This window comes from Coloeus monedula (assembly GCF_965178545.1).
Source record: "Coloeus monedula genome assembly, chromosome: Z".
NCBI lineage: Eukaryota > Metazoa > Chordata > Aves > Passeriformes > Corvidae > Coloeus > Coloeus monedula.
This window is the reverse complement of record NC_138822.1, coordinates 34,155,009-34,422,324: the sequence shown is the minus strand read 5'-3', so window position 1 is coordinate 34,422,324 and position 267,316 is coordinate 34,155,009. Positions and strand designations below refer to the sequence as shown.

The 267,316-nt window shown below is 39.7% G+C and overlaps 5 protein-coding genes across 6 annotated transcripts; 3 read left to right on the top strand and 2 right to left on the bottom strand.

The window, feature by feature from the left end:
- The first annotated feature begins 40,567 nt into the window (after positions 1-40,567).
- Positions 40,568-148,753, top strand: RFX3 (regulatory factor X3). The gene is made up of 17 exons (XM_082301530.1): positions 40,568-40,592; positions 97,000-97,124; positions 105,221-105,318; positions 114,481-114,739; positions 126,123-126,197; positions 130,220-130,401; positions 130,966-131,085; positions 134,228-134,349; positions 135,456-135,568; positions 136,353-136,468; positions 137,064-137,218; positions 141,623-141,720; positions 141,994-142,143; positions 144,101-144,309; positions 145,298-145,451; positions 147,553-147,595; positions 148,497-148,753. Exons 2-17 carry the CDS (start codon positions 97,008-97,010, stop codon positions 148,733-148,735), a joined length of 2,250 nt encoding a protein of 749 aa, XP_082157656.1. The 5' UTR covers positions 40,568-40,592; positions 97,000-97,007; the 3' UTR covers positions 148,736-148,753.
- A 26,024-nt stretch (positions 148,754-174,777) lies between these two features.
- LOC309585133 (heat shock factor protein 5-like) lies at positions 174,778-175,362 on the top strand (the record flags this gene model as incomplete). The annotated part of the gene is made up of 1 exon (XM_082301664.1): positions 174,778-175,362. One exon carries the CDS (start codon positions 174,778-174,780, stop codon positions 175,360-175,362), a length of 585 nt encoding a protein of 194 aa, XP_082157790.1.
- An 11,236-nt stretch (positions 175,363-186,598) lies between these two features.
- On the bottom strand, positions 186,599-188,685 carry LOC309584945 (acrosin-like; the record flags this gene model as incomplete). The annotated part of the gene is made up of 4 exons (XM_082301306.1): positions 186,599-186,952; positions 187,433-187,578; positions 187,867-188,132; positions 188,465-188,685. 4 exons carry the CDS (start codon positions 188,683-188,685, stop codon positions 186,599-186,601), a joined length of 987 nt encoding a protein of 328 aa, XP_082157432.1.
- Positions 188,686-207,271: 18,586 nt separating this feature from the next.
- Positions 207,272-231,831, top strand: PUM3 (pumilio RNA binding family member 3). Of its 2 annotated transcripts, none has more exons than XM_082300943.1 (18): positions 207,272-207,298; positions 207,531-207,637; positions 209,478-209,660; positions 211,356-211,485; positions 212,212-212,287; positions 212,992-213,085; positions 213,282-213,348; positions 213,891-214,065; positions 215,684-215,787; positions 216,314-216,392; positions 218,032-218,130; positions 219,138-219,191; positions 220,763-220,843; positions 222,758-222,900; positions 223,672-223,894; positions 224,939-225,026; positions 226,899-226,989; positions 231,579-231,831. In XM_082300943.1, exons 2-18 carry the CDS (start codon positions 207,541-207,543, stop codon positions 231,706-231,708), a joined length of 1,914 nt encoding a protein of 637 aa, XP_082157069.1. In that variant the 5' UTR covers positions 207,272-207,298; positions 207,531-207,540; the 3' UTR covers positions 231,709-231,831. The 2 variants fall into 2 exon arrangements, with proteins under 2 accessions (XP_082157069.1, XP_082157068.1); XM_082300942.1 differs by having other exon boundaries at positions 211,350-211,485.
- A 12,237-nt stretch (positions 231,832-244,068) lies between these two features.
- KCNV2 (potassium voltage-gated channel modifier subfamily V member 2) lies at positions 244,069-248,729 on the bottom strand (the record flags this gene model as incomplete). The annotated part of the gene is made up of 2 exons (XM_082301663.1): positions 244,069-244,347; positions 247,311-248,729. The coding sequence occupies 2 exons, from the start codon at positions 248,727-248,729 to the stop codon at positions 244,069-244,071; spliced, it is 1,698 nt and encodes a 565-aa protein (XP_082157789.1).
- Positions 248,730-267,316: the final 18,587 nt, after the last annotated feature.

The following is a 267,316-nucleotide window of genomic DNA, read 5'->3' as shown; positions in this document are numbered from 1 at the left end:
TTTATAGTGTGCTCTTCTTAAGAAAAGTAGAATGTAGTATTTCAATCATACAGACGATTGCTTTCTCTGAAACTTCTGGAGAATCAAAAGTGGGAAAAACATTATTTTTGCAAATGGAGATCTACCTATCTTACCAATTGCCAGCCTTCAGGGCAGTGTGAAGGATGAGTAGGTGTAAGAAGTTTTTTTGCCTGATCTCACAAACTGAAAGGGACACTGTCAGACTAAAACCTGTCTTTTAAAAAATCTTTTGTAAAAAACTTCCATGAAAAAAAATCCCTTTTATTGGAACCATTTTTATGGCTCTTTTTATTTTTTTTTTCAATTAGAACAATAAAAGCAGACCATACAGACTCATTTTTTGAGTGTATGCATTTTAACATGCTGTCTCATGTGGTAATACGATATTGTGGCATTGAGTTGAAATCCCCTGCAGGAATATGCTTACTTTCAATGCACTCTACTGTAAAAAATGTTTACAAACATTTTAAAATATTAAATACAACTTATAATTAATCCCCACTTGTGCTACAAGTGTCATTGATTATCCTTTAAACTAACAAAGAAAGATTCCTCGTCACTATTGTGATATATTTCATCCTCATTTATTACCCTAATGCCCCTTATTATTGATATCAGTTTCCCCTATTGACTGTATAAAACCTGTACAGAGTACTTAAAAAGGATAAGAAAATGTTATTGAAAAAATAATTAGCAGTGTGCTTCAGTAGCTGCTTTTAGTACCCAAAATTACTTCATGAGTTTTCCCATCTTCTCCTTCTTTTTAAAGATTGCTCCCTCTCATATTTTTCTTAAAGTATCTGGAATTTTTTTACATACTACCTAAATGACAGCAAGGTTCTGACAAGACAGACAAGCAATGCAAATAAATGAATTTTGAGATACCATGATAAGATGATGATGATTTTTTTTTTCCTTATTGTCAGCTGCAACATTCTACTTGCAGCTCCAGGACAAAATCAAAAGTCAGTCGCAAGTCATTCCAAAAAGATACAGTAAATCTGCATATGCCAAGTGATACAGTTTCCTATGATGAGCTTACTGCTCATGCAGAAGGCACCTTAATACCCACATGCAACGTTCTTGGAATACAGGTAATAAATGGTCTTGTAGCTCTCTAGGACATCGTTATTATAGCCACCACTGAGAGATCATCGAGCATGTGTTTTCATGTGATGCATGGCAAATTTTAAGTCAGTGACGTCTATACATTATCTAAACGCTTTTCAGAAATCAACTTTGAAATTTGGTACTTTTTTCTGAAGAAAAACTATTCCAGAGATGCAGAGCAATATTCCAGGTAGATGTTTATTTTTTAGGTTGGATAAGGCCTTGAGCAACCTGGTCTAACAGAAGGAGCCCCTGCCCATGGCAGTGATGTTGGACCAGAGGGTCTTTAAGGTCCCTTCCAACCCTTAACATTCTATGATTCTGTGATTTAGAAAAAGATCTGGATTCAACTTTAGGCCTGCATAAATCATTCAGTACATATAATAATGCTTTTAAATGTCAGTTGCTATCATTCAGGTTTGTTTTCATGAAGTTTAAACCTACAAACATATGGGAGACTGTAAGCCTAGTTTGAGAATTCACTACAGGCTATAGACTACAGAAGACTCAGATGCTATAGCATCACTGATGTACATTGCATTTATCAGTATTAATTTGTATAAATTGGACCTGCAAAAGGATAAAAGAGGATATGAAGACTGAAGGTACATCTCATGGGTGGGGCTCAATCTCTTGTTTGAACCTCACTTTAAAAATTTTTATCAATGAAAAAGTAATGTCCTAGATTTTAGGAAAAAAAGCAGAGCAAACCAAGACAACAAATTTAGAGATATCTGTGTCTTCTGAAGGCCAAAGGTGAGGTGGAGAAAGCCTCTCAGAGTCAGGAGCAATGACATACTAGTACAATTGCTTCATTTCACCTTGCAGAGAATACAACTGGATCCCAAACCCCTTCACTATTTTTTCTTCGAGAAGAGTGAAAATTCAATTCTTCATTCTTGTTCCTCTTTCCTCTGGTCTCCCTGTAGGAAGAGATTGTACCTTTTAACCTAGACATTCTTACTGTTGCCTTATCACTTGTGTTTTTCAAAACTCAATTTTCAAAACTAATTTTAACAATTTTATTTAAATGGCTGGAGAAAGGTGCCAACAGGAACCTCATGCAGTAACAAAGGAGACTCCAAACACTGCGCCTGGGGAGGAATAACCCCATGAACCAACACTGGCTTGGCCAGAAAGGCCCAGGAAGAAAACAGGCCAGCAGTGACTGCCCCAGTGCCCTGCCAGGGTCACTGGAAGTGCTGCCAGGCAGACAGGGAGGGATCCCACCCTCTACCCTGCCTGGTGAGGCCACACCTGGAGTGCTGTGCCCAGCTCTGGGCTCTCCAGCCCAGGAGACATGAGGAGCTACTGGAGAGAGCCCAGGGAGGGGCCACAAACACGGTGAAGGAACTGGAGTGTCTCTCCTATGAGGGAAAGCTGAGAGAGCTCGGACAGTTCTCCCTGGAGAAGGCACAGCAGCACCAGACACACCACAGGACAAACTGGGGGGTTTAAGGCCACCAAAAGACGTCTGACAGCTGTGGAGCAGGGGCTTTCCCCCTCTGGGATGTTTGTCGCGCTCACCAGGCCGGGTGCCAGAGGCTCCTGAACCTGCACACTTGGCCCAGTGAGAGGGCTTCAGCAGGACCCTGGCCCTGCACTGGCAGTGCCCCACGGCACCACTGAGGGCTCCCAGCCACTTCCTCCTTCCCTGACCGCCTCCTGCAGGTACCCTGTGCCAGCTGAGTCCCACTGGCCGGGCGGGAGCAGTGTGGAAGGGGGGTTTCTCCTGGAATGGGGGGCAGCGTGCCCGGGGGAAGCGGAGGGGGGGGGAGGCACCTGTTGGAGGCACCTGAGGGGCCGGTCGGCCACTTTCCAGTCACCTGCAAGGAGACCTTCGGGAGGCCCCTGTCTCCTCTCCCCTCTCTGCCCTGCATTGAGACCCTTCGGGAGGCCCCTGTCTCCCCTCCCTGCCCCACAAGGAGACCTTCGGGAGGCCCCTGTCTCCCCTCCGTGCTCCACAGGGAGATCTTCGGGAGGCCCCTGTCTCCTCTCCCCTCTCTGCCCTGCAAGGAGACCTTCGGGAGGCCCCTGTCTCCACTCCCTGCCCCACAAGGAGACCTTCGGGAGGCCCCTGTCTCCCCTCCCTGCCCCACAGGGAGATCTTCGGGAGGCCCCTGTCTCCTCTCCCCTCTCTGCCCTGCATTGAGACCCTTCGGGAGGCCCCTGTCTCCCCTCCGTGCCCTGGGGCCCCCTCTGCTGCCCGGTTCCTGGCGCCAGAGAAGCTCCGGCACTCCGCCCGTCTCTCGGCAGCACATGGCGCCCGGTGCCGAGGAGGCTCTGCAGGACAGCGGCTCCGCCACGGCGGCCGGGCTGTGCCCCATCTGCCTGGACGACGTGGACGACGCGGCCCACGTGGACACCTGCCTGCACACCTTCTGCTTCGGCTGCATCCGGCAGTGGGCTGCCGTGCGCGCCGCCTGCCCGCTCTGCCGCCAGCGCTTCGGCCGCATCCTGCACGCCGTCCGGGCGGACGACGACTACCAGGAGTACGTGCTCGGCCCGGCCGGCTGCCGGCAGAGCGCCGCGGCCGCGCCCAGGCTGCGCGGCACATCCCCGCACTGGCGCTACCAGCTGCGCCCCCGGCCCCGCAGCGATCCCGCTGCCGGGAGAAGGGGGCCGCCGGCGGAGGGCCGAGGCAGAGATCCGAGGACCTCTGACACCTCTGCCTGATAGGCTGCGCTCGACCGGCCCTGCCGGGGGACCTGCCATCCTCTGGGAGCGCGGCCTGCGGCCTTCATGCACTTGGAATGAATATCCAGCAGCTTTCCAGAGTGCGCGTCTCTCAAAATCACTTGGTATATTGCATGTGACCACACTAATTAGGGGGAGGTGTTACTTTATCTCTGCCTCTCTTTTTCAATACTATTATTATTAGTCATAATAGTATTGTTATTTTTTTAATTATTAAAGTGTTCTTAACCCACAAGGTTTAATCTTGTCTTTCCAATTTTCCTCCCCACTGGGGAGGGGGTGGCAAGTGGCTGCACGGAACTTAGTTGCTGGCTGGGGTTCTGCACTTCGTTGTGCTGGTGCTGGAAAATCATTGGCTTTGTGGACACTGAACAAAGATCCAGAAGCTTTTCAGAGCATGATTATCTCAAAATCAAAGAAAGCCACTGCAGGCAATGCTTTCCAGCAGTGTCTCATCAATGTAGGAAAACAAAAGGGCAGAATGTCTGGAATGTGCTGTGAACTTTAAATGCTGCGACAGAGCCCCCTTAGCTCTTACTCCCCAAGCCTTCCCTCTGCAAGCACCAGAGCATGGCTGTCCAAGCCCTGTGGCCATCAGCCAGGATGCCTGACCTGAAGCAAAGCCAGGTCCACAGATACAGGCCATGCTGACAACCCTCTCCCTCCTGGTGCCTCCACACCCAAATGAATTCGGTCATCCCCCTGTCAGAGCCCTCTGAGCCTTCCCCTGACACATCTGTACAGCAGCAGCCCAACTCCTCCAGCCCCAAACCCCACGGCCATGGCTGGAAGGCAGGAGAGGGCTGGATTCAGGCTTCACAAAAGGTACTGCTGGGGACCATCTGCTGACCTGCACACCTCAGCCTGGCGTTTTTTGGAGAGCAAAGCTCTAAACTCCAAGCATCCCGGGGCTTCAGGAGCCACCCAGGAAGCAAACTGCCATGCAAGCCAAGCATATCTCTGCCGTGGGCCAAAACATGGGCTTCTCACCCCTCTCCACCTCCCAGTCTTACAGGGCCCATCCCAGTCCCCCACTTTGAATCCTTTCCCCAGATACACCAGCACCAGGCTTGAACATTTCCACAAGCTCTGCAACAGTCCCCTCTTGCAGTGTTGGGGCAGCCCCACAGACTCTTGTCCCACGTCCCACATGGGTCCCCAGCCCTGCTGGCAGAGAGTCCCCACAGCCAGTGAGGCCCTGGTGCTGCATTCCTGTGGGAGCCATCTCAGCTTGGCAGGGAAGGGCCTGGGGACATCAACCTGCGAATGGCACTGGTGGTGTGTCCTGCGGCCAAAAGGCCAAGAGCCTCCTGGGGGGCACTGGGTGTGCTGCCAGCTGGACAGGGAGAGATCCCACCCTCTCCTCTGCCTGAAGAGATGCATAAATTCCAGGCAAACAAGAGATGAAACTTTTTACTGTGGTGCTGGTCATAGACTGTGATATTGTTGAATAAGTTGTTTATACATTTAATCACTATCTCTGGCCATCAGTACCCTGGAACTAGAAGGTAATCTTCTTCCCTCTACCATCTCCCTAGGTACTCTGTTCTGCAAAATTAACCTGTCAAAATAAGGCAGGAACCAATTACTGGGTCTCTTACACTCCTAACAACAGCTGCAATGAAGTTATCACTGATTACAGATTACCTTTTATAAAATATGGATGAAAAATGCATTAAAACATAGCATGAAGCCAAGTTACATTTCTTGGATGGTGTGTTGGCTCAAGTCAATGTTGTTGAGCCTATGTATCTAATCCTGTGTGGGACTCAGCACAAGTTCTTTACTTCACAGAAAAATCTAGAAATTGGCCCCCACAGATCTGCCTTCCAAAGTCACCTTAATGCTACTATGTCTGGGCAGAAAAACTTTGTATACAACTTAACACAGGAAAGAAAAAGAATTACCATTTTGTGCTTTAGGCAAGTAAAAAAATATTTTTGCTTTAAATTCAGCAACTCTTATGCAATCACATAATTAGATACTATTTTTAAGTTTAAAAAGCCAGTGATCTCTGTATGAGGACCCAAAACTAATTTTCTTCAAGTGAATTTTATGGAGCTTCGGAAGAGAAAAAAAAAATCAAAAATGCCCAGAATTTGAAGAGATATGTTTTGTTTTGTTTTTTTTAATGGCAACCCCTCCATGTAGTTAAAGGATCAGGAGAAAGCATGAAAGATTAAGTGGCAGATGAGATAATAGACAAGATAATTACAGAGCATTAAAGACTCAAATTTATTTTTAAGACATTGAAGCTCTATTTAGAAAAGCCCTTTGTTAACTTTTGTGAATCTAAAAAGAATTATCCTAACATGTTGAACAATAATGGGACTAATGGTGTTAAAGCTTCATCATTTCCTATTCCAAAGCAGCCCATATAGTAACTGGCCATGGAGTGTTTCCACAGCGCAAATAGAAGATAACAAGATCAGAGGAGTCATAGTGCAGCAAAACCTCAATATGCCACAAAAAGAGATTTGTTGTGCTCTGTGCTCTCAGAGTGGGAAGTGACGAGTCCTGAATTTTCTTGCTGAGCTACCACGCACTGGGAAGTTGAGCACACTTCCCCTCACAGGCTGCTCTCAAGCACCATTTTGCTTCTGTGGCACCACAGAGGTAATGCTAATTCAGGGTGAGAGCTGAGGCTGTGAAAGCCAAGTAGACAGTTCCCTGAAATGGAGCTGCACTAGTCTGATAGGGATAAGAAGAAGAGCAAACATAAATCTGTGCTCATAGGTTTGCAGGCAAGCAAATGTGTAGCTTCGCAAAGAAACAGAGAACTGGTTTCTGTATTGTTTTGGTCTTGAGCCTGTGGAGCTGTCTTGAGACTCCCCTGGTTTTGTTCCACCTTTCTGAGACAATGAATAAAGGAAAAAATGTTGCGTATTGTCAAAGCCATCTGAATGCCTTCTGGTGCTATTACACTTCTGCAATTATCACATCCTTTCAAGAAATTTCTAGACTCTTCTGTTTAGGAATCCTGCTCTGTTCTCTGTATTTCTACAGAAAAGTTTAAGAAAGTGATCACTTTCCTCCCATATTTTTCATCTCCTCAGGTTAAAAAAAAAAAAAATTATACTTAAATTATAGCTTTAAAAAAAATATGTGGAGAGGTACATGTATTTTAGATACATACTCATATATACAGTTATTTGTAGATATAATTACATATATGTGTATGTTTATTACTCAAAACTATAATACTTGTGCTTGACTAAGTACTATAGATTGCAAAATGTGGACACCATCACAACACATTAGATGTTCTGTTTCCCTTCTGTTACTAGATGCCTGAAATGACACCAAAATATAAATAAACACATTTAATTGCATTTTTAAAGCTATGATTGACAAAGAACAATTCTACAGAGGTTTTTGAGGATGTTCTTGGCTTTATCATTACACTTGCAAAAGAGATTATTTAGCCTTAGATAGTGAAAGTTATTTCTGATCATGAGGAAGTATGTGAAAATGTTTATTTGTGTGTATAAATAACAGGCAACAAAGACTACTAATACTCTGGACAGATTAGAGGAAGGAGGTGAATTCGTGAGGGTGAGGAAGTAAAACATGGGAGGTAAGACTAAAAGGAGACATAAAAATGAAAATCAATATTTTATGGTTGGTGAAAGAGAGAAATTTCCAGAGTGTGGCAGGGCCCAGGTAGGTAATGAAAATCACAGTTTAGTGAAAATATGTTTGTATTAGCATGCTAAAGAGCTGCAAATGAAAACATTTTGCTTTGCTCAGAGATAAAAGAGAGTTGACATAATTACAGTTGAAAATTAGGGTGGCAGCTGAGACCTGAAAAAAATTTCTTATTTGTGTGGATAGATTAGAAAGGCCATACCTCAGATTTCATTCAGGAAGTGTATACAAGAGATCGTTATGGTAAGAATTTGGGCATCTAGGCCTAACACTCTGTTGAAGATGATGCTGCGTTATACACTTGAATAGCAGTCAGTGTGATCATTTGTTCTACAGGAAATAAAATGTGCATAAAGAAGGGCTTCTCTTCTGAAAAGCTTCAATAACAGTAAAAAAAAAATTAGAATTACCATGGCAACAACCAACAATCTTACATGCCAAAATGGGAAAATAAAACAGGGAAACAAAACAGAAAATCAATTAAGAATTTAAGCAAGGATAAGTTACACACTTGAGAGTGTGATTTTTTATAATATATTTCAAATATTATTTCAGATTGAACAAATTATTTTCATGCTGTTGGTAAAGATCCTCAAGAAACTGAGGCCTGGAAAAGTAGATATAAACAATAAAACCATAAAATCTTACATCTTTTATGGGGGGGAGAGGGGAGGAGAAAACAGAAGAAAATGGATTTTTATAAAACTATGCAGAAATAGTTTTTATACTCTCGCTTTCTTGACATGCCATAAAATAGCTCACAGAAGGTAAACTTAAGAGTCTTGTAGTCTCCATTCTTTCCCCATCCTAAATTTCCACCAGTTTAAGGAATTTCTCAGCAGTATATGATGTGATGAGGTACTACCCTGAGCCTTTTTGAAGTTGTTAAATCAAACTGCTGTGGACAATAGACTACTGTCCTCATTTTCATTACAGTCCCTAGCAAGGGGTCTGCATTATCTACTGGAGCAGAATCTTCTGGGGCTCAGTGGACCTACAGTAACTTATCTCATACTGTGATTTCATAATAACAGAACATAAGCCAACAGCAAAATTCAAGTTCTCAAAACAGAAGAGGAAATAGAACAATAGGATTGCACAAGAGAGGATAGGGATAAAGAACTGGAAGAGATATGAGGCAGAAACCAAATGAGAAAGAAATACGAGGGTATTCATTTTTCACAAATTAGTGTGTCTTGGAAAATGTGCTAATATCCATATCCTTTATTCACATAAAAGGGGATTTTTAGAGATCTGCAGAAGGCTTTTCTATGTTGATCAAAAACTAGTGACACAATTTGGTAAGCCTTGGTGAAAAATATTAATAAAACATACAAAACCCCTATATTGTTGAGCAGTAGTGTTAGCAGACTCTACATAGACAACTTCTCTGGGAAGGAGTAAAATTTTTTTATTTTATGTCTAGCTCTGTGGTTTTTACATCATTTTGGTAATCTGCCTGTCTGTCATCAGTCTTCCTTTCTAGCACCCTCATTTATTCCCTTGTTTCTTGACTTGGATCCTTTCTGAAATTATTCTGAATATCAGCTTTGCACCTGTGAAACTGCTTTAAAAAGTTGAAAAAAGCCAATGCTGTCTTACTCCTCTGAAAATGAAGACCTTAACTCAGTTAATTGAATGTATTTATTGCAAAGTGGCACAACTTCATTACAGAGGAGTTTCAACATGCTTGTGTTTAATCACCTGACAAACAATGGAACAAATTGTTTTGCCTCTGAGAGCTGTCATATATAGCTCCCTAAGCTTTACATTTACAACATGTGTGTCTTTGAAAAGAGATGGAACCACATCTGCAGTGGTAACAAAGAAATTTTAAGGGTTAATTTTATATTGTTGAAATACTTCTGACCTTGGGCCATAATGATTTCCTCTTCTGCTGAGCACTTAGTAAGTTGTATTCCAGCATAATAATGAAATAATGCACATGAAGTTACTCAGCCAAGAAATATCAGACATGATAAATTTGAGTCCTGTGTTAAAGAATAGTTAGGACTCTAGGTTTTGAGGCAGAATTGGTTTATTTCAGCTTGAGCTGTGTGCCTCTGGAGAGGCAACAACTTATGTCTCTGAGGCTCAGAAACAGTTCTCTTCAAAACTCTGTTTTCAACAGCAGCCTAGGTGAACCATTTGCATGCTAACCTGACAATGGTTGTGATTACCTCTCTGGTAGAAGTGCTGGCACATTTACCTCTTCACTGTTAAAATTAGCGCTCCTTAACTGCCAGTGAAACACTAAATGCAGGCAAAGTAGCTTTTTGTCATAGCTAAGAAATGTCAGTTTCTGTGTCATAACGCCATCATTTCTCAGGTATTGGCTGAAGTTGATCACTCAGTAATATCTTCTGCTGCTAGTGAAGCTCTCAGGCACCTGTTCTCAAGCTATAGAGCAGTTTGCAATTTTGATATTTATATATAGATTCAATCTGAAAACCAGTGTTTTTCTGCATGGAACTGGGTGATAAACACCTCATATTAGTTTTTACAGTTGGGCACTACTTTTTTTCCTGCTAATACTTGCACCACCATATCTGCCACTAAGGTACTCTGTTGTTTCTGCCTTTGCATGTCTTCACTGCAGCAAGCAAGGTTCTCTTGCAAGTTGTGATCAATATACCACTACAAGTTGCTTTTAGGTGAGTAACCATCTACTGGATATGTTAGGGGACTGACCAATGTTTATGATTACCTAATTTTCACTTTCATAAATGTGAATCAAACTGGGAAAAAAAGTCTGGATTAGTGAAAGGGAGTACACAGGCAACAAAGTCAGCAAGGCAAGATTGTTTTGACTTAGAAGTTTACTTTTTCTAAATGAGTGAATTAAGTCAAACTATTCAAAATTCTGCGAAATCTGGGGGCAAAATTGTGCCATTTAGAATTTTTAAAAATAATTTATTTTTGTAAGAATCTGGGATGCATGTGTATTTGACATCTGCCCTCCCCAGAAAAAGCAGAATAAAGGTTGTGTAAGTTCATTTCCCATCCACTCAGTCAGTAGAAATCAGGTCAGCTCTACTTACGATTACATTAGCATTCAGATCAAGCTCACTTCACTCACATTTCCACCCAAACATCTCGTTACAGCAGTCAGTCTAGGCTGTTCAGGGCACAACAGATATTTTCATCTTTTTCACATCTGGCCACTTGAAAGGTGTGCTTTCAGTTTCTCTGACTTGTACTAAAGCAGTCAGAAGCAGTCTTTGTGAGGTCATGGAGCAAGTTTTGCGAGTCATCCACTTCCAAATCCTGATACCATCCGAGTCAAGTGTTATTTGCCTCAGTGGCATTGAGCATGCATTTGGTATTGTCTCAAAAAAACCCGTGATGTACCAAGTAGGTATGTACCAAGTATGTACCAATGTTGTATCAGAAACAAACCTGACAAAAGTTTCAAGTTTCTTGAAAAATCCTTTGAAAGACCTTTGAGAACTAATATATTCCAGGTTATAAAGAAAAATATTTGAGCACCTGGAATACATAAAAATATGAGGAGATCAAAAGTGAAGAGATAGACTTAAGCTATTTCAGGACATATCACGGGTAAAGTCAAATTGGTATCTCATTTTAAATGTGCTAAGGTACTGCCCTTTTAAGATCTCATACTCTCAGAAAGTCATGTTTTAACTAACGGCATCTACAGAATGATTGAGATATCCTAAGAGAGAAAACAGACCCTAATGTTGACTTCTATCTTTAGAGGTTAGAACTTAGTTCCCAGTGTTTTGGGAGCTGCATTTCCTCTGGGACATGACACTAGAGGCCACTTCTAAGTAATCCCTCCACCCTTTACAAAGCAGACAGACAGAAATGTCAGTAGGTGGAGCTGCCTTTCCTGCAGTCAACAGTGAAGTTTCTCTGCAGAATTTGCGTTTGCAGGCACCCAGTTAGCTTTTCCCAGTCCCTGGCAGATGGTACTTGAACAAAACATGAACATGCAAGAATGCAGCTTTTACATCATGTTACCAAAGTGCACAAGTCGGTAGAAGACAGAACACAGAACTGACAATGTTTGTCAGCACAAGCTGTTTATTTCTTCTTTTTTTTTTTTTTTTTTTTTCCTTCCCCAGTCATGATGAATGGTATTAAAGTGATATGCTTTTGCTCCAGAGCATCTTGTTCACTCCAGTAAAACACCCTACAATTCGTACTTCAGCTGAAGGTAATGCTAATGTAAATATGTCTATTTTCATCATCTTCAGCACTGAGGTACATGAAGTAAGTCTTGCAGATGATAATCAGGCTGACAGTTTTTTCTTCCATTATTGTTCCAGTGAAAGAAATATGCAGATCATGTATTTATTACTAAAGAGTATTTCTACTTCATCTCTCAACTTGAAGTTGTACAGTGTATATGAGGGCTGTGATCAATCCATTGTCTTTATTTTAAAAGGGAGATTCATGAGTCTGATTAACTGAAAGAATGAATGTAGTATAAAAAATTCTGATAATCACTTATATAAGGTGAAGAATAAGCAGGATATGAATTTATGATACATGTATGAACATTGGCTTATTTCATATGAAGAATTTAATGTCTGCTTTATTTCTGAGGCCTTGAGTAAGTATGGCAAGGAACGTTCTCTGACCACCATCTTCAAATTTGACTTTGCTGAGTAACTATGGTTCATTTTTTTTCACATGGCAGGCCACAAACCAAAACATTAATATTGAAATGAGTAATTTTGGCTGTGAACGAAGAGTTCATGCTGCCCTGATAGTCATAGATATCACAGTAAAATCAGCTCTTCTGGATATTTACGAAGCACACAGAACGTACGTCATCTTCTGATTTTATGCATCTCCATATGGCCTTTTTCAGCAATCCTAATTTCCAATCTTTTTTCCAATATGCCTGAATAAACTCAGGGAGGCTGATTAGCACATATATATCCAGGTGATATGCTGCACAAAGATAGTCTGTCAAAATCCTTGAAGATTTTTTCTTGTTTTTTGGAAGGGGCAAAATGCAAGGAGATGTTTATTTTGTGGTTATGGTGAGCAAAATATGCACAGAATGGTATTTGATTTCCCTGTACTGGTAACAGGTGCAGTACCTTTGGGCTCAAGTCTCTTGATACCTTTCTAATTTTGTAACTTCTAAAATAACCAAGAAAGACACTTCTAATGAGGGCCTAACATACACATCCAGGTGACAATAGGAGGTGCTTGGAAGCAGCTCTGAACAGTAAGGCACTTCAGTATTCAATAGACAGTAGAGGTACATGGTTAATATATTTATCTTCAGAGTGACATTTAACCCTTCATCTGACTGTAAGATCTTGAAGTAATACACGCCCCATCCCAAATTTCTGTCTGGCCTTGTTAAGATCGGAAGGTGGGAACAACAGTGAAAACTATATAGCTTTGTTTAATTTTTCCTATAGCTTGCCTCAGTGAAAAGAAAAAAATGCTCCTGAGCTACAGTTCCGTGTACATCGTCACAGCTACTGAACATTGTTTTTATATTGTCCTAATCTTAACAGGTCTTTTTAATCATATTATGTTTTAGCTTGTCTTATGAATGCCTCAGAGCCAGGGCCCTTGCCTCTTTCAGTGAAGAGTCTCTAGCCATCACTGATTTAACTGAATATCAAGATCAGTAGTTACATGGCTGATGAATCCTTCCAGCCCATGAGATAAAAGCTTTTGTTTACATACATGCACCAAGATTTGCACAATTTCGAGAAGTAACTTATTTTCCTCATTTAATCTTGGTCCCTCTGCTAGTTACCAGAAAAGTACCAACTAAATAAACTAAAGGTGGTAAGTCAGTGCCTCGAAGTGTTGTCTTGACCAGGAACAAGTTTTGAGTCTTAAATTTATATGGATAATCTGTAAGTAACACTTATTTTAATTTATTGCTTGTCTGTTGGTTAAGTGTGTATCCCTGTGAATGGAGAGTCCTGAAGTAATGGCCTTGCAACTACTAATCTAAACACTGGCAGCAATTTAGAAGAAGAACACGGTGGGTGTTTTTCTGTATCTCTGTTTCTTCTGCCAGGAAGAGGTTGGACCTGGCACCATTGCTCATCAGTTGATAACAAGATCTTTTGAGCACATGGCCCAATCGCCTCTGTTACACTGTGATAATACAAAGGCACAGGACGTGTTTAAGCTTCTGTCAGTTAACATCTCTATTACTAAAGACTGATGTCAAGAGAATAAAATTTGCAGGATGTAATCAGTACTGAGGAGATTTCAGATCAAGAAATTTTAAATTAACAACACCAAAAATGTTTTTGCAAGGCAATGTTGTATAAAATAATACTTCATTCCCATTCAGAGTTGTTATTTTTATTTTAACACTTGGAAAAGCAGATGGGGAAAAGTGTGGAGCCCTTTATTCACTATTGTTCAATAGCCAAGACTCCTCTATAGAACTGCTGCCTTGCCAAAAGTCAATTTTAAATGTGTAAATGAAATGTTTCAGTTTTATAACAAGAAATATGTTAAACAAGAGTGATACTCCTTAATACCAGATTTATTTGCCTTCCTTCTGTGAGAGTTTTCAATATGGTAGGATTGTAATATCAAAATCATGCTGTAATGTGGGATCAAGACCATCATGCTGAAAAACTTCAGATAAATTTTATTCTAATCTCACGTGGTAGCAGCAAGGATGGGCAGAAGGAACAGTCCCATGAGATTTCCATTTTAATTGTCTAGCTTTAATGCATTAATATAAAAGCCTAATTTCTTACCCTATATTTATCTGCTTATATCCCACTTCATAGTAAACATTTTACTACTATACTGTCACTTAAGGTAAAGAGATGGAATCTCCTATCCACTGGGGCTTCTTACCTTTTCTTCAGCATCACCATGAGTGGAGATCATGACATAAACTGAAAAAAAAAGAGAAGGATATTTGGCAGAGAGGAAAAAAAAGTTTACTCTTAATGAAACATTCTTTAGCTTGAAGTTACACACGTTAAAAAGCATAGTGTATTCCAACCTTAGCCATAATTCTCCCCCTTACCTGCAATTAATTTATTAACTTTTGTCAGGAATTAAGTTTTTCCTAATGTATTTTACCTTGATTTTTTAAGTCTTCATGTCCTATGCAGAAGATAGATAATAATGTGTGTTTTCTTCACTTACTGTGAGCATGATCTTTGAAAGGTTTCAGTCATCTCAGTTGGTATGTGTTTAATGAACACCTAAGCAGATTTCATCTAGTCCTTTTATGTAGTTAGGAATAGTTAACACTAATGAAATAACTACTAGTTAACTTCTCAAAACAGTTTTAGATTGTACTTCTGTTTATATACATCCTCCAAAATGCCACAGAAATTTCTTTAAAATCCTATTACCTAGAAGTATGTTCTAAGATCACTTCTTTCTGAGATCACTTCTTCTATATATACTGCACAGTATCTTTGGTGATTTAACCATTAGAAAAGTGTAAAATAAATTTCAATATCTTGATCACTGATTTTTGAAGAGGTGAGAAAAAAAACCATGATAAACAGGTACGACAGCAGATTTCACCTAAACAAACAGATTTCAACAGTAGAGCCAGGTTTACCTATTCCTTATTCTATAGAGTATTTTTTAGAAACTATACCCGTCTTAATATATTAAATGCACAAGAAACTCTCATTTTACATTTAGGTCCCTCAGGGATCTGTACTGAGTATTATTTAACATCTTTGTTGGCATGTGGGATTGAGTGCACCCTTTGCAAGTTTGCAGACAACGCCAAGCTTAGTTGATACTCTAGGTGCAGTTGATACTCCAGAAAGAAGGAATGGCATCCAGAGGGACTTTTAAAAGCTTAAGAAATGGGCCAGTGTGAGTTGTATGAAGCTCAGTAAGGCCAAGTGCAAAATCCTGCACCTACGTTGGGTCAATCCCAAACACGGGTACAATCTGGATGATAATGGACTGAGAGCTGCCCTGTAAAGATGGACTTAAGCGGTTGGTAGATGAGAAGTTCAGCATGAGTGAGCAATGTGCACTTGCATCCTGGGGAGTCAACCACGTGCTAGGCTGCATCCAAAGGAGCATGCCCAGCAGGGCAAGGGAGGGGATTCTGCCCCTCTGCTCTGATCTCATGAGACCCCACCCGCAGTGCTGCATCCAGCTATAGGACTTCTACTGGAATAAGTCCAGAGGGCCACAAAAGTGACCAGAGGGCTGGAGCAAATCCCCTATGAAGAAATGCTGAGACAGTTGGGGTTTTGGGACCATTCTCGTTCTTTACAATACGCATGCCTGAATTCTTGCAGGATTAATGACGGTATTGTCATGAAGCTGTTCTGCAATGTGAGCTCACTGGATGAAATGCCAGCTAGCTCACAGGTCTCTACCTAAGACTGCACAGGTCAGCTAGTGCTAGCTGGTAACAACTAGAGCTTAATTTGCCACTTTCCATTTTAATATCAAATCATGGCCTTTCCTCTCAAATAGTAAACTAAATCATTTTAATACTTTGAAGGAAATGAAATAATGTCTCTCCTAATTATTTCATTACTGGTTTCACATCCGTGGCCAAACAGTTTCCTAGCACAACAAACTCAATGCTAACTGTAACACCAAAATAATTGGAAAAGATCAGACACAGGCTGCAGAGACTGGCAAAGAGCTTCTACACCAATGCACACAGCGTGGACAAGAAACGAGAGGAGCTGGAAGACACTGTGCAGCAGGAATACTATGACATAGTCAACATCACAGAATCATGGTGGGATGATTCCTGCGACTGGAATGCTGCAATGGAAGGCTATGAACTCTTCAGAAGGGATAAGCAAGGGTGGAGGTGGGGTAACCCTGTGTGCTAGGGAGTGTTTTGATTATCTAGAGCTTAATAAGCATGATGATAGGGTTGAAGGTTTGGGGTAAGAATCAGGGGAAAGGCCAACAGAGCAGATATCCTGGTGGGATTCTGTTACCGACCACACAACCAAGATGAAGAGCCTGATGAAATATTCTATAAGCAGCTGGGAAAAGTCTCACAACCATTAGATCTTGTTCTTGTGAGGGCTCAAGGGCTCAAGGCCTCCTGTTTCCAAGCACCAGTGGGAAACAGTAGGAGTTGCTTGAAGGAGGGGTTTTGCCTGCCTAGTGGAAGTTTCTCAGCTCCTTCTGTGCATTTGAGGCCAATGCAGACAGATTATGAAGGCTGTAAATTATAGCTTCATCTGATCCCTCTCATCACCATTCTCTCAGGCCTCTACCAAAGCCCCTACTATAGAAAAATAGAAATACCTGAGAGAAACCTCATTGAAAGCTTAACTCTGATGTGCTAAGTTTTGTTGGTTGTATTAAAATCTCTCCTACCTGTCTCTACCCATCTTTACCCTTCAGTCATTTAATATCATCTCCTCTATTGCCACAGGAACAGAAGAGTAAACATCCATAATTTAAAATTGAAAGGAAAAAAATCTAATTAAATTTGTGTATTGGTAGAGTATTGAAATCAGAGTGTTCCCACTTTTAGCTGATTTTGCTTTGTCTACCTCTCATCTCTTGCTCATGATTTGGCTTTTTTTAGGTCTTTGTGTCAAAGGGACTCTTTTGACTGCTATGAAAGGACTGTGGTTGAGTATTAATGCAGTAACTGTACAAATTGTAGTAGAGAGTTTTGTTCCAGTGACTCCAAATATTCATTTTTTGGAAGCTAATGGCATTTAAACTAGCTGTGAGTGAACAACAGGCTCCAAAGCAGCCTGTTGGTCCCCAAGTCAGGCTCAGCTGAGGGAGCCATTCCCTTTACACATAACAGCTGGTTATGGATTACACAGATCAAGTGCTAAGGTAACCATTTAAACTTTAGTGACCCCTAGCAGGGCTTCTGCCAATGTAAATTTATACAGTCTTTTAGTATGTAGAAAACATTTTGTAAATCTTTTCTGTTCTGAACTATTTTAACTGTTTTAGTGCTGTACTTTGGCCTATATAAATGCTATAATTTATGTCATCCTGCAGTTTACGTAATCGTTTTTGAAGAGAAATGGTTAAATGCTTCTTAGTTCCATCTTGACTTGAACTTAAAATTCTATTATTATTGCTACTATGATGATGATGATCATCATCATCATTATTAACTATATCTTTATCTTTATTGTTGTAATGCACATGGCTTTCACCTGGACAGGTTCCAACTTTTTCCAGCGCATTGTAGGAAATGTCTACATTATCTCCATTTGTTAATTTATTTACGTTAGCAGTTGTGCCAAACCTTGTATATTTTGGCATGTAAGTGGTAATACTCAGCAGTCCACTTTTCCCACCCAAAAGTCCATGCATTTCCATTACTTTCAGCGGGGCTGAAGTCAACAGGATAAATACTTTTTCTTTAGAATTAGTGTTTGTTTTCTGATTAAGTCATGTAAGCTAGTACAGTTATGGAAAATTCAGGCTGCAAAAAAACTGCATGCAGGTTACATATATTTATTAACAAAAACTATTCCAAATTTAGTTGATACATTACAGCAGCAGCCTTTGAGCTTTGATATCCTGATGTTGCTCTGCTAGCTTAAAAGCAAAGCATTGCTTGCCCCAAGTCAGAGAATTTTAACACACCCTTAGGTGTGCTAGATTAGTGCAGAGTTGAATTTTCAGTAAACAGGCATTCTTAGAAGTTAAGTTGATGCTAAAATGCTTTCTGTATGGCTTTTTTTTTTTTTTTAATGAAGACCAGGGTTACCAGGACTACTTGCTCTCATTCTGTGTATGGGGAGGATAGTTGATTTGAACAGGGCACTGTGAAATGCTGCTTAGAAAGTATGAGAAGCAAAAGAGATGTTGGAAAATGTACACTGGAACCCTAAAGTGTAAAGAGAAGGTAAGTAAATAAGATGCAAGAGTACAAAGAATAAACTACAAAGTAATTAGAGGCAAGACTGAGTAAAATGTTGCAAGAGACTAATCATGTTTAGAAGGATGAAAAGGCAGGTTCTTTGTCTTGTAATGGCTGGGGATTAAAGGAGCTGTCCTTCAGCAGCTATAGGAAATATCTCACATGAATTTAAGGCTGTATTTTGACTTTTAAACACGACTTCATTTTGGGGAACATGTGACTCAAGAAGAATACTTGCCAAAGTAAATAGAGGCTGAGCCAGTATAGTCTCTTTAAAAATCTTAAAAATTTCAAACCCAGTCTCCTCTGGAAGTAGTGACTAGTTATTTTCATCTGGCTGGTTTGGCAGCATTAGTTTTTTAAACCAATACCCATGAATGCCACTGTAGGGATAAGGCTGAAATAACATTCCCTTACCATTTGTTTCTTTCATTTTTTCCTCTGCTGTTTGAGACATGCTGTTTCTCCTGTGAAAGTGGAAATACTACTACTATATTAATGTTCTTCTGTAGTAGAAATCTTCTAACTGGTTCCTACATTAGCTTTCCAAAGGTAAAACCAGATAAAATTGTTCTAGCAGCATAAGGACTACTTAAGTTTAGGTTCCTACATAGTTTTGCTGGGAAGTCTTTTAGTATTCTGCCACTTATTTTTACCTCATAAGACTGACATATAATTTTTTGAATCTAGGTCCTATAAATGTGGCTATAGGGACAAAGAGTGGGCTGATGGTCTGTATAAACACTGACCTACCAGGCAGTGAGTGTGTCATAGCTTCTGGCCCTGACAAATGGGAAAGGTCAGGATGGAGTTTCCTATAATTTCTCTCAGCAGGGGACACAGTAGAATCTATACAGCCATTTTTGGAGGCTGAAAGAGCCATTAGCAACCCACTTGTTTTGATTTGTTCCCTACTCTCTTTTTTGATGGTGCTGGTCCCAGATACTGTGGCAGTATTCCTTTGTCCAGCTCTTTTGGGAAACTGACATCTTGGCAAAATTGAACTATGATAGCTCAAAATGCTTGCATGGCTTTAACTGGTGTTCAGCTTTACCACTTCCTTGGTGTTTTTCTAGTACTGATATGTACTGGTTATAGCCATACAAATACTTAAAAAACCCAGAAAACGAGATTCAGTATTTCCTTCCTAACATGCACAGAGAAGTTACAATCTGAGTTGGGGTGGGGAGGGGTGAGCTTTTCAATGTTTTAGAAACAGCAGAGGCAGGACTGACAGAAACCACCTGTGTCCTGAAGGGCAGTTTTCCTTTCTTAAATTTTCATATGCAATGGAAGCTTGGTGCAGAAAGCTTGACAGGTTTATGCTTAGGTTGCTTTGGACTGCTCTAAGAACTCAAATTTTCTTCTATTTGGAAATCTACTCTCAGATTTCAGAATGGCTTTAGAGAGAGTCTCCTGGGGAGGCTTCCTAAAAGTGCTGAGCTAGCTTCCTTCCAACAATGACTTATTAGAAAAGGATGTGTATGCTCAGAAAAACCCATTTTATAGAAAAGAAAGAATATTGACACTACTTGCTGCATTATGCATTCAAAATTTCAGTGCAACTTTTTAACTTTCAGGCACTGCCAGGCAGACTTACTGGGGCAATGAAGGGGGGGGGGGAGTAATAGAATGACACTTTCCCTAAACTAGCAGCCAGAATGGTAGCAGCAAGCTACCATCCACAGTGCATCTTGTTAGCCCCCCAGTATCACACAGATAGTTTCCTCTTCTGCTTTTAATTATTTCTAATTAGTTCTTGAATGCTACTCAGCCTCTCCCTTCCTATCACTGCAGTACCTTATATTTGGGTTACTATTGTCAAAATGTCTCCTGGTAAGGCATAAACACATTCCCGTATACAAACAGAAAGTCAAAAAGTAGTGGATTAAGTCAATGCCTGGCAGGCTATCTTCCGCAGTGGTTAAATGCATCCCAAGCTGGCTCCCAAGCTATTTGTTTCCTACTGAACCGTAAAAACAAGCAAACACTGCAAAACCCCAGGCTCTTCCTTTAATCCTTTTTTCTCTTGGGCCAACTGGGCTCTTCTCTCAGTAGAAGGACAGGAAGTCCTACAGTGCTAACATGCACCTGTGAAGTTAGTTTTTCCTCCTCTCTTGTTTAGTTCTTCTCCTGTCTCTCACACTGCTTATGAGATCTCCAGGGTTCACATCTCATCTGTCTTGACTGTATATACAGAGTCCTTGTCTAATAAAAAAGGTGCCATATTATGTAGTCACTTTTCAGATAGGGTTGTACTTTAATTATTAGCATAAACAAGATTTTTTGGTGGTAAAAAGTGAAAAGATCACACTTTGAAATTAACTAGCATGCTAAGTAAACTAGTAACTATATATATTTCATTAGCATGGAGCCTAGAGACTTTATCAAAAGGACCAGCACCAGAGAAATTGCTTTTCATGTTTTGATTAAGTCTATTTGAACCCAAACAAGAAAAGTGCAATATATACTGAGGAAAGAATGCAATAGAATACCATTGATTTTGCATCATATATTATATAAAAAAAATAAAAAATATGCAATAAAAATAGAGCTGCAATAATCCTGAGATCTCCAAGGAATTCACCAAAAAAAAAAAAAAAACCAACAAAAAACCCAGAAACCACTAAAAAAACCAAAACAAACCCACAAAAAAACCCCTGAAATAAAAACAAAAACAACAACAAAAAGCCCCCAACCCCAAAACAAAATAAAACACCCAAAGTAATTATAAAGGAAACATTATTGTGTGAGAACTTGTAACAAGAAAACATTTTAGTATTAAAAACATAATGCCTTATATTTATAAGAAAGTACATCTTAAAATTAAGATATAATTTTACAATACTTTTGTTCTAGAATCCCATTCCTTCAACTATTGAAAGTGCATAAACAAGTAAACATTTTTCTGAAGGCATCCTCTTGGCTCTTTGAGTTTGCAGACAGAGAATTACATAGAATCACTTGTGAGTATTCTAAAACTTAGTCTAATTGTCTATGCATATACATGACAGAATTGTTTCTACTGCTGATTCTTTTAACATTCCCTACAGAAAAAACACGTTGAAAGAATATTAAATTTGTGAAGTTATGCTTGGAATTCGAGAAATGCCAGAATCAAACTTTAATTTTAAAATTAGAGCTGCCTCAGTAGTTCACCTATTATGCTATAATCTTTACATACAAAAGGGACACCCAACACCCCATCATTTACAATCACCATAGCATCTTTCCTGTCTGCATCAAAAAGAACATGCAATGCCTGTATCCTGCAACTAGGGGTAACACAGCAAAATGACACCATGTATCAAAAGAGGTGAAGGATAACAATCTGCAGTAGGCAAAAAAACCTGGAACATAACAAATTTTGGTATTTTATTTTCTTCTTTTACTATCCTTGAACTTAACACCTACTAAAAAATTGTCTGTCAAAATCTTCACCTGCTGCTAATACTACTTCTCCCTGTCTGCTTTTTGGCGTTGTTTGAGGACATATTCTCTCCCTCCTCCTACAGGCCTCTCCATTCTGATTTGCAGAAGTAAGTACCTTCATGTTGCTTTTTCTCCCCTTCCCAGGATTTTGCTCACAAATATACAATGTGTAATGGCGAGTAGGGGGAATCGGAGCCTCATGGCTCTGCTGGTCTCTGTTCATGGGCAAACGAGAGATTTTAGGGCCTTGGGATGACTGGTTAAGGGATCAGGAGCACAGGTAGTGTTTGTCATCCTCTCTCCTGCCACTTGCAGGGAAGGATAAGAGAAGAAACAGGAAGATCACAGACCAATATCTGGCTCTGAGTTTGGTGTCACTGGCAAAATTGTGGGTTCTTTGATCATGGGTTGGTTTACATGAGATCAGGCTTGTTGGCAACAGATGGGGTACACCTGTCTCAAAGGAGGAAAAGGAACTTGCACAGGAGCAAACAGGACTCATTGATAAAGTCTAGAGGAAAGGGCCTGCTAGAGATAAGCCTGGGGGCAGCATGACACTGAGGGCTGGTGTGCTAGTGAGGTCACTTGCACAGCCATCTCAGTAGAGGTAGCAGATGAAGACCATGGAACAGCAAGAACATGAGGGCTGTTGATGTGTTAGAAACCACAGATGTGCCTGAGAATGGTGACATAAGCATTAGAGCTTCTCCCCCTGAAAAGGTGGCAGGATCAATATCCCAAATTAACTGCTTCTACACCAATGCACACAGCGTGGACAAGAAATGAGAGGAGCTGGAAGACACTGTGCAGCAGGAATACTATGACATAGTCAACATCACAGAATCATGGTGGGATGATTCCTGCGACTGGAATGCTGCAATGGAAGGCTATGAACTCTTCAGAAGGGATAAGCAAGGGTGGAGGTGGGGTAACCCTGTGTGCTAGGGAGTGTTTTGATTATCTAGAGCTTAATAAGCATGATGATAGGGTTGAAGGTTTGGGGTAAGAATCAGGGGAAAGGCCAACAGAGCAGATATCCTGGTGGGATTCTGTTACCGACCACACAACCAAGATGAAGAGCCTGATGAAATATTCTATAAGCAGCTGGGAAAAGTCTCACAACCATTAGATCTTGTTCTTGTGAGGGACTTCAACTTACCAAATGTCTGCTGGAAATACAACAACCCAGGACATGTGGCAAATAATACCCTGACACAGCTGATGAGTGATCCATCTGGGGAAGGAATTTGCTGGAACTGTTTTTTGTAAACAGAGAAGGACTGGTGAGTGATGTGGTGGTTCGCTGTCTTGAGCACATCAATCACAAAGTGACAGTTTTCAGTTCTCAGAGAGAAAAAAAGGGGAGTCAGCAAAACTACCTTGGAATTCCAGAGGGCAGACTTCAGCCTGTTTAGGACAGTGCTTGACAGAAACCCTTGGGAGGCAGTCCTGAAAGGCAAAGATATCCAGGAAGGCTGGACATGCTTCAAGAAGGAAATCCTAAAGGCACAGGAGCAGGCTGTCCCCATGTGCCAAAAGACAAGGTCCCAGGAAAGAAGACCAGCCTGGCTGAACAAGGAGCTTTAGCTGGAACTCAAGAAAAAAAGAGGAGTTTTAGCCTTTTGAAAGAAGGGGCGTGCAACTCAGGAGGACTACAAATATGTCGTGAAATTATACAGGGAGAAAATTAGAAGGGCCAAAGCCCAACTAGAAGTTGATCTGACTACTGTCATAAAAGACAAAGGAAAAATTTTCTCTAAATATATTCCCAACAAAGGCAAGCTAGGACAATCTCCATCCCTTATTGGACGCCACGGGAAACATAGTGACAAAGGATGAGAAAAAGGCAGAGGTACTTGGTGGCACCTTTGCCTCAGTCTTTAATGGCAGAACAAGTTGTTCAGAGGGTTCCCAGCCCCCTGAGCTGGAAGACAGGGATGGGGAGCAGAATGAAGCTCACACAATCCGAGGGGAAACAGTCACTGATTTGCTACACCACTTAGACACACAGGTCTATGAGGCCAGATGGGATGCAACCAGATGTACTAAGGGAGCTTGTGGAAGTGCTTGCTGAGCCGTTTTCTGTGACTTATTGGCAGTACTGGCTACCCAGGAAGGTCCTAGCTGACTGGAATTTGACAAATGTGACTTCTATATATAAGAAGAGCTGGAAAGAAGACCTAGGGAACTACAGGCCTGTCACCCTGACCTTGGTGCCACGGAAGGTTGTGGAATAGATCATCCCGAGTCTCATCATGTGGCAGCTGCAGAGTAGCCAGGGGGATCAGAGCCAGTAAGCAGGAGTTTGTGAAAGTCAGGTGCTGCTTAACCAACTGTAGGAGATGGTCCGAAGATCCCTCATCTGCCTCACGATCATCGCCGAGGACAGAGGCTAAACACAGGAGTCCTGGCCTGGCTGAGGTGGGGTGTCTGCCAAGTGTTGCCTACGGGTGTGCCCACTGGGAACTGGTACGCATTCCTGAGGAAAATTAGTGCAGGTCGCAATGGACTGTGCTGTTCTTGCTGCCCAGGCGGGAAGGACTGCGCTGAAGCAGAAAGGAATGACCTGTCCTGTACGCCTGTCCTGTACACCTGTCCTGTACCTGTTTCCCAAAGCAACGGGCTCCATAACAACGGCTGTATATTTCCCCACCTCTTGGCCAGTTGCCCCTCGCTTCGGAAAAGGACTATAAAGGGACTTTCTGAAATAACTGAGCCCAAGATCTCCCCACGGAAAGAAGACGAATCTTGGCGGAAGACCACGAGGACTTCGTCTCATCCGTTGGTAGCTATTGCCCCCCTCTTTTTCTTCCTCTCTACTTTGTTTTTCTTTCTCTCTCTCTCTCTTTCTCTCCTCTATCGCATTACTGTGTTGTGGGCACTTAATAAAGGTGTACTGTTTTGATTAAAACTGAAATCTCTTGTGTCCTTTTGCACTCTGAGATCAATAAACGACCCATCACAACCCCCGCTTGCATTAGCGGATCGTGACGCCAACCCAGTCTCCTTATATGACGGAGTGACATGCTTACGGGATGAGAGAAAGGCTATGGGTACTACCTAACTGGATTTAGTAAACCTTTTGCCACCATTTCCAACAGCATTCTCTTGGAGAAATTGGCTTGAATTGGTAGACTGTACACTGTGAAAGCAAACTGGCTGTATGGCTGGGCCCAGAGAGTGGTGGTAGATGGAGTTACATCCAGCTGGTGGCCAGTGACCAGTGGTGTTCCCCAGGGCTCAGTACTGGGGCCAGTTCTGCTTAATATTGTTAGTAATGATCTGGATGGGGAATCGATGGGCCAGGGCCAGTGGTGTGAGGTTCAACAAGGCCCAGTGCTGGGTCCTGCCCTTGGGTCACAACAACCCCAGGCAGCAGCACAGGCTGGGACAGAGTAGCCACAAAGCTGCCCACAGGATGGCCAGCAGGACCATGACAGGGATTGTCCCCCTGTACTTGGTGCTGGTGAGCCTGCACCTCAAGTCCAGTTCTGGGCCCCTCACTGCAAGAAGGACATGGAGGTGCTGGAGCATGTCCAGGGAAGGACAATGGATCTGGGGAAGGATCTGGAGCACAAGTCCTGTGAGGAGCAGCTGAGAGAGCTGGGATTGTTTCGCCTGGAGAAAAGGAGGCTCAGAGGAAATGTTATCACTCTTTACAACTGCCTGAAAGGAGTTTGTGGCAAGGTGGGAGTTGGCTCTCCTCTCCCAGGTAACAAGTGACAGGACAAAAGGAAATGGCTTCAAGGGTGCTAATGGAGGTTTTGGTTGGATATTAGGAAAAATTTCTTAACAGAAAGAGTGGCCAAGCATTGGAACATGTTGCCCAGGGGAATGGTAGATTTACCAGCTTTGGAGGGATTTAGAAGGTGCATAGATGTGGCACTTAGGGACAAGTTTAATGGTGAACTTTACAGTGGAGTTTAATGGTTGGACTTTATGCTCTTAGAAGTCTTGTCCAAACTAGATGATTCCGTGATTCTGTGTTGTTTCTATCTTGTTGCTCTTACCAGAATGAAAGGCTTAGGAGCACAACACTGTCAACAGTGGGTAGTCCGAAAGCTAGATGGTTTTGGCCTTCATAAGGGACAGTGAATCACGCCTATGGCAACTAAATCTTCCTGTGAGCTTCATGGGCAGCCAGGACCCTATCTTCTGCTTTTGGTAGATACTGTAAACTCACTTTTGCAACAAATATGTCTGTGGGTATTGAACTGAAAAATACCTACCCTTCCACCACAGCTCCCTTTCCACTGACTGGACAAAGACCAGCACTCATTTTAGCCGAATTCCTTCCACTCTGTCCATAGCTAGACTATGAATGTATACTATTTGGACGTCATGCTAAAATTGTTTCTTGTGTCTCTGCAGCCAACAAACACAACTTACAGATTGTACTCTCTGAATGGACGTAGAGATAATAACAGTGTCATGAAATTCCTGGGTTTAAGTTGTGCCTTATGAACTTGTGTAATAATTGTATAGGTACCGGTGAAGTAAAATATTCTTACCAAGATGCAGAATATGAGGATCCAAATTTTTTGACTTTCTGTTGCTTCAGTGTGTAATCATGGAAAAATCTTCACACTTCTTCATGTTTCTGTTCTCCTGTCTTCAAAAACTGTCTTTGTACTCCTTTGGATGATAACATTGTATTTGAATAGATACTGAATTTGGCAGTAAGCAACTTGCACAATCTAGATCTTACTGTTCCCCCTACACCTTGCCAAAAATAAAAGATAAAACATGCTACAGTTACTTGAAATAACTTCTAATTTGTGATACATCCACTTAATCACGGTCATTTTAAAATGCATTTCATCTAAAACCTTACATGAAATTCTGTATCAGGGATGTCTAAATTCAGAAAATATACTCTTGACTTTTCTTAAGAGTGATGTAAAGTAAGAGTGCACTTTTATCACATATATTGTATTTAGATTCTTGTGAAATATGGTCCAAATACTCAAGTGCAATAGGATTTCTGTGATTCACGAAGATTATGAAAATACATTAGTCATCACGAGAGCGACAGTTACTTGGTGTTTAAAAGCACAAATATGCAATAACTATAAGGCCTGAAACAAAATTTGGTGATCAGAGAGAATGTTGGGACAGGTCACAGAACTGGTGAACTGCAATGGCCAGATGCAGGGTCTGCAGGAAGAACAGGCTGGGAAGGTGAGGAGGGGACATCATCTTTTATGTGAGAGAGCAGTCAGGATGCATGGGTCTCTGCCTTGGGACGGTTCTCTGCCTTGGGATGGGTGATGAGATGGCTGGGTCCTGATGGCTAAGGATTACTAAGCAAATCCTAATGTTGGGAGAGGTTTATGAAGGGTTAGGAAAGTTGACTCTGATGAGGGATGTGGGGAGAAAAAGAAAGCTTTCTACAGGTATACTGTTGGGGAAAGGAAGAGAAGGGAAAATGTGGGCTCACTGCTGAATGGTCAGGGATCTAGAAGTAAGGGACATGGGAAAGGCCAAAGTAGTCAATACCTTTGTCACCTCAGTCTTTAGAGATAAAACAGTCCCAGTTCACTAAGACCAGGGAGCAAGGCCAGGGCAAGGAATACTTATCCTTGGTGGAGGAAGAGCAGGTTAGAGAACATTTAAATAGACTGGATATTCATGCATCCACAGGACCTGACAGTTTGCACACATGAGTGCTGAGAGAACTGGCCCTTGTCATTGTGAGGCCACTTTCAAGTATCTTTGGAAGGTGTCCTGGGTTGCAGTGTATTCTGTTACCATCCTCATGAGCTGTTGAAACCAAGTGGGGCAGTGTTTCCTTGCCTCCTCCCTCCAGACTATCTTCTGTTAATGGCCCATCAATGCCCTGCCACATGACTAGGGGATAACTCCCTTCGGACTATTTTCTGCTTAATGGGCCCATCAACACATGGCCTCATGACTCATCATCCCACTGTGAGATGCACCACCCAGAAGGAGGAACCAAGCATTCCATCCTGGATATAATCTGAGATTCTGAACACCAGAGACACCCTTTCCACTGGATTCCCAGAGGACAGGAGCTATACAGCCACCACTGGACCTTCTGAGGAAGAGCAGACCTTTTTCTACAGGATCACTGCTTCAACAGAACCACATCCACCACTTCAGGAGGACTGCAGCCACCATCTTATCGGACTGTTACCACCACCCTGACTAACAGGGAGTCAGGTTGTATCCTGACTCTGTCAGTTTGAACCAGTGTTTTATTTTTTTTCCTTTTCTTTAATTTCCCCATTAAATTGTTATTCTGACTTGGTGCCTCCCACTGGTTTGTTTTCAAGCTAGTACAAAAGGTCACTACAAATGGATGACATTCCCGAAGACTGGAAAAAAGCAAATGCAATCCCCATCTTCAAGAAGGGCACAAAGGAGGATTCAGAAACCTACAGACTTACCATCCTCACCTCAATCCCAGACTCAAAGGGTTACAGTGACTTGCACAAACACCAGCTGGTGTGGGATGGTCACTACTGGTATGCTACAGGGATTGAGACTGAGCCAACTATTGTTTAACAATTTTATTAAGGGCCTAGGAGTGGTGGGACAAGAGTGCAACCTTATAAAATTTGCATATGATACAAAACTGAGATGAGTGTTGCTATTCAGATAGATCTGAACAGGCTGGAGAAATCGGTGAACAGAAACATCAGGGGAAAATGCCAAGTCCTCCACTTGGAGGGAAATAACTCTCCACACCACCACAGGCTGAGGACTGACCAGCTGGAAAGCAGCTTTGACCAAAAAACATCTGGAGGTCCTGGAGGGCAAGTAGACCATGAGCCAGCAACATGCATTTACAGCAGAGGTCAACAGCCTCCTTGTCTGCATTAGGAAGAGTGTTGCCAGCAGCCAGGGAGATTTCATCCTCACTCTCTGCTCAGCCCTGATGAGAGACATCTGGAGTGCTGTGTGCAGTCCTGAGTTCTCCAGCACAAGTGAGACATGAACATACTGGAGTGAGTCCAGCAAGGGGTCACAATGATAAAGAGATTGAAGCATCTCTCACTGAAGGAAAGGCTGAGAGAGCTGTGTGCATCTTTAGTCTGGAGAAATCTCAGGGAGATCTTATTACTGTATATAAATATCCAGTGAGCAGAGTAAAGACAGAGCCAGGCTTCTCTCAGTGACAGAAGAAACAGCAAAAATCAAAATATGCGAAATTCCATTTTAAAATAAGAAGAAAGTTTTTACCGTGAGAGTGACTGATTGAAGGCTGAATGAGGGTGGTTGTGAACAGGCTGCTCAGAGAAGCTGTGAAGTCTCCATCCCTAGAAATACTTGAACTTAATCGAACACATGGCCCTAAGCAACCTGCTGTGGCTGACCTGTACTGGGCAGCAGTGGGACTGTGTGTGCTCCAGAGGTGCCAACTAGCTGTGATGCTTCTACAATTCTGGAGCTAGAACCACAGTTAGACCCAGTGGTAGCATAGTACAGTCACAGGAGTAAAGACTGGACACACTGTGCTACTGTCAATATTCTCTCAACAAGAAAAAACAGGATCTGAATCTGTATTTAAAAAGTACAAGGGCACATGGAGTAGATCTGTAGTCTTTCATTCTGTATATCACATGCCTTAAGAAAACTCGACAGCACCTGAAGAAAAAAAAAGAGGGTTTAGCCTGAACAGGGATGAAAACCAAAATTTGTTTCTGCCCCTATCTTTTAATGGCAGCCTGTGCCACTGTTTTTGACCATTCACGTTTTGCCTTGAGTCTTGGCCTTTGCCTTTCCTAGTTGCTGTTGCAGGGGACATGGTATCCTGTGTTGACTTACCTGTTGTGCTGCCATGCCATGCTCCTGCATGGCAATCCTGTGACCAGCAGCCTGGTGAGGAAGCTCTGCACTCACAGGATGCCCCTGTTTACCCTCGCTCACAGTTACCCATAAGATGGTCCTGCGCAGCCCGATGTAGCTTGCTGAGGAAGCTCATGTGATGCTCTTAGCAAGGAAGGATTTCACACCCATGGTTTTCAAAGAACTGGAGCTTCTTTTACCCCTTGAGTGATGCACCAAGGTTACGAAGCAGGCTTGCTGGCAGCAGTTGCACCTGCCCTGATTATCAAGCTCTTGCAAATAGTACCTCTGTTCTTCATGCCTCCTGCTGCTTTAAACAAGCAGGAGGCTTGTTGCGCAGACCAGGTCCCCCCATCAGCCTCCTGGGGCAGGCCTTTTTGGCACTTGCTTGACCACTATTGCTGGGACAGACATGTCTGCCTCCATTTCACAGCCCTGCAGCCACCACCCATGCGCACAGACAGCAGTTTCATTATAGGATCAGCCTCCAGGAGAGGTATCACAGACTGTGAAAATGAGCTGGAGAACCTCACAGAGCCACAGTCAAGTAAATGGGACTCTTGCCTATGTGGAATGGGATGTACACATTTTGAGTCTTTCTACATCATTTTAATTTTAGATGCTACCAAAAAGAAAAAAAGTAAATCCCAAAATAGCAACAGATTTTAAGCTTTAGTATGTAACAGGTTTTGAATCTGACAGATTTGATTGTACAAATTAGGAAAGAAGTGAAAATGTACGTAAGAGGCTTGAATAAATGTTTTCCCTAGGCTCACTGCAATGGGTAAAAAAGTGTAGTGCAGAACTGTAAGGCTACAGTGCCCTTGACTGTATTCCACAACCCCCACTGCTAATTTGTTTTTCATAACATTGTATGTGTTTGGCTCACTGACTCAACATACAAAGCCTTATATCACAAACAAAGGCTGTTGCTTACAAATGCCAAGCCTACTACAAGACCCTAGATTGGTCTACTCTAGCCCAGCCAGTGATGAAGTATCCCAGTTTGACTTCAGCAAAGAAGCCAAATCTATGTCAATAAGTGGATGATTTGGTTTATAATTGGATGCTGAATTTAAATTAAGATCTACTAGGCATATGTTCTTCCAGGTGGGTATTTGTATTAGAGAAAGTCTCCACTGAATTCTTAAATTTCATCTGCAATATCACCTACTCATGGAATAGGCAGTAGAGTTCCCACAAGCAGTACTGTGTGTTGCATTCATTTACTACTTCAGGTATCTGAAAGTTGTTTTTCTGGAAAGGACAATGCTCACTTGACCTTTACAGCAGTTACGGGATGAAGGCAAGGACTTGTACTAACTCTGCTGGACACCAGAGTACGGAAAGTGACAATTAATTACTTTATCCTTTGTCACTGTCTGAAGTGGATTGATTTAATCAGAACAGATCAAGGGGATCTTGAGGATCCATCCATCCATCCATCCATCCATCCATCCATCCATCCATCCATCCATCCATCCATCCATCCAAGACATTTCTGCCATTGTCTTTGAGTATATAGAAGAAATTTTGAAGCCTCATCTGTGGCCAGCCAGACAGCTGAACACTTCACTTCTCTGTTGCCTGTAAAAACTGCTTAGACTCAGAAATGTCTGATACTGCCATGCCTACAAAAGTCATCGATATGGCACCAGTCCCTGACATTAAAAAGCTGGAGCAAAATTATTTCCGTAGCAATTGTTTAAATGACTATTGTCGCAATGACCGCCACTGACCACTGCCCAGGCTAGCTCCTGCGGTGTGCGACAGGAGTGGGGAGCAGCTGGAGGCTCTCGGCTTTAAAGCTGCTCCTCAGGAGTTCAGCTCTGCCCACGGGAGCTGAAGCTCCAGGCACAGTGGCTGTCAGCAGTCCCGACAAGGGAGAGGATAAAAAGTAGCAAGGAGGCTTGCCACACGGCATAATCCAAATCTATTGGAGGCAACTCACAGGAGACAAGCCTCCAGCAGCTCCAGGGAACCCCTTATAAAGGGAGGTGTTACAATGGGGATGGCTTAACTGGGGACCAATAGAAATCTCTAAGGGAGGGATATGGACGAGGATAGACATTCCTTGGGCCAATAGCCCCAAGCGGAGGAGGGAAAGGGATCACATACCCCAATGGGGCATCGAGGTTTAGGGAATTTCCAAAGGGGGAGGTATCTAGAGGGGTAGGGTCTCAGGGGATTGATGGGGACCATATAAGGGTAAATTGGGAGGTTTCAGGTGATGGACACTGGACCTTCGGGAACAACAGGAGGGGTTTGGGTGATTGATAGGGAAAGAGCTAGAACAAGGGGAGGAGAACAACCATGTAGGGAGCACCGGGGGAGCGGCTTGGGTCTGGGGGAAACCAACTGGGAATAGGAGTGGGGAAGGTAGGGATGAACCATTGGGGTACAAAAAACTTATATAAAAGTACAATAAAGGTATCACATCACCACAGACTATCCCAACTCTGGTTAAAGAACTAAAAGCCCTGAATTCTATAATCAAAAGAATTTCTTTCAGGATTAGGGCTAAAAATTTTTGCAATTTTCTGAAAAGAAATACGGATTCTCAGTGGCTTCTATAATCTCAGATTTTGCATGGCAACCAAACAAATCTGTATTTCTCTATTTCAGATACAATGTGGCATAATATATGCCTAGTAAATGTCTTTTACTTGTAGTATCAGATACTGAAGAACCACAAATGTCTAATTTTTACTCATTATGCAGGTAAAGATGCTCTAGGAACATATCTCAATATAATTTTAAAAATAATTACACTTCTGTGTATGATTCTTGTTTATTAAAAACACAGTGTAGCCAAACTCTAGGCAACTTTAAATCAAATGAGCACAGAACCATTAGGTTAGAAAAGATTTCTAGGATCATAAGGTTCAACCTTTGACCTATCGCTACCTGTCAACTCAACCATAGCACTTAGTGCCACATCCAGTAATTTCTTGAAACCCTCCAGGAATGGTAATTCTACCACCTCCCTGGACAGCCCGTTTCCAGTGCTTAACAACCCCATCAGAGAAGAAAGTCCTCCTGATGTCCAACCTGAACCTCCCCTGGCACAGCATGAGGCCATTTCCTCCTGTCCTGTCCCTGGCTGTCTGGGAGAAGAGGCCAACCCCCACCTGGCTAAACCTTCCTTTCAGGCAGCTGCAGGGAGTGATAAGGTTCCCCTGAGCCTCCTTTTCTCCAGCTTAAACAACCTCAACTCCATCAGCTGCTCCTCATAGGACTGGTGTTCCAGACCCTTCATCAGCTCCACTGCCCTTCTCTGGACACCCTCCAGCACCTCCATGTCGTTCTTGCAGCGATGGGCCCAGAACTGGCTGAGTGCAGGGGGACAATCCCTGCCCTGGTCCTGCTGGCCACACTGTTGCTGGTACAGGCCAGGATGCCACTGGACTTCTTGACCACCTGGGCACACCCTGGCTCATGTTCAGCTGCTGTCACCAGCACCCCCAGGTCCTTTTCCTGTGGGCAGCTTTGCAGCCACTCTGCCCCAGCCTGTGGCACTGCCTGGGGTTGTTGTGGCCCAAGGGCAGGACCTGGAAACCTTGGCCCATTGATCCAGCCTGTCCAGATCCCTCTGAAAAACCTTCCTACTCTCCAGCAGATCAACAGTCCCACCCAACTTTGTGTTGTTCAAAAAATTAGCAAGGATACACTTGACACCCTCGTACAGGTCATTGATGAAGATACTAAACAGAACTGGCCCCTGTACTGAGCCCTGGGGAACACTGCTGGTGACCGGCCACCAGCTGGATGTAACTCCATCTACCACCACTATCTGGGCCTGGCCATACAGACAGATCTTAACCCAGTGAACAGTGTACCAGTCCAAGACAAGGGCTGCTGGCTTTTCCAGAAAAATGCCATGGGAGACAATATCAAAGGCTTTGCTGAAGTTCAGGTAGACAATATCCACAGCTCTTCCCTCATCCATTAGGCAAGTCACCTGGTCATAAAAAGAGATTGAGTTGACCAAGTAGGACCCACCTTTCCTAAATCCCTGCTGACTGAGCCTGATCCCCTGGTTGTCCTGTACATGCTGAGTGATCACAGTCAATATAATCTGTTCCATGACCCTCCCCAGCACTGAGGTCAGACTGACCAGCCTGTAGTTCCCCAGATCCTCCTTCCGACCCTTTTTATGGATGAGCATCAATTGGCCAGCCTCCAGGTCTGGAACCCTCCCAGTTAGCCAGGACTGGTGGAGCTTTTCTTGGTGAATTCTTCCAACAGCTCCCTCAGTACCCTTGAATGAATCCCATCCAATCTCATAGACTTCTGAGTGTCTCAATGGCTTAGTACTTCACTGTGTATTGCAGGAGATCTATTCTGCTCCCTGTACCCCAGCTCAGGGGGCTGGTTGCCCTGAAGATAACAGTCTTACTGTTAAAGACTGAGGCAAAGAAGACATTAAGATCTCAGCCTTTTCTTCATCCTTGGTGACAATGTTCTGCTCCATGCCCAACAAAGGATGGAGATTTTCCTTGGTCTTCTATTTGTTGATGTATTTACAAAGTTTTTTATCCTTCCCAGCAGTGGCCAGATTGAGTTCTAGATGAGCTTTTGCCTTTCTAATTTTCTCTCTACATGTGCTAATGACATTCTTGTACTCTTCCTGAGTTACCTACTCCTTCTTCAAAAAAAGGTCATACACCCTCCCTTTTTATAATTCCTAATTATACTGAAAATACTGATTAACATGTCAAGCTTCTGAATTATCCATGAACGTGCTACTACAGTGCTTCAGTTCATACCAAAGCTCATACACTGTCGAGGCAAAACCATTGTTCTCAGTCACTGTGCTTTGATTCTCTTCGTGATGCCATCTTAGTACATACAAACTACATACAGCTTTTCAAAACACTTTCCAATGTAACCAATGGAAGGTGCATTCCATGAGTGCACATAACATGTTTCATTTGCTAATGCAGACGCAAGAGCGTCAACTCAGTGATCAGGCTGCACCCACTTAAGTCCACCAGTGTATAGCAAGCACAGAGGTAGGAGGAGAAAGCTCAGTATGTACAGCACACCCTGCAGTGCTTTTCACACACATAAAAGGCCAGGTGTCATCAGTTTTACATATGCTCTTTATGATCAGCCTTTATGATCAGTTCTTGCAATCTTGCCCCTTCTTCATTCCTGCAAATGATGGTACTGCCCATGTGTGGATGCTAAAAAGCAGGAGCAGAGGAATTTTCCAGCTGCTGAAGCATTTTGTGAAGTTTTCCTTTCTCATGCTTTAGCTGAGAAACAGTGAAAGACGGTTTGGTAAACTAACTCTCTATCTTGCACCTGCACGGTCTTGTTTTGGTTCACTGAAGAAAATATTTTGAAATAGGCATCGTAGCATTCAGCCAATCACTCTGGGAGGTGTATGGTCAAGCAGCCAATAATGTCATTTCTCTATTGCAAATCAAGTTACATAAACGAGGTGGTAATTAATTAAATAATTCCATTCTATCCTGGACTTGAATTCTGTGTGGTGATTCTCGCCATCCCTGGGGACAACAGCGACACCCATGACTTGCGTCTCGGAATTATCAACAGGGTACCACATGGGAACCTACAGGGAATCCAGGAAAGCGCACTTCTTGTAAAAGTGGACAGGGAGCTCATACTGCAAGGAAGACACCAAATTGCTGGTCTACCAGTGATGTCTCATCAGTCACTGATGAGAGGACCAGCAGCGAGGATAAAATATAATTTAAGAAAATTAAGTATTCTCTATGTGGAAAAGATACCAACTTATCAGAACCCAGGACTTGCAGAGCAGCATAGCAGTATAACAGAGGGCCTAGGCAACCCTGGAGTGTGCGCACACCTGAGCCTCCTGCCCAGCAAAGCAGTGAAGCCATCTGTTCTGATCCCCAAGGTCAAACACACAGACTGCACAGGTAGTTGAGTCGGCAGAGGAAAAGGAGTCTCAGTTCCTCAACTGTCTGCTACAGATTGATAGACAAATGCTGATGTACCTGAATGAGTAACAAGGGAGGTAGCTGTCCTGTTTACTCTGCTCTAGTGAGACTCCATGTGAAGTACTGCATCCAGCTCTGAAACCCTTGGTACAGGAAAGACATAGACCTGTTGGAGCAGGTCCACAGGAGGGCCACAAGGCTTAGGGCTGGAGCACCTCTGCCATAAGGAGAGGCTGAGAGATTTGGGGTTGAACATACTGGAGAAGAAAAGGCTCTCAGGAAATCTTACTGTGTGCTTCCAGTACTTATAAAGGGGACTTAAAAGAAAGATTAACACAGACCTTTTAGTAGGGCCTGTAGCAATAGGATGGGGTAATGGTTTTAAGCTTAAAAAGGGTAGATACAGACTAGGTATTTGGAAGAAATATTTTACAATGAGGGTGTTAAAACACTGACAGGTTTCCCAGAGAGGTGGTGGATGCCCCTGGAACCATTCAAGGTCAGATTGGACAGGGATCTGAGCAACCCGATATAATTGGAGATGTCCCTGCTCATTGCAGGGGGGTTGCACTGGATGACTTTTAAAGGTCCCTTCCAACCCAAACTATTTTAGGACTGTGATTCCATGACATTCCAGGATGCTAATTGAAGAAGAGAAATCAACATAAAAAACCCCATATACTGTTCATGCAAACTCCAAGGGACTGAATCTATGGACCAAGACAACTTCACCTAACCCTATACAAACCCCAGAATACTAGTAGGCATTTGGAGAACATGTACCACATATAGCCGGAGTACAGGTATGCAGATCACCAAGTAAGAGGAGACATTCACTTCATAAGGGAGCTAAGTAGAAATACTCAAGAGACAAGTGAATGACTTGTTATGGCTATAAGATAACGGAAGAGTAACACTGTTTTATGTCCTACTATTTACCCAAAAGGTAAGTAATAACTAACTAACTTAGTTAAGTAGAATTGTTTAGTCTTCTGTATATTTACTACAGTATCCAAAAGAACCATGCCTGGCAAGCAATTGGACACTGCAGTCTCTAGATCCGCCTAAATTGCCTATCCTTTAACATCAGCATCTATACATACCTCCTTCACCTTTTTCCCCCACATCATGAGCATTCTTGACAATTAAAACCATAGAAATCAATGGGACTAGACTTCTGAGAAAGCAAAAGGGCTTGTTTCATCATATAACAGCTGCCACACAGTTGGAATTTCTTGACAAAAGATTTTGCAAATGCAAAGCTTATACATGAGTTTAAGGGGTGACTACAGAAGTTCTTGGAAAAGATCCTCTGATGTATATAAAAAAAATTAATCATGCAGGATTCAGAAAATCACTCAGCTGAAAATGGCCAAAAGGTGGCAAAGTTAAACAAGTAAGATGCATTTATGCTTCTTATTGCACTTGTCTAGGCATTAACTTATACTGTCTGGACCAGTAAGTATACTGGATTAGAGGTACCCACGGTCTGAATCAGTTTGATTACTCTCACATGTGTTATTTAGTATTTTGGATTGTCTTCGTACTGTTTCATCAGATCTATAGCTATTGTGTTCTGCACAACATGGCTGACAGGAATGCCTTATGGTACCCTTCAGATATGCTACAAATGGCAGAATGTATCTGAAAACCATTTGGAAATGCAAACAACTTCTGAAATAGACTTAAAGAAAAAATGGGCAATGTATGAAATTACTAGACAGGCTAATTAGGACTTTATAAGAAATATTCAAACCATAAGATTCCGTATTTTGGAAAAGTTCTGAGGGATGGCAATGTAGCTCTCTTGAAAATAAAAAACTTAAAGCATTATAAATCTAGTATAAAAAAATAAAGTAATTCATTGGAATAGTCTTTCTTCCATTACCATTCTCAACATAAAAAAATTACAGTAGAAATTCCTGCATATGACACCAGTTCTTTTTTCAGAAGTGTTTAAATTTTGAATCTGGCAACAAAAAGTGGTAATTTTCAAGGTACATGAGCAACTTCTGTCCAACCACCTTTTAGTTCACTGGTGAAAAACTTTGATTATATTCTGATTATTCCTTATCCACATAGTAAGGTATAAAATTACTTTGAGATATGCAGCATATTCTGCATCTAAATACAAAACATGAGGCCTTTAGCCTTTTAGCAACACAGCCACTTTTAACCAACACTGCTTTCATATTTAAATGTGGCAGGTTGTTTAATACTGTCATTAGTTACAAAAATTCTATTAATGGACTGAATGTTTTAGTGATTATCTTGAAGTGACTGTTGAATAAGTTAAAAAAAAGGACTTCATCAAAAATTAAGATGAGACATGCATTCTTTGATAAAGATCTAATCAATAAAATGTTGAGATAAAGATTTCCAGAAATTTATTTGAAATTATTTGAAACAGATTCCATTAGGTCCTGACTGATCCAAGTAGGTACAAATTAACTTTATAGATAGAAGCATGAAAATATTGAAATGATTAAATAATTTTCCTGTAACAAAAGTAGCTATTTCCCTTTGAAACAGAAATTTATCATGTTCTTATAGACTGAAATGCTGCTATAGATTAAAATATTTGCAAATATACTGGCTCAAGGAAAATATATAGGGATATTTATATGTATGTTTTAAATTTTTGCCAAGGCCTTGATTTGTTCTTTCCACACAGATAGATACATAAAGTTCTGTGATTTCAGGAAGAAAAACAACAGACCAGTGCTTTTATCCTCCAGCTTTACTGCATTTACCACAGCTCACCCTACCAAGGTTGCCAAGCACATAACAAGTGACAATTGACACAACAGAAAAGACAATATCCACAGTTAAAATACTTAAGGTCAACACTTTCTTTAGCAACATAGATGACATCAATGTTGCTAAAGCTTTACCATGGAATTAGGTCACATCACTCTGGTAACAATTTTCTGGTAAAACTACTCAGTATCTGACACCTCTATTTGGTTTTCACCCTGTTCATACAAAATTTTAAATTGCATGAAACCCAAATCCTAAAACCTTCCCATGTGCCAGCTAAATTAAACTACCTGTATTTGCTAAATAGACAGAATGAAAGATGCTTATCAAAATACACTTTACCTTTAATTAATTGAATGCATTGCTATATATTTTTATTAAATTAGATTGCTTACAGTTGTGTCTCATTTTCATGTTTTTAAAAAGGCTAGTCATGCAAGTGAGTGTGAGCTCTTAAAACACCCAGACATCCTATGAGATTGAAGATCTCAGCTGAAGTTACTAGTTTAGCATCTCATGAAAATTAGGTTCTACAGCAGAAGTAGCAAGACATAGCCTCAGCTATAGACGTGCTTTAATTAGTTTTATTAATTCAAAATTTTTCTGTTACAGACTTTAAATCTCTGTCAGTCAAGATCTTGTTTGTATGTACTTAACCTTATTTCCCAGTATTTTTTAGTAAATAGTTGTTACAGCTTATGATGATTACAGAGAGCCCTAAAATGAGAGTAAACCTACTAAAGTAAGAGCAATTTCAATTTGTTTCTGTAGGGGCTGGTGGACTGGAGTTGATTGTAGGGCATTCCACACAAATGTCAGGTGCTTTTAGCAGGAGGTAGGAGAAAGATGTGACTGGTAAACCATGTGTTGGTAGAACATCTGGCAACACAAACCACTACACAGGTCAAGAGGGAGCTCCATGGTTTATATGGATTACAGGCAAGCATTACTGGGCAGACAGACTGCTGCAACTGTGTATAAAGCTTCAGAGATACTTTTCTGGTTAGTAAAGGGCGGCGCGGAGACTACAGGGAGACACAGTACCAGCCAGTAGATGCGGGGGCACTGTACATAACCTCAAGGTCATCTACCCACATGACGAACTTCTTTACCTTGAGGGTGGCAGAGCACTGGGACATGCTGCCCACCGAGGTCGTGGAGTTCTCCTCTCTCAAGACATTCAAAACCCACCTGGACATGTTCCTCTGTAACCTGCTCTGGGTGACCCTGCCTTGATCCCTTCCAACCCTGTGACTCTGTATACACCTGGAAGGAGAAGACAAAGCCTGACAGGAGAGCATCTGGTTATCACACGCAGTGGTAACCTCCCTGGAGGTGTTTAAGGAAAGACTGGACGCGGCATTCAGTGCCGTGTCTAGATGACATAGTGGCGTTCGGTCACAGCCTAGAATCGACGATCTCAGTGGTCTTTTCCAGCCCAACCGATTCTGTGAGTCGGTGTGCCAGCTTGGACAACGGGCCAACGCCCGCACTCGGGCTGGGAAGCCACGTGTGCTGACAGCAGCCACCGGGCACTCCGGGGCCTTGGCTCGGCCCTCCGCAGAAGTCCAGGGTCGGCAGGGCTGCCGCGAGGCCACGGGGGAGCCGGCGGGACGGGGAAGACGAGAGGCACGGTGGCGGCCGCGCTCCCCCTTCCATGGCCGCCTGTCGCCGGCGACCCAATCCTCCTCCTCCTCCTCCTCTTCCTCCCCGCCTCGGAAAATGGCAGTGCGGGCCGCGGGCGGTGGGGGAGCGGCCCGGCCGCCGCCATCTTGTGGCGGGAGGGACGGCGATCGCCGAGCCCCTCCCGCCCGGCCTCCCGCCGGAAGTGGCGTCAGGCGGCCCCGCGCGGCCACGCCCCCCTCGCGGGCCCGGCGCAGCCGCCGCGCGCCCCGTCCCGCGTCGGGCCCCCCGTGTGCGCCCCCCCGTGCGGGCGGAGAACCGGGCGGGCGCGGGCAGAGAACCGGGCGGGCGCGTGCCCCGGGCCGCGGGGCCGGGGGAGCCGCCGCGCGCCAGCCATTACCGCAGCCCCGCCCCTTCCGGGGCGCTCGGCCGCGCCGCCGCCCCCGCCTCCCTCCGTCCGCCCGTCGGTCCCTCCCTCCCGCTCCCGCTCTCCTTTTGTGAGTTATAGCAACCGTTGCCTTGTGAGTCGAGCGCCATAGTCACCGTAGTCCTGGCGACTGTTACCCATCAACAACAGCCGCTCCGCTCCCGCTCCTGCTCCTCCTCCTCCTGCCGCTGCTCCGCACCCCCTGCCTCACCGTCACCCACCACAACAACAACAACAACAACCGCAGCCGCCGCCAGCAGCAGCAGCGACAGCGGGAGCGCCGCCGCAGCCCGCCCCGGCACAGGTGAATGCGCTCGGCGGGCGCACCCCGGCCCTCCCTCCTCCTTCTCCGCGCGGCATCCGGGCCCGGGCTGCGCCCTCGGGCTGCGCCGGTGCTCGCGGGCCGGCGAGGGGATTCGGGGCTCCCCGCCGAACCCCCCCGGCCCTCCCGGGAGCGCCGTGCGGTCGGGGGGAGAGGGGCGGCGGGGATACACGGGGATGTCGGGCGGGGAGCAGGGCCGGCCGTCGTGCGGGCTGAGGAGGAGGAGAGGCTGGGCGATGCCGGGGACGCAGGCACGCTGCGGGACCTCCAGGACAATCGCTGGGATGCGGTGGGTGTGCGTCTGAGTTGGGTCTCGTTTGTACGGGTCGGGAGATGGAGAAATCGGGGGACGCGCCTGCGGCCGCAGTCAAAGGTTACTGGCTTTAAACCTGAAAAAAGCCGTAGGGTTGGGAGGAAAGATGCAGCCGGGGACGGATCCTGTTGGACAGCAAGAGTAGGGGTTGATTTCCCCCTTTCATTTACAGTGGCCTTGTTCTGATTTGATACGACTACTATATGTTGCAGGTTTTCGTGAACTTGCTGTATCTTTTAATGATACTCTCGTGCTATTGATCATATCAACCTTTTTTTTTTTTTTTTGGTGCTTTCTCTGTGTAATTTTTTTCTTTTATTCATAATTGCGGTTTATTTTTGTGCAAGCTATATTTTCTTTGTATTGTGAAGTGGGGTTTTATTTATTCAATACCCCTGCCAATGCACACACAGAGTAGCAGGTTGGGGTTTTTTTCTCATTGCACTACTCCTGCAGGGAATTGTTTTTAATGGAACAGTGCATGTGTAGGTCTAGTTTATTGCACAGTGAGTTACGTTCATGTGGAGAGAATCCATTTGTTTCCTTAAACTCTCCACGATGAAGGAAATTCAAGACACAGACTGTGGGTTTCAGTGCGAGCAGCAAAGAACGAAGAAAAAAAATAGTATTAAAAAGAAGTCTGTGTCATTTTGTTATTGGTGCTGCTTTTCAAGAGTACTTTTGTGAAAGAGGAAAGGGACAGCTATTTACCTCTGGGGAGGAAGAGATGTAGTAGGACTCATTATTAATGAGTATGGTTTGCTTCTTATTTTTAATCCAAAATGCTTGCTTTCTTCATCCTTTTCGGGATTGCTTATTAAGATCTAAAGATTTGTGTTGTCATTGATGTCAAATCATACTTGATATACTTTTTGAATTCTTTGGATGAAGTGAATTTTTGGCATCTTTTATGGCAATGAAACATTTAACATCTGCACTCCCCCCTTTGACTTGTCAAATCATGTGATGTTTTGGCAGGCTTTCTTCTTTCTGAAGTAGTGGCTTATTTTTTTCCTTATTTATTTAGTAAAATAATTAGGAAAAAAATAATGCTCTTATTTTTAATCTGAAGCCTCCGTTTAATTGTATATACACCTTTTCAATTTTTATATCTTTAGATATCCAGTGTAAGATATGAGATTTGTCTCACATTGGAACTACCAATGAATGTGACTGGGGCAATTTTTTCAAGCAGGTATTAACTACAAAATCTGCTAATTAGTTAGTGCATTGTTGATATTGATATTCCTTGAGGTAAAGCATATTGGATTTTATTTTTTTTAACATGTTTTAATACTTTGTAGTTCACAAGAACTTAGAAAATAAATTATTTTGGATGATGACCAAAAGTCTCTACATCATCATCTTTTTATTTTTTTATGCCAAGATGAAACCACTGCTTGGTCACTTTATAGGTCCTGGTGTAAGTAAGTTCTAAATACATTAAGAATTTTCGGTGTGAGTTCTAGTATGGTATCAGTTATATGGCGCATTGAAGTCTTTATGAATTTGTTGTTAATTTCTGTGATTCATTGGTTTTGAAATGATTCCGGCATCTGCTGTTGTTGAAAAGAGAAGATGTCAGCTCTGCACCATACCTTTCTTGAGTAGCTGTCCTAGAGCAGCAGGACAGAATACTGCTCAGGATGGGATCATTCCTGGGTGTTGAAATCTGTCTTTGCAGAACATGTATCCAGGCCCCTGAGTAGCAAAGGAAAGTGTGTGGCTGTGTGTGAGACAAAGGTTCTGTTCTAACTCCGTGGGGTGATGTGTTGGAAAAGGTCCGTGGACTCCGGCGGGAGGAGGAAGAAAATGCAGCCCAGCCAATATGATTGATAAAAGCAAGCTCTGTTTATTAGCAATCCAGAGGCACTTATATAGTATACCAGCTTGTTAACTCTTAATTGGCTTAAACCTATCCAAGCGCATTTCTTCTTCTACATAATTAGACTACATTGGCAAGCTTCTACTTGTTATGTTATGATTAAAGAATTCAGAGTTCACCCTCCCCTCTCTGGGTCTTACCTGCACAGCTGCAAATCCTCACACTCCCTTTTTGTTCCCAGGCCTGTTTCTCACACAGGGATTTTCTCATGGAGACGGTTTCTCACACTAACCTTTGCTTGCAGGCCTATTGCTTGTACAGTTCTTTTATTGATCCCATAATTCTATCAATGATCCATGTCCCTGATCCTCTAACCATTTCCCAACAGTGATGTATACAGGTGTTTCTTAAAAGTCATATTAAAAATACATGATTTTGTCTAAAACCAAAGACCTTTATAGTACTATTAGGCTGCATTTTCCTTAGCCAGTGACTACAATTTGGAAATTAATAAAGCAGGTATAATCACTGCTTTTAATATTATGGACTTTACTGAGAAAAGTATTGACTTTTTATTCTCTCTGAGATACTGCAGTGACCATAAATGAGATCTGCATCATGCATTCTCATTCCCTAATGCCCACAGCTGACAAAATAGTTGGAGTTTGTGATGCTAGCCTGTGTTTGACAATGACATGGCTTGTGATTTTTATGTATTTATTTATTTTAAATGCATAGGCTTTCATGACTATGAAAGAGTGTGACTATCTAATTTTGTTTCAACATATCCAAGCAGAACAGCATCAGGTGCTTTGTTCTGTTACTAGTAAGCTAATGTACATTGTACTAGTTTGGAGAAGTCCTTTCAGTGAGGTAGTGTAGGTAAATGAAATAAGCATCAAAGATACTGTTAAAAGTTGTTAAAGATTTTAAATTAATGATGCTTAATTTGATAATTGGGTTCAGCTTTGTTAGCACTATCCCATTTCTTGTTTCTGCCTGACAGGGTAGTTTGTTAGTCAAAAACTGCCTCCAGAAATACATGTTGCACTTTCTTTCCATTTACTAAACTTTTGAGAGGTAAGGCTGCTTGCTTTTGTTTTCTTCTCTTACTTGAAACATAAGCTAGTGTCTAAAATGCAATAGTACTTTATCATTGTAGTTCCTTTTAGTGTTGTAGCTAGTGTTTCTCGTTTTCATGCTTTACTTTGAAAGGCTTTCTTCCCTCTGAAAATATCCTGTATTAGTTGTATTTTTTACCTGTAGTCTTCAACAGCTTACCATCTGCAGGTATGTGTCATACAGAATGCTTAAAAAATGAACAGGCTTTAAAAAATATGTATGACTATTAAAATGTTTTTTTTTAAATCATTGTCAGTTGAAAAGACATGAATGCTCTACAAATACAGAATAAAAATAAGCTTTCAGTGGCTATGAAGTGTCCTTGTGGTTGGAGTTCCATTTCAAAATTGAACTCTCTGTCAAATGAGTGTATTATAGTACAAAAAGAGGAATGTTTTGAAATTATCAATGAAAATGCTTTTTTTTTTTTTTTTTAACTAAGAGTTAGGGCTGAAAAATTAATGAGGCTTTTAAAATGAATAAGTAATATTTCGGATGTTTTATTTCTATTAGCCACAAGTTTATTTTTCATGTATTTCGCCTACAGTTGGTTGTCAATCAAAACAATACTTCTTTTTTCTCACAGATGCTATGCATACCCATATTTTGGAAATTTAAGGATCAGTATATATACTGATTTGGCTAAATCTAGTTTTTAGGGACAGATGGCTGATTTAAACAGGTGTCACTTTCATTTCTTGTGCCTTGTGTTGAAACTTCCAGAGGTTTACAAAAGAGCTTCCTAAAGCAGATGGTGATCTCCACTTCCGTGATTAGAAAAATATACTTTTGTAGGATATTATTTTCCCACTGACTAGGTGTATTTTAATAATTTGATGTGTCATATTATGCTTTAATGAGTTCATACTTTAATAATTAAAATGCCATTGCAGAGTTTGAAGTGTTTAATATGTAATACAATAATTTAAAAATTTCTTTTCTCATTGGACTTAAAGGAGATGTGATTATTTTGGTGTGAAATTCAGCAGTTTGAGTGTGTGGATAGCTGTAGACCTAATAATTGTTATTCTTGCAAGATCAAGAGCAGATATATTGCTTGGTGTAACATTCTGTTTCACTGTCTTTTTTACTTAAATATTACTTCACTTTAGAATATTTTTTAATAACAATGAATTACTATTAAGGACACAGGATTCATTTCAAACTTATGTATGTTTAACTTCTTTTTTTCTGGCACCCTGCTGTATTAGCACATCTGCAGTTTTCTTTTAAAATTTTTTATTTAAAACTTAAAAGATTTTAATAAGAAATAATGAAATTGGTCTTCTAATAATTTTTTGTCATTTTGTTTCTAAGGATTCCTTTTTTCTTTTTTTTATGTTGACTTTTTTATCGCAATGACTGGTGTTTATTGTTAGTTGTTTTCTTTCTAGCAGATGCACCAGAGGGTGCTATGCTATTTGAAATACAAAAAAGAAAGAAAATCCTAAAAGTTTGTTCATTGAAATGCATTGATAATGCATATGGGACTTGAATAAATGTTACTGAAATTTTCACACCTTTTTTTTTTTTGTGCAATGCAATATAACAAACTTGCTGTTTTGACAATATTATGTTAAAAATCATAGAGGAAATTGGCTGTTCTGTATCTGGTTATGTCTGTGGGTGTAGATACACACACTTAAAATGCAGTTTCTGTTCATCAAAAGAAAACAAATATTTATATGTGAATTATGTCTGTATCACATATAGCTGAAACTATATAAGCTATATACTTATTGAAGTACTACATTAACTTATCTGAGATACACATGCATTTTGGAGTGATCTTATTGCATGTTATATTTTTCATGTATAAGTCTTTATTCACATTTTATATAGCTTATTTGCTCATATGTGAACACTTCTTAAAAAATGCACGGCGGTATATAGAATTTTTTTCCTTTCTCACTGAAGCTCTTCCTAGATGAAACTGAGATTGCAGCATACCCATGTACTGATGAATTGCAAAAAGGACAGGATATTTTTCTCCATCAATCATTAGTTCTGGGAAAGAAAGCCACCAGCTCCCTCCTCAATATCCCCCTCAAAAAAAAAGAAAGAAGAAAGAAGAACCCAAACCAGCCCCAGTCTCTACATATTTATAAGTACTATTATGTTTTATTTTAAAAAATTCTCTGGTTATATGAACCTGTCAGGTTAGAAATTAATTGTAATAACTTCTGTAGTTTAGTAATATCTATTTTTTTATCATACCCCATAAGATTAATAAGGCAATATTTTTTTTCTGTGTGTAGGTGGTTAATGGAGTCTAGTTTAGTTAATTTCCCTTTGGAAACATGAGAAAATATGCAGGCTGTGTCTAGGGTTGTACACCTTAAATTGCTTGGTTTTACACACTGTTGCAAACAGTTTAATTGTTCTACCTGTTCCACTATGGCAAGTTGTTTGTTTAGTTAGGAACTTCAGTTTTAGTGTCCTAAAATCGAGAGGTAGTGGATGGAATATATTGTAAATTCTATTTGATAAGGAAATTTCGCGTTTTACAATATAAATTTTAGTAAGACTAGGTTAATTTCTAGCAATTCAGATTTCCTGTTTGAGTATCTAATTTATTTCTAACCTGTCTTCTTTAAATTCTTGCATGACATTCATAGCAATGCTATGAGAATGCCAAATATTGTATATGAATAACTGAATTTGAGTGTACTTGTAGCATTTATAACTTCATTCAATCATCAAAGAGAGGAAAGCACATTTTTTAAAGGTCATTTCATTTGCCCATAGACTCAGTATGTTCAGTACATCTCAGCTTCTTAGACCATCTCTGAGTAAACAGAGAACTGTGAAATAAATATATTTAGTTCTTTCATTTTCTTCTTATTGAAGACTGATTTCAAGTAAGTTTATAAGGTCTTTAAGGCAAGAACCATATATTTAGATTTTGTTCAGGCTTTGGATGCTGCTGCTACAACTAATGACTCAAAGCTGTGTTTACTGTTTATGTACCAAGTAAATGGATTCTCTCTTCTGTTTTACTTTCTCATTATATTTAATCCAACTGTGCTTTCTCTTACATACCACCTCAGGGATGTTTTCTAAACAGAAAATGAGTATAGTTAAATCATGAAACATTTCAAAGTAGAAATAGAAACAAGCAAGTCTGTTAAAAGGTGAAGTATGTCACTTTGCAGGTGCCATCGAGTCAGATTATTCTACCTCAGTTAAGGTGTTCTGGGGTTTTTGTGGTTTTTTGTCTGATTACTTTTTTATTTGCTGTTAACTATACTTTTCTTACAAAGAACTTTAGAAGTATAATAGGATTCTGTGACAGAACTTCTTACAAGGCAGTTATTAAGATTACAAATAGCTATTTATTTATTCAAAAATTCATTTTTGGCTCCAGTGAGCTAGTTCACGTCTGCTGAATTTTCAGGTGATTCTTTAATACCTTAGGTCTGATTTTTCTTTCCCCCTCCCCAAGAATGCCTAAATGTGGGGTGGGAAGAAGGGAGACCAGTCTTGCTTATGTATCTCTCTTAATCTGACAATGATATTGGATGTTTATTGAATTTTTGAGCTGTTTTCTTTCTAGTGGGTTAGATGACCAGGACTGTCAGTTTGTACTATTGTCTTTCGGTGTGATCTGCAGACTGCAGATTATCCACAAAGCATTTTAAAATGTTGCTGTTGTACTGTGTAGCCTCATCTTAACAAAATTAGAGTCTTATCACCTGAGCTTTTTCTTCCTTGCATCATGGTAGCATTCTGCACTGCAAAGGGCCGGGAGTGAAGTTAACAGTGAAAGTAACAGAGTTGAATGGTAAAACGATAACTAGCATTTTCTGAGGAGGACGAAATCTATTCATTATTGGTAGGGGAAAGCAAAAATAACAAAATAACTGTAGTTCTCATGCCATTGGAAGCAGTGGCCAGTGTCAGGATTTCTGGCTTACATGAAATGTCTCATAAATTTGAAGACTTATTTTCTATTTAACTGCTGCAAAAAGTATTCAGGATTCTCCATTTAGAATCCTAACTGTTTTGTTTTCACGGTAAGATGTCTGCTGTATACTTACCTCTTTATTGTTCTGTGGCTTGAGAGTAGACACAAGAGTTACAGATTTAATGAAGGAGGAATATTTCCTACCTCACATTTTTGCTGATGAGATGCACATTGTAGTTCTTCTATTTGGAAGGACATGAGGCTATACACAAAGGATTGTTAATTTGTCTTTCTAGTTAAGGTTTTATATATTGTGTTTATTATTGGAAGTAAGTGTTAATTACTTTGTATCTCAGAGAATTTAGAAGATACAATAAAGAATTAACCTTGCCTTAGAACTACTTTAATTAAAATACCAGTCTTCCTTTTCAGTGTTTTTAAGAAAAATAGTTGCTCTATAATCACCATTTAAAAACTAAGTTTTCTCAAAATTTCAGATTGAAAAATCTAGAATAATTTAATGATCAGATGACATGCATTTTACAGTTAAGTTATAGAAAGTTATTGTTTAGACATATATAGTTCAATGGACTATTACAATAATTTATAAAAATACATGATTGATGAAAACTATTTAGATTACTTTTGCAGGGAAGTCCAGCTGTTTTCAAAGTTACATTAGCCGTGGATAGTGAGGAGCAGTTGAGCCACCTGTGTAGTAGCTGATTTATCAAACTGACTGTTAGCCATGAGGTGAGTTGACACACTGTGGTAGCTAAGATCATGTCAACATATGTGTTTGTGTTTAGCATTTAGTTTGCTCCTATTTTGTTTTGTTCACTCTGTGTTAAACCACTTCAACTGAGTTGCAATTCACAAAGGATTTGATAAATAGCTCTTCCTTTTTCATTATATTGTTTTCCTGTCAGCTTTAGTAAATGAAAAAATGTAGAATCCAGTATGTTTTTAATTCCTCAGAGTTGATTCTGGGTAATAGTAATAGCAACTCCCTGTAACTTCTAGGAATATTATTCGTTGGACTTTCTGAAAGGCATGGAAGCTCTTCTTTGAGCTATATCATCCTTGTTTTAGACAGTAAAACATGCTTAGTGTTAAGTCATAGATTTAAAGTTTAATATAATTATTATTTAATAAGTGGAGGTAAGTAGGGACAGAAACATGGCTTCAATCCCTTATTTTGTGGAAATACTTTTGAGCTCCAAGTCTGGGTTTTGAAGTGAGGGAAGAGTGAATTAATTAAGATAAAAACACAGCTCTTGATGTCATTGTCTCTTTTCAGGTGCTTTCTGACTGAAGGTTGTCCTGAGTTGCTCTGGTTTTCTCCAACTCTGAAACTCCTTTCTAGTGTAAGGAGCACAGTCCTGAGAGGGTATTTCATGGAACACTAGTGGGCAAGTAAATGTGTAGAGATTTCAGTAAGCTTGGTCTGTAGTGGTGTGGAGATGAGAAATGCTTAGGGTTTTGCAAACCTTAGGCTAGTTCACAGAATTTAGGTTTTGTCCTAGCAAACTTATTTCACACCGAGGAAAGATTTATTTGCAGTAAACTCAGAATTAGAGATGGTTCTACAAAGCAATAGCATAATTTATCATGCAAGTAGTGATTCTGTCTTATGAAACAGACCTTCCAGTGTTTTAAAAGTTGTGGGTTTATGCTGATTCAGTTGTATCTGTTTGGTTTGGTGGTTTTTTTAATGCTGTTGTTTCAGGTCATTCAGATGGTCAGTTGTCAAACAGTATAACCTTATGAACTTGTGTGGTCTGGGATATCCAGATTTTATGTTACTGTCTTAAATCCATGTGGAGGCAGGTCCTACTAAGGTTTAAATTTCAGATATTAAAATTTTCTGCGGTGATCTTGATATGAGCCACTTAGTCAAATTTCCTGTCTTTAATAGGGCTTGGAGGTGTTCAGTATCTTCACTGCTTGTCCTACATTAGTATTTATTTCTCCTTATTGAATTCTGAAGAAACTGACATTACTCGAATTCAGGGAAGAGCTGGACACAGGAGCATGATTTCAGTGCAGTGACCAACTTCCATGACCTGATGAGGATAGAGTCTTCCTGTGGTCTCAAATCACAGGTTACGAGTTTGTTTGTCACAAACATATTTCAGGCAACTGAGATGAAGAGGAGTTTTAGGATTACTTTGCATGTGAAATACTGCCACATAAGGGTTCCCACTGTTTGATTTCAGATGAAATACTAGGTTATTTGGCTAAGACTTGTAACAACTCAGTGCTGTAAGTCTCAGCAGCTTTTAATGGCTTGTGTCCTTAGCACAGTTGTAAGTCTGAGATACTCAAAAGTTCTTGTGTCAGCATAGTTGTGTTTTCAGTTACATGCTGTGATCCAAGGATGGTAACTCGTCAGACACAGCTGAATTTCTTGAAAGCTCAATGTAGCAGACTGACCATCTGCAGCCTACTGAAAAAAAGGTTAAGCTAGAGCCAGCAGTTCATTTTTTTTTCCTGTACTTGAAAATAATTAATATTTTGAAAAAATACAAGCATTTTCTTTTATACAAGCATTTTTCATTTTATAAAATGGGAAAAGATACAATGTCCAAGTCAGAAAAACAGATCTTGCAGACAGGAAAACAGAAGTTATGTTTTTGTCATCTGTGATAAAGCGGTGTACCTGTGTGTAAGTTTTGGTCAGAAATGCTTTAGTACTTGTCCCAGAGTTTGTAGTATAAGAAGGGGAAAGTTACAGGTTGTAGCCATTAAAAATGGCTTGAAGATGTAATTGGCTATTAATAGTGGGAATTGGGATGTTGGTTCATAATATGCTAAAACCTCTAATAAAATTACCCATGTCATCTCCATAAAACAAACTGCATGGTCACAAGTATAACTTGTTACATAGATATGCTTCTGACCTCCCAGTGATCTATTCTCCTTGGCTAATATTTAGATTTTGTTTTTAAAAATATGTTCATTCTGTATGAACATATATACTGATTCAAAAGCCTTTTATCTACTCTAATTACAGCATTTAACTTGCTAGTATAGAAATGGTTAAATTTACCATAATGATGCCAGAATGATTTTTCTTCGGTATTTCCTTCATATATATGTATTTGTAGCTCTCTATACTATTGTTGTATAGTTATATAGTTCCTAGGTAGAGCCAGTACTCTTCCCTACCCTGATAGGCAGAAAGACAAAACACATTCTAGAGGCTCCAAGCCCCAGGGGTCCAAGGCCCCTATCCTGTCTTGGTTCTCCGTGGAAACCAAGGTTGAAAACAGCTCTTTGAGATACATTTTCATAAACAAAGTTTAGTTCCTATCTAAGGTGGGGGCAGGGGGGGAATTAATAAAAGGGTAGAACCAGGAGGAATTACTTCATCGCTTGTACTTGGGGATTCTTTTCAATTATTTGCTAATTTGCTAAACTTATAAAACTGTGTTCACCCTATGCAGTGTGGGCATTTCTCCATACCTGCCCCTTAGAGGCCTGCAATAAAGACCAGCCATTATATTACTTCCTATACTATTATTGTCTCAAAAGTGTGTTGCTTATTTCTAGATCTTTAAAGCACTAATTAAACCAAAGGAACAGGAGATGCTTAGGGTACTCAGTGCAGTAGGCATGCAGTTTGTGGTTGGTTTGTATTTGGTTGATTGTTCGGGGTTTTTTTCCCTTGAAAAGTGAAAGAAATGTGGCAGATAATTTCGTAGGAATAGGAGTCATCTAGCAGGACATTTTATTTTAATCTAGGTGGTTCAACCTTGTCAAATAGAGTTACTTGTTTTAGGGCAAAGGGTAAAACTGGTGGTTTTCACATCACTGACTGGTATGTCATTTCTGTATTGAGCATATTTTCTCAAATAATCTGTTAACCATCCTTCACAGGGTGTTAGAAAGCTTATCTTTTTTTACAGCAAATATGCAGATTACTTATTATAAATACAGTTGTCTTAGTGAAATCTAGAACAAAGCGGTCACTGAAAAAAATACTCTTTTAACCTACTTCTACAATAATCTACTGGCCAAAAGGGTATGCCAGTCCTGTGAAGCTCTCTAGGGCTTCACAGACCTGTAGCTGTTAGTCTGCATACTGGGAACAGAGTGGCTGGGACTACAGGCTGGATGAGGCCATGAGGTCCATGGTGGGCAGGGAGCTGAACATGTGCTAGCAGTGTCCCTTCGCTGTAAGGAAGATTAAAAATGTGTCTCTTGGGCTGTATGAACATAGTTATAGGCAGGAAATTGAGAGAAATCTTTATCCAGCTCTCTTTTGTATTTATTATACAACTTCGTATCATTTCTGCTTTTACCCTCACTCTTCTGTGGTTGAGGTAAAGCTGTTGGTTGGAGTAAGTTCAGCAAAAGGCTACTAAACAGTCAGGAACTAGAGTGCACATATCTGTGAGGAGGCACTGAAGGACATGGACTTGTTCAGTCTTGAGAAGAGAGAGTTTCAGGGGTCCTAACAGCAGCCTTCTCTAGAAGTGCACTTCATATGGAAGTGCATGGTGGAAGGATGAGAGACAATTTAAAAAGTTGAAACAAGAGAGGTTTAGATTGGAGACAAGGAAAACCTTTTTCCCCATGAGGACAGCTCAACAATGCAACTTGGACCAAGTGAGGCTTTGCCATCTCTGTCTTTGTAAATTTTCAAGCTCTGGCTGAATGAAGCCCTGGGGAGCTGGTCTAATGCCAAGACTGAACCTGCTTTGGAAGGGAAGTTGGGCTTGGGAACTCCTGAAATCCAAGCAGCCCAAGCTATACTATGATTTTACTTGTGATTCTTGCTCTACACCAGAAGTTCCTAGACGTGATCTAGTTTGTCTTCTAGTCTTGTTGGCCAGTTAAGTTTCTTAGTGAATCCTTACATTTGAATTTGAATCCTCACATCTGGAGGTAAAAGTGGAGGGATAGAGCTAGAGTCACAAAGTAGTACTTGTGACATATATCACAAAGACCTGGATTGGGTGCCCAAGAGAGGATCTCCTTAACAACGCAGAACTCTTGGGCTCCTCTTTTTCTTCAGTGTGTTACACTTCTGTTATTTTGGTCCAACACTTCATTCTCTGTATTTTTCAAACTTAGGACTGGACATAGACTGAATTTCTCACATTTATTTATACCATACTTTAGAATGAAACCTCGAGACTTCACTGGAGTCCTGCAGAGGCAAAAAAATAAAAGCAGTAAACTGCAGTAGCAGGAAAAGAAATTTTTTAAAGTCTCTTCAGGAGAAGACAATGATGAACAAAAGGTTTTATAAAAGAAGAAAGGACCTTGGTTGAATACCTGGCAAAACCAAACCCCAGTTGCTGATTTCTGTGGACATTTATTTGTGTGCATTTATCAAAGTCTTAATCAGCAGTTTTTAATTCTTTTGTTGCAGCAAAAGAGAAGAATAAATTAAAGAGGAAGAACTGCAAACAATGTTTTTTATTGGAAATTATTTAGAATAATAAAATAAACTGGATAATTTCCTTTCTTTGTTGAAACAAGTTCAGGGGTGTTGATGAATATTCTGCATTTGGCTAACTGCCTGGTGATTTGTAAGTGGTGTTCAATGTACATAACAGCTAGCAATCTGAAGAGGGATTCTTTTTTGTGATGAGGATATCTAAAATATTTTCCTGTAACTTGCCTATATCCCTGTTCATTTTGATAAGAACTGGATTGTGTCCAAAAAAAAGGATTTCAGAAGCAAGGACAATGTTTTTGAGTGTCTGTAAAGAGATGTTTTAAAAAAAAATGCTTTATCATATAGCTGCAAATATAAAATTAATAGCAATTATAGAGATCAAGAACGAGGATCTAAGGAAGTGTGTATTGCAGTAACTGGTAATTGGTGAAATCAGAAAAAATAGTTTGATAATCAATGCTTCTGTTGACTGAAGTGGTTCTCTTTGGGGGTCTTTTGTTTGTTTTGGCTGGAGTTTATCATGGTGGGACATTCATATCCATAGCTAAATTAATGTACTTTGATTTCTCTTACTCTTGCTTAGCACTGCTTGAGGGAAAGCAAAAACATATGTATACATTACTAATTATGATTAATGTAGTCTTGATAATCATGGCAGTATTAGAAAGTAATCCCTTTGTTTAAATGCAGATGTTTCATAGCAGCTAATAACCTGAGTTGAATCGAATGATTAAGGCCTGGATAAGCAAATACATTATTTAGAACTTGTGGTTTTTATTTTATTAATAATTTGTCAAACTTACCTCTATCAAATTTGAGAATTTAAGTTAAAGAGGGATGTAGGATTTCCATAAAGTGTTTCCAGTGAATTTTTTCCAAGAAAAAATCCTTCTTCTGATTGAACTGAATATGTGAATGCACAGTGAAACTCAAAGTGCCCTAAAAGATATAACACCATAACATAGTCAGTACCTTTTTCAAGTACCTCTATTGTATTGTGCTTTTCTTTTAGAATGTTCCTGTCAAGTCCTGCCTGACTTTTCAAAATCAGTGATTAAAATGAATATCAAGAAATTCAAGTGGTAGAAATCTTGCTGGGCAGAATAAAGAGCTGCAATAAGGAAAACAAGTGAAATAAACTTGAGCATATCTCAAAAATTATATAATTAGTGTTCAGTGTTGGTGTTGTACTTGTCATAGTTTAGATTTCTATGTTTCCATATTATGAATGAGATAGCTAATGGTATCTGTTTGATATTATTTTTACTGTTACTTGGCAATTATGGAAGAACAATGAAATGGTATGTTATATAGTCATATGTCTTTATCTTAAGACTTAGAAATCAAATTCAGTTTCTGCTATACATGACATAAATCTTGAATAAATATTGTTGCTGAACGTTCTTTATATTGAATTGGTGTTTTATTCTCTATAGGTGCAGTAGGTTGGGACCTAATAAAAAAAATTACCAAATAATTATAAAAATCAGTCACCATTACCTTTTGTCAAACCATCTTTTGAAAGTAATATGACTTAAACGTTCTGGGCATCGAGCTTTTTGTCTGGTTATATGAAGATTTCTGTTAGGAATGTCTTATAACCTTAGAAGCCAGAAAACAAATAAACAAACATGCTTTGGATCCAATAGTGCAATTTTCAGTATTCAATTTGTATTAGAAGTACAATTACTGTGAACATAGAGATTAGTTAAGTATTCACTGTTATACAGTACCAGCTTAATTAATGACATTCTTTCCTCTTTTTTTTATAATGAATGAATTTCCTTTAAATTTTTACTTTTTTATTATTTTTTATTTGCATTTCTGTGTGCTAGTATGTTTTTCATTATTCTTTATTTCACTTGGGTTTTACATTGTTCTTAATTTTTTTTTAACTCAGAGTTTTTTTGAGGGCAAAAAAGCCATGCTAGATAAACCTAGCTAATAAGAATTATTATGTGTGTTTTCATTTTACATTTTCATGTTTTCAAATGCTTTCTACAGTCAGTCTTAGCTAAGTGCTTAGAGAACTGTTTCTTTGAGAGAAGGGCAGTGGTAAGTAAAGAGGATTTAATAATTTTTGGATATTATTTATAAATAAATGCCTGTAAACTGAAAATATAAGTTTAAGTGGTTTGTTCTAAGAAACACATGGAATAAAAATAAAATATTGGTATCTATCCAGGAAATACAAGCTGTGGCTTGTTCAAATCACTATCTTTTCAGGTGCTCAGTACTGTTAGGTTGGAAAAGCAGAACTGAATGTTCTGTTGGAACTGAGTATCTTTTACAGTGAGGTCAACAAAAAGCTGTGTGGGGGATTTTTTTATGTGTTTGGCTTACAGAATTTTTTTGGTTTAATTTTTGTGTATGAATTTGTATGTATTTTAAATGTAAAAATATATTTCATTTCATGTGACATCAAAAACAACACCAGTAGTAACAATGTCTTGTCAATAAATACGTGCTTGTGAAAGCTAATGTATTGGGAAAGGTCACACAGGAAGGCAAACAAAGTTATAATTAATATCTTAAATAATGTTGTCAAGTGTAATAGTAAATTTCAAGCATGTTTGGTAAAATAGTATTTTTGGAGTGAGAGATTTTTTTGCCATTGCTTTCAATGTAATGCATTTCTTGTGTATTTCCTGTAGAATTGCTGGTGCTGATTTTGCTCTTAAATTGAGTATAAATTTCTTAAATAAAAAAAGAACATGGTAAACATAGTGAAATATTAGTTGCCTTGTTACAGTTACACTATTTCAAATACATGTTTACAAAGCAAAGTGGTAGATTTCTAAAAAGATACTTAAAATTCAGATGGTGGGGCAGGGTAAAGGATATCTTTAGGACATAAAGCAGTATTTTATAATGAGACAGCTTTCTGTAAATGTGTTTCTAAATTTCTAAGTTTGTAAATGTTCCTTTCTGTCTTCCTTTATGTCAAATTAAAGTATATGCCAGTCTTGAAATTTTTTTTTATGTCAGCATTTTTTCCTTCCTTTGCAGTTTAGAATGTAGTCCTTTCTTGCTACTTCATTATATTATCATTGGTGACAGTGATATCTGCTCTACTTATATTTTGCAATTATTTTTTCAGTACTTTTGTGGTACTCACTTTTGGTTATTAAGCTCTGCACTTCAGTATCCACTGTTTGTCTTTTTTTTTTTTTTTCCTGTTCCTTGTTGGATGCCTGGCTTGCATGTGGTTTAATATTTAACAGTTTACCTGAGATAGTGGGGTGTGACAAGTCTGCTAAGCATCACACTGTGCTGATATATACCCAGTTGGTTGTAGGGATAACCTACAGGTGCCAAGATCGACTTTCAGGGCCTGCCTGATTTTTTTATTTGCCAGCAGTCACTTTGCTTTAATGTTTGCTAATCTCTAGCTTTCTCTTGGGATCCTTTAGCCTCCTTCATGGCAGTGTATACAAAATAGACACTAAAAATATGGAGGAATGTTCTTTTAGTCAGTTTGACGTAATTGGAAAGAACTTGAATTGAGAAATTCAGAATCTGTTTCTTTTACCAGCTACATGAGAACAGGTAAATCTTCAGACTCTGCGGAAAATAACCCCACTTATTGAGGAGAGGAATGCTTGAAGAATATCTTAAAATAAGATCTTTGGTTATTTGGGGGTTTTGGTGCTAGGGGTATATTTGTTGTTGTTTCAGGGAACTCAGGGGAGCAGTTGTGCATGTATTTGGTCTGGTCTAATTTTGGTGGTAGTGAATTATATCCTAAGAATAGGATTCTAGAATTATGTGAGAAACATTACCTTCTTAAGTCATCTTACTAATGCGGGATTTTTTCTTAGAGCTGAGGGAACGTTCAGCTTGCACCCCTTCTTTGAATGGCCAGTTTACAAGTGAGTTACCTTCTGTAGCAAAGGATGAAGGAATCTAGGGCTCCTCCTTAAGCTAGTTATGGTGAGATTCTGGTCAAATTTCTTTTACTAAACTGTCAGTGAAGACAACCAGAGTGTCTCACCAGATTGAAAAAATCAAGGCCCTATTCTGTTTTGGGTAAAGAAACACTGATGTCTACAAAATTATTTTGCTTCAGTAACATTAAAGTAAATATACTTACAGAAGAACATTTAAGGAAAAATGGTAGAGGGACATAGCTTTGTATCTGTTCTCTTTGTCAAAGTCCTCCTTGTCTCTAATAAATTCTTGGGCAACACAGAAGTACTTAACAAAATGTTGACTGCAGAACTTAATTCAGATAATCAATACCTACTTTTTACTTCTAAACCTGTAGGTAGTTTTACAGCATAATGTGCCTCTATTACACTTTTAGCTATATCTAGTTGTTGGTGTTGTCCAAGCAGCCTGTCATCTTTAAGGTCATGATGACTAGGGTAATGTATTACAGTGATCTTTTTTTTATAAAATCATAAAAGTAAACTAGCAGTGGTGGTTATACACAGCAATTCTTTAGATTTATGGATTTGACTGTGGAAGTCGGTGGAATGTGTTTCATTCTGGCATTTTGTTGTGGGCTCTACTTGATTAGTGGCTATCAACTGTTCTAGGCTAAGTCCCTCAAGTACAGGGGGTAAGGCAAGTTTTTTGTTTGAGTGTTACACAGACAGAGGTGAAAAGTTCAGTTTTGCCTTTGAAAAAGATTTTGCAAACTTTCAAGTTATGGAAAAGAAGCAAAGTTGTAGTTGGAAGAGTTTGAATTCGTTAATGCATTCTGCTGATATTTGCTGTTTTACCCCCAACCCTCCGAGATTTTTGTCTTCAGAACATGCTTCATATTTGTTATTGTTTTCAAGGTTCCCCTAAAAACATCAGCCACTAAGTAGTACAAAGCATTTTGAAAAGGATAAACCCTAACATTTCCTTACCTGACTCTGGAGTCCATTTTGTGGCACTGTCTGTTACAGCTGTTGTCTAGATAATGAATCTAAACATTTCCAATAACTTTTGGAACAGTGCATGAGTTTCTTAAATTTGTACGCTTAGGGAAACAAAGTTGGTTTGGTTTTTTTGCTGATATGCCTGTCCATCTTATTCAAAAGAGGATTAGAAGTTTCAGAAAAACATACTAATAATACAAATAATTAGCTTGAAAAGGTAAGCAAAAATAGGTGCTACCACTGAAGAAGAGGCATTTGCAACTTATTTTGCACTCCCAGCATTCTGGAGAGTCAGGCAGGAAACACTCACAATCCATGCTACAGTGTTGTACAGATCCATTTAAAGGACCAAGCTGAAGGAAATGCAGTTGTCTTAACTCTGGTGCCATAGAACAACTTGTTCTTTGGTGCAGAGTAGAACAGCCTCAGATTATTAGAAAGAAAAGCCATAATAATAAGCTCTTTTGCATGTCATTTCTTAGCCATTCTTCAGCAGATTTACAAAAATATTGCTGAAAGAAATTAATCTGCAGAGATTTACATAGATGTCTAATACGTAGAATGTGTTAAGGTGACAAAGACACAAAGAACTCACTTGAAATCTGCTTAGAGGTTTGTTGGACGTCTTTTGATATAGATTATAAATAAAAGTTATTCTGGCATTTTAGAGTTAATTAAGTTTTTTTTTCCTTGAAGTCCCTCTTTTATGGTCTAGAGTATGAAAATTGTATGAAAATATATTGTTCTGTCAAAAGTTTATTATAAAATATCTTTGCAGAGCATGTTGAGCAACTCCATTATACTAGCTGGTTAGTATGTGAAGGTTAAACTTTGAAGGGGTTTGGACTTTACTGATTTTAATTTTGCTAATTTAAATTATGGATTAGAGGAAATAGTGCTGTCTGCTTTGTTGTAGCATGCAGTATATGTCAGATATATTGCTTCTGTGTAATTTTTTGGGGTCTGTGTTTGTTTACAGTATTCAAATCTGTCATTGTAACATTTTTTAAGGGTATGCCTGGAATTGGGGTTGACTAAGGAGAATGTTAATGTATTTAAATAAACTGGTTGAAGCCATAGGAGAAGGCCTGTGGTGTTTTCAAGACTTCTCAGCCTGAAAGTGCCGCATAACCCTTTTAGGTTGCATAGCAACAGGCTCCTAGCAACAATAATAGATTGAATTTCCAATAGTGACCAGGCCGGATGTAATAATAAAGTAAGAGTACAAACAGTTGTCATGGTTTTCTTTTCACAGTAAACTAGTGTTGAATTTAGGGAGATTCTGTTTCTCAAAGTGGTGCACCTCTTTGCAAAATGAAAGTAATATTGAAAATTGTGGTACCAAAACGCTGACAAAGCTGCTTATAATGAATGACTTTGATGTCTAGTAGTTTGGAACATTGGGGAAAACAAAGAAACATTGAATTAGTTGTTAAGGAAAAAGAGTATTTAGTAATCACTTTAAATTGCTTTTAAATCTCAACTTCTTTTATAAATTGACCTGTACTGGATCTTCATAGAAACCCCTAGCTGTACCAAAATACATGTTGTTCAGAAAAGTTTGGAAATATCTTGTCAGTATACTGTTAAAAAGGGTAATGAATAAAACTGAGTAACAGATTTGTTTTATGTCAATAATCTGTCAGTATTTCATATTTTCCAGACCTATTACGTGTGAAAGGTAGAAATACATGGATAAGGAATTGACTTGGAATAAGAGACAGAAATCACCTCATGAAATAGTAACAGTTGTAATTCTGGATGATTACATTTCAGTTTAAATGTTTTGACCTGGCTAGCAGTTGAAAATTGTAACACTGGTTGTTAAATAAAGGTGTAGATTGACACTAGATTAACACCTCTTTTCAGTTCCTGTATCTGTTTCTGGGATGGTGTTGAAGAGTCAGTATAGTAAAGGCCGGTTACCTTAACAAAAAGCCCAAATTGGTTATTTTTAATCTGCTATATTCCATTAAGATGGCACCCCTTGTTTTCTGAATAGATGCTCTAAGACTGCTCTAAGAGTACAAAACTTTCATCTTCAGTTACTGATAAGAGGGGCAACTCTAGGGGCTGCGCAGTATTGAAGGAAAAGAAGTTATTTGGAAGTTACGGATGTGACTTGAGATGTTTCACTGGATTTTGATGTTTCAGTATGTTCAGATGTTTATCAGTAGTGTTTTATTGCAGGAATTTTAAAAATTGAATTCTGAAAAAAGCTTTTCAGTGGACCTTTTAGGTCTGACTACATATGGTATTTTCCATTTTAACTCTTAATCTCAACATTTTGATATAATCACAGAATATTAAGGGATTTGAGGGGACCTTAAAGACTGTCTAGTTCCAACTCCCCTGCCATGGGCAGGGACACCTCCCAGTAGACCAGGTTGCTTAAGGCCTTGTCCAACCTGGCCTTGAACATTGCCAGGGTTGGGGCATGCACAACTCTTTGGGCAACCTGTGCCAGTGTCTCATCAAACTCACAGTAAAGAATTTCTTACTAAGTTTTTCCTCATTTGTCATTAGATTTCTCATGGTGAAGGGTCTTAGTATGGTGACAGAGATATTTTGGATATATTCAATGAAACAAGATGCTTTTATTGGATTGTATTAAAAAACAATTTAGTTGAACAATTGTATAGAGTTCTGTTATTTGAATTGTGAGTTAAGCGGTAGTCTGAACAACATTCTGAATTTGTATGATGTTTGTAATTTAGACTATCAACTCATTTAAACTCTTAAATTTTAAATCTTAAAAAATTATTTAGGAGTATAATCTAGTCTAAGTATGACAGCTAAGAAAAAGTGTTTGATTAACGTTTGTGGATTGCTACTAACTTTATGCTTTATAGAGGTATTTATGTGGTAAAGTAACTACTGCCACAGCTGGAGAGCTAGGAGAGTTTGAAAGATTTAGCAGAATTAGAGATTTTTAACTTAGAATAAGGTTAAAAACTGATAATGAAACTATAGCTAGGATATAGAAATAGTATTGTCCCTGCCCTGCTCCATGGGGTCCCGTGTACCCCCACAGATGCACGGGTGGGTTCAGTGCTACAGTCGGTAGCAAAGAGTCCAGAAGGGCATTTGGGTGCGTTCCGGCAGGGGCATTCATTGCTGCTACACTGTTGAAGGTTACAGAGGCAAATACAAACATGATCCCAAAGTTCACAGTTTTGTCCGGGAGCGGGGAAAAGGCAGGACCAGGGAACAGGGACCAGTGGGGAAGCTCTGGGGGGGTGACGAGGGGGTAGAGGCTGACAGCCAACCAGGGAATCCAAACTGGCATAGATTAACAGAACAGAACAAGCATCTCGGGAGGAGCCCTCTTGGCCACCCCGATACAAAGTGGCTCCTGTGGTACGAGGGACTTGTCTTACTGAGAGCTCTCTGTCCCTTGTAATGTATGTTCACCGGCCACCACATATAAAAGAAATTTGAAAATACAGGAACATACCTTTTATAGTGTTCATAGATTGTATTTTTACTAAGAACTGTTTTGTATAGTACAGTTGTGATATTTTCAGAGAAGTCAAAAGCATTTTAACCTTACATTATAACAAATAGTATCTAGTATTTATTATGGCAAATACATATTCTTAAATCATGTAGATTACAATCAGAATTTCTGTAAGAATGTAGTTTACTTTCCAGAAGTGCAGTCACTAACGTTGTTCAGCTCCTGCCCTATCTCCTACATAGCTGAATTTCTATATGTTGTATTAGTGCTTGTTTTTACTTTTAGACCAGACATGTTGCTTAGAATAGTTACTTACTAATATTGTTCTTGTTGGGCACGCCTAAATGACTGGATTTGTGGGTTAAGGCTTCTACTTCATCCAGACCTAATCTATCAGGCTGCTTGCCTCATAATTTAAAAAAAACAAACCCATTTTCCATTCAAATCAAAAGAGCACAGGTTAGATATTTGACACTGTGCCAGATATAATGGAAATCAGTATTTCTTTGCTTCCTGTGCTTTTAGGGGAGTTCAAGTGAAATTTGCATCAGGAAAAGATACTTTTCATTTACAATTTTTGTGAAAGAGAAAAAAATTATTTAACATAATAACTAAAAACTGAGAGGACAGAAAACCTATTGTAGAGTCTTGTAGCATGTAACAATGGAAAATCTTGAGGAACAAAAATGGAAGATGAGCAAAAGAGAAAATAAAATACTTCAGATTTTATTTACTTCTTTTTAACTGTAAGAATATGTAATTTTAGGAAATTCATTCAAGTGTTTGGAAATGTAAAAAGAAAGACTGGGAGGAAGTAGGTCTCTGAAGTTTAAAAGACAATAGAGAATAAGAAGTTTGGCAAAAAAATCTGTGTAGTCTGTTGGGCTGTACATTTATCCTCCTACTGAATTGCCATGAAATGTAATATGTTGTGGCATGGCATTGTGTGTTTACTCCTATTTTTTTTTAATTAGTGCTGTTGATATGCAAAATTATTTTCAGAATTTTCCATTTCATATAAACATATTATATTCTCATGTTGATTTATTGTAACAATTACACTACAGTTTAGTGTAAGAAGTCAAAACAATTATTTTTTTGTTTAGTGTCTGTAAGTTGAAAAGCATAGTTTGGAATAATTGACCAGACACCAATTCTGAAACAAATGTCTCATCTGCTTTCTGTTTATATTTTGTAGTGATGTCTTCCTTTTCTCAATACGCTAACTATGACTAAAATAACAAATACAAACAATAATGTTGGTTTATGTAGTGTTACTGAAATGCCATATAAAATTACATGTTTAAAAATGCAGAGTTTTTTAATGGGTAAAGAAAGAGGCTTAAGTAGTGAATGGTTCCAAGCAAAAAGCTCTATTAGCATTAAAAGTAATTGTTGTGTGGAGGACTACAAGATCTAATTAATTTTTTGGACTTAACTGCTATTTATATGGTACTGGAGCATGTATGATATTCTTCTTGCATGAATATACCCATGTACAATATTCACTGTTTGATTGTATATTGTTATTTATGCCACATTTATCTGCCAAGAAGAGTGAAGAATGTCAGTGAGATGTTTTTCTGCTTAATTAAATACTTAACATCCAGCTTAATAGGTCTACATCATGTAAACAGCCTTTAATCAGATATAAGTACAGAATGCTGTTTGTGCATTGGACCTGAATTTGTGTGTTCTCAAATCTTCAAGGGTGTATCTGTCATTTTGATACATCCTTGACGATTTTAAAGTTATTTGTATTGGAGAGGTAGGTGTAGGAAGCTACTGTGCAGTATTCTTATGAATCAGACCTGCTTTTATCTAGAGTGGACAAAGATGTACAAAAATAATCTTTGATGGTGACCTTTTGAAGAGATAGATAGAATTTTCAGGTTATGAGATTTATGTCTGTTTATATGAGAGTTATGTCTTTTTATATTTCTGGAAAGTAGTTCTTCAGAATGCTCTTGTTTTACTTTTTTTTTTTTTACAAAGCTGTCATTATTGGAAAATTCTGAGTTGCCTAAGATTTACAAATTTTGCTAGGTATTTTCCTATGTTTCTGACAATTGAGAATCTTAAGATTTCTGTGGTATTCTGAGAAAAAAATATTCTTTTGCCATTTTTCTTCCAAATGCATTTTATGTTGTAATAAATAGGAGAGTATCTAAATAGTATTGCTAAATATTACATACAGCTTTACCTTTATAGTTTCATGTACTAATTCTTTGTGTTTCATTTGACTCATGTTTTTAATAGAATTTTTGACTTCTGAAAATGCTGACTAAGATCATACAGTCTTGAATGTAGCCCTTGGGGCTGCCTATATTGTATTAGTTATTGATGAGAAAGATGTCATTAAGGACTTCTCTTTTAAGGATTTTACAGATATTGTGTGTGAATTGCTGCCTCTCATGATTTAATTTTTGAAGCATGCTAGAACAAAAAGCCCTGTGTTTGGAACTTGGGTAATTTCTAGGTCTTTGTAGAAGCACAGAAATTTTCTATTACAGTCATTGAAGGTGCTGACCTATAAAGCAAACCTTATTTTAATTTTCTCTTATTTGATCATGGAATATAACTACCAAGGCAAAATCAGTCAGTAACATGAAGTTATTCTTGCCTTGAAATAATATACCATTCAGTTTTTATGTGAACATGAGAATAGTGGTGATACCACCTTACAGTCATTTACCTCATTGAAATAAAATATATTAAGCCTCTAATCATTAGATAAATAATACTGTAATTACTTGAAGTTTCAGTAGCTAGGCCTGTTTTTTCCTTTTCTGTAGAAGACAGTCTCTTTTGAACTTGAAGGTTGCTTTGACACGACAAATGTGACATTAAAATCAGTGTAGTTTCTTTGAATAATTAATTGACATTCCAGTGCTCTTATAAAAGTGGCAAACATAGGACATATCTGGTGCTGTTATTTCAAAATAATATTAATTTATAACTGCAGTAATGCTCGTTGTAAAAACACAGTGTTATAGGTTCGGACGTATGTCAGTTCTTCTAAAAAGTTTCAGTTTCTTAATGTGTTTGACTAGGTTATTTTATCAAAAGTTATGAACATGTTGTAGTGGGTTGAACCTGAGTTGATGGATAGTCTTTTAGACTAATGAGGCTTCTCAAAATTTACGTATTTAAACCACACGGAAAGGTGGGAATTGCCCTTCATTTGAGCTCACCTGCTGGAAGGTGGGGGGGCCTCTGAGCCTCCGGGCCCCGCTCCTGTCCCCCCCCCCCCCTTCCCCAAAACTCCGGCATGGACCCTGGGTCGCTGCGGGGGGCGGAATCTGTTCCAGAGCCGCAGGCAGCTAAAACCAGCCATGGACTGCCACACAGCTAAACCTGTCTGGTGCAGTTTCCTGGGACTGGCAGGTCCCTCTCCTCTCCATATGGAGCCAGCAGAGCCAACGGGCCTCACATTGGGCGCCACTAATTATTTGTGCTGGTTTGGGCAAATTTGCCTTCTCTGAGAGAAGGCAAGTTACGACCATCTCTCCCCCCCACCAGGTTTGGGAAAAAAAAGAATTTTCCTCAAAGGAAAGTGAAAGAGATCAAACTATTTATTTAACAAATGCACAGGAAAAAGATACTAATGGTAAATAATGAAACCTCTTGCTGTAGAGAGAAAACCTGGGAAAATTTCAGAGTCCTTCTGTAGTCTCTCTCTCTCCCCTCCTTGGAGCTGGGATGGGGTAGTGGTCCCACCTCCAGGGCCAAGACCTAAGTGGAAATTCCTCCTGATATATTCTGATGTTGAAACAGTCCAGCAGAGAAAAACAAAAAAAACCCAAAGTCCCAGGAAAACAAAAGTTCAACTCTCCATCTCTCTCTGGAAAAAAAGAAAGCCAAAAAACTGGCTGGAAAGCAAGCAAGCTGAGTGCTTCCCTCCGCTCTCACTCTCCTGCCGCAGCTGAACGCAGAGAGCCGTCTCTATCTCTGTGTGACCTTGAACAAGCTGCAAACTGCTTTCAAAAAGTGCACTTTTCTCTCTCCCCTCTCAGGCTCAGTTTAAAGGCACAAAATTAATTTCTGGACATAGGGTAGCGATATGGGATACATGTCATAAAGTCACCCCAAGACACATGTCAATTGTGCTACGTATTTGAGTTTGGGGGAAGGGGGAAAAGGGTGTTCCCAAATAAATTTACTACTATTGCAGCTTTCTCTGATATTACTGTTTTTAATATCTGAAACAAAACCATTGTAGTGTTGAAAAAATATCTTTTACCAGGTAGTGATGCCTTAAATCTGGAGAGTTTGACTCCCAGCCATGTCTGGCTGCACCCTACAGTTCTTTGCTGCACTTTTTACTTCCATTCTGTATTTCTTCATCAGTACGTGAGACAAATGTGTAATGAAAAAAGGAAGTAGTTTAATTTTGAGCTGACTCAACAAAATATCAAACTATAGTTGTATGACTAAAAACAGTTGTGATGTCACCGTCTTGCATACCCTGCAGTGAGTTTGATCACAAGGGAACAGCTGATCACTGTAAAAAATAAGCTGCTTTCAATTCTCTCTTCGGGGATTATTTAAATATAGAAATGTGTGGAAGGGAGGCTAGAGAATGAAATGTCCAGATAATAACCGAAGATGAGTTCTCTAGATGGAATTTGGGGCAGATCTGGTAGAAAAGGACATGGTAAAGGCCAAGGTACCCCAGGTACATTCTTCACCTTGGTCTTTATTGATAAGATCTGCCTTCAGGAGTTGCAGATACCAGTGGAAAACTTGTGGATCATGGAAGGTTTGCCCTCTGTGGAGGAGTATCAGGTTATGACTATTTAAACGAACAGGACATACAAAAGTCCATTGGTTGAGGGAAAATGCACACAGGAGTGCTGAAGGAGCTGGCCGATGTCACTGAGAGATCATTCTTGATTGTTTGAAAGGTCATGGTGGTCAGGGGAGGTTCCAGGTGTGGGGCTGGGGATATGTGTTTAGCTGCATTTTTGATCTATGCTTCTGTTTGTAGACAATTACCACAGAAATTTAGTTGCTTTATGTATATTCGTACTAAAAATAACTACACTTTCTTCCACATGTCTTACTCCATTTTATTAAACCTTTTTTTTTTTCAAATTAATAGATATCTGTCAAGTGTTCACTTTTGCTTAGGATTGTATTTTCTTTTTTGGTACAATACTGATTAAAAACATACTAGCACTGGATAATTGAGCTATTCAGCTACCAGTTTCAGAAAATTTATTCTGAATGCAACATGATATGATTTTGTTAAAATGCTTTCAGTGCTGTATTGCTATCTGGTTTATTAGATGCTTTAGGATAGTTTAGACTCTGCTAGTAAAAGACTAATGTAAAGAAGTAATTAAAGAATGGAATTGTTCATGATGAGTTGGATTTCATTAATTTAGTCAGTTAAATACCTTAATCAATTAAGCTAAATCTGAACTAAATGCCAGAGCATAGTGATAGTCTAGCTGCTAAAGTAAGTTGCATAGAGCTATTCCTTGCTTTTCATTTGTGCTGGTATGATTAAAAAGATGTCATGTCAACGTTCCTGTGGCTTTGTCACTGCATAACTTACTGTGCGACCTGCTGTTCAGCAATGAGCTTATTCCTCGTGATTTGCTTTTAAATGGGAAATCTAAATTTTGCAGATTATGCAGTTGCTATCATTGTCTATTTGGGAATATTTGAATTAAAATGATTAGGTATTTGGGAATTGCTTTATTGGTCATAAACATTAACCAGATCTTATTTCCATAGGAAATATTTGCCAGGACTCAATTACAGTCAACAGTTACAGTCAACAGTTTCAGTCCTACAAATCTGTGAATAATCCATTTTGTGCTGTATATTGTCATTTCTTTAATACTGGATATTACTGATTCAGAGATGGGAAGGTTGATGGAGAGGATTGAATGGCTGAAGAGGCAAAGAGACATATCAAAGATCATGGAAAGGAGTGGGGGAAAACAGAGTACTGAATGTAAAGATTCTCAGCTCTTAGACAAGGATCTTCACTGCATGGGCCAGGACACCTGACAGTTATTTTGGCTTTTCTTGGCTGGAGGTTATACAGAGAATGAAACATCTGCTGGATATATTGAGAAATTTTTTTTCTATGCTTAAAGCAGTGAAATACTTAGAACATACAAAACAGTAAATGGATAAATGGAGATAGATGTTCATTTTGTGTATATTACTAGAGTCTGGAGTTGAAAAGACTCATTTCTGCTGCTAGCTCTGAATTCAGCCCTCTAATGAGATGAATATAAACACTTATGTATCACCTATTAGAGGGCTGAATTCTAAACATTCTAAAAAGGAGTGAGAAAAGCAAGAGGATTAGTACATTAGTTGCATTTTGAAGAAATTGGTTAACATCACCTGAGATTTATTTTTGTCATGTTGTACAGCACACACCTTCTGTAATGATCTTGCAGTTGTCCAAATCAGCACATCTACTCAAATGGCATAATAAGCCACCACAATTTGTCCTAAAATGAAGTTTGTAAACAGCCAAAGTAGTGTTTCCATGAACTAGAACTTCTAGGATTAGCAACAGTTTAGGAACATTCTTAGTGTATTAAGGTCTGTGTAATTCACATGTTCATAATTGAATTTCAGAAGCTAATGTAATTAAAGTAATTTTTTGAAGTTTGTTTGTTCATGACTGTAAGATAATAGAGCTACATTGGTTTATCAGTTTGTCTTCAATGATACTATTGGAGTTGACCTAATAACATCTTCATTAACTAAATTTTAAAAAGTAAGTTTCATAAACTCAGTCACTGTAGGAAACTCTTAATGTAGTACATTATCTTGATGGTCAGATAACTGATTTATCAATATGATCTAGTATGGGAGAGATAACTACTCAAAGCATTTAAAATGACATGTGGGTAGGAAAGAGCATGCCAGTGATTATATTGTAATTTTCCATTATATTTCATTAATTTCAGATGTTTTATGTTTTAAAGAAATTTCTGCATACTACAACAAAAAAGATCAAAACCAAGCAAAGTTAAATAAATATTTATCATATGGCTTCAGATTCTCTGTAGGTATCAGTCAGTCTCCATTGGCAATCATGAGAAGGTGGGAAAAATGAGGTGGTGGATTTCACACAGGCATGCATTTGGAGTTAAAAGGTGTGTGTAGTATTTCAGGTAGGTGCTTTTCATAAAAATAAGGATTGGTGTCTCAGCCTGTTCTCAAATATCTCTACACTAGCTACTTTTATTTTTATGCACTTGGTGTTTAAGGTTTCAGGGAGTTTAAAGACTTCAACTTCCATGCCATTAACTGTTCAAGGATGGTTACGTAAGTAACTGTTTTGCTTTCTTTGAACTGCTTCTGTAGTTATATCATTTGCATACTATGGCAGTAGTGGTGATGGGCATTTTAGTTAGGAAATGTTAAGTTCTTATGTTTGGGGTTTTTTTCTTTGACCTTGCTTGAAAACATGTAGACCCTGGTTACTTTTTAGGCTGAACTGGAATACCACTATACAAATGCTAAACTGGAACAAAAACTAGGCAGCATTCACTGTAATAAAGATTTAGCAGAAACCCTGGAGTATGTGAGCAAGTTTTTTTTAATTTAAGGGTGAGAACATACTTTGGGAAAGAGCTATGCTTACTAAACTGCATCTCTAGATACTAGTTCTTGTAGTAAATGTATAGGAAGTATTCTTAACATTGTGTGGTTACAACATTATAATATACTACTTACCTAGTTTTCCACACTATAATGAATGTCTGAGGAAGCCATGTGAATAAATTGGTACCTTACCTCATTTATACACCTAACTTTTGTGTGTGTGTATGAGGCTACTAGATGAAATACTACTAACACTAGATATGTGTCTTCAAATGTGAGTCAGGAAGTTTTTCTTGGATTTGTGTGTGTGTGTGTGTGTGTGCGCGCGTGTCTTTTCTGCCACCCTGTGGGCCAATTTTTTTTTTTTCTACAATAAATTCTTCCTTTATTTACTAGAAAAGAACAGTTACATTTTGTCTTACATGGATTTTTGTGCAGTTGTTTTCCATTCATTTTTGTTTTCAGATCTGAAGTTGAACAAAACTCCTCCTAGTGCTTTAAATTCAATATTAATATTCTTAGAATCCTGATCACTACAGTTTCTGCTATCAATGGCTGGAATTTCTAAGGATTCTAGCAACATGTTATTTTTTCAGCTAACTTTGTGTAGCACATGTTGTCAATTTAAGAACAAAGATATTAAAAGTGGCCAGGAGTTTCAATTTTCAGATTGACAATGTGGTCTCTTCATTTGTTGTCCTCTTCTTGGACACCTTTCTCTATGGACAGTTGACTGCTACAGCAGTTTCTAAAAGGAAGATATTTTTGGTGCAGGAGTTTGTGATAGCATACATTAAGGAAGGTAAGCCCAACTGGTCAGTCCTTGAATATAGCATGGAGGATTGAGAAAGCATGATGTAATAAGCACGTGCTGTAGATGGAGGTGGAAAAGGATCGAGACATTCAGTATAAGAATAGAGAAGGAAAAGTTTGAGAACTATTATAGCACAGATGGATTTCTACAAAAGATAGTAATTTTTAGTTTTTGAAAAATATGTAGTAAAAACTAAGTAAGATTTCATGAAAGCTCTAGAGGCAGTCACTTCTGTACCTTAAACAGTTAGAAAAGTGAAAACAGAAAGTACACTTTTCATCCTTTTCTTCCTGTCTGTCTACCACCCCTTCCTCTGCCCTTGCCTTCTCCCCTTTCCTGCCTTTTTCCCTTTCTTATACTGTGCTAGACAAGAAACTGTGATAGAAAAAGACAGTGAAAGAAGAGTTTAAAAGCTCATACTTTATGTAAGTGTCCTTAAAATGCATACTTTAACAAGACTTTAGGTTTCTCTTTGAAGTCTGAAATGAAATAAAAATTGCAGAATTTTCTATTTTTTTGTGAAATAACCAGCCTTTCTAGTCTAAAGGTTGAACAGGGCCACATAAAGTTTAAATTTGCAACCACTATTCTTGCTGTGATTTTTAGATTAGATTTTTTATACAGAGTGATTCTTTATAACAAAATCCTAGATATGATACTCAAAAAATGAAGATATTCATTTCATATAGCATAGGCATATTTAAAATTAATACAGGGAATTGTTTATTAAAAAATAAATTATTCTAGTTTTTATGCCTGATATGTTCACTCTTTTGTAGATACTTACTGTTTTGTAATAACATCCTGCTTTCCAGAAAGGAGACAGGGCAGAGAGGAATGAAGTTTAAATGTGAAATATATTTTAGTTCTTCAAAGCTTTTGTTGACATAAACAGGTCTAGGTCTTTGTGGTTGACATTTGCAGTTAATTAGCTTTCTCTTCCTTAACAAACAAAACAAATGGAGTCACAAGACACTTGTTGCCTTTTCTGTCACTCTAATAATAATTTATGTATTTAACTTATGCAGGTTCTTCAGTTGTTTTTAGTACTAAGCTTCCTACATTACATGCAATGGAAGTGACAAGTAAAAGTTGCAAAACATTTGTGTTGCAAGAGAAAGCATGATTGACAGCTACATTCCTCTCTACAGAAAAAAAGAAAAAAAAAGCATGTGGTAGAGCCTAAGGAATGTCCTAAATGTATAGACCTTAACACTTCAGGTTTCAGAAGTCAGCTTTGAAAAATGGTGGCTACTTTGGGTTGCTTTTAGTATGGAAATAACAATTGCTTAAATAGTACTTTGAAAATTAGGTTTGGTTTTGTTGTTTTCGTTTTGTTTCTTTTTTAAATTATGTCAGCAGTATCAGTAATGGAAATTACAGAGAAAAGAAAATTTATTTTATACTCTGAAATAACAGTTTTATCCCATTTGAAATAAACCAATGTCAAAACTGTCCAATCCAAATAGGTACATGGAAGACACAGGAAAATAAACTGATATGTTAAAAACATACAGTTTTAATATAAAATAATTTAGGACTTGTGGTTTTACTGTGTGAGAGATGATTATGATCTACAATACTGTGTTTTTCTAAACTACGCTTACCTCTAGTATCTCTCATGTCTATTGAAGAGGAAAGAAGATCCAGAAATAAGGGTGTTATTCTGGAAACTTGCAGTCTGTTCCCTGTGTTGCTAGTTCTGTATGTGTTGTCCAGAACTAATTGTTTAGCCTACATACCTAAAGCTGTTCAGGAATCTAATTCCTCTTAGCTGATCCTTAGTCAGAGTTTTTAATTATTAGGGTTTTTTTTAGTTGAGATATTTCTGCTTCTTTTTTTCTCAGAATTGTGAGTTTTTCTAAGTGTGTCAATATACTTTACATCTTGAGGTTTAGCACCTTGAATTTGTTGTGGAATTTAGAAGGAAATGGCTAGGATTTAAGAGATGCCTGTCTTATCTTTTTTCATTTTTTAGTACTTTTTACATAGAGTATTTTTCAATCAGATTGAAGAGCTTTTATCTGAGGAAAATAATATATTGGTACACAATTGACAATATTCTAATCAGCAGAGAAGAAATGAGGCTAAATTGACCGCTAAAGTTGTTTAGCATCTATCAGTCTCCAGAAAAAAATGTTTTGAAACTCAAGTATAAGCGGTTTTTTTTAATCTTATCTATTTATTTCACAAAGATTGATCCTTATCATTGTTTGTCAATGCAAGAATGTAAATTGCTAAAATAATTTAAAAGGAGATTGATTTCCTGATGGTTTTTAGTCACTACCAACCACTATCTACAAACCAGTCTTTGCAGTTTTCTATCAACCACAAGCTTGCTGAGGTGCGCTGTGTTCCATCCTCTAGGTCATTAATGAAGACATTAAATAGTACTGTACCCACTATTGATCCTTGAACTTTATGCCACTGGTGACAACTCTCTCTTGATAAAATCCATTCAGAGCTCTTTTGAAATGTGGGTATCAGCAAATACATCTTTTAGAACTTCAGAAACATTAATATGCATCTTTTCTATTCCTAAGAAGTCACTAGTGGGGCAGGCTCTCTCTCAGGCCTTAATCTTGTACTTGTATGCTTGTGTAAAAAGACTCACTCACAGGACATACTCAAAGTTGTATGTGCCCTGGTTCACTGACTGGTTCATAGGGGTTACATGACAGGCACCGCTATCAAATTCTTACTACATGTGTTAGGCTGATTATAATTTTAATTGCTGTCTTTTTGCAAATCTTGTATTTTAGCACTGTTTTTTTCTTTTCCTCTAATGATGGTTATGTTCCTGATGATACAATAGTACCAGGTTTCAGGTGTTTCCCCAAAGTAACTGTACTTTGGTTTTGAGCAGGAAAGGGCGGGAGTGTACTAAATCTTTGGGGGTTTTTGACACATAAGATTGTAATTATCCAAATCCATTTTATAATCAGATTAGACAATCCTTTTGTTAAGTTTCACTTTCCTTGCCTTGTGCTTTCATCAGTAGTAGTGTTCTTCCCTTTCCTTTTTGTGTTATTAATTTATTAGCTAATTATCTCATTTACTTAAAATAATGCATGAAATGACATAAATCCTGCTCAACTTTCCTTATTTCTTATTTTAAAGCTCTTGCTACAGCATGTGGCAATAAATTGCAAATCTGCATGGGATCTAAGCAAAACAATCAGTCACAATGAATTGCTGATAGCGACCAAATATCCTATAAACTTGATGATAGAATCAGCTCTTAAGCTATTACATTTTATTTAGATTCTATTGTGCTTTTGTTCTTCCTGCACAGGCTGGAAGAATCTGGGTAAAGATCACTTCATGTTCTCTAGTCCATGAGACATGTTGTAGAGGATACAGTTGCTACTTGTCTTGTTTCAGAGTCTATATTTGTTGTTAGTTATTACCTTCTTCCATTTTGTCAGTCTGGTTTCTGGCTCTAAGAGAACAGTGCTTCAAATAATGTGCTGCTTATCCTAAACTAATACACAACAGAAGTTTTTAATAATTTGATTATCATGAAGATACATCAATCTTCATGCAAAAGTTAAACAATAACTCTTAAGACTGAAATGATAAAATGCAAAGGTTAGACAATAACTCTTAAGACTGAAATGATAAAGTGCTAATATATTTTGACTTTAATATAATGTATTAACTCCTGAATGTATTCTTATCTGACATTTATTGCAGAGTATGATAACAGTAACAGTTTAATTTATGACAGCTTGCTAAAGGAAGTATACCCTTATTTGCTTGAGGTCACATTCTACTTCTGCACTTTGTATACTACTTGTGTACATACTTTCTGTTAAAATCGTCCTTTTCTTCAGTGATAGCTCTTGGGTTTTTTCTTGTTAGTTTGTTGTTGAGATTTTTTTTCTTTTTTTCCTTGCTTAGCTATACCTAGAAACTTGTTAGCATTTGGAGGAAATGTCATAAAAACCAAAAACAACAAAATCCATTTTCTTGTTAACCTATGCCGCTTATCTGTATAAGGCAATGTAATACAAGGCAAGGAATAGTTGTGTGAAAAAAAAAAAAAAGGCAAAAATAGACTGTACTTTTGGAGTGCAATTCGTTTCAGTATCTGCAGCACACAGGAAGTTCTTTTAAGAAGACAGACTGAATTCTTACAAATATTAATATGCCCCCTAAAATTATCACAGTTTTATCCCACTCCTCCTTTTTGTCCCTGGGAGCCACCATGAGTCATTTTAAAAGGTGCAGACTGTCATAGTTTGACCCCAGCTGGGAACTAGAGCACTATGAAGCCTCTCGCTCATTCCTCTCCCCCACTTACTGCCTCCACCCACCCACCCACTGCAGGGGAGAAAAGGTAAACCTCATGGATTGAGGTAAAAACACTTAATTAATTTAGAAAAAATATAATTTAGAACTTGTACCAAAAAAGGCGTGTGCCATATACCAAGTGGTTTTGAGAGACGCGCACTCTGGAAAGCTGCTGGATATTCATTCCAAGTGCATGAAGGCCGCAGGCCGCGCTCCCAGAGGATGGCAGGTCCCCCGGCAGGGCCGGTCGAGCGCAGCCTATCAGGCAGAGGTGTCAGAGGTCCTCGGATCTCTGCCTCGGCCCTCCGCCGGCGGCCCCCTTCTCCCGGCAGCGGGATCGCTGCGGGGCCGGGGGCGCAGCTGGTAGCGCCAGTGCGGGGATGTGCCGCGCAGCCTGGGCGCGGCCGCGGCGCTCTGCCGGCAGCCGGCCGGGCCGAGCACGTACTCCTGGTAGTCGTCGTCCGCCCGGACGGCGTGCAGGATGCGGCCGAAGCGCTGGCGGCAGAGCGGGCAGGCGGCGCGCACGGCAGCCCACTGCCGGATGCAGCCGAAGCAGAAGGTGTGCAGGCAGGTGTCCACGTGGGCCGCGTCGTCCACGTCGTCCAGGCAGATGGGGCACAGCCCGGCCGCCGTGGCGGAGCCGCTGTCCTGCAGAGCCTCCTCGGCACCGGGCGCCATGTGCTGCCGAGAGACGGGCGGAGTGCCGGAGCTTCTCTGGCGCCAGGAACCGGGCAGCAGAGGGGGCCCCAGGGCACGGAGGGGAGACAGGGGCCTCCCGAAGGGTCTCAATGCAGGGCAGAGAGGGGAGAGGAGACAGGGGCCTCCCGAAGATCTCCCTGTGGGGCACGGAGGGGAGACAGGGGCCTCCCGAAGGTCTCCTTGTGGGGCAGGGAGGGGAGACAGGGGCCTCCCGAAGATCTCCTTGTGGGGCAGGGAGGGGAGACAGGGGCCTCCCGAAGGTCTCCTTGTGGGGCAGGGAGGGGAGACAGGGGCCTCCCGAAGGGTCTCAATGCAGGGCAGAGAGGGGAGAGGAGACAGGGGCCTCCCGAAGATCTCCCTGTGGGGCAGGGAGGGGAGACAGGGGCCTCCCGAAGGTCTCCTTGCAGGTGACTGGAAAGTGGCCGACCGGCCCCTCAGGTGCCTCCAACAGGTGCCTCCCCCCCCCTCCGCTTCCCCCGGGCACGCTGCCCCCCATTCCAGGAGAAACCCCCCTTCCACACTGCTCCCGCCCGGCCAGTGGGACTCAGCTGGCACAGGGTACCTGCAGGAGGCGGTCAGGGAAGGAGGAAGTGGCTGGGAGCCCTCAGTGGTGCCAAGGACCCCTGAGCACTCACAGGAGCCAGGACCAAATGCACTGGCTACTGAAGTGCAGTGATTTTGGGGCTGTTTGTCCCACAGTGATGCTACAAAAGTCTCTGGGCCTGCACCACAACCAGCACCTAAGGAGGACAGCAAACACCCCAAGTCTCCTTAGATCCCATAATGACTGACTGTTGCCCCTGAGTGCAAGGACTCAGCAACAGGCTGTGCAACAATGCAGGCAAAGAACTCTTTGTGCCTATGAAGCACCCTGTCTTGGCTCTTTAGGAATCTGTCAGGGAAGAAGGACCTCTTGCTTGTGGTAAGAAAACCTCAGCTGTGAGAAGTAAACTCTGGAGACCATTACTTCCAAACCCCTGCTCAAACAGGGCCACTTAAGAGTCAGTTGCTCAGGACCATATGCAGATGCCTTTTGAAAATCCGCAGGATGGCGATAACACAAGCTGTTCTAGTGGTTTTTCAACTTCACAGTAAAAAAGAATTTCCTGATATTCAACAAGGACCTCCTGTATTTCAGTCACAGGCTGCAGAATGGGTATCTGCTCCATTGTGGACCTCTCTGGGTTGCTGGGGCACAAACTGTGTCACTGTGGTTTTTACCTTAAGGTTCAAGAATCTCTGTTCCAGCACCTGAATCACCTTCTCCCCCTTCACTTATCTTGATGCCTACAGGGTTGCTTGTCTTTCTCAGCTGCTGTTGCACAGCTTTTTTCACCCTCTCTTGATTATGTTATCACAGGGGCACTGCTACCTACCATTGCTGTTTAACTCAGCTTTGGTCAGTGGTGAGTCTGTCTTGGAGCCAAGTGGAAGTGGCTCTTTCTGACGTGGGGGAGGTTTCTGAAAGCTTACAGAAGACAACCTTGTAGCCCCCCTGCTACCCAATTGATACAGGAGCCCAGAATTGGACGCAGCACTCTTAAGTGTGGCCTCACCATTGCTGAGCAGAAGGCAGTGATCACCTCCCGTTTCTTGTCTTCAATGTGTAATGCAGCTGGGGATTTTTGTAGCAAAATACAAGCTATCTTCTTTCAATGGGGAAAATTCAGAGTGGAATGTATTGTGCATATATACGTGCATATCAATAGTTTAAATATGAAAGTGTTTTCTTGGCACATGCATTGCTCAGGTTACATGACATCCAGCTGTAGTGAGGTTAAGTTTAAATATTTGGTGTTTTGAAGATGGTTTTATTGAGCTTATCTGGACTATCTTAGAATTAGTTAGAGAAAGCAACTTTTAAAGTAACTTTATAATTTTTTTTGTGTTGTTTTTGGTTGGGTAAGTACACGTGTATACATGTATATAAATGTTGCTAGTTATTTTTTCTGTCCTGTAGGTCAGGAACTTATTTTTGTTACGTCTGCACAGAACTTCCTGGGTTCTTCTTTTTAATATTTTAGCTGTCTGTGTAACAACTTGTTATATTCATGGCATGTAAAAATACATGAAATTTATTTATATTTTAAAGCAAATTTCTGCTCCTACAGCAAAACCTGACAAAGATTTTAACTTTGTCACATACACCTTGCACTGAGAACTTCAGACACCTTTCCTTTTATTGTGCTGTGTCTTGCTAGGTGGTAATTGTATAATAGTTTATGTGCACCATCTCTAAGTGAAAACCATACAAATGCTGAATTGTTTCTGTTGATAGAAAATATGGCACATTTCAAAGTGCAAATCTAATGCATTTTTAAAGGTTTGCATTAGATGAGAGTAACATACAGATAGTCTTCTGCAGTGTAGAGAGAACTTCTGTCCAGGAGATTGAGGATCTTGGGAAGGTGTGAGGAGAGATGGGAAGGGAAAGAAAAGAAAAACAGCAATTCTTGTGAATATCACAAAACTCAGATAAGGATACTGTTGTGGGTTCCTCCTATCCTAGGAGATAGATTATGTCTCTTCGAGTAAACAAATTAAAAGAAGGGAAGAATATTTCATTAGTATTTTGTTAGGTGTGTTTTCTTGTGGTGTGTGGTAAGTGTGCAGTTCATCCTGGTGTCCTAAATTTGTGTAATTTGTATTTCATAAGGAAATTTGTGTCTTGCCTGTAGTATTTAAACACTGTAGTTGAAAAAAGCAGCAAATATGACAGTCTGCTTCTTTGATTAGTAAGTAGCCCTGGCATTTCAGATGTGAGTAGACCATTTAGATTGTGCTTATTTGCAAATATACTGTGAAAACAGAGTGGATACAGCAGGAACCGGAACAAAATCTGTCCATTTTTCAACTCCTATATTTCCACTGATCTTATTTTATCTTTGGTGTGAGCTGAAGTACATTTCTTTGTCCTACCTTCTCAAAGCAATTGAGGTAGTTGTGCCATTATCTTGATTCACCAGAAATGGAAAATCACTAGAAACATACCAGATTTGAACATTTTAACTGACTAAGTGTTTTAATACTTAGTTCTGTGGCTTTTTGGTTTTTTTTTTCTTAGAATGAAGACAAAATAAATACTTGGTATGTGGGTAGTGTTGTTTACAGAGAAGTAACACAATACAACATAGCAAACCAATGTTGACTCACTTATACTGAAAATAAATCTTGCAGTAGCTTGGAATATTTTTCTACTTTGTACTAAAAAATTTGAACCACAATCCACAGAATTAAAGGAAAGCTGCTCTTTACCAGAAGTAAAAAATCAGCCCTTATCTAAGCATGTAGTCAGTGTGATACCTATCAATTCATCTCAGATATTAAATGTAAATATAATAGCTGCATTGGCGTATGTGCCGTGAACAGTAACACTTCAGCAAACTTGTTTAAAACACATAGCTAATTATGTGAGGTCTGACAGGCAAGTTTTCTTTTGCAGTCAAGGAACTTGCCTTACAATGATTGATAGTTTTTGCTTGCCTCGTTGAACTGTAGTAGAACTGCCTGTAATATTTGTCTCTCTATATGCTAAATGAGTGAATAGTTGAGAGTAGTTCAGGCTTTCAGCTCTTCATGCTACACTTGTCCTTCTAAAGTTACCAAAAAAAAAAAAAAAAAAAATCCATGCTGATTTTATGTTGCAGGTAAAGTAAGAACTATTTGTTGTGAAATTGTAGACAGACTTGGAATATTAGCTCTATAACAATAAAACTTCTTTGTACTGAAAGGCAGTATACATTGGTTTATACAGTGCAGCTTCCAAATGTTGGCATCAGGATGTTTGCTCTCTTTCCATGTGAAAAGAAACCAGCATAGTAGCACCAGTGTAATTTTTGCAAAGTGAGGAAGACTGAGAGTGTAGGATGAAGCGTTATGGGATAAAAGCTGCAATAGGAATCAAACAGTTTTATTCAGTAAGGATAACAAGCCTGCTGCTGTAATGATGCAAGGATGTAAGCAGTGAAAGAGCAAATAATTTTTGTGTCTCTTAGTTGGAGACGGGCAGGTATCATGCAGTAATCCAAGCCAGGCAAATAATAATGTAGTGGATGGTGCAGTTCATTCTTAGTAGGGCAAAGTTATGTGAACTAGGAAGTATGCTAAGTTACTTCTTACACCTGACCAACCGTTTGAATTGTATCTTAGTATTTCCACCTGTCAGATGGTGGAGAAATTTGACTCTTATTTCTGTTTTTATCTGAGAGCTTTCTTTTTTTCCTCTTATTTGTGAAGAAGATGTACAGATCCAATCTCATTCTTAATAGGAAGTTTTCTTACCTCAAAAACCTTCATCGTTTTTCTTATGTATATTGATTCAAACTTCGTCTTCCAGTCTGCTTGCATTGGTTTTGGGTCGTACTATTCTTTTGTGTATGACCACAGTGGATCAGATGCAGACTGTTCAATCTGGAACCATACTGTCAATAACTTGTCTTAGTTTGATTTGAGTCCATTCTTTCTGTAACCAATTTGTCAGTTGCTGCAGCCAGTCAGTATGTTTTTTTTACTTTTCAGTGTACAGACTTCTTAAATTTAAGTGAACCTGTCGATAAGAAACTAAAACATTCCAGTTTTTCGATAAAAATCTCTGTTCTTGTGATGCCTGGAAGATACCAATAACTAAACAAGAATGTCTAGTTAACTTGAACATAGGTTAATTATTCAGTGGCTACTGGTTTGTTTTTTCCCCAAGATGTTAGATGGGTTAAGAAGAAATAAATGAGTCATGGGAGGAAGATTGTTAGGGTTTTTTTAGGTTGAATTAAGAAATCTAAGCTCTTTGCTTAAAGTCTCTGTTTTGTTTTTTTTAATCAAGGTTTAGGTTGTCTTAGAAAAACTACTCAATTACTGATTTATTTGAGAATTATAGTTGCTGTGCTGCAGCTTAAGCATCATCTTTAGCATTTAGAATACATGTCATCTGGAAATTGGCCGCTTCTAAGATTGAGTATGTGGGGAGGCTATCTCAGAGAAACTCTGGTAATGCCATAATCTTATTTACCACTATAAGTGTTTGGATGTTTCTGAAGTTATAAAGGTATGTCACGAAATTCAGGAGGCAAGCAATTTATCTGTGCATCCTTCTTCAGGAAATTACATGTATGTAAACTTCTTCTATTAAGGCTGAACAAATCCCTTCTGGTCTGCCTTTCCTCCCACATCAAATATACTTGCTGCTTTTTTTTTTTTTTTAACTTCTGCAGAGTCCAAAGATGGATAGATGGATGGAGCATTCCAGATGGGGTCTAAAGGCTGGAACTGAGGCACTTGCTGGCTACCCCTTCCTGTTACAGTCAAGTCTGCTGTTGGTTGTCTTTACTGCAAGGATATATCAATCTGCAGTTCTCATTTTCTTTACTCCAGTTATGTCTAAATACTTAGTCATTTTTAATGTGTCAACACTTAATACATATTACAGCGTATTGTTGTTTAGGGATATCAGAAAGACATCTGGAATAAGTTAATGTCATACATGATTAAAACTATCAGCATAAATAGAGCATATGAGAATTTTTCTTCTATGATTAGTATTAAAATAGAGAGCACATAATATGCTGGGATTTGTATCTTTTAAAAATCACAGATATAAATTAATATACCTTCCACTGTCTGTTCTTTAAACAATTTAGTCCTTGCAGATTCTCTTTGCAATATAAAATAAAGTTGTCAAAGTATCTTGAAAGATTAATGTTCTACTATAGCAAACCCTGTCAAGACAGGAACAGTCTTAAGTAGTCTTAAGAAGAGAGAGGAATGTTATCCATTGATAACAAAATATGTCAGATTATGGCTTAAGAAAATACAAGCCTTCTGATAAATCAGAAGTACTAAGCCACCAATTTGTGGTAGATCTAGTACCTGAAGTTATTCAAAATACTACATTTAAAAATTTTTTTCTATTGTTGGTTCCATATTTTCTGGTTCCACAGCTTCATGTGAATTATTTGGTCAGTTCTTAGGTCCAAAAATTAGATTTCCTTGAAATAACTTTGTCTTGGTTTTGGAAGACAGGTGTCTCTGCTAAGGAAGGCAGAAGCCTCCCTTGAAATGGCAGATGTAACCCCTGTCCCTCTGAGTTATTATAATTTTGAAATCAAGGGCCTTTAGGCAAAGATGTGGGAAATAGGAACAACAGTTCTTTACTATTTTTTTATGTATATATATATATATATATATAAAACCAGTCAAACAAACAGCAATAACTGCGGCAGTAACAGCAAACAATCCCAAACCCAGTCCCAGCCTTCTCGGCTGTCGGGCCCTTTCCCCTCGGGTGCAGTTCCGCTCGTAGCCGGCAGGGGCGCTGGCGGCTCCCGGTGAGCAGGGCAGGTGCGATGGTTCCCCCGCGGCTGCAGGGGGCGCTCCGGAGCGAGCTCGGGGAGCACGCGGCAATGGCGGCCTGGGATCCCGGGAAGGGATGGGACAAAGGCTTCACAAACCGCAGACGGCTGGCCCCGGTGTCCGGCTGGAGCGTTGGGAACAGCAGGCTGGAATGGCAGACTGGAATGGCAGGCTGGAGCGGCAGGGATGAGCACAAATCCCGGCTGGCAGACGCGATGTATCCAAGCGGGGAACCCCCCTTGAGGTCTGGGCAGGCAGGGCGAGCAGGGCTACAGCGTAGCGAAGGCTCGAATCAGCAGCGGGGCGGGGCAGGGCGGCCGCAGCCTGGCCTCCAGCAGGGCAGGGAAAGCGGCTTTGGGATCCCGGCGTTGTTTCCAGCAGAAAGAAAAACGGCCGAAAAAAGAACCAGCAGCTCCTTTCCCTGCAGCTTCTCTCTCCGAATGCTGAGAGAGAACTGACCCCACACCCAGGTGAAACAAAGGAGTACCCAGGCCCACCCCACCCCCAGTGGGCAGCTCTTTTGTCTTTCTTAAGTACAGCCATTTGTCCCCTAGCAACATGCATATGGGAAAAAATTCCTTTAACAGGAAAAAAACTAGGGCTAAACTAAAACCCCAAGAAACTTTAGAAATTTTTTTCAGTTTGGGGAGTTCAGAGGATACATCGGCCCACTATTGCACAGACAATGAGCAAGCTATGCCAGTGTTCAGGGCTGACTGAGGCTTCAAGGCAGAGTTAATTACTCTGGTGCTAAGGAAGAGTTTGCATACTCTGCCTTGAGTATAGAGCATTCCTCATAATTAATGACCGAATGTGATCAGTAAAGGAGCTTTGCACTGAAGTGTTCACAAAACTTTGGATCATTCCTCATGGCTTCATTGTCAGTGCTTCTGACAGATTGCAGAAGCACTGCATTTTATTCTTTGGAATATTTTTTGTGTTACGTATGGTTTAAATCCATCTGGCACCTAAACCCCATGCAGGTGCTCAGTCACTCCATCACCAACAGGATGGGGGAGAGAATCAGAACGGTTATCCCTGTGGTCATTTGGGGTCAGCTGTCCTGTCTGTGTCCCCTCCCAGCTTCTTGCACACCCCCAGGTGACTCACTGGTAGGGTGGTACAAGAAGCATAAAAGGCCTTGGTTCTGTGCAAGCACTGTTCAGCAATAACAAAAATATCTCCGTATGGTTGACCCTGTGTTGCTGCCTGTTCTGAGCTTCCCTTTCCCCTCCCAAAGACACGTGCTCCTGCCCACGTGCTCCGAGCTCCTTTGTTCCAAGCGGGCAAAGCCAAATGTAACTCAGACTCTTCAGCAGTGTGTGATTGGCCGGTCACCCCGGGTCCGGCCCCAGCCCTCCCCTTTCCCCTTCTCCGAATAAAAGATGGTCGAGGGGAGGCTCCGCCTCTCTCTTGGCTCAGCTACTTTCCTGTGAACATCTCTGGTTGTCTGTCTCATTTGAAAGCTTCGAACTGCAGGGAATTGAGCGGGCAGGGAGCTCTATTTCTCCCTCTTTGCTTCTGCTGATGGTATTTGCTCTGCAGCTGATTCAGGTACCGATTTTAGAGCTACCAAAGTGCTAGATCGCCCTTGCTACCTCTCAAGGCTGCTCGAGGCTTTCTAAGGCATTGAAATACAAGCACTAGCCGGTATAAAGCTGAAAAAGATACCTTCCACAACCCTGTATTCAGCACAAATTCAAAACGTAACCTGATAAGAGCCACTGTGAAGAAAATTAACTCTACCCCAGGCTAAACCTGGCACATTCCAGCCCTTATTTCCTAGCATTTACGTCGTGCTCAGGTCCCATACTACTCAGTATGACTTCATTAACCACCATCCCCTTTCCATTGTTTGATATAATACAGAGATAGCATGCCCTTAGCATGTGGACCACCTCAGCAAAATGTTCATAAAATGTCCACAAAACATCTGTTGAGTTCATTCAGTCCATGACTTTGGGCTCCATCTGTTCTGGTGGTCACTCAGGACAGGGGAAGTGGTGTGTTAATGGACTAACTGGGCACCAAAGCCAGCTTAGGTCAGGTCACTGCTGCACTGGAACTGATTCTTGTAAGGCTTCTCCACCGCTGGTTTGAGTGGTTACTGTCATCGTAATTCCTATAACATGCAACTCAAATAATGCCTTACAACAAGAGTTTAAAGGCATATCCATTACTATCTCTGTCCCTTGTCCTTCTGGGTCAGGTTTTATGGTTTAACATTGCAGTGAACTCTTTCACTTGTTCCTATCCTGCCTAGCAGCAAGGGGTTCCTGCTTAACCTCCATGGGCTGCAGAGAGACAGCCTGCCTCACCATGGTCTTCACCAAAACAGGCTGCTGGGGAATCTCTTGCTTCCCCTCCACCATCATGGGGTACAACCCACAGGATACAGTTCTCCACGAACTTTTTCAGTGTGGGTGCTTGACACAGGCTGCAGCTCTTCATGAACTGCTCCAGCCTGAATCCCTTCCACAAGGTGCAGTCCTTCAGAAACAGACTGTTCCACCACGAGTTCCTCACAGGGTCACAAGTCCTTCCAGCAAACCTACTCCAGGGTGGGCTCCTCTCTCCATGCATCCGCAGGTCCTGCCAGGAACCTGCTCCTGTATGAGCCTATCACAGACTGGTCACAGCTGCTTTCAGGCATCCAGCTACTCCACTGTGGGGTCCTCCATGGACTGCAAGTAGATGCCTGCTCCTGGATGGACTCATCCTTCTGCTCAAGTTCACACTGGTGTTCCAGCCTGTCCAGTACAACAGCACGGAAAACAGCAGCAACACCCTGGCCACCTGCCAGCCCAGGCATTTTGCCATGGCTGTTTTCAGAATGCTGTTGAGCACAACACAGTGAGGTGATCAGCAGCACAGGACTGCAGTGAGTAGCAAAAGGAATAAGTGGCCACTAATGAGCACTAGACTAATAGTCAGTCAGGCAAGCAAGCCCCATGGTAAGCACAGGAGCCTGCTCATTACTAGCCATTGGCATTAGCTATAAATTCGATCTAGTACAGTCCAGTCAAATCTGTTGTTATCTTGAATCCTTTGTGCTTCACATTGGGCACCAAAACAGACTGTTACAATTTAACTGCAGCTGCCAGCTAGGCCCCATGCAGCTATTCACTCTCTTCCCTGCCAGTGGGACTGGGGAGAGAATTGGAAAAGTGAGAAAACTCATGGGTTGAGATAAAAACAGTTTAATGGGAAAGCAAAAGCCACACACACAAGCAAAGTAAGAAACAAGGAATTAATTCAGTGCTTCCTATGGGCAGGCAGGTGTTCAGCCATCTCCAGGAGAGCAGGTCCCCATCACACATAATGGTGACATGGGAAGGCAAGTGCTATTGCTCCAATTGCCCCCTCTTCCTCCTTCTTCCCCCCACTTTATATGCTGATGTTCCAGCCATGTCTCCTCCCAACCTCCTGTGCACCCCCAGTCTCCTCACCAGCATTTGTTTGACACTTTTTTGTTAGTGTCAAAACAAAAAAGGCCTTGGCTCTGTGTAAGCCCTGCTCAGCAATAACAAAAGCATCTCTATTTTATCAGCCCTGTGTTCAGCACAAATCCAACACATAGTCCCACACCAACCACTGTAAAGAAAACTAACTCTCTTCCAGCCAAAATTACAGAATGGCTATAGCCTTCCCTTCCCTTCCCTTCCCTTCCCTTCCCTTCCCTTCCCTTCCCTTCCCTTCCCTTCCCTTCCCTTCCCTTCCCTTCCCTTCCCTTCCCTTCCCTTCCCTTCCCTTCCCTTCCCTTCCCTTCCCTTCCCTTCCCTTCCCTTCCCTTCCCTTCCCTTCCCTTCCCTTCCCTTCATCAGGAACACAGGCAAGAGTAAGAATAACTTAGGATAGGAGGGTAATTTGGCAGAAAGGTATAAGGATAAGCAAGGCTTGTTTGGCTACACAGCTGCTAGGTGCAGAATGACAGATGTAAGTAGTATGATGAAGTTCATCTGGACACTGTGTGTCCTTATCATCTTCTACATTCCCTGCCTGTTGAGATCTTAATTCTTTTCTAATTGCATTGTATTTCAGAATTATCTTGAATTCCCAGTGCTTTCTTCTCCATTTTCAAGTGAGTTGACACGATACCAAGCAGAGTCCTAGTTGCAGCTAAGGTGTGAATTATTACAGCTATTATTACTGGGTAATTGGGGACTGTTGTAATGGGAATATTCTGAGAGACACTGATCAAATCTCCAAATTTCAGGCACACATCTACTCCTAGTTGATTAGTCTGTTACAAGCTAAGAGTCAAGCATTAATCAAAGACATTGGTCTTCGGGTTTCTTCAGAGGGTTAATATCTATTTTCAGACATCTTTCTATTTGTCTGTTTCCTGCAAATAGGTACAGACTGGCACACAATCCAATATGATAAAATACTGTACTTCTGATTCTAATTCATTCTTTTAGGTGTCTGGGTATAAGGTGAACAAGAATTTATTTAATTTTTCTGTTTTAAGCAAGCAGTGTAGTATAAAGAATAAAATTACATGTTTTCACAAATAGGGAAGGAAAGCTCCAAGGAAAGGTATAGCTGGTGCCTCAGTCATTAGCAAAGTAAAATAGTCACTAGCTTGTCTCTTGACATGCACGATATACATCCTTCTCTTACAAAATAAAATTGCAGGTTGAGGAAGACAGGAATGGGAGAAACTGATGAGATTTTATCCACTCCATTCATTGTTTAAGTAGATTACATATAGTTATCCCTGAAATAAGCCTGCAGATATCCCAGCTGTAAGCCTATTAGCATGTTTCCCAGGTCAATAGGGAAAGCATTTGTCTTAGTTGGCTTCTTTGTTTTAAGCCAGTATAGTTCTTTACTGGTGTCAGAGTTACTATATTCTTGTTGAAATCTCCTTCCTTGTACTTTCATAGATAAAAGACAGCTGTATCTTCTGTATTTAGTAACCGAATGGATTTCACATTTAGCCAAGAAAACCATGCTGACTTGAATCAGCAACAGTGTGGCTAGCAGGACCAGGGATGGGATTGTCCCCCTGTACTTGGCACTGGTGAGGCCACACCTTAAATCCTGTGTTCAGTTTTGGGCCCCATTACAAGAAGGACATGGAGGTGCTGGAGCATGTCCAGAGAAGGGCAATGGAGCTGGGGAAGGGTCTGGAATACAAGTCTCATGAGGGGCAGCTGATGGAGTTGAGGTTGTTTAGGCTGGAGGAAAGGAGGCTCAGGGGGATCTTACCACTCTCTGCAGCTGCCTGAAAGGAGGGTGTAGCAGGATGGAGGTCAGCATTTTCTCCCAGGCAACAACTGACAGGACAAGGGGAAATGGCCTCAACTTGCACCCAGAGAGGTTCACGTTGGATATTAGGAAAAATTTTTGACTGTGTTTCAGCATTGGAATGGGCTGCCCAGGGAAGTGGTCACTATCCCTGGGAGTGTTCAAACAATGAGCAGATATGGCACTTTGTGCTATGGTTTAGTGGCTGTGGTGGTGTTTGGTCAAAGGTCAGACTTGATCTTGGAGGTGTTTTCCAGTATTAATGGTTCTATGATTCTGTGATAATTTATCATCATTTTTCAGAGCCTAAGCCTGAGATGTTTAGAACATACTTCTCCAAATAATTTTCAGTGTGCCAACAATATTTTTTACTAGGATTCTCAAATCTCAGAGCAGTATTCTGTATCTTAGTCAAGAGAAGAGTATCATGTGGTAGAAACAGAAGCTGTGGAGAGTTAATGTCCAAAACCTGGTATAATACTGTCAGAAAATGTCATACTTTTAAACTTCTGCTTAACATATACACATTAGTAAATTTTTCTAGCACAAACTTAGTTTTGTTGTGTGCTGCTACCAAAACACTTTCTTTCAAAAGAATGTAAAATTTTAGTTGTACTATAATGCAATTTTTCCAGCAAAAATAGAATTTAATCTAACTCAAAGGTGTTGTATACACAGGGTGCCATCACATAGTTATCCAGTTACTATAGTATGTACACTAGCCACTTCAGTTAAATATTGTATCAGTAGCAATGCTGTCTTGCATGAAAATAATGTGAAATATTTGTGGGCCTGTAACACTGCTTCCAATGTTTTGAACTGCTTCAACATCTCATAAACTTAAGATTTATGCATCCTAACTAAAACAACCCAAAATGTCAGTCATTTGGAATCTGATAATTTTGTGATGTATGGATTTTGATGCAAACTTTGCTGTAGTTCAGAATAAGAGAAAAGATGTCTCTCTTCCTTTTCTTTTTCCCTTAGATGCACAATCTTGCATTAGAACTGTTGTTCTCTAATATGATGTAGCAAGACAGGACCATGCTGTTTAACCTTGTATTCTGTACATGTTCCAAAATTGGAAGATATATTAATATTGGACCACTTTTAGTTTCTAGAGAGGTGTAAATAGCCCTTTAGGAGCTTTCATCCGCTTTTATCCTAAGCTCTCTTTCCTATCCAGTGACTGTAAATTCTAGTTTGGCAAATGATATTGATAGTTGCTACAGTGTGGATACTGTAACACGCCTATATCAAACCAGGAGTCCCGTGGAAAGGAAATATATATGGACAGATTCTTGGTAGATGTTTCAGAGATGTTTATTTCTCCAGCCGCATGGCCGGGGCTCTGCCCAGGAACTGTTCCAGTCACCGGACCAAGGGTCCTTCTGCCCGCGCAGGGAACACAAACCAACCAATGGGAACGAGGCTGAGCAGGGGCAGGGGAACCCCGTGTCTGTGCCCTCAGGGCCCCTCTGCCAGGGCTCCATGGCAGGGGAGGGACCCCAACACCTCACCCGTTTTATTTTAATAAAAGGAGAATGAAAACAACTGGATAAACATAACAAGAACAGTTTCAAAACAAAACAAGCCACCCTCCTGAGTCTTTAAATGTCCAATCAGATTCTGTGGAACATCTTAGGGCTGACAGAAGGGAGACAGAACTCTCTGAGCATGCTTTGTGGGGAAACTGAGGCAGGAGAGGGTTTAACTTCTTCCCTCCCCCTTTTCATCCCCCACTTGGCATTGGAAAGGGATTTTTGGGGAAACAATTGGCAAAGGTATGGTTTTGTGGGGGAAACCATGGATGAAAAAGTGGATTGGGAATACACTGGGGGTAACAGGACATAGGGTAAAAGGGAAAGGTGGGATTAAGAAAAGGAGACTGTAGGGGGGGTTTACAATGGAGATACTGTCTAACATGACTACAGTGTTTAGCATATATACTGCCTTTTACAGGAACACCATCAGGCCCAGTGACCTGCGATGCTTGTAACCCTTTTCTACCTTGTATAATTTTGAATTCCACCACCTCTCCATCTCCCAAGTTTGGGATGCATTTTTCAGGGTTATTCTTTTTAATAGCAGTTCTATGCACGAATATGTCTTGCTGGTTGTCACACCTTGTTATAAAACCATAATTTTGCTTAACATTATACCATTTTACTATTCCTAAGATCTTAGGTACTATGATCTTTTCCTTTTTCCAAGTGGCTGCTGTTTTCTGTCTCGCTGCGTCTTTGCTCTCTCCTTCGGTCGCTCCCGTGTTGGAATTGTCGGGGCTGCTGGTGCCTGCGCGCTCTTCCCGGGGCCGCGTTCGGGGCTGCGTGGGCCGGGTCGGGCCGCTCAGTTCTCCGTGCGTCGCCTCCTCTGGTCGCAGCTTCGCTGCCGCTGCCAGGCGCTGCACCCACGTCTCGGCCGGGCCCCCGAGTGGCGGCCCCCCCGTGCCCTGCTCCAGCGCATCTCGGCCGGGCGCGGCTCCGCTCCACCGCCACCGCCGCCCGCCGCCGCCCCTCTCGGTCGGGCGTTCCCGGGGCTCGCTCCACCACGCGCTGTGCGGGGCCGGGCGGGCACCGCCGGGTCCCGCCGCTCCCGCCGCGCCTCGCTCCGCCACCGACACTGCGGCTCGCGTGGCTCCGCCCGCACGCGGGAACTGCCTCGCTGCTGCTCGCAGAGCGCTCGGTGCACGTGGCCTGGGCCGCACGGTCCCTGCGCCAGGCTTCCCTTCGCCAGGACACAGCTGACATTGCTCAACAGTCTCGGTAATTAAATAATATTCACGAAAATATTCTTCCATCGGCATATATTTTGACTCCAATATTAACTGTGTCCAAACGGTTTTCCAAAAGCCCTTCGTAAGAATTAAATCCCAAGAAACATAGAAAAAGTTCTTAAACAACCATGCCAGGAAGTGTTTCAGTTCTTTTTGAGCTTGAATCAAGCTAAAATTTACAAATCGTTGTTCAAGAATCATTTTAAGTTTAAGATAAATGTCCATATGCGGCTCTGAGAGCCAAGAGTCTTCCCACGGTTCTTCCATAGTTTAGATATGGAATAGCAAAACAAAACCAAGAAGAGGAATCCAAAGTTTCTAGGGTTTACTCACACAAATCAGTCGCTTAGGGATCGGGGATCGTTCTGCTCTCAATTCTCCACCATTTGCTACAGTGTGGATACTGTAACACGCCTATATCAAACCAGGAGTCCCGTGGAGAGGAAATATATCTGGACCAATTCTTGGTAGCTGTTTCAGAGATGTTTATTTCTCCAGCCGCATGGCCGGGGCTCTGCCCAGGAACTGTTCCAGTCACGGACCAAGGGTCCTTCTGCCCGCGCAGGGAACACAAACCAACCCATGGGAACGAGGCTGAGCAGGGGCAGGGAAACCCCGTGTCTGTGCCCTCAGGGCCCCTCTGCCAGGGCTACACGGCAGGGGGAGGGCCCCAACAGATGGTAACCTGAATATGATGTGGTAAGGTTGCTACTGGGTGAAACCTATGTGTTTCCCTCTATTTGTACCATTCTCTTTTTTTTTTTTTTTTCTCTCCTTTATTTTCTTTTTCTTACTTGGCTTCCCCCATCCCTATTCATAGGGGAACTGTGGATTGTCACATGTCTCTCTGTTTAACTTCTGCTGAGGTGATGGGCAAAGGAAGAAAATTAATAACACAGTCATTGGGGCAATAATTCAGGCATGAATTGTTTCCTTCTTCTTGTACCTGGTGATGAAATGGCTAAATGAAGCATTGGAAACATGTCAGTGTATTACTAATATCACAATATTTTAAGTGTTAAGTTATGATGTGTACTAAGGCAGAGCTGACTCTTTTCAGTGGTGCCAAGTGTAGGTAAAAGAGGCAATAACAGGTGGTCCTCTCTCAACCTGAACCAAAGGTTTTTACTGTGAGGCTGTCCAAGAATGGGCATAGGTTGTCTATAGAGGCTGTGGAGTTCCTATTCTCGGCTATATTCAAAAATCACATGGATGTGGTCCTGGGCAGATGGGTAGAAGCCTCTAGGTAGCACTGCTTGAGCAGATCCCTTCCAGTCTCTGGGACTGTACTGTCATTTGGCAAAAGTCCAACAGTAAGAATCACAAAATTTGTAACACAGAGGTGACACATGGAGAGCATAAGCCGTTTCCTTTAATACTGCTCATTCTGTTAATAAAGTAGATTTTTCCAGATATAATGTTTTAACTTTTAAATTTTATGTTTTGATCTACTGAGTGGTCAAAATAAATATAGTCTCCATTTTGACATCACTTTTTCTCCCTTTATTTCATTATTATCAGTTGCACATTCAGTCTTTCAATGAAAGGACTGCAGCACAATATCATACTCAGAGAAAAAAACCCCACCCAAATACCCATAACTCACTTCTGAAGCAACCTAGAGATCTCCTTTCATAACTGTATAAATGATACGAAGCAAAAAAAGCTGTTTTGTTCAGGTAGTTCTCCTGCTTTCATATTCTTCCTCAGAAAGTAATCAAAATACATTTTGTTGTCAATAATTCTGAAAGGTGTGAAGAAGTAGCATTATATATGTTAGACTTTATAATTAACTCTGCTGCTATCGTTAGTGCCTTAGAATAAGATCTTGGCTCAAGCTAGAAATTTCATTTGATATTGTAACTATAATGCTGCATACAGATATTTTTGGGAGATTGTTAACATGCTCATTCCAGCCGATGACAGTTATGCTAATATAATAAAGACAGATGCCTCAGTATCTGAAAAGTATCTGAGTACTATTAAAGATGGATAATACTCGACTAACTGTGAATTAAAAGCCATAATATACTAGACTTAGGAGTGTAAATATCAGCTTAGAAAGCACAGTGAACTTGTAGAAGTGTTCTGTAATTTATTTAATTCTTTATCTAAACTTGTTTCTGGTTAAACACTACAAAACACCATGCCAACAAGAAGTTCCTGCGAACTTCATCCTAGATTGTTTCCTAAAGACATTTTAATTTCTGAAAGAACAAACTAAGGTCAGATCGCTTATGTCCCTCCATTGCTGTCGCTCAGTTATGTTTGCTATCCCAGCACATCACTGTTATTCCAACAAGACGATAGTCCTGCAAGTGCACAGAGGTCTCTCTTCCTCATGTTTATTCACCATGCAGAGTGTGAGGCCATTGTCCACCCCTTCGCATATGAGCTCTTCAGAAAGGCACTTCATCATGCTGATTTCTGAAGGAAGGTCTGTGTGGCTTCCTCATAAACATGCTCTGTAGTTGCTTCCTTGTTCACATGCACATGCTTGAGGTGACCCTGCTTAAGCCTCACTTTTTGATTATGTGTTGCCTTTCATTCATGTCACCCCAGGCCTTTGCTTGTCCAGCCTTCATAGGGCTGCTGGAAACTCTTTCCCTCCCCATATCACATCCTGCTGGCAAAAATATCTCTGCCCCAATTAATGAGGTGCACCCCATCTCTCCTAAGCTGTTGTTGACCTCAGAGAAGGCCCTGTGGTCATAAAAACCAAAGCCGTGTTTGCCAGTTCCGGTTCTACAACCAAGTGTTCCTCACACCCTTTCACCCAGGATGAAGGAAAACACCACTTGGACTCTTCTACTCACAGAATCTCTAGTGGACAAACTAATTTAGTTTTAGAATTACATAAATGTAATTGTTTGATGGTTTGCTAGTTTTCTCACAACAAAAATTTTGAGAAGCTTTATCCTGTTTGTGAATGTAATCTTGTTGCTGGTGTGTACTGATGGGTAGGGCTCCTGTGTAATACTGACTAATTTTCCTGCAAGAGTGAATACAATTTTGATGATTTTGAAGGTAAAATTAGGTAGATCAAAGTGAGAGAGTCATGAAGTAGTCATTCAGTCTAAGCAGCCATGTGCTGTGGTCTGCTGGTAGCATGGAATTTCATTATGACTGTTGTTGACTAGTACTGTTCCTAGGTACTTAGTAAACTGATTGTCAAGACAATGCTTTTTATATTATGAACGTTTTTGAAGGAATTGCCAGGAGTTTCTACTTGAACAGGTCCCTTCCAGTGTGTATCTCTATATTTCACCCTTCTGTTTGTTACTCTTTTACAGGGTTTTACTACTGGAAAGTATATACCTAAATCCGGAGAGGCTGCTTCTATCTGTGCCACTCAGTTAACTATTACTCCTCCATAAATCTGTGAAAAGCTGAAGAAAAGAGTAAAGACATTTGTACCACTAACTGCAATATTTAGCATCTAGTACTAATATCAGGCAGAGTTCAGCTGCCTACTTTGGTATTGCAGAAAACCTTGGGAGATGACAAACAATCAAACAGTGTTTAGTAAGAAACTGGGGTTCTAACATGAAAATATGTTAGTATCTAGAAACTATTTGTAATATTCTGTTCTTCCTCTGTGAATAGCTTGTGTAATCTGTTTTCTGCTTTGTGGCTAACACCGCACAATTATGAAGGCAATTATTTGTAAAATTTTTGTTTATACAAAAATTGAAAAGGAATGCTTATGTGAAACTAGTGTATTACTGAAAATTATTTCCATTTATACTCTTGTTCAGGAACCAAGCATTCTGTATTAATTGCTGAAACTTAATGTTCTGAGAAGTTTTCCTTTATTGTGAAACACATTATGTTGCTGCAAATTCTTAATTAGTATATTGGCTATTCATCATTATAAATAGATAAGATCTTAAGATTAGCCTTTTATTCTGACTATTAAAAGCCTGCCATTACTGCATGTGATTACGAGATCTAGTTCAGTTTACCTTCTGTGATGTTTTGTTTAGGCTTCTGGAGGAGAAAAAAGAAATTTCCTGCTGCACTTGAAAGTAAATTACAGGCTTTCATTTTCTGCATTGAATTAAAGCCTGCTACATTATTTGATCTAGACAATAAGGCATATGTAGCTGAACAAAACTTTGCAAACTCTGGTTGCTTAAAAAAGTAAATTAGTTCAGTGTGAAGTAGTCCAGGAACAAAATAAACAGTAATCTGACACATTTTAACAATCTCTTTTGATAAGTAATAGAGCAAGTTAGACTCTTAAATCATTCTGTCTTCATATTTCAAGTGTAGAAAACAGAAGGATTCCAACTGAGAATTCGGTTATATTAAAAAAAATCTTTAGGGAATTTAACAGACAACATTAAACTCCACAGAATATATAGGAGAGGAGTAATTTTCAGCATAGCAGCTTTGCTTAAATTCTGCCCATTACACTGAGGAAATACTAACCTTGTTGGGTTCAGCAGCTGGGTCCCGACAGTATCTTTTCCCACTTGGAGGGGTTAATTAGTCTTCTTTCAGAATGTGGCCTGTTTAGCTTGTTACAGTCACATCGTGCAACTAGCGCTGGCTATACAAAGCAATACCATTAGCAGACGGGTGTGTCCAACTGCTTAATTAGGCAGAATAAAAAGGGCCTTGTCAAACATTCATCTGTTGTTTGTCATACACCTGACGGTCCAATTAGGCAAGGATGACGTCTTTTCTGCTGTAATATTCACTTCCTTTACTTACATAGACTGTCAGTGAAAAAATGGGAGAGTCTTCATTTAGATTATTTTTGTGGCTTTAATCCCAGACAGCAGCCGAGCCCCCATAGCCACTCACTCGCTCTCCCACCAGCGAGACTGAGGAGAGAGTCAGAAGGATAAAAAGCTGGAGAGCTCAGGGGTTGAGATAAAAAAAGTTTAATAGGGAAAGCAAAAGCCACACGCACAAGCAAGGGAAAACGTGGAATTAATTCAGTGCTTCCCGTGAGCCGGCAGGTGTTTGGCCATCTCCAGGAGCAGCAGGGCCCCATCACACATTAACAGTGACTTGGGAAGACAAACAACATCCCTCCAAATGTCCCCCCCCTTTCTCCTTCTTCCTCCCACTTTATACACTGAGCATGGTGCCACAGGGTCTGGAATATCCCTTTGGTCAGTTGGGATCACCTGTCCTGACCGTGTCTCCTCCCAAGCTCCTAAGCACCCCCAGTCCCCTCCCCAGTGTGGCAGTACCAAAAGCAGAAACAGCCTCGGCTCTGTGCAAGCCCTGCTCAGCAACAGCAAAAACATCTCTGTATTATCAACTCTGAGTTCAGCACAAATCCAAAACATAGCCCAATGCCAGCCACTGTAATGAAGGTTAATTCTACCCCAGCCAAAACCAGTACTATTATAAAATTGTGTTCTCCATATTGATGCAGTGTAAAAGAATAACACTGACTGCATCACGGATGTGATGCTAGAAAAGCTTCCAGTAAATAGGAATATACTTAAGGTTGACCATCAAACCATATTGTATGGTACCTAGACGGAAAAATCTGTACAGTGTACTGAACTATAATAAAACTTTGCATTTAGGATGGAGACCTAAACCAGAACAATGGAAGCAGTCCTGGTTGAATGCCAGGTGCTCACTAAAAGCACTATCACTCCAGTCCTCAGCTGGACAAGGGAGAGAAAATACAACTAAAAGCTCAGATAACAACAGGGAAAGATCGCTCACCAATTACCACAACAGGCAAAACAGACTCGACTTGAGGAAAATTATTTTAATTTATTGCCAATCAGATCAGGGTAGGATAGTAAGAAATAAGCCTAAATCTTCGAAACACTTTCCCCTCACCTTCCACTTCCTCCCAGGCTTAACTTTATTCCTGATTCTCTACCTCCTCCCTTCCAGCTGCAGAGGGGAATTATTTTCTTTTGTATCCTGATTTTTGTCAGGTGTGCTGGTTCCTGAAGTGCATCCACTGCTTAAAAGTAGAGGGTTCAGTTAACATGAAACTCTTGAGAGTCTGTTGATTAATCAGACTTTATCAGAATTTAAATTTCAAGGATTTATCAGTCTTTCTGAATATTTCGGAAGAAGCATTTAAATCAATCAGGTGTGCTATAGGATGGTTTCCTGGAGTTTAAACCAAGAATGGTCCCAACTGGCAAGGTCCTGGCCCTATTGCCTGACCTCATACCATATTTGTATACCTGTTTTCTGCTCTGCAGTGGCTATGTTTGAATTCAAAGTGAATTAGAGATAGCTGGAGGGAGGAACTGCAGAAACCCAGCCTTAAATCAGCTTAAACTGCTGTGGAACCCAGCCTTGAAAGGAAAGTTTGCTGTTGACAGCTGGTTCTGTTGTCAAACAAGGAGAGCACTGAAATTTTTTTGGTACAGTATTTAATTTCTCCTGCTATCTAGTGGCATGTCCCTGAATTTTTTATTATGGTTTTGTTTCAAAAAATATTGTAGGATTTTTAGGGGAGCTTGTTATTTGGTGGTGGTGGTAGGCATTAAAGTCCAGTTTCTTCACTGTCAGCCATCTGGGTCTCATGAGTTAAATTGAAAAAAAATCACTTGCACAGGTCATTCAAAGTACCTATTAGATTTTTTTTTCATATAAATCTCTTTTACTGTGCATGATAAAGCTACTCATTTTTAGTGACAGTGGTTCTCAGATTGCCAAAGTATTCTGTAGCTAATACAGATTAATAGTGACTAAAGGCAGTGGAATTTCTCACAGAACATTTGGTTTACAGACTAGTAATTTGCGTTTGTTCATTGTAGTTCTTCACAGAAACATACAGCCTTCTGTTTTGAAGATGAAAAAGAACCTGCCTCTTCTGTTTATTATTTTCACTGGTTAATCATCCACTGCTTAAAAGAAATTTAAGGGGGGAATAAAAGGCTGATTCACAATTTTGAATTCATTTTGGTATGTCACCAGTCAATTGTATTGTCATTTTGGCTGTGCAAAATTGAGGACTCTGCAACTCAGAATATGTGTTTCCTATGAAGGGATGTCACTCTTGGTTGTCTTTCTGATAAGTTTTCTTAATGTCAGGCATTTTCCTTGATTCTTGAACCATTTCTTTATTCTACCCAAATTTTGTCATTCCATTTGAATGTCAGGACCATGATCATAGGTACTTTTCTACCGTTTATGTATTTCTATGTGGTTTTAGTGTCAAAAAGTTTCTTATTAGATTTTAAATACAGTGATTGCTTTAATGCTTTCTACTAAAGAAGGTTATTTGAGTTGTTTTTTCACTATGACTCATTAGATGCTTTTCAGAGTTTGCTTTCCAGAGTAGAGCCCTTCATTCTGTGGCCTGCTTCAAGTTCAGCTTTTAATTTTATTGTATAGAGACTTTAGTGTAATTCAGTAAGCCAGAGAAAAAAATGGTTTTGAACATTGAGCAGTTATTTACGAGCTGAGAGAAGATCTGCTGCTGATTTTTCTGAATTATTCCTAAAGTGACAAAGCTCAGATAAGTGACGTTTCTTCATATGTAAACAAAAGATATTTCAAATATAAGTAAGATAAAAGTAATATAAAACCCTGTTTATACAAACTCGTGTGCTAGTAGGGGGAAAAAAATCTTTGGGCTCATAACAAGGTTGGTATTAGCTAATTTTAAAATATTAACAGAGATAAACGACAAAATAGTATGCTAATGTAAGTGACAAAATAAAAACATTTATGCACTAACCTTTTGATTTTATGTCTTAATTTTACTCAGAGATCACCATGCAGACATCAGAGACTGGGGCAGATACAGGTTCGACTGTGACTTTACAGACATCTGTGGCTGGCCAGGCAGCAGTGCCCACACAGGTAGTACAGCAAGTACCAGTTCAGCAACAGGTACGTGGCTTTTAATTTTGAAATTTAAAAAAATTCCAAGTAATAGTTCTTTACAATATAATGAGGAACTTGGTTTTGTGCAAGACTGCTAAAGGAACTTTTGCTCTACTTTTAGCAATTTTAGTTTGCTGAAATTAAAATAACCAGAGAAAAGCAAGCTATTTTCAGGATCTGTTCCTTAACTAGAACATCTGACAAGCTCTGGTAGTACTCATACATGATTCTAACTGTTATTTATTATATAATTCATGCTGTAGCTCACAGAAGTTTGCTTTATGTTACTGACTATTTACATTTTTACCTTTAAAAAATGCATATGTTTCTGAAGTTATTGGCTACGTAATTTCTTCATCCATTTGGATGTCCAAGTAAGTGCAATACAAATGTAAATATGAAAAGCACTGTCCTTTGCACCTCTAGGCTTGACTCCTCGCAGAGTGTCACTCCCTGCACAATGTCATGAAGATTTTTATGGTATGACAATCAATAATTCATAATGTAAATTTGCCAGGGAAGGAAGAAGACTTGTGTAGCAGTCAGCACAGTGCAGTCTTCTGTTACATGAGGTGGTTACTCTGTGCAGCACCCATGCGCTTTAGAGGAAATGGGGGCAGAAGAAAATGGGGTGCTAAAAAGGAAAAGTGTGGAGGTAGAAAATGGGGACTCAATGTGAAAGTCATGATGGCTGTCCAGGATTTTTCCAGAAAACACAGAAATTAGCTGTCCATGTGATGGGTATTCTGGATGACATCTGATGTTGTTTTTCATCAAAACTGACTTCACATTTTCCTAAACAGTAATATGAGAACTAGACATATTTTATTAAATAGTGCCATTTGTTTCTGTGCTGGTGGAGCACTCTTCTCTAAATTAAACTCTTCAGCATTTGTTGAGTTCTTAAATTCCAGTGCATTTCTATGTATGTGTCTCACAGTCTCATACATTTCACTAATATGTTTTTCTTGCTGTGTAGACTCAGTTTGTAATGCCTTGTAGTTCTATTGCTCTATAGTATGATGCTTGAACTTAGCTAACCTTTGTAGGAGATTTTGTCTATAACTTTTGTAAAGTTTGTGAGTAAAAGACTTTTTTCCTTTGTGAAATACAATCTGGGTAATTTGTTTGATTTTTATCTTCTTTCATGACAGATGTTTAATAGACGTAGTTTATATGACTTGTTCTTTGCTATTCCTGTATTTCACTTTTTCAGATACAAGATAGCAGTTTGTTAGGGCTACATGGTTGCTTGTTTTCAGCATATTGGATATACATCCAATGGGCTAATATTGCATACTGAATTTGTGAAGTAGTGGTCAGTGTGAGGGACTGAAAACTGGAAACCAATTAGTGCCATATAGGACACTTTATAGCAGTTCTAGTAATTGTATTAATTGAACTGTAAGGTTAGGTTCTATGCATTTGTGTTCTATTCTTAGAGCAAAATGAAGAATGACCAGGACTTTGGCTTTTGTAAACTTTGTTCGTGCAAAGTTTCTACCTTTTTGAAAACTTCTAGGATAGAATTGGCTCCTTGTTCGTTGACTGGGGCTGCCCACTCTGAAGGGGCCTCAGGCCCAGCAGTTGAAATCTCTGCATTGGGAGTGCCACTGACAGAGAGTCTCATGAATGGTCAGACTGGGAAGTTTCCTTAACATATTTTCCCACATAAATAATGCATTAATCTTTGTCACCAGCTGTCTATATCTTTTCTGAATTTATGGTGGTTGTCCTTTAATAATGTTACACTTGTGTCAAAACATAGAAGCCAAGGACCAGATTGGTTTTTTTCTTCTTTGATTATACCTTATTGAGAACAGCAAACAGTACTTTTTGTTGCCATGAGTGTGTAAAACTGTTCCTCATCACCTTTACATATGTTCCTTTAGTACTGCTACTTCTGAGTATCACCTTGCATTGAATACACCATCATTATATTGGATTATTTTTCCCTGTGTACATACTAAATTATACTTTTCTGACTGACTCTTAACACCGACTGTATAATTGGCATAATGTTTGAGAAAGGAAATCGAAAGGATCAGAGACTGAAGATCCAATAAGAATATTGGGAAATCCAATGCAGACAGTACTGCAGTGATTGAAACACAAAGATACGTGTAGAGAGATAATTAGATTATGGAAGTACTGAGGATGAAGGGAAGAGTGAAGATGTGAAAATGGTATGCCAGCAGGAAACGTGATGAAGAATGTAGGTGGGATAGGTAATTTCAATTGTAGGGTTTAAAAAAAAAAAAGGAATAGCAAATATAAAAACAGTTGCTGTGTTGAGGAAATTGCAGGTGTGATGATGATCTGTGCTGAGGAATTATCTGTGTATAGATTGCATTGGACTAAAGTTAATATTGTCTCTATGTGCATTTGGTAGGAATGGGCCAATTTGCCTAAAAAAAATTAGGAGAAAGAGCCATTATACTGGTTATTTTAGTAAAGACATTCTTTTGATGGCAGAGGGAGGCCTTATTATTTCTGCACATTCAAAGTTACCAATATTGAAAGCTGGAGAGAAGGTTTTAGGCAATAGTATGGTTTCTTTTTTTCCCTATGGTTTATAAGGGACGTGCTTAATTTCAGCTGTATCCAGATTATGTGTGAATATTCAAAATTTTATTATATTATCTTGTGAATATACGTTGCTAAAAACAATGGGACACTTCTGGGATTTTGTTAAATTCAAGGATACTGTAGCATGAGTATCCATGTACATAGAACAATTTGATGCAAGCTGAAACTTCCATATTATGATTTGCTGTAAATTTATTAGTGCTTTCTAGTGAATAATGCAATTTTAGATGAATTTGTTTTTAGTGAATATTAAAGCAATGTATAGAGTTTCATTTTTCTGGGGAGGTCTCTGTTTGCTGTGTTTGTCTTCCTGTATATACACCATATTTAAATGACATTTTGTGAATGCATTAATTTGGGATTGATTTCATGACATCATGTTTCTTTTATGAACACAAAACATACATTTTTTTCAAAATGAAATATTTTTGCCCTGAAGAAGAGCAAGCTGAATAAGTGGAAGGGTAGACTAAGAGCCTTCTCTCTTCAGCTGTGTTAGTACTCAGGCATCCTGTCTTTTGAACAAACAACAAAATACTAACTTTTCGTATTTTCAGCTAAACAAATCCATAATTTCCATATAGCTGTTATTAATATGGAGCTCATAAAAGTCTGCTTTAATGCTCCAAGAATAGGAACAATACAGGTACCATTTATGAAAACCTGGATTTTTCCTCTTGTAAAAGTGGCACTAGTGGCAGCTGGTTTCATGCAACATAGCAGAAGTCACTGTTGAGATGAGATAGAGGGCAATAATAAGCAAAAAGCAACAACAGTAAAACCAAAAATGTGGGAGTGTAATTAAATTCTGTTTAAATAGCCTGAAGAATTATCTTAGTGTTTTGTTTCCTTGAATACAGGGATTTTTCATTCATGTATCAGTGCTTTTTCAAGAGGCAGTCTTCAGCACAGTGCAGTAAGCTTCTAAGGACTCAAAATTAAACTCACTTTGTAGTTTATGCCATGTAATATGGAAGAATTGGAGAAATAAAACTAAAAATAGGCTATTTTATAAAAATGTATTCATACATCTGAAGTTGGGCGAAGCATTTCCTCATAGTCAGTGTACTCAGTGGCCATTGCTTTCACAAAGCATTCTATCATTCATTAACTGGAGCTGCAGACTTCTGCTAATCAAAATTGCTCTTAATGCAAAATCATGTTTAGCATATGAAACACATAATCATGAGCTGACATTAACCATTATATAAATATGAATGTGCTTAGAATATTACAGCATGTGCTATTTATATGTTACTTGCCAAAAGTAATACATACTAATGAAGGAAAAAAATTATTTTTATCTCCAAGGAGAGAAAATGTTGCACATCCAAGCTGTTTGCAAAGACACAGTGGATAATTATATGTTCTTTTAAAAATGGAATTTAAAAATCCTCATATATATATATATTGCTCTGTTGTTCTAGTCTTTGCTTAGTAGTACTTTGAACAGAAGCACTTTTTATTGGAAATCAAAGTTCACTTCTTATACTTTGTTTTGTGCTTCAGTGTAATTTCAGCATTTCAGTATGCTTTTATGCACTTTATTTTTGTTGACAAAGTTTCATAGATAAAATATAACTTAGTCCCTCATTTGTTCCTCTGAGGTAGTATGATTAAGAATATAATTTATTTTGCGTTTTTTTTCTTCTTCAGCTAGTAAATTCTCCTCTTGTTGTCCTGCAACATTTCAGCTGCTTGATTCCAGCTTTTTATTTCAGGTTAGAGTCATGGAAGCAAGAGAGTTGAAAGATCTACTGTCTGACCTTATTTAAGTCAAAAATTCCTATAAGAGTTTGTCAATTTTCTGTTTTCCAGCCAGACAATAATGAAAATTACCATGACTAGTTCACCAGTCCACCCTACAACATACAAATTTTGAACTTGCGTACTTTGAACTTGCTCTTTACTATATATTTTATTGTGTTTTCTATTTTCAGCCCACTTCAATTAATTAATGAAGTATTTTTTAATACAGGAAGGTCATTTGGGTTTAGATCTCTGGAAAACACTGGGAGAGTAGTCAACAATTTCTGCTCTGCCTCAAAAACTACATGACTTAGCTGATATCACTCCTTTAACAGCATAATAAATGGTGAAAGGATAATGACAAATAAAACAGAAGTGAAGAGAAAAAAATTTTTCATATTTTCCGCAGATTTTCCTGGTGTTCTGTTTCCTCATAACCAACTTCTCTCAAATAATTTTGTGGTCATAGAGAGTAAATATACACATTTCATTTCTTTCTGTTGAAGATTAAAAAGAAATTTCAGAGGCACTAGATTTAGTTCTCATGAAAATATTTAAAAGAAAGTAAAATAGGAAATAAAAGTAGTGCAAATATCATATAACAAAGATTTTCAGCATGACAGTATTTTCAAATAGAAGGCCATCCCAAAGGCTCCTTATTTATTTTATTTATCATAGCTTGACAGGAAAAATATTTGCCTCTTACCTTCTCCACCCTAAAGTTGTTAGTACATTGCAATACCATGTGGTGACTACAGCTTCCTTTGGCAGGATATTGAATTTAACTGTAGCAGTACTGAGTTTCAGAGAAGCTGAAGCAAAGTAAGTTTTTTTGTAAACTTTTTTCATTACTGTATTGGAAAGAAATTGAACTAATTCAGTGGCCCTCTTTTATTGAACTTCAGTGTTAAAGGAAGAACATTTTGATTTTCAAAACTAGATCAAATGTTTTAATAGCAGTGTAGCATATCCATTCTTAAATGTTGGTTTTAAAAAGTTACTTTCTATGCATAAGCAGTCCTGAAGTTTCTAGTAGTACTACATATTAGGCTAGTAAAGAACTTTCATAAAAACTTCTGGAAAATTGAAATTAAGCGATGAAAATTTTAATTTTAAGAGATCTTAGTATTTTGTTTCATGGTAAATTAATTTTTCGTTGTTCTCACTCCAGATTAGAAGATAAGCACATATTGGAATTTTACAGTTTCCTGTCCAATAGACAGCAAACGTTGATGCACTGTACACACATTGTCCCTGCAGTATCATTTCAGTTCTGAGGGAAAGGTCTTGCACTGTGCAGAATCTGATGTTTTTGAGATGGGCAGCAGCTTGTATTCAAGAATAATGGGAGAATATAATGCCTTGTATAGAACGGGAATGTGACCTCTCTGTTTTAATGCTGTGTTTGTACGCAATACAGAGTTCCATTTTATCAGTATATGCAGGTTACAGGGAGAAAATCACATCTCCTTTATTAATAGAAAAATAGTGTGGGTTATTTTTAATAGGAACTAAGCCATATTCAATGTGTGTGAATAGGGAACAAAGTGCATTTTGGGAGTAATTGGATGAGAACATGGAATTCATACTGACAACAGCATCATTTCCACAGTGTTTCCCCAGCTGTGCTACTGAGAGAAAATGGGGCATATCCATTACATGTCAGGTGACAAGCTACTGGTTTTAAGAACAAAGCCTGTTTTCAAGATGTTTTCTCACAGTGGAGGTCAAGTAGATCAGTTTGGTGTTCTGTAATAGACTGATCAACAATGACTCCCCTTCTCCCATTGATTGAAGGTTGTAGAATTGACTCACCCAAAAGGAAGAAATACGCCTAGAGTTAAACTTAAAAAATATCACAGTAAGTTGCATATATGTTTCACAATAAAGCACATACATATTTTGGCCAATTACTGCATGAATGGGTCATTTGTCAGAGTTCGGCAGATCTGAATATTGAGAGGTACAAATTACTGACAAGCTTACAGGTCTTTCTTTCTTACAGTGGATTTGGATCCAAGCCCATTCCATGAAACTATGATTTTAATTAATTTAAGTTATGAAGTCAAAAGTGATGGAAATAGAAATAGTTTAATTTTGGAGATGTTTGCACAATACAGCTATTTATGTTTTTTAATTCAAAGAATTTTCTAGGGTATTAGTAATGTGCATAATTTTGATCAGAGTTTTTTGTGTTGACTTTGGGAACTGAATCTTTCTGTAAAATAACTAATTATTGCTGGGAGATGAAATGTACACAGTTGCACCTTACCTTAATAATTAAGCAAACATCTTCAAAGTATACTTTTTGAAGTGAGAAATTGTATTTTAGGTGTATTTCTCAATTTATGTAATGATTCATGTGGGAAGTCAGAATAATTTGGATTGTAATAGATATTTTAGTCATCATGTTCTGTCTCATTGCTGTTAATGGACAGAAGCATCTGATGTTTCATCATGGTAGTATAGCTGCATTCTAAACTTTGGCTGGTTTGTCTCTTTTTCAGACTTTAGGTTTTAATGTCAACCTAAGGGAAGGTTTCTGTGAAAATCTAGGTTATTTGTTTCACAGTCAGAGTCAATATTATGAAAAAGTAGGAAACGTGCTTATTTGCAGAACTTTTTAAAACACAACACAGGTGAAAGTATTAGATTAGGATATTTTTAAAGAGCTCTTGAAGGGGGTTCATCAAGTGCATGAAACCCAGACTGATCTGGGATTATAGTGTTTGCAGTCCTTAGAATGAACTGGATTAGATTGGAGTAGCATTATAACAATAAATATGAGAAAAATTATTGTCACTTAATGTTATATCTATTTACTAAATAAGTGCATTGATACTTTCTTGATTCAATTCCTTGGGTAAAATTGCATCAATCTGTGAAGTCTCTGTAAGTCCCTTTTGCATGTTTTAGGTTCTAGACTGCTCTTGGACCAAAATACGGCTTCTCTGAAAGATGGAAAGTGTAAAAGATGAAAGTCTTCATCTTTACTGTGGCAGAAGACAAAAAATTAAGACTGGAGAGAAAATTTGCATAACCTGAAACATTCCTACAATAGTGTATGAATCAAAGGAATTGATGAGTAACTATCCTTAGCAATATATGTTAAGATAATTAATGCCTTACTGCCTCTTGTTGTTTTGATCATGGAAGTAACACCGGGTTGTGGTGAAGTTTTTAATAGCTGATAATATTCTGGGAAAGCGGTTACTCAAACTATGGGGTTTGGCCCATAATTGTACACTGGGTCAAAGCACTACTGCAAAAAAAGATCTTGTATCAGTGTAATTTAACTCCAGTTAAACAAGAGCTAAAGCATGTTACTGTGAATGTTTATTTCTAAACTTACTGGAACATATCTGAGCTATGATTTTAAGGCTTGTACTATTTAGGACTTAAGTGGAATAAGAAAAAGCATAAATATAATCAAATGATACTTTCTTCTGTAGTAAATGTAATTCTGCAGCTTGGTGCAAAGCAAAGTTACACTTCATCTCATCCTTATGCTTTCCAGTTAGTTATGTCTTTGGCACTGAAGATATGTATGCTTCGTGAGTGTGCATCTTCAGTATTAGGGCTCTGTTTACCAAACTTACAGCACAAATATTGTGTCAGAACCATAATTTTCTTTGCCAGTGCTGTGATATACCTTTAGTAATTTTGAGAACAGAGATACTCTGTATTGTTTAGAAGCCACTGGGTGCACTGGAGCATTGGTACTTCTTTATGATATCCCAAACTTCTGGATTTCTTGTTTTCAGGTACAGCAAGTGCAGACTGTGCAACAGGTACAGCATGTCTACCCAGCCCAGGTTCAGTATGTGGAGGGAAGTGACACAGTCTACACTAATGGAGCTATGTAAGTTGGAAAATGATCTGAATTTTAATGTTCATTAAAATGAGAAGTTAAATGTATATTTTCAACTAGATTCTATCAACTACTTTATATTAAAAATTGGAAAGAAAAAATACTCAATTACAGTTCTTCTAGTGTCAGAATAGGTTTTTTGGATGAAAATGTGAATTCACACTATTTGTTTTTATTAAGACAGAACTTTTGTGTAAGTAATTCTACTTCGTGTGGTTGTTTTTGTTCCGCCCTGTATGGCATAGTGTTGTTTGAAAAAGTATCTTCTAGTTCATGGGTAAGTTCTGTCTGAAAGACATACTGTAAAACTTCTGTCCTTAGGACAAAAGGCAGGGCCTTCTGTCTTCCTCACTGCAATCCTAGTGGCAAGTGATAGAAAGGTGCAGCAGCTGTAGTTATTCTCTAAAGAATATAGTAATGTAATTTCATGCCTGTATTTCATAAAATGAGATCAGTTTATTTTTCCAAAGGAATGAGGAAGGGCAGAGGAAGGAAATTAACAGTCTCTTTTTGCTGCTTCTTTAACACCTTTTTTTGCACGATTGTGCATTTCCTGCTTTCCTGAACATGCTTTTCCATCATCAAGTCTCTTTCTTCAATACACAAGCTAAGAAAGATTAAAGAAAATATACAGATTTCATGTGGCTTCTGGACATAATCTAGTCAAATATCAGGCTTGGAGCACCACCAGCTTTGAAACTGGCTCAAACCTCAAAGTAGACTGTTGGTTGGAAAGGATCTTCTCAACGTGGTTTTTTTCATTTACCATTTTTGCTTTGTAATTGGCTTTACGAAGAACTACAATTTAGAAAGCTTTTTGATTGTCTAAAGGTACTTATTTATTGATGGTAATCCAAAACCAGTTCAAAAGAGTAATATTGTTTGGATCAGAGGCATATGATGCTAACACTTGACAGTGTTCTTTGGTCATTTCTACTAGCACATTTTGATTTATTAATTTTTCATGTACTGTCTTCTCTGCATTTTTTCCCACTTGTAAATCCTAAACAATGTATTTTAAATATGCATTAGACTTCCCTATTGTACTGATTTTGTCTGGGATAGGTTAATTTTCTTCCTTGTAGCTAGTACAGGGCTGTGTTTTGGACTTGTGCTACAAATGGCAGTGATACTATCTACTCTGAAGGAAAAGCCAGCACACACATACAGCAGCATAACGTCATTGTGATCATGATAGTCTGCTGTTAACTTCCAAAAGAGGTCATTCTTGAATAAGCTATTTTTCAAGTTTCTCTTTTCTTTTATTACTTTTAACTTCTTACAAGTGCTGTTGGGACTTTTGGCAGTGTATAAAAAGTGTAATATACTTCTTATTACAGTCCTAGGGATAAACAGAAGCAGATGTGACTGACTGCTTATAAACCTTCAGGTTTCCATTATTTTATTGTGTTTCTATATCTGAATCCCTCTGTCAGTTTCTGCAAAATCAGTAAATAGGATATAAAAGAAGAAAGCTCTTCTTAGCATGTGAGCCAAATCTAGATTGTTTTGTCCTCCTACAAAGAAGATTTTACCCATGTTGTTGTGAGCAGCAATGTAGTAGATGGGCAATTTGTTTTTCAATTCTTACAGGAAGATCAGCCTTTCTAAAGATAGTAATTTCATTGATGGAGAATGGACCAGTCTGTGTTTCTACTCAGACTTTTTGAAAACTATATATAGTGAAGCACATTTCCCATATGCTTTTATACCCCAGATTTTGGGTAGTCTTTCTATGATTGTATGTTTGACGTATTTTATGATCATGATAAATCAAAATTTTAATTCTAACTCAGAATCAAATACAGGATTCTTCCATAATCTATCAAGCAACAGTACTGCTGTAGCAATAGCATAAGAAGTCTGCAACCCATAGTTAGGGTGAAGATATTAATTCATATGGGAATCTCTGGAATAAATTGTCACAGCATGCCTGATAAAAGACACCCCCTTCCACTCTGCTCTCACAAGACCCCACCTGCAGTGCTGTGTCCAGTTGTGGGGTCCTCAGCAATTAGAAAGACATGGACCTCTTAGAGCAGGTCCAGAGGAGGGCTATGAAGATGGCCAGAGGGCTGGAGCACCTCTCTTATGAGGTCAGGCTGAAAAGCCTTATTGTGACCTTCCAGTAATTAAAAGCCTAAAAAAAGGTGGGAGAGGGCCTTCTTATGTAGGTAGTAGTAGGCTAAAGGGGGAATGGTTTTAAACTAAAGAGGAGAGCTTTAGATTAGATTAGATTAGATCAAATATATGAAGAAATTCTTGGCTCAGAGGGTGGTGAGGCACTGGCACAGGTCATCCAGAGAAGTTGTGGATGCCCCATCGCTGGCAGTGTTCAAAACCAGGCTGGATGGAGCTTTGAGTAACCTGGACTAATAGAAGGTGTCCTTGCCTGTGGCGGGGGGAATTGAACTAGATGATCCTTAAGGTCTCTTCTGACCCAAGCCATTCTACAATTCTGCAAAAGAATTATCCTTTATTTTAAAACACAGCACTTGCAAACTAGCATTGATTTAAATCCATATACAATAGCAACGAAGGATGCAGTTACAATATATATCAAGAAAAACTTACCTGATTCTTTGCATTATAAAAGTAAGAAGTTTGTCAGATTTCACAGTCTTTGTCAGGTGTAACTGTTGTATTCTTATAACACAATCCTTTCCATGCATTTTATGTCATGATTTGTCTATGCTTAGAAGTTATTTGGTTTTATTATAATTGGAGGCAATATAATAACACAAGGGGTGTAGCCCACAACTTGTCACATGCGTAGTATGATACGAGAATATTTGAACTATGTTATCTACATTTGTCTCTAGTTAACAACAGTTTTGCTTGTCAAGCATGTCGCTCTATCCTGAAACTAAAGTGCATTGTTGTTGCAATAGCATGTACAGGCTTACCTGGCTGTTCAGAATCTATTAAGACTATTACTGCTGCACTTATGCTAAGAAGTCAATTGGATCCGCGTACTAGACATGAACTTTCTTTGTACAAATTGTAACATATGAATAAAATGTAGCCATTTACCTGGTCATTCTGAGGGGGCAAAAAGGATTTTAATTGCTGGGATTGTACAAGAATTGCTATTGCTGGTGGATCTAAACCACATTCTTCAGCAACTTTTTGTACAACAATTTGTGGGGTTTATGTTGGCAAAACACACCATTTATGCAGACCCAAGAATTTACTTTTACCCTAATCAAAATCTTAACTGTTAAATAAAGTAATTATTACCAATATAGGTAAAGTTGTTATCTTCCTAGTAGTTACTAGTATCTATCCCTTTTTCTCTGGCATTATCCTTTTCCTTTTACTACCCTTATGCATACTAAGATGAATGGCTCCAGTCTGAGCTACAGAGAGTTACAGCAATTTACCACTAGCACAGGTGTTATGTGTGGACAATGTATGATGGGTGGTGAGGGCCAATCCACAGTGTGTCCACTTGCAGCTATTTTTAATGTGTTCTAGCACAGTCTATACCTTATTTGTTCTTCATTGGTTTCCATTTCTATAGTATATCTGAATTTGTTTTATGTGATCTGTTTCTGCTAGAGTGGATACTTCTTGAATACTGTAATGCCAGCTTATGGTCCTCTTTGCTACAGTTTTAATCTAGGATCATGGATTGTTTATTCTCTACAGAATAGCTATTTGATATTATTGTCTGTTAGACAGAACAATGCCTCAGCATTTTAATTATAGATTTCATACCACACACTCATAGAAAGCTAAGCTAAAATGGAAGCAGAATAAGTAACATTTATCTAATTGTTCAGCAATCACTGCTAGAACAAACCTCTAGGCTAAGACAGAGAAGTCTAGACAAAGAGAGCCTGACAAGCCCAACTCCTGACGTCTTGCAGATTTAGTACGTACCCTTTGACATGTTCCTAACAGTGGCAATACCATATTTCTTGGACTTTAGGTCTGCTGTGCTTCATCAGAATTTCATAGATCTGTAATTAATGTTTCCTTACCTGTGTAATGTACAGATCCTGCAAATAAAATTTATAGAATTGCACCTTTGTTTTCATTTACTGTCTTTCCCAGTTTGCAGCGTTTTCTGTAGCTGTGCGTAGTGTGTGCTTTTATTGCTTTGTTTCCATGTGGAAAATGGTCTTGGACTGAGTGTTAAAGATCTCAGTTCTTTTTTATGGCTAATAAATGCCTCTCTGTTATAGTTTAATGGCTGTATCATGTTCTGTTGCGACAGTCTCAGGGTGTATGGCACTACCTTTTCTTCCCTTTGCTCAGGATACACCCAGAATCTGGCTGTGATAAGGCCTTCCCTCAGTATTAGACGAAGGTTTCTGTTCTCTGTAGTTTCTGTGAAGCTCACTATTAGCTTAAGGACCACAAGATTATCCTAAAAACTTAAAGGAGTTTGAGGATATGCTTCTGGCATGAAAGAATTTCTTGGTTTGGAGGTTTTCTAAAATGTTGCAATTCCATAGCATTATCATGTGCCTTAGCTACTCTGCACACAAATAACTGTATCTTGAAATATTTATTTTCATCCAATGTTTATCATATTTGTATCCCACAAAATAATACCTTAGTTAATTAAGTATCATAAAAGCCTCACTTTCATTACAGAGATGACAGTGAAAAAAATACTTGCATGCCTACCTGCTAAGCTGTGTCAGTAATCCATACCAAAACCCACAGGAGTAATTCTGCATCTATTAGTTGCTGAGTAAGATAGTAATTATTGGGTTACTTGTCTGTTTGAATTAGAATTACAGAAAAACAAATAAAGAATGGTTTTCTTGTTTGAATTACGAGGCTGTTTGTGTACGGCCACTGTGCAGGAACGCTGGTATTTCAAGCTAAACTGTAAAAGCTATGCATCTTCAAGTAAAAAATTAGATTTATATGCGTTTTGGCCACCACTTGAATTTTCCAAGATGGAGCTTGTGATAAAAATTTTGTAGTTAATTACTTACTTTGCAAGATACAGAAATTATTGGAATATATTTTGAAGAAAATCTGGGACCATGATCAGCCAATGTAAATCACTGAAACATGATGGGATGGCTTGAACACTGATACATAGTAGTCAATGGATCAGGTATTTACATAGAATCTGATCACAGGTGCATCTGGGAATAAACTGTTTCCCAAATGTGCACGTGCACGCTGAAAACAAAGGTAGGACAAGAACAAGTTTACTCTTTCTGAGCCACTGCTTTTATTTGTCTCCTTTTTGTAGAATGTCAGTGTCTTTGAAGAGACAAAAATGTCTGTAAAAGCTGGGCTCAGTAACATTATATTAGAGTTTGTAATATAGGGCAAGACATCGCACTTAATCTGTGTGGTAATTCTGGGGCTTACTGAATGCAGAAATTAATTATTTTCTGTTTTCATGTGCAAAAAAATAGTGTTTTAAACTACTTTCTACCACAACTCTGTCACTTTTATTTCTAGCAATATAATATATTGTATTTTGTAAATAATTATAAAATTTATGTAAGCAAGCAATGAGGCATAATAGGAAATGCCTTGAATTATTGTATCTTGTAATGCTAGTCTGACTCTTGCTGGTATCGTTAATTTCTAGTGTGGGATCTTAACATCAGATACCTGTTCTGGGCTTGCTTAATCTAAATTGTATTCACACTGTGCCTGACTTTGTGTCACTTGCTCTCAGGGTAAACATGATCTAGTTTGCACAGCCTTCTGGAAACTGGGATTCTGGAGCCTATCTACTTAGACTTTAAATTTACTTGTAACTGATAAACTTTCTAATGCCACATTCTAGTAAACACCAAACTTCACAGTGTTTCAATAGTAGTAACTGTCAGGTTCTGTTGCCTTCCTTCTATCTCAAGCAAGAGCTAATCATCAATGTGTTTTCATAAAGAGCAAGAAAACTTTGAGATTAGTCCCTGTGCAATCTTTATATGCAGCTGTTAAAAGGAGAGAAGACCTAAAAATGTTTCTACAACCTTTACCGTGGAAAAGAACTGACTATGATATACGTCAGGCTATTTGAGAAAGTATTACATATTTTTGCTACAAGTGCTGTGGAGAAATAGATAATCACTTCTGTATTTGAAGTTATTTTCCTCTTTGCTACAACTTTATTTTAAAGGGTCATGTTACCATGTGCAATGACCTTAAAACATTCAAGTCTGCTTTCTAAAAACATCATTTCTCAAAACTTCTTTCTATAACATCATCTTATCCAACTGCATTTTTAATTTCCAGATGGAATAGTTTTGGTTAAATTAAACATCTCTTTGCTAAGTTGCAATTACTGTTGCATGAAATAATAATAGTTTCATCTCACTTTTAAGTACCCAGTTGATCTCTGTTGTAAAAGGTTTGCTAAGTCATCTCCAATGATCAGGTCTAGAAAAACCTGCTGGTTGTTGGGCCAAATGGACGAGTGTGTTTATTTTGGAGTCTGATGCATTGATGTGTCCCATTGATACATTGATACAGAGTACTAGTATAAGCAGAAATAGGTGCTCTGTTACAATCAGTCCTTATTTAAAGCCTATGCGTGATATAAAGGTCTACAGGTGATACATATGATGTACAGATACACCTAAACAAGGTAAAAGCAAACAAATAATTCATCTCCTATTCCACACCAAGCCTGTGACTTAATTTTCTTCAAAATTTGGAGCATTCTCTTGGATTTGCATTGCTTCCAAAATTCAATTCCACTTTTGCAAGTGAGATTTGTTCTCCTTGCATCTTTTGTACAGTGCATTTCCTCTAGCCTTGTCTGCTTTTGCTGTCAACAATGATCTTATCCGTTCATTCCTTTCCTTACTGACAGCTGATACCAAGATTTTTCTTTCCTCTTTTGGGAGAAATTACAGTGTTCAGTGACTTGGTGATCATTTCCATGAACTGTTTCCCCTGAGCCTACATCACAACATTTCCCTACATTTGTCCTCTGCTGCGTAACACTGTTCACAGATGTAAGACAGAGGCAACATCCAGTCTGGTAGTGGTTATTGTGCTCATCACAAGATAAATCACCTCAAGGTGTACCAAGGGAGAGTTAGGTTAGATATTAAGAAAAAATTTCTTCACTGCAAAGGGTGATGAAGAAGTAGAGCAGGCAGTCTGGGGAAGTGGTGGAGTCACCATCCCCGGAAATGTTCATAAAACATCTAGATGTGGCACACAGGGACATGATTTAGGGATGAAGATGGCAGTGTTGAGTTAATGGTTGGACTCAGTATTTTTTTCAAACCTTAACAACTCAGTAGTTCTTTTCTACGGTTCTAAAATAAACAATATCCCTAAGGTATCACAAGATATCTCTATGATACCTTGGTTTGAGAGAGCAGATTAATCAGGTACTTGCATGTACCTAAGTGCATACATAGATTATTGCAATGCAAAGATCAACTGATTTTCACTTCCAAAAGAAAGGTTAATAGATTACATGTCTGTTTGAGCATTAGTCCCTAAAAGAACTATTTTGCTTTGTTTTCAGCAGACTGCCAGGCATTTCTTCTACATTAGCTTCAAGGTTTTTTGCAGCTGATCTTGAGGCTTTTGAAATACTCAAAATAAAATGGAAAGTGTTTAAGTAACTTAAAGAGGGGTAAGAGTGAATAATGTAGTGTGAGGCTTATGAAGCATTTCAAATTTTAAAACATAAGTTTTGGAGTTTGTGGAAGTCTCTGAAGGCAAAGGGAGAAACTGTTGTGGCTATAGTTAATAAAGCAAAATTTCTTACTTCGGTTGTTGATGAGGTGCTGTTATGTTCCTCAGTTATTTAGAAGCAACGGTTTTCTGAAGGTAAAGAAGAAATTATAATTTCTGAGTCTGTTGTTTACTAGTAAAGTAGTCTTACATAAGCTTTCATAATTCAAAAAAATAACAGACAATAAATTGCCTTGAATTTTTCTCCATATTAATAAAAAAATAAACATTGTAGAGATAAAGGAGAAGAAAAGCCTGCCATCAGGTTCTTGCATAGGTATCTTAATCATCAGCTTACTGCATAAAACATGAGTGCTGCATCCACCTCTTGTGTTTCTGTACAAAAGTGTCTGGGGTTTTGTTGTTTGGTTACTGGTTGTTTTAACTTGTTTAGTTACATGCTGTACAAATCGATATTGCCTTTGGATTTATGTAGATTTTTATGCTTCAATAAGAGAATTAATGGTTGGGTAAACAGACTGGTTTTTACTTGTTGTCATGCTTGACAACATATGATACAGTCTTTGAAATAATGAATTACATTTATTTTATAGTTTTGAAATAGGTTGAGTGTAATATCAAATTTAGTACATGGGAGCAAATACAAATTCAAAAATTAAAAATAGATTATAATGCATGAAAAATAATGATTCAAGATAAGTAAATAAGAATATGAAACACATGATAGAAGATTTCAGTAGCTGAGTAGTTTGTTAGGGTAAACTGGTTAATGACATGTGAATGTTTCACACTTGATAATTATTTTAAAATGTTACTGTTGCATTCCTGTAACTTCTTTAATCTTTGCGACTGTTTTACAAGTCGTAGTTCTGTTTGGTTTTATTTCTTAAGTGCAGTTTTTTATCATTACATGAATTCATGTCTAATTTTGAATTTGCCCTGTAAAAATGACTGCATTTCCCAAAATACCAGCAAACTCAGAATTTCAAGCTTCAGTCAATAGCTTCAGTGAATTTAAAAACAATAGACAATGTAGGATTCTTGAGCATTGGACTCTGTTAGCTGATATTTGTATGAATTATTTGTAATTTTGTAAACAGCACATTATGCAAAACATACAACATCTGACTAGAAATCAAAATCCTATTGTCAAATTTTAAAAAATGTTGATACAGGCAGAGCTTTGTAAATTGCTTTGCAATATATTAATAATTGGATTAGCTCTATGTGCCTGCCTTCAATTTTTGTTATTCCTTTCTCTCTTCCTCTTTGTATAAGACTGACAGGTTTTCTATAATATATGGTAGATACTTGGTTTAACATTGACACTGAGTTAGTTACTTAATGCTTTGATTTGATTAAATATTCTCTGAGGAGATAGGGACTGTTTGCCAACTTTATTTGATTTTATTTTAGTTATTGTAAATAAATTTCTAGAGTTATAACATCACCCTCAGATAAATGAAATACAAATAATGTATTTTCCTTTTCTTTTATTTTCTTTTCTTGAAGCCGATCAACAACTTATCCTTACACAGAAACCCAGATGTACAGTCAAAACACTGGGGGAAATTATTTTGATACTCAAGGAAGTTCTGCACAGGTGACAACAGTGGTCTCGTCTCATAGCATGGTGGGCACTGGAGGGATTCAGATGGGCGTAACAGGAGGACAACTCATTAGCAGCTCAGGAGGGACCTATCTGATTGGCAATTCAATGGAAAATTCTGGTCATACAGTGACTCACACAACGCGGGCCTCCCCAGCGACAGTAAGTATTTCAGACTGATCCCAAACCTTTGAGACTAGGCTCCTAGTCACTCAGATGTTCTTGCAGACTGACACAGTTTTTGTGACAGAATGCATTGCAGTATTATGTTGTCAGAATAAGGACTACATAGTACTTTTTGTAAAAAAAGCACTATATATGTATAAGATACAGGAGTAAGAATGCTGTGAAAACTTAATCATGAAGGCATACCTTTTCCTTGACAGCTTGCAAATAATTAAATCTCGTATGTTAAATTTTAACAGTTTATAATTTTTCTGAATGCATAAGAAAAATACAGTGTTGTTGAGTGTAACTATGTTAGATGTAAATGTTAAATAATGTGAGTTACAGATCAGTATCTGTAGCTTCCCTGCATTTAATGAGTTTTTCTGCCTGATTTAGTTTAGTTTTGGTAGGTTATTTCAAAAAAATTTCTAATTGTTCAGAATACTGAGATCCTATGTTTTAATGCTTTATTCTTACTTATCTATGGTGTATCTCCAAATTCTGTTCCAGATTAAAAGCTCATTGTGGGAATATCTGACTATGGGAAGAGGCATTCTGTTACTATTGTGGTATAGAATATTGTGGATACATAAACATGAACACACAGAACGTTACCTAAGAGCTTACTCTATATTTCAGTTAGGAAAATGGGTTTATACTAATCTACCTTTGCTGCATAGCCCTAAGGAGTACTTTTACCTCATTCTTCGGAGTTCTCTGGTCTGGATGTAGAGATTTGGCAGTAATGGGGAAGAGAATTGTGAAACATAGGGTAGCAGCAGTTTTAAAATATGGAAAGGAGATCAGTCATAGTACAGATTCATCAGTATTCAAAAAGGCAATAAAGTTAGGGGACTTAATTTTTAGGAACTGATGTAAAAATACTGGGTAATTCAGATGATCTGAAAATTCTCTCCTTTTGATTCTTAAGGTGATTAGTATGAATAAATAAAATTTTTGGTACCATGCAAGAAATTATTACTTTATCCAAAAAACCCATACAGTATTATTTTCTGAAAACAAAAATTGTGAAGAGTCATAGTTCATGAATAATGTAACTGTCTCGCTGGAACATAGCAGGAGCTTTCACAGCAAAAGAGAATTTTATACTTGAGTTACAAAAACCAATGTATATTAACATTTGCCTGTATTTTACATTACTTAATAGAAGAACAGAATTTCCAAAAAAAGTGTCATTCCTCTTTCAGATTTCAGATGCTTAACTGACTGTGAAAACAAGTGAGGCTTAAATGTATCCAGTAAAAACAAATGAGGAGTAGTAGAGTTACGCTGAAGTTGAAAATCCTAGAATTATTTGAATATCAGAACTCCACACTATATTTTGCAAATTAAAAACTGGTTTGATTTTTTTTGAAAAATTAAAAGTAGAATTTGCCAATATTGAACAAAAGCTAAAGTTCATGCCCTCAGCAGGAACTTTCTCTTGCTCTATATGTCAATAAAATAGCCTGTTTTAGTTGCTCAAAATTAATTCTATGCTGCTGTATCAATTCAGTGTTAAGAATAGAAAAAAATACTGCTAGTTAAATGACAATTATTAAATTGCATTTTGGCACTAAAATAATTTTCTCTGTTTCTTAGAGTGTTATTTCTTCTGTATAATACAGTTCTATAGGTATGATGTATTAGAGTACATCAGAAGTACATTTCTTGCTAAGGATGTGGGACATAACATGATTTTAGATCATAATTTTAGGCTTAGTGTGTCTCAGCTGAAATATTCCAGAATTAATTGAAACACTAAAGGTTCAGTTTAAACTCACTTGAAAGCACTAAGTCTGTTTTAATTTTAAAAGGGGGCATACTTAAACAGAGTTAAATAAAGCAATGTAGTACTTTAATTGGATTGCACCTTAGATAGGTAGAGCTTGTTTCACTTGTGATCCTCATTTGATCTTTACCATCATAACTTTTTTCATTCTTGTATAGAGAATTTATTGGAGCCATCAAAACAACTTGTATCCAGACTGGTTTGCTAGCATAATACACAGAAAATTTTTCCAAATTTTGAATTAATTTGGAGAATTTTCATGTAGAGAAAAAGGATATAGAAATTAATAAAAATTTATTTATTAATCTATGTGGTCATCACAAGTTCTCTTTATTTTGCCTTAGAGGTATGACTTCTGTATACTCTTTTCAGCTGATAACTTCACTTGTTTTGTCATTTATCACCCTCACTGATCAAATCATTACATTCTGTAATAAGCAAATTAATTGTATGAATGAGCTTATCTCTTTCTGATACATCTAGCTTAAGTTAAAAGAAAGAAAGAAACAAATGAGTTTCAGGTTAAAAGTCAAATGTATAAAATAGGTAAATTTTATTAACTGTCTTTCAGATAAATTAAGAATCTAATTGACTCTTCAGCAGGTATGCGATTGGTTTTATGCAGAATTCAATAAAAGGCTTTTTAACTTAAGTTTATTTTCACTTTTTTCTTTATGGTTTAATGTAATTCTGAGTTCTGCTTCAGGATTTTAATAAAGAACTAATATTTTGGTTGTAATATTTAATTTGTTTTAATTTTCTGTCAAACATTCATACAAAAAAAGCTGTCCTTACTAAACTATAGCATGTAGTAGCACTGCTTTTATAGCCAAAATATCAAGACTTGTGATCTGTCAAAACTATTCCAACATATATATGGTAGTGGTTTATGTTGGTATGCATTAAGAACATTTGTTAACTTTTTCTCTACTTTTTTCATTTCCATTGATTTCACTGCTTCTTCCCATTATATCCCTTACTGGCCTATTAAACTACTTCTCTACATGCTAAAAAGGATTTTTTTACTAAAACAGAAAGGCATTCAGATTACAAGAACTTCTGTATAAGATGCTCAGTAGATAAGCAGCTTTCCAAAATTATCATTTTCATGTGAGTATGTTTGTGGATTGGTGAAGAACATATTGTGATTGCATTGAAGAAGAAGTGATTTAGCCTAGCTGGATGTCTATTTGAAATGAATTTGCATGTTGAAACTTGTATGAAAGAGTCATCTGTTTGGTTAACTGGTAGCTCTCATTAAAGAAGAAGCTGCTATATTTAAGGGACTCTCCAAAAAATTGGATTTCCATGTTAATAATGAAATATAAATCACCTTCCATTTTTTTCCCAAATGTAAACACCTAAGATTGTTCTTGTGATGAAAGAAGGTGATCTAATCACCATATTTTGTAATATCACGAGGTTAAAAAATTCATACAGTTTCTAGTAATAAATGTGTTGTTATGCTTGTCAGTCAGTGAGAGGCTCCCATCTATTAGTCTTGTTCTCTAACAAGCTTTATGACTGATCCTCAATTTCCAGTTGTCATTCACCAGTCATCACCAACCATAGGAGGTCTCCACTCACACTGTTACAGAAATTCATCGTATTTCAGTGCAAATCTGCGTGAAAATAGAATCAAAATTAATATGGATATAATGTAGCACCACAAACTATTAGTTCTGCTAGTAAGCACAGCGTGCAAAAGTTGATATTAACTTTAAAGAAAGGATGGTACGTGCCAAAAATATGTTGTAATTATTGGAGAGAGAACAAGAAGAAGTAAGAAGGCCCAATGTAAATACCATATCCTGATAATGCAGTTCTAGTGGAAGTATTATAACTATTTCAGAAAAACGATCAAATCTTCCATTAAAGGCAGAAAGGTTGTAATTTGGATTTAAATTTGAGATGAAGTTTTATTTATTAATTTCTTTCTTGGTACAGGAGCTTTTTCCTCCTCCATTCCTCAACTTTTCTGATAATTTTGATTTAGCTAAATTCATTTTAGCGTAAAATAAAACATTTCTGATCAAATCAAAGATGCACAGACTTTTATACAAAAAGGATTATTAGATCATTTGGTCTGACATCATATAAAGGCAAGATATTTACTTATCATTTCTGCAACTGAGCACAGTGACTTCTTTTGTGTAAAAAAGGTATCAGGTGGATCTTGTGCCTTGATAAACCTCTGCCTTCTTCTGCTCTGTTTTTTGCTTCAGAGCTGTGGAGCATCATGGCTTCTCCCCCTCTCTTCCAGAGGTTTGAGTGCAGCAATGTCACCAAAACAATTTATGTTTCTCTCTGTCCCTTTGATTGCCTTGCTGCTCCACTGTAAAATCTTGCATTGAGGCTATGTCATCTTCACAAGACAAGGAATGTGGGGGGAAAGGGAGAATGACGCTACTAAGGTCAGCCACACCTACTCCGACTGCATTCTGGCTTCATCTGTCTATGCTCCTTGCTTCTCCTCTAATACAAGCCAGCCTCGTTTTCTGCATAAAAGCCCTGTAGCAACTATAGTGTTTCCACTTTTGGCAGTTTAATGTTTATTCTGGTATTTGTTTATCAAAAACCCAAGTTGTTGGAAACTCACTTTATTGCAATGTAATATTTGAGTTACTGATTTTAAAAGATTTTAAGAAACACAATTTTTTAATCATAAGATGTCAAAAATAGGTATCTTTCAATCCATGGGAAGAATTTCTGTTAATTCTTTTTATTTAAAAATGCCTTTTAAACTGGATGCCAGAAGACTTGACATGATGCTCTCAAAACAGTCTGGTTATCAATGGCATAGATGCATCACCTTTCTAAAGGACTACTGCTTTTCTTTGCGACTGATTAAATACACATTGGTCCTAATATGTCCACTCTCTCTATCTAAGGCTGTCATGCTGTAAATGTTTTCAAGTTTAATAGCAATCTGAATTGAATTTTCTTTTTAGTTTCTCTATTTTGGTTCTCTGGTGTGAGTAATTCTGATGTGTTTACATGTGTTTTTCAATGTTAGGTGGAATGTATATATTTTAAAAGTCCTTATGATGAGATTGACAAGGGATTGTTTTGTTTTCTTTTCCAAATGTGAGGGAAATGACCACAGAGAAAAAGGTTTAGAATATATTTAAAGATGTATATAATAGACATTAGGTATACAAATAACTGGATGATCTGGGGAAAAGATGGTAAATTGGTCTGTTTGACCCTATGTTTGAGAACTTCTAGCAAAGAAGATTAACATAGAATCATAGAATGTTGAAAAAGGTTTGGAAGGGGCCTTAAAGATCCAATCTGGATCCAAAAGTCCAATCCCCCTTGCCATGGGCAGGGACACCTCCACTAGACCAGATTGCTCAAGGCCTTATCCAACTTGGCCTTGAACACCCCCAGGGATGGGGAATCCACAACCTCTCTGGGCAGTCTGTTCCAGTATCTAAGTACCTTCACAGTAAATAATTTCTTCCTAATATCCAACCTATATTTCTCCCCTTTCAGTTTGTACCCATTACTGTACCCATTTGTACCCATTGTCCTATCACTGCAGTTCCTGATGAAGAGTCCCTCTCCACCTTCCCTGCAGGCCCCCTTCAGATACTGGAAAGTTGCTGTGAGGTCTCCATGCAACCTTCTCCAGGCAGAACAGACCCAGCTTTCTGAGCCTGTCTCTGTAGGGCAGGTGCTCCAGTCCTTTTATCAACCTCATGCCCTTCTCTGGACTTGCTCCATGTTCCTCCTGTGTTGGGACCCCAGAGCTGGATGCAGCACTGCAGGTGGGATCTCACCAGAGCAGAGCAGAGGGACAGAATCCCCTCCCTGGCCCTGCTGCCCACGCTGCTTTGGATGCAGGACACCTTTGGCTTTCTGGGCTGCCAGTGCACATTGCCAGCTCATATTGAATTTTCATCAACCATCACCCCCAAAGCTTTCTCTGCAGGGCTGCTCTCACACTTCACCCAACCGTGAGGTTTGCATCAGCCCATCTCAAATGAGTCAAGGTCCCTTGGGACGTGGGCAGCAGTGTTTCAATTGAAAATTTGGGAAGGAAAAGGTAATCTGACTTAACTCCAGGCATTTTTTATTTCTCCAGTCTATGACTGCTAGGTGTGCTTTTTCTCCCAAATGACTCTATATATTCTTTTGTAATCACTAGAGAGCATGCTGTATTCATTAGTCAGTATGCAGGCCTTATGTACCTACAGACTACTGGTGGGTGTGCATTTGCAGCAGGTGTTTGGACCAGCATCTGTTATGTATATTAGAGTTTCATATTTACAATTAATAAGGGGTTTTTTTAGGAAAAAAAAAGCACATATTTTTCTAAGTTTCTAAGGTTTATCAGCATTCTTTTAAGGTCAGTTTTATGTAAAATACTGCACTTATTTTACATCTCTTTTTTGCTCTTCTTTTTCTGCATATTTACATTTCTCTCATTCCACAGACTTAAGGAAGTATCTTTCTGTCTGTCTTCATAGTATTGTTTCAATATGTTGAGCAAAATTTCATAGAACCTGTTTGTAGGTGTCGCTACAGCTTTTTCTATTGACAGGAATGCAAATCTTTTAGATTTAAATCTCCCATCTGTGTGGGCTGGATTGGAGTTCTCCTCATGTGGTCAATACAATTTCATTTTCAAGCTTCTTTTTCTTGGGGAAGCTTGTCTGCCTAACACAACTCTCTGGAACAGGTTTCAGAAAACAGTATGACATACATGAATACTCTGTTCTGAAATAGAACTGAAAGGCGCCATAAATCATGCATGTTTGTGGCGTCCTAAAAGGGTGAAAGTGTCACATTTTCAAAAGCCCTGTGTCCATTTATCCTGTATTTTCAGATTAGTTCTGCCTTATTTAGGTAGGCACAATTGCCACAAATACCCAGGACTTAGCTAGCTGTACCAAATCAGTCTTTCTTGCATACATATGATGAATTAGTAATTCCTTCATAATGGAGCATTGTGATGATAGCTGCTTTAGAATTTCACTTCCTTTAAAGCCTAAAAGGGTGAACCTTTGGAAGTGGATAAAGGGCATTGTGAATGAGAGGTGCCTGTGGAAAAAGAGACAGGAGCTATCTTTTTTCATCATGTTGCAACAATATATTGAATTCTAAGATACCACCTGCCTTCCCTGCTGCTGGTGGAGGACGGTTTGCAAATGCAAACAGATAAAGAAAATTAATTGTAGGATACCCAGATTAATCACTATACCAGGACTTCAATTTCTGCAAATTGTTTTCTTTTTTTTTGTCCTGACCTCCTCAGAGCAACTTACTATAAATATTTTGTACTAAGTGTTAAATTGTTAGTTGGTCATGGAAATGGTTAATTGAATCATATGGAAAAGCACTGTTTCTTTCTTCTTCCTAAGAGGAAGGGAGTTTTTTTCGAAGTGGGTTTGGGATAGGTGTTTGCAATGTCTGTGCTATATGCATCTTAGAACTATTAGGTATAATTTGTTTATCTAGTAACATGTTAATGAATACTAAGATATAACCTAGGAAAAACAGTCAATAACTTCCAAATCAGTAGATCATGTAAGGATTACATTATAGATGCATATACTGGGCTCAAACTTCTGAATTTTTTGACCCCAGGAGAATATCCTTATTCCTTAATGATTATGTCAGAGTATAAGGCAGTATTTTATCTGTCAAACAAAGTAAATTGAAAAAATTCACAGTCATAGTTTTCTCATCTGTAATGGTCTTAATTTAGTGACTGCCCATGTTTGTAACTGTGCAAACTGATTAGCGTTCCTACATGTAGTGTAACATTTAACATGGTTTAGTTGGAATTGCAGTGGAAGTGATAATGTACATTTCAGTTATCAGAACTTTTAAATGAATGTCTTAGTCTTATTAAGAGAAAAATGGGGGAAGTATGACTGATCACATATTCAGATAAGTGAAATTCTTGTTATTTAACTTATCAGATATATATGTAGTAAGTTATGCCTGGAATCTCTCACTGCTTATTGTTAAAAATGCCTGGGTATCAGTCTTCCTTTTGTGTTTACACAGAATATAATTTTAAATGTTAAAATTACTTTCATCTTTCCACAAAATATCATAATAATACACACTGTATTACCTGTGTAGTTATTCTGTGTTTGTGCTTAAGTGCTGTTCTGAACAGAGATGTAATGTTCAGTTTTTCTAGAGCCTAAATAAAAGTCCTTGGCCAGAACTTAGAACTTCAAAGCTTGAAAGAACAGATCCTTCACATAAGGAACTTTTTACTTGAGTAGCTTCTATTTCCTGTACATGTGGTACTCTGTGTCACATAAAACCTCTTGAAAACCCAAAAGCTTGGAATAAGAGAGTAGAAGAAAATAAAATATTTCAGCTGTGGGGGACCTACAAGAATCGTTTAGCCCAGCTGCCTGAGCACTTCAGGACTGACCCAAAGGTAAAGCAGGTTGGGGGCACTGTACAGATGCCCCTTACACACTGACAGGCTCAGAGTATCATCAGGCCTGACCAGGCTCTCTATAAAGAAATGCTTCCTGATGGTGGATCCAAACCTCCCCTGGCACAGCTTTGAGCCATTGCCACACATCTATCACTGGATCCCAGGGAGGAGAGATCAGCACCTCCCTCTCCACTTCTCCTCCTCAGGAAGCTGTAGAGAGCAAGGACGTTGCCCCTCAGCCTCCTTTTCTCCAACCTAGACAAGCACAAAGCCCTTAGCAGCTCCTCACAGTGTCCAGTCCTTCCACCATCTGTCTTGCCTTCTGCAGACACCTTCAAGGACCTTCCCATCATTCTGAAATGGTGGAGCCCAGACCTGCAGCCAGCACTCAGGGGGAGGCCCTGCCCCAGCGCTGGGCACGGAGGGCCGGTCACCTCTTTGGACGGCCGGTGAGGCCGAGTTTGGTGCACCCAGGATGGGTTTGCTGCCCTCCTGGCTGCCAGGGCACGCTGCTGGCTGCCGCGGAGCCTGCTGCCAGCCAGCACCCCCAGAGCCCTCTCTGCAGCCCCAGAGCTGCCCCTCTCCCAGTTTAGCCTCGTGTCTGGCATTTCTCTATCCCAGGTGCAGAATCTGGCTTTTTGACTTGTCATTTGCATGTCACTGGTGATGGCCCAGTGCTCCACTGTATCCAGATCCCTCTCTCTGCAAGGGCCCTTGTCCCTCAAGAGTGTCAACAGCATCTCCCAGTTTGATATTATCAGCGAACTTACTAATGGTGCATTCAACTCCTATATGCAGATCATTGGTAAAAATACAAACAACTGGCCCTAGAATTGAGCCCTGCAGGGTACCAATAGAGTGAAACAAGAAGTAGCCATAAGTTTTCAGAAAGGGCAAGTGAATCATTTCGTGTCTAGAAAATCTGTCTTCAAGTCAATCGTATTTTATGCTTAGAAATAGTTAAGAAGTAATTTTATAACCTACATGCAAAGAGGGTTTCTGGCATTGTAGAGACATCTGTCAGATAAAGGTGAAAGTTCATTTTATCAAAATGAAGTCTAAAAATGGTGAAGAAAATAATTAGTAGTGAAAGCCATTTCTCTTTAAGCTTGTCCTAGTAGAATATGGTGGAGACTCATTTTAAATATAGATCCCATTTTTGAGTGTGATAAAGTAAATAGCTTGTTTTAGTGGTAACCAATGTCGCTTGGCTTGTGTTATTCAGTAAAAGTGAATACAGATTTTTGCCTTCAGTGGTCATACTGATGAAATCTACTAAAAGAAACTCCAGCAACAAAAAAACCCCAAATGACAAAAAGCCCAACAGTTAGCACCAAAAGTCATGGAATCAATATGGCAGTGAGGAATGCGCGTCATCCGTAATGCCACTTTTCTTTTTAAGTGAAATGACTTCTTTTTAACATATTGGTTCTCTGAACAGAGAAGGCCACAAGTTGCAGCAACAAAATGAAAGTAGGGCAGTAGTGGGAATGAGCAGAAGGCGGTGTAACCCCAGTGTACAGTACTGCTGTGGATAAAACACTGTGGTACATGTGAGGTAACAGTCAGATATAGGATTTAAATGTTGGTACAGTCTTCATTGTTTGATTGTAGCATTTTGTTAGGAAGAGGAACTCTCTGGCAACAATATATAGTAAACTGACCATATGGTGATCTTTTCAGCTTGTAGTTTTTATCTTGCAGCATGCTTTTAAAATTTGCTGTGTGACTGAATACTTTGACCTCATAGTATTTGCCACTGAAGCAAGTTGGTGAAGAAGTCACGCTGTTAAAAGAAAAACATTATTGCCAAGCAAGAATGTTTCCTTACGTAAGAATTGTGTATAGTTAATGATGTACCTTTTTTTAAAGACTTGAAAAGCTAATATTACACAGTTAAAAGAAATTACTCCTCACAGCAGATACATTAAAATACTTGTCAATTGCCCTGGAAAAAAAAGAGAAACTAATTTTACAGGTAAATTCAAATATCAGCTGTAGAAATTTTCAGTTTCTATTATACAGAGAGTAAATTCAGCCAAAATTGATAAATTATGTCACTAAAATTATGATTAGTACTGTGATATTTGAAGTAGGATAGAGAGGGCTCATTAAAAATGTTTACAGAGATAATTACAAGTGTTTTTAAAAAGTGTAAGTGGTGGTTTCCATTGCTTTCATTTTGGCCATTCATTGTAGCTAATAATTGTGTGCCTTTTCTTACTGTGCATTCCATTGTCTCTGTCATTTTCATTGTTGGTTTTTGCTCTTCTGGCCCCCGAGATAAATTACGCTTAGGTTTTTTCTTTAATATTGTTGTTACCAAACTGATCAAAATCAAAATATCCATTGTTATTAAAAAATAAAAGAAAGAAAATGGATGTGAGAGTAATCATACCTTTGCATTTGAAAAAATTCTACTTTGTATTTTAGTAATACTGTGTTTTCTTTTCTTTTTTAAAAGCAAAATTATTGTGAACAAATCTGCTTTTCCAAAGGCTGGATCCTGCAGTCTGTGTAACTCCTGACTTTCCATTTACTTTGACAGCTGGGGATCTTCAGAGGGTGCTGGCAGCAGTAAGGGTTGATGTCCTGTCCCAGTGAAACTAATAATGGTGTAAAACCTATTGCCAGTGAAGCTAATGGTGTAAAAACCTATTGAATTACTTTGGTTTGGGATTTGAATCTGTGATTTCAGATAGTTAAAGTTTTGTTTCTAATTCAATTCTTATTGCAAGCTCTGCATGTCTCTTCCTAATCTAGTTGAAGGGAAAACATATGGAGGCCTTTCTCAAAATCATGTAGGGATTTTTTTATTTAACTTTTTTTTTACTTTAGTGATTATATTTTTGTTCAGTCTGGGTTATTTTTATTTCAATGCAGCTCACCAGTAATTCTACTCCTTTGAGCTCATTCTGAGCATCTTGGAAGGTAACATGAACTTTGAGGCTGTGATCCTGCAGTATACATACAAGCAAAATGACTTTCTGACCTCATTGAGGAGGCTTGTGTTCACTGGGACTCTAGAATGAGGCCTTTTAATAAAATATATGCCCTAGCCAGGAATAAAGCAGGCATTTCTGTTGATCTATAAGGAATCTGTCAAAACTTCTCTGATCAGGCTTTTTTACTATCCCATCTTGAGTCCTTTTTTTAATGACATCTATTATCAGATTGAAATGGCGATTGAGACACTGCAAAAGTCTGATGGTCTGTCCACTCACAGAAGCTCTCTTCTCAACAGCCATGTAAGTTGTCTCTTCTTCACATACACTCTCTCTTGCTTGTTCTGCATGCTTAGCCTGCCTCTAAATGTTTGTTTTATTTTATTATTACTTTTTGCTCTTAATCTTCCCATCTTAGTTGCTTGTAATCTTCTACTACACCTCCCATGGCTTTATTTTGTCAGATTAAATGTCTTTATGGTATATTGCAGAGTGTTACCTGTTTCCTATGCTCTACACCTGTGTTAGAACAAGTTAACACATTTGACTGTTTTGCGGGTTACAGTGTAAATGTCAAGCTAAGGTTCAATTAATTCTAAATTAGCTGGCTTTTGACATTTTAAACAAAGTTGTCTACATCATAAGAACTGTGTACCATTTACTAATTCTGGGGCGTGTGAAGAGGAGGAGAAGAAACAAAGAGCACACCTAGATAATATACTTAGGTTATTCCTAGGTGTTTCTTCATTTTTTCTGACTAGAGTGTTTATTTTGAAATTACTTATTTAAGAATCCTAAGGATCCTTACAATGGCCTGGTAGAAATTGAAAGTATTGTCTTAATTTGAAGTGCACAGAAATGTCTTATTCATCTGCCGTTTACTTTGTTCTTACCCTGCAAGTCTTACAGTAAAGAACTTTTCATAAACAAAGCTAAAAGATATTTCAGCAAAAATATGATCTCCAAATATAGTGATAAGTTCACTATATGTAACTTTAAAATAAGGGAAAAAGCCCAAGATAATTTTAAACTTATTGCATAGGTAATATTATTACTTTGTAAGTTGTTAGTCTTTTCTGAAATGTTTTTTTTCTGTTGATATTTATGGTTTTGCATTTTGTATTTTTGCCATGTTGATTGGTTTGTATTCATCTTACTTCTTTTTTTCCTTCTCAGCTTTACTTACGATATAAATTCAAATTCCTTTATTGCTTTACAGAAGAAATTGAAATTTAGTTTGCAGTCTGAATGTAGAATATGACGGTAGAGATTGTCCTTTGGAAATCAAATTAAAAGTGTATGCTTTAGAAGATTTGGGTTTGGATTTTGGATTTTTTTTTCCTGTAGGGTTTGGTTTTGTCAAAGTTAAAATGAAAAGTGTTTCGTGGAGAATTTAGGCAAGCTTTTTTTTTCTTAAAAAGACCTGAAATTGGAAGAGGAAAGCTATAATATAAAAAGTTACAGAAAATTATATACAGGAGGACATTTAGATTCCACCTTGTGTGTTTACAAAATAATTATTTTGAAGATAAGACAGTATCAAAACTATCATTTAAATAATAATAGATAGTATTAGACCGATAATATCAAAATCATTGTTTAAATGTAATTTTTAACAGACCGTAACTTTTTTTGGCTTTAGAAATCTGTGGAAAGACTTAGAACACTAGAAGTTTCTGCTTAAACCTCTTAGGAAGTCCATAGTCTTGGTATAAAACCAAGAAAGATTACAAGATAAGCTGCAGTGCCTCGGTAAACTGTGTTTCACTTGTTCCTTGTTCTAGGCACTATTCACAGTGTCTTCCTAATAACGAGATTTGCACAGAAGATCACAGTCTCTCCAGCTGTTAAGGCTTACAGTATGTCTTTCTTGACTGTGAATACGTTGTGAAAAGTATTGTGATAGAGGTATATCTTTGACCTTTGACAACCCTTGTACAAATTTTTGTGGCAATAAATCTTTCGAGTTTTGGTCATTTTGAAAGAAATTTAAAACATAGATCAAGCCTACTGGATGTTTTGCCTGTTTTTAAAGCAATGCTTATTGTCTTTAAACTCAAGGACAGTATGGAGGAAGTTCAGGTGTGGATGTAGTCTTTGTCTCTTTACTTTTCTTGACTTTGCCTCCTAATGATTTGGTTTGGCCTTTATTAAAATAATAGTGGATTTTAAAATAGAATTCGAAATTGTGTTTTTAGTTAGCATACACTTTGCAAATGATAAATTAATTTGTGGGAAAATTTTAGTTTGGGATTTAAATTTTCACCCTCTGATACCTCAATGAGGTTTTGTAGGATTTTTTTTTTCCTAAATACATGCGTTCTCATTTTAAAGAGTTTGTAATTTCTCCTCTGTTTTCTTTTGTTTCTTGATGTATTTCTGCATGAGATCAACTTACTCAATTAGTTGATAGTTGACTGCTTTATAAACATTGCAGCTTAATTGAAGTCACACTCAATTTAACAGATCTGGCTCTGTAAATATTTCATACCTTTCCCCATCTTACCAATACATTATGGTCAGTACTACAAATTTATAAGCCAGGACTCAAACCTGAATAGTTTTAGAATTGTATTTCAGCTTGGTAGAAAAATGTTTGGGTTCTTTAAAAAGTTGCTTACAAAAATGTTTGCATTCAATTTTTTCTTAAAATTATGAATTAACTGCACTTTTTCTTCCAGGCTATAATCTATCAAGTAAGGATTTCAAGCCCTTGCTACTAAGTAACTCCTTCCAAGAGCAAAAATTCTTATATTGCACTTAACTTTTGATTTGGTTTTTTTTTGTATGTTGAATAATGCAAGTTATGTTTGAAATAACATCTGTTAGAAATTCATATAATTAATGAAGTGCACTTGAAGTGATTAATAATAGATTAGAAACCATCTGGAGGAAAATATCTTTAACGCTACATACAGAACTTAATTACAAAATAATTATTTTTTGTTTGTCAGTCTTTTGGGATTGACAGAGTTTTTCCTTTTGGTGAAAGCAGAAGTACTTCACATTCTGTATTGTTGTGATTCAATTCTAGATATAATAATATATGACAAATGTTATATAAATGTATTAGTAAAAATACAGATGTAATAACAGATTTTCAATATGGATAGATTGCAGCCGTTGAAAATTATAATTACCTCTGTTTGTAAGCCAAGACAGGCTTAGGTCAGGTCACTAGTGAAATTAGTTTAATACATTCACATAAAAATCAAATGTTTGCAATTATACCTTTTCTTCAGCATTATTTCAAAACGACAGATGCTCAGTTTGGAAGCACTTGTGAATGTTAGTACATATAAAATAATGATATGATAAGTGATGATTAACTGTACTTTTTCATTTTGTTTATTTGAAATGCAAAATTACCTGCAAAGAAGCTAAAAATGTTATGTCTTGGAAGCATTTTCATCTTTCATCTGTATTTTTCTAGAGCTTAGAAAATTCTAGGGTTCCATGACAAGTACTGAGAAAAATAAGGAAAATGTTGACTTATAAAAAAAACTAAACCAACCAAATTTTAATGTATTCTCAGACTATATTAGTTTTGATCTATTTTGTCATTTTCCTGTGATATTAAATCTAGGACTATTAAATCGTCCCTTTTACTTTTTCTGGATATTAGCAACAGCTAGAGGTGTTTCATGAGTGTGCTCTACTTAGAACATCCAGTGATGTTACATAAAGCCTCTTCTTGCATGTTTCTAATTATCTACCACATTACATGAAAGGGTTACTATTTTTCCAAGAAACTCATTCTGTTCCTTCTGGAAGTCAAAGGCAAGCAGGCTACAGCTGAAAGGGTTTGTATCCGTAATGATTTATAGATGTACCAGTTATTTTCCGATGTTACGCAGTAGCTTTTTTCTTATGTGTATCTTAATGTTTTTTAATAACAGGCAAAGAGAAACAGTGTAATATTCCAGGTTTACAAACTCATTAACTATTTTGTCCAAGGAGTTTGTTTTCTGCAATTTATGTGTATTACATTCATAATTACTTTATTTCTTTGTGATATTAACAATTTGTCTCCAAAGCTTAGATACCTTTATCACGTACTGATGTGTGATACTGAATCAAAAATATTTTATGAAAAGGACACTTTCCTGAGGTCACAAGTTCAATGAGTTTTTCTATTTCCTGGTAATTCTGAAGATACTAAAGCATTTTTGTATGACTAACGTTTAAAGACTCTCTGAGGAAGGATGTAATTTTTCAATAGACCTGAAGAGTGGTTCCAACTGTCAGATGTTAATGCTGTATGGCTACAATATTTTTAATAAAGTATATAACAGGGTTTTTTTTCTGTTTTGTATGTGATATAGCTTCAGTGGCTTTTAGACAACTATGAAACTGCAGAAGGAGTGAGCCTTCCAAGAAGTACCCTTTACAACCATTACTTGCGACATTGTCAGGAGCACAAGTTGGATCCAGTCAATGCTGCCTCCTTTGGAAAACTCATACGGTCAATCTTCATGGGACTACGGACTAGAAGACTGGGAACTAGGTTTGTGCAATTGAAATCCTGAATTATAATAAATAAATAAAGGTAATAATTATGCATAAGAAACTTGACTGCTAGGCAAAATAATACATAAGACCTGCATTTAAATATTACAGGGTTTTTCTGTCAGTTCTATTTCGTCATGTTGAACAGTTTTATATTTTTTCAAAATTATATTATGGTTTTATTTCTTCTGCTTTTGACAGTTTATGTGTTTATGTGTTGGTAACTATACTTCAGATTTTTATCATTACAAATAAATTATAGCTTGCCATTTGGAAATCACTAATAATGCTGTTTGCCTGTAACTAGATAAGTTGTATTTATTTCCATTCTATTTTTCTTACTCAAGTGAAGTGCAAGTTAATATGCTGATAGTATTTGTTTAAGAGAGTGAATTAATTTCTCAAAGATAGTAAAATGACACTCATGTAAAACCAGTATGATGGGAGAGCCAGACCTGATTTGGGTGTATTATTTTCCAGTCAATGTAAATTGTAAAGTAAATGTAATGTAAATATGTAAAACTAGTGTTACTGCTCTTTTAATTCTTGCTTTTTCATAAAGGGGGAACTCCAAATATCATTACTATGGGATTCGTGTCAAGCCAGACTCTCCTCTTAATCGACTACAAGAGGACATGCAATATATGGCCATGAGACAACAGCCCATGCAGCAGAAACAGAGGTAAAGTGTGAAACATAACTACGTGCTAATAGTTCTAGTTCATCAGGTCTTACTTTTCCTTATATGGACAAGTTGAAATTCTAGTTCAGCTTATCTGCTGTGAAAATAAAATGTGCTGGATATGTGCAGTTGATGTCAATGACATTAGGTACAATGTGGAAGACTATTTACCTAGAAATTTGCAAAAAATAAATAATAATAAAATTACCTGTAATATGAACAGACTCTTAATTATATTGAATTCTTGTCTCACAAGCTGAATAAAAGCAGCTAAAATTGAAATTAAGAGCTTTAATTTCAAATATTCCTATTTCTTTTCATTGCTGTATTGTTTCATGTACACACTTCTTATCAGAGAACGTACTATTAAGTTGCTTGATACTTATTTCATCTCCCTGTGAAGAATTAATGTGAACACAATGGTTTGCCTCTAAGTACGTGTAAGTATGTTCCCTTAGTATCTGTTATTCCTGACAAACCTGTGAAAGCTCAGAAGTAGTTGAAAGCAGTGGCACAGGACTGTACTGGTGGTGAAAGAATGTCTGAATATGCATATTAAAAACTATGTTAAACAGAAAATTTTAGGTGAAAAAGATGGAAATGAGTAAATTTCTTTGAAATTAATTTTTATTTGAGTGGTGTCACTAGCCTCCCATATTACCTTAAAGTAAAATACATTAGATGCATAATTTCATGGCACTGATAGATTAGAAGAGCAGCATATCAAGCAAGTCACCTTTAGAGCAATTATTCCTCTCCAAAAAAGTTCAGTCAAATGAACAGTTTGGTATAGTGTACCAAGCATATTTTGTCTCCTTGGACACAACTGAGATATGGAAAACACAACTTCAAACTTTAACTTCGAAAGCAAAGAGCACTTTGATCTGAAATTATTCTACTGTCATTTCCAGACAGTACAGATTAGTTACAGCAGTAAATGGAAGTTCATGGTAAGATACATGGTCTTAACTATCTTTTGCTGAGCATAATACAGGAGCATGAGATGTCTCATAATACGTCATGTAGAAAATTCTTGCTACGAAAATCATGGCAGGATTATATAGTAAGGAGATAGATATTTACAAAATCTCCCAGCAAGCTCAATCTCATTCACTTAGAGGTTTCATTCACTTGAACTCAAAATTACATATGTGCACCTGACACTTTATCGTGCCATAAATCGAGTCTCTCCTGATGGGAGAGGATTTGCTGAGAGTCCTTGCAAGGCGCTTAAAAGATAAAGCAAGATGTCTTCTGTAGTTTCAATGCTTCTAGATAGTTGTTTACTAAGTCTTATCAGAGAAACTGAGCCACTAGCGTGACCCAGGTACAGCATGGAGGGAGGAAAAGCAGGAGTGAGAGCGAGAAGGACTGATTATCAAGATTTACACAGCCTTTTAAAGACATTTTAACCAATAGTTACTAAAAATGTACATTATTTTTACTTTCTTACCAATTATTCAGTAACACGACTAGGAACTGCAGAATTTTCTATCCAATCAATCCAAACTACTTTTACTGCAAAATATGGAGTGGTAGAAGAAGGAGAAGGTTTAGAGAACACCAACAATCCTCCATTTTGATATTTTTTACTCTTATCTATACACTATAAAGAGAAGCCTAAAGCCTCTAAATTTTGCACCCTGTGACAATCTTACATAGTAGTCTATAACCTAATTCACACCACTGTATTTTCTAGCTGTTGTCTGACTGTTGGTAATTTTTTCCAAGGTTTAAAGCTAAAACAGTGGTGTCCAGGGGGGTAAAAACACTTAAGAACAGGCAGAGAAATAATGTCGACACTCTGGGTTCCTACATGCACCAAAACATATGCCACAATGGTCTAACTAGAATTATTTCTGGAAAAATGGTGCCAGTCAGCTAAACATTGTCACATCTCTTATCTTCTTGATTCACAATGACAAAGTGATTTTGGAATTTCATTATATAACTGTTAGGAGTGGATATTTCTTTTTGTATTATTTGCTTTATTATTTTAGTTAGTAACACCATATGTCTTACATAGTTCCCTTATTTTCCTTACCTAAGTATGTTTGGTGGCATTTTCTTTACTTCATGTCAGTATGTTCCTTGATTATATCAGAACAAAATCACACATACAGCACCATGTGCAGTTAGTGCCCACTTCTCCTGTGCCCCATGTTTTGCACTTACACACATGTACCTGCACCAGCATGCACCTGTTCAGGCTGAATTCACACCAATCCTAAGCTCTGCTGTGAGAATCTGTGAAGGTGTTGATGAGGGGTGGGAACTGCAAGGTACCATTATGCTCAATAGGTAGCTGTTACATGAAAAATACTGTGCTGTAGGAGGCTTAGTATTTAACTTCAGTGTTTCATATATGTCTGTATGTGTTCTTATCATTGTTATCCAAGTCTATTCGAAAGTTCTAGCATGATTAAGAGAGAACTAAAAGACTGAATATTGTAATTTTCAGAATGATGGTAATGTTGCTCTTTTGTCAGCTTATTAATATTTCTAGTGGTTCTTTTGTCTTTTAAATTAGTGGTAAATTGCCGTCAATATACTTTTTTCTTGGTAGTTATACCAATTCTACCATCTCTGTTAGACACATCTAACTGGATAAACACTTCTAGTCCTCCTCAGCAAAGGCTGTAGACAGAATGTATGCCACACATCATTTTTCTTCTTTCCTTTTCTTAATTTGGGAACCTTTTTTATTTGCATAACTTCAGTATCCCAAAGTGCTTGTTTTGAAGTCTTCATTATCCTCAAACAGTAATGTTGTTTCTTCTTAAAGTAATGAAACATTATCTTTGTATTACAAAATTATGTCAAGCTGTTTGGAAAGGGATATATTTGATTCTTTTTGGTATAAATTTGGTGGTTTTACATTATGCTGTTACTAAGCTAAATTCTACCAGAAATTTGGGAGTGCTGCTGGAATACCACCTTTGTGAATTCTGTAATGCATTGTTAATACCCTAGCTTTCCTTAGTGGTTGTTTCTTCTGTTATTTACAAAAATAAGTAAGTATCACTAGATTCTTTTGTCACTTGTCCTGAAAATTTTATTTTGAGATGGAAAAACCAAACTCTGTGTTCCATTTATGAAGAAGTAAACAGAAAGGATAATTTTGTACTTGATATTTTTGCAGGTATAAGCCTATGCAGAAAGTGGATGGAGTTGCAGATGGCTTCACAGGAAGTGGTCAACAGACAGGCACATCTGTTGAACAAACTGTAATTGCCCAAAGTCAACACCATCAACAGTTTCTAGGTATGAAAGCAGGTTTTATACTGCTATATAAATAAGATGAACTTTGTTATCACTCTGAATATTCAAGCCACACAAGTACAATAGTTTCTTCTGAAGTTATCGTGCCCTCTTTAAAATCCTTACTCACAAAAGAACAGAAAGGCACTTAAATTACATGTGAGCTTTATGTAATATTTAATATGCATCATGTAAGTATAAAAGGAAAAATAGGGTGAGATATACTTCATATTACATAAATGAATTTTCTTTTCATAATTATATTAAGTGTGCATATTGAAATTCCTACCATGAAAGTTGTTTCCTTCATGTGCATTACAGTGAATTTTATTTCATAAAAGCCAGGGTAGGAGGATGGCATTGCACTACTAGGCAGGTTAGCTACTCCCTGGGCTGTTTTGAAAGGGTGTTCTAGTGTTGTAAGTGGAAAGAGACAAAGAGTTTCAACTGAAATCCCAAAGGTCATGTTTGAAAATATCCAAATTGTGGATTTGTTGGTCCAGTTAAGCATGTATTCCAGTCATGGAAACAAACTGTAATTTAGTTAATTGTTTATGTAAAAAGAGTCCTTGGCTGTGCTGATAGAGTGTGCTATTAGTGTAGGTTGATTTGGTTGGGATTTTCAACCACCAAATCCTTTGGCCTAATTTTGCTGTTACTAAAACCATTTGTAGCATAAGGGTAGCATTAAAATGTTTTGAATCTTCTTTTCCAGGTATGTTTCCATCCAGCATTTTTATCTTAATCAGCTTGTCTCACAGAAACATTTGTGACAAATAGTAAAAGCACACATTGGCTCTACTTGAAAGTCTAGTAAATGTCAAGTAAAAACATATAATGAGTTTATTAAGCCTCATCACACCTGGCTGCATAGAAACTCTTCAGCTGAACAACAAAAAAATTACATTTTATTCTATTCAAGTATAAGTTTGTACTTATTTTTATTAAAAGTAATAATTTATTTATTATTTTGGCATACAACAGGTATGAAATACATTCCTCTTTGAATATTATGACCGTTCGGAATTAATTTATTTGTATAATCCTTAAATTTTTTTCTTAACCATACTGTAACTGGCACCTCTTTCATTATGTTGTCATGACAACAGATGCATCTCGAGTACTGCCAGAGTTTGGAGAAGTTGAAATATCTTCTCTGCCAGATGGTACTACCTTTGAGGACATCAAATCACTACAGAGTCTTTATCGAGAGCACTGTGAGGTATTTCCTAAAAAACATTTATTTTTGAAAGTTCATGACTTTTAGTGAAGGCCAGTACGAGAGAATAGTGCCAAATATATTGCAGCCATGATAGTGGTATGTGACTTTGCCCCAGGATATTTTACTTATTTCATTGAAAAGGATAGCAAAAAGGGTTTTCTGGAGGATCCCCTTTAGAAGGGAAAAGAATAATATGTAATAGATACTGAGAATGAAATGTCACATGTATGTTTTTCAGAATGTTAGACTTTAGATAGTGCATGCAGATATTTGATTTAGTCAACAGGAAATGTAAATCAGGTTAGATTATAATTTTATTTTCTTTTACATTAAAAGCAGTAACTTTTTTCTGATATCAAAGAGATATTGAGACATTTAAACCACATTTGATACTGAACAATATGTCTTTTAAAATTATTTTTGAAGGTGGTTCCAACTTATAAGGAATTATGAAAATGAGTAAAATGTCAGGTTTACTCTTTTATTTGCAGTAGCAGTAAATATTTTCTATGCTTAAATTCCTCTGATATGTTTACATAGGCCATACTAGTTCCTGGAGGCTTCCATGCAAGCCTTATGCAAGTCTCTGTGCACAACAGTTTATGGTGCTGGAAAATTTATGGATATCAAAGGTATTAAAACAGATACCATTTATAACTTGAGAATATACAGTTTGCCTTGGTTCCACTACATGATGAAGGAAAAAAGCTATAGATCTAATTGGAGTTGGGAGTGGAGGGAAGCTGGGTAAAAGAGAATATGATCTCATGTTTTATTTTTTCAGGCAATACTGGATGTTGTTGTTAATCTTCAGTTCAGCCTGATAGAAAAATTGTGGCAAACTTTCTGGCGCTATTCTCCTTCTGCTCCACCTGATGGCACTCCTGTTAATGAACCAAGGTCAGTAAAAGTTTCTCTTTGCTTAATGTGTCTCGTGATAATTCGAATGTGAAATAAAAAAAATTATATTAGTTTTAACTTAACAGTAATAATTTTTTCTCCTATGATTATTTTCCAAGTTAAATTTATGTTGTCTGGCAGTTTTTTATAGCCTGGGTTTATGCCAAAGAGCAGTCTAAAAACAGTTGTGTCATCCATTGGGGTATTTTGCATAGACAAATACGGTAAAGGTGACACTTACCAATATTTTATCCACTTCTTTTAAGCCAAAAGGATCATTCATATGTCTGCACTACTTATGAGCTGTAGGAGAATTATGGAGATATTTCTTCAATCCATTTCTGTGTGAGACAATGTGTAAATAAGTTGTATTGGGTAGAGCTGAGACATCTATCATGCCTGTATAAAAAAATACATTTTAACACCCATTGCATGTTTTTACCTGCTGTAAATCATGGAATCGTAGAAACTTTAGGCCAGAAAAGTTAAATTCAACTGTTAACCTACCACTGCCGTGTTAACTGCTAAACCATGCCCCCAGGTGCCATAAATGCATTATTGTTTATTAATTTGCTATGGGTTTTTTTAACACCAGCAATCTGAGTGAAATAGAAAGTCGACTTCCTAAAGCAAAGCTGATTACTCTGTGCAAGAATGAGTCAATTCTGAAATGGATGTGTAACTGTGACCACGTGATGTACCAGGCTTTGGTGGAGATTCTCATTCCTGACGTCCTTAGACCTATTCCTAGTAAGTTGAACACCTGAAACATTTGTAACGATTTTTCTGCAAGCATGTATATGGTGGAGGTGTACTTGTGCCTCACAGGACAGCTTAAGAAAAAAGTTTGAAAGTTACCCAAGTAACTGTGTATAATTTATCCTCAGTTTTGTAGTGTAAGGAGTTGTGCTGGGAATTGACATATGCTTTGAACTCTAAAAGTTGGAAGATCTAGTTTTTAAGATACAGTGTCATATTAAAGTTTCTTCTTTCTCTATATCTGTTATATCTTCAGGTAAAAATGTTTGCCCCTTACCCTGGCTCTAGGGTACCTGATGGAAAGAAGTCCTGTGGCCCTGTGGCTCTGTGCACTAGTATCAGTCAATCTTTCCACTAAATTCAGTAGTTTTCTGTTTAAACATCACATATTAATCTTTGATTAGTCTGAAAAAGAAATATGGTCTTTGTGATTCCATGTTTGAAGTGTTGGTCCTTTGTTCCTGACTGCTGAAATAAATTCTAATGACTGTTAAGGCAGTGAAGAATTCCTAGTCCAATTTATTATTCCAATCTACTGTTTTTTCTGTCATACATCCTACATGAAAGAGTGAGGAATTGTCCAGTCATGCCACCATAACCAGGAGCAGAGATTTCTTTTCAAATTTAATTTTACTAGAATCTGTCATTGCTCTAGCAGTGTATTTTTATGGCTATCTTTGGTAGAAAACAAATTTATGTGAAGAAAGTTGAACTCCTTCATGAAGTATTTATTGTCTCACATACACTGTCCTAAATCTAATAAAGAAATCATGTTAGCAACCCACTAAAAACCTCATACCTCCTACATATTATCTCCTTCCCATGAAAAAAACCCCCAGTATTCACTTTAAAAAGTTTAAAAATAGTTTAAAAAATATTAATCCAAAAAGTAGTTTTGCAGGTAACAAAGCTATATTGTCATGCTGTGAACACCTCTTCTGCTGTGGTGACTCCAGCAGTAATAAGCACTTCATAAGAATATTTGGTGGTAGTGCCTTGCAGAAAAGTTTTATTGACTTCTTGCTTGCCAGTGGAATAAAATCAGGTTTTAGCAAATTATGTATAATGTAAAAAAAAAAAAAAAATTGAAACTGGAAATGTACAAAATCTGAAGGTTTGCCATTTACAAAGTGCGTTTTACCTTTTTTTTTAAGGAACGAGTAAGTGCTTGTTAGCAATTGACATCATTTGGGCATCTATATGTGAAAATAAAGGAAAAATGTTTTCTCAAATGCATGTAATTATTGACAGCTATTACTTGTGTAAATTATTTTGCATTGGTTTATATTTAATGTTTTACTTCTCTCGTGACAATACCATTAGGTAGGATTTTAGAGTAATATGGCGTATCACAAAAAATTAGGCAGTGATAAAAACCCCCACAAATTTAATTGTAACATTTAATAGGCTGAATGAAAACTCTCAATTGCAAAAGCAAGTTAATTTCTGAATAGAAAGGTAGTGCAACACAGTTTTTCATCAAACCCGCTCCTCTCCTTTTCAGTTGCTTCTGTTAGCTGCCTCCTTTTTGTGAACAGTCCAGTGGTTTTCTGCTCAGAATTGCACTCACTGAGCTACCTTTGGAGACAGCTAACATATTTTCTTACTTTATCCTTTAGAACCAGCTAACTCAATGACCTTTTTTAGCAGCTTTCCTTTAATGATGGGCCATCCAGGTTTCATCTTCACTGTTAAATGGTTAAAATCTTGTGATTTTTTTAACTCCTGCTTTTGAATAAAAGCATCTCCAGTCATTACAAGAGACTGAGATAATGGCTTAAGGTTGAATATAACAAAAATGCAGCTGGGTGAAGTAGACAAATTCATCATCCTCTGTAGGAAAATAGCAATTTGTAGGGAAGTTTGGACTCTGTAGAGGAGCTGGGACTGTAAATGCTTCATTAAAGGCATGTTTATGATTTTTTTTCTTGAGTAAATGGGAAGAGAGCAGCAGCTGCTGCTCAAAATAGGGAAAAATACTAATTTGAAAGGGGCTTGAAGAAAGCATAATTTTTTCAAGTTTGGGTTTTTTTGTCTAGATCTTCAGTGTTTTTTGTTTTAGACAAGTCATATTGTACATACATACTATTGGAGTAGAAAAAAAAGACTGTTGAGGAAAAAATGGTTTTATTTTTAACCTCTGTATTAAATTTGTCAGCTGAAATGTTTAGCACCCACAGAATGAGTGAAGAATTGCTGTGTATAAAACAACAAAATTCCTTTTCCTAAGAAAAGCAAAATGCTGTCCATTGAAGTCAGGAATAAAGACCATCATTGTAGTGTCTTTGACAATAGACCAGAGCTATTATGTTTTAGAATGGACATCTTACATCTTCACAAGGGGCAGAATGGACAGTAACAAATTTGGTGTTGAGTTAGTTTCCATGATTGGTGGAGAATTTATGCAAAATACACTTCCACACCATATTATACAATTCCAGACAGGCAAAAAATTAGAGTACTGGAAAGGCTGTAAAGCTCAGTTTTGTACAAGTCAGAGGGGTTTTGGTTCAGAAGTCAAGCTTTTTAGGTGCTTATCCAAATCAAACTTTCACTAACTGCCATTGCCACATCATTTAGTGTATGAGTAGTAACACTTAATGATTTAGGCCATTTACTTTGCACCATGCTTATCATGCAAAGATTCTTTGAAAGAGTTCAGATGAACTTAACAGTTCAAGGATGTAGGTACGTAAGGTTTTGGTAATGGCCAGATGTATACTTAAGGATATGAGAAAAAATCTGTATTTAATGTATCTCCAAAGCTCATTAGAAATTCATGGTTGTTCTATACAATAGTGGTGCCTGATTAGCTACTTTAGCTATTTTATTTCTTCAGAACTTAGAATTCCTTTTATTTGTTCCCTTTTCTTACTAGTTAAAGGTCTTTCTTGAAAGGCCTGAGCTGCTTTTCTATATTTATTTTTAAAGGAGATCAGCATTACAGTGATGCAAATAATTTTGTAATATATATACTTGGGTAAAAAAGAGTAATGAGAACATTAGAGGTGAAAAAGCAGTAATATTTTTCTTAAATGTCTAAGTACCATTCATACAGTATTTACATTATTGCTTCCATCTTGTGCTGTAGGTAAGAAAAGATGAGTGAATACATAGTCAATTAGTAAGTGCACAGAAATAATTTACAAAGCAGCACAGGTGAGCTAGAGGATTGACAGGGTTGAGGAAAAAAGCTTGTTCTTCATGTGTAAACCCTCAAGGACAAAAAAAAAAAAAAAAAAAGATATTATAAGAGGACTGAGCTAACACAGATACTTTGTAAGATCAAATTGTGGTCAGCTAAGCATCCAAATGCATGGTGAGTTATATAAATTGCCAATATGGGTTCTACTGCTTATGACTGCAAGTTTGAAGACATGTGAAAAAGATATCACAAAGAATACAATTTCTTTTTTAGTAAATTTACATTTCTGGTAGAAAGCTTTATTTTAAAAAGGTATTATTTAAAAAAAGGTATTATTTCCTTAGGTTTTTTCCTCTTCACTTTTGTAGTTGCATTCATTCTCTGGTAGTCTTCAGAAACCTGTAGTTTTTTCTTTTTGTCTCCTACTTTTTGCAGCAGTTTGAGTGTTGCACTGTTGCATTGTTATGTCAATGTGCAAGGGTTAGGTGTGGGAAAGCTGGGTTTTTATCACTCAGAAGACATGATTTTATTTTTTCCAGGTACAGTTCCTTGGGACAATACTTCCTGTCTTCCTCTTTTGAAAAATTAAAACTTCTGTATTTAGTAATGCAGAATACTGTAGGAACTTCTTCAGTGTCCCTCTAAATCTCTGTTAGCCACTCAGCATTTCTGTGGATGGTATAGAAAAGAAACAAAATGCACACAGATTTCACAGTCATTTGAATAATTTCACTTTCTGTCAGTGAAACACTCCTATATCTTGCTTATTGATGACATCCTTAAGCACTGCATGTGAATGGAATTTGTTCTTTAAAACTGACTTAAGCAGCACTATGACATGGTTTAAGATTACTATGGACTTACTTGAGGAAACTGCAGTGTTCCTATAAGTGGATTTTTCCCCAGACTTTTGCTTTTTAAAAAAGGTGCTTAGGTAAAATGGAAAGTGGAAGTTTGTGATGGAAATTTAGTGTTGTTCTCCTATAAGAGTGCCCAAAACAATACTGCTAAGTCACAAACTTCTTTGGAAGATTGTCTGGTGAAGAAGTCAGAAATGCTTATTAAACCAAAACTAAAATAATTTTTGTGTAATCTTTATCTCAGTGAGGCATTTTGAACCCAGACTAAATTTGTCTAGTAAGTAAATGCAGCAGGCCTGAAAGTTGAGTACAAGAGTTCTGAGGATGCAAAACATTTCAAAACAGGTGCACTCCTTTCTTTTCATTCTCTTTTTATTCTCCAATCTATAGGTGCCTTGACCCAAGCCATTCGCAATTTTGCAAAAAGCCTTGAAGGTTGGCTTTCAAATGCCATGAACAATATTCCACAGAGGATGATACAAACCAAGGTAGATGAAACTATTGAAGTATTATTCTTGCAAGTGGCAAACCAAGTGGGCAGTAGCATCTAAAAGAAGCAGCATTTTCACTTTAATGCTGAATTTCATGTTTAGCATCAAGCTTCAGATAGTGGGAGAGGAAATAACATTATTTGATCTGCTACATGGTATAATTCAAATATGAGGACTCATTAATATAAACTATTAAAATGAAAGTAAATACTCAATCTGTGGAGTTAACCTATAGAGTACAATATTTAAAAATACTAAATTTCTTCATAGGTTGCCGCTGTAAGTGCCTTTGCCCAGACTCTGCGAAGATACACATCTCTTAATCACCTGGCTCAAGCAGCTCGTGCTGTGCTTCAAAATACTTCTCAAATCAACCAGATGCTCAATGATCTCAACCGTGTTGATTTTGCCAATGTTCAGGTAAAATTTAGTTTTGAATAGCAGAGGTTTTTAAGTGTTGTTTCCTCTGTGATTTTGAACATTATTGTTAGGCGTCATTCTATGAAGAAAGTAAAGTGCTAATATTTCACTCATTCATATGTGTAGTGATTCAGTCCAAAAGTGACATTGCTTTAGGAAAATAAGAGCTCAGAACCATTACCTGATTCCATTTACTCTCTTGAAGTGCACGTATTCTTCCAAGTTCTGTGCAAATGTAGAGCAAATACTTTCTTAGAATGGGTACCATGAGTCGTGACTTACTAATAGCAAAAATGGTATTTTAGGATTAGATCTCAGTAGCGTATCTTCTGAATGTCTCTCAAAGTTATTAAATGCCAGCATTTTCAGTAGAGACTGTCTCCATTATTTAAAACCCCATACACGAGTATGTTTTATATAAGTGCCTGTGCTAAAATTTACAAGATCTCCTGAATAATGGATTAGATTAGTATGATTAGAACCTATAGAGCATAAATTATGTTTTTACTAAGAATAATTTCTCTATATGTTTCTGCTTGTCTGAGGAAAAATACTGCTGTCCTTTTGTGTGGAAGGTATCTTTTCAGCTTTATACCGGCTAGCGCTTGTATTTCAATGCCTTAGAAAGCCTCGAGCAGCCTTGAGAGGTAGCAAGGGCGATCTAGCACTTTAGTAGCTCTAAAATCGGTACCTGAATCAGCTGCAGAGCAAATACCATCAGCAGAAGCAAAGAGGGAGAAATAGAGCTCCCTGCCCGCTCAATTCCCTGCAGTTCGAAGCTTTCAAATGAGACAGACAACCAGAGATGTTCACAGGAAAGTCGCTGAGCCGAGAGAGAGGCGGAGCCTCCCCTCGACCATCTTTTATTCGGAGAAGGGGAAAGGGGAGGGCTGGGGGCGGACCCGGGGTGACCGGCCAATCACACACTGCTAAAGAATCTGAGTTACATTTGGCTTTGCCCGCTTGGAACAAAGGAGCTCGGAGCACGTGGGCAGGAGCACGTGTCTTTGGGAGGGGAAAGGGAAGCTCAGAACAGGCAGCAACACTTTTGGCCAGCAAAGTCAAAGGTTTCAGATTTTTGGTAGTTCTGTGTTTGTCTTCTTTGTGAACGAGTGTTTTAATATACATGTTAATACTCTTAACAGAAATCTAGTCAAGAGTTCTTGACCAAAGATACAATATATTAAGTACAGTAATATGTTGACATGGATACAGAGTCTGTGAATGAGGTGTTAACTTGGCACATGACAGCTAGAGTTTAAATGGAAATGGCTTGCAGTTAGTGAGCTGTCTTTTTTTTCTCATTTTCTGAACTGAGCAGTTAGCTTTATTTAAACTTGGTAACACTGACTAAATTGCTGATTATTGTATGCATACTGTGTTTCTCCACTTGTGTGCAGCTTATGTTTATGTAATGTGTCATCTATTACTGCCTAGAATCAGCAAACAACAATCCTTGTTTGTGTACAAAGCTTCTTTTATAAGATGATATAACAGGATTTGTCTTTAAGCTTAACTTCTTCAGAGCAAAAGGAATGTTGCACTTGATTTCTCGCTACTTGTTTTATTACTTTAGTCCCCTGCATTTGACTCTTCCTGCTTGCCCTGCCTGACATCCCAGAAAAAAAATGACAAGTTATAAGTATTTCAGTAGAAAAATGACAAAAGTGGGAGCCTTTTTTCACAAATTAATGTAGGAAACTACAACAAACTTTTGTTACTTACATTGCTTGTTCTAATTCCTTTATTTGATGTCTGTTCTTTTATGCTATGCTTTCCCCACCTATTTGCTTTCAACAAAACTACAATAGCTGTAAATAACAACTACTTCGTAGTCTGTCTAGTAAGTGGGTCCAGTCTCTTTCATCCATTGAACAGCCTAATCTTTGAGATACAACTACATTCTGTGCTTTGGCTTATGTATTGTCAATTCAAGATCTGCCATGTGCTATAACAGGAGCAGGCTTCCTGGGTGTGCCAGTGTGATGACAACATGGTTCAGAGACTAGAAACAGATTTCAAGATGACTCTTCAACAGCAGAGCACTCTGGAGCAGTGGGCTGCCTGGCTTGATAATGTAATGATGCAAGCATTGAAACCGTATGAAGGAAGACCCAGCTTTCCTAAAGCAGCACGGCAATTTCTGTTAAAATGGTCTTTCTACAGGTAGTATTTAATAGACTTTAAAACATTCTAACTCTTCTATTATTTGCTGAACTGTGCATTGTACTGAAGTTGGCAAATCTAATATCAAACAGTGGCTTGGTACATCATGAAAAATACGGGTTTTTTCCAGAGTACCTCTGCTATTAACCTTGAACTCAGGGCTATCGGCAAATGAACAGGGACCTAAATGACCCTTGTTTATTGCTTTAAAAGGCATCTGAAAATGAATGCAGGTGTAGTTTTGTCCAGAGTTAGAAACATACTATGATTTTTTTTGGTTAAATAACTATGCAATTATTAAGCCACTATTTTTAGCATTACTTACTAAAACATTGTGGCATCAATGTTTATGAGATAAGAAAGACAAAAGCTGTTTTTAATATATGGAAAGAACATTAAGACAAGCATTCCATGTTAGCTGCTTATTGAAACAGTTATCAGAGTAAACCTTGTTCTTTGAACCTGACTGTAGCAACTGCTTGCTAAAGATGCCAGAATTTGTTGATATAATATGAACACACAATTCTATCGTTTCTGAATTTTAAGTTTCAAAGCTATTTAAATTCTCGCAATTAAAAGCTTTGTCCTGGAAAGATTGACACAACAGACACCATTTAAGGAATGGTTTCTTAAACAACCAAATAGTTTTCTTACCATTTTAGTTGTTTATGTTTTCAACAAAGTTTCTTTCAAGTTAAGTTTTACACTTGCTCAATTATTGGTAGTTATGCATAGGTCAAAACCAAAACCAAACAAGTCTGGTTATTTCTTATGTGGTGTCCAACAGTACCTTCAGAGAAAGGAGAGAAGCAAATGACTGCCCTTTCCGGTCATCCCTTTCCAAAGACACCATAAATCAGACGTTTGTGGACACTGTTGCTTTTGAGAATATTGGTTTTGAGGTGAAATGTCTGTCTACATGGATAAATGTTAAAATGGCTGTGACATATAATACATAAACATATATATATTTTTTATTTTTGAATAGCTCAATGGTGATTCGGGATTTAACCTTGCGCAGTGCTGCTAGCTTTGGCTCTTTTCATCTGATCCGCTTGCTTTACGATGAATACATGTTTTACTTAGTAGAGCATCGTGTTGCTCAGGCAACAGGAGAGACACCTATTGCAGTTATGGGAGAGGTAAGATAATATGTAAGAGACTAGATTGATAGATTTAGTGATGATTTGGAAAAAGTGTTTTTTAAGCATGTACGTAGAATGGTAGGATGTTCTGCAGTATAACAGTAGACTGAGTTACAAATATATACAGTGGTTTCAAACTTGATTCACTGGTTCATTGTCAGAGTACTAAAATCACATTGAATTCTTAAAATCAATTATTTCTAAAATAAGTTACTCTTTTACAAATCTGCACACAGATTCATGTGCATAGTTTGAAAAATGTTGATCAACCTACAACCATTTTCCACTCTTTGAGACCTGAATATTTTATGTGTAAATAAAAGAGCATAGTAATAGGAAAATGTTACTTTTGTGGATCCATTTACATGCATTTGCACACATAATTCCCACACAAAATGCATACCCTCTTTGACATTAGAAAGCTGGTTTACATGCAGAATTTTGGCTTGTACAGTACTGTTCACATACCAGTGCAGACATACATAGAGGTTTGCAACACATTTGATTTTCATACAACTGTTTCAAAGACTATTGGTTTAAAAAGCAGATCTAGAGTCTTAATTCATAACAATAATTTTATACTCAGCTACGGCATCTACAAAGCAAAGTCTTTCTTATCCCTCTTCAGTGGTTCATCTGACCTTTAATTTTGAGTGACACAGTAAGGAAAGCATGAATTGTTCCCAAAGAATTATGCTTCAAAGTTGCTGGAAAATGGATATATTTGAAAATATGCTAAATTGTTAATAGGATGGATTTGTTGCATTTTTACACTTGTGAGTCACTCTATCATGTTCTGTGTTACCTATAAATTGCAGGTAATTTTGCTAGTTGATTTGGCATCAGTTGTCATTCTTCCCACAAGATATATTGATAGATTTATTAAATATTATAAAGAGATAATACACTTTCAAGAGAAATTGGAAAATGTCTCAGCTTTCTTTGTCAAATTATTCTATATCATGTGTCATGACATGTTTCAGAAAAATTAAATAGTATTTCTACTTAGTAGAAAGGCCCACCATCAGTATACATGCTGTTATATTTCTTGCCTTACATTTGCAGAAAGTATTACACAAGTATAGGTACTACATTTTTCTTGTCTCTGCAGACTTTATATCTTAGACGTAAATGTAGCATAGGGTTTTCTAAAAAGTTTACAAGACTGAAGATGGAAATACTGTGAGGAAGTAAGTATTGCAAAACATTTGGAGTTGAGGGGCAGAATAGAAGTTAGATGCATTAAATGTGTGTTTTCTTATGTTTCTGTGTATTCAATGGCTGTGACTGAAATAAAATGAGGAAGATTACAGTGCAACAAGCACTGTAAGACAGTATAAACTGGTTGCAGCTGAGAAAAGCATTCTCATACTTCTCCCTTCCTCTTCTTCCACCCTTGGACATAGGTATTGGCAAAATTGTTCTGGAAAAGACTGGTACCATCATTTATGGTTAGAAATGTATCTGTCTAAACAATGTGCTCCTTTCATTTGATATCCATTGGTGGCATTTTACTCTTCCAAATTTCACAAGAGAAATGGAGAAAGGAAAGGGAAGAAAGTTTCTAACTTACATGCAACTTCTTTTAAAAGGTCTGGATTTTGATGTAAATCAGTTATCAGGTTATAAACCCTTTCTCAGCAGTGCCTTTCATCTACCTTACAGGTAGATTAGCAACACAGTGGCACACCTTCATTTTTGTTCCAGCACAATTAAAATGGTGCCTGGGAAATTTTAAAAAGAGCTTTTTGTTAAAATATTGGCAGTTCAGAATGAATATCAATTATAATTTATGGCTTTATAAAACTCAGAAATAGCTCACTTCAAACAACAAAGGCCCTGATGAAGCAATCTTTAAAAAAGGCTGTTCTTCTCCATTCTAATTTTTGAGGGTTTACTTAGTGATAATTGTCTTAATAAGCACAAGACTGAAATGGAATGGGAAATTGCTCTGCTATGGATGTGGCTGCAGCTAAGATTATTCATTTGAATGAATGCAACTGTCAAACCAGTGGGGGACAGATTTCCTACATCATAGATATTCTAAGATCACATTTGCTTAAGACTGTGTCCATTTCTCTTATTGTTTATTTTGCAGTTTGGTGATTTAAATGCTGTGTCCCCTGGAAATATGGATAAAGGTAAGCATTTTAGTATCTCCAGGGTCTAATTCTGTGTAGAGCTAATGTGTCTCTGAGCAAAATAAATCTTTATGTTTTAAAAACACAGTCAAACAGAATTTAGAGTCGTATCATCCTTTAAAGTGCATGTATATGTTGTATGGATACATTGATATAATACAATAGCTATGTATGTAATATCACACAATAATGACTGGAATATTGTAGGTTTGTTTTAAAATAAGAATATTTAAAAGATGTTTATTATTGTCACAAAGGAATATCCATTTTTAATGCAAATTTTGTATTATCTAATAGGACAGAGGAGGGTAGCAGCTGTGCGAATTAGGACAAGAGTATACTTATGGATGTTTAACTGTAGTGAATGTTTTGCTATGTCAAGAAGCAGATTTGTATGCAAGTAGTCAGGGAGAAGTTAGTTCCTTACAATCTCTTCATGCCATATTTTGACATGCCTTCTTATACTGATTGCTTGAGTGATTTGAGGTGATTTGACCTCAGAACATTCAACTAGTGAGTATAAGAATGTTTGTCAAAATTTGGATCAAGTCACCCCAACTCTTCTTGCCCTGGTTTCCCTATCTGTAACTAAAAGTAACAACTCTTGTTCATCATGTTTAGGAAATTAGGCATTTTCCAATACAAAGTTAACATTGATTGTTAGACCTTTTGAGATTGGAATTGTTTTTTCCACAACAACAGTGCATAGCTCAAGGGATCAAACCTGAGTCTGTTTATCTATTTGAGATAATAGTTGACTTTTTGCCATTAAAATGTTAATTTTCAGTTTGTGCTTTATCAGATTTCTCCCTTGTATTTCAACTATTACTTGCAAAATAAAGAGCTTTGTATTCGAAGCTTTTTTCCTTTGTGGTAGTTACATGCTGGTTTGTTTGTGCAGATGAGGGCAGCGAAGTTGAAAGTGAAATAGATGAAGAGCTGGATGAAAGTGGAGAACCACAAGCCAAGAGGGAGAAAACTGAGCTAAACCAGGCATTCCAGGTGGGCTGCATGCAGCCAGTGCTTGAGAGTGGAGTACAGCAGAACCTCCTGAACCCAATTCATAATGAGCACATTGTTGCAACTACTCAGACTATCAGGCAATGCAGTGCTACTGGAAATACATACACTGCAGTCTAATGTGAAACCTCCCCTGGCCTCCAACACATGCCCCATTGCATTAGCCTTTTAGGTTTAATATGAAAAAAAGAAAAAAAAAAAAAGAATAAGTCCGAAGGTTGACTGTTGTCAAAGGTAACTGTTCTGATCATAATTTTGTTGGAGTTGTTCAATGGAATGGATGTACGTATTTTGCCAGGTCTGTTTAAAAAAAAAAAATTTTTTGTAAACAAAATCATTTTACATTGGCCACTCAATATGAAGAGGTTTCTTTGTATCAAATGCAAGGAAGATTTTTGCAAAGTTTAATGTTAATGTTTCGTCCTCTTATAATAACTTAATTTTTTTCATAGTTTAAAAATATTTTAATGTTAATTATTAGTTATTATGCTGATTTCATATAGATAGGTTTTTAATTAGATGCACTTCTGTGAAATATCAAAAGAACTATTTTCTTTGATTTACACTGGAGGCATACTTATTTGACAGCAGATGTATCAAATTTGTTATAAAAGGTGCTTTTCATCGTACTACGAGAAGACACTATTTTGATAAAATTGTGAGTATTCAGGGGGATTTTTTTGTAATAATGCTGGAGGGTTGAGAAGATCTCCTAGTTTCTTTCTGTAAGGAAGAAGCTGTTTAAATGACAGAATTGTATCAGAATGTGGTAATCTGTATGGCATAAATGTACCTAATAATCTGAACATGATGTAAACAATGCAAGCTTCGTTTAAAATCAACAGTTTCAGATATTATTTGCATACCGGTTCCTCTGTTTTGAAGACTACTGATTCTATATGTCAGGCCACTGAACAGATGCTTTTGATTGTTCAGTGGCACTGTAGTTGTTAGAAACTGAAGCTAAAAAAAAGTGACTTGATTATTCTTAATTTTAAGTGTATGTGCTACTTATGCTGAACTGGACATACAGGAAAACATTCCATTTGAATGACTTTCTTCTATTCCAGGTCTTTTCCTACTAGTGGTTCAATCTGCTGCTCTTAGAAAAGATGATTTATAGAATGCAAGGAATGTAGCAACCTGCATCATTTTCCTTTCAAAAACATTTCCTTGTTGGTAAAGTGGATTTAAATTTTTACAAAAATTAGACAAGGCAGTGTAACTGGCACACCTCACTTGTACTTATTCCCAATTGTGTAGAATTTGAATAGGTGGCTAGATGGACCATTGCCATTTAAGAATGTACATCAGGGATCATTGTACCTCGGCTATTACATGGTGCCTTAAACAGAACTGAAGCTAAGACTTAGTACTTTTTGTTATTATTAACTCTTAAATTAATTCAACAAGGTGTGCCTGTCATTTTCAAATTCCCTAAGAAGTAAGGACAGGTTACATAGCCTTCAAAAGAATAAAAGGATTTTTTTATTATTAAATGATTTTAATATCCCTCTTAGAATGACAATAGACCTATTTTTTCTCGTTTCTAGCTGGATTTCACTTTAATACAAATAAAATTTGCTTGGGAATTTGGAAAGCAAAACTAGCTTTAATACCAACTTCAAATGTCAAAATAGATTGACCATAGTCCCAAGCATGACTATATATTTTCTAAACCCTTGCCTACTTTTAATTTTAAAAACTAAAAAGAAATAAATGAGCAGGTACATAATGCAGTGCATGTTTTCAATTTCTATATTTTGTGGTGTATCAGCCAGATATTACATTTTAATGGTTAAATAATATCAGTTTATAGAGACCATATTAATTGACATTAAAGAACTCAAGTTTTTCTTCACAAACATTTCATTATGCAGACACACGAATTTGCTACACTAAAGTAGTGGAATTAAATAAGAAAAAAAAAAAGCCAAAAAATGAAGGAGAACACAAAAAGATTGACTTTACAGAAAAGACTGTAAAAAAATTAGGATTTTTTTATTCTGGTTTATCTCGTGTGTCTGAAAATGACTTTAAAGTCATATATACCAAATGGGAGAAGAGCATGTAAAATGGAAGTGTATTTATAGCAAACAAGTTTGTTGCTAGAGTTTACATATGCTCCAAATACAGCTGCACATAAACTAAAATGTCCTAACATTATTGGTGCACAAAAATAAATTTTAATTCCTTTGCAGAATTGTGAACCCATCCAGCTCATTCTGTGTAGGCATAATTCCTACTAATGTCAGTAGATGGCTTTTGCCTCAGTAAAAAGTAAAAGTGAGGTTTATATTCATTATTTCTAAACTCATAAATGCACTGAATCTCATTATAGATTTTGTTGTCACATATATCGCTCAGTGTGTCCTGATTTTTCCTTAGAAATCAGCACATCTGTACCCTTCACCAAAAATGCTAAAACTAAGCTGTGATAAATATTTACTCCCCTTCATTGTGCATTATAAGATGTTTACAAGTAAAATAAAGTGAAATAATTCAACTTTTTTTTCATTTTCAGCTTTTTTTTTAATACTGTAGTACTTGTTTCAATTTTTGTGTTGGTTTGTGTTTTCTTATCCTTTCTTGGTTTAATGCTGAATTTGTTGTTGCTGAGAAAAGAGTACAATTGTAAAAGGTAAATCTAGATTGCTAAATATGGTGGGACTTGAGTATCTTTCACTATTTAGCTCTCCACTCCACTCAGTTGTCACAAAGTAAAAACCAAAACCGAACAAAAATCTGAATACAAGAAATGGAATGTATTTCATAGCTTCTAAAAACAATGAATTATCAAGACAAATTGGAACTTTCACACGTTCAGAAAACTGACTGGAGTCTGTATTCTTATGCTTACATTCTAAAGATTTTACCAGATTTTTTTAGAGCATCTTACTGTGTTGTAAACTTACAGATTTGGGGGTCTTTTGTTTTGTTTTTCCTGAAGTTTTAATCAAACACTTAGATAAAACATTTTGCACACTCTTGCTGTTTAATAGTTGGGTTTTAGTAATCATTGAAGTAGAGAGATGCGGATACCTCAGTGTGTATTCTGTAATGTGTAGCGTGCGGCTGCATTGCCACACCAGCTCTGGAGTCTGTTGTCAATGCTATGGAGAGGTGTAGCGTGTGTCCACAGGGTAGACATTATGAGAGTTGACATGATTTATGTGTTTTATCTAATCTTGAAATGGAATCAAGAATAGTTGTTTTAGAGGCATTTCCCCCATTAGCACAGAATAGCACAGTGAACAGTGTGGGGGAAGAGGTCTTGTTGAACTACCTTTTCAAAGCACAGGGCCCAATTTTCAAAAGTTTTATATTTGTTAAAATTTTTTGTTACATTTTCATCTTTCTTGTGGTGAATCAGTTTTGAAGCATCTTTTTTTTTTCAGTTTTTTTTCTCTTGTACTGTAGCATGCTCTAAGCACCTTCATTTTTAAAAAGTTCCATAAAAATTTGAAAAATAGATGTTAAATTATTTGCCTATAAAATGATGATTTACAGCATTACTGCCTTTAGTTAAAAAAAAAAGAAAGAAAATAATGTTCTGTCATTCAGGAATGCATAGGTCTATATACAAATTTAATTTAAAGCGAGGTATTTTTAAATATCTGAAACACTTTTTTTTTATCTTGTTTTCCCTAGGAGAAATGATCTGATATCTTTGTCATTCTCACTAATTGACATCTGCACTGTTTAGAAAAAAATTCATGTTAGAGATGCTCTGCAATCCAATTTAATTCAGAATGCTTTTACAAAACAAAACCAACCACTGAGAGCCATAAACGTGCTGACAAAAACCCCAGGTTTATTAGTAATATAAGTATACGACAATAATTTCAGAGTTTAAAATACAAATTTGAGAGAGTAAGATGAATTTCTGAAAATTGGGCCCTTGTCACACTAACAGGACATGCTCTTTGTATACGGTTTAAAGCAAATTGATACATGGAATTCTAGTATCTCTGCTAATTTGTTTGGTGATTTAACACTGACAATAAAAACTGGAATAGAAGCATAAACACACAGTGCTTAGTTCTAGTATTAGGAAATTAATTTGATATAATGCCTTGCATTAACCCTTTGAGCATTGTAAGTAACATGATGGGAACAAAGATTTTTAGATAATTTACCTAGTCCACTGAGCATATACTTTGAAATAGCTTATAGTGTTGTAAATTTTTTTTAATTATGTCTAAAGTAAATACTTGCATACTATATGGGGATGTTTTTTTATTAATAGGGGGCTCAGTAGATGTAGGCAAAATATTCATTGCCATTGATATGTACTGTGTAATAGAAAACAGTACTTCAGCTCCCTGGTTTTCATAATTGCATATATATACAAAGAAAATCAAACATGATTCTACAGATAGGAAGTTGTCTACTTTAAGATGCCTTTAGAAGATAAAGGTTTAGAAAATATATTCAGCTATTTTGAAAATCTCCTGAGATAGATTAGTATTGGAATACTCTGGTACTGTAAAAGAGAAATCTTTAGGATTAAAAGAAGGTTTAGTAATAATAAATTTTGCAGAATATTTGATGTGTTTGCATTGAAATTTTTGGCAGTGTTTGTGAGAAACAGGAACAAAAAGTGCACAATTATGTTGATATTCCTTTTAAAACTCAGTCACTGCAATAATGACTAGCTAGAAGATGAAGGTATTTTATTAAATTTCACATACAAGGGTACAGTTTGGATGGCCCTTACTGAATGTCAGAATTTTAAAAGCAACCTAGAAATTGCACAAGCAAATATTTTTAAATACCCCTTTTGTTCTTACAATTACTGCTTACAGGAACAAGGGAACAAGTGTAGCAGCAAGTAAAGATTCTTTTAACTTAGAGATACTGATGCCACCTTACTAAGTGAGAATACAGTACATTTTCTACTGGTTTCTTGCAATATCAGTCAGCAAACACTAAAGCAGCTGTACTTATTTAAGTCTAGCTGAGGGCAAAGAAAAAGGGTATCATTTAAAGTTATTTAAGGGAATTACGTCAGTAGTATAGTGCAAGTAAGTTGTAAACATTTTTAGTCAGTTAATGCAAATTAATGCATAATTAATTAACATAAATGCAATACTCAAAGGGTTTTTATTTAACAACTTTTTTTATTCATAATTTACTGTAAATGCTTCTGAGTTTGCATGCCTTGATCATTGCTGCTAGTGATTTTATGTGCCAGTAGACCTGAGTTTAATTTACGAGTTTAACTAAGAAATAGTAAAAGCCACTTACAAAGTGACTGCCTAGTGTTTGTTTGAAGTAAAATATGCCTTAGTTTGAAAATGATCATTTTAACTCTTGTTTTATTCCAATTTTTTTCTCCTTCTCCTGTTGAAAAAAATAAATTGGCATTTTGGGATTGGAAGCCCTGAGTAGTTAAATATTTGGTAAGAATTGTTCTTGGAGATTGCTCATTAAGGCTGAAATACACTGTAGAAAACAAGGCCCAGAAAAAGCCTGTGGGCATCAAATGAGCCTCACTTAACACTAATTCAGGAAGATGTTCTTTGTATGTTCCTAAGCACTTTCTTGGTTATGGTGCAAACATCTTACAGGAATTTTCAGTTCTAGATTAATTTTACTCTGAAATAATAAATGTCTTTTTAGGAGGAATTTAGACTTCAGAGGAACAACCTTGAATGGATTGGTTTTTAGCAGGAACTCAGTTCAATTCTTTCTGACTCACTGATACCAGCAAAAGCTTTTTACACAAAGAATATTTAATGGGTTCCCCAAGTAAAGTTTCCTTCCATACAATATTAAAGTGACTGCCTTGTATTTGAACATTAGATACCCATCTTAAAGTAACCCAGTTAAGCAATTTAAAGTATGTTGGGAAAATATCACTTTGTACCAAAGCAAGTTGCCCATCTCCACTCATAGCCACTGAAAATTTGGATTTACAGTTAATAACCAATGAGGCTGTTAAAGAAACTTCGAGTGCCTTTCAAAAACTTGGAAAATTGTGCCTGAGGTGGTAAACTTTAATTAGGTTAATTCTAGAGCTACCAATCAGTAATTTTATCATCACTCAGGGCTTTCTTACCTTCTAGGAAACTTCCTTTGTTGCATTTATTTTATACTGTATTTTTTTTTAAGTGCCATCATTTAAATTTCACTTAGTAAGTGGCAGATCACATTATCCAGTCCCACAGCACAGAAACATCATAACACTAGGACATATTCAAACTCTTATTTTCCAGTTGACTGAATATATTATGTAAATGAGGTAAGCAACTTTTTGTAGATTGTATGTGTGAGATAATGTAATGTTCTTTTCCAGTTTTTGGGCTACAGTTGAATATACTTTTTAATTATTTAAAGAAGACATCTTTACAGAATAACGTGATGGTTTTTTTTGTATAATGTATTTGATTTTGTAAATACGTATTTCCTGATGTGATTTTTGTGACAAATGCTAAATCTTTTAGTATATAATGTCCTCTCAAAACTGGCAGGAGCTAAATAATAGTTTGTTGGCAATTTGTATTGTGTACTGTACAATAACTGGGGACCTTTTATAATTATAAAAATATATATTAACTTTTAGTGTGTTGTATAAAAAATGACTGGAACATACTAAAGACAGTAGGATTTTTCTGAATATTTCAGACTTGAACTCAGGCTAGCTTTCTTGTGTTTTTCAAAACAAAATTGTGTCTTGTCTTTTAAAATCAATAAATTTGTTTTCTTGTTACAAACATATCTGAATTGCTTCAGTTTTTATATAACTGGATATTTTGGACTGTGGTACCGATGATTTTGAGAGAAAAATTATTGCATTTACACCTTTGAAATAAGACCACATTTTTTTATTTGAAAACAGAACTAAGTAACAAGTGTGCCCCAGATAGCAAAAAACCCCAAGTATTTTGAATCACAGAACTGCTAGGGTTGGAAGGGACCTCTGGAGATCATCTAGTCCAGACCACCCTGCCAAGGCAGGGTCACCTAAGAAGTGTCTGTTCAACTGATTTGCTGTCATATTCCCAGTAAATAGAGACTGTAATATACTTATTCATTTCAGTGTTAACAGTAATTTTCCATTACAGACTTAGGTAGTTAGCAGCTAACAGTGAGGGGGCGTGCAGACTTTGGCCTCCAGGAATTAGTGGTGTCAGTTTGGTACCAGCAGAACCTACTTCTGCAATTTTTGCTCTAAATATTCTGCAATATGCTAATGTGTTAGATGTTTTGACAATTTCACAAAACATAGTTGAAGGCCTAATCTTACCAGTTCATGTGGTCTCTAGTATGTGTTGCAGGCACAATGTATGTTTCATATTATGTTTCAAATAAAGAAATGCTGAATTTTATTTTAATGGGGGAGGACCCACCAAGTAACAGATGCTAGAACATTAAAATAACAATTGGATACCAAGATTAAAACAGGTATTTCACACAAAACTGTGGTAAAGGTAGAAGAGTTGCATCCTGAAGCTTACTTTGCTCAGGATGTTCAGCTGTAAATTATGGTCCACTCATTGCCTATTCTTTAATTTCAAATAAAGACTAAAAGCTTAGTATAGTACAATATTGGTCCCTGCATTGCATCTTACCAAACAAGACTACAACTACACCAGTGACTAGTTGCAACTGAAGAGTCATGGAATTGTCAAGGTTGGAAAAGACCTTCAAGATCACCCAGTCTAACCATCCACTCAGCACTACCCTTGTTACCCCTAAACTACCAAACCACATCACCAGATCCAGATGCCTCTTGAACAGGGACAGTGACTCCATCATCTCTGTGGGCAAACTGTTCCAATCTCTGACCACCGTAACAGTAAAAAAGTTTTTCTAGTATCTGAATCTCCCCTGACTCAGCTTAAGGTCATTTCCTCTTGTCCTCTCACTGCAAGCACAGCAGAAGAGATCAACCCTCACCTCACTGCAGCCTCCTTTCAGGCAGTTGTAGAGAGCGATGAGGTGCACCCTGAGCCTCCTCAAGATTAATAAACCAGGCTCTCACAATTGTTCTTCATATGACATGTTCTAAAGCTTTCACGAGTTGTGTTGTCCTTCTGTGGACACACTTCAGCACCTCAATGTTCTTTTTAAACTGAGGGGCCCAGAACTGAACACAGGATTTGAGGTGTGGCCTCACCAGTGCTGAGTACAGGGGGACAATCCCTGTCCTGGTCCTGCTGGCCACACTGTTGCTGGTACAGGCCAGGATGCCATTGGCCTTCTTGGCCACCTGGGCACACCCTGGCTCATGTTCAGCTGCTGGCACCAGCACCCCCAGGTCCTTTTCCTGTGGGCAGCTTTGCAGCCACTCTGCCCCAGCCTGTGGCACTGCCTGGGGTTGTTGTGACCCAAGGGCAGGACCCGGCACGGGGCCTTGTTGAACCTCACACCACTGGCCCTGGCCCATCGATCCAGCGTGTCCAGATCCCTCTGCAGACCCTTCCTACCCTCCAGCAGGTCAACACTCCCACCCATCTTGGTCTTATCTGCAAACTGACTGGGGGGACACTCAACTGCAACAGCCAGATCATTGATAAAGATGTTAAACCTGACCATTCCCAAAAAGAGCCCTGGGGAACACCATTGGTGACTGGGCACCAACTTGATTTAGTTCTATTCACCACCACTGTGGGCCTGGCCATCCTGGCAGTTTTTTACCCATCGAAGAGTCCACTCATCCAAGCCACAAGCAGTTTTTCTAGGAGGATCCTGTGGGAGATGGTGTAAAATGGTTTTACTCAAGTCTAGATAGACAACACCCACAGCCTTCCCCTCATCTACTAAGCAGGTCACTTTGTCATAGAAGGAGATCAGGTTGGTCAAGCAGGACCTGCCTTTTGTAAATTGATGTTTTCTGGGCTTGATCCCCTGGTTGCCCTGCATGTGCCACGTAATGGGGTTCATGGATCTCTTCCATAGGCTTGCCCAGAACTGAGGTAAGACTGACAGTAACAGCCCTGTAGTGGCTGGGATCATCCTTCCAACCCTTCTTGCAGATGGGCATTACATTTGCTAATTCCCAGTCAGCTGGAACTTTTACAGTAACCAGAACTGATGGCAGATGTTTGAGAGTGGTTTGGCAAGTTGTTTTACCAGTTCCCTCATTACTCTGGGGTGGATCTCATTGGGGCCCATAGACTTGTGAGTGTCTAATTGGCACAGCCGGTCACTAACCATTTCCTCCTGCATTACGGGGGCTTCACTCATCTTCCCATCACCAATTTCCAGCTCTGGTAATTTCTCGAGCTGTGTATCCCAAGGACAAGTGGGAATGATATTAAAGACCAAGGCAAAGAAGACATTAAGTACCTCTGCCTTTTCCTCATGCCCTGTCACTACACTACCCTCTGCATTCAACAAATGATGAAGACACTCCTTAACTGTCCTTTTGCTATCACTGTATTTACACAAACTTTTTTTCTTGTCTTGTAACTGTTGCTGCCAAATCAAGTTCTAGCAGGGCTTTGACCCCTCTAATCTTTTCCCTACATGATCTTGCAACATCCGTACAGTCCTCCCAAGTTATTTGACCCTTCTTCCAGGGATAATAGATTCTCTTTTTCCCTAAGTTTTCTGTTTAACCAAGCTGATCTTCTTCCCTGATGACTTGTCTCTCTATACAAGGAGACAGCCTGATCCTGAATATTTAACAATTCCTTTTTAAAGCACATCCAGCCTTCCTGGACTCTTTTGTCCTTCAGGACTCCAAAGGGGCTCTGTCAGTCAATGTCCTAAACAGGCCAAAGTCTGCTAGATGGAAATTGAAGGTGGAAGTTCTGCTGGTGCCTGTCCTTACTCCACCCAGTACTGAAAACAGCACCCACTAGTCTTTCTTTGCTCACTGTCATGGTTTAGGCCCAGCCAGCAGCCAAGCCCCACACAGCCACTTGCTCATTCCCCCACCAGCGGGATCAGGGAGAGAACTGGAAGGGCAAATGGAGAAAACCTGAGGGCTGAAATAAAGACAGTTTAATAGGGAAAGCAAAAGCCATGCACACAAGCCAAGCAGAATCACTTATATTCTAAGCATGATGCCATATGGTCTGGAATATCCCTTTGGTCAGTTTGGGTCACCTGTCCCAGCTGTGTCTCCTCCCAACCTCCCCAATCTCCCATGCACCCCCAGTCCCCTCCCCAGTGTGGCAGTACCAAAAGCAGAAAAGGCCTTGGCTCTGTGCAAGCCCTGCTCAGCAATAACAAAAACATCTCTGTATTATCAGCCCTGAGTTCAGCACAAATCCAAAACATAGCCCAATGCCAGCCAATATGAAGAAAGTTAACTCTACTCTCGCCAAAACCAGCACAGACACATAAAACCCCAGGTCCAGCAGGGCATCTCCTCTGGTAGGCTCTTTCACCAGCTCTGTCAAGAAGTTACCTTCCACACACTCCAAGAACCCCCTGGTCTGCTTCCTCTCTGCTATATTGTATTTCCAGCAGACATTTGGCAATGTCTGCTGGAAATACACAAATAAAAGGGCAACCATGAGACTTCTGCCAGCCACTTGAAGAATGGCTTATCTGCCTGTTCAGCCTGGTTGGGTGGTCTGTAACAGACTCCCACTATGACATTTGCCCTTCTGATCTTCCCCCTAATCCTTACCATACGCACTCAGCCTTGTCGTCTTCATCATAATCATCAATTTCAATACAATCACTCCCTAACAGTGCTACCCCATGCTATTCTATGTTTACAGAATACTCCTAATTGGTTTGCTAATTGAGATGAGGCTTCATTTTCTAGCAGGTGCCTTGCTGAGACACATATATGGGAAAACAATCTGTAGAGGGACATTGTCCCTAGAGGGATCTCACACCAACCAACTCTTGATAAAGCCAACAGCCTGCATTGCTCAGCTCTTTTACGCTGACAGTGTTACCAGGAAAACCCTGCAAAATTCAACCTCTGTTGCTGTTCATATTAATTGAACTGATTTAATTGTGAAAGTTTTGTTCACAGTAACACAGATCCACAGATCCAGACCTCAAAGCATGAAGTACAGCTAAAATGTAGGAGAAACTTGAAAATACTGGGTATTGTAAGAAAACAGGAGTGTAAGAAAGGTAATAAATTATTTTTATTACTTCTGTAAGATAATTATCTGCACAATGTTAATGTCAAATAAGTAAGATACATTCTACATCAAGTTATTTTAAGTGTATTTAATTTGACTTACCTAAAGCATTCACTTTAATTATGTAAAATCACATAGAGCCTGCAGTAATCCAGAGCGCATCAGTTGCTTAATTCTGTATCAAGGTCTATGCCAAAAACCACATGAAATATAAGCCGGTTATTTTTCCACAAAAGCATCTCACCAAGGCAAGGAAGAAACCTTGATCTATTTTTGGCACTATTAACATTATGCTAGAGAGAGTTTTTATTCTGACTTGATTCTGCTGGTCTCATTCAAAATTTTGCTAAATCCCATTGTACATGTACTTTCCCAATACATTAGCTAACCTAACATGTAGGACCTTCTGGTTCAAAAAACAAAACAACCTCTTCTTGACCGGAATGTTCTACTGCTGACATTTCATTCTGAATGTTTTATAAGCAGAACTGTTCTAGAAATGAGTAATTCTGTGTATAGGCATTTGCCACAGGCACACTGCGCACAAGGTCTGCTGCTGCTTTTATGATCAGAGTTCAGGTAGATGTTGTAGGTCAGTACTTATTTAGTAACTTAGTTGTTAATAAAACAGACATATTTTCAGAGATCTAGATGGAAGAGGTATCAAAAAATTGCTGTCTCAAGCTCTGCAGCTGGATGTTACCTTTCCCCAAAACAGATGATGTCCTGGCAGAGTGTGTCAGAAACAGCTGAAGAAGCTGCTATAGCACATGCTGAAGTTAGGATCACAAATTGTGTCCTTGCAACACAGGCATTGAATTTACTGGTCCATGTGAGTGACATGGTGACTGTTTCTCAGACCAGTAGCAAACACTTCATCAATTTATTTCCCTGGTCTTCAACGGTTCCAAATGCTGAAGAAAAATTTAGACTTCTCTTCTTCCTCCAGTTTCACCCAAGAAGTCATACAGCCAAAATCAAAAGGTGCAATAATTAACAATGCAAAAAAATGGGACAGCCCTAATCATCACCACATAAATGACAGCATTCCCTTCCTGCGTACTTCTTGGTGGACCATTTTGTGTCTCTCTGGGAAGCATAATTCTTCTACCTGTACACTTTACCTCCATCTACTTATTATGGCAAATTCAAATCCAAGCTTAACTACACCAACAAGTAGACAAAAAAAAAGCCTTGGTTTTGGATGTTTCTGCTGACAAACTTGCCAGAATAACCAACCATATCTATGCTGAATAATGTATCCCAATCAAGCTTTTTTTGTCTTTTTCCTATTAAAGAGAATTTAGTTGATTTAAATTTCCTTAAAGTGTGGGTGGACTTGGATTTTTGTTAAAAATAAAAAAGTGGTCAAGTAGGTAATTCATTATAACGAAATTCTGTTGTGATGCCTGAAGGGGAAAGAACTGGTCTCCTTTAACACCACCAGATCTGATACCATTAAAGCCACTTAGCAGGATTGTGACTGTACTTGCTCTCGACTTTAAAAGGAATGAGGCGCTGCAGAGACAGCAGTCCAGCTGGGAATGACTGTGAAATTCAAACCTAATTCTGTGTTACAGCACAGGGTATGCCTGTAGAACAAACACTGGTTGATCTGTTCTAGCCTTCAATGTCAAAGCAGCAGCTCAACAATACTGTTTAATAGAACATACTGTTGCACCTCTAGACTTAAACTTGGTTCTAACTATAAAATATTCGCTTTAGCAAGAGATACTGAAAATCTAGTGTTTATAGCATTAGTGGCAAGCTAGTTGGTAGCATTAACTTGATGTTACTGATACTGCTGCCTTTGTTGATGGCCAATGAAAGACAAAACGGAATTAAAAACTGTTTTCCTATTACTTCCACAGATCAGTTTTGAAACAAAAATGGTGCACACACAATAAAGCATTCACAACAAGGTAGCAGTTTCAGGTGACCAACATCTTGTATAGTGTTTAGTGTCAAATTTTGATGGAATTCACCATATAAGGGATATGGTAACGACTTGTTTGAGCAATAATCCTTGAAGTTATTTCCTCAGATTCTTCAATAATATCATAGTTTAAAGAGACTGATGGAGATCAGGATAGGAAATTGATCAGAAATTACAATGGCAGAACATAAATTGATACTCACTTGGTTTTTTTTGCTGATTCACCTAACAATTCAAGGTGTGCATTAAAGGCTAAAAGGAATGATCAAAATTTCCTGTCTTCAGTAGTCCAAGTTCACACTAGCTGTTGTTCAAATTTATAGGGACACAGGTGGGTTTTTTCAGACACATTGTCCTCTTATTTGGTTTGATAATTAATGCCTTCAGAAAATACACTTGCCCAGTACACTTTCATAAAGGGCAGCAATGCAGAAATTATTTCAGACCTCTTCCCCGCATGTCCCTGTTCTCCGCTTCCCTCCTCAAAAACACACATATTTAGTTCAGAAAGCAAGCTTGCTACATTACACTCATTGTTGCAGCTAAAAACTACTGTACCGGAGACACAGGCAGAGAGCTGTTCAGTGATTTAGTGGTGCTGCCTGAAGCTGGAACCAAGGCTGCAAATCGAAGCTGAGGTGGTAAAAGCAGCAATGGCCATTGCCTGAAGTTGGCCTCTTCTCTGGGACATGCTGTTTGTCTTCTATGGGTGTGAGAAGTTGCTGAGGACTAGGTGGTCAGTTTCACACTTCTACTGAGATGAGGTAGTCATCCAGCAAAGATCCTGGTAAAGAAAAGATACTCTTTTGCCTTGTATGTGCGAAAAAAACTTACCCCTCCAAAGTACCCTTGCCACCATCAGAGCATTGTGAGCAACGGCACAATCTTGCCTGTTGCTCCATTTTATTACTGGTGTGTCATCAGGTTCTCTCATCTAGGAGAGGTAAAATCTATCTGCACGTCACTCTCCTGCTTATCCACTAGACTTCTGCAACTCTTAGCTGGCATTTGCCCTGTATTCAGCTACTTATGGTTACCGTCTTCTGTGCTAAACCAATGCAGTGTTGCCACACCTGTATTTATTCAACCTTTCACTGCAATAATTAATTTGACAGTCTGGAAATCTCCGCTATTTGGACTAGATGTTAATTAAGAGCCTGCGGAATTCTCTTTGGCTGTAAGTAATCCTGTTGAGTGCCTAAGCACTTACTGTGTGCAGTAAGCTATGCACCTGATGGCACATGCAGACAGCCTTGCTCCTCCTTCATACAAGGGTAACATCAAATTCCCTCATAAGAATGAGGAACTTATTGTCATAGATGACCTCTCTCAGTCATTAGTGCAAACAGAGGTTCAGCAACATGTGTGCCACTTCTGTACATTTTGTGGCTAAAGCCTTGCTCAGAGGAACAATTCTCTGACAAACAATTCTCTATGTAGATGGAGATCATCACTTTGTACAACTACATGGTACTTTGAATGCAGTCAGTGTGGGTACATCTGCTTCCTTTCCAGGCAGGATAGCCCAAAAAATTATTTGGGTCCAGACAGTACTGACATACCTACACAAAAAAGTCTGGAAACCCAGTGAGCTGAGGCCACAGTACTTTTAAACTCAAGAACACTTCTCGAATATTAATTAACCTTCCTAGTGTATTTTTGACACAAAGGAGTGCATACGAAAGTAATTAATAGGGTTTGGGTGGTTTTCTTTTTCCTTTTACCACGACGGGGCGGGGGTGGCACTACCTAACTCCAACAAAAACCACACAATCCGGGAAAAACTTTTATAGCAAAACAGCGACACCCACTGCTGGATATCACAGTAACGCCGTTACGCTCGAAAATAAAGTGAAAGGGAAAACGCCAGGGAGGGGAGAAGCCAAATTTCTAAGGGGTTCGCGAACCTTCTCCCTGCATCGCTGCCAAGAACCTCAGGTTCCGGTCTCAACACCGGGCTGCCCCCAAACGCCGTGGTCTTTCAGCAAGGAGAGAAGGACGGAGGGAGAAGGGGTCTCACGGTGTCACCGCCTCCTGGCCTCGCGTGCGCCGCTGCCTCCCCTGGGCACAGCGACACGGACAGAGGGGACAGGCAGGAGGCGCGGGCTCACGGCCGTATTGTCTCCGCAGCCGCAGCGTTGAAGCGTGGAGATGCTTCTCGCTAGGGGGGAGCTGCCGGCGGGACTGCAGTTCGCAGCCCCGGCCAGAACGTCCTGCAGCTGGAGAGAGGAGGGCGCGGACGTGACTGTGACACTCGGGTAGGTATCGAAGCCCCTCGTCTTCTTCTCCCGTGCATCGCCGCCCAGGGCGGGCTCCGCAGCCCGCTCCGCGGGAAGCAGCTGGCCCCTAAAGGGCACTGGGCACTTCCTGCTGACGGCTCGGCGGGAAGAGGTGCTGTGGGTCACGGGCTGTTCGCACCGCACGCAGCCCCTGTGCTGTGCGAGAGACTCCCGCCGCCTTCCCTCGCCTTCCCCAAGTGCCGGCTGCGGCCGTGAGCGGGGCCGAGGGGCACCTGGACCGCGTCTCTCCCGGTGTGCGGTGGCTTGGGGCTCGGCGCCTGCGCCGGGGAACGCCGGGATCGGCAGCGGCAGCCCGGGCCAGGCCGGCGTCAGTTCAGCCCTTGGAGCAGCCCTTGTGGCTGTGCGAGGGGCTTTCCTCCGGGCGGGTGTTGGTGCTGGTGAAGAAGATCCAGCTGGCCCTCGGAGGAAGGTTAGGCCGGCAGCCGCTGGGAGCGCGACCCCGCGGGGCGCTGCCCCGGCACAGCTGTCCCGGCAGCGGGGAAGCGCTTCTCGGCTGTCGGAAGCTGCTCCGTCGGGGAAGGCTACAGACTGGTGTGTCAGGATCGTTTCTCCTCCGTGTTCTTGAGTTTGTAACTTCAGGCAGGGATGGTCGGAAGAGGTCTTTCCTCCTTACCTGAAGGACAGAGTCCACTTCCTATGGAGCTAAGTGGGAGAGACAAAATAACCAGCTGGAAAGGGAAGGAAGTAATGGAAGCCAATCTGTAGGAAGTAATGGAAGCCAATCTGTAATTGTATGAACGTAACTACGTTTGTTTTTCTACTGCTGCTGCTTGTTAGACTGCTGTGCTGAGAGGGCAGCAGAGCACAAGAGTGCCTTGGGACGCAGTGTGCTGCTGGGAAAGTCCAGACTGGTTCAGAAGGGTAGTGCTTACCCCTGAAGCAATTCTCTCTGGCTCTGCTATTTGTAGGTAGACACGATGCACGAGTGTTGTCTGCATGCACACGTTTACTGACTTTCTTGAAAGCAATTTTTCTTTCAAATTCCTGTCTTTACAGAGTAATAGCACAGCTGACATTTTAAAATAAAACGAACTGCTTGAATCTGAGAAGATGGTGAAAAAAACCCCACCTGAAATAGGTGTATGTATAGAAAGTAATTAGAAATGCCCTTCAGTGAGGTAGATGAATGAGACCAATCTGGAGCAGTTCTAGACATACAGTGCTTGTTGTGGCTTTGGTTTTTCAAAATTGATCTCAGTAACTTCTGAAAGGATTGATGGAATAGATGTTTTACAGTTGTGCTTGGTTTTTGGTCAGCAATGTAAATGAATCAGTATTAGTACTGGCATATGAACTTGTGTTTTCAGTCATCTAACATGTCATTTAAGAAGGCATGAGTGACATAAACTGACCACTAATCACAGCTGATACGGGCTTCTGTCTTACATTGTATTACTTAGAAGACTGATCTGTAGTTAATGTTCTCTTGGTCTTTTCTTTTATACACACATATTCTTGCATGTGAAAGAAAGGCCTGCTGGAAGCAGAGGGAAATTCAAAATTAATAGTTTGTTGGTTCAGGGATTTTTTTATATTAATGGAAAAGTTCACATAGGACACAACTGAAAACTTTGATGCTATTGTGTGGGTATATTGTGTTTTTTGTGTCCAACAACACTGGGCTTTAGTTTAATAACACCACATTTGAAAGTTTTGGATGAGGGTGCAGTGGTGTGTCATTGTTGCTAAAACAGGGGAATGTTGCAAACCTGTTTTGAGGTGCAGGCTGTCTTCTTTCTTTTTCTCCTTTCATATGAAGATGTTCAAGCTATGCCCTATCACACCCTATGGGTAATGCGAAACTTTTTAATGGTATCTGGTAGTTCAGCAACTTGATGCTTGAATACTTTGTGTGTTAGGCAAGAGAAGAAGTCTGCAAACAGCTAGATGGTACAGCCTATTATTAGCACTGCTAATGTAGTGTGTTTTTCTAGCACTAGTATCTGCTTATTAGAATGATCTTACTAATATTTGTAGTGTCTCACCTAAGATGGACAATTTTGCTGTGAAAAGAAGAACTTCTCTTACAAATGTTGAACAGAATTGATCATACTCTAGTGCCTTATGTTGTTGGTGGTATGCTACATGTTATTTAAGCAATAAAGGAAATTGACATAATTTAAAATCTTGACTTTTTTTTCCCCCTCCCTGCTTCACACTGAAGTGATGAAAACTACTTTCTTTTCAAAATTCCTACCTAAATATATGTCCCCAAACTACGTATTGGGTAAGCCTGGAAAGAAACTAACAGAATTATCTTAGAGCTCTTTTCCAACCTAAATTATTTTGTAATTTAAGTAACAAAAACAAACAACAAAATGAAAAAATTCTAGCTTTCAAAACCATCTACTTCCTTTACCAATAAGATAATATTTTTTGCAAAATATTTTTATAGAGAATGAAGCATGCACTTTTTATGTGTATTTTCAAGTGATAAAAGACTTCTGGGTCAAACTATCTGGTCAAAAATTAATCCAAGTTCAGATCCATCGGGACTGGGTGTTGTTACAGCACTCAGTTTATCTGTAGTTTTTATATTTCATGTATCACTGCTGCATGTCTGCATTTTCTGTTACTGTCTGTAATTTAATAATAGTAATTAAGTATAGAGCTAACTAAGAATATAGACTATATTACATAGCATAGTGTACAGTATATAGTTTATTACTGGTACTAAGAGTGATTTTAAAGTCAAACAAATGAGTGGGTTATACTGTGGGTGATTGACTGCTGGACTTCATGCTCCTTACTTGAAGTTGTCTGTAAGAATTCCACCAGCTCAGGCCTTAAACATTTACCCTTCATGTGGATGCATGCTGGGGCAATACAGTGTCTAAAGTCAAGGGATATAAATACATCCACTTTGTTACCCAGAAAGGAACCCTGAAGCAATAGAATTTCTCCTTAAGTGGAACAACTGGCTACTGCAAAAACTGACAAATAAATACAGGATGTTAAAACAAGAAAAAAGGTATCATTATACTTTATCAGACAATGGACCTGTTTCAGGTGTGGGACAGTGGAAAGCAAGAATCTCCACAATGCAGTATTCATGTACATGGAGAAAGAAGGAACACTGGACTTTCTCAAGTACAGGTGCCACAGGCAGCAGGTGAGAATACTTCCGAGTGCGGTGCAGAGGAGCCAGCTCTGAGCTGGAGCTGCAGCGGTTTGGGAGGAGCATCCATCAGGGAGACCGTAGTTTCTGATGAGCTGTGAACCCAAGGAAAGCTGCAGACTCTTGTGCTTCTTGAGGCTTCTTGTGGAGCAGAGGCATTGTCAGTAAGACAGATGATCACTTGGTCCAAATTATTATCTGGGACAGTTCATCACTGCTGATTTGGAAATGAAAATGTAATCTGCAAAGTGACTCTTGAAAGGTAGGCTGCTGCTGCTGAAAGGACTCTGACCTTCAGGAAAAATATTTTTATGGGTGCTGAACAGAAGAAATCCTGCTGTCTGACACAGTGCATTGCTTTGGGATGTGATATTAAAAATGTAATTTATATCTGGTTTATGGAATGATCATAACAGAATTGCAAAAGTTCTGGTAAAAATAGTGAGAACTTCTCAGAAGAAAGTAGAAAATTGTTGTGCAGGGAGTGTTCCCAGAAGGCCACGAGAAAATCCAGGGCTGCAACCTACTTGGATCTAAGGAAGCTTAAGAGCAGATAGCAGAGTGTCCTAAGATGCAAATATAGCAGTGTGGTGGCTTCTCTAGGGCTGCTAGGCCTCTTGGATTCCCTATCCTGTGTAAATTGATATGTAAACAGATCTCAGTGATCTTAAACTGAGGCTACTGAAATTATTGAAATGTTCAAACTTCGGCACAGCAGCTCTAATTCAGTTTAGTGTTGCTTAATTGCTCTGAAAGACCATTAGCTACAGGTTGTCAGAAGTATTTTTTTTTCCACTTTATCTGACAAAAGAAGCTTTCTTGAATACTTTTAAAAACATACTGTAGAATGCTTGGAATCTTGTAATGATTTTGGTTTCTTCTGTTGATTTATTACTGTAATTTCTTTGCTCCTTACAAGTATCAAGGATATAAACGTAGACAGGATTTAAACTTCCAAAGAAAAAAATACATCCAGCTTTCCTGTACCTAGCAGTAGGTAACATTGTGCTCAGCCATGGTGCTTTTAATAGGAAACAAAGTTTACAGCTGTTGAAGCTGAAAAGGAGGACCTCTTAGCTAACAGCTGCAGAACCCATGTATTTGTGCATTAAAGTGCAAGTTGTGTACAAAGCGTATTACACCAGCTCTTCACTCATTATTTGTTTTGCCTGAGGTTAATAGGAAAAACAAAGTCCCCAATAACTTTTTAAGAAAGAGTTATTAGCTGTTATTAGTAGTTTGGAATGAGTGAGGGGGAGAGAAAGTAATATTTTTCTGACACAGCAGATATTTTGACAAAATTCAACAGCAGCCTAGAAGACAATGTAATTTTTCTGTCTAGTTAAATACAGAGTAAACTCACCAATGCCTAGGTAAGCTGCTTTTGCAAACTGTCTTTTTATTAAAAGGACATGGACAGGATGGTTTAGATGAAACTGGAAGAGTAGTCCTTATTTTTGTTTTTAAAAAATGAACAAATACTCTTTTTTTAAATCCTCTTTTTTTTTTTCTTTCCCCTCATCTTCCATGTATGAGTATCTGCAGAAGTCTTGTTAGTTGTAAATGACAGACATAAAAGCTAAAAGGGCAGCAGATTAGTTTTTCTCTTATCTGTTTGCAGTTATAAAAAGGTTAGGAATTCTGCAATAAATTTGTGGTTTGGTCCTTATATGTGTTAGGTCAAGTCAAGACAGGGAGTAAAACTTGGGCATTACATATGCAGGAAAGACTAGTAGATAAATGCTATCTTTTTTAGACTGTTAGTGTCTTCATTTATGCAAGGCCATGAATTTTGTAAGAGTATAATTAGTGAAAACCTCAGGGAAAGTCTGTTGTATTTTACCACATATTATTACTTCTATTTGTTTAAGATCCTTCACATCCTCCTATATTTCTTTAAGGTTTTTCACATCTTCCTTGAGAGTTGCCTCTCTGAGCTTTATAATTTTGAATGAGTCAGGCACAAATCCTCATCCAAAAATGTATACCAATAATTGTTCTGCTGTGATTTATTGCCATTGGCTTCAGTTGGCATATACCTGGAAGTATCATGGGTGGCATTACACTTGCATGTGTTTATAGGATTAGGTTCTTTTATGCTGAAAGCAAATTGCAGCTGTTTAATTTAGATATCTGGAAAGCAAACCATCTATGCTGAGGTTATGATGATCTGATCATTTCAGTGTTGCTCTGGTTGAAATCTAAAGGATCAGAAGTCATATATCATCATAACCTTTTCTTGGTAGTTTTATGGTAGCTCCTTCTCTGAGTCTTATTTACATAAAACTATAGTTGAAATGTAATGATATTCTCAGAAGAGTGTGGACACAGAATTAACAAAAATAAAGTAAAAAGAAATATATCTGTAATTAGAAAAGGAGTGTGGCCTTCCCTTTCTGCAAATCTGATAACTTTAACCAGGCTCTTCCCCTCCAACATTTTTTTGTATAAAGAAGCAGGTGCACTGACTCATTGAGTTGAGTAGACAGCAGCAGTGTAAAACCAATTTACAAATAGCAATACGAGGTTTTGCAGGAACTATGACTGGGTACTATAAAGTGGCTGAGGAGCATAGCTACTGGTTGTTGTGTTTTAGGTTATGTTGTGCTTCGGAGGTGTCTCAATACTAAAAATCACTGAAAGAGCAACATTTCTAATTTTACCAAGAAGGAAGCAAGGCAAGTAAGCATACTGCATAGAAAACAAGTTATTCAAAATAGAAGAAAAGGAAAAATCCTGCTCTATATCACATTAGAATGATCACTGAAAGATAAAGGCCCTCTTCCAGCACCACAAGGAAGTATTTCTAGTGCATGTAGCTGGAATAGGTGGTACTTGAAATTCTATCTTTGACAGTTGATACTGCCCTTCCACTGCCTTCAGAAATACATTTTCTGGTGCTCAGTGAAGCATTGCTAGCTGTACAATGAATCAGATTCTCCCAATGGAAATATACCAGGAATCTTCTCATTAATTGGTCTCCTCTCTTATTGTGGCCTGAAAAAAAGGCTTTTAAAACCAGATGCTGCTCACCAAAGCAGCTAGATAGAATTCTGGTTGCTTCTTTTCCATTCAAGGATCAGATGCTTGAGTCTTTTGGGCTATTTCTAGCTCTTCCAAAACTGTGTTTCAGATAAATGACTACCCTTACCACAGACACTGTGGCATTTGCCTTTTGACCTACCAGGGAATATATATAAGGTTTGCTTGCTTTGCTCTCAAAGTGGGCCAGATGATACCACTTTAGTATGAAACTTGAATCTGGTTATCTGGAGATTTTTTAACTGCCTGTGGAAAACTGTCGACACTGGGAGGTGTTGAAAAGAAACAGTATTGATGAGGAATAGAGCATGCACTGATGGGCAATTTGAGAGGGAATTTATGAAGAATCGAGGACATGGCACCAGGACCAAGTAAGTGCTGAAATAATAGTGAATGTGTTATCTCAGTAGCTCATGCACTTAGAGGACCAAGGCTACTCATACAGAAGCATAGTAAGAACAGTGTGAAAGTACTGGTGTTTAATTACTTAAAACAAAAATGTTTCTGAAGGATGCAAAAAAGGTCAGAGCTGACATCTCAGGAGGATTTAATTTCTCACAGCAAACAGCAATCTAGACTGACAAATACCTGCTCTGTAATCAGCTCAAGTACTTAATTCAGGAACACTGAAAGCTTTAGGGGTGCCTTTGTTTTTGGCAATCCCTGTCACTTGTCCTTAGATGTCCAGAGCTTTTTTTTTGTCCAGACCATTGTCTGGCAGAGGCCTGCAAGTCCAGCAGATGTGTTTCGGGAGCATCGCACTGCACGACACCTTAGGCAGCACCTTGCCTTTGTTACTGTCCTTACCAAGGGCACTGACCTGATGTGGGACAAAGAGAGAATGACAAAAGTATAGGAGAGATAAGGGACTCGATTCTTGCTTTTCCTTCTGTCATAATCAATTTTATACCAACATTTCCAGTACAGATGAACCTGTCCATTTCTCGCCAGAAGGCAGTGGGGAAATTTGGATCTGATAAGGCTGAGCAGGGGTCAGACGAGATGTGGGAGCAGTGCAGGCAGAGCAGCAGGATGAGCATGCAGCTCTTGCATGTGCTCTGAGCACGGCTTGGGCTAACTGCACCAAGGACTAGCTCATTGCAAGGCTTGTGAGTAATCACATCTTGCAATCCCTAATGAAAGTTAGACAGATCAAATCCTTATCTAGATCCTCTAGATTCCTCTAGGCATTAACATGACCTGTTAAAGTTTGTTGATACCATATCTTTATCAGGTTTTATCTCATCTAGAGCAAATCTGGCTGATTGCAAAGACCTTCAAAGTGGAAGTTCTTCATGGAAGTAAGGGATTTTCAGAGGTTTGCAGACTCCTGAAATGTAGACTCTGTCCGGTACAGCAGCAAGAAAATATTTGTCTTGTACAGTCTTGTAACAACATCTGTAACATCTTGTAACAACTCTTCCTGTACTCAACTGCCTTAATAAATAAGAAAATGCCACCAACCCCGTCTTATAGAAGAAACTGAGGGATGGCACAGCTATGGCTTACTACTCATTATAATAAGAAGGTTGGTTTTGGGACCCTTCTGCCACTAGACCAGTGACTCTGATTTTGCTTGTGAAATGATAAAGAAGGGGCAGCAGGGCATGTGGGAAGAAAGAACTGTCAAAAGTCTGTGAACTACGGTATAAGTAAAGTTAATCTGACTTTAGCATTCCAGACATCTGTCTGATTCTGCTGCTTTAGTTGAGATGATAAATGACCCCCACAGCTAAATCTGAATACAGCTATACCACAGGAATGTGCAATCAGTTTTCAAGCTTTTGCCTGAGCAAGCAGCAATTTGTTTGAGACAGTTTGCAAATCAGGTATTTTTGATTAGCCATTAGAAAAAGTCTCAGACATTGCTTCCAGACTATTGCATTGGATGCTTCAATGCCTTTGAAGATGTGAGGTTGTGCCACAGCAGACTGAGCTTGCTTGGTTCACTTATTTTATTTAAGGAAGTATTTTGTTAAAGATGAAAAGCGCCTCCTATATGAGGACTCCAGCATGATGAAATAGTGTTTTGTGACCTCTGACAATTTGTTGGGCCTATTTCTTAAAAAGCAAGTTGAACCCTTTGATCAGCTTCACAGAGATCACTGGCTGGGCTCTGAATTGCAAGCAGCTGTGCAATGTGGCTCAGGGGGGAGGACACCAAAGCTCTAGCTGTGCTGGCCCAGTGCCAGGCCACCTGCTTTGTAAACTAAGAACAACTATTTCTAGTAAAATTTAATTGCTAGAGCTGATCTTGGCTGCTGCTCCACTTCACTCCTGCCAGCTGCAGAGCCACTGTACCTCCTGCTCCACATGTGCAGGAAAAATCCTAATACACAATTGGCCCAACATCGGTCTGTGAGTTTATGCAGCCTCCACCTTCTCTCTGGCTGCAACCTTGACCAAAGTCAGCAGTCAGTAGTGTTTTTTCAGGTTTGTGTGATTTTCCTGCTGTGAATCCAGAGAACAATTAGTTTTTTCAGGGTAGGAGCAAAAGCGCTGGCCCAGGCAGACTGTTTGGTAGGTATCTTTTTGTAAGCTTTAATCACACAGCCAACACAAGTATCCATAGCTAAGGTTAAATGGAGCAGACAACCACAGTATTTGCAGGTGACAGGGGGAGTGCTGTCTCCACCACTCATTCTATTTTGCACGTAGGCCTCTTTTGCTGGAAAGGCAACCACTTTGCAATGACAGTGATCCCAAAGTCCATACAATACTGCACCAAAGGATTAATCCCTTTACTCTTCAGTACCTTCTTGGCTGGCTAATCTGGTTCTATTGAACTTCGGCCAGAGATTGCCCACATACTACAAGACTGTTTCTCTTTTGACTAATAATAGCTGATCTGTCTCTCCCTGACATACTGCTGACTCAAAACCAGTCTCCTTTTTACTCCATATTATAGAAGGAATTTACCTTTGATCCCCAAATTAGTCAGCATGCATGCATGCAAAAACAAACCAAAAAACCAACTACAAAAGACAACCATTTAAGGACCTTCTGGACTATCAATGCATAAAACCAGATTCTGATTATCAACCCACAGCAATTGCATTAAAATGTGGGTCTATGAGCTTTTCTTTAGCATTTCATAATTGTGGGCCCTGAGTAATATTTGATAGATATATGCAACACCTAGCCAGTAGATACCACATGGTAACAGAGGCAATCAGTCATCCATATCACATTCCAGCAACTGTTTTGCATGTTACTAAGATAACTGCCCAGGACATTGCAACCAGCTGCTGATTTATGTTTCACCACTTCCCTTTCACATTCTGAGTCAGGAGCATCAGTGTCTTTGAGGCTTTTGTGAAAGTCCCTTACCCCATTTTAGGGAGCCTACATCACTCCTATTCCCTTTGTTCTGCCACAGAACATTCCTCATTGGGTTTTTTTTCCTGCTACTACTGAAGATCTGGAGTCACTGACCTGCACTGTTCATTACTGGCTCCCAAGACAGAGGCGATGTTCTGATGCACCTGGCATAGGTGACCTTTGGGTCTGAGGAGTGGTTGATGGTCTGTGCTACCATCGATCCACGCACTGCCCAGTGCCTCTCTAGAGTGAGCACAGCCAGTCTGTCATGCCCACGGCCAGGCAGGGATTTCCTCTTACCAGCACCAGGATTGTTCTCCATGTCCCATCAGCTCTGAATCCGTTCCTGCCAGGGCCCCCCATACACCCTGCATTACCTTCTCAGGCAGGTCACTCAAAGGAAAAATGTGCTGGTGGCACTGGGGCACTGTCCTCCTCAGGGAGGTCAGGGCTGAAGGAACTGGAGATCTGCCGAAGGGAGAAGAGGCTGAGGGGGCTGGGGGCAGCTGACGGGATGGTGGGGCTGAGGGGGCTGAGGGTGATGGCAGAGGCTGGAGGGCTAAAGGGATAGCAAGGGCAGAGGACTGAGGGCATTAGGGTGTGGGCTGGGGACACCGAGGGGACAAGGGGAAACTGATGACATAAATACTCAAAAAGCATATTGTTTGCAGTACCTCAGTTGTGACAAGAAAAACTGAGACACACTGTTTAAAGTTTCATAAACCATAAAAAAGTTTTCTTACTAAGGAGTTGCTCAACCAAGACAGCAGGCCATGAGCCAACTCGGAAGTCATGTCCTCAGGTGAACTTGTGGCCATGAAAGGATAAAGTGAGGTGGGGGCCATCCCACAAATGACCATCAGACCTTTTGAGACCATTCCCCAAATTGTATACACATGCCCAGCTATAAGGCGTACAGCTTTGTATATATAAATAAGTTCTAAGAAGGGGGATGAGAATTCTGGGAACTTAGATTAGCAGGTATAGTTTGTATAGAAAAACGACAGCTTTGGAACTTTGCTGGCGTATGTTAGGAAGAGTGGTGCCCCATGCATCCAGCACTGAGATAAAGTAACGCCTGTTTTCTAATACTGAACGTACGGTGTTGGAGAGTTGTATTCTTCCCGACCTTTCAGCGACGCTGAGGGCGATGGGGCCTGGGCTGGGGGTGCTGCGGGCAGCGCGGCGCGCTCCGGGCGCTGAGGGACGCGGGGCTGACCGGCCGCGCGGGGCCGCGCTGGCGCCGGCACGAGGCGCGCGTCGTGCGTCGGGCGCGTGCCGGTGCCCGGCGGGGGCGGCGCCGCCCTCGCGCGGGGGCCGTTGTCGGCGCAGGGGCGTTGGGCGCGCGCCGCCGCGTGTCGCGACAGTTGCCGCCCGGCGCAATGGCGAGGCCACCGCCGCTGCCCGCTGGTTTCCGCCCCTCCTCTGCCGCCCTCTGGCCCCGCTCCCGCCTTGGCATCCCCCGGCCCTGCACCTTCCCCATGAAGCTGTGGCTGCTGGTCAACAGCCCGTGCGTCCACTCTGTGCGCTGGGACGCCCGCGGCGAAGGGCTGCTGATCGACCAGGGGCTCTTCGAGCAGGAGGTGCTGGGCGTGGGGCTCGTCTCCGCCGGGGAGGAGGAGCTCTTCAAAACCAAGAACTTCGGCAGCATCGTCCGCCAGTTCAACCTGTACGGGTTCCACAAGCTGACAGCGAGTCCGGCCAGCAGCGCGGCGGGGTCCCGGCCCACGGCGGGGGGCGATACCAGCTACGCTCATGGGCTCCTGCACCACTTCTGGAACCCGGACTTTCGCTACCACCGCCCCGACCTCCTGGTAAAGATCAAAAGACTGACCAAGGCCAACAAGGAGAAGCTGGACGCTGGCTTGGAGGTGACCAGCCGCCTGCCCGACGACTTCCAGCACATTACTGGACGGGGACTTGCTGCTGCCGCCCACGTCCCTCGGCGGAGCCGTAAGGATCGGTGAGACAGGGCGGGTGATGGGGGGCCGCGGTCGGCCTGGGGGCGGCATGGACTTAGAAATCGGCACAGCCCTGGGGCAGCAGCGTCTCCTGCTCTTGCTGGTGGCTGCTCTGTTGGCACGGTGTAAGAAAAAGATTGTTCTTCAGGAAGGTAGATCTGCTTCCAGTAAACACAAGGAATGCAATTACAGATTGCTACGACTGTGCTGCCCATATATAACTACGCTAATATCAATATATGTATCAGATTATTTATATACCTCTAACTATATTGTTCACAGGTCCTGTTTGTATTATCTACAATGAATTATGTGGTTCGCATGTGTTTCAGTGTGCCTATAGGCTGCCAGCAAGGACCTAAAACTAATACACATGCCATATTGTCTTTAGATAAAAGGTGCCAACATGCATTCTTCGGTATGTTTAAAATCTTCATAACTAAAAAAAAAAGTTACCCAAAACACAAGTTCAGTTTGCTTTGAAAATGAAAAGACGAGGCCAATCAAAAGAAAGCAAAAAGTTCTGCATTTTGCATCTTGTATTTTCAGCTGTGGGAAACTATATACAACATAGAGAAGAATTGAATGGAGAAAGGAAGACTTTGAGATCTACTTTAGGAAGACACCAATTTTCAACATACTCAAAACAAATTCAGGAAAAAAGTTCCTGGAAAAGTCAGTTATTATCTCAAAATGTTGCTCAATGCAATATGCTAAGAGCTATTATTCAACACATTCCAGTTTTCTAAAATATAAATTGTTAAGTAATACTCATTTACATGAACTGAAAATATATCCATGGATATTTTGTAAACTTCAAAACCTTGCCTTTTTCTACAAATAATATCTTGTCAGGCTCTGTCTCTCTTCTTCATTTATTTTGTTTGAAATTAGATTCTGATCTTAATTCACATCACTCACATTACATAGCTCTTGACCGTATTGATTTGGCAACATGAGGCCTGCCTTTGATATCTGAAAGACCTTTTTCACCTTTCATCCAAAGAAAAGTTCCCCAGCCCAGGCCATCGCAGACAGTAACACAATTACCTGGTCCAGCACTGGGATGGCTGAGGATGGGCAGGATGCTGATCGTGCAGCCCAGCAGAGACCAATGTGACACTGGTGCCTTGCACTGGCACAACAAGGGGAAACAGATGAGATAATCCAGATTTTCCTGATTTTGAAATGGGAATGAGCTCAGAGAGCCTAGAGTTTCTGTAAAGCTTGTGCAAAAGGCTGTGTCTGATTCACATCATGAAGGAAGCTGTTTCTCTGCAATATGTACAGACTGGCTGTGGCCAGCACTGCCTCATTGCTCTCTGCTCCTACAGACAGTTCCTACCCAAAATCTTCAGTCTGTGTTGTCATCTCTCTCCTCTTAAGACCATTTCATAATGGTGAGGAGCAACTGAAACTAAGTGAAGTAAGACACTAAAACCTGCAAAAAACCTTTTTTTTGAGGCTTGAGTACAGTATCCAAACAGGCACCTAATTCACAGCCATGAGGTGTCCTTCCATGAGTTTACTATTGCAAATCACTATGTTCTGGTGCTACCTAAGGATACCATGGGTCCTCCAGCTCTCACAGTTGCTGTGCCATACATGGAAAGAAAAGCTGGAGCAATTTATGTAAACTTAATGTGTTCAGGGCAGATACTATTAGAGAAGGACTCTATGGCTTTTATGATTCTGGGGTTCAGATTAGATGATCATAACGCTGCTTTTTGGGCTCAGCTCCCCTGAATCAGAGCGAAAAATCACACATCGGAGGTTCTTTAAATAAAGATTCAGAAGTCTAATTGTTACAACACAGAGTTCATCAGTTGTAAGTCACTGACGTCTTTTGGGTTTTTTCCCCCTGATGTCCTCATAGTGGACATAAACGAAAAACTTCTGGCCAACACTGTCTGCATTTTACCTGGAGTGGTCATGGCAAATCCCTGCATGAGGAAGACGAATGAAATTTTCATGAACCACAGTTAACGTGCCTCTGACATGGTGAGGCATTTTAACTGCATTCTTAAAGACACATTCCTCTTTTGGGGGAGTCATTCAGACCTTAATTGTACTCAATGCAAACATATTTTCTAAGGTAGAGAAGGAAGGGATGGAATGGGAGGATTTCTCAATCTTTTAGAAAGCACACAGAAGAGAGATGTCTAAAGAAAAAATGCAAAATGACAAATGCTGCATACTGTCATCCCACCAAATACGTATCATCTTACTTTGTGCTGCAAGTGGGAACAGCAACTGGCAAGTACAGTTGAAGTGTGTTTAAAAAGACCACCAGTCTACCAGAAGATTTTAAGTGTAATATTGTCAACAAACCTTGGAAACCCACTGTGCAGGGGACCACTTAGAGCCACAGCAAACATCTTTGCTGGCTGCTCAGGGTGCAGAAATATCAGGATGTGACAGCAGCCACAACAGAGTGAGTACAGCCAGTGGTAGAAAAGGGGAAAAGACCACAGCCAGACTCCAGAAACACCAAAAGCCTGGAAAGGAAAGCATCTTCTGAAAATTGAGGCAAATCAGACACATACAAGAATAAATGCTTATCTGAATTGGAAATAAATTCATAGAAACACTGGTGGCCCTACACTGTGTCTAGGACTGCTGCCACCCAGCAGAAGTTCTGTTCTGTCTCACTGCCTCCTGAGCATGTTGTGCCTCTCCTCCTGAAGCTGATGTCACTGTCAATGCTGTGACATTCCTGTCCTTCATTCACACAAGTCCCTGTAACACAGCAGAGCAAGCAGAGTTCACTTTGACCTGTGACCCGCTGGGGATCAGGTTGCTTAGGGATGATGCAATGTCCCTGCCTCTTGTTCGGCCTAATGAGACCCCACACAGTACCTCTCACTGCATACTGCGATGTGTTTATAGTGCTGCTAAGTCACAGGCATGACATCTGTGTGGCAGACAAGTTGTGTTTGCCACTGATCTATGAGGATACTGAGAAGCAGAAGCACAACAGCTCATTCAGTGCCAAATGCAAGTTTTGCTGGCTGATTTAAATTACTTCTCTTTCAGCTTCTTAAAGGAGTAATAGTGTACCGTCAAACTTGTAACTGGAGACCTAAAAGTAGGCTAATGGATGAATGACCCAAGGATGGATGGATGGATGGACATGGATGTAGAGGAGAATGAATAGAATGTTTTCTCCGTCCCTAGCAGCATTATTCCAGCACACTGAAATCCTGCAAAAGCAAGTCTCTCAAGAGACTTCTGCTAAAATGCACAGGGAAGGAAGAAAAACTGTGAGACGTTATTCTGTATTTCAGAAGAAAGGGATTGTTCTTTGGTGCTATTAACTGTTGCAGCTCCATTGATTTCTTTACAAAGAGCTGAAAATCTAGTTTTAGAAAAAGGAAAAGACTAGTAAGAGATTTTAAAAAACACTATGGCCAGAAAACTGTTGCCAAGCTTTCCAAGTTTAGAGAACCCAAAAACCTAAGAACATAAAACATTCAGGTAATTTTTTTTTTTTTGATGGAGCAGTCACAGTGTTGCCCTGGAAATGTCATTTAATCTGTATTCTGTATTTGAATTGAGACATTTATAACCCCAAAACTAGCTAGTGTACAATATACCTTGATTCAGGTTTCCTACCTCCCAGGAGCTAGAATCAAAATGTAGGTAGCAAATGCATGTAGATGAAGGACTTGACTCTTTGGTAATCTCTGTGCAGGACATTTCCAGTGGCCAAGCTGATGAGTGGTCATGTGTTCCCCCTGGAAAAGAGAGATATTCTAAGTTGGATGAGCAACAAGACAGAAAGACAAGGGAGGCCAGGAGGAGCTTGTCAGACTTGCAAAGGAAGAAGCAGGGACATACCTGCACACCACACTATGAAGGAGCAGAAGCAAAACTCACAGCTGGATGTCTGTAACAGGCAAGGTTTCTTAGTTTAGGCAAATTGCCAGCAGGGATGAGAGCAACATGAAGAAACATCCTTAAGTGCCAGAGAAGAAGGTGGTATATATCCTACTTATTGAACAGTCTGTTGCTGGCCTGTCTGCTGCAGGTCCATTCATCCCGGGCAGACTTACAGCAGAGAACGGTGTTTGAATGGTCTCAGTGACATTTTGGCTCTACTTAAGGTCAGTGGCCAAAATGCTACAAGGCTCAAAAAGGTTAATTCTCACCTTCAACCTGTAAACCATTTATAAATCATTTATTAAATACAACTCTTTAAATTGTTGGACTGCTTAGTGTTTTCACTGCCATGTGTGCATGACATTAATAAAAGTGCCATGGAATCCAGCTAGTGGAAGGAATATAACTATGTTATGTTATTACTGCTGACAAAAGAAGTATAGACTTTTCCCAAGATTTCATTGTCCCATTTGAAAATAAACAAAGCATAACTGCACTGTCTTTTTTTTCCTGAAACGTAAAAATCACAACAGCAGTTTTGTTTCTGAAGAACACATTTGGAATTCCAAACTGGCTCATTAGCTTTAAATCAACAGTGTTTAACATCTGGATCAGTATTTCAAATAATTCTGTTGAAATAATGGCTTTTTCTTCTTTATTCATTAGTATCAGCCATTGGACTGCTTAGATCTTACTTCTATCAGTGCTTTTGCTTCAGTTGTGTGAATTTTCTGTAATTGCACCTGTGATACCTTACTGTAATTTAGTTCTGTTGTCCTTATTTGTAAATCTGTTAGTCTGTTTATTTATCAGCATTACAATCAGAAAAATAATGGATAAATATTCACTTACAACTAACAGAGTAGGAACAGAAAATGGTTTTTAACCACACTTCTTAATGGCTCTGTAAAGGGATAAGACAGTACAGCAAGTAAAGTTTAAGGGCGACATATGAGGCAAGCCATAACATGAGCTCCATTGGACATTCTGTCTATTTTCCTGTAAACATTTGATTACATTCAGACGCTACACTAAATGTCACTACAAATTGCAAAGTCAGCTTCTGAGACTTTGAAGGCATGTTGAAATTTGTGCATTGAAAGTTTGCGTCCAAGAAAAACACTGGAATTAAACCCCATCTCACTGCTTAGCTTTAAAAAACCACAGTAAGGAAAATTGCTCATGGTCACCATTGCCAGAACTGGATAGAGATTGGAGGGCAGCCATTGCCATACCATAGTGAAGCAGAATTTGAATGTGAAGGGACATCTTATCTGGAAAAGATAAAAGAACAGAGAGCATTGAATTACAGACATTTCTGACAAAAAGAACAGAGAGCATTGGGAATCCCCAGTCTGAAAACACACAAAAAAGAACTTTCCAGAACAAAACGTTCAATATTTTTAAAGCAACTGAAAAGTAAGTCCTATAATGCAAACTACAGTGTAAATTTACTCCATTGACTGCTGAAGCTGTCAGTTGCAAAGTAACACTAGTGGAGTCCTAAGCCAGAACCAAGGTCACAAAGGCTCTGAATGAACAGACAGAAAGGCAAATACATATACTGAGAGCTTTACCTTTTAATCAAAAGACAGAAGACAGAGTGAGACATCATGGGTGCCCCAGATGGGTTGGGGCAGAGGGCTGTCCTGCAGATGCTGACAGGGCCAGGGGTGTCTAGACGCTGCAGAACCCAGGACTATGGCCCCATGGTCCACATGAACTTAAAGAAGGAGCTCTGCAAGTTCCACCTCAAGAGCTGCACCTGTGTAGGCAAGTTCAGCAGGTGGGATTTTTACAGCCACCTCCAGGACTTCTGAATTTTTGTGGGGAACCCTTCTGCCTCCCTCTATGGCTGACCTCAGGGGACAGGAGGGACTTCACCCTAGCCTGAATCTTGGAGGGTGGGAAGTGTTTCCTCAGTGTGGGAATGCATCTTGGTTTTGTCTTGTTTATTATGATTGGTTTTTTGCATTGTCAGTATAACTCCTTCAGGAGAGAGAACAAGCCTGGACACAATGCTGGCTGCTGAGGGTGGGTGCTCCCTGATCTGGGGCTATAAGGCGGGCACCAGGCTGGGCTGGAAGGGTGTGGAGGCTTGGGAAAAGGGAGACCAGTTGGCCTGGGAGAACCTGGGGCGGTGACTTCCTGCAGACCTGGAGACACCTTCAGGGGATGGTGGCTGGGGCAGGGACAAGTGTTGGCCTGCTAACTGGTACCCTTGTGTGGTGGAATGGCAGCAGCATGGCCCCAGATTGGGCCCCCAGCAGCATGGCCCCCCCATGACCCTCTTTCTGGAGATGCTGGGTTTGGTCGGACCTCCTGGACACACCCCCATTGCCTGAGACCTCTGGTGTGGTGAGATCCTCTCTCCATGGGACAACCAGGGTAATGACATCTCTTTCAAGGGGGATGGCTGGGCTTATCAGGACCCTCAGGTCTGTGACACCTCTCTGGGATCCCTGCAACCATCTCCTCTCTTAGGGAGAGAGGGGGCTCCTGAGCTTTGCAGGAGCTCCAGGGCTGTGACAACCCCCCCTTCTGGGGGAACAGGGCTTGGCGGGACCCCTAGGGCAATGGGACCTCAGCACTCCTGCCAACCCTGTCCCCTCAATAGATGTGGTCATCCTGTCCCTGAAAGGGGTGCAGGTCCTTAGCACGAGGGTTCCCACTTCTCTCCCAGGCAAGTGCCCTCCCAGTGCAAACTGCTTCAGTCATCCTTGGTGTGCCTGTCCTCCTTGCAACTTCCTCAGCTCCCTCTTGAGTGAATGACATTCCAAGACACTTTGGGGGCAGCTTGTTCAGAGACCCATTCCCTGGGTGATGGTAGCCTGTTTTTTAGTGCTGGCATCTGCCTTCACTTTGGTTTATGTCCCCGCAAAAAAAGAGATTAAAGAGAATCTATCATTGGCTGAAATCACTCTGCAGCACCTGACTCCCTACCTGCTTCTTTCCCTGCACCTCCAAAACCCCAGTGCCCATATCCTGCTCTATCTTGATGCCACGTGGAAGGATTCCCATCATGGAAACAGGATTAGTTAAAGTAGGAAAGATTAAATTATTTGAATTGTGAGATTACAAGTACCTATTCTGCTTCCCTAATGTCATTCCCTTGTGCTAGAAATGTACAAAGATTATTTTTATTTAACTTTTTATTTTTTATTACTATTTAAATAGGAGGAAATGTGAAATGTTGGAAGTTTTAACCACATTCATAGAATCATAAAATGGTTTGGATTGGAAGGGACCCATCTAGTCCACCCCCACTTCCACTAGACCAAGTTGCTCAAAGGCTCATCCAAGCCTTGAATGCTTCCAGGGATGGGCCATCCACAGCTTCTCTGGGCAACCTGTTCCAGTGCCTCATCACCCTCACAGTAAAGAATTTCTTCCTCAAATCTAATCTAGACCTATCCTCTTTTAGTTTAAAGACATTCCCCTCTTGATAATATTACAAGATAACACATTTCTGTAATAAGCAAGGCTGCAATATCATAGCTGCTGAATTGTTAAGGCCCACCACTAGCAGATTTGCAGATGACACCAAGGTGTGGAGGGGAGTGCTGATCTGCTGGAGGGTAGGAGGGCTCTGCAGAAGGACCTGGACAGGCTGGATCCATGGGCTGAATCCAGCAGTATGAGGTTTAACAAGACCAAATGCCTGCACTTTGGCCACAACAACCCCAGGCAGTGCTCCAGGCTGGGGACAGAGTGGCTGGACAGTGGCCAGGCAGAAAAGGACCTGGGGGTGCTGGTGACAGCAGCTGAACATGAGCCAGGGTGTGCCCAGGTGGCCAAGAAGGCCAATGGCATCCTGGCCTGTACCAGCAACAGTGTGGCCAGCAGGACCAGGGCAGGGATTGTCCCCCTGTACTCAGCACTGGTGAGGCCACACCTTGAGTGCTGTGTCCATTCTGGCCCCCTCAGTTTAGGAAGGACATTGAGCTGCTGGAGCGTGTCCAGAGAAGGGCAGCAAGGCTGGTTAAGGGTCTGGAACACCAGTCCTGTGAGGAGCAGCTGAGGGAGTTGAGGTTGTTCAGCATGGAGAAAAGGAGGCTGAGGTGTGACCTTATCACTCTCTACAGCTCCCCAAAAGGAGGGTGTATCCAGATGAGGGTTGGGCTCTTTTTCCAGGCAACCAGTGACAGGACAAGAGGACACAGTCTCAAGCTGCACCAGGGGAGGTTCAGATTGAACATTAGGAGGTATTTCTTCACAGAAGGGGTGATTGGGCACTGGAATGGGCTGCCCAGGGATGTGGAAGAGTCACTGTCCCTGGAGGTGTTTAAGGAAAGACTGGATGTGGCACTCAGTGCCGTGGTGTGGTTGACAAGGTGGTGTTCGGTCATAGGTTGGACTCGATGATCTCACAGGTCTTTTCCAGCCTAGTTGATTCTGTGATTCTGTGAAGATGGGAATAGAAAACAGAGTCATCAGGGACCATACCTGCAACTGCTGTGCAAAGACATTCAAATGACTGGACAATAGAATATCCCATAGGATCCTGCTATTGGTAAGGATCCAACACTAAGGAAACAAGGTCAACATAGTTTTGGAAAAAGAAGCTAACATGAACAGCAGGACATTTCAGAAAGGAAAATGGGAGCCAGTGCACAAGTGCTAAATACACTCTTTCAGTACAAAGAACGTTTGATCCAGGGATGTTTTTCACAATATTGTCTTGTTGTGCGCTAAGTGAGAGCTTGTCATCTCAGAAATAAGACACTTTTCCTAAAAAAGCATCTCATTCTTGGTTTTACTATGAATTTCTTATCTCCTTACCCTATGTCTTTATTCTTAACTATTTATTTTTCTGGCTCTGTACCATCATTCACATGTCAACAGAGCACATTACTCTTCAGCCCTGCCATTTGCTATGTGCCTGTACCAAAAGCACTGTAAACTTAGAGGCCTCTTTTGATACTGATTATCCAGCAAAAGGGTATAGGAATCTCAGATGGCAAATATATCATGACACAAAATAGTCTGGTTCAAACTACTTGGGTTTTGAGCATGTTTGTTATCAGTGCAAGGTACTGAAGGACAGCATGTTTTGTTTCTTTGCAGGTTTTTGTCTTTAAAACGTGGTAATTTTGCACCTAAAAATCATCATGTTTGAGTTCTGAATTCTCATTGTTCACTGTTGCAAGAACAGCTTATTCATGTATTGCATTTGTCCTGGTTTTGGCTGGGATTTTCTTTCCAGCAGCTGGTGCTGTGTTTTATTCTGCTGCTAAGCATATGTAACAATACCCCAGAAAGGCAGTTCAGAGACTTGTCCAAGAGCACAGGCAACTATCGTATGAGAGAAAAAATAATAAATCTTACTGCACTCATGCTCTCCCTCTTTAAGCTTTCTAATGATTCAGGTTTAAATTAACAGCATTTAGTAGAGACCATACTTGTGAGATTCCCTAAAGAAATTGGGGAAAGAATTTTTTTTGAAAAAGCTATGAAAGAACAGTGCATAAAGAAAATATCATTACTAGCGCAGTGCCCCGGGGTTCATATTACAACAGTGAAGCGTGTAATTGTTCCTTGTGTCCAACAGAAACATATTGTTCCTTGTGTCCAACAGAAATGCCATAATATAATATAAATATATAATATAAGAAATGTACCGTAGGGAACAAAGGATAATCATCAAGCTACAAGGAACAATCGTTTCAGGCAAGTGAATGATTTCTTAGTAGTTTTAGGCTATAACTTACTGTTTAGTATCATTTCAAAAAAGAAAAAGGTATGAAGTGTTGGCCATTATCTCCTGTGGCAATATTATCAAAAAGATGTGCAGGAGTGTTTATATCACAAAAACAGTTCCTTACGGAAAGTGTAGTATGGCATGACTCTTACTGCTTTGGATTTTGCATTATAGAGGCATCTCAGTGATACTGCTGTATAATGGTGGCTCATGGCTTCTCTGAATAGATTTTTTTTTTCCCTGCTTGAAATTTTCCATCCTTATACTGCAATAAAAATGTAGGAGCAACAATATCAGCCTGCTTTAGGAAAAATGATTGTCATCATGTTTTTTCACAACTCACACTGCATGTATTTATGAGACTGAGAGGAAGGTGAGAGCTGCTATGAAATGCAAGCTCTTGAAAACATCTTAGTTGTAATTTTCCTAAAGGAATTTTCTTTCTCAGTGCATAGATAACAAATAGCAATGAAAATTCAGTGCTATTCAGCCCTACAGTTCTTCTATTACTCAGAGTTAATATTTTACTTAAGAACCACTAGTTATGATATCATTACCATAATAATGGCAATTTGTAAGTCATTCTGCATTTCGTAACAATAACAAGGAACTCTCAACTTGGCTTATATAAAATGAGACTTCTTGAGATGAATAAACTTTACCTGGCCAGTATGATAGTTTATGTTTGGAAGTAACATCAAAGGTGAGTACTGTCTGTGGTAGCTGATAGCGCTAAACTATTCGTTAGGTATAGCTCTCCTCCTTTTGTCCTAAAGGACAAAATTGTGTGTGTGTGCATGTGTGCATTCTGAAGAGGTAGATACACCAACACAGACACAGAGACTTACACAGTTACCATGAACAGCGAACCAGGTTGACATAGATAGAACAATGCCTTTACTAGGACCCAAGTATCCATAACCCCCACCTTCATGAACATGAACACAGTCCTTTTCTGCCGTTCTAGGTGATCTGGATTGGATGTTTTCTAGTGAAATATGGACACACCTTCACTCCCTATATTCATAAGAACAGCATGTTCCTCAAATAACAGTATAGAAATTAATTGAAATTTATCCATGCACTGTCTGTGGCTGAATGTAAAGTTCCTTACGCAGACCTTGGTGCAAAGATTGGGTCTTTCTACAAACCATATCTCCTGGGTCATGAAAGAGTCCAGTTTTTCCCCAGTGCACTGCACACGCACACAAACACACAGACTGATCCCACCAGTAGGCAGCCTAAGACACTTTGCACTTCCAGCTGCAGTTTCCATGATCTGTAAGTCCCTCGTTTCTTTGTGACCTGTGTTTCCTTCTTCTACTGCATCCTTGCCCTCCACTCTGACCAAGCACAGTTTCAGTCCTTTGGACTGACTCTTTTTTATTTTGCCTGATGTCTGCTCTCAGCCTAATTTTGCGAGTACCAGGTGTGGAAGTCCTTGCTTTGCATTGATTGAATGGGACTAAAAACACCATTAACAGTGAAATCAGGCAACTTTATTGTCACTACTAAATCAGCTTCAGGATTTGTGTGCATGCAGAGGAAAAGCATGAGCAGGATAGAGCAGGCCTTAGGCACTGAGGCTGCCTTTGGATCAGCAGGCATTGCCCCAGAAGAAAATGGTCATGGTCCACTGCAGCCTGCACTGGATCCTGTTCATCCTGCTTCTCTAGCCAGTTTTCTTCTTAGGACCTGAAGGAGTTCCTGCACCTGCGTAAAAAATTCCACCAGCTTCTGGAGTGAAAATGGGCAGGACCTAAACCTGTCCAATGGTGTTGGTATTGGCCTTGGCTTCTGAGTAGGGGTTGGGGCGGTTGTAAAATGTCTCGATGCCCTTCTATCTGGCTGCAGGTCTATCTGGATCAGGATCCAGTCATAGAAGTGCTGAGTGGAGGTGTACACTCCAGGCTGGTTTGCTCTTGCACAGCCTTTTCCCCAGCTGGTCACGCCAACGAGCCAGAAGTAGGCAGCACCATTATCTTTGCACACGAGAGGACCACCGCTATCACCCTGCAGTGGAGCAAGAGAGGAATAAGGTAATGTTGGGCAGTTTCTGTCAGCACTAGAGCTGTCTCCTTCTCTCACAGCCCCTGACAGAGCTGTATTCCTGCCAGAGAAAGTCTCTGCTCAGCTGCTGGAGCCTCCAGAACTTTGGCTGGGAGCAGGTCAGGGGCTTGTGTGGTAGGGCTGTCTCTCATCTCTGCAGTGATCCTGGATGTGCAGAGGATGGGTGTTTGGGGTTGCATCTGGAGTTCTGGACTGCCAAGAGCACTGGATGTGCTTTCTGGGCATAGTGCCAGGCCCCTGGAACAATGGGGGCAATGGGCAGGGACCTGCAAATGGGGAAGGCAAGGGAAGCCCTAACAGCAGTGGGAAGCTGGGGCTGGGAGGGTGACTGGCCAGGCAAAGCAGGTGCCAGGCTGTGTTGGGGTGGTGCTGCTCAGGCTGCCCGCACTGCTGGGAACTTCGTGGCTCGTCTCACACTCCTACCTGGCAGGGGTTGATGCCACCTTCTGGGTAACCAGCACACAAGTTTTGAGTGTGGATGGCCCCTGCGTACCAGAGGCTGCTGTTACAGAGCCGGACATCAATGAGGTGGACCTTGGCCTCCTGCAGGATGTCACTTGGTCTTTGAGCTGTGAGCACAGAAAGGAATGAGCATACAGCAGTTCCTTGCCCGTTCCCTTCCCCTGTTGGGGAGTGAAGCCCTTCCCTAGGGCTTCCCTGGGGTTTCCTAGGGGAACACCCTGTTGCCCTGCTTTCCCCCTTCTGTCTGGCTTTGGGGAGTGGTGCAGGACTATCTCTCCAGAGGGAGACCTCCTGCAGCCTGACTGTGGCTTTGGCCTCTGCTGCTGGAAAGCCCAACCCATCTCCCTGATGTGCCAAGTTTGCCCTCAGGGCATGTGTCCTTTTGGGGAACTCACCTCTTGTAGTGGTGGAACCCCAGCCAGCAATGTAGCAGGTTTTCAGTTCCATCACATTCAGTGTGGCCTTGGGTACACAGCCCAGCTGTACGTAGCGGCTGCACACTACTGGCTGGTCCAATTTCAGCAGGGCAATGTCGTTCCTCTCCTCACCAGGAGTGTAGTGTTCATGAACCCGTAGCTGCTTAATCTGGCGCACTTGCACCTCAGGGCCAAACTGAGTCAACTGGGTGGCCCCTGTCACCACGCGCCACATGTTGATGTTCCTGAGAGGCACATGGAGAAAGAAGTGAGAGGGAGCAGAGCCATGTGCTGCAGAAGCCCAGTAGTTCCCTGTCTTCTGCTTTGCAAGTCAGAGAGGAAAGCAATGTGTGTGACTGTCCTAGCATGCCTTAGGCTCTGAGAATGTCAACCTAGAGGCTACTAGGAAGCAGTGGCTGGCAAGAGTGTAGAGTGCTCTCCTGAATTCTCAGCTGGGGTCTGCAGTGCCCAGGCATGGGGTGCACTGCAGGGAAGCAGAATGGGAGTAGCACATGGTGCTACAAACAGGGTACCTGCTGGTGTTGTGGAGATATATCTGTTCCCTGCTCTTCCTTACCTGGCATTGGTGAAGCAGTGGGCAGCTGTGAGGACCCACTCTGTGCTGATGAGGGACCCTCCACAGATATGCCCTGTGCCTGGTTCCCAGGGATCCTGGATGCTGACAATCCCAGCCCAGGCCCCTGGCTGGACAGCTGTGCCACCCATGATGCGCAATTCGCCGTAGTCTGGAGCCATGGGGTCATAGTCATAAACCATGGGGCCGTAGGAAGCAGACATGGGCCAGAGACCACAGATCCCTCTGTAAACAGAGAGTCATTGCTGTCCTGCTTGGTGGCTTGCTGCTGCTCAGGTTGAAGGTCAGCAAACTTCCCTCCCCACATGGCATTTTTTGCATGGACAGCACAGCCAGGAAATCCCATGGGGCTGTCCACCCCTGTTTCTGCTTGAGTCCCATAGACAAGTTGTGCTGCAGCCTGGGTGCCGTCAAGGAACTGGAGCTCCTGCATGGGGCTTATAAAACTGTAGTGTGGCCAGAGGGGACAGGGAAAGCCTCCCAAGTGTTGTCCAAACTCTCTACAAGAGCCTGAGGCCACTTACCCACAGGTGTCCCATATGCTGAGCATGGGCCTGCACATGGCCAGCAGGACAAGGAGGCACAACAAATTCATCACTGCCAGTGGCACGTATCAGCTGCAAGGAGTGAAGGTTCATTCAGCACAGCTGCCAACTAATGCCTGCAGTACCTTTGGCCCCAGGGCTGATGTCACAGAGCAGCTGGTTCAGTGTTTTAGGCACAGTGGTCTTAGGGGGTGGGCAATGGAGGGGCAACATAGAGTCACAGAATCATAAACTAGTTTGGGTTAGAAGGGACTTTAAAGATTATTTAGTTCCAACTCCCCTGCCTGAATACTGTCCTCTAGAGCAGGATGCTTGAAACCCCATCCCACCTGGCCTTGAACACTTCCAGGGATAGGACAGCTTCTTTAGACAGCCTGTGCCAGTGCCTTACCACCCATAAAGTTCCAAGCAGGAAGGAAGGCAGAAGCTGGGACTGGACATTCCTGATAGGCCCCTCTGAATGCTCTGCTGGCAGGATGAGGATGTCCAGGCCTTGTGGCAGGTAGCAGCATCTGGCTTCCAGCACTGCCTGCTAAAAGCTCACAGGAGCACACCACATGTGGCATTACAGCCTCTTTGGGAAGCGCATTGATGCCATGCTCTCTGCATCAGTTTGCCACCAGATCCTTCCCAAAAAACATTCAACAGTATGCATGTGTTTGGGTGCTGAGGATCCAGTCCAGTTGCAGCTGTGGTGGGTAAGCAACAAAATGCAAGCCCAATAAACCAAGCGTTCCCAAGCAGTGTCAACCTTCCTGCACAAAGCACAGTGAAACACAGATGCAGCACAGTCCATGCTGGCCATGCCAGCCACAGTAACACCCTCTGGGAGGCTCGATGTCCTTGCTGTCTATGGCTTCTCTTGCTGTTCTGAGCCCACAGTGACAAGGATTGTTGTGGCACCTGGGATGTGTAGCCCAGGACATGCAATTTGAAGCTGTAGACAGGGAAGGATGCTCCTGCTCTTAGCCCCACATGCCAATCTCCATGGCTTTGGTAAATGCCGTACCAGCCTCATCTCATCAGTCTGGCTGCTACAGCCTTGTTCACCTGCTGGAGTGCAGGGCAGTCACAGGAGAAAAGTAGGAGCCAGCCACATACACTGCAGTTGCTGAGCAGAGTGAGGTCCCTGGAGGGGAGGAGCAGCGTCTCTCTTCTGGTGTCTTCTCACAGAAGCCACCCCTGCTGTTCTACCCTGTCGCCCTTTATAAGACTTTGCCACTTAAACCCAATGCAAGGTTGCAGAGAAGAGCCATGAGAACAACAGAGAGGTGGTAAAAAGGGCCTAATGATGAGAGACTCAGTCTGATTAACTTCTCAGGGAGAAGGTAAAAGATCAGGAACAGGGGCTTGGCACAAAAGGAGACTTCAGCATGGCAAGAAATACTTCACAGACTGGCTGATGTTAGGTAAGCTCAAATAGAAGGCAAGATGAGGTTTGTTGTTTTGATTTTTTACCAGTAAGTGACATTACTGTTAAGGCAGCTTGTGAAAGTAAATCAGGGACAAATAAATTTGAACCCTGATGAGCACTGTCCTTTCTTGGGTGAATCGTTTTTCTGCTCGTTTACTTTAAAGAAGAGAGTCAGTAACATTTTCTCAAGTGGTCTTGGGTTTCGGAGAGTAGAAGCCTACTCCAGGAGATTGTTCCAAAGAAGGTGGCTCAGACAAGTGCAACTTGATGATTTTGTTTCAAAGCCCTCCTGATGGCCCAGCTGTCACTATTCCAGAAAGTTTACCCAGGCAGTTCCATACTCAGCGTTAGGCCATTTTGATTTCAGTCTGAGATGCAAATTCTATTGAGGCACCACACAGATGCAAAGCACCCTAAACCCACCCTCTGTAATCCCTCACCAAGCTTGCTACCATAATTGAGTTCTTTGTGGAAGCACCACATGGTTCTCAAACATCTGCTTGGGAAGGTTTTTGAGGAAAAATACTTGAATGGAACATTTTGAAACATGGCGAATGTTTAAAAAAATCTCATTTAAGGATGAAATTTTTTTCTGTTGCTCCTAGAAGTGTTGAAAGTTTGCTTCTTTAAATGCTTCTGAAAGAGCCTATATTTTGCTCTTGTAAATGATAGTAACACAATGTTCTGTGCATCTGTTTTGACAGGAGAGACAAGAAGACATGAAAGCAAATAGAAAACCAGAACAATAAATAGAGAAGATAAAAAGATTGGGGAAAAAAGTGATAACTTCAATTTACAAGAAAAGACCAAAGGGAAGTAAGGAAATGATCAATTGGTTATCAAAGTGTGTTAAAATCACAGATTTTGAAAAGATGATTTGGGAAGTATACTGTGATGTTTCAAAACTGACAAAAAAGGAGCTTTGTGTTAAAAAGTAGTGTTTGTGTATTCATTAATCTCCAGTAACTGTACCTAATAAAAAATGAAAATGTGTTTTATTTAATATACATTATTTTCCTTGCTTGACTGAATTGAACTGGCAAGCGTAAGAGTATGCCTCATCTCATTGTGAACTCATCTTTCAATTTTAAAGTTATTTGCAGAGAGGTCTGTGCCTCAAATCAACAAGACACCTTCCTCTCTCTGTTTCCTACCCCAGACTCCATAACTATCAGTGCCATGTGTGTGAGGGGTCAGTGATCCACAGTTTAGTCCTGAGCAGGTGCAGGCTATATTGGTTAGCCTGGAGAAAAGGAAGCAGGGGAGACCCTACTGGTCTATCCACCTCCCTGAAAGGAGGTTGTAGTGAAGTGGGGATTGGTCTCTTGACCCAGGTAACAAGTGGCAGGACCAAAGGAGCCAGCCCTCAGGTTGGTCCAGGCGAGGTTTAGGTTAGAAAAATTTCTTTACCAAAAGGCTTGTCAAGCTTTGAAACAGGCTGCCCAGGGAAGGGATTAAGCATCCATCCTTGGACATATATACAAAGCACAAAACCATTGTGCTTAGGGAACATGGCATAGTGGTGGACTTGTCAGTGCTAGTACAGTATAGCAAACCTATGGAAAGGGGTAAAAGATCACTTGCAGTTACTGGTGTCACTTGATACTCTCTGTTGTGCTCATTTGAGTTCTTTCTTTAAGGTTATCTTCTAAGACATCTTTAAGGCACACAGCCATCTGGATATCTTCCCTTTATGCAATTAGCATATAACTACTAATGCAGAATTTATCACTATTAAGGAATATTGCCAGAAGGGTTGAGACTAAAACATTGTTATTGTTTAGAATTTGCATGATGATGTAACAATGAGGACAAACATTCAAAGTTACCCTTTTTAAGTGCTTCTTGAAAAGTTAGAGGGCTTGACCATGGTTTTGTATCTGGATGACACTTCGGTGACAAGGAGATGAGCTTCCTTGCTGTTTCCCTTTTCCATCCCCCTTATGTTATCTGGAAGCAAAGGTACCTATTAAACTTTTCAATTAATTGATAAGAGGGTTGTGTGCAGGAGGAAAATTACTTCAAGCATGTATATTTTCATTTCAGATTTCATACTGGTAGTAGTTAGAATATAGATCAAATGCACATTTGCATATTGATAATATAAAAATTTTCTTTTTCCACATTCTGTTGGTATAGGTTGAGCTTTATTTTCTTTTTTAATATTAATAAAAATAACAGACCTGTAAAAGAGGTGTCCTCATCCCTGTTTTGATTTATATGAGGTCCACTCCCAATTCTGGAAAGCTCAAGATTACAAAAGTAGTTTAAGAGTGCCTCAGCCCTTCTCCCTATTTTCTGCTCGGTGTGTCTATTCTTTCAGAGGCATAGTGTGAAATGTCTCCGTATGTCCATTCTAGGGGACCATGACACCTCTATATCTCTATATATACCTCAGTGCTATATAGTGTGCCTGTGGAAAGGTAAAGTAAGATTAGGAAGGCTGCAATTTGGCCTCTTGGAAGACAGAAGAAAGGGAAAGAATTGTTTAACCACACTTCACCTACCATTTACAGGTGCCATTTACAAATACGATGCCTGGGTTGGGTTGGACCCCAGCAAAAAACCATTTTTCCCTAAACACTTTATGTGTTTCTAGGCACCAAAAATACTTTTATGGGATCAACCTGTGCAGTCTCTGCAGTGCAGCTGTGGATGAGTGTTTTTGACAACTATTGTGGTAAGTTTGTATGTCTGGGATCTAATTTTTGTTTTTTCCTTCTCCCTCTCTCACCCCCTTCCCCAAATCCTACAGCTACACTACTCTGCTTGTTTAACAGAGCACTGTGGCTGTTGGATAAAGAGCCAGGAATTACCTCTGCAAGTGTGAACAGAGTTGCTGGGAAAAGCTAACTACTGTATTTAACATTTCTGGTTTTGCTGTTAATAACAGGTGTCTAGAGATATGCACACATTGGGAATCAGAGAATCACCATTTGTTTAGATTGCAAAAGACCTTTAAGATCATCAAGTCCAATCATAAACCTGGCACTGCCAAGTCCACCACTAAACCATGTCCCTAAGCATCACGTCTACATGAATTTTAAATGCCTCCAGGAATGGTAACTCAACCACTCCCCTGGACAGCCTGTTCCAATGCTTGGCCACTTTCTCTGTGAAGAAATATCCAATCTAAACCTCCCCATGAGAACTTGAGGTTAGTTTATCTTGTCCTATCACTCGTTACCTGAGAGAAGACACTGACCCCTCCCCCCCCGGCTACACCCTCCTTTCAGGGAGTTGTAGAGAGTGATAAGGTCCCCACCAAGCCTCCTTTGCAGGTCCATTGCCCTTCTTTGGACACGCTCCAGCACCTCAATGCCTTTCTTGTACTGAGGGGCCCAGAACTGGATACTGGTGTGGCCTCACCAGTGCTGAGTACAGGGGGACAATCCCTGCCCTGGTCCTGCTGGCCACACTGTTGCTGGTACAGGCCAGGATGCCACTGGCCTTCTTGGCCACCTGGGCACACCCTGGCTCATGTTCAGCTGCTGTCACCAGCACCCCCAGGTCCTTTTCCTGTGGGCAGCTTTGCAGCCACTCTGCCCCAGCCTGTGGCACTGCCTGGGGTTGTTGTGGCCCAAGGGCAGGACCCGGCACGGGGCCTTGTTGAACCTCACACCACTGGCTTCCAGCAGATCAACACTGCCCCCCAACTTGGTGTTGTCTCTGAACTGGGTGAGTAAGGCACAGAGAACAACTGTCTTCCTAATATGCAGCTAGTTTCCCTCATTGTTTCTAGTCTCTTAAACAAGTGATTTGACCTTGATTTTCCCCTTTCTACCCAAAAATGAAAAGAAAAGAGAGAGGAGCCAAATGAGCAGGTTGCTGTATAATGAAACAATGCTTTTTAATATGTAAATATCCTTTGTTTCTTGGTAGCTTGGATTTACCACCCACCAGTATATCTTCTTTCTTACCTTATAGGGGGGACATAGTTAGGAAGAATGCAGCAAAAAATCCTTCTCACCACTCCAGGGGAAAAAAACCCCACAAATATTGCCTATCTTTAGGCTAAGTTGTTTAAGTAGCAGTATCAGCTGCTGTTGCATGGAGACCCTAAAACCTGTCCAGAAATCTGGCAAGACCACTGATGTGACCTTCTGCACTCAACCGCTTTTGATACTAGAAATGTGTAAGAAAAAACTCTCATTTTTTAAAATAAATTTCAGCCTGTGTTTGACTGTAGCATGGCCATCCTGTCTCTCTGGCTTTCAGTTAGAGAATGGAGTAATCCGTAGGACTGTAGCATGCACATGCATCCTGAATGAAGTACATGTCTGGCTTTGATGTCTTGGCTGAGATTCTTCTTCCATTTAAGACCAGAAATGAATTGCCCCAAAAAAGCCACATTAAATTGTTACTTCATTTTAAAAAATCACACATCTCCTTGCTTCACCCTCATTCTCAATATTATAGATATTAATTATTAATGGATTAACTTAGGGCAATGTGATACAAGACTTTACATTATGTTTGCTTTACTTAAGAAAGAACCTGTGAGCAATGATAGATTAGGATTAGGACATGTAATTTAAGAACGAAAAATTAACTTTTTTGTAGAGGACAACCTGTATTAAGTAATTTTGTTTTCTCTACTTAATTTAATTTTCAAGTATTTCCATCCTGTCTTAGTTCAACTATGCAAATAAGCATTGCAGAATAGGACATTAAAATGCGTTTAGATTAAAATAAACAAAGCAACCTCAAAGCCAAAGAAACACACCTTTTATTTCTTAGGAGTGATTAATTTCTGGACAAAAGTTATTGTTTCTTGCTTGCATAGAACACTCTTTGGTAGGTGTGTAAAATATATATCAGGTATATCAGTGGTTCTTGGAACTAACATGTTCATATGTGAGCGCTGATTTTATGATATGTTTCTGCAAGAGGGGGTGGTGTTTATCAATAAGTTCTAAAATGCACTTCTATTTATTTGTGTTGATAAATGCCTTTTATTAGAACTGAAATTAGAACTATCAAGAACTTAGAATAGTATACCCATTAGATGAAAATGCACATATGTGGATTTGTATTTAGTTTAACAGCTGATAGTAACATTTTTAATATTAAAAAAGGAACCAGAAGCTCTACATCAATTAAAACAGTTGAGAAAATGGCAGACTTATATGAACTGACTCAAACTATCTGCTGAGAAGGCCTCCATTTTGGAGTAGGCAATTGTTAATCAGCAGTTCTTCCACCTGTCTACAACTCTGGGAGTTCTTTCTCTGAACACTTTGAAATCTCAGTCAATTTGGCTCCCCATAATACCTGTGTTATCCCTTTTTTGCACCTATAGACCTTTTCAGTATATGATAGAAATATCTCTTGGAAGAGAAAAGTATATGGGACCTCCTTGGTGAGTGTCACTGAAGGATGAAACTGCTATTGTGAAGAGTCATGTTGACACATTAAGGACAAACTTTCATTTCCTGTGATTTCCTGATTTGTTGATGTTGCCTGAGTGGTAAGAGGAGAGAAATTAGTATTCTCTGTCCTATCATTGCAAAAGAAGATGAACTCTCAGTTTTCTAGGTAAGAAATGCTTTTGGCTAAAATATACCATTATAGAGGGGTCACCTCTTGTATGACAGGAAAAAAGCACACCTAATGTAGACGAACAAGTCCTGACCTGATTATTACAGTTGCAGTTTATTGTATTTGTGCAGGCATTGGTATTTTGTATTAGCAGTAGTTACTTATATAAGTCAATATTCATTTAGGCTGTGTAAAGAACAAAAGAGAAAAGCTTTATATAACAACAGTAATGTTTTAGTGCTGTGACTAAATAGTTGACATTTACTTACTTGAACTAATGTGTACTTAGATCCTTTGCTGTTTCCTGTTGTTACATGTGACTGGAGGAATCAGCAGTATGCCAAGATGCACTCTGCTAAGTACATAAATTGGTGCTGGACATGAAGGACACCTCCCTTCTGTTTTAAATGCAAAGCGATGAAAAAATCTACCTGCTGCAATCCATTCTAACCGAGCAGGGACCTTGATTGGGTGTTGTCACAGCAGCATATTTTGGAAGAAAACGTGTTAATTACAGATCAAAACAAGCAGGAGGAAGGAGCCATCAATTCTTCCAAAAGAAGAAGAAGAAGAAGAAGAAAAGAGGATTTATAAGTAAAACAGGCTTTGCTCTGTTCTCCTTCTTATGCTGTATTTGGCATAAAAATACGCAAACACAGCTGGTGGAATTGATTTTTTCCCAGAAGTACCCATGGTAAACCCATTAATTGTTTCCTGTTTTGTATTTTGACTCAGACCTATATGAAAATTCCACAGTAATGCTGCAAAACAAATATCCATGGAGTCTGATGAAAATTAATTAATTTTCATCAGCATATCACAAGTGCAGCACTAAAAAATATCAATTTCCTTAGACTTGACCTGTGACATTGACAGTGCCTAGCTTGCTTATGTTTTTGGTTTGGCTAATATTGGTTTCAAGTCTAAAAGCTTTTTGTGAGGATAATTATGAGCAAGTTTACTGGTCTTCTAAAATCTCCATGTTTATTCTCAACACCCATTGATTGAGCGACTTTAAAGATTATACAAGTCTACTCATTTACAAGCAAAAGAAACTTTTACTAAGTTTTGAAAGTACCAAAAAAAGTAGAAATCACTTTCAGAGTGCTATCACTCATTTGTAAGAAAGCTGTGAGTAAAATGTTAAAGTTGTGTGTTATATATATAGAAGTACCCTAAGTTACATGAAGTGGTATTCTAGTTTGAAAATTTAATGTGAAAGATAACTGTATGTTTTCATAGTTGCTAGGCAACTAACCACATTGAGTTCAATAATGTTGACTACTGTTCTTATATACATTAGCTCTTAGAGTGCTCGGTTTTGAAATCCTGCCACAGCACACTAACCAAATTTAATAGGCTCTCCTTGTGAGGCTTCATCAGGGTTTTTTATAATTGATTCTTCTCCATTCTGCCCCTGCCCTCCCACAGCAATTAACAGAATTCTGAAAGAAAAAGCAAAGGCAAAGAACACTTCCGAAAAGGAAAAGAAAAGCTTATTCAAAAACAGGAGATAACTTTCAGAGCATTTGTAAGGCTTAAAAAAACAACAGGTTTTAAACTAGGACACACTAATTCCTGTGCATGGTGGGACATTCTACCAACACATACATCCTGACTCTCTTCTATGCCACTGCTTCAAAGTCTCCCAGATGCAAGTATTTATCTCTGTACCACAGGGATGAATAGTAGGGAAGGGGCAGTTCTGGACATTTTTTTCTCATTTAAAATAACTCCCTACTAACTTCATAGCTAAGATAAAAAGAAAAGATTGGACTTCACTAGACAGTGAAGCCTTTCACTTCTGTGAAGGCAATGGCCTGAGATGCTATACTTAAGAGCAAAAGAAAGCCTCCGCCTTTGTAAAGTAAACTACAGTGGATTTGACAGTATTTTACACTTGCTTGCATAGCTGCAAGTCAAGATGAAAAGACTTACAATTCAAATCTGAAATCATGCTTTTTAAAAAATCCAGTAATACCACAGAGGACTATTTCCTGGCTTTATTCCAATGATATTTTTCTGACATACATTGGCTGAGTGTTGTGCTTACACTTTCAGTTTCATAAAACCCTTTATTAAATACTAAAAAGCTGCCAATAGCTTTTACTACAGAGTAAAATAAAGACTATATTGGAATTTATTAAGTTTACCTAGTTCAGCTAGTGCTGTAAGCTGGAGAATTGTATATTTTTATTGGAAATATTTTATTCTTTCGGCCATTTATAGGTATGCATAGAATATATCATAATACAGCATCTGAAAACAGAGGTTCCTAATAGACTACTGATGTTGTATAAAATTAGCTTGTAACTGTGCATCACTGTATGTCAGTCAATGAGAAGGGAATATTGTCCTTCCAGCTCTTTTTTTTCTTTAATTGAAATTTAGCTTGCACTAACATTTAAACTTGAATTGCAGCAGACTCAGTTCTATTCCTGAAAGTTCATTTGATATAAACAACTATTTCTCTGTGTTTGTTTTTACTGTTTCACAGTAAGCTCACACAGGTTCATTGGTCTTACATTTTAATGTATTTTTACCAATATTCTAGGTTATTGAACAAAATCTACATCATGTTTATGAATGTAACACATCAAAAGATCTTTGAGCAGTATGCAGCGTTCATGCTTTAAACATTCAGCACCTGTTTCCAGGTACTTCCCTGTGTGAGGATAATCCTGTGGCTCACCACAAAAGCCTGTTAAATACTGCAATTTTCTCTCAATGTACTCTGGAATTTGATTCATTTTGAGACATGAACCTAGAGTCATCTTGCATACACTTTGTAAATGTTCTGAGATTTCTCTATGCCTATAGAAGTCTAACAGAACACACTTGTAAATTCTCCCCACCATAACATGATATAAAACTAAAAGTGATAGGATATGTGTGTCTTTCACCTTTTCTGAAGCTCTGTGAGAAGTAGTGATAGTGCAAGCTATATAAAGGTCTGTTTTTCATTCGTGTACCTAGAAAATGAAGAAATCAATAGAGTTGTAGAACAGATTTTAATGAGACCTCTTTCCATGTAATGTCATCCATAAGCATAGTGACTTTTATAGAATATGTTTCTGTTGTTCACAATGTATGCCTCAGTCTAAATGAATGACCTAGAGTCAAATCAGAAATGCAGATATCATTTTAATACCAAAAACATAACTGTAGTGTTACCTCTAGCACAATACAATCAGCCTTTAGCCTTCCACACACTGTTGAAAGGCTGTTTTGAATGAAAAGCCCCAGGAAAACAGACCCTCCTCTGAGGACGTTACATGCTGCTCAAAATAATTAAGAAACAGGTGTAGTGCCAGAGATATTTCTCCAAGTCAACAGCCATTTGCAGCTAATTAAAGATAGTTTATGACATTAGGGAAAGTAGTGCCTAAAACTGTGAAAATTGTAAATTTAACATGGCTGGAGCTTCCTGGGTGAGGCTATGAAAACATTGAAGGTAGTGTCAGACAATGACTACCTTGTTATTTCTGGTAGCATTTAATACAGCAGGTGAGAGATTTCTAGTATAAAATGAAGTTGGTACAATAAAAGACTGTTTTGTTACACAGTTTTTAAAAAAAATACTATTTAATGTGGGTTGTTGCCTCTGAATTATAACCGAGATTATCATTCTACCCAGCACAAGCAGTGGAATGAGATTTCTGATGCAATGTCAGGTAGTTGGTTATTTATCCTTCCTAAATTTACTTCGTACAGGGATTGGTGGTCTTAAGCCTGTATGAGAAGGAAACAAATCCAGGAATGTCAGAATCCAAATACCAGGCAGTTGTAGTTCAGTTCTCTAGAGTTTGGCAAGTTTTCCTCACCAATAATGAAAAGAGTATATGAAATCTGAATTCAGCTTAGAGATTTGTTGTATCTCCTATTGACCTGCATGTCGGTCTTGATCTCACATGTCAGTCCCAAACCTCTTCTGAAAAGTATCTGTACACTTCTTTTCTATGGTGAAAAACCTTACAGTGTGAATTTTGTGTGACAGCTTCACATCTTTTTAAGGAAGAAAGTAAATGGAAGGAAAGAAGATGACAGCAGCAGACAGAACTGTCAGGTTGTGTATCTTTATTTTGATGCCTTTTCCTGGTCTTAAAATCAAGAGTCATACATGGTTAGAAGGGGAAAAGGGATTTTACCTTGGTATTTTTTTGAAGCATCCTTAGGTGCACACGTCCAGGTCATATGCATCGAGGTGCACTCCGCCAAGTCTATGCCCCAAAAGGTCTGGTATCACATTATACATCTTTACTAATTAGCATATCTATCAAAGATTCCCCAATGGGAGGCTCAAGTGAGCCCACCTCCCCAAGGAGCCTTCCCCTGGATGGTTCTATCCTGGTTTACAGAATGTGTTCTGGAGAGGACCTTGGGGTCTGGGGCACACTGATCCCTAGCTACAAAGCTTCTAAAATGTTTAGTCTCTTACCTTGACAAACAATTCCAAGAATGTAGGCAAAAGCACTAGGAATACAGAAGATGCAAAAAGGTATAACAGGGGTATAAAAGAAAAGGCAAAAAATCTTCATGGCATCAATTTAATTCCAGAACAAAAGGTCTATGTATCTAATAACTGCACCTTTAATATGTATGGAAAAGGTTGTTTCCTTACACACTAAATACAAAAAAACCACTAAGTACAAAAAATATTTCTGAGTGATTGCTCCTTTGAAGTGATTTGGATGATACAGGACTGGTATTTTTATTTCCTTCTACTTCAGGAATTACTTTATTCCAATTGTATGCTAAACCTGAAGAGAAGATTGACATCATATACTGTACCATTTGCAGTGTGAAATAAGATCCTATGACTGCCTTAATTCCTTTATCATGTAACATTTTCTTTCTTGCTTTGAGGCACAGTTGATTTTGATACATATACAGAAGCCCATCTCCAAGGACTGCAATGAAATGTTGTTACATTACAGAATTTTTTGATATAAATGTAAGAATAAATTTGTGAAGTATTTTTGAAACAACTTATCAATTAAAAATTTTTATTGATGCAAATGCTGATGTTTGGTTTCCAGTTTTTTATAAAGGGAACATTACTGAATGCTAGAGCGTATAAGGAAACTAAAGCAGAACTGTGGGGGTTCTGGAGCAAACAGTGATGGTGTACTTTTACAATCTAAGAGTCTTGAACATTATTTGAACCACATTATGAAATATAGTGTTTCCTCATTTATAGTAAAATAGCTAACACAGTTAATGCCGTCAAAAAATGATAGATTTTCTTGCATTCTATAGACTCAAAAAACACAACAGGAGCTCATATTAGGGAGCTATAAATCTGCACATTTTGTTGGATCATGGTCATTTAGTAGGTTCATCTTCAAGAAATTACAGCAGCAAGAAATGCTTTTAGTTTATCTTTCAACTTACCTTATCTTTCAACAATTGTATATGGTTGGTTTTTTTATGTCCACCCTAGACAGATACATTTAAATTTTTGTAAGCAGCAATATATACACAGCAATTCATGATAAATTACAGTTTCAGTAGTATTCGTTTTGAATGTCTATCTATGTGAGTTCTCCCATCTGAACTGATATTAGAATATTCTGTCCTTAGGAATAGTATAGGAAATCCATGTGTTTACTATTAATATAGCGGTTGCTAAGAGAAACAGTGATTTCCTGTATGTTGTGTATGCTAGACCCACAGAATTCTTTGTAGTCATTATGACAACTATGATATCCAAAAGCAACTTTGATGCATCTGGATCTACCTGCAGTGAAACAACTACATTAATTTGCTTAACTAAGTTTCTACACGTTGTGTTTTTTTTTTTTTTTTTAAGATGACAGAAGAAAACTAAAGAAGAGAGAGGGGGAAAAAAAGGCATTTAGAGGTTGGAAGAATAAGTCTCCAGACTACATGCATTTTATTCTTCCTGAAGCCCTGGCATGTGAGATACAGGTTTCTGCTCTTCATGACTGGAAAACACACATATTTACAACGGTGCATTGATCAAGTTGAGAGCTAAAACCGGGGAAAGATGCACCGTCAGGGTGTAGCTGGAGAGTCAGCAGGATGGAGGACAACAGTTCAACAGGACACTTCAGGCAGAAGATTACTTTCTTGCTGGAAGCATCCAAGAAGATATTGAATACCTGTTCACTGTTCAGGCTCAGCTGACCTGGTGCGAAAAAGAAACAAAAGTAAGTCAAGAAAACCAAAGAGAAGGAAGTGGGAAGTCTAAAAATATCTTCCTTTCAGTGGCTGTCCCTCTCCAGATTAGCGATTTCTCAGGTATGCAATCTCACAACAGTAACCTGAGACTTCAGCCTGATTTTGCTGGGATTTCAGGCTTTTTTTACAGGAGCTTTTAGATGTCCCTCATCTAACTGGTTAGTCTGTAGTCAGATATCCAATGGATCATGATTCCAAACTACTGTGAACAAAGCATTGCTCAATGGCACTGGAACTTACGATAATAAATCTTACGTTTAATGGCCTCTGAACAAAGTCGGTGTTCAGTTTTTACTGCAAAATGCTGTCTGTTGTTCGATTTTTTTTTCTACAATGAACATTTGTGAGTATCTGTGGAGAAATCCCAAACAATCTTTAGCATTTCTTCAGTGGTGGAAGGGGAAACAGAAACTTGTTTTTAGAGTTATCGGCATGTCTTGGTTTGAAAGACAGGTGTCTGCTAGGGAAGGCAGAAGCCTCCCTTGGAATGGCAGATGCGACCCCCCTTCCCTCTGAGTTACTATAATTTTGAAATCAAGGGGGCTTTTAGGCAAAGATGTGGGAAATAGGAATAACAGTTCTTTACTATTATATATCTATATGTGTATAACAAGCAAACAAACAGCAATAACTGCGGCAGTAACAGCAAACAATCACAAACCCAGTGCCAGCCCTCTCGGCTGTCGGGCCCTTTCCCCTCGGGTGCAGTTCCGCTCGCAGCCGGCAGGGGCGCTGGCGGCTCCCGGTGAGCAGGGCAGGTGCGATGGTTCCCCCGCGGCTGCAGGGGGCGCTCCGGAGCGAGCTCGGGGAGCACGCGGCACTGGCGGCCTGGGATCCCGGGAAGGGATGGGACAAAGGGTTCACAAACCCCTGGGCAGCCGATCCCGGTGTCCGGCTGGACCCTCAGGAACAGCAGGCTGGAATGGCAGGGACGAGCACAAATCCCAGGTGGCAGACGAGATGTATCCAAACAGGGAACCCCCCGGAGGTCTAGGCAGGCAGGGCGTGCAGGGCTACAACGCAGCGAAGGCTCAGAACAGCGGCAGGGCAGGGCGGCCACGGCCCGGCTCCCAGCGAGGCAGGGAAGGCAGGCTTGGGATCCTGGGGCTTCTCCAGCAGAAGGAAAAGCAGCCGAAGAAAGCAGTCTCTCGCCAAACGCCGGAGACCGATTGACGGCACACCCAGGTGAAACAAAAGAGTAGCCAGATGCACCCCTCCCCCAATGGTTAGGTCTTTGTTTTTCTTCAGTATCCAGCAATTTGTCCCCCTAGAAACACGTATGGCGAAAATTCCTTTAACAGAAAAAAACTAGGAGAACTCCTAAAACCCCAACAGGGTAGTTTTCTATGCTGAGGTGATACAGCTAACCCTACAGAGATCCTCAAATGTACATTAATCAAACACTCATAAAAGCATTAATAAAAGAGGACGGTAACACAAAGTTTGAAACATGCCCAAGTTCAGGAAATAGCACAGAACTAAATAAGGTACTTCCTCTAAAATAAATCACTTTCACACAAAATCCCAGCAGAAAAAGTTTTCCTATGCTAATATATAAGTACATCCTGAGAGGAGGAACATAGATTCAATTTTGCTAGAATACAGTTGGAATTTCCCAAGAATTCAAAGAGAATAGTGCTTTCTTCCCAAGATCTATTAAGAATACATGGCTTGGTCTGGTAAGCCAGTAGATGAAAGAGCACTCATGGTCCTTATATGGAAACCAATACAAGAGAAAAAGGCCAGTCATCACTGACAACATTCAATTATAATGCTGGATTTCAGAGGATCTCAGAAATTCTCCCAGGGACACTGATTCTAGGACACATACACGTCACACTCCATCTGCTCTCAAAATAGTGAGCTGAGAAATAAGGACAAATGACTCAACAGCTGAGTGTTTTGAGCCAAATTTAGAAAAGGGTCAAAATAATTCACTTTAATTGTCATGTGAATGAAACTCTTAGCAGGTCCATATAACTATAAACAAAAGAAAGCTAGCAGTATCAAGATGCACAGGAAGCCTGCACTCTATTCTTTTCAATAGGTAGCTAAATCACTTTCACTGTCACTTCTACCAGGTCTCTATACTTTGGAAAAAGACCAGAAGTTGAGTCCTCTCTCACACAGTCTAAGTATGGAAACAAAACAAAAAAGAGAATTAGTTTGTGGCTCTCGATGTAACCAGGTATCCCAGAGTAACAGACTGTGACTGCTACTAAAAATTCACCATTTCTTTACAATTGTATCTCATCGTCTTTTCCAGCTCAGCTGACTTTTAGGGAACATTGCACTGAATTCTAAGTCAATCAGAAAATTAAAAATCAAGCTAAAAGAAGCTTGCAGGAAGCCATAGGGGAAAGCAAAATATGGAGTAGGCAGCGGGGGGGGGGCAGCGAAACACTTGTGGTCTGCCCTCTGTTGCTGTGCCAAAGTCCACGGAATGGATGGTAACTCATAAAAACTCTACGTGCTGTCTCCATTCTTCCCAACTTCAGCGTGGCAGCAGGAGCAACTGTTCCAGGCTATCTTTAGATCTCCATCTTTTGGGACCCTTTTGGGCAGCAAAATTCAGTTACGCCTACACATCAGCTGGTGGCAAAGAAAAAGAAAGGATTTTTTTTCCATGATGAATGGTTGGATATAGTTAGTCAGAACAAAGTATCAACACCGTATTATTGTTACTGACTAGAGCCTTCAGTGCATTTTCATTGACTAAAATGCCCTATATAGAGCAATGACCAATTTAAGACCTCATGGGAAGCTTTGAGTATGCAGCTGTATTAACTGCAAATCCAGCTCGATTTCTATTTACTTCAGACACAACCAGGAGCCCCTGACACAACTTCCATCAGAACTGGGCAGTCTGGACCAACTCTTGAGACAGAGAGGGCCTGACTCCTTTCAACTCTATCTTTAGAAAACACTGCAATTCACAGGTGCAGCCTACACTCAACACAGAAGACATATTTACAGGAGGTGCTGAAACATGTTACTCCTTAGGAAAGGGCATCCAGGACTGACCTCAGAATTGGAAAGCAACATCATTGTGGCATTCAAGAGACTGCAGAAAGGCAGACCTTGCACATAAAAGGTTGTTCCTCAGTGTAAGCAGTTTGAGAGTTGTTGAAACTGGCCTAAAACACAGAGCAGGAGCTGTGCTACACCCTGTTAACTTGCACCTCTGTGTCCTGTGCTCTGTCCTGTGTTCCATCACACAGCACATGCTGGTCACATGACACAGCAGCCCCCCAGGTTTCTCACCTGCAGCACAGAAGAAGGCAGCATCAGCATAGAGTGGGAGGCTTGGAAACACAAGGATCACCAGGAATGGTGACAAGTTTTATGGTGATTTTGTAGGGCCCATCTAAGGTACCCCTGGCATCATAAAACGTGTTGGAATTTGGCTGGGCCGAGCCACATCTAACCATGAGTTTCCCTCGTCCCTGTTCTCAGGGATGCTTGGTTCTCAGAGATTCCCAGTTACGATGCCTGGAACCATCAGAGAGTGTTCAAGGAAGCCCAAGTTGCATTAAGAGCCTCAGCCTCTGCTGGGTTCACACATCTGCTCTGCACTGCAAAGACTCCATGCTCCTGGAACTGCTTACCTTGACTGCTTCTGCAAACTTTAGTGATGAGGTGACTTGGACCTCAGTGAAATGAGTCCCAAGAGAACAGAATTATCTCTGTAATCAAGTGTAATATTAGCACATTTAAGAGCACCTTCCCTGTTCAAGAGCCCTTACCTAACTCCCCTTGAGTGAACCAGCACTTGCCAATGGCCTTTCACACCACCACACACCTGCACAGCACTGGTGCCACCTGATGCTCCCTGGCATCAAGGGTCTTTAATCAAGGCTATGGCACGTTCTCATTTCCGCTGTGCCCTGGGCAATCTGCACCAGAGAAGAGGGGCCCAGGGTGCCAGGCAGCAAAAGCAGGGGAAGGGGGATGGTGGGTAGCAATTTGAACCTGAGTCAGCAGTGCCTGGCAGCCAGGAGGGCCACCTGTGCCCTGGGGGCATCAGGAACGGCATCACCAGCCAGGCAAGGGAGGGGATTGTCCTGCTCTGCTCTGCTCTGGGGCGGCCTCACCTCCAGTGCTGGGGCAGTTTTGGGTGCCACAGGATAAGAAAGATATAAAGCTATTGGAGAGTGTCCAAAGGAGGGCCACGAGGATGGTGAAGGGTCTGGAGGGGAAGCCGTAGGAGGAGCAGCTGAGGGCACTTGGTCTGTTCAGCCTGGAGCAGCCTGAGGACAGACCTCACTGCAGTTACAGCTTCCTTGTGAGGGGAAGAGCAGGGGCAGACTCTGATCTCTTCTCTGTGGTGACAGTGACAGGACCCAAGGGAATGGCCTGAAGCTGTGTAAGGGGAGGTTCAGGCTGGGTATTAGAAAAAGGTTCTTCACCCAGAGGGTGGCTGGGCACTGGATCAGGCTCCCCAGGGAAGTGGTCACAGCACCAAGCTTGACAGAGGCATTTCAAGAGGCAGTTGGACAATGCTCTGAGATATATGGTGTGATTTTGGGGGGTATCCTGTACAGGGCCAGGAGTTGGACTTGATGATCCTTTTGGGTCCCTTCCAACCCAGCATATTCTGTAATTCTGTGAATAGGCACGGCTCTCTCAGCCTTTCCTCCTAAGAGATGCTCCAGTCCCTTAGCCACCTCTCTTGCCCTCCCCTGGACTTACTCCAGGACCTCCATGTCCCTCTTGTCCTGAGGAGCCCAGAACTGGACCCAGCACTCCACGTGAGGCCTTAACAGGGCTGAGCAGATGCACAGGATCACCTCCTTCGACCTGCTGGGAATACTCTTCCTAATGCCCCCCCGATATATCACTGGCCCCAAAGGCACACTGCTGGCTCACGGAGGCTTGTTGCCCGCCACGTGCCTCTCCGCAGAGGCGCTGCCCGGCGGGAGTTCCGGCCTGTCCCAGCCTCCACAGCCCGAAGGCGCCACGCAGCCCCGCTGCCCGCAGCGCCGCGGGGGCGCTCCGGCGCGCTGTACGGCACGGCAGCACGGCACTGTCGCGCGGCAGCGGCGCGGCGGCCAATGGGGAGCGGCGCCCGGCGCTGGGAGCCGGCAGGCGCGGTCGGGGCGCACGTGTGCGGTGAGGGCGGCGGAGCCCGCGGGCGGCGGCGGGCCGGGGCTGGGTGTCCTGGGGAGCGGGGACCGCGGGCTTGCCTGGCTGAGCTGCCCTGCCTCTGCGCGGCGTCTGGTACCCCACCGTCCACTGGGAGGGTTTAACTTCGCCATGGCTGTTAACCAGGAGGCACAGGCTGTCTTTTCCTCAGAAGGGAGCCGCGGTGGTCCAGTAATGCTGTCTCTTGCTCCATTTGCAGTGTTGCCGCGATGGAGAACAAGGGCAAAAAGAAGTTCGTGGGGAAGAATGGAAAAGGACCTCGTGGAAAAGTGCAGCACGGGAAAAGGAAATTTAAAAAAGATAATGGTAGGAACGCGAAGAGTCGCCAATAGGAGTCCTGACTGAATGGTTATGGTTGTGTACTGGCATGCTTGGAGTTCTTTTTTTTTTCTCTTTTGGTAAATTCATGTCTTGAAACGACTAATTTGGCAGATAAGCAACGAGAAGTGGGTGTTGCCTACCTGGATTTCAGTAAGACTTTTGACAGTGTCTTCTCTCCTATGAGATTCTCACAGAAGTGCTGATGAGCTAAGGGCTGCAAGAGCAGCTGGTGAGGTAGATTGAAAAGTGGCTGAACGGCTGGGTCCAGAGACTGGCATACTCTTTGGAGGCCACTGATTGGCAGTGGACCCCGGGAGTCAATACAGGGTCAAGTTCTGTTCAGCAGCTTCATGGAGGACCTGGATGATGGGGCAGCATCTGAAAGTGTGGCTTCTTCAGATTTACAGGTGACACAGAACTGTGAGGAGTGTTAGATGCACTGGAGGGTCATGCTGCCCTCCCGGGGGAGGTCAGCAGGTGGACAGCTTGGCTGGCAGAAGCCTGGTGAAGTTCATCAAGGAGCGAAGGGCTAAGTCCTGCAGCTTGAGGGCACCAGCTCCATGCACTGGAAAACAGTGGGGAAAGCCCAGAGGCTCCTGGTGATCAGAGTTGAACATGAACCAGCAATGTTCTCTGGTGGCTAATTGGATCCTGGGCTGCATTAGGAGGAGTGCTGCCAGCAGATTGAGGGCTGTGACCCTTGCCCTCTCCTCAGCCCTGGTGAGGCTTCTCCTCAAGTGCTGTGTCCTAGCTGTGGCTCTTCAGTGTAGTAGAGATACAGACGTACTGGAGGGAGCCCAGTGAAGGGCTGCAAAGATAATGAAGGGACCAGGGCATCTCTTATAGTAGGAAAGGCTGAGACATCTGGGGCAGTTCAGCTTGAGGAAGACAAGACTGAGGGGGATCTCAATGCGTACAGGTATCTGAAGGGAGGGTTCAAAGACAGAGCCAGACTCTTTCCAGTAGTGCCCAGTGACAGGACCAGAGAAGAGTGGGCACAAACTAAAATACAGGAGATTCCTTCTCAACACCAGGAAAAACTTCTTTACTCTCAGAGTGACTGTGCATGGGCACAGGTTGCCCAGGGAGATGGTGGAGTTTATCACATTGGACTAGTCAAAAACCGCGCAGACATGGTCCTGGGCAACCAGCTTTGCATAGCCCTGTGTGAGCAGGAGGGTTGGACCAGACGACTTCGAGTGGTGCCTTCTGACCACAGCCATTCTTTGACTTTGTCTTGGATTCAAAACTGTACTGACTGAGCCACTAACGTGCTGAAATGCTTTAAACAGGTTGCATTGCAAGCTCTTCAACTCTATTTGATTCACCTAAAATATTCTCAGTTTAAAATTTGAAGTTGATAACCTTTTGATTCTAGACTTGCCATTCCCACATTAAGAAAAAATTATTTAAGAGGTGATGGTAGGTGGGAACCTGCTGTAGGTTAGGACTGAGAAGATGCCTTTCACTGCTTACTGTCCTAGCAAGATGATGTTGAAACAGTTCTGATCATAAACTATGAAAAAATGACTTGGTGTCAGGGATGGTGAAAATTGTGATACAGAGTAATCCTTTTTATGCCTGAGCTGTTAACACTGCTCCCCAGAAAATAATGCGTGGGCAAACTTCCTTAGAGAAAATTTACACACCCAGGGGCTGCAGTGAAAGCATCAGCTTTGAGAAGCCTGTAAGAATTTTTGTTAAATATAGAATAGTTATTACAAAGTAGTTAAATTCTTGTTACAGTAATTTTTTGGGTTTTTTTAATTTTGAAGCAACAATAACTGTAGGATAGCATTTTCATTTCTTCTGTGTTGGTTATTAGATTCAGGTCCACCGAAGAAAGTCTTTAACAAAGGAGATGAGGAAGGAAAGCCTAAATCAATTTCCAAGAAATTTGTTAAAGGACAGTTAAGACCTGGGAAATCTACTGTCAAACAATTCAAGAATAAACAGCAACCAGGAAAGTTTGCAAAGAAGAGAAAACTCCAGGATGGTGAAGAGGGAGGTGAGCAGATTTTTAAGCCTGGGTATCAACGGAAACCAGGTTTTGGGAAACACATTGTTATCTACATCTTCTTCTTTCCCTCTGCCTTTCCAAATTGGCTGAATAACTCCAGGTTTACTTCCTGTTTAATCTTTGCTGTGAGAAAAATTACTTCACTTGACTAAGCTGGAGGCTGAAGTCATGAAAATCAACAGTTTGGAATTTTCTTGAAGTCAAAAGTAAAGACACAGTAGCAAATTTAAAAATTGTCATACCATCCTAAAGCTCAGTTTAGTTTAATGGCAGTGTTAAGTGGTTAGCTAGAAACTGGCAATTTTAACGCATGATTTGAACACACAGAGCTTTTTATAGTGTGGTTTGGACTAAAAGTACTTGCTATAAACTTTGGAGTGGAAATTCATGAAACAAAGTTGATTATACTTGACATTATTTCATTTCTGTGGTCCAGATTATCTGGTCACATCATTTAAGAAAAAAAAAAGCATTGTGTGTGTTAACGCTGCTTTTATGTTTTACGGCTTTTTTTTCTTCTGTTGTTTATACAGAAAGCCTAAATAGTTGTCTGGTTTTATCATGTTTAAATAGATTTATTTTTCAGACTAATTTTTTCTGCATGAGATCTTCATCTTGTCCCTTCCTCTCCTGTAAAGCAAAGCTCTACTGGGTCAGTTAATCAGTATAGTAAAACAAGAAATGGAATCTTAAGTGAGGGGTTCTGAAGTTCAGCAGAAGTATGTCATTTGTTTGAAGGACAGTAGATTATGTTGAGTATCTTATTGTTGCTGTTCCTTCATGTTTGCAGAATGGCTTCACGTGGAATATGCACTAGATACCTGAAAAATCTAATAACAATAGAATGTTCCTGTTAGGCTGTTTTAAAAAAAAGGAAATGCACAACAGACCTTTAAATATTGTTCATAAGAGTAAATGAAAGCCTCTGTGTATGGCACTGCTCTCAAAGCATTTTTCTTGTCACTGTTGCTTTAGGAGAGTGATATAAAAATCAATAATATGCTTTGTAGAAAGGAAGGCATGGGTTCTTGAATGGGTAAAACAGTTAAGTACATGCTACTAAATACCAGTGAGTGGTGCTTTAAACTCTAAAACTTTAAGGCTGTGTCTTTAATGCATAATTTATGGCCCTTTTATAATGTTATTTTGCCCAAGTTCATTGTGTGGCAGTGTACAGTGGTTGTATAGTAAAATCCCATGCTTAAGGAATCTGACTGAGTAGAAAGATTAGGCATGTAAAAAGGTTTTAATTTTTTTTTCTGTTTTTGAGTTTTCAGAATATCTACCTTTGAGTTAGGGTTCTCCTTTCAAGAGAGGGAAAATATATGCATGAGTTAAGGGTGAACTAAAACGGGAGAATTACTGGGGCAGGCATAGGCTGCTAAGTTTATCTTCAGTCAATTTTCAAGCTATTAAGAGATTTGTGATGCATCATCTGACAGCTTTAAGGAAAATTAACTGTTTGCCTTGTTCTTCCAGTAGTCTAGAAGTGGTGATTGCTATCTTAGCATATTTTTTCAGTATTTATTGTTTCATGTTAGCTAGATAGGTAACTGCAGGCAAAGGTCCTGAATCATTAGCAATTCAAGTCATAGAACTGCCATACTTTACACTGATAAAGAATTCTATTGCTGCTTGTTCGTTGACTGTAGGAAATGTATTTATTTTTGTCCTAAGGGTCAGATTCTAAGAAGCCAAAGTGGAATGACTTCAAAAAGCAAAGGAAAGAGTTAAAGCAAACCAGACAAAGTAATGATAAAAGCAATTATGACATAATTATAAAATCAAAACAAATATGGGAAAGTGTGAGAAGGTAATGTTTTTTTTTCTTTCACTCTGTTGACTTTTAGTCATAAATTACCAGAACACTGTCTTCTCATCTTGTAATTTTATAAAACTATTTCCAAACTGAATCTCTTTGGGTGAGCAGTAACATTGCATGCGATTTTGTAGGCAGTTCAAAGAGAGTATGGTGACCCACAGTCCTAGGAATGTCTGGATTGAACTTGTATTTTAGGCTAAAATTTGAAAATTTGTAAATGCTTAAGAAGTTGCCTTTTTTTTTTTTTTGAACCCTGAAATACGGAGTGTGTACTGATTCACCCCGATCCTGCAGTGGGATTACTGTGTGAGTTTTTTGTGAAGGTTCATTGTCTCTCTCTGAGGGTGTAATTCTAGAACTGGTGCCCCATGACAGCAAGAAAAGTTAATTTTGCTTGTTCTAATTGTTTGTGCTTTGCATGCTTACAGAACTTTGGATCTGTAAGCAACTCTGACTGCAACTTTATGTTTAAAAAAATATTGTTACTCAAAAAAAGAACGAAGTGTGGAATTCTGGTTTGATTTCCAGGAACTGAAATAGCTTAATTATATCTCTGTACAGGTTTAATGAATGACAGTGTAAATTTGAATTGGCAGAAGCCAATCTGTTTTTATTTTGTACTGTCTTGCTTCTTAATTTATAGATCTAAGTGAATCATACTACAAATAAGCTGCTTCCTCAACTAAAATTGTTTTACTAGGTTTTTTTTGCTTGTAGGAAGAAATGTGATAAAGAGAAACGGGAAAAGCTCATGAATGAACTACAGAAGCTTCTTCATGGGAAAATTAAAAACGTAAGAAAAACTAATGGTGTAGTGCACAAATTTACAAAATCATCTTTAAAGAATGGTGAAACTGTGAGTAAACAGAAGAAAAACAGGGCTGAAAGAGTACATTTGGCACCTGTTTTTCGGACCGTAGTCCTGGGATGCTTTGTTTGTCAGCTGGCTATTGTAAAAGGGTGCCAAGCAGCTTTAGTCCAGTGAAATTTGGTGTTAGCTGGGGTTCAGGAACTCAGAGGTTTGATTAGTAACAACTGTTGCTTTGCAGTTTTCTAGGGAAGTTAGTGTCCTGATGCTTAACTGTACTGAACAGTCGTTCTGCTTTATTCTTGAAGTGTATAAATTTGCAGTGAAGAACATGTTGAATTTTTGGTAGTCCATGCTGAAGTGGACCTGTATCATCACACTTTGAAATAACAAAGAAGAGGGAAAAAAATGAGATACCATTTAATGTTTTTATTTCAGTATGAAAAATCTTAGTGCATGTCCTTAATTGTCAGCAGCTGCAAACGTTGTCTGTATTTTTTTGATAGCATACTTGTAAAGAGGTAAAACCCCTGAGTCTTGGTTTGTTATAAACAGGTAACTGCTTTTCTAATTTATAACTGGCATTACAGGGGGCATGAAACTATACCAGAGAGCACATACATTGAAATAATTACGGTGCTTACTGCCTTTTGAATGGCCTAGAGTAACAAAATACCTCTCTGCTTTAGCTGGCGTTTGCACATGATTCAACTCGAGTGATACAGTGCTTTATTCAGTATGGTAATGAGAAACAAAGGCAAGAGACATTTGAAGAATTGAAAGGTACTTTCATTTTACTTTTATGGTTCTGTATTGTGGTTAGGATGCATTTAAACAACACATGTTTTCTCTTGAATATTTTTACATTTTTTTCTCAACTGATGCATCATTTCTAGTGAATTCTTCAAACTTATTTAAATAATGACATGTTGTTTTGTAGAGAAAAATAAACCAGCTGAATGCTTCTCCCTTCTTCTAGATAGCCTAGTAGAGTTGAGCAAGTCAAAATATTCCAGAAATATTGTGAAGAAGTTTCTTATGTATGGGTGAGTATTGAGTTTGCTCATCAGTCTTGCGTTGTTTCGTTTCCAGTGTGAATGCTGCTTCTTAATCTAGAGTGGATCAATCATGAATAAAAAGTATGTCTCTGGAAACATCTTTATAATATTACAGAGTTAAGGCAGGGGAATGCTAACAGTATTTTTCCTTTTGCAAGAAGTAAACCTAATGCTGTACATGTCAAGGAAAACATGATTTAAAAAAGGTCACATGTATGCTCAGAGTTGATCTTTGCTATATATAAAAGACTGGCTTTTAAACATTTTCTTTCCTAAGTGTTTCAGGGTGCCATTCTTTATTCTCTAGAGTTTATCCACTGTTTTCTTTCCCTCAAAATGCCTTATAATTTCTCTAGATTCCTGGCTTTCTTTACATGTTTTTCTAAGTGCCATAAGGCTGACCCAGATTCATAAATTTCATGGTTTCTATGATAAAACTTATGACTGTATTTCTAAAAATTAAACTATTGATCGATAAGCTTATCTCTAGAGGTTTTAATTCTTGCTATTTGTATTTCCCTGTAAAACAGAACAAAAGCACAAGTTGCAGAAATAATAAAAAGTTTTAAAGGCCATGTGAAAAAAATGCTCCGTCATGCTGAAGCATCTGCTGTAGTGGAATATGCATATAATGACAAAGCCATTCTGGAGCAGAGGAATATGCTGACAGAAGAACTGTATGGGAACACTTTCCAGGTTTACAAGGTAGTATTTCAGTATTTTGTAGTTTAAAGTAGTTTAGCCCCTAAGGTATTGTGTTAGTAATGCCTTACCTATCTTACCTATTTCTTTTGATTACATTTCTTTCTGTCAGCTGTCCAAAGGTAGTCTAGTTTAGCATGTTTAAATGTAATGATTACTTGCACATTTCTAGTTTAGATGTAATTGTTGTGGGTTTTTTTTAGTTTGAACTATGTGAAATACACTGTGTTCATGTATGAGCTTGCTCTGCACATCAAAGACAGTTTGTTACGTAGTTTCAGTTCTCATAGTGTCTAGGCTGAAATCATCCTTTCTGAGGTAAGACTTAGGCATAATTCTTCATTAATACTTTAGATAACTCTTGTGTCAGAACTACCTTATATCTTCTGAGCACTGAGTGTGGGCAGACTGGGCCTGTATACAGTGTTCTATTTTGGCTTAATTTTTCTCTTTGTTTCCTTTTCCCGTGGAGACTGTAGGACTTCAGTCCAAGCTCCATTGAAACCATTTAGATGCAGATCCTCACCAGGCAGTTGGAACCTTCTTAAAAAGTACAACCTTCATTCTTTGGAATTCTGTTTTTAATTTTTGCTGACTTGGAAAGTTCTATCCATTGGAGTTAGGAATTTTCCTACAAAGTACACAACTGTTTTACACAATTACTAATTCCACTAGAATGACTCTTCCACCTGCTGTACAACACAGCATACTTATACCCAAGATTTCTGGTAAATTGTCTTAAGAAATTAACCGCTTATTTCTGAACCTGTGTTTTGTTAACATATTTTAAGTTTTAGTTAGGCATTTTGCAGCACTGAGTAGTAGAGAAGCATGTTTGTTGTGATTATGGGCTGAAATTTGTACTGAGAGTCAAACAGACCATGAAACCAAGTGAAGTTAACTTCCATCATTCTGGTATTTTTGGCGTAAGTGCTTGAAGTAGCCATAGATTGTTGTGCAAAACAGACTCAACACAATGCAGGTGTATACAAAGTTGCAATGTAGTCTTTGAAAAGTAGCAGGGGTCATTTAAGAAATGCTTCTTCTGATTGTCAATCTAGTCAGATTTCCTTCTAACAACAGATTATTTTAAAAGACTTACCGGTGTAATTCTTTCATTAAGATACCAGGAAGTACTTCTGTATGTAAAGTATATGGTATATATCCCTCCTCTCTGCTGTTCCTGAACTGGAATTTCTGGGTCTTTGTTAACTTCTCAGTTCATTGACTACTTGTGTTGCCCTCTGATGTATGTGTAAAGGAGGATTTCTCCTTAGCTCAGGAGCACCTTAACACAGTGCCAATTTTGTGTATTTTGCCTTGTATCTGACAGTGGCATGAAGAGCTGATATAACTGGCAAAAAGCACCTCAGTCCACAGAAGTGATTTTTGTTTGCTAATGAGAGATATTTAATTTGTAGAAACTTAAATTTGCAGCTTCTGACATACTCAAAAATGCATCTTTTTTTTTTTTAATTGTAAAAATTGTTAGTTTTGCCGAAAATTAATTTTGTTTTTGATACTCATGAAATTTGATGGAAAAAGGTCTAAGCATTATAATTTTCTTTGAACTCTGATACTTACTGGTACAATTAAACGTCTGATTGTGCATTCATTTCAGTCACCGGCTGTCCCAACACTGGATAAAGTGCTAGAAGCTCAACCTGAAAAGAGAGAGGCCATCTTGGAGGAAATGAAGCAGATTCTTACACCAATGGCACAAAAGTAAGGACAAAAGTTGGTTGAAGGTGTGACAATCTAGCACAAACCAGTTTGCTTCTGACATACAAACAATGGCACTGATATTCTTACAAGTTCAGATGACTTGTGATACTGATTGAAATGATACTGATACTCTTTTAAGCTGTAACATTGCTGTGCTGAATAGTCTATGGTTTTGTCTCAGGTGTCATAATGAATATCTTATCTTAATTTTGAACTCCAGTTCTGTGAATTAAAGTGCCCTCTGTCCCAGACAGAGAATTGGTAGAAATGCTTCACTGTGATGTATTTCCATAATGCATGGTTAGATATCCTTCTCCAGTGGTCTTTATGAGATAATAGGTTCTATAATTCGTAAGTTTTGAGTCTTCCATATGTTGTAAATGTCAAACATCTAATCCAAAATGACCATGTGTTCTCTCTCACCATGCTGCCTAACTTTTTAAAATACAAGTGAGTTATTGCTAGCATATGTTAAAATTACTGTTTGTGGGGAACTTGTTGCTTATTTTCGTCTATCCAAATACAGGGAGGCAGTGATAAAGCACTCACTGGTACATAAAGTATTTTTGGACTTCTTCACTTACGCTCTTCCAAAACAAAGATCTGTAAGTATCTTCATTTTGCTTTTTGTCTTCTTTTGCCTTTCAGTGGAATGTTTTTTATCTTCTTATGAAAATGTTGTAAGTTGACTAGACAAAAATACACATCTTTCTTTGATAGAGTTCTATACCTCTGGTGATTCTAGATAGATGCCTGGAGAGTAGTGTTGTATGGAGATTTATAGTCATAGTGAACTTTCACAATAATGTATGCGATACTTGAATTTTTTTTTAAAAAATGAGATGACTTAGATGCTTCCTCTCTTCCTGTAAGTTATCCTTCTTAGTAGCTGGGGAATAATTACAGTGAGGACCATTGCTTGCAGTAGTTTAGCTTTCCGGTGTGTAGTTTCTTAATGACTTGCAGTGATGATCCAAAAATACAGTGAGATTCACTCTTCTATCAGCAACCAAAACTTTGTCTGCTATGTATGTATTAAATTGCAGGTTTAAGGTTACGTCTTGATTTAGGCATAAATCCATCTGTGTGATGTGACATGGTTTAAGCTGGTATGCTCTTTGACTTCACCTATCTTCAGGGTGTGTCCATCAGCCTCACCCTGGTTCTGCAGCTCAGAACCATCTCACTTCAAATCAGGCAGAGCCTTCTAAACTTGCTGTCTCTTCCCTCTTTCTGCTAGACCAGACTCCTGAATACTTCTTTATTAGTTAATGAACCCAGTGCTAAGAGTAGGGAAGTGGACTATTCTGAGTCCAACTCTTCAGAGTCCAGAACATTCCTGTGCATGGTTTCATGTAATGCTATGTCTGAGAATGCTTTTGGATTTCCGGACTTGTGTGAATCAGGGGAATAATGGCGTTATCTCCTTGCTTGGCTTTCTGTGCAAATGTGGTGGTATATGGACATGCTCTTTGGGATTTGGAAGCCCCTTTGGCAGATCTGTTCCTGCCTGTGCTTACACCTAGTGACACCAATTGTGTTTTGACGGAGCAGTTTGCAAATAATTGGTAAAAGGCTTTGAGCCTTTGGCTAGAGAGCAAGAAGAACTAGGGATAGAAACAGGGATAGGTGGAGCTGTACTTCAAGCAAGTCTAATGGATAGTGGCAGAAGTAGTATCTAGTAACCTGAGAGGGGGTTGTTTGATTTGGTTTGCTTTTTTTCCTTTGGCTGATGGTATTATTTGTCAGACAGCTTCAGAAAATCTCTTTCCTTTGATATGAAGACACAACTTTTGGCTAATTCTTGTAATACCTGATTTATAACATAACGTGGTGCTTAAATGACTTTTTAGTTCTTCTTTCTGACTAGTACTCTGTGTGTATGAATATGCATCACCTGCAAAGATTTCTTCTTTGTCTCTAAGTTCTGTCTCAGTTCTGAGCACCTTTTCTTGAATTTTTTGTAATAGGACAGCTGACAAGCTTCAATACAGTTGTGATTTCATGGCATGTTTATGATGAGCAGTGTAGTTTTAAAGACAGAAAGCTTGTGTCATTTACAGTCTGTTGGACTCCTCTTGAGGCAGTTTTTCATAGGTCAAGGAAAGGAGAGTTGTTCTGTAGAGCCAGTGATGCAATATAGTGTGGGCAGACAAAAAAAAAATAATTTCAGGCCCTTGCCCACCTGCCTTGAGATCCTCAAGCCTTTAATCTTTTTGCTTTATCACCTTTTTTTTTCCCCAGGAAATGATAGAAGCTATTAGAGAGGCTGTCATCTACCTGGCACACACTCATGATGGAGCCCGAGTAGCAATGCACTGTTTATGGCATGGCACTCCCAAGGTACTGTTTGGTTTCCCTCTAATTAGTCCTCTCTGACTGCCCACATGGGTCCTTCTGCTTGTGCACATTTTCATGCAATTAACAATTTCAGAGTAAGGTTTAAAACTGATCCCTTTTTATCTACTAGCAAACTTGAGCAGTGTTTTTTTGTGAATCAAATGCTTTCATTAGAACTTTTATAGTGGAAGGATCTCCTTTTATTTTTAGCAGAGGTTTTGGCAGTAATGCATAGAGTCACTTTTCCATTGTAAGGTTATTGGCATTTCATTTGTCCCATAGATTTCATAATACAAGTGAAATTGGCAGTAGGGAGAGGACAGTAAAGAACTTTAGTTTCATCTGCTGATACAGTATCCGGAAATACTTTAGGTGTAATGTATGTCATCACCTCTTGGAAATATTGTAATGCCTCCTATGTTTTTCTGTATTAAAAAATAAAAAAGATGAGTTATTAAAATAGTCTACTTGTTAAAGAATGCAGAAAAAAAATTAAGTTCCTAGGATCTAGGCATAGTAATGGATCTAAAGAACACTGAGCAGTGATTCCAAGAGCCAGAAGTACAGGAAGAGAACTTTCTGACAAAATATTCATGTTAGTAATAGGGGTTTAAGACAAGCTAGAGTCCTGTTTAATGTGTTTCTTTCCAAATGAAGAGATGAAATGCGTTCTCCTTTAATTAATGAACAAAATATGAGTGAACATATGTGGTGGTTTTGGGTTTGTTGGGTTACTTTCCAAGTTTTTTTGACATCTCCACTTGGTGGTCTGGACTTGCAATTTTCTCTGGACTTGCAAATCTCTCTGGAATCAAGTCACAATTTGGGTTTAACTTTTCACACTTGTTCTAGGTGTAGACTAATAGAATAAGTGTTAGTCTTTGGTAGATAGCCTTTGCTTTAGAAAGCAAATTGAAGGTTATGTTTTTGAAAGGTGTAAATAGCAGTGTAGTTACTCAGAATCACTGGTATTCTGGGCTCATTTGAGTTTCCTCTTTCCTTTTGGATAGGACAGAAAAGTCATTGTGAAAACTATGAAGACGTATATTGAAAAAATAGCAACGGTGAGTGTTCATTAACCATTTATTTCATAGTCAAACAAGTGATTTGATAGAGGCTAGTTTGAATATTCTTTAATACTGGGAACAACGTTGAGATCTTAATAAAACTAGTCTTAAAATAGTGGTGATGTATTAGATAATGTAAAATAATCGAGCTGTACAGAATATTTAGAGACACGCCAAGAAGCTTTGTTGTGGGAACTACAGGTAGTACTATGCTTCATTGAAGTGGCTGAGTTCATTATTATTCCTTGGTTTTCTTCCTACTTTTTCTGTTGATCCCAACTTTATATTTCATCTTCATATGGCTCATTGGTTATTTCTCCTTGGTTGGGAGTAAAACAGCACATATAAAGAAGAGGAAGAAGAATCAAGATGTGTTGGAGATGTCACTGGAAAGGCTCTTTGAACACGTATATTTCTTAGAAGATTCCCAATTTTTTTTTCAAGTCAGGAGGCTTCAAAATAAATAGTGCTGGAGTAGCATACGGTGGATGAAGTCTGTTTTATTTTTTAATGAATAACATATGTATTTGGAGACTGCAGCACCAGCAGCGTAACAGTTGCAACCAGTTTTCATGGATTTGGGCAAACCTGCAGCTGTAAAGAACAGCTTTTTAAACTTCCCTTCCTGCTTGCTGTGGTTTTTTATTTGCTAATAGTTATTGTGGTCTCAGTCAGTGGCCTTCAAGCGTTTTTAATCACATCCTGGGCATGCATCCCCAATATATATAGCTATGTATAAATTACATACCTTTACTACTGTAATAGTATACGTTATAAAACATACACAGGAATAGGAAATTTGAAACGATGAGATAAAAGTAACCAGAGGCTATTTTTATTTGTTTATTAATGGTGCCAAGAATATTTGCTTTCTGCACCTCAGTGGATTGTCTTGTGCAGCCTGCTTTGAGGGCCACTAGTCTAGGTAATGTTTCCATAACTTTCTAGTACTGGAATAAATGAGTTGTTCCATTTTATATATTATATGGAAGTATGAGACAGTGGGTAAATAACAGCTGGCGCAACACTGGAATACAGAAGATCTGGCTTCACTTTGACATAGAGCCTCCCTGACATACAAGTGAATTCGGTTGTGCCCTTTTGAGTGTGCTGGAGACTTCATTTCCGGCAAGGCAGTAGAGACCGTATGGCTCACTGCAGAGATATGATCTCCAAAAACATTGTTTGTGACTTAGTTCAGTTTTAAGCAAATCTATGACAGAAATAAAGTCTGTATGTAATGTTCCTGTAGGGAAAATACTGTGATTTCAAATGTTGATAATACAGTATGATTAGGTTAATAGCTTGAATATGATAAAGCAGTATATTCACTTGAAATGGAAGATCTACCTTTGTTTTTGTTTTAACAACATATTTCTCTTAACAAGCCTTGGTTTTAGAGAAAACCTAAATGTTGGACTTCGCTCATTTTATGACAGTAGTCAGAATTTGCTTGTGCTTCATGTTGTGTTACGTTTGAGATAAACTCTCAGAAATACTGATTCTAAGTAAATTACTATATTCATAAAACTTGATTGCATGCAGTTTCTGATGTCTCATCTTTGCAGGGTGAATTTTCTCATCTGGTCTTGCTGGCAGCATTTGATTGCATTGATGACACTAAACTTGTGAAGCAGTTAATTATATCAGTAAGTAATTGAATTTTTCCTAAAATAGTATATTAAATAGTGTCATTGTGTTTGTCAGTCTATAAGAGGATGAAAGTAGGAATCCATCTGCTTTTTTAGACTATTTGAATACTTCTCATCTTTTCTGTTTCCTTATATTTATGTATCATAGTTAGTTTTTTCTTTTCATAGCAGACCGTAGCACTTTCATATGTTTTAACTATTTGAATTAGTTTTTAAACTAGGTTCATTGCTTGCTTTAATTTTTTCTTTTAGTACATGTTCATTCTGGAAAATGGGTGACCAGAGTCTCTTTAAAGTCGATGTCTTTTATCATAGAAACTTGAGCTTTACTAGTATTTCAAGAGATTAAGTTGGTGGAAAACTTCTGAATGGTGATGTTACCTTACTGATTTTACTGGCAAAAATATTTGCATCCTGTAAGCAGAAAAAACATTGATGTACATATTGTAATCTGCTTGCAGTAGTACTCATGCTATAGCTGTAAGTGCTGACTGGTTTAATGGAAGTGGCAGGGAGATAAAGTGAGGCAGGTGTTCTCCATGTGGAGAAAGAATATGAGGAGAAAGTGGCTCTGATGAGTTTCTTTCTTGTTTTGAAAAATAGAAACAAATCTTCCTTGAGCAGCTTTGTATGGGGGGCAGTTGGGATTTTGTAGCCTAGCATGAAGATTTGGCCTGTAGACTGAGCCTCTCTAGTAGGTCTGGAGAGATGAAAACATCTTCATGTGGAGGTGGCTTTTGTTCCTCAAGTATATTCCTCAAGCTGTGATTGCAGCTGGGTTTGATTCCCAGAGCCTGGTCTGGAATGTGACAATTTGTGGGAATTTCGGTCTAAGGAAGTAAGTTCTGATGTGTCTGGGCTTAGTATGAGATATTTGAGTTGTTCCTGTACTGTGTAACAAGCACTCTACTTTCTGGAGGTTCATTAGTTCAGATACTATGTCTTTAGCTGAGCTTCCAAGATGCCACTTAATTACAGAATCATCTGAGGTCAAGAATTAATCCATCATCAAAGATAATGGGTTGTTTACTGTTAAGTCATCCTACCACATCAATCTGGACAGAAAAAGGATAACAAGAAGTGGCCTTCATACATACACTGTTGGCCCATCAGGGTTTATGTGAGGTTGAGAATGAGGAAAGGATGGCAGGAAAAGGAGAAAGAAAATCTTAGGGTCAAAACCAGCTCTTCAGGTAGTGAATGATCACTAGTAGCAGATGAGAGGTGGGGGCATCTTAAAACCAAGCAGTGAAGCACATTCTGTAGAGGAAACCAATCTTTAAAATTATCTCAGAGAGCAGGTAGACTTCTAAAATACCTTATAGAGATTATCATTCTGTCCATAAAAACCCATTAGCTTTAGGAAGGTAAAAAAACTAGTAGGACTGGAGGGGGAGAAAAAGCAAGGGGGTTTTTGTATTTTTATTTTTTTGGGGGCTGCTTTTGTTGGTTCGGGGTTGTTTTTTTGTTTTGTTTTGTTTTGTTTTTGTTTTTTTTTTTGGTAGTATTGCATAATTCATTGTTTATGTGTGTTGGCAGTATGACTGGGAATTTGTAGGTAAAGGAAGGTTTTAAGCTCTTTAAATCCTCTTGAGGAAGGCCTTTTCTTCTCATCATCTCTCAGGTCCATGGAATCTTAATCCTGGACCAAAGTATGTGTGTGGGGCTTTGAACTTAATATGTGATTGGAACTGTACGTTGAGCACTTGGCATGTGTAAGGATTCAGGCAGATTTTAGTACAAAATCCCCCTTTTATGAGGACTCCAAAAAAATGGAGACATTACCAACATGAGATAGCATGTCTCTGTCATTTGGAGTTTCTCCTGGTACTTTTTCACACTTCTGATACTGACAGTGACCAAGAGCTGTTATTTCATTAATGTTTTGTTGCGGTCCGTTTACTCTCACAGGAAATAAAGGCTTCTTTGCCTGATATAATAAACAACAAATACGGAAAGAAGGTGTTGTTGTACTTGCTAAATCCTAGAGATCCTGCACATTTCGTTCCAGAAATCATCACACTTCTGCAGCAGGGAGATGGAAATGCGTATAGGTAACTCAAATATAAAAGTTAAATTGTTTTTCTTAGAGTCCAGAAGAATTAATGCAACTTTCTGTCATGATTTAATTTCAACTTTTCTTCATAATAAATCTAAGTAATGTAATAAATATATATAAATGATACATAAGCATTATTAGATATGTTAATCTGTCCTTATTTTTTTCTTGGGTTTTTTGTTAAATTTCATATACAAGGATTGGTAACCAGCAGTGTACTGGAGATCAGCATTTTGCCTGTTTAGTAAAGGGCAAATGTTGTGACATATACTGTGTAAGCTCATGTATCAACTCTAGTGTAGAAGAAAATTTGAAACGTGCATTTCTGATGCGTTGGGTAGCATACAAGTATGTCTTAAAATCTAGCAATAAAAATGGAAATTGTTAATTTGATTTCAGGCTCTGGTATTGACATTGATGCTTATCAGCTTTTGAAGAAGGAGTAATTATAGATGACTAGTAAGCTGTGTAAAAAATACATCTCCATAGCTGAGATAGCGAAGTGAAAAGAAACAGTGAATGTCACTAACAAGAAAAAACTATGAGCTTTTGAGGCAGTCAGCTTTAAACACTTTCTCACTCCATGTGTTTGTAAATTCTGTGTCCAACATGCGTTTAATTGTACATGGAACAGAGGGAACAATAATGCCTGTATTTTAATCTAGCGGTAATTTCTATGTCTCAAACAGCACAGATATTCTGAAATTTCTTGTTACTTGATGTGCATACGGTGCAAATCTGAGTAATGTGCTGTCTCTTTCATCAGTAAGAAGAATACTGAACTCCGTCGCCATGAACTCCTGGAAGCCATTTCCTCACCTTTGCTAGAATATTTGCAAGAACATACCCAAGAAGTAGTGATAGACAAAGCTACCTTTGTCTTGGTTGCGGATATTTTAAGAACAGCTCTTGGTGACATCCAGCCTGCACTAGATGCAATTGCTAATTTAGCAGCAGAAGAGCTGGTTCCAGGGGGCCGTGATGGACAGGTAATGTACAGAAGACAGGGTGCTGAGATCTTGCAGATCTTCTGTATTACTAAACTGAAGTTTGGTCTTATTTTCCTTTGTGCAAGACATCAGTATACTGCCCTGATAGCACTTACACATTAGATGTGATCCCATTTTCTGATTTGTTGATTTCATAGTTTATTATTAGTGCATCTGGAGTGATGGTGGCTTGAGCCGGCATTTTGTATGAGTTGTAGGGCAAGATGCTTCATGATCTTCAATCTTCAGAACTGCTTTGAACACTTAGTGGGAAGGTAGCTGACAAGCATGTTACACAGTCTCTCTTTTGATGTTATCACTGTGCAGTCAAGCACTTAGCAAAGTTTTATAGGTCATTTGACTGTTTACACTAAGAGGGATGGGATCTCTTACCTTTCAGGTGTGCATATCTCCATGCAAGGAAAGATCTTAGATAAGAGCTGTTTGTCTTCACAATATGACCTTCTCTCCAAAGAGCACCCCTCCCCTACTTTGTTAAGCTCATCAGATATGCGTCCGTAGATTAGAAAACAAAAAACCACAGTGTACGCTATATTTAAAATAGATATCCTCCAGATTTCCACAGTTGTGGTGTTTTAGCTCTGTCTTTCCTCTTCTTTGATACACGTTTTATGAAATTTTATGTGAACTACATGTGTTTTCTGTGGCTTTTTGTGGACCATACTGTAGTGAATTTTCAAGTGTGGAAATGTGAAAGGTCTGGAAGTTCTGGCAGAGGAAGTTAGACCAGGAGATTCTGCTTATTATGAATAAAATCCTTGGAAGGGTGGACGAAGTGTTGGTTGATATTGTTTATATTACTGAAAGTTAAATGTTATAGGGAATATAGTAAAAGTTAAACTGGTCACTTTGAATGAGTAGCAAGAAACATGCATCAAACTTGTTCATATTTGCTTTGGTTGTGAATCAGTGTGATGGCAGAGTGAATAAATCAAGCAGAAATATTAATGGCCAGATGTGTAACTGCATTTTTAAACAACACCACTAAATAATTTTGTTTTGATTTGTCTATTCCCCTTAAAGCTTCACATTGCAGAACATCCAGCAGGCCATCTAGTTTTGAAATGGTTAATAGAGCAAGATGAAAAAATGAGGGAGAGTGGAAAAGAAGGTATGTTGGAAATACAGCTTTATTTGATCAGATTGACTTCAGAGTAATTGGCTATCTGACCTCAAATAAGATTGTTGCGTTTATTTCTTTGGGTATACTAGTATATGGAAAATTTAACATGATTGTTTCTATCTTTTTGCTGTTGTGAGCTGCTATACAAACAGAATGCCAAGGATATGTTTGCTTTTTTTGCAATGCAAGCAGTGGTTGGGTTTTTTTCAGGGCTTTAATGTGTATTTGGGACGGACTTCATTTCTGTGCTTAAAATGTCTTGATAGCTTTGCTAAATTACAGTTGTTGAAGGATAATAATAGAAACAGTGAAGTCTTTCTTACAGGAACCCCTGTTTCATTAGTGCTCGTAAGCCAGGCTGTAATCTTTACTTTGTTCATTAGTGCTGTTGGGTTAATGCTTTGTAACTGTCACTAAAATAATTTGTGCACAAAAATAGGACATCTTTGCTAGTTTATGTTCCATAAGGCAGATATTGGGCACAGATGTTCTCATCTTATTTTAGGTTTTAAACTTATGTTATTACATAACTGTAAAATCTTTTGTGTATATCGCTCTATCCTAATAGTGATTATTTTTCTCATACAAAGAGCTCAAAAAATGAATGTGTGTGGTTGGCAAAGTGTAATCTGAGGGAACTTCTTCTGTGTTTTTTTTCTATGTAGAATTATCAGATCTTGTTAAATATTTTATTTCTTTTCCTCTTGCAACATTCAGATATCCAGTGTTTCCTTTAGAAATGTTAATTGTGCTTTATTAAATATTTCTGAAAGTAGTCTGTTTTCCTGCTTCTCAAGTAGATGATTAAAAATGTGCAAAAGAAAGGTTTTGCGAGTGTCTTTCAGATACTTCCTTATATGAAATGATGATAGTAATCTGGATTTATTTCTGTTAAAATTGTACAATTTCCAGTTTAATTGCATGCTGTTCCCTTTTGTTTCCTCCAAAAAGTACCATTCAGAATTGGTGCTCTGAGTTTATTAAATTGGCATTAAACCCCAAGCAAATTGTTACCACATGGGTAACAAGTATTATAAAATCTGACCTGTCTTCAGGTGGAATTAGAGTCTAAAATGACAGTGAAAAATAGCTTCATGTTTGGAGGCTGGAGTTTGTTGGGGTTGGGGGGGGTTTTTTCATTGTTTACTGGTAAATTTGCTCAGCATGCCAATTTGTAAGAACTGTTTCCGTGAAGTTCAGTTCTTTAAATTCATCTGGGGCCTTGAAGTCAGCCTAGGTTCCTTGTTTTGCATGTCATCAGTGTAATGAATCTGAAGTCAACTTAGGCTTTCAAAGCCACTGAAGAAATAGATCCCTGGAGCATCAGTGCAGCTGAAAAAGACAGAGTTTTTGCATCAATGAAGGATTAGCTCTGAAATTTTAAGTAACCTATGTTCAAATTATTTTCCTTTAGTTGTAGAGTCAGGTGCTTAAAAATGTAGCATTTTTCAACAGAGGTGTGTGTGTGTATTTAGTATACAATGATCTTTTCATTCAGTATGATTCTGTGATTCCTGCCTAGTTCTGTCTTTGGACTGTATGCCTTCTCTAAGATATTAATAGCCTTTTACACCCTTTTTAAAAAACAAACAAGTTTGAATACTTTATAATAGTAAACTGTCACACAGTGCTGCTGTTGTCTAACAAATCCCATGCAGTACTTGGAAGTAGTCTTATATCTGTAAAGGTCTGCATTGCATTGAACAGTCAATTATTTTGAGGGAGCAGAACTTTGTGAATACTTGGGGGACTAAATACAATTTGATTAAATTGTGACTGCAGAAAACTTTGAACAGGCTTCTTTGTAGAAAGATATTGTCTCATTTTTTTCTTCCCCTGTTTCTTCCCCATACTTTACAGTTTGCTTTGGAAGAACACTGGTGGAACGTGTTGGTATTGAGAATCTGAAGACCTGGGCAGAAGTAAATCGAGGGGCCATTATTCTTTGTTGGTAAGTAAGGCACATGGCCAATTCTGGTTAGATTACATTGTTAATTTCTTGAACAACTGAGAGAACATCAGTTGAAATTTCTACCAACAAAATGACATTCAGCGTGTGCTATCTTGAATGCAGCTGGCAAGTCTTGAATGAAACAGGGATTAGAAAAATTCAAACCAGAGTTTCCATAGGTTATTCCTTGAGCTCCGTCTTTTGTAGTACTAAGAAACAGCTCAGTATCAGAAAATCTGAAGGTTTTGAACAAAATTATTTTTTGAATTGTGCCTACCATGTCTTGTTTTACAAGCACAAAACTCTCAGAAGAGCAGTCCACAAATAACTGCATTAAAATAATTAACTTTAAAATACCTGGTACTGGTGGCAGCGTACAAAAATCCAGAAATTGTTTTGTTTGTTTTGGTGAATTATTGCTTTGTGTTGATGCCTTAATTGCAAAGGCTAAAACGTTCTCGTACTGAAGTAGAGAAGTGTTTGGAAGAGACCATACATGATAGATTATGCAAAGGCCTATGATGAGCTAACTGGCTCACAAACCTGAAGCAGTGAACCATGCACCTAGTGAGATCAAAAACACCCCACTGGGATCAGATTAACGTTAACATTTTGTTTTATCAAATGTGAACTGCAGTGTTAATCATCTCTGCTTCCTCTTTGTAGCTACCTGTCAGTATCAAGTCATAGAAACCCAAGGTTTTGTCCTATAACCTGAAGTGTGTGGTCTGTGTTGTGGAACTTGTGTGTCAGCCTTGCCCTTTTGGCACCTCGTAAAGACTTTCACTGAACCAAAATCAGGAAACAATTCAAACAGACAACATGATTTTGAAAATGAAATCCCTTGATCTCTTTTCTGTTCCACTTTTCCCTCTCCTAAAGTTACTTTAGATTCCTTGCTGTTTGCTTCCCATCTCTGATCTTTATCAGTTTAGAGTAGGGCTACTTTGATGTTCATGGTCTTTTGCAAGGTGAATCAAAAGCCTTTTCACTTCTGTTAGTTAATCTGAGTTTAATTCTAATTTTTATTTAGTCATTATCAGTCAGATCACTAGTGTGAACAACTGGTAGTAGAAGAGTAGTTGCAATCCAGATACGAAACCAGTTCATACAACCTCTTACTAGTCATATGTATCTGACTGTTAAGATTGTTCAGCTGCCAAAATGGTAATGCTCTTTCTTTGCCTCTTATAACAGGCCTTTAGAATTCAGCAAATGCACCTAATGCCTTTAAGTTATCTGATCCTGTGCACAGATGTTCAGTGAAGTTTTGTTAGAAAGGCTTATTCAGTGACTCTGTATTAATGCTTGGACGTTCTTCCTTTAAGTCAAGGCTGATTAGATTAATTTAACATGGGATGTTGCTAGTGTTTGTACTAAGCTGTTGAGATTGTCCAAATAAAGTTGTAAAGTAAATTATTAGATTTTTTTACCATATTTAACACTAATAACTCTTCAGCAATCACTGTGACAATAGTCTTTTAATAGATGTTGAAGACTTAGAGATAAAACAGGAAACTAGTAATTGCTCGTTAAAGAAACTAGCACAGTAGTGGTGAATTTTGTGGAAAAGTCTGTGAGGAATGGCAGTCTTTCTTCTTCTCTGCTGTTACTCATGTCACTACAGGTGGGGCCTTGACAAGTGTCCTTTGTTACCAAGTGGGGGATCTTATCTCCCAGACTGGCAGTATTTTCACCCATACTGAAACTTACCTAACAGGAAAGAGAGAAAAAAGTATATTGTAGGAGCGTTTGTTTAATGGAATTTTGTTGGTAGGCTTTTGGTTTATTTCACTTAAATCTAAATCCTTTGTAAACTGAATTTCTCATGATGACTTTTTAGGCATGATGTCCTTTTGTTTAGGCAGCTGAGAACACACAAACATAACCATCCCTTTTGCTCCAGTTCAGGTGACACCTGCTTACCTCACCGTGACATAGTAATTAATCACATTGTAGTTTAACTGCATGCACTGAAGTCAAGAGATTTCCTAAATCATACAGCAATGATTTATTTAGTCTGGTATAAGGTAACAGTAGGGGTTTTTTTACATAAAATAATTGTTGAGTTTTTAAAAACCTTTTCATTTAAAAAACCCAGATACTTCTTTTGTCATAAAGAATCACAAATCCTCAGACAGAGGTAATTTTCAGACAATGCTTGTTCCTCCTAAAGCCATGATTGATTTTTGTTTTGTTGTTGGCTTTCAGAAGCCATCTGTCACATATGTGCAGATCTGAAACTCAGAATTACTTAGTGAGTCCATTCAAAGATTTTTGGCTATCTAGTCCTTTAAGCTTATTTGTCAGTTATAAGCAGTTGCTGCATATGCTTGGCTTCTCAGTAACCTGGTATCCTCTGGGCCTTCTCCTTTCCTTGCCCTACTTGCTTTTGATTTTTATAAAAATATCTGGCACCTGATTCTGACTTAGTACTATCTTGAGGAGCCCAGAGGTTATGAGAGGACCCTCTGCAAGCTCACAGCCCAGACTAGCATATTAAGTGTTGTAAGTACTTGGATGTCATAGATGCTTGTCTGTTTAAATTCCTATGTATGACTTTTCCTGTATATTTTTTAATTTGTAAATGATGTGTAGCATCAGGGTGGAAAATGGGTAAGAACATACTTCACTGAATGTGTTACTGACTTCCTTTGTTTCTGTAATCTGTGGGAGTTATGTTTTATATCCACAAAATACCTAGGTGCTGGCTTTCTAGACCTTGTAAGAACTTGCAGAATAGTAATTTAAAATACCCCACTATGTCACTATGTTGGTCTTTTGGCTGTGTTATCAAGCATGCAGATGTTCTGTATTAAGAACAGTGTCTCAACATACCTGTATTATCTACGAGTTTGTAAGCAGTTTTACATGTATAGCTGTCAGAAGTTGACATGCCTTTTTAGAGATCAGTAAAATGCTGTCCTGAGTGGCTTGCTACTTTGTGTGCTCCATGTCTCGTGTGGTGAGTGAAACATATATACCTCTCCATGTTAATTAACAATGTATTCAGCACATCCTTTGTCCGGGTTCTTGACTTTCTTGCTTTTATCAGGGGTATATGACTCATAGAAGAGATGAGAAATTGCCACCCTCAGCTGTATCGAATTCAGTTTTAAAGAAGGCCTCTTGATTAAATAATACCATTACGGCTAAAAGTGTAACACAATTTGCTACTAAAAGTTGATAGTCGTAGTCATAGAAATCTGGGAATTAAGTAGCTGAAAGTAGTGGTGGTGTCAGGTGGACATCCAGTGCTTTTCTACCTATAGTGTCACCATCCAGCACAGGATTTGGCGTCCTAAAGGAGACAAAATTTAAGTCTCATTTTCAGCTGCGTTAATTCCTTTATGTCTTACTCAGTTCAGTTTGCCTTGTCTAATCCTTGTTTAAAAAGTAGATAAGAAACAAGCTTTTAGGTGGATGCAAATTTGGGAGCCACTTGGAAGAATCCTAGGGATTGTAAGAACTTGTAGTATCATGCAGCCCACTTCATACCAGCACATGGGTGTTATAATTTGTTTCCAGTCTTAGTTTATTTGTATGTCAAACTTGTAATTCTCATCTGGTTTGCGCACACTGGCTGTAGAGGACACTTTTCTAGGCAGTGTTCACTCATCATTTTGAAGTAGCCAATTAGGTGTGCCATTAACTCTGCAGATCTTGTGTTTCAATCCCAAGAACATTTCACTGTTAGCTGAAGAAAGGAAGAAGGATAGTCACTACTAAGCTGATAGTATTTTACAGCTTATGAAAAAAAAAACCCAACCAGGAAGACTGCTTAAGTGTCTGAGGAAGAGAATTTATCTGGGAAATCTGATTTGTTTTCCAAAAGTAGTATCTAAAAGAGAACAGAACTGGTAAGGCTCCATAGTTCTTCACTAAATGTAGCATGAAAGTGCAATAGTGAAGGTACTTGATGTATGTTAGATGTACTTCACTGCATCCAGTTTTAGGACACCCATTACAAGAAAGGTATCAACAACCAGAGTGAGTTCAATGAAGGGTGACTGGCATAGCCATGGCTTGGGTCCCTTGGCCTGGAAGGAGAAGCTGTGCCACCAAGGCTGTTCCAGCTGAGAGAAGGGGCAGCTTATGGGCTCCCAACAGCATCCCTGGCACCAATAGGACAGGTGAAGGAGAGCTGGTCCTTTCGCAGCAGTGCATGCATGAGTAGAGAGCAAGAGGCAGTGGCACAACCTGGAACACAAGAGGCTTAGGTGGGAGATAAGGAGAAACCTTTACCCCATGAGGACGGTGCAGCAGTGGGACTGGGGTGCAGGCAGTTTGGGCTGTCTCTAGCCTGGCAGGTTTGAAGCCCAGATTGGGTGAACCCCTGAACAACCTGGTCTGACCCAGTATTTGAACATGCTTTGAGTTGGGATCAGCTGTTCCCTGCGGACTGATTTATCCTGTGTTGGCTGTGTTCTGACTTGGTGTTTCATATTTTCTGGAATGTTTTACGTCTTTTCTGTAATAAGAGGTGATAGTGTCTGGCTTGCATTATATTCTCCTACATGGACAGCTTATTTTTCTGTGACCTCCATGCTGACCTTTGATATCCTTCATTTTTTTCCTGTGTCTTGCAGCCTTCTCCGGAGCAGTGATGAAAATGTGGCAAGCACAGTCAAAAAAGGACTGAAAAAGCTCATCCCAAAGCTGAAGCAAAATAAAAATGTAAAAGGAATAGAAGCATTACTGGAGAAATTAACTTCCTAGTGTAAATGAACCTAAAATGATTATTTACATCAATGCAGTCAACTGAGATTTGATAAGATTTTGCACCATGATTGTTTTAAGAAGCAGTGTATGCATTTGTATATTAAATAATTTCTAAAACAATTTGTGTTTGTACTCATTCTGTTGTGCACAGTAGAAGATTGTTCTCAGAGATTGAAATCTCAAGATTTAAGAGCTAATGGAAACTTCTGAACACATAATCAAGAAGTTGAGTCTTTCCTGATAACTTGCACAAAAATGTTTTAAATCTTGTTAAAATTTGCCTGTGTTACAGTTACCATAGAAACACAAGCATCTGTTCTGGACATACGGTGTATGGGCAAATATATTTGTCTTAATCCCCTTTCCTCCTGGTTTCCCAAAAACAGAAGACAACCAGGAAGACTACTCAAGTCCCATTCTTACCCTGTGATGGAGGCTATCATCCCTAGGACCTAACAAGAATAGAATGAAAATAGTGTCTCTGACTTTTTTCAGAGAAGGTTCTGAAGGAACAGCTGACTATTTCAATAGACCAGGGTTTGGTTTTGTTTTGCTCAAGTCTTCTAATTACACACTTTTAAGCCCTAATAAACCCAAGGGATTTGGGGATTTTTTTGGGGGGTTTTTTTGTGGTGATGGGGGAGGGATGAATTAACTTCTGGATGATATCAGTTCAGTATCCTGTTGATGTTTCCTGTACCCTATTTTGATCTACAAAAATGAAGCCAATATTTTATTTTCTCCGTTAAGAAGAAAGCCCAGAACTTCCTTCATAAGGCATTCATAGAACACCCGCCCTGCTGGTGCTTAATGTCATGCTGATGGACTGATCCAAGCAGAGAACCAGATTGATTAAATCTCCAATTTTAGGAGTTACTCTTCTCTGTTACTTAGTTTGACAAGATGTGGCTCCATTTGTAATGGCAGATAGTGAAGCATTACTTCTAACATAGCAGTTTCCTCAACATGAAGTACTGCACTGCTACCAGTGATTGGCTGTCAGTGGTTAAGTAAACTGGTTTGAGTTCCCATGTTTTACATACTTGAAATCAGTCTCCTAAATTAGTGTGTTTACTGACAGAGGTCTTGATGATCCACCACTACTCCTGCAGTCCATTGGGAACTGCAGTGCTCAGCACACATCACAACCAGATCACCCAGTGTGAGACTCAGATTTGAATGCTTATCATGAGGTAAAATACTCAGGTTCTCTAGAGAGCACCTGTATGGCCCTGATGTTAAAACACAGAATCAAAGCATCAGATTCATGTAAGCACACATTCTTACTTGGCTGTTTGCTATTTAGTTTATCAGCACCTTCTCTAGCTATGACTTAATTTCATTGCTCTTGTATCTGTGCTGGATTCTAAACATTAGATTATTGCCTTCAATAACGTGAAAATTGAGAAGGGGATATTTTTGCCCTCCCTGTTTTGCTCTAGCATTAATTGGAGCTACAAAGTTCATCAAGGAGTTGGAACATCTCTCCAGTGCGGATAGGCTGGGGGAACTGGGCCTGCTCAGCCTTGAGATGATTTGAATCAGGACCTCATGAATGCCTGTAAGTGTCTGAAGGGAGGGTGTCAGGAAGATGGATCCAGGCTCTTGGTGATGCTGAGCAATAGGAGAAGAGGCAATGGGCAGAAACTGCTGCACAGAAGTTCCGCCTGAACATGATGAAAAGATTCTTTGTGCACTGGAACAGGTTACTCAGAGAGGTTGTGGAGTCTCACTGGGGATATTCCAGAACTCTCTGGACACAGTCCTGTGCCACATGCTGTAGGAGGACCTTGCTTGAGCAGGAAGGTTGGACCAAATGACCCACTGTAGTCCCTTCCAAACTGATTCATTCTGTGCTTCTGTACTTCTGTAATTATTCAGCATAAATCTGTTGCATATTTTGTTCACGTTGGCTTTTTGGCAGTAATGTAGACTTCTTAATAACAGTTCACTGCTATTTAAATTCACTATCTGTTGCTAATTAAAACAATTGGTTTATTGTCACGAAAGAAAATTGTGCTGCAGATGCTAGTGAGCTGCAATCTTCACTAACTGAGGGGATGGGTTTACAAGCAGGAACACTTAATGCCAGGTCCAAGCAGTTCTAATTGGGATTAGCCTTTAAGTATTTACACCCACACATAAGCTTAGGTGGAGTTAGAGGGGAGCACATTCAGCAAAGTATCCATAAATCAACAGATGAAAACAAACAAAAAATGTTAGAAACCATTTTCTTAACTATAACATTTATGTGCTGCCCAAAGTAGCCTAAGTAAGCTACGAATTACAATTGCGTTTGTGGTTTATTTGTTTTTATGAATTTGCCTATCTGAGTATCTTACAATTTTTTGTGAACTAACAAATATTGCCCCCAGACAGGACCAGTGAGAAGCAAGAGATTACTTATAATGATGAAACAGTGCATTTCACTGCTTTAAACCATTTATACTTAAACATACACATCTAGAAAGTGTACTTAATTACTTCATCTGATTGGCAATGGCATTAAGTGTTCCTGCTTGTAAATACATCCTCTCACTGAAGGTTGGAGCTCATTAGTTTCTGTAACAGGATTTTCTTTTGTGACAATAAACCAGATCATTTTAATTAGCAGCAGATAATGAATTTAAACTGTAGTGAACTGTTTCTAAAGAAGTCTCAGTTTCTGCCAAAAACCCAACCTGAATGAAATATGCGACAGATTTGTGACTGAATAATTAATAGTAAAATAAAACAGCGAGCGGAAAAAAAATCTGGTACAGCCCTTCTCGGTTTTTTTGGGTTATTAAGGGGAACTAATACTTAGAATCTGGCACAGACATACTTCCAATTAAGAGAAATACAGGGAGAAAAGAAAATAAGTCATAGCTAGAGAAGGTGCTAATAAACTGAACAGCAAAAAGCCATGTAAGAATGTGTGCTAACATGAATCTGATCTGATGCTTTGATTGTGTGCTTTAATTACGGTTGCTTTAGCTGGAGTTGTACCAGGCAGTTTATTTTCATTTTTGAGTCTGCACACATCATTTATTTTATGTGCCACTCTTCATCAAGTAGACATCAGTTAAGGTTATGCTATAGTTGGCACTATTTTCCTACCAGAGATAGAACATAACTTTTACTGTTAAGGTGTGTCTTTAATGTCAGTTGAAAACAAATTCTGAAATAGCCTAAATGGAAGGAGAGGGAAAGCAGGTTATGTGGAGTGCAAAAGATTGTTTCAATGGCTTAAGGTATGTGTCCTGGGTTGCAATGTATTCTATTACCATCCCCATCAGCCGTTGAAATCAGGTGGGGCAGTGTTTCCTTGCCTCCTCCCCCCAGACTATCTTGCTGTTAATGGCCCATCATTGTCCTGCCGCATGACTCATAGATAACTCCCTCTGGACTATCATCTGTTAATGAGCCCAATCAACACTTGGCCTCATGACTCATTACCCCATTGTGAGATGCTCCACCCAGAGGGAGGAACCAAGCATCCCAGCGTGGATATAAGCTGAGGCTGAACACCAGAGACAAGGCCTTTCCACTGGATTTCCAGAGGACAGGAGCTACACAGCCACCACTGGACCTTCTGAGGAAGAGCAGACCCTCTTTTCTACAGGATCACTGCTTCAGAGGACTGCAGCCACCATTCTAGCAGACTGCTACCACCACCCTGCCTAACAGGGACTCAGGTTGTATCTTGACTCTGTCAGTTTGAACCAGTGTTTTCTTTTAGTTTTTTTTTCTTTCCTTTTCTTTAACTTCCCCATTAAATTGTTATTCTGACTTGGTGCCTCCCACTGGTTTGTTTTCAAACTAGTACAGTATGTCAAGGACTGACCTGGTTTTTCACAGTGAAGGAGCCGATTGAATGCAGTGCCATATCTATCCCAGTCTCCATGGGTCTCTGTGGCTGTGTGAAGGCTGAGAAGTAAATTTTTTGAAAGATTCTGAAAGAATAGTGGGGTTTTTTTTGGATTTGTTGTTTTTTTTTTTTTTAAGCATGTCCTTTTTATTTTTTTTATATGAACTTTTTTGCCCACTTCAGATTATCCAAAGTGATCAAATTATTGCCAGCATCTTAATATAGCTAGTAGTAGTTTTTTTATTGCCAAGAAGACAACGGAAGTGCACAGGCAGCAAGAAAATTTTTTTGTCTGCTACTCACTCAGAAGAAGGCTGCAATTATGAGGTATTTGCTTTAAAGCCATTTTCCCGAGGAGAAATGCCTGTCCCTTGTGACCAGTCAGAGCCAACACCTCTCACCTTACTCAGCAGACATTGGAAGCTGAACCTGCGAGGATAGAAAAGGTGGTAATGATTGTTCTATTTTTTGTTCTTAGAAGACAGAAGACCCATTTTCTTGGATGTATATTAGTGTGACAGTGTATTTTCCATTACCTTGGTAATAAGGGCATGCAGATAGGTACTGTTGTACCTTAGTGGCTCTAGGTTTAAGATACAGAAGAACCAGACTTCCCCTTTGCCATGCTGACAACAGGATCTACCAAGAGCAAGCAGTGTTTTGCTTTCCCACTGACGCCACCAACTTACCTTTTCTTCAAAAGAAAAAGAAGTACACAATGACTTTGAGTTTGTTTCTGACTGCAGAACAGAGGAAAAAGGGGGATCAGCAGAGAATGCAGTGATTAACTTAGCTGGAAATAAAGGGGGAATGCCTGGGGACAGTATACACATTGCAGGCAGACTGTGACCAATGAGCTATGAGATTTTCTTTCTTAATCCTGTCCATCTTTTGTCTAGTTGGGTTGTAGACTGTCAGAATGGACACAAGGCCATATCCACATATGCATAGCACTTGGTACTTAGAGAGTTCAACCATGTGTTCTCTTTATTCCTGTGTTATGTCTAAAAAACTAAACTGTAATGATCAAATATTAAAAGTAGGTTTTTAAAAATTTCTTACATCTTTAAAACAGATTCATGCAAGAGTTCATTGCATTAATCAAGATACATTTCCTTCTGATTTCTTGGAAGAAATCTGTACTGCCCATTAGACATTTTGCATTGTCAAGTTCAAGATCATTGCCAAAACCCATCCATTTTGCCTCCATGTGTACCATATTGCTCAGCTGCTTTGTGAAAACACCGAAGTTCATTTACTCTTAGCCATATTACTCTTCCATCAGTTTCCTTGTTTTCTGCTTGGGGTTTAAAACTCTTGCATTGAGTTGCTCCCTTACAGTCTCCATTATGTAATTTTTTTCCTCTGTTAATAAGTTTTTTGTTGTTTAAAGACCATTCTGTGGTTTTGTGTGTCTTGTTTTAAGATGGACTTTTAGGGTATGAAACCTTTTGTAAAGATCTATAAATAGTAAATACCCTGTGTTAACCATCTAATAAAGAGGAACAGACATTCCTGGAAAACACTGCTATTTAAGAAATACTAATCTACCATAATGGGTCCTCCACCTTTTGTCTCATCCCTGCAACTCTGCATTTCAGCAGTTCAGGTTTTCCTTGACATGATTTTTTACTTGTAAATGTATACAGAGGGTCTAACACATTTTGCTGTAGCATCAAAGAAGCCAGTAGGGTTATTACTTACAAGCTGTTCTATGGGGAGGGACTGAGGGAAGGGAAAGTCATTGATGGCTGGAAAACTGCAAAGTATGTGAGTTAAACTCAGGTATCAGCAGTAATTCCTTGCATATGCTCGACTTTACATTATGTCTCTTTGTGATTTTCCTCTTGCAGCAGTCATATTGAAGTTTTGTCAAGGGCCGTACTGGTTGAAGTGGATTTAACCATCTTGTTGTCTGCTGTCATGGAAGATGATTTTAATTGCTGGGTTTATATATCTTTCAATCAGAACGTGTCTTACAGATACACTTATGCTTTACACAGTGCAAAAATCCTACAGATTCTCTAGTTTGCACTGTCCTCCCCAGCGCTGGTTCTGTCTGTCGTTCAGGTATCTTGTCGGTCTTGTGCTCTAATGAGAGTGTGTCTACATGGATTACATCTTTTACTAGAATTTAAAACCAAAAATAAAATGCATACAGGAGGGAGCTACAGGACCTCTGGGTATACAGGCATAGACAAGCAGGTGCTATAAGCATTGAATTAAGAAGTCATCAAAAAGTTTATATCTATTTGCAAAACAGATACAAATAAAACACTTTTGGGGGAAAAAAGAAAACCAACCAAGCAAACCAACCAACCATCACTACCATCACCAAAAAAAGCCAACAAAAAGAGAAAACCAAACCAGGGTTTGTAATTTTAATGATAGACTAAATTATAAGTATTTCTGAGAAAATATTTTTTGTGGAAAAGAGTAATAAGATAATTTGAGAGTTGGTTCATTATGTTGTGGTTGATAAAATTTCTGCTCCCAAGCTGTGGGGAGATGAAGAACATCAGCTGCCACAACACTTGCTATGAAGTCATCTTCACAGTGTGGTGATAGCACCAGTTTTCAAGGCAGTTGTTCTTATGGTTGAAAGGCTTTCAGAGGCTGTTTTACAAATTGATGCCACCCATTTTTCTATGTAGGCATTTTCAATTTTTATGGGTTTTTTCCCCTGTTTATCTGAACAGGAAAAAATATTTAGGGCCTCTTCCTAATTCCGTATCTTTTGATAGTGGACAGTGAAAAAAATAGGCAGTACCAATTAAAATCGTTTGAGATATGTCTGAATTATTTCTCTTCAAAAGAATTAAAAATGGTTGAACTTGTACATTATTGTAAACACTCCACTCTTAGTGACAAAACTTCAGGCTTTTAGTAGACTACCTGAGGAGGATGCAGCACAGCCAGCTAACATGGCTGGTAGCAGGCACCAGATATTGTTAAGGAAAAGGGGAATCTGGCAGCCTGTAACCTCTGAGCGGCAGCAGTGAACAATGTTCCATGCCAGGACCTGTTCTTCCCACGGGGGGACCCACCCAGCTACTTTGCCCTGCTCTAAAGAGGCTCCTCATCACAGCAGAAGGTGCTGTCACAACCTGCCTGCGATTTCCTAAATTTTCCTGAAATTCTGGAATGTACTGTTTTTGGGGTTTTTTGCTTGTTTGTTGTGTTGTCCACTGTGGTGTGTTGCCATCGTTTCCCTGTCTCCCCCCCCCACCCCTGTCAGAATTGATGGCCTGAAGAACAGTTATTAAGTGGTGGCAAAAGACTGGCTTTAAAGAATGGTACTTGCTTATCTGCTTACTAATGATGGCAAATTCTTTTGCTTACAAATCGAGCAAATCCACTTCAGGAGTTTGAATGACAGTACAGAAAATTTTATAGAGTAGAACTAGACTCTGACAAGTTTTATTTAAAAGCCTTGATAATGTCTATCTCAGGACTTACTTGTAGATAGCTTTAATTTTTCTCAGCATATTTCCATTAAAATGCCTAAGTACATAAAAAACGTCTACCTCTGACCTTTCCCTCTTTTAGTCCTAGATAAAGGGCTGGATTACAGTCAAAAGGCATGTAATTTTTATACTACCAAATAAAGAAGTCAATAAAAGTTTTGTAATAGTAGATAAGCATATTTTTGCATGACATAAAACCGGAATGGTCTAAACAGTTAAAGCAAGGTGACAATTTTTATTTCTTAGTCTTACTGATAGTAATTATGTTTCATCAAAAACCTTTAATATTCCTAGCTGATACTTTAAAAATTTCACTTACTTTACTTAAAATATTTAAAGACTGAATATTGCTATTTGCCTTAGAAACCTGGGAATAGTACCAGATGCCTATTAATCTGTGGTGTACTGTAGCTACCCCTTCAAGTGCTATCTTTCTGAATGAGAAAAGCAAACAGCTCCTGAACTGCACTGAGAAAGTGATGTTCTTCTAAAACAGGATTTGTGCAGGAGCATATTCTAACTGGAGTTCTTTCCACTCTCTCATGTAGGGACAGACTCTACATTTCTACTACCCTCCCCCCCCGCCCCCCAAATTTTAAATTTTTTTTCTCTCCCCCTTTCTTTCTTCTTTTATTTTTTTCCTTTTTACTTTTCTTTTCTTTTCTTTTTCATCCCCCTTTCCCCCCCCCCATAATTCCCAGTCCTAAATTAAGTAGAAGAAACAATGCTTGGTTCTCCTAAAATGAAGCCATCCAGATAAACTGGCTGTTTCTTAGTCTTACAGCGAGAGCATGTTTGCTAAGTCTGTAGTGAAACATAATGATAGAATACATTTTCCTTCTCCCTCTGGGTCTCATTAATATCTGCAATTAGTTAAAATAGAAGACTTTACCATGGCCATATTTAGAGAGATTTCTTATTTCTCAGTGGTTTGAGATTCCTCCATCCTGTTTCCCCAAAACCTTAGTTATGTCGAATTAGCATCTCATGAAACAAGACTGTCTACTTTAATAGTGTTGCCCATCTTTGTTGTGTTTAAGCATGTTTTCCCTTGATGTATTATTTCAAAACCTTTTGATTGCCAAAGCCCTATGGAATTCAAGTAACCAAGACATTCACGACTCTCCTCAATTGTTCTTGGATGTCATCATTGCCTGTTTCCTTTGACTAATTTAGGGACAGTGATGCCACTGGAAGTCTTCATGCATGTAGCACAATAAATTAACAGAGTCCTCTGCGGGGAACATTGTGTCAACCACAAAGAAAAGGCAAAAATGCTTCATGCTCTTTCAGAACCAGCTGATACAGGTTTGCACAGCCTTCGGCAGGTTTTCAAAAGTCTGTTCTGTGGGAATATGAACTTGTCCCTTCCTCTGAGCTGGCTGTAGGTCCACTTTGAGTGGTAGGAGCAGGAGAGACTTTGTGGGAGGACCTTGCTTGTTCCCATCTACACGGAGTGTAGAAAGTGCTGGCACTGACAGAGCCTTGAGCAATCCAGGCACTGTCTGGCTCCTATAATGGTACCTCAAATTTAGGCATAATCCTTCCTATTGAAATGCACAGACTTATGCTTGTCACCCCTAAAATAAGAATAGTTAAGCCAAAGGCAGAAAGCTACGTAAAATAATCCAGAGAAGAAAATGACAAACCTTTGGGAAAAAAACCTTACCAAGTACAATCTTCTAATTTTCTGGAGTGTGCTTTACTCCACTAAGCACCCATTCACTTCCTCAATGCAGCAGGGCAGGGCTGACAGGTATTGCAAAACAAAACCCAGCAACTTTGTGTAGTCTGATACTTAGGGTCTCACTGCCAGAGGTGTGTCCTCTGGACTGCATACTTCTACCATGTACCTTATGCCAGCTCTAGTGCTAGTCAGAGCTCTCAGCACCGAGCTTGGTCATGAGTCAAGTGAGAATCTATTCCCACTCCTGCAAAGAGTCACATCTGTGTGCTGAGTAAGTGCACAGAGTAGTCAAGACGGTACCAAAGCCGCCTGTGAGATGGTAGGGCTGGATGAAGGGTGAGGGGGCAAAGTGCATTGAGAAAAAAGGGAGTTGAGCAGTTGCTAGGTAAACTGAGCTGCCCAAAGTGTGATGGCCTTGGTGCTCAGTGCACCCAAATGGGATCTGGTGGTACCGGTCACGAAGTCTTGTGCTTCTGAAGGGACAGAAATCATTCTCCTCTGTGTCTGGCAGTATTTTGGCCCATAGCCATTAGCCTGTAGGGTACTCTAAGTAAGAGTTTTACCTTCATGTGGCTGTAGTGTGTGGAGACTCTGGATTCCTTCCAAGTTAAAGCCATTAACTAAAGATTGCTTGGGCCAGAGGAGACTGAGTGTTTAGGAAGTGTTTGGACTTTGCTGCTTGGTCAGGATACTTTCACAGCTCTTTTTTGAAGCAAGGCCTGTGACACACTCCTTTCCACCCAGCTAAGTGCTGGAAATACCGAGCTATATGGTCTTTCTTTTACTGTAACCTTGTGGGCCATTATTTACCTGGTGCAAAGTGGAACATATTCAACTAGAGGGGTGCAGGAGACCCTCTCCATTTGAAAAGTTAGAGCTGCATTTGAACAGTTAGAGCAATACTGTGGGATTTGTGCATTGAAATCTTACTGAACAGATAAAGCATTTGCCAAGGACATTCAATTCTGACTCCTGATTAAGATACAAGACTCCTTTTTTGTCTGCTCATTTTTGGTGTGGAAAACCTATTTCGTTGCATGCCTTCAAAAATATCTGCTTGAATAGGTCCTGCAGGTGAGGCAAGTGGGTGGAAAACAAAACTAGTGATCTTTGTCAGGTCTGAGGCTGTGATGAAGTCCAGTCTCAGCAGAGTTAGTGCTCAGGCTCTGGATTTCTGTAGGTGGCAAGAAGCTGCTGAGCCTGCCATACAAGGCTGAGCATCTGCGTCCCATCTGCATGGTCATGCAAGTATGAATTCCTTCAGCAAAGAAATTGATTTACAGTGTCCCCTTTTTTTGAAAATCCAGTAATCAGATTTTAAATGCTTTTAATGGCTCTAACTCAATTTGCATGTTGAAAATAAAGCATAGTTGTGTTTTTGCATGCTTGTACTTGTCACCTCACTGAACTGCAGTAAGAGGTTTCCTGTGGTTCCTGGAAGCTTCTTGTCCTGTTGTTGCTGTGCAGAAGTGCTATGCAAATTCCCTAGAGCCAAAGCAAAGCAGCTATTCTTCTCAGTGAGTGCCAGGATTGTGCCTGCTGCATTGTGTGCAGTCCAGAACAGCAAACATCTATCACACTGAACTCCCAGGGCTCAGCTGTGCCTTAAAGACATGGTTTAGCTTTTAACAGAGCTGATCAGCACACAGTGTTCTGACTGTCATTCCTAAAGAACAAAATGACAGATGGGCTTATGATACGTTTGTCTGGAGGTAGAGAATGAGAAGAGCAAGTTGGTTACTAATTGCCTTCCCACCACTGAAAGGAGAAATGTCCCTGTGCTTGACACAATTCGCATGGAAGTGTCAAAATTAATGAACTTTTTCACCCTCAGCTGTCCCAGAGTGAGCTTCACACCATTGTGTCCCATGTGGCCCTGAGATTAGAATGCAGCCATTTGCATTCATCAGGGCAGCACAGACACAGTGTGAGAGTTCAAGAGTTTTCAAATGCATCTCTGTCATCAGGATGCTTTGCAACAGGAGTGCTGCTGAGTAACAGCCATGGGTCGTGTCAGTGCATTGTTACCATTGATCCTTTTCATTAGACTTTTTTTCTTTAAGGTCTTTGCATCTGATTATCAAAAAAATAATTTTTCTTTCAGATCTGTTATTCTAATTACTGTTTCTGATTTGGTATGACTGCTCTTATGTAAAAAGAATATTCCTGATAGTCTCTGAATTAATACATAAAACTGCAATTCCATTTAATTTTTGTTAGTTTTATTTGTTATTTAAGTTTTGGGGTGAATTTAGACACATGAGAAATCCCATCCAGCTGTGCAAGAAGACACAGTAATCTCAAGACATAAAGTACTCCTGGGGGTGAGCTAAGTGTCAGGATTGTGTCCCTAATGGCTGTATCTACCAGACAAATTATCTTGATTTTAAATTATATTTAAAATTGGTTACAGTTAAGTGCTGATAAGATCCTTTGTATGAACAGTCTTTATGAGTTACTACCCATTACATATTTCCTTTGATTATTTTTTAAATACTGCCTTAACACTTATGTCCTATGACAGGTCTATTATTCTAACAATTCAATCAGTAGATATATTAAATACCGCAAAATGAATTATCACTTAATCCTATACCTAAAAATGATTTGGTTTGGAAATTTTTTCAAAATTGATCAATGAGATTTATCAACTCAGACTCCAGAATTCTTCGCTAGTTCTTGTCATACTGAAAGATGATTATTGAGGTGGGGTGGGGGGGAAATGCTAAAAGCAGTGCAATGCTTGACTAGGCATGAAAATAGGAATCATTTGCGGGGCTGCATTTGAAAAATAAAATTGAAACAATGAAGTATAGTTATCTGGCAATGGAAACAGTCTCTGACATCTTAAGGAGTCTAGCTGCTGCTAATGTTTAGATAAGTGCCCTAGGCCATTTTCCTCTATTTGAAAGCTGATGCAAAACCAATTTAAGTGATGCAGTCAGTGTATTGGGTATTCTGTTTGTTTAATTTTTGAGACTGCCTTAACAGCAGTAAAGTGGTTGACCCTTAATGACAGCAACTTGTTTTCCCTTTGTACAATTATCATAGGTCTTTATTGGCAATCTAATCAGTAGCAAGGGGTTAGATCTTTGCCTGGGACTAATTCAGAGTGTTTAATCTGAAGGAGGTAATTTCAGAGAGTGCTGAAAGTGCTGCTCACAGTCTATCAGAGTTTAAAAAATCTGTTGTTGTAATCTGAGCCTTTTTAGTTTAGAAAACACCCCCCTTTAAAACAGATTTCAACATCTACTTTTTGTTGCTTTTGGCCTTTTTTGTTTATCTTTTGGCTGATCTGTTTTTCTTCTTTCTCCTCCAACTTCTTGGTTGCCTCCCAATATCCAAATCACAAACTATTGTTGCTGTGACAAAGGGTGGGATGCACCCTCACCACAGCACTCATATATTTTCCTTATGGCTCTCCTTGTGAAGTCGACCTTCCCTCTTTCTTTCTTGAGAGCTGTGTACTCGTAGGCCTTCAGCTTGCTGTAATAGTCTGAGAATTTATTGTAGAGGATGGAGATGGGCATGCCATTCAGGATTATTCCAAAAGCAATGCAGAGGAAAGCAAACAGGCGACCAAGGTGAGTTTCTGGACACATATCTCCATATCCCACTGTAGAGATGCTGACCTACAGGCAAACCAACATTAAACCTCATTAGCTGAGAAGAAATATACAGACAGATATGCTCACTGATCAGGGACAATGTTAAAGTTAGCTCTTTTGTACTTTGCACTGTAAATCTGAAATACTCTGTGCTGCTTTTTTCTTTTTCTTTTTTTTGGTGTACCATCTATCTCATGCAAAACATCCCTAATAAAAAAAAAAAAAATTAAATCCCTCTCACAAAGTAAAGAAAGACAATGGTTTGACACCATTCAGGAAGATTTTTAGATTTTTGCCCTGCAGAGGAAATTCCCAGACAATTTCCACTCCAGCCTGTCCAGAAGGTGAGTTTGCTTGGCTGTAGGGAGAGGAGACAGCTGGCTCACTGACCATGCAAATCCACTGATAGCTGCAACCCTGCTCCCTCATCGTGTCACTTGGAACAGATGTCCTGTTTCTAAATCCAGTGTGTTGATAAAACCCTGTATTTGGGCCTCGTTCTGTGGGTTATATTTTGAGTCTTACCTTTGTTTGTCATATATATTTCAGGATGGTGTTTAGTATATTTGTTTTATATGAATCACCATCTCATTGTGTACATAGCTTCACATTTTTCTTCTCAGCCAATATAATTTTCTCTTTCTAGCCTATAGGTACCTGAGGGAACTATGTTACAGATCCAGTGCTACACCAAGTACTGAGATACCTTCATTGTAAAATTCAGATCAAAATTAATGGATGTTTGATTATGGAGCTGCTACATATGAAGGGTGTACTCCCAAATAGTCAACATAAGATAACTCCTAATTTATATAGTTCCACTGCACACATCTTGATATTTTATAATTTTTGCACTTAGTAAATATAACTTACTTTTCTCTGGCAAGTAAAACTTGCAGGTTTCTGTCAACTATCACTTTCTAGTCTGTGCAAGGGATCTTTTTCAGCCAGTGGATTTTATTTAGTTTTTTTTCACAGTGTCTCAACACACTCTGTGTATCTGTTAACAGTAACCTAAAACTCTGACAGAAATAAGCCACAGACAGTAGGGCTTTCACCGTAATGCCATTGTGGCTTTAACACTGAAATAAGTCTTCAGAAATCACTGTGTACAGTTTGCTATCCTCTAACATGCTAAATGGAATGATATTTCAAATGAAGAAAGCATTAGGGTACATGAGAGAGCACTGGGTGAGCACATTTTTAGGATGCACTTGGTGCTTCCTGTGGAATAAAAAGGATTAGTGATTTGGTTTAATGGAAATTAAGTCACTGGATTTGAATGATAATACAGGATAAATATCTCCAAAAATAAATACTGAGATGAAGGCAAGATGTTTATCTCCACCAGCCAGGACAAAAATGTTATTCTGTGATAATGTACTGTACCACTGGCATAGTCTTATACATTGCCTGTAACAGTTTAGGAGGGATACTTCTCCTGCATATGTGAGATGGTGAATGCTGTTGGATTTTTATAAAACTTGAATGACCTAGATATTTTAATTTACAGTCTTAAAGAACTAAAAGGCTTTAAAAAGTATTTCGTGCTTTGGAATTGCAATGTGAGTGATACAGCTCCTTCAAATGTCTTTGAAGACATTTGCTCAGCTAAATAGGCCTTTTTCCCCTAGTCATATAACTTTCTTAGGAATATCTAAATGATTATGGTGTCACCAGTTTGCAAAAATGAGCCCTAAAGATTTGGCATATAACCTGCATGCTCAGAAAACAAAATATTTTAGCAATGTATGAATCACCAATGTTTTCATAGGCTGCCTATATCACTGCAAGATGATTGTGAAGGTCACATTAAAGGACCCTTTCCTTTGTTCACTGATTTTTCCATTCTTCCATGGCCCAGCTTAAAGGATTTTCAGCACAGTTACATAAATGCGTGTGCACATATAAATGTATGTATTTATGCTTGTCTGTAAGGCTTTTTTTCTGCCATGTGCTGCAAATGTGTGGTAAACCACCACACTTCACTGGCCATGGCTGAACCAGAGGTGCAGACCATGGGCTCTGGGGTGGCTGGTCAGGAGAAGTGACCTTGGATGGGTTGGGATTACTGTCTGGTGGGCCCCATATGCAGCTCTGTGCATCCAGTGTCTGTGCTGATCATGAGATGTTCTAACTCATATTCAGTCTATTTGCATGGGCTTTTTTCTCCAGGGAAGTGACTGGGATAGAGCCAGACCCATAGCCAGGCCCAGGGGTCAGAAATGCTCCTGGGACCATAATAATGGTCTGTGGAGGCCAGCATCAGCTGTTGCAAAACAAAGTGTGTCTGACAATAGCCTAGGACATGCCTTAGGGTTATAGACAGCCAAGATATGGGTCCTCAGCATCTACAATGTCTAGCTACATCTGGGATGTTATAAATACACACATCTTCTGCAGCACAACAGAACACAATCTCTTGTGTAAAACAGTTGTTGGTCCTAATGGATTTTTAACAGCCAGAGTTCTGGGATGGCTTTCACTCTTAAAGTTTAAGTGATCTGACTATAATTAATAAACTCTGTCTTACAATCTTGCAGTTGTATGATGGGTCACAGAAGATCTACAAATAGAATAAGAATGAAAACCCTGTGTCCATCTGTAACTAGATGGCCTAATGCATGCATTTTTTCCCACTATTGTTTTGGCAACACTGACAATGGCATTAAATGGGGAAATGCTTTTCTTTCCTGTCTCTTTGCCCACTTCTTCTTTAAAAGTGAAAATACTTTCTGCATTTGGAGATATGGGAATTTCAACACTGTCTGCCTGATTAAGCCTTGATTTAAGCTTACAGAGAGGTGAATGAGTGCATGTATGGGTGTGTGTGTGTGAGCTTATGTCCTGTAAGCTCAGAATTCAGACCAGATGTTCACTGATCTGAGCCTGCTGTTTTCAAGATTGTCAGCAACTCCAGCAAGGAAGGGGAGGGGAAGGAAGGGAGGGTCTCTGGCTACCCAGCAAGGTAAGATGTGTTTACTTACAGCAGCCCACCACCAAGCATGAGGAATGCTGGTGAAGTTGGTACTGGACACATCGTGCTCCACTGTGTAGACCATGGCAGAGAAGGCAAAGATGCCCATAGCAATGAAGAGCAAAAGGCAGCCCACCTGCTGGTAGCACTGGCGCAAGGTAAAGCCAAAGGCACGCAGCCCTGTGGAGTGGCGGGCCAGCTTGAGGATGCGGAAGATGCGCATGAGGCGCATGATGCGAAGCACTTGTCCTACCTTGCTCACCCGTCCCACCTTCTCGATATCGTGCTCATGTTGGGAGCCCCGGCCCCGGGGCTGGTCATCATCAGTAAAGCATTCAAGCAGCAGCTGCAGATAGAGGGGCAGGATGGCAATGAGGTCTACTGCGTTGAGGGCACTGCTGGCAAAACGGCGCAGATCTGGAGTAGAGACCAAGCGCAGCAGGTACTCCAGAGTGAAGAATGCAATGCACAAGGTCTCAACATGCTCCAAGACAGGCCGACTATCCCCACTCTTCCAGTCTACCTGCTGCATCTCCTCTACTGTGTTGAGTGCCAGGGCCACCACGGAGATGAGCACAAAGAAGCTGGAGGCCACGGCCATCACTTTGGCAGTGACAGAGGAGAAGGGCTTCTCCATGAGGTTCCAGAGGCGCCAGCGCTGGGGGCCGTAGTAGCGCATGTGGTGGAAGAGATGCTCATTCTCCTCAGCCTCTGCCTGGGAGCGCAGCTCCCGCTGGACCTTCAGCTGCTCACTCAGCTCGTCCCGGCGCTCCTCAAAGCAAATGCGGCAGCAGCGGGGTGTGTATTTGAGACGCACGCCCCAGTAGCTCAGCTCCTCCAGGAAGCTACGGGGGCACAGCTCGTCCCGCACCCGTAGCACCCCCGAGGCATAGAAATTGTACACCAACTGGAAGACAGCTGGGTCCCGGTCAAAGAAATACTCATCGACCTGGGCAGTGTAGTCATCGCACAGGCCCAGCTGGCAACGACGGTCGGTGGAGGTAGCCAGGCGGCCCAGGCGAGTCTTGGGATAGATGGCCACTGCCTGGTAAGTGAGGCGGTAACTTTGGCCGCCAACGTTGATATTCAGCATGGATGGAGCAGATGCCGTGGCTGGGGCTCTAGAGGAAAGAGCAGGGGAACAAGGAATAAATGATGCGGCCTTGCTTTCTCCCTTAAATGCATCTTCATGTAGCCATTTTCCTTGTTCTTTCTCTTCATCTTCCTCATCTTCATCATCCACATAATAGTTGTAATGCCCCTCAGGTCCAAGTTGCAGTAGGGGCTGGGCGTTCAAGGGAGTGGTGGCAGAGGAACCACTCTGGCTGTCTACATGAATGACTTCCTTAGGGAGGATGTTTGGTGCTTCCATCTCTCTGTCTTTATGTTTTAGGAAAGGAAATTCTTGCTGCCTGTTAAACTGCAACATAGTATTTATTCCTTGCTCTTCTCCCCTCTTTGCATTCACCCGATTAAACAGTTAATACCAGTCCTTTTCAACACTGCAAAAGCTGACAACCTGGTTTTCTTCTCTCTTTATCTCAGTAATATCATGCACAGCAGTGGTTCTGCATATTTCTCCCTGCCAGCTACCACTCCAGTTGTTGTGAAAGCTCTGTGTGGGATATAGACACATGAAGACTGCTGTTGACCGTTTTAATCTTGCTGACAGCAAAGATCTGAGTGCTTAGAGGAAGGGATTTAAGGGCTATTATCCTGTTCAAACCTCGTTTCCCTTAGGCTGTGACGTGAATGATTATGGATCCATAAATCTATGAAAAATCAGTAGGGGGGAAAAATCCCTGAAGTTTTATTGCTAATAAAATGCACACATTTTCCTATTTCAAGTACATATGGATTAAAAATAATCTCAAATAAAAATGTATGAGGGGTGCAGAGAGAGAGAACGTTACAGATTTCTTTCATCCTCATGAGCATAGCATGGCTTGGTTTTCTTTAATGAAAATAATGAATAATAGATATGCAGATAAAGGGTAGGAACTCACTGGAATAGCTATTAAAATGTTTTCAAAAGATGAGCAAATAAAAGTAATTTCATTTTATTCAGAGTTAGAATACCTCCATTTGGTTAAGAGCTGAAGAATGTTGCGGTCTGTGCCTGAAGCTTTGGATGTACTCTGGGAGTGCAGGTCTAATGCTCTGCTGGGCTCAGTGGAAGTGAAGGGCAGGGGTGTGAAGGGGTTTCCAGCTTTAAACTCTTCATGAGCTACTGAGAAACAGCATAAAGCCACTCTTGTTTCTCTCACAGATCATGTTAAAGTAGTATAACGCTGCAGTGGGTAACTAGCAGGACAGGAGAGATGCTTTCCCTGTGTTTGAATGAATCTTCAGCTCTGGTTGGGCTGGCACCAGCAACTCCTGTAACAACAAGCATCCCAAAACCAGGTTACTTCCCCTTGTCACTGGGAGCACTTCAGCTAAGCTGGAGGTCCTGTAAAGCAGGGGATACACACAACAAAATATTGGATCCTTGTGCATGCTCTTAGCATCTGACTTAAAACTTCTAAGCAGCAGCTCATTATCCCATCTGTATCCAGGCTGGTGCAGGAAGGGACAAGGCGCTGGAAAACCACTAGCTTTGGCAACACCCTCGCTGGTCTGGAAGGCCTCCCATTTGCAATCCTGTAGCCTGCTTTCCATTTGCAGCTCTCTACCCTTTCACGTAAGCTGCTGGGACAGTGTATCCCAGAGCTCCTGCAGCAGCGTTTTCACTTTGTTGTCCTCAAACTCCTGTTCTTCTGCACTGCTCTCATGTTCTTGCACCTGCAGAGTCCAATACTGTCATTTCGGTAGTGTCCCATGTGAAGCAATTGCCGTTGCTATGAGAATGTCTCCTTCCTCTTTCCTGTTCCTCTACCTCCAGCTGTAGTTTTTTGTATTTATATTGACTAGTTCTTGGAAGATGCCACAGCTGAGCATTTTGCAATACTTTTGTTCTCAGGCTTTATTCTTGTGAGTGGATCACATCAAACTGTTCAAGGTTTCTTTGAGTCACACTGTTTAAGGCCTGAATTATTTGTAATTCATATTTAACTCTGCTTGAAAGCAAATTTGTCTCCACTGCCTGTTCTCTTTCTTGATGCAGAGACAAGGTCCCTATTAATAGGGTGTGTCAGTACCTCTTTGGAGATACCAACCTGCTTTTCAGTTTGCTTTGAGCATTAAACCATACCATGGTGAGTCCTTTGTATAGCAACCTTAATGCAAATTCATGTCCAGTTTCAAGGCTCTTTCTTTCTCCTAAGCAAACTAATTCAGACATAAGAAAAAGGGTAGTTTGCAATGCCATCATTTTAGTACCAAAAATTCTTGAATATTTCTTAATCAAGATCCAGGGTAGACTATAACCATATTCCTCATGCCAGCCTTTGCTGTTGCATTTAATTTTGCTTTTTGTCAGGCTCCCTGGTCTCATTTCTGAGAAGTATCCAGTAAGGCTTATTGCCCACTATTCGAGATAATTTCTTACACCATACTGCAGTAGCAGGAGCTTCTGCAGGGTGAATTTCATGACTGTCAGGCACCAGCTCCTCATGCACATGGACTCAGATCTTGGACATCATTACTAAGCAAAGCAAGGAAGATCACTGGCTTCTGTCTGCTCAGACTAATCTCTTTGACCTAAATATTCATGGGAACAGAGCTCTGGGACACCTGCTGCACTCTGCTCATACTTGTCTCTAACTGACAAAGTAGCTAAAATAAAATTGCTTCATGTATGTTCTTTATTTTGGGGTGGGAGTTGGTTCTGAGCTGCTAGATCCTCAGTCTAGATAAATAAGAAAATGAAGTGACCAGAAAGGACCCACTTTTTTTCCTTATCTATCTTATTCACTGTGCTGCTTTTCTTCATAAATGTCATTAGTAAGAATTGCACAACATCTCATATAGGGAAGAGCAGACTATGGGCTGCTTAGAGAGCTAGTTAGTAAAGTCTCTCGGGAATATTTTTTTCTTTGCAGTTATTTGAGTCCAGATATGCTTGTCCCTTTTCAAGAGCTGTCTTTTAAGAGTGCAGGAGCAGCCAAACATAAAGTGTTGAAATCCAAGTCAATGGGGCAGAAGGTTGGCTTGGTTGAGCAGTGAACTTAGATGGAGAAGGAAAGTGTATGTACACTGGAAGCAAGGTGACATGGAAGGATGACAGAGATGCTGCTCATCTCTGTGGAGAGAAAATTTGTGTGACCAAAACTCAGATAGAATTCAAGCTGTCCAGGATAAGCTGTGAAGGAAAGCAAGAAGAGCTTTTTTGGTTTTTATATATTAATTGCAAAAAAAGGATCAGAGATAACATCGGTCCATTGCTTGATGAGGTTCAAATAGGATTGCAGACACAGCAGAGAATGATGCCACCTTCACCTCTGTCTTCAACATCAATGGTGGGCTGGGATCCTTGGATCTCAGTGCTGGAAGACTGTCACTTGGGGAATGATAGATTCCCACGCAATCCTGAAATTGTTTGAGTCTTGCTGTTTCAGTTGGGTGCACACAGGTGTATGGGGCCAGATAGGATTCTTTCCATGAAAGAACTGGCTGATGTACTTGGCAGGTCCTCTCTCCATTATATTTCATTTGTCTTGTGAGTCTGGAGATGTCCCAGTCAACTGGAACCTGGCAAAATTTGTCCAAATTTTCAAGAAAGATAAGTAGAAAACTCTGGAAATTGTAAGCCTGTCATTTTTATTGCAGCACCTGGTAAATTTATAGAGGAGGTTTTTCTGGGAGTTACTGAAAAACATTTAAGAGACAATGCAGTCATTGGTCACCGACAGACAGGGGTTCAAAAGGGAAAAGTCCCATTTGACCAATTTAATTTTCTTTTATCTTGAAGTAAACCATCTAGGTGACCAAGAGAAGCCAGTAGATGTGGATTGTTTTTTATTTCAGCAGGGCTTTTGGTACTGTCTGCCACAGTACCCTGCTGGATAAACTGCCTGGCACACATCTAGTTGAGTCCATAATACATTGTGTGAGCAACTGGCCGATGAGTTGGGCTCAAAGGGTTTTGGTAAATGGTGTTATTATCAGGCTGGTATCCAGGGACCAGAGGTTCCCCAGGGCTCCATTTTAGGGCCAGTGCTCTATAATGTTTTTATAAATGATCTGGATGCAGGGATTAAATGCACATGAAGTGTGGTAATGATACTACCGTAGGAAAAGTTGTGGACTCCCTTGAGGGTAGAGAGGCCCTGTAGAGAAATGTGAGTAGATTAGAGATTGGGCAACTACCAACCACTAGAAATTAAACAAATTCAGTTGCAGGATTCTCCACCTGGGATGGGGGGATCCTGGAGGTACATGCAGACTGGAGGACAGCAGGCTTGGGGGAAGAGATCTGGGGGTTTGGGTTGGTGGCAAGTTGAACATGAGTCAGCAGTGCCCTGGCAGCCAGGAGGGCCAACCCTGTCCTTGGGGGCATCAGGCACAGCATTGCCAGCCGGGCAAGGGAGGGGATTGTCCCGCTGTGCTCTGCACTGGGGTGGCCTCACCTCCAGTGCTGGGGCAGTTTTGGGTGCCACAGGATAAGGACATTGAACTGTTAGAGTGTCCAGAGGAGTGTGAACAAGATGGTGAAAATCCTCAATAGCAAGACTGAGGCCACTTGTTTTCCTCAGCTTGGAGAAGAGAAGGCTGAGGTAACCTCAGGGCAACCTACAGCTTCCTCAAGGTGGGCAGTGGAGTGAGAGGTGCTGATCTCTCTCTGGTGGCCAGTGATAGGACATGGGGAAATGGAATAAAGCTGCATCAGGGAAAGTTCAGACCGGACTGGACAATAGGAAAAGGTTCTTCATGGAGATAGTGGTCAGTGATTGAATCATGCTCCCCAGGGAAGAGGTCACAGCATCAAGACTGCCAGAATTCAAGGACTGTCTGGACCACATTCTTAGTCATATGGTTCCGTTTCAGGTAGTCCTGTGAGGAGCAGGGATTTGGATTTAGTGATTCTTACGAATCCCTTCCAACTTGAGATATTGTATGATTCTAGGATTCTACAGATAGAAGAAGAAATGTGAAAACTTAGCAGTCAGTAACATTGGAGAATGCTGTCCAATCAACCAGACAATGCTCTGGGTACCAGCTTCCTGAGAACAGGATTTTCACAAGAGAAAACGATAATTAAAATGGAAGACAGTCACGAGCAGATGAGTCTTTGTAAGCCTTCATTTCTAGGAGTGCTGACTTTTCCAGGATAGGGGACTGCATAGTTGTAATGCTCTTTCACTGAGCAAATCAGCTTCAAAATTGAGCATATGTGCTTTGTCTTGGTTTAAAGATAACGCAGTTTTAAAATTAAAATTACTTTAAAGAATGTATATAATCCTGTAGGGCCTCAGTGGATTAGTTCCTACCTCATAAGGAACGTTTCATAGATTAGTAGTTTTTTAAGGTCAGGAAAGGCCTGTAAGATCATTTTTTCTGGCTTACTTGAACAATAGCCTCAGAACTTCACTCAGTAATTTTGCCCTTCTGCATGTTTCAAAGGGTCCAGCCAGGCTCTTTCCTTAACATCCAGTGACTTCTAAAGCTAAGTTGATGTCTTGGTTTTGAAAGACAGGTGTCTGTTAGGGAAGGCAGAAGCCTCCCTTGAAGTGGCAGATGTAACCCCTTTCCCTCCAAGTTACTACAATTTTGAAATCAAGGGCCTTTAGGCAAAGATGTGGGAAATAGGAATAACAGCTCTTTACTATTATATATATATAACCAGTCAAACAAACAGCAATAACTGCGGCAGTAACAGCAAACAATCCCAAACCCAGTGCCAGCCCTCTCGGCTGTCGGGCCCTTTCCCCTCGGGTGCAGTTCCGCTCGCAGCCGGCAGGGGCGCTGGCGGCTCCCGGTGAGCAGGGCAGGTGCGATGGTTCCCCCGCGGCTGCAGGGGGCGCTCCGGAGCGAGCTCGGGGAGCACGCGGCAATGGCGCCTTGGGATCCCGGGAAGGGAAGGAACAAAGGCTTCACAAACCGCAGACGGCTGGCCCCAGTGTCCGGCTGGACCTTCGGGAACAGCAGGCTGGAACAGCAGGCTGGAACAGCAGGCTGGAGCAGCAGGCTGGAGCAGCAGGCTGAGCACAAATCCCGGGTGGCAGACGCGATGTATCCAAGCGGGGAACCCCCCTTGAGGTCTGGGCAGGCACGGCCAGCACGGCTACAACACAGCGAAGGCTCGAAGCAGCAGCGGGGCAGGGCGGCCGCAGCCTGGCCTCCAGCAGGGCAGGGAAAGTGGGCCAGGGATCCTGGGATCTTTCTCCGCAGAAAGAAAAACGGCCGAAAAGCACCAGCAGCTTCTCTCTCCAAACGCCGAGAGCGAACTGACCCCACACCCAGGTGAAACAATGGAGTAGCCAAGCACACCCCACCCTCAGTGGGTAGCTCTTTGTTTTCTTAAGTATCTAGTGATCAGCGATTTGTTCCCTTAGCAACATGTGTAGGGGAGGAAAAACTCCTTTAACAGAAAAAAACTAGGACTAAACTAAAACCCCAACAGTTGACCATGTGGAAAATACTGCTAATGGTGATTATTAAGAATGTAATAATTAATTATGTCCTGTTTATCATTTTAGAGCACTCAAGAAACATAATAGGGCTGAAGGTAGACTGATCAATTGCAGCGTCTGCTAAAACTGTAAGGGGTGACTCAGCAAGTAAGAGAATTAAGATTCTTTTCTGTCTGCCTCTCCACATACCCATATTTTGTAAAGAGTGATTATCAAAAAAAAAGGAAATTGAATAAATTTTTTTTAAATCTTGAGCTAGAGCTTTTCCAAAATAGCAGATCTGCGCAGAGCTGAAGCAACATTCACTCTCCACTCAGTTCAATTAGTTAGATTCAAATGCAAGCAGGTGAGTAAGAGGATCCTTTCTGCTCTGTCACTTCAGGTGTCTTTGCACCCTACCACCCTGGCAGAATTTCTCAGCAATCAGAATGCCGTGTTGTTGCTAAACAAACGCTTGCCTGCTCATTGCTTACTCTATTTCTGCTTGTTTGGTTTTCTTTTTCCCTCACTTGCTAACCCTGCTGCCACAGTCACAGAGACAGTGCTTAGAAAAGATGATTAAGGGGGAAGAGAGGGTAATTGAGGGGTGAGATAATCAGCATCACCTAGTTTACCTCTATCTGCTTCCAGGGAAGAGCTCATGTACCTGTGCAATCCCCTTTCTTCACGCATCAGTGTTGCCTTCATCTGGAAGGGAAAAGACCATAGAGTGCCAGCTACAGACACAGACATGAGGCAGAGGGACAGACTGAGGTCATTGTCTTGCCACCTGAGTATTTAGGCTGTGTCTTCTAGGGCAGCAGCACTGATGTATGTCCAAGGGCTGTACCAGCTGACTGCAGCAGCATACCAGAGACCCAGAGCCCAGAGACCCAGGATGGATGGCATGCACTCCCACTGCTGTCATGTATCAGTGTGCCCTTGTTGGTATCTATTTCCACCTCTGCCGCTCTATGCTACCACTTTCCTCTCCCAGTGAACTTCTGCTTACTGTTGTAAATTACAATTTTGTTAAACAGATAAACCCACAGTGTTTAGGTGCTTCAGCAAGTCAATGTGTTACAGCAGCGAACACACATGAAAATGTGGCACACACAAAAACAACAGTACCATATTCTTCTAGCTTAGTGAGTTCATAAGCCTTTTTTTACAGATGGGATGTTGAAGAACAAAGTGATTTAACCTCGAAACAAGAAGGAGAAGAACAAACCAGTATTTTCTGTATTTTATATTGCTGGGCTTTCCACTGGGTCTTGCTTACTGTATGTGTTGGCTCTTTCATAAACATCAGCAGCTCTTCAGACAGAGGCAACAGGTGCCAGCCCTACAGTGAACACAAGCAAACAGACAGAGCACACAGCAGCAGCAGCAAGAATAATTTTACTGAGTGAGTGGGAATGAATATCAGCTATATGTAGAGAAATGGGAAATATGCTGGAAGCAGAGACCAAGTCATGACAGCGACACATTGCTACAGGTATGGGAGGAGTGACTTGTGCAATCAACAGGCTTTATGTTTTCTGAGCATTACAGATTTATTAGAATAAACACTTCTCTTGCTGGCAGAGTTGCCAGCTTTGCTTTGAGAATCTTTTTCATACCACTGAAAGAGAGGAAATATTGATACATTTATGCAGTGTTTCCACTTCCTCTCTCTCCCAGGAATTTACATTTCTGGGGTTTTTTTTTTGTTTTGCTGTTCCTTTGTGTATGATAGAGGCACTTTTTCCTGGCAGCATGTAGTAATACAATGCTTTTTTTTCGATATGAGAGGACCTTGCAAAACAATAGTGCCACTATACCTATAAAAAAATCTAAAAGTCAACAGCAATAAAGTCACAAAATAGAAGCCACAGATGAAGGTGTCAGCAGTCCCTCAAACCCACACAGCCCTTCCTGGCACGCTAAGCAGCATGACATGCATTCCCTTTTCAGATTTCAGGATCACTAGTGGGGTGGACATCAATCTGTCCCACGAATTGCAAAGAGTCTACTGAGTTTGTAAACGGTATCATTCTGACACTGTTCCAGTCACCACTTCCTCCTTTTTACCCTGTTCACGTCCCACTCCTAGCAGAAAACCAGTCACCAGGAATGTAAATCTCAATGCAACGTAGTTTATGGTGATCCAAAAATCAGGATCTTGAAAAACAACAAACAAACAAAAAACTCCAACCAACCAACCCACCAACCAACCAACTCCCCTCTGCCCCACCCCACCTTGCCTGGAAAAAAAAAAAGAAAAGAAAAAAAGAGATGCAAAATAAAGAGGTACATTTAACTTGGATTCCTTTTGGTGGCATAATGGTGAGTTGGGTTGGACTCAGTTACAGAGTAATATGATAGATACATGTGTCATGGCCTCTGGATAGAATTTTGTTTTGATTTATGCATTCTGTCACACACTGTGCTGAAAACTGCTGGTTCTTTAGTTTGACTTTACTGAAACCAGCTAGCAACAGGGAAAAAAACCAATTTATTCATGCCCTTTGCTTGTGACAGGATCACACAGATTTAGAAAGGACTCAATGCAAGGCATATATGCAGGAATAGTCTTTTCCAAGTTCTGTCCCTTAACAAACATATCCATTGTAATAATTTTTCCATAGTTCCTTATTGTTTCCTTGGGTGTAACTGCCCCTTCTGAGTCTTTCTTATACCAGCACTACTGGTGATAGTAGATTAGCACAGCTTACTTTTCTCCTGAACGTTTAGCTGCTGCTTTGCAGCTGAATTACCCTTGTGTGCAGGTCTATGCTACATCCCAAATCTGAACAAACAGCATGGCATCTGCTAGATTCTCCATCTCAGTATACTCAGAGCCATACCCAGCTTCACACCAGCATTGCCTTTGAAAAGGGGAAAAGGGGTGCCACACTTCCTGGAATGAATTTTCTGACCCCATAATTTTAAGTCCATAATTCGTAGTGGGTTTTTTAAGGCTGTGCTGTTGTGAAATTTTGTTTGCTTCATGCATATGCATGTCACACCTCTCCCTCTCTCTCTCCCTGTCCGTTTGGAACTGCAGCTGAATGGCCTCTGCTTTTCTGACATTTATTTCTTGCTTCCTTCTCTGCCCCTGTTGTATCTGTGCTGTATTGCCTTGGTCCCATATGTCTGCCTTCTCTACAGCAGCATCTCTTCCTATAAAATCAGTGACACAAGCATTCCTCTGAGTCAGATGTTTATGTTCCTCATGAAGACTTCTCTATCCACAGCATGCTTGAGGGCTCATCTCTCAGCTTCCTTATGAGAGCTTAATATGCTATCATGATGAAGTTCAAAGAATACAAAGTGTATTACCATACCAATTTAGCACACCAATTGAAATGCTGCAAAATTATTAGCGTTTCGTTATACACAAGAAAGGTTGGCTAAAAATAAACAAGCTGCTCCTTGAATTTTCAGAGGAATTTAGATAACTTTGTGAAGTGGAAGAAAAGATTTTAGTCATTACTGAGATGCTTAATTCAGAGCTAATTGTGATTTTAAATTCTGGGGGATATTTTCCAAACACTAACACAGATTTATAATAAAGCTCTCTATCTATAAAGCTGCATACCAAAGAACAAATCAGTTCAGGGGCAAAAAAAGCTTTTGCAAGCCTGGATTTTAGCCAGTTTTTGTGTATGGATGTTTGCATACACACATATTTTACACATATGTGTGAAAATCTGTCAGCAAGATTGCTATCCTTATCCTAACCGTGTGCCATTTGCAAACCACTTTAATGCAGTGAGCATTTTGGGCATATCATGGATATATATCTTAGTGATTTGGACAGGTTGTCTTTTAAAAATTTTCCTGCTCTGGCCATACACTGCACTGTACTGGCTTGATTTATAGGCTAAAATTTACTAGAGAAGAAGAATTCAATTCTCAACTCTGTACTTCTCTGTTAAATGCAATGCAATACCCAAAACTTTCTTTCTTTGTTGTTCTCAGAAATTGTCATTTTTTGAACAGTGAACAAGACAGAGAAAAGATCTTTTGCTGATATTGCCCCTGAAGAAAAAATGAATATACCTTTGAAAATATTCCTTTGATTTTGACTTCTGATAAAAACCAAATTCATTCCTTACTCTACCCTCAAAGGCTGGCAAGAGAAGGAAATATGTAGAGCTGCAAAACTGGTGAAGATTTTCATATGTGATGGAGTAACAAGTGCCTGTTTAAGCTAATCACTACCTTTGTTAAATACTACTTAAAAAATCATCCTGAAAATTGGTTCTTTTAGAAAATACACTGTGCTCTCCTGTTCTAAAAAATGGTCACAAATCCCTATTTCGTAATTATGAATGTTAATTTTGCTATAATGACAGGTTAGTTGTGAGATGCTTTATGTCAAACTGGAGTTGCAGTGTCATCTAAGACCTCTGTACACAAGATGGTCTCTTGAGATTTGTTTGGAAGACAGGATTTAGAAAATATTCTGCAGAAACATGATGTCATTGCTATGTGAATAACCACTGCAGAAATAAAGGATCTAGGTAGCTTAAAAACCAGTATCAGCAGATTTGCAGTTTATCTCTCTAAGTAGCCTTAGAAGAGTAAACGATATTAATGAAAGGTGATTCAGAGTAACATTAATTTGGTCATGAGTTGTTGGGGTTCCTCCCCCTGCCGTGGGGTCCGAGGGGAGGGGACCCTGGAGTAGAGGCATGGCCTATGGGGTTTTCCTACTCCCTGGTCAATCTTGTTCCCCATTGGTTATTTTGTGTTCCCCTGCCCAGGGAGGACCCTGATTGTCCTGTGATTGCTGAGTTCTTTGGCAGTCCCCTGGCCATGTGGCTGGAGAATAAAGATCTCTGAAACATCTATCAAGAATCGGTCCCTATTTCTTTCCATGGGCTTCACTGTCTGTGGATGTTGCAGGAGACCCCACTGCAACAGATGGTAGAGAATGTGGGCAGCATAACTGGAGACAGCGACTATGAGACAATCAGGATTTTGAAGATCCCCAAAAATCTGTGAGTAAACAAACTTTCTGGATCTCTCTTCTTGCTTTTGTTTTGCTGTTCCATAAACTATGGAGGAGCTGTGGAAAGACTCAGGGCTGTCCGAGCCACAAAGGGACATTTATCTTGAACTTGAAAAGATTCTTTAACAGCGATATGTAAATTTTAGCTTAATTCAGGCTCAAAAAGAACTGAAACGCTTCCTGGCATGGTTGTTTAAAAACTTTTTCTACGTTTCTTGGGACTTTTGGAAGAATGTTTGGACATAGTTAATTTCTGAGTCAAAATATATGCCGATGGAAGAACATTTCCATGAATACTATTTAATTACTGAGACTGTTGAACAGTACCAGCTATGTCTCTGCAAAGGGAAACATGCCTCGGGGACCGTGCGACCTCGGCCACATGCGTCGAGTACACTGTGGGTGGCGGTGAGGCTGTTCCTGTATGCGGGCAGGCCAGCGCGAGCTGTGGTGTTGGCAGCAGAGCGAGGTGTGGCGGGAGCAGCGCGACCCAGCGGTGCCTGCCAGGCCCCATGCAGTGTGTGGTGGAGCGAGCCCTATGAACGCCTGACTGAGAGGGGCGGTGTGTAGGCGACGGCCGGCGGCAATGGCGGTGGAGTGGAGCCGTGTCCAGCTGAAATGCGCGCCAGAACGGAGTTATTTGCAGGGCATGGTGGGGCTGCCATGCTGGGGCCTGGCTGAGACGTGAGTGCGACGCCAGGCAGCGGCAGCTCAGCTGTGATCAGAGGCGGCGGCAGCAGCGGTGCGCAAGGAGCTGAGTGGTGTGGCCCGGCCTGCATGGCCCCGAATGCAACCCCGAGAAGTTGAGACTCTGTGGCGAGAGCACACAGACACGGGCAGCTCTGGCAGCCCTGGCACCTCCAGCAGCCCCAACGTGGGAGCGAGCAAAAGCAAAAGTGAAATCAAGAACACAGCAAGACAAAAACCAGCACCGACATGGAAAAAAGGAAATATTATCGTAGCTAAGGTTTTAGGAATAGTAAAATGTTATAATGTCAAACAAAATTATGGTTTTATAGAGAGATGTGACAACCAGGAAGACATACTTGTTCATCATACCACCATTATGAAGAATAACCCCCAAAAATATATCCCAAGCTTAGGAGATGGAGAAATGGTAGGGTTTAAGATTATTCAAGGAAGGAAAGGCCTGCAAGAAGCAAATGTTACTGGGCCTGGTGGTGTTTCTGTGAAAGGCAGTATACATGCTGCAAATTGTAGTCATCTCAGACAACATCCCCATTATAAGCAACCCGTACAGTCTCCCTTTCCTAATCCCTCCGTTCCCTTTTATCCTATATCCTGTTATCCCCAGTGTATTCCTAATTCGTTTTTCCACCCATTTGTTTCCCTCACAAAACCATGCCTTTACCAATTGTCTTCCCAAAAATCCCTTTCCAATACTGAGTGGGGGATGACAAGGGTGGGGAAAGAATTAACTATTGTTGTTTAGATTTCCAACAGGTACAAATGGAAGAAACCCTCTCCTGCCTCAGTTTCCCCACAAAGCATGCTCAGAGAGTCCTGTCTCTCTTCTGCCAGCCCTAAGATGTTGAGAGACTCAAGAGGGTGGCTTGTTTTCTTTTGAAACTGTTCTTGTTATCTTATGTTTATCCAGTTGTTTTCAATGTTAAGTTTTAAATCTCTTTTAGTTAAAACAAAAGGGTGAAGTGTTGGGGTTCCTCCCCCCTGCCATGGGGTCCGAGGGGAGGGGACCCTGGAGTAGAGGCACGGCCTATGGGGTTTTCCTACTCCCTGGTCAATCTTGTTCCCCATTGGTTATTTTGTGTTCCCCTGCCCAGGGAGGACCCTGATTGTCCCGTGATTGCTGAGTTCTTTGGCAGTCCCCTGGCCATGTGGCTGGAGAATAAAGATCTCTGAAACATCTATCAAGAATTGGTCCCTATTTCTTTCTATGGGCTTCGCTGTCTAATGCATGTTGCAGGAGACCCCACTGCAACAATGAGTGACTTCTAGGAATCAGAAGAAAAAGTCAGGCATAGGTGAGCTTTACCCTGATGCAACTGCAAGTGAGTGGCATAAGTGATGAGACATGGTTGCCTGAATTATACAGGCTTCACTGCAGTTCAAACTGGGCTTCCTGAAGCTAATATTCAAAATAGAAGATCATCCTGGTGTGAGGATGGCTTAGCCCTAAGGTATCATGAGGAAAGAAGGGAGGGAAGTAGGAAAGGAGAGAGAGAAGGGAGGAAGAGAGGGAATGAGAGAGAGAGAGAGGAAGGGGGAGAGAGGGAGAGAGGGAGGGAGAGAGGGAGGAAGGAAGGAAGGAATGGAAGGAAGGAAGGAAAGGAAGGAAGGAAGGAAGGAAGGAATTCGGAAGGAAGGAATTCGGAAGGAAGGAATTCGGAAGGAAGGAAGGAAGGAAGGAATTCGGAAGGAAGGAAGGAAGGAAGGAATTCGGAAGGAAGGAATTCGGAAGGAAGGAATTCAGAAGGAAGGAAGGAATTCAGAAGGAAGGAATTCGGAAGGAAGGAATTCGGAAGGAAGGAAGGAAGGAATTCGGAAGGAAGGAAGGAATTCGGAAGGAAGGAATTCGGAAGGAAGGAAGGAATTCGGAAGGAATTCGGAAGGAAGGAAGGAATTTGGAAGGAAGGAATTCGGAAGGAAGGAATTCGGAAGGAAGGAATTCGGAAGGAAGGAAGGAAGGAAGGAAGGAAGGAAGGAAGGAAGGAAGGAAGGAAGGAAGGAAGGAATTCGGAAGGAAGGAAGGAAGGAAGGAAGGAATTCGGAAGGAAGGAAGGAAGGAATTCGGAAGGAAGGAAGGAATTCGGAATTCGGAAGGAATTCGGAAGGAAGGAATTCGGAAGGAAGGAAGGAAGGAAGGAAGGAAGGAAGGAAGGAAGGAAGGAAGGAAGGAATTCGGAAGGAATTCGGAAGGAAGGAAGGAATTTGGAAGGAAGGAATTCGGAAGGAATTCGGAAGGAAGGAAGGAAGGAATTTGGAAGGAATTTGGAAGGAATTCGGAAGGAAGGAAGGAATTCGGAAGGAAGGAATTCGGAATTTGGAAGGAATTCGGAAGGAATTCGGAAGGAAGGAAGGAATTCGGAAGGAAGGAAGGAAGGAAGGAAGGAAGGAATTCGGAAGGAAGGAAGGAATTCGGAAGGAAGGAATTCGGAAGGAAGGAAGGAAGGAAGGAAGGAAGGAAGGAAGGAAGGAAGGAAGGAAGGAAGGAAGGAAGGAAGGAATTCGGAAGGAAGGAATTCGGAAGGAAGGAAGGAATTCGGAAGGAATTCGGAAGGAAGGAAGGAATTCGGAAGGAAGGAAGGAAGGAATTCGGAAGGAAGGAAGGAAGGAAGGAAGGAAGGAAGGAAGGAAGGAAGGAAGGAATTCGGAAGGAAGGAAGGAAGGAAGGAAGGAAGGAAGGAAGGAAGGAAGGAAGGAAGGAAGGAAGGAAGGAAGGAAGGAAGGAAGGAAGGAAGGAAGGAAGGAAGGAATGAATTCGGAAGGAAGGAAGGAATTCGGAAGGAAGGAAGGAATTCGGAAGGAAGGAATTCGGAAGGAAGGAATTCGGAAGGAAGGAAGGAAGGAAGGAATTCGGAAGGAAGGAATTCGGAAGGAAGGAATTCGGAAGGAAGGAATTCGGAAGGAAGGAAGGAATTCGGAAGGAATTCGGAAGGAAGGAAGGAATTCGGAAGGAAGGAAGGAATTCGGAAGGAATTCGGAAGGAAGGAAGGAATTCGGAAGGAAGGAAGGAATTCGGAAGGAATTCGGAAGGAAGGAAGGAATTCGGAAGGAAGGAAGGAAACAATCCATACATAACTAACTGATCATAGCTAATGTAGGTTCTTGACAGTGGAGCAAACAGTGATTTGCCTAAATTGTCAGCACCCCTGTTTGAAATCTATTTGAGGAGCTGGAAAGCACAGTAAAAGTGTAATTATGCTGCATGTTTAATTTTTTTGTATGGGTTTGGTGCCTCTTACAGGACCACGGCAAGGGAGTTAATGGCCAAGAGGTCCCTTCCAGCATGATCCTTGGCTTATGATTAGTCAGTCATTTGTGATGGGTCAGGCACACATGCTTCTGTGATATTTTCCTGGCTCAGAGACCATATGGTCCAATAGTCATTTTCCTGTCTTGTCACTCAGTGATATCCTTAATATGTTCAAACCAGATTTCTTTCTCAGTAACTTGCTAAAATCCTCCACTAGGACAATTGGATCCTGAAGGACGATTCTTTGTCACCATTCTGCTTCACTAACTGCATTAGGTTATGTCTTACTTCATTAAGTGTCTTCCATCCAGTGTTTTACTTTGTTACCAGCTTAATTCTCCACTGGCTCATCACTGCAGTTTTTACATGTATCTTCACAGCAAATCTTGGCTCTGTGGGGTCAAGGGGTTGAACAATCTGCCAGACATAATTTAGCTACAAAAAGTGTGGGATGCCATTGTAGAAGGAGATAAGTGTGAAATGGTATGGTGCACTGGCAGATCAGAAGGACCGGAGGGAAAGGGGAAGGGGAAGGGGAAGGGGAAGGGGAAGGGGAAGGGGAAGGGGAAGGGGAAGGGGAAGGGGAAGGGGAAGGGGAAGGGGAAGGGAAGGGAAGGGAAGGGAAGGGAAGGGAAGGGAAGGGAAGGGAAGGGAAGGGAAGGGAAGGGAAGGGAAGGGAAGGGAAGGGAAGGGAAGGGAAGGAGGAGACTTGGTGTAAAACAACACATGCAGGTGTGTTAGTCTTTAAACATTTAATAGGAAGTCAGGCAAGGAAGACAACAGGGAGAGATCATACCAAATTTCTCCAGGACTCCAGAGATGAAGAGGGTGTTTAAGCACAGCATTCTTTTCCTTGCACTTTCCATTTTTCAATGAAAAAAGAAATGATCCATTTTGTTATAGTTTACTACTCTATGGTGTAAAGGCAACTTAAAGTTGCACACAGGATTTTAGCTACTGCTGGGGACAGTGTAAGCAAGCATACCACCACTAACACAAATGCATCACCCCCAGTTCTCTACTTGGAAGTAGAGAACAAGACTAGGAAGAAACATTGGATTGCTGTCTTTCCTGGTTGGAAAGAGTAAGGAAGCCTATACCTGGTGTAAGCCCAAGAAGCTGCATCAGCTCTGTACACCAGAGGCACAGTAGTGGAGGGCATCAGCACAGGAATGATAGTTTATGGCCAAATGAGACTGAGGTACTGAACACTGAAGAGCAAGGAAGATGATGAAGAAGCACCAAAACCCATCCTCACTGAAGAACCCCAGGAAATACAAAAAGTAATGTGGTTCACCCAAAATTAATTAAGACTGGAGTTTACAGCAAGAGGTGAAGTAACTAATGCACATGTGGGAGAAAGCTTACTGTGGGAGTGAAATGGTTGTGATCCTTTGATAACCAGTAGTAGTCACAGCTCATCAGTTACCTCACCTTTTGTAGGACCATGGTAGGTTTTGTAGACCTTGAGGAGAAAGCCTTGTTTTTAAAAGATGAGAGATGTTTAAAGAGAAAGTTGCTCTCTGAACTTTTTTCCTAGTATTTGCTTTTCTGAACCTTCACAGAGGTGGCTGCCAGAGCTATTTTTATTGTTCTGGCTCTTTCTCCATGTCTCCCCATTGAGATGAACCAACATGTTCACACAGAGTCTGCTGGAGGCAAGACAGTGCATGGTAGTCATGAATTATCACAGGGCAGCTCCGAACTTGCCACATATGCATGGGACTTCATGTAAAGTTTTTTTCTTAGAATTAGATCACCATTTAGCACTGTTGGTTGAGGTGCTGGCAGTTCAGATGTTCCCACTACTTTGCCTCTCTCCAACTTCTTGCTCCTGTCTGCTGCTGGTGGCTGCAGCCTGCCCTGAAGCCTGTGATGCTCCATTGCGAACAGTGCCTTGCATATATTTTGGGGGAATGTATGTTACCCCATGGCTACTCTGACAATAGGAGGGAACCTGGCATACATTACAATGTCCTAGGTTGCTGTTTTCCTTGTGCTCAGAATAATGAACAGCAGTTAGGTTTTTTTTGCCATGAACTATGCTTTAAGCTAAATCTTGATCTTAAAGTAACCCAGCGATATATCTTTGGCTCATTGATTCCTTGCACTTTCTCTTTTTACTCTTTTTTTTTCTGGCTTTCTTTTTCTTCTCAAATGTGAGCAATTGCATACCCATCCTAGGCTGGCATAAGTCTGAAGGGACTAAACTGTAATGAGCACAGAAAAGACATTATAGCAAATTTGATAAGTGAAGCAGCACACAAGGAATACCATTTACTTGACTGCAGCCTTATTTATAAATCAAAGAAACCTACACACATAATAGATTTAACCACAGATAGCATAAATCAGTGTGCTTGATTTAAGTGTCCAAGTTACAAGGCACTAAAGGGGGAGTTTGGGGCACTAGGGACTGTGGCATGAACAGAGGAGAACCTGCCTCACACTGTCACCATTATCTGCCCCCAGCAACATGGGACTGCAACCTTCTGCTTCCCAGGGAGCAGCACCATGGGATCACCAACCCACACCTGGTGGAACGCTGCTCTCAGGTTTCTCTGGGGGGGCCTAGCCTGGGTGCCTGTATCCCCACGTATCCCTTGGGATGGCCAGGGATATCTTGATCCCCAGCTTGGTGCCAGGGGAGGACCATAGAATTATAAGCCGGGTTAGAATGGTGGCATGAGCTAACTAATTTAGGTACTCTGTTAGGCTGTAATGGAAAGTAAGTGACTTAAACTGGTTATTGAGCCTGAGCTGAACTTCAAACGCATAGAATCCATCCTTGATTTGATTTAGGCAAGCTAAATCTGCACCCCCACATACTCAGCTGTGGTAGAAGAAGCAAGTCTTCTGCAAGCTTGATCCTCTGTCTGAAGAAATCAATGTAAATCATTATGATATTGTGCATACCAGAAGGGAATGCTGCTTCAGCTGCAGTTCTAACAAGTTATAGTGATGGACAATCCAGGATGATGGATTTTTAGTCCATTTGAGATGAACTGATGCCTTCATACTCAGACAGCGTAAGACTTAAGAAATGCATACTAAGACATATATTAATAGATGCTAATAGGTCACTGACAAAGAAGTCCCTTTTTAGCCTTTTGTCTATGCAAGCTTCCAGTGGAGTTCCACCTCAAAAGATAATTATTGAAAAAAACTTCCAGTGGAGAAAGCATTTAAGCATTCAGCATTGCATGTTGTCTCTAGTTTGAAGTGAGTACTACATGTTCAGACTGCAGATGCAGCACCCTGGGAGCTGTAGAGGGTACTGCATGAGCAGTGCAAGCAGGATCTGATGGCTCATACGTGCTGATAATGACGACTAACAAATGAAGAGGAGTTTTGTGGGGTTTTTTCCATTTGTTGTGACTGGATGCCATGGTGATTGGAACTATAAATAGGCAGAGAGTTTAGATGGATAGAAACATTGGTTCTTTATGGCACAAGATCTCAGTTCACCTGAAAAATTCTCTGCATTTCAGCATAATGCTTGCACAGCATATTTATGTACCTATGAGATCAAAATCTTATTTTTTATGAACCAGACTTGGTCTCCT

What these genes read in the sequence shown, in the direction of transcription:
- RFX3 (XM_082301530.1), top strand. Translation starts at nt 97,008, where the DNA reads ATGCAGACATCAGAGACTGGGGCAGATACAGGTTCGACTGTGACTTTA. An exon ending in ACTAGAAGACTGGGAACTAG is followed by an intron (nt 130,402 to 130,965) that starts GTTTGTGCAATT and finishes TTTTTCATAAAG; the next exon opens with GGGGAACTCCAAATATCATT. An exon ending in TTTATCGAGAGCACTGTGAG is followed by an intron (nt 135,569 to 136,352) that starts GTATTTCCTAAA and finishes TTATTTTTTCAG; the next exon opens with GCAATACTGGATGTTGTTGT.
- PUM3 (XM_082300942.1), top strand. Translation starts at nt 207,541, where the DNA reads ATGGAGAACAAGGGCAAAAAGAAGTTCGTGGGGAAGAATGGAAAAGGA. An exon ending in CCAGGATGGTGAAGAGGGAG is followed by an intron (nt 209,661 to 211,349) that starts GTGAGCAGATTT and finishes TTTTGTCCTAAG; the next exon opens with GGTCAGATTCTAAGAAGCCA. An exon ending in AAGAAGTTTCTTATGTATGG is followed by an intron (nt 213,349 to 213,890) that starts GTGAGTATTGAG and finishes CCTGTAAAACAG; the next exon opens with AACAAAAGCACAAGTTGCAG.